The sequence below is a fragment of the Camelus dromedarius genome, chromosome 12, assembly GCF_036321535.1.
Source record: "Camelus dromedarius isolate mCamDro1 chromosome 12, mCamDro1.pat, whole genome shotgun sequence".
Classification (NCBI taxonomy): Eukaryota; Metazoa; Chordata; class Mammalia; order Artiodactyla; family Camelidae; genus Camelus; species Camelus dromedarius.
In genome coordinates this window covers 35,028,986-35,235,520 of record NC_087447.1, presented here as the reverse complement: position 1 = coordinate 35,235,520, position 206,535 = coordinate 35,028,986, and the positions used below count along the sequence as shown (strand labels likewise).

The 206,535-nt window shown below is 37.8% G+C and overlaps 6 protein-coding genes, 1 long non-coding RNA gene, 1 other non-coding gene and 2 pseudogenes across 14 annotated transcripts; 6 read left to right on the top strand and 4 right to left on the bottom strand.

Moving 5' to 3' along the window:
* The first annotated feature begins 10,641 nt into the window (after positions 1-10,641).
* Positions 10,642-19,983, top strand: LOC105095329 (L-lactate dehydrogenase A chain). The gene is made up of 8 exons (XM_031459911.2): positions 10,642-10,796; positions 13,052-13,201; positions 14,679-14,796; positions 15,787-15,960; positions 16,367-16,540; positions 17,209-17,326; positions 18,555-18,678; positions 19,243-19,983. Exons 2-8 carry the CDS (start codon positions 13,076-13,078, stop codon positions 19,405-19,407), a joined length of 999 nt encoding a protein of 332 aa, XP_031315771.1. The 5' UTR covers positions 10,642-10,796; positions 13,052-13,075; the 3' UTR covers positions 19,408-19,983.
* Positions 19,984-22,971: 2,988 nt separating this feature from the next.
* On the top strand, positions 22,972-57,604 carry LOC105095330 (L-lactate dehydrogenase C chain). The gene is made up of 8 exons (XM_010987456.3): positions 22,972-23,082; positions 23,370-23,504; positions 26,868-26,985; positions 31,688-31,861; positions 40,840-41,013; positions 42,290-42,407; positions 51,391-51,514; positions 57,440-57,604. The coding sequence occupies exons 2-8, from the start codon at positions 23,379-23,381 to the stop codon at positions 57,602-57,604; spliced, it is 999 nt and encodes a 332-aa protein (XP_010985758.1). The 5' UTR covers positions 22,972-23,082; positions 23,370-23,378.
* LOC105095355 (WW domain-binding protein 2-like) lies at positions 56,699-57,281 on the bottom strand (annotated as a pseudogene).
* A 4,562-nt stretch (positions 57,605-62,166) lies between the features above and the next one.
* On the top strand, positions 62,167-62,296 carry LOC116155513 (small nucleolar RNA SNORA11). The gene has a single exon (XR_004139404.2). It is a non-coding gene; the product is annotated as a small nucleolar RNA SNORA11 (small nucleolar RNA).
* Positions 62,297-72,726: 10,430 nt separating this feature from the next.
* TSG101 (tumor susceptibility 101) lies at positions 72,727-110,084 on the bottom strand. The gene is made up of 10 exons (XM_010987457.3): positions 109,922-110,084; positions 103,972-104,056; positions 101,739-101,804; positions 98,331-98,494; positions 92,013-92,139; positions 88,568-88,634; positions 84,847-84,938; positions 75,833-76,035; positions 74,359-74,598; positions 72,727-73,073 (listed from the first exon to the last, which is right to left on the bottom strand). The coding sequence occupies exons 1-10, from the start codon at positions 109,961-109,963 to the stop codon at positions 72,984-72,986; spliced, it is 1,176 nt and encodes a 391-aa protein (XP_010985759.1). The 5' UTR covers positions 109,964-110,084; the 3' UTR covers positions 72,727-72,983.
* Positions 110,085-111,492: 1,408 nt separating this feature from the next.
* On the bottom strand, positions 111,493-155,785 carry UEVLD (UEV and lactate/malate dehyrogenase domains). 6 transcript variants are annotated; one of them, XM_010987458.3, is made up of 12 exons: positions 155,524-155,777; positions 148,233-148,317; positions 144,887-144,952; positions 139,449-139,612; positions 136,326-136,461; positions 135,469-135,587; positions 130,094-130,196; positions 124,587-124,757; positions 123,401-123,574; positions 116,896-116,959; positions 114,946-115,069; positions 111,493-114,171 (listed from the first exon to the last, which is right to left on the bottom strand). In XM_010987458.3, exons 1-12 carry the CDS (start codon positions 155,563-155,565, stop codon positions 114,004-114,006), a joined length of 1,416 nt encoding a protein of 471 aa, XP_010985760.1. In that variant the 5' UTR covers positions 155,566-155,777; the 3' UTR covers positions 111,493-114,003. The 6 variants fall into 6 exon arrangements, 4 of the variants coding, with proteins under 4 accessions (XP_010985760.1, XP_010985761.1, XP_031315768.1 ...); XM_010987459.3 differs by lacking the exon at positions 148,233-148,317 and having other exon boundaries at positions 155,524-155,771; XM_031459908.2 differs by lacking the exon at positions 148,233-148,317 and having other exon boundaries at positions 139,449-139,535; positions 155,524-155,771.
* LOC105095332 (syntenin-1-like) lies at positions 130,776-133,109 on the top strand (annotated as a pseudogene).
* A 9,371-nt stretch (positions 155,786-165,156) lies between the features above and the next one.
* Positions 165,157-167,642, top strand: MISFA (mitochondrial sheath formation associated). The gene is made up of 3 exons (XM_031459364.2): positions 165,157-165,328; positions 165,762-165,850; positions 167,605-167,642. Exons 1-3 carry the CDS (start codon positions 165,260-165,262, stop codon positions 167,624-167,626), a joined length of 180 nt encoding a protein of 59 aa, XP_031315224.1. The 5' UTR covers positions 165,157-165,259; the 3' UTR covers positions 167,627-167,642.
* Positions 167,643-170,006: 2,364 nt separating this feature from the next.
* On the bottom strand, positions 170,007-189,456 carry SPTY2D1 (SPT2 chromatin protein domain containing 1). Of its 2 annotated transcripts, none has more exons than XM_064492515.1 (6): positions 189,341-189,456; positions 179,328-179,442; positions 177,038-178,564; positions 175,506-175,677; positions 174,274-174,351; positions 170,007-173,324 (listed from the first exon to the last, which is right to left on the bottom strand). In XM_064492515.1, the coding sequence occupies exons 3-6, from the start codon at positions 178,485-178,487 to the stop codon at positions 173,231-173,233; spliced, it is 1,794 nt and encodes a 597-aa protein (XP_064348585.1). In that variant the 5' UTR covers positions 178,488-178,564; positions 179,328-179,442; positions 189,341-189,456; the 3' UTR covers positions 170,007-173,230. The 2 variants fall into 2 exon arrangements, with proteins under 2 accessions (XP_064348585.1, XP_010985763.2); XM_010987461.3 differs by lacking the exon at positions 189,341-189,456 and adding an exon at positions 188,828-189,024.
* LOC135322663 (uncharacterized) lies at positions 189,137-192,911 on the top strand. Its single transcript, XR_010383384.1, has 2 exons — positions 189,137-189,278; positions 192,551-192,911. It is a non-coding gene; the product is annotated as an uncharacterized LOC135322663 (long non-coding RNA).
* The last annotated feature ends 13,624 nt before the right edge of the window (positions 192,912-206,535 follow it).

Below are 206,535 nucleotides of genomic sequence, written 5' to 3'. Positions count from 1 at the left end.
CAGTGGCTGAGGGCTTGAAGGCACAACATCCTTTGTTTACTGATATGGCAGGTTGCATTCTTTGTCCACAACCCAAACCCCTAGTAGCTATCCTCAGTTCCTTGTGATACAAGTCAAAGTCACTGAGCTCCTGCTTTTTCCCCTGGTGTATGTGAGTGTCACATGATCCCACTGCTAAACACTAACACTAGCCCAGTGTTTTCTAAAATGGGGTTAGCACACTTCCAGGGATTGGTATCAGGTGACTGAGCATTTCAAAATTCTAATTGTAATAGTTATGTATTTTAATGCATATATTTTTAAAAAATGTAAGTGGCATATGAGGCCCATATTGGCTAAGGATGAATCTAAGCAAAATAGGGAGTCAGTTTAAAGAAATATGTTGAATAAAGAGTAGTATAGGTGTGTGGATGAAAAATGTCGCCTGCTGTGTCAGTAAACAGAGGATGTTGAGGCCATCAAGCCATCAGCCACTGCAACCCCCCACCACGATGCGCCCTGAGAGGACTCATGACGGAGAAAACAGGATACTGGCCCCAGACAGTCAAGGTGCACATCTAAGGAGTGATTTCAATGAGCCCAGACTCTTTCATCTTCCCATACATAGAAAAGCACTAAATTCATTAATTTGAGATGTCTGTTATTCTTTAATTAACAGTAATCTTTTGATGTTCCAACCATCTGGGTTTTGTTGCAAAAACTCCTGTGTATCCTGACTCTTCCCTTACCTCTTCAGAGCAGTCCCTCAGAGCTATCTGAGAGATTGTCTTCCGGGCTTAAGTCCTCAGAAAGTCTGCCAAATAAAACATAATTCTCAACTTTTAGGTTGTGCAGTTTTTCCCGGTCTACAGTTGAATGGCAAACATCGTGACAATGACTGAAATTTGGAAAACACCCATCCTGCTGGGTTGCAGCTAGCTAGCGCTGCATGATCCAGAAAGGAGGCTCAAGAAGCACGATTCTTTCCAAAATAGCCCTGGGGCCCATGCTCTGCTCCTGCCTGCTGGTCCCCCAGCTGGAATGGAAAAACTAAGGATTGCCCAGTGCGGCCCTCTTATTGTTTGTTTTTGTGGAATGAATGTAGAAATGCTTCCGGCCTGGTTGGAGTTAGCCGTTCTGAGTAGCAAGAGGCTGTCTGCAGCATGTGGGAACTAGAAGAACAAAGCAGACCTTGTGGAAACCTCCTCCCTCCTAGAGCTGCATTCCTGCTCCCAGAGATCTCTCTTCCTTTGCACCTTTGCTCCTCTGAGAGGCAGGCTAAGCGCATGGGAGGGGAGGGTAATTGACGGTTAGCTGGAGTGTTCAGGGAGGCTGCTCACCTGTCTCAGAATTGCCCCTGACATAGCCCCAGCTCAGAGGAGGCAATGCAGGTGGGGAAGCAGGTGGTATCAAATGTCTCTCCCAGCTCCTGGGGGCCGTCCCTTATCTTAGATTGGGGCTCTTGAGAGCTTCCCAGGGAGTATCTTCAGTTCAACATTCCAGATTGCCCCGCAGGGACAGAAAAGGAGCTAACATTTAGGGCACCTACTGGGTGCTGGGAGCCTTATGTTTAAAGCTCACAACAATCTATGAAAACGGTATTATCTCCATTCTACAGAGGCTTCACGAGGTGAACTAACTTGCTCAAGTTCTCATAGTGAATGGTACAGCCAGGAGTCAACCCAGGGCAGTGTGAGGCCAAAGGTAAGAGCCATATCGAGGGAAAGACACCAGCAGGCCTGTCCCCTGAAGACACGGGCCGCACTCTGCTGCTGTCTGGACATTGCATGGCTGCCTCTCTTTCCAGACTATGAGAAAAACAAAACTGAGGGAACCAGGGCTTCGTGGGCAGGGGCTGCCTTTCTGAATCCATGCAAAAGGCAGAGACAAGCCAGTGTGTAGCAACAGCCAAGTACTGTGGCCAGCTTAGGGTGGCCAGAAACAACCATGTGCTTGACATTATAAGTTGGAGATGCCATAAAAACTAGGAAACTTGTAGTCCTTCCCTGACCAGCCGAGACTTGTATATACAACCAATTGTAGTACTAAGTAAGAAGGCATTCTTATTAAGAAAAAAAAAAAGTTGTATAAGGCATGCATTATGCACAGGTTCTAGAACAGCCTCACCTGAAAAAAGGGTCAGGCTAGGCCCAGATGCAGGGCCAAGAAGAATGCCCTGAACTCGTTATGAAACAAACAGTCAGACCAGTGACCACAAACTCACCTCTCCTCTCAGCTCATCTCAGCTCATTTCCTGAGACAGGAACACGGTTCATTGAGCCATTTCCCTGTGCCAAGTCATTTTGTTTGCAGTAGATCTATTAGGCGGGTACTACTATTTGTCCTATATCACAGTTGCATAAGGTTTAGAAAGCGACTTGCCCAGGAACTTGCAGAAGGAGCCAAGTCAGGGTTTGAACCTGACTGGCTCCCAATCCTGACCTTCCCACTGAGACCCTCTTCCTGAAGGACCATGAGTCTGGTGCCCAGTAGATGAAGCAGTGCCAATGGAGGCTCTGCCATCTGCCCCGCCTCTTCCCTTAGGGGATGTGAAGAGCATCTGTCCTGTATTCTGAAAGGCCTGGACAGAAAGCTAAAAGGACAGGGCCCTCCGCAGATGGGGTCAATCTGGGCTTTTTTTTCCCCATCCCCCTCCACCCCAGGACTTAACAAAACGGCACAGAAACAGGCTTACAGGAGCTGCCCCCAGATGATCACGTCAGCCCCTGGTGCATTCCTGCTGCTCAGAGCAGTGAGGGAGCAGTATGCAGGGACGCCTCACATCATCCTGGGTGATTTTCTGCTTCGTTACACCCATGAGAGGCTGCAGCTTCCACAGAGAGCCCTCTTCAGCATGGCCTGGCAATTTCCTGAGAGAAATTCCCCATTGTCCCTGCTATCAGGGGCAGTAGCTGCCTGGTCTCCACACAAGGAGCGTGCCCAGATGCCACCTGGAGTTCACGTCTTTGAAGCCTGGCTACAGCATGTCTGGCCATGTGACTTGGGGCAAGTGATTTCACCTCCTTAAGACTCAGTTCCTGTTTCTGAAAAACAGGAGTAATGATGTTCCCTACTCCACAGGATAGTTGTGAAGATTAAATTAGATGATGCATTTAAGTGGTTTAGTAGGAGTGCTGGGGGTACTTACATATTAAATGTTAAATAAACGTGGGGATGATTATTATTGCAATTCTCACAAAGGCTGGACCCATGAGGTTTGGTCTCCCAGCGCTGACTAAGAAGCACACTTCAGCCATCACAAGTAATTTCAAAATAGCTCAAACCTCAGGCTCGCCCTTCGGCAAAGTAAGCAGGGACATTACGTGATGTCCGCAGCAGCATTTAGCAAGAATTCCCTTTCCTCTCAAATCTCCTTTCATCAGTCCACAGAAGTTAGGGTATCTCTTTTCCAATCTCCCACCTCCAATGCCTCCAAAATTTTCTTGAGACATTTTCTCTTGCTCTTTATTATATCGATTAACATCCTATAGACCCAAATCATTCTCCCCACTGCTGGTCTATATACATGAAGTCTTCCCCAACCAGATATTATATCACAAAAGCCCAAGGAACAAGTTGAGCAAAAACCGAACTCCCCTCAGAGATTGGGGAAAGTCAAACAGGAGAGGGAATACTCTGGGGAGCAGGGACTAGGCAGTGAACTCTCGCCTGGTACAGTATTCACACAGTTGAATTTCAAGCTCTCTCCTGGAGATGTGTACAGAGAGCTGAGAAAAGGAGCAGGTCAGACCAGGAGCAGTTCCACTTTGCATCCTGATTTGGTTTTCTCCTGTAAACGGAATCTCTCTGAAGAGACCTCCCTAGTTCCTGACATTGCGGCAGTGAGGTTAGCTCCATCTCTGCTCCTGGGGTATCCACCCTACCCCACCTCTTGCTCTGGAGTCTTTGACCCCACACTGATAAATGATCCCCCCTGGTTAAGAGCCTGCAAGCTCCCAGGGGCCATGTGGTGGGGTAGGGGGTGGCAAGGAACTGGGATTATTGCCTAACCCATTGCAGACTATCTCCTGCACCCCCCCCCCCCGCCAGAGAGATCAAAGTCTAAAGCCAACTAACATACTGTGAAATTTTCAACTTTCACCCATTATCCTGAAGAAGGTTTATCACCAGAGCCCCACAGTCTGCCCTGAGAAATTAATTCCATGTGGGAGGGAGAAGGTGGATTCCAAAAGAGAGCCTTCCCAGCCTGCCCCATTTTAAGACTCTTCTCAGAGAACTCCAGCTGGGTCTGAAGTCTTCTGGGGCAAGCCAGCTGGGCTTCTCCCTAGGCTGTTCCCAAGTTCTGGGGATGACAGTCGGGTATGATGGGTTTGGAGTGAAAGTCAGAGACAATGGGGTCTGCAAGGGAGCCCCCCAAAGGTGCTGGTCCTGAATCGACATCCAAGGCAGGAAGCTGTGCCCCCTGGTTACCATGGAGATGTTGGCACAGCCTGTGCCCATCTGTGGTTGACAGGCAGCCTTCCTTAGGAAATGAGGAGGAGACATTTGGTTGCTGGAGAACTAGCTCAGCTTGTGGGGAGAACCTGTGACATCACAAGCCTGCAGCCGAGGGGGCTGCAGAGGAGGCTGAGGCTGGGAGCTGTGTGAGAACAGTGCTCTGCTGTAGTGGCCTCCTGCCAGTCCTGTAGCTTTAATGGCTGGGGTGTGGCCTCCTGCAGAGCCAGGGCTCTCTGCCAAGCTGCCATTCCCAAGAAAGGGTTGTCAGAAGAGGCTCTGGTACAGTGGAAAAACCCCAGAAGTGGAGCCACACCCACAGTGCCAGGAAAGAGCCCAGGCTAGTGGAGAAGGCTGTGGTGTCTGGGGCAGAGGAGAAAGCGCTGGACTAGCTGGAGCTTCCTGTCCCTTAGTCACCACCACACTACGGCAGTCAAGGGCACTTCCCTTTCCTTCTCCAGGCTCTCCTTCCCCACTGTGCAATGTTGTCTGCCCTGCAGGCCAGCCAGGCTGCTGGGAGGCCCTACAGTGTGAGCAAGGAGGGGTGCGGGTGGGGGGAAGGTGTGAGGGGCTGGTCTCCCTCTGATTCAGTGGGTAAAGGAGGGCCAAGGCTGTGAGGGCCTCTCCTCGGCGTTCATCCGTTCTGTGGCTAAAACTGGAGGATGAACTAAGTCAAAACGCCCTTTGAGAGGGCCTGACGCTGCAAGTGTGTTTGTACAAAGGGCAGAACTTGGCCCTGCACACACGTGGGCTATCCAAGTCTAACGGGGCAGCAGGGTTGGGGAGGCTGATTAGATAAGGCCCAGAAGCAGCCCTGTGGGCAAGTGAGCTGTCTGAACATTCCTGCAGCCCTGGGTGAGGGACCTCGGGGAGTACGGATCACATTTGCCCTTTAATATCCAGGGCGCAAAGGGCTAACCACTTTCCAGGCTGTGAGGCACCCCAGGAAAGGCAGAGGGGCAGAGTGGTGCAGGGGAAGGAAACCTAGACCAGGAGTTTGAAATCCACCTGGCTACTTTCCGGCTATGAGGCTTGAATCAATTATATTTTTTGAGGTTGGATAGTCTCACTAGCAAAACAGAGATAAAAATTCCTGTTCTGCTTTCCTCTCCTGGTTGAGATGAAAATGCCAGGAGAAAAGGACATGAAAGCTGCCCTGAGCTACTCACAGATGAAGAACCCAATGAGTTTTATCTAGCTGCAGGGAAGCCTTCTCCATGTCTGCACCCACCGCAGCCTGTGGTCCCTCCTGGGTTCAAAAGAGCTCTCTTTTGCTCCTCTTAACAGAATCCCAGTCTCCCCAGTGAAACCAGATCCCTTCTGGTAACATAGAAAAATGAGATGGGACTACCTTTTAAGGTCAGGGTCCTCTGAGCACGCTCAAATAACAGAGTGGAAGACTTCCTTCTCCAGTAGAACCTGCTTTGTGAAGTGTAGCTAGATGGATGCCTGTGTCCCTCAGTTTAAACAAAAACCCGGGGCCTGGATTTCAGTGAGGTGCCCTGTAGTCAGCAGCTGTACCGCTAAGAAGACTTCCACTCCTTTCCCACACCCAGCCCAGGTAATTCCTAAGAAATTTCCCTGGCCATATTTAGACTTTCAATTGCTTTGATCCTCTTGGAATTTTAGAGGAAATTACTCTTCTTTTTCGAGCTAGGGTTTGGAATGTAATTCCCCATTTGGTAAGGTTTAAAGGTTGAAAACATCTACAGAGGAATCAAAGAGAGGTGGGTTCCTGTTATCAGTGATTCACTTTCAAAGCCCTGTGAGACTGTTTTTATTAACAAATCCAATATCCACCAGTGCCTGGGGAATTTTGGACCCAGTTTGGAACTAATATGGGGACAAGAGAATGCCAAACATGGATTTTCTGTTGCCACAGGTGGATGCAGGCCCTTGAATGTGACAGTCTTTGCCTTGGAACTCATCATGTGATGGGAAGCTTCAGGCTTAATTCCCTGCCAGGGGAGCATGGAGAGAAAAGGGCACAGGTCTTATCTCCTTCCTGGGGTAGAAAGTGGCTAGAACAGTGCCTTAGTCCTTTCTGTCCGTTACAACAAAATACCATAGACCTGGCCACTTATAAACATTAGAAATTTATTTCTCACAATTCTGGAGGCTGGGAAGTCCAAGAGTAAGGTGCTGGCAGGTGTCTAGTGAGGGTCCACTTCCAAATTCATGAAAGACAATCTTTTTTGCTGTGTCTTCACATGGCACAAGGGACAAACGATCTCTCTTGGGTCTCTTTTATAAGGGCACTAACCCTCTTCATGAAGTCTCCACTTTCATGACCTAATCACCTCCTAAGAGCTCCACCTCTAAATACTATTATATCAGGAATTAGGTTTCAATATATGAATTTGGGGAGGACACAAACATTCAGTATATAACAAAGGGAATCTAGAGTTTCAGAGGGGGGTTCTATTAGGGGCTCATGTGAGGAAAGAACTATGGACAGAATGGCAGTCCAAGCCAAAAAGGGAGACAGAAGCAACATCTAGTGTCTGAGGATGAGGAGGTTGGAGGAGAAAATAATGAGTGGGGGAAGGCATCAGGGTAGCAGAAGAGACGGCACACAGGAGAAGTTGAGGAGTTGAGGTGGAGTCTTCAACTCCCACTCCCATCATTCAAGAGATGGATGGGGTTGGGGGATGACATGAAGCAGTTTCCCAGGGACAGGCACCTGTTGTCAGGCCAGAGAGAGGAGCCTCTGCTTTGGCATGTACACAGCAGGCCCTGGCCTGTCAGGGACAGAGAAGGATGAGGTCATCTGCATCTTGGGCCCTGCAACTCAGGAAAGTCATCAGCTTTGTAACCATGGAAAAGCTGAAATAGACTCAGGCTGCCAGTGAGTGTTCCGAGGGGCCCTGGGGTCATGGAAGTTGTGTCAGAGAAGTCTGTGTTCTGTGCATGTGGTTGGAGCTGCGTATGTTCTGAACTTCCCATTGTGTATTTGCAACAATGTCCTTATTCAGGACCCTCGATCATCAGCTCTCAACCACCTTGCTTTCACCCTATCTCTCCCATTTCCCCAAAACTTCAGGGACTTCCACTGACCACCAAAAACCAAAAAACCAAACACCCTAAATTTCTTAGCCCGGCATTTAAAGCTAAAGATTCACCAGACACCTTGAACTTCCTGCCTTCATGCACTTGTTCTCTGCTTTCACAACACCTGATTTTCACCAATTGAAGTCCCTTCAATTTGAGGCTGAGCTCAGATGTTACCTCTTCCAGGAAGCCTTCACTGGTATCCCTGGTCAAAGGACTTCTCTCTCCTCTGAATGCTAGAGCAATTTTTTCTCTCTCTTTTGTGGCAATGTTACATTCTATTTTGCATTTTAACTCTAGTGGGAGATGCTGCTGTTGGTTTCCCCCAGTAAATGGTTAAGTTTTGAAGGGTTATAAATTCGTCTTATTCATTTTTGTATCCCCATCACCTAGAATGCTGCCTTTTACAGAGCAGGCATGTAATTCGAAATACATTTATTAAACAAATAAATGTATGTGCTGGTGATATGAAGAGGAATGAGAACATTTCTGTCCAGTAGGAGCTTACAGGCTAGTGAGGGAAAGAGGTGCAGCAATAAGAAATAATATAAAGCCCAAGAAGTACACTTGATCTGTGAAGGTGTAGGGTTTGGGTGGACAAGGATGGTGGCAGGAGGGATCATTCAATTGAAGGCATTGCCTAGCAGGAAGTACGTGGCATATTTGGGGAACGTGGTAAGTACCCTGGGGACTGGAATATAGGAAGCATGAAGGAAAATAGGAGATAAGACCAGAGAGAGGATGTGGGCACTGGATCATAGTGAAGCCTAGTGTGCCTTTCCCAGGAATTAGAATTTTATTCTGAAGGCCATTGACTGAAGAGCCACCATGTTTTTAAGGAAGAATGTAATAAATACTGAATGAGGGGTGACCCTGTGTTTTTGGGTAGACATCACTCTTTGGCCAGGTTCACTTTAGGAAAATCTTATGTTGGATGCTGAGTAGCACCCATTCCCTGAGGCCAGCCTATCCCCTGGTCAAGCTACATCTTTGTGAGATTTTCCCTCTTAAAGAGGCCATCCCCTCTCCCTTCCCCCCACAAAAAACCCCCACTTAGTCAGGTTGAGAAGTCTGTTCTGCCTTCTGAAACAGTTTCCTGCCCCACCCTCTGCTTTGACTTTACTAAAGAAATTCTTCCTTTTGGACTGTATTAGTCAGGATTTTGTGTTAGTGAGGGTTCTTCAGAGAAACAGAATATATATATATATATACACACTGTGTGTGTGTGTATATATATATATATATATACACACACACACACACAGTGTATATATATATAAAATGAGATTTATTATAAAGAATTGGCTCATGAGATTCCAGAAGCTGAGAAGTCCCACGATCTGCTGTCTGCAAGCTGGAGACCCAGGAAAGCAGGTAGTATAAATTCCAGTCCAAGCCAAAGGCCTGAGAAGCAGGAGTGCCAGTGGTGTAGGTCCCAGTCTGAGGATGCGGAGACTGATGTCTCAGCCCATCAGACAGGCAGACACCCACTGATACCCATTGCCTCTCACTGAAAACTGAACTTTCTGAGCCTGGGACTGGCTTGGGCCCCCTATCTCATTTCTTGAGTTTTGTGGAGTTGGGGAGTAAGGAGTGGGGGAGGGACAACATCCTATAGAGGAAAAAATCACAGGCTATGGAGCCATTGGGTTAAAGTACCAGCTGAAATCACTTATTAGCTGTATGACCTTGGCAAAAGTTTGAGCCTCAGTCTTCTTACCTAAAAAATGGGGCTAATGATGCCTACTCCAAAGAATTAGAGTGAAGATGAGTATGAGGATTGCCTAGCTTGCTGCCTGACACACAGGAGGTGCTGAGTAAATGGTACTCGTTTTATTCATACATTGTGCAGTTAAACTGAGACCCCTGTTCTGCATAAAAAGAGGGAAACTATGCTTGGAGTGACCTGTTGTCAGGTGTCTTAATTTAGCAAACAGCAAAGTCTCTGCCTAGACTATCTTCAAAGATCGTCCTAGAGCCCTCCCGGTGAGAGTTCTTACCTGTCTCCCCAGACTAACTTCTGTTCTCCATGCTCTGTCCTCCCAGCAGCTAGGGTTGCATTTGATAGGCAGACGGGGGCCCAGCCCTGATTGAATGAGGACATTGTCACAAAGACTGAGGAACCACAGACACTGTTGCAATCTGCCCTGCCCTGAGGAACACCGGAGAACCTGTGGCTGGCCTTCAGGGGCTGCAGCTCTGTGTTTGGGAAGAGAGCCTAGGTTTCCCTCGTAGAGTGATGGGAAAATTGTTAGGATGTGCTAGAGAGATGCTGGCTTTTCCCGAACTGAGGTTAGAGTTTTCCCTTCAAAAGCAAGGAATCCACGATTAGGGATCTTTCTTAGGGCTGGGCGCTAAATTGGTGCCCCAGGTGCAGGGAGGAAGTAGATGCCCTTAAAAGGTAGAAGAGCAGAACCACACACACCTCTAATGCAAACCCGTTTGAAGAATGTACAGACTAGTGTGGTGGAAGCAGAGAAGAGGGACATACCAACTCTGTGGCTGTATGCGGTGGGGGAGTGGGGACAGTACCAGAAGAGGGGTACAGTTTAAAGAGATGGAGGAGGAAGGCCGGCCAGGAACCAGCATGAGCAAAGGCCCGGAGGTAAAAATAGTATGATATGCTAAAAACAGACAGACAGTTCTCGGGTGTGGCTGGGACACGAGGTGCTGGGCCCGTGGGACAGTAGGGAGTGCAGACCAGAGGCTAAGGCTTTATTTTGTGTTGTGGGACTTGGAAGTTTTAGTAGTAGGCGGACAAGCAGGGTTAAGTTTTGGAGATCACTCGACTTAGGTAAGAATAGACTGTCGCTCTGCTAGGCATTTTCTTTCCTTCAGCAAATATGTGACGAGTGCCTATTACGTGCTAGAAGTGGTTCTGGGCACTGGTCAGCAGGAGCAAAAGTTCAGATGGAGCCTTCTTTGAGAGTAACTTCCACATTTTACGGAAGAGGAAGTTGAAGGTCCGCCTGACTCCAGCTGATGGCTCTGACCTGGACTTTTGTGGCCGGAGGCAGCGTGGCTCTGGGCAGCCCTGTAAATGGCTCGGCGCACGTGGGTCGGGCGGCCTGCGGGTCCTCCGGCTGCGCAAGCCGCCGGAGCCTCTACAGTGCTCCGCCCGGCTCGGAGCCCGCCCCCAGCCCAACCCACACGTGGGTTCTAGCACGTCCGCCCGGCTCCCCCTTGACGTCAGCCTCGCGGGTCCATTTAAGGCCCCTCCCGCTCCCAGCTCCGAGTACCGGAGCAGCTGCCGCCAAGTCCGGATCCAACGCCACGCGCCCCGACGCCCGCCCGCCCGACGTGCACTCCCGGTACGGTCGGGCCCGGCGCGCACTGCGCGGGAGGGGGAGAGCGACTGCTCAGCGCTTCGCTGGCCCGGCGCTGCCCGCGCTGGGGTCCCTGCTCCCGGGAGGTGTAGGCGCTGCTTCCCAGAGGCATAGTCTTGAGACCTGGGCGGTGGCCCACGCCACACGCGGGTACGGGGCCCGCCGCACCCTGCTTTTGCTCTAAGTGGGCAGGGTGGCCTCTGGCCTGGCTGGGGAACCAAGGACTGGCCGCACCCAATATGGGTTCGAAGGCTCGGCTGAATACAGAAGTATGAGGAGACTACGGGTCTGAAGGGTAGGGCATATCTCCGGGATGGAAACAGGCAAACCTCACCGAACTCGAAGTCCGGTTCTTGGAGCCCAGGGAGCCGGGAAAGCCTCAGTAACCTGGGGCGGGTTCCTGGAAGCCAGAAAGCCACTGGGTGCAGCTAGGGTCGCCTTTTAACCCTGAGACTCTCAAGAGGTGGGCTCCTTGGAGGCAGCGGCTGCCTGCAGATTATAGGACGTTCTTGGAGCAAATTACATTTATTAAGCATCCGGCGCTATGTTAGGCATGATGCATGCAAAGATGAAGCAGAAAGGGTATCACCAGCTCTTTCCGCCTCTCAGTATTTTGAGAATAGGCTCATCCGGTACCTCCCCCTCCTTTTGATGTTTAATTCCCTTCCTTTCGACAAATGGGGGAACCTAAGGCTGGGAGAGGGTTAGGGTATCTCTAAGGTCACAGTGAGTAGGTAGCAGAGTTGGGGGAGTAGACCCTTTAAATGCAGGGCTCCCCCACCCCAATATCCCCACACTGAAGGGAGCTCTGGAGCCCAGGGCTTAGGTTTTGTCGAAGCCAGGAGCTGTCTGCAGAAAGAACTCCTCCCTTCCCCCGCCAGGATGCAGAAACCTTGCAAGGCTGTCTAGAAATAGCAGTGATTTGTAAAGAGAGACTCGATTCCAGCTTGGTGACTCTGGGCTGCCTGCCTGGAAGTCCTCTCGGATATTTTTGCTCTTTGGGGCGGTGTCAGGATTAAACGTGGTGCTTTCAGGATGCAATCTATAATAATCTCTCCAGTGAATGTAGAGCAGGGTTGGATTAGGAAAGTCAAAGACCCCCTCCCCGATTCTGGAAATCGAGGGTCTCACCATGTATCTATTAACTTTAGGGCTGCAGGCTGCAGGCCTCTTGAGCTATTGCTTCCCTTCCTGTACTAACAAAATTTCCTCATACTTGGCCTCACGCCTTTGCAACAAGGACCATGGCAGAAGCCACACAAGGCACCTCCCTGCGCGTTGGTTAACAGTCCCCGGTTCCTGGTATGGCGATTTAAAATCTGGCTCTGGCCGTGCGCCAGGCCGAGGAGGCCCCTGCCAGCCAGACTTCACGTTGTTCTCGTGTGCTTCGGAACACTAGTTTAGTCTAAAGTCTGATGCTGAGCTCACTGCCCCTGACCCAGGGAGCAGGATAGTTCCTATTCAAGTCCGCTCACAGGCGGGGCTTCTCAAGCATCTGCCTTGCTATAGAGGTTAGGGCCCACCTCTCGGTAGCCAGCGGCTACTACTTTGGTCTCCGTCCAGTGCTCCTGAAATACGCTTGCGCGCAAGATTAGTGGCTAGATAGGTGAGTGGGGGAGGGGCATCTGATAATCTTCCGGGTCTGGGCGGGGCGTAAAACCCCCGCGGGCTCCTGCAGACTGGGCAGTTGATCTCCGCCCCTTCTCCGAGGGCGGGGGTTTGGGAGAGGGTGCGGAAAACGAGTGATTGCGCAGGAGCAGAGCTCACAGTACGCCCCCCCTGCCTCCCGGCAGTTCGCTGAGGCGGTTAAAGGCACATTACGCAACTACCTGCGGTTCTTAAAGGGCTTGGCAGGAGTCCTAGTGATTGGAGTAGAGCTGGGCCGGTGGCTCACAGGATCTTGTTTGAGGAAAGGCCAGCTCCACTTGGAGTTAATTTAAGTGAAGATGGGTGAGCCCTCAGGAGGCTATACTTACACCCAAACGTCGGTATTATTTTTCCACGCCAAGGTGAGGACCTTTACACCAATGATCCTAGCCAGACCAGATCCTGGCATTAGGCCTTTCACCTCTCCTTTCGCTATCTTTAGGTTTCTTCCCACCCTCCTTTTAGTCTTCCCTTGTAATTTTTAGTGGCAAGTACCCCAAAAAGAAGCAAAATAAACTTTTTCAGAACAGCTTTTGGTTAATAAGCGTTAATTTTAAAAGGACACAGTGACAATGCATGTTTTTCCCCTATAGATTCCTTTTCGTTCTAAGTCCAAAATGGCAACTCTCAAGGATCAGCTGATTCAGAATCTTCTTAAGGAAGAACATGTCCCCCAGAATAAGATTACAGTTGTTGGGGTTGGTGCTGTTGGCATGGCCTGTGCCATCAGTATCTTAATGAAGGTAAGTGAGAGCCCATCACTCTGGAAGTCAGGGATTCCTTGACTCCATCCATCCCACTCCGTCTCCAAGAATTGTATTATCACATTGTTTATGCAAATATTTATGTTCATGAACTCATTCAAAGAACTTCACATGAAACAAACTTTTAAAACATGATGGTATGCCAAAAGAATATCTAAACTACAAAAATCAAAGGTTTTTAGGCTGAAGACCCAGTTTCTTAAATTCACTGTGCTTTATTAACCTGCATTAATTGCCTACAAATGGAAAAGTGGAGCCCATGCCTTTAAACAAGCTAAAGCTATTTTAAGGTAATTTTTGAATTGAAATTGGTATGTATATGTGGTAAAATTAAAATCAAACTGAATGTGTAAAGTCTTCCATCCATGCAAATCCCCATTGCCTCCCTCCTTGGATAGCAGTTTTGGTACCAATTATGGAGCTAAACTTTAATTATAAAAAGAAAACTTGTGAGTGAATAAAGAGTACTTTTTACTGTACTCAAGCCTGGTTTATATAAAAAAGAAATTGAGGCAGCTTACAATATTAAGATATTTTAAGTTTGGATTTGGAGTTCCTAATAAGAGAGTGAAATGATGAATTCTGAGTTTGGGACAGAAAAGAACTGAAGGCAGAAATTAGCTAAGCAGTGTCTTGGAACAACACAGGTTGCTTCATATGTGTTTTTAGAAGAGACCGCATAGTATACCAACTCTTACTCCTTCCCCATTGGATCAGAAATTGATGTCATTTGTTTTTCCCAAACCTGTGAACCACCTATGGTCTTTTTCTGTCAAGCTCCCTAACTCAGGTGTGGTTAAGAGTAAGCCAGACCACTCATTATACTGTAGATGATTAGGGATAGTTCTGCAGCTCAGCTAGTATAACCTCTTTGGTTGTAATAGTCCACATCCCATTTGTAGTAAAGCGATTGTTGGTATTCTTTATCTGAGAGGTAGCTGTGAACTTTTATAGGTTCATCTGAAAAAAGGATATTTTTCACCATTGTTTTGTAATGTACATGTCTGTCTTTATGTAAAACTGTTACTGTTGGCTAATATATGGAAGACATGTAACCAGGGACTGGTCCAGAATATCACTTTTTAAGTCATAATACTTGTCAGTATCATCTATTTAATGACTAACAACCTTAAAATCAACGTGTAAAACTGAATTTGAGAGAGTAAATGGAGCGGTTTTACATAATTGGATGTTACTGCCAACCTAGTGTTCTGCTTCTGTACAGCAGTTAGCTCCTGGTGAAGAGGGGGTTGGAGAGAGGGTCAGTGATCCTTCCTGTGTATAGATCATCTATGAGTCAGCTTTTGAATGGGGCCCTGCCTCTACTTTGAGGTGTGTCCTGATACTAATAAAGTAGTTGAATTCTCCTATGCGAAAAGTAAAGAAATTTTGCATGTCCTTCTTGAAATTTGGAAATAGCAATTTTCCATTTAACTAAAAATTTTATGTCTTTTAGGACTTGGCAGATGAACTTGCTCTCGTTGATGTCATGGAAGACAAACTGAAGGGAGAGATGATGGATCTCCAACATGGCAGCCTTTTCCTTAGAACACCAAAAATTGTCTCTGGCAAAGGTACTTCAACAAGTTTAAGTTGTAGTCCATGCTAGACTTAATTCTTTATCAGGCTTGAAATCTAGTTCATCAAGGATTCCTTTTTTTATACTAGATAAGAGAGCCTTCAAACAATTTTGCTTTGATAACTATGGATATCAGTGTTTGTATTTGTAGCAAATGGTTTTAAATGGAAATCCAATTTGTCCATGATGTGGAAAGCATCTGAATTAGAATGTAATTAGCATAGCCTCTTAGGTCCATATTTTACCACATTGCTTCAGATATTTAAATGAAATATACTTCTATTCCCTTTTGCACACTAACACAAGGTTGAGAACGGGGTAAACGAGCCTGTTCAGTGTATATTCATGGCTTGACCCTCTCACACTTTACAAGTGCCAGCCAGGAAACAGACATGGGCCCAAATAGTGTAGTTTGACACTTGAAAATCACTGACTCCTTGTCTGATAGGTGACTCCTTTCATTATCTTCAACCTGGGGTTGACTATCCTGTGTGCCATACGGTATCTAGAAGCAAGACAATGCTTGATAAGTGTAAAGTTGCCTCTGCCTTCTTCTTCTTTTTTTTTTTTTTTAAAGCCCATCCCTGAGCTGATAGGACCACAGTTAAGTAGAAATAGGAGTATGGAAGAGTGAGCCTTGAGCTCCAGTGGCAAAAATTGGGGAATGTATCTCATTTGATAGTGAGAGTCAAAAGTCAAATAAATGTGATTCCTTTCAGCTCCCTCCAGTTTTAGTTACATAAAGTCACAACATAACTAAAACCAGAATACAAAGAAGGTGTTGATGTAGTCTTCCTCCATGTAAGTGGCCACAGTGATAAAATTCCAAAAACTTAAAGAAGGTGACTGACGGGCATTAGAGGCATTTATGTGCCACGTACATAAAACACTGATAAAACTGTCCATAAAAAAGGTTACTGGAACAAATTTTTGCTGGAATTCTCTTAAAAGTCCTTAATCTGCTTATTGTTTCTCTTTGGGCTAGACTATAATGTGACTGCAAACTCCAGGCTGGTAATTATCACAGCTGGGGCACGTCAGCAAGAGGGAGAAAGCCGTCTTAATTTGGTCCAGCGTAACGTGAACATCTTTAAATTCATCATTCCTAATGTTGTAAAGTACAGCCCAAACTGCAAGCTGCTTGTGGTTTCCAATCCAGGTGAGGCTATTAACTGCATAAAAATAGATGGGCTAGAGTAAAACTGATAGTTTCCTCCTGAGAGCATATTTGTGTTTTTGTAAAATAGTTAAAACATTAAAGGAGATACAATGCCTTAGATATAGTTGGCACTTTAAAATTTGTTACTTGCCTAAGAAGATCTTGGATAAGAGGTAAGTTTATGAATAATGTGTTACTGATGCACAGTTTATTTTCATTAAACTACACTTCTTGAATACTTGATGTATGTGCTATATTGTATGTAGTATAGAGGTTTAAAACTATTAACAAAAATATTGACTGGTCATGATCAATATCAAGATCCAATATAAAGCCATATATCTTGACTTGTAAATCATTATGTAATGACTCACCTAGTATCTCTGCTGAAATGTCTTCTTCATAGTGGATATCTTGACCTATGTGGCCTGGAAGATAAGTGGCTTTCCCAAAAACCGTGTTATTGGAAGTGGTTGCAATCTGGATTCAGCCCGGTTCCGTTACCTGATGGGGGAAAGGCTGGGAGTCCACCCGTTAAGCTGTCATGGATGGATCCTGGGGGAGCATGGAGACTCTAGTGGTAAGTATGACTTTTTTTTCTCTTTGTGTTTTCAAAAAGATCATATGAAAAATTAACAGGAGTTTCATTACTAAATCAGAGCCTAAATCAGATATCCATTCATTAGGGTAGAATCGTTTCTAGAAATCTATCTTTGGGTATAATTATATGCTAGGACTGTTAAGATTTTAGCCATTCTGTATGACATTATTTTGGTTGGGGATATGAAATTTCTTTAATTCCTTACCATGGACATATTAAATAAGATGATAGTTTTTAGGGTAGTTCATTTACTGTCGCAGCTGTTGACTTAAACTTCTTGGCCCTGAAAAGGTCAGCCAATCCAAATGTAGTGTATAAAAAAAAAAATCTATTATCACAGTTGAAAGCTGTTATAATTTCTGCAGGGTTCTCAGTTCCTTATGTCAAAAAACTTCTTATGATCTCATACTATCTCGTCTCAGTAGGTTAGGAAAACAGATTAGAATATAGTGACAATTCTTAGCTTTATATAATCTAATCAATGAAAGTCTAAAAGTTAGGGTAATTGTAGCTTTACCATCTGTCAAAAGGGGGTGGGTAATTCTCCTCAGATAAGAAAAGAGAGCTTTAGAAGAATGAGTCGGAATTACTAGTCTGCTGGCTGATGCATGGGAATAAATAAATATATTCTGTACTATTTCTTTTAGTTCCTGTATGGAGTGGAATAAATGTTGCTGGTGTCTCCCTGAAGAATCTGCACCCTGAATTAGGCACTGATGCAGATAAGGAACAGTGGAAAGCAGTTCACAAACAGGTGGTTGACAGGTAATAGATCTCAATTTTTAACACAGAACATGAAAATGTATTATTATTTAAACAAAAGTTTACTAGCATTTGCATTTGATTACTCTATCAGAAAACTTGTTTTCTAAAGCTTTGTTAAAGATCATACTGTATAATAGATAAAAGGATTAAAAACTAGACATTTATTAATGCTACAGTCTATTTGCCATAATTCTCAGTTTATAGTATGATAAATCTTTCTGTTTGCAATGTAAACTATTAAGATAAAACAAGTTAGATTGTCTACCCTATTTGAGATTTGGTCTTTACTTCAACAACATGTATGATTCATTTAGTTAGGAATAAGAATTTTTAAATCCAAGTTCCTATTATAGTCTGTAAATAGAAATACAGCTAGCTTCTTATTTATTCAGATGATTATAAAGTTTCAAGCAATGTATAGTTTCATAATAGTACTAAAAATGTAATTATTAATGGTTAGAAATTGTTGAAATAGGGAAGCTTTCAACTTGGTGGCCTTATTTATTTATTATAAATCAGGTGGTCATGTGCAGATCTCAGGTCTATGGAATTGAAGAATGAATCATGATTTGTCTAGGCAGAGCCCTCTTATTTGTATTTGTTTAATTAAATCCTGTGAACCCACCATCGAACCAAAGAAACATTGATAGTTCCTGTCAACTAACTGTAGTGTTTGTTGGGTTAGAATTGTTAGTCTGCTGGTCCTTGGAAATGAGTGAATTCTGTGCTCCTTCTCCCACTCATCCCTCTGTACTCAACCCCACTACCTGCTACACATACACACACCTGAGATAATCCCAAATCAAGCATGCTATATGTAATCTTGGATTTACTTTCTTAAATTCAGTATTACATTTATAAGAATCAGCCATTTTGTTGCATATGGCTGTAGTTACTTGTTTTGACAGCTAAGTAATATTCCACCATATGGTTATACCACAGTTTCTCCATTCTCCTGTTTTGGAGAGCATTGGGCTTGTTGCCAAATTTTTCTATTACCAACAGTACTGTTGTGAACATCTCTATACATAATATCCTGGTATACATGTGCAAAGGTTACTCTTAAGTATATAATGCACTTTACTGTATTACTTATATATTATTATTTACTATATAAATTATTTACTATAAAGTATGTGTTCAGTGAAAGCTGTTTTTCTTTGTTACTCCGCCCTACTTTTTCCTACCCTTCCTTGTCCTTCCCTACCTACCCTTCCCTACCCTACAGTGCTTATGAGGTAATCAAACTGAAAGGCTACACATCCTGGGCCATTGGACTGTCTGTGGCAGATTTGGCAGAAAGTATAATGAAAAATCTTAGGCGGGTACATCCAATTTCCACCATGATTAAGGTAGGTCTATGTAGTAATAGGTTGTGTGTGAATGCCATTATTTTGTTTTTTTTAAACATTCTACTGAGCAATTAGATTAATGTAAGTCCTCAATCATTGATTTAAGGGAAATAAGTTAATGACCTGCAACTTTCTTTTTTGAAAAGACATGGTTGAGCTTTAGGCTTAATGTCCATTAGCACTGTGTTCAGCACATTGATACTTAATAACTTGGTGACTAAAAAACTAGTCAATTTTGTTGAGATGGGTAGAGGAATATAAAAGAAACAATTTGTTTTTCCTTTGGGAAAAACAAAAATCACACTCAAGTTAGAGTTACCAAAGCATTATACAATAAAAATTGGGAAGTACAATGGATAATGGCAATAATTTAGATTTTCTTTTAGAATGGATATCTTGCTGCTATTTTAATGACTTTCCTTTATATCCTAACTAAAAATCTAGAAAGGAATTTCTACTTAGCAAGTCATATTAAATAAAGCCTCATAATTATAGAGAATGAAAGTCTTGGGAGACCCCAGAATGCTTAGAAAAAACATTAAATATTTTTCATCTCGTCTTCAGGGTCTCTATGGAATAAAAGAAGACGTCTTCCTTAGTGTTCCTTGCATCTTGGGACAGAATGGAATCTCAGATGTTGTGAAAGTGACCCTGACTCCTGAGGAAGAGGCCCATTTGAAGAAGAGTGCAGATACACTGTGGGGGATCCAGAAAGAGCTGCAGTTTTAAAGTCTTCTAATATCATACCACTTCACTGTCTAGGCTACAACAGGATATAGTTGGAGGTTGTGCATATTGTCCTTATTATCTGATCTGTGACTAAAGAAGTAATGTCAAGACAGCCTAGGAAAAACATCAATTTCCTAAAGTTAGAAATAGGAATGGTTCATAAAACCCTGCAGTTATATCCTGATGCTGGGTGGTACTTACCTTGTGTGAGCCTGAACTGGTTAGTGCAAAATAGTTCCATTTTCTCAAGAGGCACCACTGCCAATGTTGCAGATGCTGCAGTTTCCCTTCAAATCAGATGTGTGTTTACTGTGTGTTATCTCTCTTCTGGTTCCTTCAGCCAAGATGCCTAGTCCAATTTTTTTGTTCTCCAATTAATCACATCCTGGGATCCAATGTATAAATCCAGTATTGCAAGTCTTGTGCATAACTGTTCTAAAGAATCTTATTTTATGTACTGTATGTATCAAAATAGTGTACACTGCCATATAATGTAAAAAGAAAAATCTACATAAATAACACAGCCAACTATCCAAGTGTCATACCAACTAAAACCAAATAAACCTTGAACAGTGACTATTGTGTTAATTTATTACTTTAAGATACAAAGTCATAAAGCTGCTGTTTGCTCATTACATTATTGGGAACCATTCGGTTATTCTTGGGCAACTCTGCAATAATTTTTTTAAGGGGTACTGTTTACTAATGATCAGACTTTAATAATTAATATATTAAGGGTGTGACTAAGGGTGTAGATTGACTAGGTTGTTTTCTTACCATTTTCATTGCAATCAATTGTCTTAATATATTAAGCCCCAAAGTATTATGAGATAACTTAATAGTGTTAATCATAATTGGTAGCCTATAATTCACATAGGTAACATTCTATATATGAATGTAAAAAACATCATTTGCTAACTGAACATAAGCAGTGATACTTTGCCACAACAGAAGGACAGATTTTTTTAGAAACTTTGCTCTCTGGAGGCCAGTAACAAAATGGTACTGAACAGTTTTAAACCAAACAGCCCTGATGGTTGTCTACTCACATTTTCTTTAGATTTCCCTCAAAATATTTCTATAACTATGATCCTCTCCAGGCCTAAAAAACATACATCTAGAGGTTAACTAGAACAACTTTATTGTCAACACTCCTCCAGGATCTTTTCCCAAAGTTTTCCTTCCTGAGAGATAGTTAAGAGAATTACGCTTTTTAAAAAATATGTCTCAAATGTAGGACAAGACTGATCTACATAGTCTTGATGATTAGCTATTATAATAGCATTTGCTTTTCAATAGGCTTTAAAAAAAATAACAGCCTTAGGATATAATTTGCATACCATAAAGTTCACCCTTTTAAAATGTACAATTCTATGAAGTCACATTGTTGTACAACTATCACCACTATCTAATCTTAGAACCCTTAATTGCCCCCAAAAGAAATGTGCACTTATTCCTATAGCCTTCTGTAGACTTTGAGGCACCTTTAGACTTTTTTTAAAATGTACTTTTATTAATTTCATATTACTTTTAGTCTATCAACACGACAAAAATAATGCTTTGTAGAGATTTATTAAACTAATCTTTCATGAATTTTCAGATTTAATCTTGTAAAGCTTCCTTACTTTCTGGCATATCATGTATTCCACGTTCACCTTGTACCTTCCTGCCCCAGGCAAGGGATAGGCCAACTGCAAGAAGACTTGATTCTCTTTAATGGAATATGATCTCATTTTAGTCTCAATAACCTTGGGAAGTGGATTAAGCAGGCCTGAGCCCCATGTCATACAAGTTGCCAGTTAGTGGGGAAGCAAATGGGATGTTCAGAACATGTGCCTTGGGCAGGTATGAATGAACAGCCTCTTAACTTGGTGCAGGCATTTGGTCACCGCCAAGATGATACCTCCTTTGGCCACCAGGGGCGAGTATAGAGCTTGAATTTGGAGGTAATCCAGGTCAACAGTGTCTCCCTCTGAGTCCTGTGGTAAATGAGGTACAAGGACTAGGAGTTTCTATGGAAAGAAGCAACAAGCAAGTGGTAGGAGCTGCTGCCGCTCCTGGGAACCTTTGCTTGGGGCTGGTAGTAGGTTGTGAAAAATGCCATAAGAGAAACAGAAGAGATGTAGGGAGGTGATGGTAGTTGACACATTAGCCAAGGAAACCTAAAGGAAATGCCATTTATGTTCAACACTGAAAATAAGGATTTTTTTTTTAAGTGGAGGTTGAACCCAGGACCTCATGCATGCTAAGCATGGGCTCTACCACTGAGCTCTACCCCCATCCTCACCCCAAGAATCAATTTTGAGAAGGGTTAGGGAAGAATTTTCAGATATACGGAACAGCTAAAAGCCTTAGGAAATTAGGAAACTGCTGTCTATAAGCTGGAGGGAAGTGTGGTGTGTGTCTTGAGATGAAGTTGGAGGGATAGAAGGAGGCCAAGTCTAGAATGTCTCTTAGGTTGTGGTAAAAATTGATTATTTTAAGTGTAATGGAAAGCAACTGAAGGGTTTTAAGCAGGGTTATTGCATGATCTGAACCACATTAAAAACAAATTATAGGCTTTGATACAGAATATGGACTATCCTTCAGATTTTGAAAGGGATTCAAATGCAAGTGATGACAAAAGATGACAATGAATGTTATGTATATATACCTGGGTGGGACATTGTGCTGTACACCAGAAATTGACACGTTGACAGAGGAGGTTATGCTCCCTTCTGTGAATTATAAATTCTTGTAAATTAAAATTATTCTTAGAAAACTAGACATGGCCTTTCCTTTTCATTACTACCCTCTGTTCTCTCAGGAGAAATTCAAACTATTTAAACACTTGGTCCTGAAGTTACAGAGCTTAATAATTTTTTAAATTCCTGCAAATAAATGCTTGGACAAGGGTGTGGTAAGTGCATCGAAAGTTTGTTTCTCAAACTTAGGTTGGCAGTTCTCAAGCCCATCCTTTCCTTAAATTCCTTTTCATTCTTGTGGCTCAGATCCCTTCAGCAAAGCCCGCTCAGGAAGAGGCACATTAGGTCCGCTCAGGCCTTGAGCTCCCCCACGTGTCCCAAGCTAGCTGCCCATTTCCAATCTTGCCTCAACCAGATACCGTCAATTCAGGATGTGGAAGCAAGGTCCTCAGGATGCTGGTTTAGGCTGGCCCACTGGAGGATAGGAAGTGCTCCCAGGAGAATTCTTTCCCGCGAGGAATTAGAGCCTGACCCCTTGCTGGCCACTGTGCAGTAGTCTGGTCTCCAAAAAGCCTCGGCCCTAAAATCAGAGGCCTAGGCCGGCTGAAGGAAATTAAACACCCCAGTAGCCCTCTCTTGCACACTCTTCAAGACCGTTGAGAACTTCTCATACGGACATCACGAGAAGGAAACCACAGGAACCCAGAGAATCCACAGAACGCACTCAGACCAGAGGACATCAAGAACCCTCCAATGCGCCTGCGCCTGCACCTGCGCCTAGGCCGGCCGTGGGGCGGGGTTTGCGTGCTGACGAACGAGAGCGAAGCGTGGGAGCGTGCTTGCTCAACGGTTCGGAGAGTAACGGTCTCCTGGCTTCGCACTTTAACTGACGTTGGTGTTTTTTTCTCTGGTGTAACTTCAAAGAGCAACTGAAAGGCAGTGCGTTGCGCTTTCAGGCCGTCTGTACTGAGCTGCGCCACGCCGAGCATTTGTGAGTGACTGGGACTGGAGTATAAACGGTGGTTGGGGGCTGGGAGAAGTGAAAAAAAACTTGGTGCCCCAATCCCTAATACTGACAGGATGTTCCGTGCGCTACCTCTCCACGCCCCTGGACCAGGCATTTTTTCCTTTGGCTTCCCTCTACCCCTGGCCCCAGCATTCTGCAAACTGGAGGTAGTTCCTTAGATGTTCAGTGTGTACATCAAATGTACATCCCTGAGTATAAGAGTGGTTCATTCAGGAAGTTCGATTCCACTGAAATTGCATTATCCTTATCAGGTTCTCAAAATGTCAACTGTCAAGGAGCAGCTTATTGAGAATCTAATTGAGGAAGGTGAAGTTTCCCAGAGTAAGATCACCATTGTTGGAACAGGTGCTGTAGGCATGGCTTGTGCTATTTGTATCTTATTGAAGGTAAGTAATAAGCCTATACTGTGGCTGAAAATGAGTAAGGACTTCTAAGTCTTGTGGATGTTGATGAGTGCAGGGTTAATCCCTTAGTAGCAAATAAGTATCATCTGATTTTACTCAATTTAAGAAACATTTATTTGGAGTTTACCATGTGTCAGGCATTGCCAGACTATTTAAATTTGTTTATAGGAGACACATTGATTGTATTATTTGGTTAATATTATAACATTTCCTGTTGAAATGATCCAGCACTTTGCCCTCCTTGAACAGTAATAGGTGAACATCGTATTTCCCTATGGCTTATACCTTAAAAATTTTTGTTACATAAGTATTACATGTTAATTATAAAGCAAAAAAATACCGCATTTGATAAAATAACAATAGAAGTTCTTTAATCTTCCTTTGTGTTTCCAGAACATCTTTTGTGTGCTTGTTAGCCATTTGTTTATCTTCTCTGGAGAAATGTCTGTTCATATCTTTTGCCAATTTTCAAATTGGGTTATTTGTTGTGGTTGAGATGTAGGAGTTCTTTTTATATTCTAAATATAACTGCTTATCAGATAAACTATTTCCTGATATTTTCACCCATTCCATGGGTTTTCTTTTCACTCTGTTGATAGTGAACTTTGATGCACAGAAGTTTAAATTTTTAATGTTGTTCAGTTTACCAATTTTAAGTTTTTTTGTGTGTGGGAGGTAATTAGGTTTATTTATTTAATGGAGGTACTGGGGATGGAACCCAGGACCTTGTGCATGCTAAGCATGCACTCTACCACTTTATTTTTACTTTTGTTGCTTTTGATGTCTTAGCCAAAAATCATTGCCAAATCCAATGTCATGAAGCTTCTCCTCTATTTTTTCTTCTAAAAGTTTCATAGTTTTAGGTCATACCTTTAGGCCTTTGATCAATTTGGAGTTAATTTTGTCTGTGGTATAAGGTAAACAGTCTAACCACATTCTTTTGCGTGTAAATATCCAGTTTTCCCAATACCATTTTTTGAAAATACTGTCCTTTCCCTTTTGAGTGGTCTTGGAACTCTTGTCGAAAAATAATTGACCATATATGTGAGAGTTTTTTTCCCCTGGGCTATCTATTCTATTCCATTGGTCTGTATGTCTCTTTATGTCAGTACCACACTGTTTTGATTACTAGCTTTGTAATATGTGTTGAAATTGGGATGTTTGAGACCTCCAACTTTGTTCTTTTTCAAAATTGTTTTGACTATTCAGAGTCTCTTAAGATTCCATATGAATTTTAGAATGGACTACTCTATGTCTTAAAAAAATAGCCATTGGGATTTTGGTAGGGGTTACATTAAATCTGTAGATCTCTTTGAGTAGTATTGACATTTTAACAATATTAAATTTTCCAATTCATGAACATGGGATGTCTTTCTGTTTATTTGTGTCTCCTTTAATTTGTTTCAGCAATGTTTTATAATTTTTAATGTATAAGTTTTTTACTTCTCTAATGTTTTAAAGATATTATTTAATCTCTGTTACAACCTTAGGAGTAAAGTATTGTTACCGTCTCCATTTATATATGAAAATACTGAAGCACAGATGTTACATAACTTGCTCATGGTCACATGCCTAGTAGGTGAAAGGGCCAGAATTCAAAACTTGGCAGTCTGGACACAGAACCTGTACTCTTAAAAGCTTTTCTTCATTATTTAGAAAGTTTTTGGAAACCTGCAGAGGGAGATGACAGGATGAAACAAAGCCAGTTAAGTTCCAGAACCCCAGAAAGGTTCAGGAATTGAAAGTATCAGTCACCTCACAAGATGGAGGTAAGGGATAGGACTAAAAACAGGATTGGTTGAAAGTTTGTATGATGAGAAGGAAACCCACCAGATTTTCTTCTGCACCTTCTTTCTTTACCTTCATCAACCAGGCAACCACCTCTCACATCCCAGCAGGCAAAGGGAGTTTAAATTAGACAGGCTCTGCACTCAAGATAATCAAGGACAATAGAGGACAAACATCTTATTGAAAGCAGTAGGATTCATTGAAAGTCTACATGTTCAACAGAGGCGAGAGCCCTTTTACTCCTTTTGGGCTGCTGTGTAGCCAACTGTTGGACAAAGATGGAGTATAGAAAAGAGGTGAAATTAGAGGATTAATCAGAATGTCCAGTAGCTGATTGACATTTCAGTAAGAAATAAGAGGGGGAAGAAAATTATTCAGGAGATAAAATGACATGAGTTTGCAGACATAAAGAATTCACTGAGTGCTCAGCACAATGAATCAAAAAAAGCCTACTCCAAAAAATATCATGAAATTTCAGAACTTGAATTGTAAGAGAAGGTCAATTGTTAGAACCCAGTTATTTTCTACTAGAATCATTTGTACTCTGTTAAGTGCCCAAGTGAAGCAGGCAGACTAGTTCAGGACGTTGTCTTCAAATCACATTGATATAAATTATGGGATAAATGGGAAGTGATGAAGGATATTAAAATATGCATAATCATATAGTCCATTGACTTGAAGGGGCATATGGGCTGTAATGAGTACCATGATACCTGCATATGTCATTGAAAAGTGGACTTTAAAGGTTTTATAAGGACATGTAAAGTCTTTAGGAGTGGTAAAGTCTTTAGGAGTGGGTTGCAGTACAGCCTACTTCGTTGTCCTGTACCAAGCAAAGTGGCCGTAACAGTTTGCCTTAGATTTTTTTTTCTCTTAATTTCCCATCTTCCATTTGCTAACGTCACAGACATTGTGCTCATTTGTAATGCCTGGGGCCATATCCTCATTTGTGAACTAATTGCTGTGGCCAGAAGGAAGGATGGCACAATTGATTGGGTCTGGTTACATGCTTATCTAACCTTAGGTTGAAGGGCTGGGTTAACTGTAATTTACTGAACTACATAGAATGGTTTCCCATAGGTGGCTGCCTTTCTATTTTGACCGTAAGGATTCATACCAAAAAATAACTTGAATCACTATGCTATACACCAGAAACTAACACAGCATTGTAAATCAACTATACATCAATTAAAAAAAGAAAAACGACTTGAACCAATTCAGAAATTAGTCATAAGGGTTAAATATAATAAAATATTTTGAAAGGATTCTATAACTTTTCATTCAGTTTAAACTGTTATCTGAAGTGGAAAAAAACCCAATTCTAAAAACTTTGACAATTACATGAAGGCAAAACAATACCTTTTGCTACATTCTGTTGTTTAACTTCTAGTCTCTCTAGGCACATTTAAAAAACTATTATTTTTATATCATTTTTCTATTAAAAATGTAACACTCCTTTGATTATAAAATAACCACACAATTTTTTTTCTCTTTCTCCTAAAATTGAAATGGGAACATTTTCCAGAACATTTTATTCAGAACTTTCATGTATTTTAGGATTTGGCTGATGAGCTCGCCCTTGTTGATATCGCAGTGGACAAACTGAAGGGAGAAACGATGGATCTTCAGCATGGCAGTCTTTTCTTTCATACTTCAAAGATTGTCTCTGGAAAAGGTTAATTTTAGTTTTATAAAGTTATTTTCAGAACTTTAGAAAAAGTAATGAATTTTACTAGACTGATGTCAATAAATATAAAATTAAAAATAGCACCACTGTAATTAGGACATACAGTTTAGAAGGTTAATTTAAAAAAAAAGAACATTCTATTTTAATTGGAGAAAATTTGATAAATACAAAAAAGTATAAAGAAATTTAAAATCTCTTCTGTTAATGATTTTATGTATTTCTTTCGTTTTTTCTATTTTTTTACGTAACTGACATATAAATGCTTTTAAACTTGTCTTTCAGTCTTTCTTACATATTTCCTGAAGGATATGCAGTCTTGCATAGTTTTTCTAATATTATTGATACATTTATCTATATTCTTAACCTTTTTTTTTTGATATGTGTTTATAGAGGACTAGGTTCAGGGTATATTTTGAGGCTATGGAAGAGGAAGTGGAGAGTTTAACCACAGTAGCATTAGCATCATGTGCTGGCCAACAGAAGCCTTAGAGAATTAGGAAAATAATTGTTTTATCATATGCTAAAGTATATAGTGTGCTTTTTGGTAATGTGATTCAACAGATGTAGTTTCTACTAGAAGCTCTCTTATCTAACATGATTGGAACTGAAAGTGGTTAATTTAAAAATACCTGTTAGCACCATTATAAACATTTTATATTGACCTAAAACATGTAAATGCAAAGCTATATACTTAAAGGCAAAAGAAAAGGGATCTCAGATACAAAGTCTGAGATGCAGGAAAAAAAATGAAGAGCACAGGAGATAGTGAAAAGAAGGACAAATCTAAATAAACACCAATTGTATAAGACGTAATGTCTTATGGGGTTAAAAAATTTTAAACATAGCATATAAATCTGGAGGTGAGGAGTGGTAGTGGTGAATGAAGTAGTGTTCCAAGTTCCCCAATCACTGGGGAAGTGGGAAAGGTGATGATTAACTTTGGGCTTTAGTGAGTTAAATATGCACGTTGCAACTTCTGTGACAACCTTTAAAAAAATGAAAACAGTGTGTAACCTCTAAATTAGTAAAGGGGAAGAAGTAAAATTATGAAAACATACCCAGTGAATCAAAAAGAAGATAAAAACAAATATAAAAAGAGGGACAACGTATAGGACTAAGAGTTTAGCAAAGATGTCAGACACAAAATTATTAATAAAAAATTATGCAAAAACAGGTAAAAATGTTAAAGCTATTATTTATGTTATAAAAAATGGGAAGTACCTAGGAATAAATCTAACAAGACATGTATAAAAGCTTTCATACAGAAATTAATACAACCTCACTGAAAGACATTAAATAAATAAATGAAGAGATATGCATTATTCATAGAAGTCTCAATATCATAAAACATCCATTCTTCCCATATTGATTATAGATTATATGCAATCACAGTAAAAAACCCAACAGGTTTTGTTATTGTTGTTCATGTTAAACTAATTCTAAAATTCATTCAGAAGTTCAAAGGTTGAGAGTAGATAAGATGCTTTTTGTAAACATTGTTAAATACACTTGTTTTGATACAGTCTATCATATAAAAGTCAGTAGGGGTTCCACTCTGCCACAAATGGAACTGTGTAGTGAGAACCCTGAGCCATCCAATTGGTGAATGTCTGAATGATGGTCCATCTCTCATCCCAGCCAGAGTGCACACCTTCCATTTCCTTCCTGTCCATTGATTGCTTTCAAATCTAGATGAGCAAATAGTCCTTTGTCCACAAAGTAGGTTCAAAACAGTTTATTCACATATTACATTTAAGAGATGTACACTCCTCTTAAATCCCAGGTAAATCTTTAGAGGAATAGTGGATGGAAGAGAAGCCCCCTTTGAGGAGCTGCTGCAACCTCTGCTTGACCTCTTTCTCAGCTTCACTATGGCAACAGCCTGGGCTGAGCAGTCAACAATACTCTTGAGAAAGAACAAGGTGGTGAGAACTTGCTTTACCAGATATCGAGACTTACTACAAAGCTATGCTAATTAAATGCAGAGACAAAAAATTGTTGTGTAACACTGATAATATTGTAGCTCAATGGGAAATTTGCAGACTTAAATTTTTTTTTCTTACAGCAATGGTTATTTTTATGGAAGGAAATAAAATTGAACCTGTGCCTGATAACACACACAAAAATTAATTCAGAATTGGTTAAAGACAAAAAGTGAAAGGCAAAACTTCAAAGCTTCTGTTTAGAAGATAATATAGAGCATCTTTGTGACCTCAGGATAGGGAAGAATTAAACACAAGGACAGCAAAAACATGAACAAAAAAGGAAAGGATATAAACGTTAGTGTTTGTGTTCATGAAAAGATATTGAGTAAAGAGACAAGTCATAAACTGAAAGAAAATATTTGCAACAAAAACAGCTGACAAAGGAATAGTGTTAAGAATAAAAGTACTTGTATAATAAATAAGATAAATATACATAGCCTAGTAGAAAATGGGGAAAGACTTGAACATTTCACAAAAGAAGAAACTCAAATGGCCTATAACTATATGAAAAGACAATCTCATTAGTAACCAAGGAAAAGAAAATTAAAAAGCCTATCAATATACCATTATACACCATTAGGTTGGCAAAAGTGTGATCATACTAAATGTTTTCCAGGATGTGGAACAGTAGATTTTCTCATACATGACATGTAGGAGTGTATTATAGTAAAACTACTACTTTTTTTAGGTTTGTCATTACCTGATGAAGTTGAACATATCCCAAACCTAGAAATTGCACTCCTAGGTATATTCCCAAGAGAAACTTGTGTACATGTGCACTAAGATACATGTACAAAAATGTATAGTGTTATGATTTGGAAACAATTCAATGTATAGCAATACTGAGTTGATAAATTATCCTGTGTAGTATTAAATCACAATGACAGTGAATGAACTACAGGGACACACATAAACGTGGGTGAATATCAGATACATACTATTTAGCTAACGTAATATATACCTTATGATTCAAAAACAGATAAAACTTAATATGTTGTTTAAATATGCATAAGTAGTAAAACTTTTAAGATAAGATTGTAATTTTCACCACTGAGAAGAATGGTTAGTAACCTCTGAGAATGAAAGATGTGGATGCAGCCTATTAGGGGCACACAGGGGCTTCCAAGATATTGATGATGTTCTATTAATTTGTGTGATTTTTACAAAGTTGTTAACTTTAATATTTTTAAAACTGGGTATATATTTCTTATACATGCTTCTGTATTAATAATATATTTCACAATATATTTCATTTTGAAAATACATTTAGTGAGCTATAATGAGGTAGAGCAATGGATGTCATTGATTATCCACAGATGTTTTTGACTCATATGTACCATATGAGCCCACATGAAATGTGAAAACATAGCGCTCAGATGCCTGGAACATAGGTGGTGCTAAGATATTTGTGGAAGAAAGGGAGAAATATGAGATCAGAATCTGTTATTATGGATCTAATGATCAAGTTAGGGGTATAAGTACAATATAACCATGGGAAGATAACATAAGGCACTATATGTAAGGACTATTTGAGAATTATAGGCAGTAAGTACTATAAAAATTCAGTGAAGTAAGAGTACTATTTATGAATTACATAATTAGGGGATGCCTGGCAGAGGACCTGGTATTTGAAGAAGGCTTTGTTCCAGACCACTATGGTTTGCTGTCTTTGGGAGGACTGAGTTATATTTAGAAAGGAAAATAACAGATAAGGAGATGATGGGATTAACAGAATCAGGACACCTGGATATTCTGAAATAAAAATAAGACACAAAACTAGTAAGATAACTTGTAGGCAGATGATGAAAATATTTGGTATTTTACTCTGGTATATACTTTAATTGAATTTGTGAACATGATATTTCAAATAATTGATCTGAGCTATGGAGAGATGACTCTGGAGAAGTTGCAAGGGTATTTTTGCTAGTTTATCTTCTAAAATTCTAGTGGAGAGGAGGGAGAAAAAGAAGCTGGAGAAAGAGTGAGACGCAGAGGTTGAGAGATTGCTTTGGATTTCTGGGGTTAGATAAGACCATTCTGTGGAAGATGAATGTCCAGCAAGGTCTTTGAGTGAGAATGAGTCGATTATGTATGCAGAGAGAGAAGAGAACTGCCTCCTACAGATCTTTCATGTGACAGAAGGGAGAGATAATCTCAGATTAATGTGAAACTTGCCAGCCTAAGAAATGCCATCTTTCTAAGTTTGTTTTTCTAATTGAAATCTTCACTGGGGCAGGAAAAACATTAAAACATTTATGGTTTATAGATTGGATTAGAAAGATATAAGAATAACCATAAATAGAGATGCAACAAATATCTTTAAAATGAAGCAAATTTCCTTTTTGAAAGAGTAAAAATACAAGTTTTTGAAAGATGGAGATAGAGTTTAGAGGCGATTTTAGCTAGTTTAATTTTTGACATCAATATAGAAAATAACTTCTAAGTCATATAATACTTTTTAAAAACTCCAGTATGGAATAGTGAGCATTATAACACATTGTCATTGGGTTTAATAGATTTAAGTCATAGTGAGAAGATTTCCTTCAGGTTAAACAAGATAACATTACTGCAGGGAAAATCTGTTCATTTGCAAATGCCAGATATGAAAGTAGATGATACCAGTCATACAATAGACTTTTAAAGAAGTGAGGCTCAGTGATTATGGCAGTCTTGATTCAAACATTTTCTTTTATTTCCTTCTTTAGATTACAGTGTGTCTGCAAATTCCAAATTAGTTATTGTCACAGCAGGTGCACGGCAGCAGGAGGGAGAAAGTCGCCTTGCCCTGGTCCAACGTAATGTGAACATCATGAAATCAATCATTCCTACCATAGTCGAACATAGTCCTGACTGTAAGATGCTTGTTGTTTCAAATCCAGGTGAGTCTTTTCTACTCTCTTTAACTGCATAAGGATGATCTTTCCATACTATATCATACCATACCATCCCTTTTCTTTTCTTTTTAAAACAGTGTCCTTGAGGGAACATTTATGTACAATAAACTGTACCCATCCAAAGTACACAATACTATGGGGTTTTTTTCCAGCTTTATTGAGATTTAATTGACAATATAATATGTAAGTTTAAGGTGTACAATGTGGTGATTTGATAAATATTACAAAATGATTACCACAGTAGTGTTATCTCATACAACTACAATTCAGTAGAGTTAGTTAACATATCCATCATGTCACATAATTACCATTTCTTTTAACCTTTTTTGTTAGATTAAAAAAATGTGGGGGGTAATTAGTTTTGTTTATTTATTTATTTGTTTGTTTGTTTGTTTTAATGGAGGTACTGGGGATTGAACCCAGGACCTCATGCATGCTAAGCATGCACTCTACCACAAAGCTATATCCTCCTCCTACCACTTCTTTTTTTGTGGTGAGAACATTTAAGATTTACTCTCTTAGCAACTTTCAAGTATATAATACTGCATTGTTAACTGTGTCAACATGCTGTACATTACATTCTCAGAATTTACTCAGTTTATATCTGGAGATTTGTATCCTTTGACCAATATCTCCCCATTTCTCCCCTCCCCCAGCCCCTGGGAGCCAGCATTGTACTCTCTCTCTGAATTCAGCTTTTTTAGATTCCATATATAAGTGACATCATACAGTATTTGTTTTTCTCTGTCAGACTTATTTTACTTAGCATAATATCTTTAAGTTCCGTCCATGTCACAAATTGCAGAATTTCCTACTTTCTTGTAGCTGAATATTCCATTGTATGTGTATATACCACATCTTCTTTATCCATTCATCTGTAGGTGGACATTTGGGTTGTTTCTGTATCTTGGCTGTTGTGAATAATGCTGAAATGAATATGGGAGTGCAAATATCTCTTTGAGATACTGATTTCATTTCCTTCAGATATATACCCAGAAGTAGAATTGCTGGATTATATGGTAGTTCTATTTTTAATTTTTTTGAGGAGCCTCCATACGGTTTTCCATAGTGGCTGTACCAATTTACATTCCCACCAGCAGTACACAAGAGTTCTCTTTTCTACACATCCTCACCAATGTGTCCTCTTAGTGATAGCCACTCTAACAGGTGTCAGGTGATATCTCATTGTGGTTTTCATTTGCATTTCCCAGATGATTAATTATGTTGAACATGTTTTCTTGCACCTGTTGACCATTTGTTTGTCTTCTTTGGAAAAATGTTTATTTGGTTCCTCTGCCCATTTTTAAATTTGATTTTTTTTTTTTTGCTGTTGAGTTATATGAGTTCCTTAATGTTTTGGATATTATTAACCCGTTATAAGATATATAGTTTTCAAATATTTCCTCCCATTCTATAGGTTGCCTTTTCATTTTCTTGACTGTTTCCTTTTTCTGTGAGAAGTGTTTTAGTTTGATGTAGTCCCACTTACTTATTTTGCTTTTGTTGCTTATGCTTTTGATGTCATATCAAAAAAAATTGCTGCTAAGACCAATGTCAAGGAGCTTTTTCCCTATGTTTTCTTCTAGGAGTTTTTACAGTTTCACGTTTCTGTTTAAGGCTTTAATCCATTTTGAGTTAATTTTTGTGAGCAGTGTCAGATAGGGGTTCAGTTTCATTCCTCTGCATGTGATTATCCAGTTTCCCAACACCATTTATTGAAAAGACCGTCTTTTACGCGCTGAGTATTTTTGGCTCCCTTGTCAAATACCTGTTGACCATATATGCAAGGGCTTATTTCTGGGGTCTTGATTCTGTTGCATTGGTCTATATGTCTGTTTTTATGCCAGTACTATACTTTTTTGATTACATAGCTTTGAATATAGTTTGAAATTAGGAAACGTGATGCCTCTACCCTTTTTTCTTCTTTCTCAGGATTCCTTTGGCTATTTGGGGGTCTTCTGGTTCCATAAGAATTTTAGGATTATTTTTTTTCCTGTGAAAAATGCCATTGGTATTTTAAATTGCATTGAATCTGTAGAAGATTTTGGGTAATATGAACATGTTGACAATGTTAATTCTTCCAATCCATGAACATGGAATGTTTTTTCATTTTTTTGTGTTTTCTTCAATTTTTTGCATGAAAGTCTTACAGTTTTCAGTGTGCAGATATTTTATCTGTTTGGTTAAATTTATTCCTAAGTATTTTATTGTTTTTTTGATACTATTGTGAATAGGATTGCTTTCTTTGCTTTTCAGGTACTTTGTTGTTAGTGTATAGAAACACAACTGATTTCTGTATTTTGTATCTTGCAACTTTACTAAATTCATTGATTAGTAGGTTTTGGTTTGGTCTTTAAGATTTTCTATAAATAAAGTCATATCATCCGTAAACAAGGACAGTTTTATTTCTTTCATTCTAATTTGGATACTTTTTAATTCTTTTTCCTGCCTTACTACTCTGGCTAGAACTTTCCAGTACTATGGTGAATAGAGTGTTGAGAGTGGGCTCACTTGTCTTGTTCCTGATCTTCAAGAAACAGCTTTCAGGTTTTCACCTTTGAGTATGTTAATTGTGGTCTTGTTATATATGGCTTTTATTATGTTTCTTCTCTACCTGGTTTGTTGATATGATATTGACATGGAAAGATACTGAATTTTGGTGATTGCTTTTTTTGCATCTATTGTGATGGTAATAGTTTTAATTTTTATCCTGTTAATTTATTGATTTGCATATGTTAAACCACCCTTGCAATCCCAGGGATAAATCCCACTTGATCATGGTTTATGATCCTTTTAATATATTGTTAAATTTGGCTTGCTAATATTTTGTTGAGAATTTCTGTATCTGTATTCATCAGGGAAGTTGGCCTGTGGTTTTCCTGTAGCAATCTTATCTGGTTTTGGTATTAAAGTAATGCTGGCCCCATAAAATGAGTTTGGGAGTGTTTCCTACTCATAATTTCTTGGGAAGAGTTTGAAAAGAATTGGCATTAATTCTTCTTTAAATGTTTGGTAGAATACACCAGGGAAGCCAACTGGTCCTAGACTTTTCTTTATTGGGAGATTTTTGATTACTGATTCAATCTCCTTACTCGTTATCAGTCTATTCATTTATTTATTCTGTTTCTTCATTATTTAGTGTTGGTTTATGTTTCTAGGAATTTATTCATTTCCCCTAAGTTATCCAATTTGTTGGCATATAATTGTCCATAGTGGTCTCTTAAGATCCTTTGTATTTGTGTGGTATCAGTTGTAAGGTCTCCTCTTTCATTTCTGATTTCATTTGTTTGAGTCTTCTTTCTTTTTTTTAGTCTAGTTAAAAGTGTATCAATTTTGTCTTTTCAGGAAACCAGCTCTTAGTTTCATTGTTCTTTTATTTTTGTCTTTTTAATCTCTGTTTAATTCATTTCCACTCTGATCTTTGTTATTTCCTTCCTTTCACTAACTTTGAACTTAGTTTGCTCTTCTGGTACTGGCTCCTTGAGGCTGTTTATTTGAGGTCTTTCTGTTTTCTTAATGTAGGCATTTAATGCTATATAAACTTCCTTCTAAGAAGTGCTTTTGCTTCATTGTGTAAGTTTTGGTATGGTGTGTTTTCATTTTCATTTGTCTCAAGGTATTTTTAAATTTTCCTTTTGATTTCTTCTTTGCCTCTTTGTTCAGGAGTGTGTTGTTTAATTTTTTATTGTTTAATATTTGTGAATTTTCCAGTTTTTCTCCTATTAATTTCTAGTTTTATAACATTGTGTTTGGAAAAGATACTTGGTATGATTTTAACCTTTTAAAATTTGCTCACTTGTTTTGTGACCTGTCATATTATCTATCCTGCAGAATGTTCTGTGTACACTTGAGAAGAATGTATATTCTGCTGCTGTTGAATATAATGATCTGTATATGTCTGTTAGATCCATTTATCCTAAAGTATATTTCAAGTCCAACATTTCCTTACTGATTTTCTGTTGGATGATCTATCAGCTGTTGAAAGTGGCAGTATTGAAGTCCCTTACTATTATTGTATTGTCTGTTCTCCTTTAGGTCTGTTAATATTTGTATATTTAGGTGCTCTGATGTTTGGAGCATATATATTCACAGTAACTATCTTCTTGATGAATTGATCCTTTACCATTATATAATGATCTTCTTTGTGTTTTGCAGTTTTTGGCTTAAAGTCTATTTTGTCTGATATAAGTATAGCTACACCTGCTCTCTTTTGGTTTCCACTTGCAGGGGATATCTTTTTTTAACCCTTCACTTTGAGTTTATGTGTGTCCATAAAGCTGAAGTGGGTCTCTTGTAAGCAGGATATTGCTAGATTGTGTTTCTTTAATCCATCCAGACACTCTTTGCCTTTTGACTGAAGAATTCAATCCATTTACATTTAGAGTAATTATTGATAATTATTTACTATAGGTAAGGACTTACTAATGCTATCTTATTAATTGTTTTCTGGCCATTTTATAGTTCACTTGTTCCTTTCTTCCTCTCTTGCTGCCTTCCTTTGTGAATTGATTGACTTTCTTTAGTGATATGCTTTGATTACCTTCTCTTTATCTTTTTGCGTATGTACTGTAGGTTTTCAATTTGTAGTTACCAAAAGGCATACATAAATCATCTAATAGATAGAACCATCTATTTTATGCTGATAACAACTTACAAAGAGCTGGATTAGCTGAACTGAGCCAGCCTGTGGAAAGACAGCAAGGTCTTAAGCTGATGTCAGCATTTCTAGCATGCAAGATTCTTTTCAGGGCCTTTGGTTTATATCCCTTGGCCCTGGAAATACTTACTTCTTACCATTGTTCCTTGACCCAGCTACCCCTTGATAAATTTCTTGTTACTTAAGGAAACTAGGGGTTTCCTTCTCCCTCCAAAGCTAACATATAGATATGTAACATAATGTGGTGGTGGGGCTCACTCTTGCTCTTAGAAGAGTTTCAAGAGAACATCCAGCTTGCCCACCATGGGAGGGTCCTCTTCCCTTGGCCATTTTGTGTACAGAAAATCTGTGCCTAACCTATACTCTGGAAAAATGAGAATTCAATGTACAGAGTATGGTTCCCTACTTCTCTGCTTCTAAGATTTCTTCAAAAAATACTGTTTATATCTGTACCCTCTGGTATTAGTGATATGTGTCCATGACACCGTTGCACAACAAGTGTTGAGAGTGGATATACTTACCTAGTTCCTTATCTTATGGGGACTTCATTCAGTCTTTTATCATTGAGTATGATATTTAATGTGGGTTTTTCATAAAATTTCCTTCTCTTCATAGTTGCAAAGAGTTGTTTTTTTTTTAATTATGAATGGGTGTTGAATTTTGTCAAATGCTTTCCCCCCCCTGCCTCTATTGACCTTCTTATCATGCTATCTTTCTTTGTCTCTAGTAATAATTTTTGCATTAAAGTCTATTTTTAATTAAGGTGAAATATACATTACATAAGTTTACCATTTAAACCATTTTAAAGTATATTATTCAGTGGCATTAAGTACATTTTATTTTGTGCAACTGCTATAACAGTCTAGTGCCCAGACTTTTACATCACCTAAAATAGAAACCCTGCACCTGTTAAACAGTCACTTCCCATTTTCCCCTTTCCATTCCCTAGAAACTACTGTTTGTTTTCTGTGTCTATGAATTTGCCTATTCTGGATATTTAATATAAATGGGATCATACAATATTTGTCCTTTCAGCTCTAGCTTTTTTCACAAATTAATGTTTTTAGGGTTCATCTGTGTTTCAGCATACATCAGTACTTCATTTCTTTTTATACTGAATAATATTCCACTGTATAGATATATCATTTTATTTATCCATTCATCAGTTGATGGACATTTGAGTTGTTTCTACCTTTTAGCTATTGTGAACAGTGCTACTATTCATGTACTAACTTTTGTTTGAACACCTGTTTTCAACTCTTTGGGGTACATACCTAGGAGAGGAAATATTGGGTCATTTGATAATTCTATGTTTAATTAGTGAGTAGCAGCCAAACTGTTTTCCATAGTGGTTGTACTATTTCACATTCCCACCAGCAATATATGAATGTTCCAGTTCTCCATAACCCCACCAACACTTGTTTTTCTCTATTTTTTATTTTAGCTATCCTAGTGGATTTATCTCATTGTGGTTTTGATTTGCATTTCCCTAGTGCCTAATGACATCGAGCATCTTTTCAGTGCTTGTTGGCTGTTTGTATATCTTCTTTGGGGTAACATCTGTTCGAGTTCTTTGCTCATTTTAAAATTGCTTTGGTTGTCATTTGGTTGTTTATTATTAAGGATTCTTTATATATTCTGGATACAAGAATCATCAGCTATATGATTTACAAATATATTCTCCCATTCTGTGGGTTGTCTTTGCACTCTCTTTATAATGTACTTTGATGCACAAAAATGTTTAACTTTGATGAATTGCAATTTAATTATTTTTCCTTTTGGTGTCATACCTAATAAATGATTGCCAAATCAAAGGGTACATGAAGATGTACCCAATATTTATAGCTCTTATTTTGGTCTTTGACACATTTTGAATTAACTTTGTACATGATGTGACATAAGGATCATGCTTCATTATTTTGCATATGGATCCAGTTGTCCCAACATTTGTTGAAGGGATTATTTTTACCCCAATGAATTGTCTTAGCATCCTTGCTAAAATCAGTTAGCCATAATTGTGTTTATTTCTGGAATCTCAGTTCTATTCTATTTATTAATATGTCCATCCTTATGCCAATATCATACTATTTTGAATATTGTAGCTCTGTAGAAATTTCTGAAGCCAGGAAGTATGAGTCTTTCAGCTTTGCTCTTCTTTTTCAAGATTGTTTTCACTCTTTGGGGCCTCTTGTGATTTCATATGTATTTTAGGATTTTTTTTTCATTTCTGCATAAGAGGCCATTGGAATTTTGATAGGGACTGAGCAGAAAGTGTAAATTGCTTTGGGGAGTATTGCCGCCTTAACAATAGTAATTTTTCCAATCCGTGAACAAGGGATGTGTTTCCATTTATTTATGTCTTCTTTATTTTTTTCAGCAATGTTTTATAGTTTTCAGTGTACAAGTCTCATATTTCCTTCATTAAATTTATTCCTAAGTGTTTTATTATTTTTGATTCTACCATAAACTGAATTGTTTTCTTATTTTCCTTTTTTGATTGTTTATTGCTAGTGTAAGAAATACAACTGATTTTTGAGTCTTGATTTTGTATTCTGCAACTTCACTGAATTCATTTATTAGCTCTAATGGTTTTTGTGAGTGTGTGCTTAGGATTTCTACATATAGGATTATGTCAACTGCAAATAGAGATAGTTTTACTTCTTCATATCCAGTTTAGATGTCTTTTATTTCTTTTTCTTGCCTACTTATAAGTGACTCACTTTAGATTTAAAGACACAGTAAGGTGAAAGTAAAAGGATGGGAAAAGGTATTCCACATATACAGGAACCAAAAGAGCTGGAGTGGCTGTACTAATATCACAGACATTAGAATTTAACACAAAAATTATTGCTGGAGACAAAGAAGAATATTATATAATGATAAAAAGGCTAATAGGTACAGAAAGTCATTAAACAAAATTCCTGACCCAGTTATGATTTTAAAAAAGAATCTTTTAGTAAACAGTGAATAGGGGGAAATTTCGTCAGTCTCATAAAAGATATTTATGAAAAATGTACAGCTAGCATCATTTTCAATGGTGAAAGACTGAATAGTTTTTTCCCCTAAGACCAGAATGAGACAGTGATGCTTGGTTTCACCATTTCTATTCAACATCATGCTGGAAGTTCTAGCCAGAGTAATTGAATAAAGATTTATCAGGCAAATACTTTATATCAACTATTTTAACTATGTTTAAATAGCTAAAGCAAACTGTGTCTAAAGAACTAAAGAAAATATGCAACTGATGGCTCACCAAATAGGGAATATTAATAAATAGAAATTATTTTTAAAAAACTGAATAGAAATTCTGAAGTTAAAAAGTTAACTGAAATGAAAGTTAACTATGGGGACTCAACAGCAGATTGAGAAGGCAGAAGAAAGACTCAGTGGACTTGAAGATAGGTTAGTTGTTCAATATCTGGGCTTCCTCAGGGACAGTTTCTGTTGATTGCTTTTTTTCCTTTGTATGATCCATATTTCCTTATTTTGTCTCATGCCTCATAATTTTTATTGAAACCTGGACATTAAAAAAGTATAATAGGAAAAATCTGTAAATCAGATTCTTCCCTCTCAGGGTTTGTTTTTGTTGATGCTTGTTGTAGTTGTTGTTTGTTTGTTTCATAACTTACAAGTCTGTAATCTTTTTGTGGATAGACACAGAAGTCTTTGTTCCATTTGTTTAGTGGTCAGCTAATGATTGAAGAGAACTTTCCTTAAATGTTTGGACCCAAAAGATATCTCCCAGTATTTGCTGGAAGGCATGTTGCCTTTTGCTGTGTGCATGTTGGGGCATGCCTTCAGCACTCAGCCAGGCAGTTTATAACTGTGCCTTAGCCTTCACTTCCTGCTTGAACATAGCCTAAAGGTTAGACAGAGCTAAAGCTTAGGATCTTTTCCTGAGCATGTGCAAACCTCCATATAGCCCTAATTTTGCTATATTCTAGGCCTTATTCTAAGTAGGAGATTCTGATAGCTTAGATAAGGCTGTGGTGATGGAGAGGAAAAATCCAGGTACTCTTAAGGAGGTATAATTCACTGATTATTAAATATACAGATAGGCACATACAACATTGCAAAAAATTTTTTGCTTTAAAATTCTGATAGTGAATAATTTAACCTTTTAAAAACCTATGTGACAGATTATCCATATTTCTTTGTTGATTTGCTCCTCTTTTAACTTTGTATTTGCTTCACTTTGAACTTTTTTTTTTTTGATTCTAAGACAATTGGTCTATCTATTCAAAAAAGAAAATTGTAAAAGGAAGTTACTATGAATCTTTTTCTAACAAGAACTTTTTCTTCCTAGTGGATATTTTGACATACGTTGTCTGGAAGATAAGTGGCTTACCTGTATCTCGTGTAATTGGAAGTGGTTGTAATCTAGACTCTGCGCGTTTCCGTTACCTAATTGGAGAGAAGTTGGGTGTACATCCCACAAGCTGCCATGGTTGGATTATTGGAGAACATGGTGATTCTAGTGGTAAGTATAAGCTCATTATGGATTCACACTTCTTAGCTTTAATAATGCTTATTTTCTTTAAAATTCTATTTTTTCTGATATTAATATAGCTGCACACTTTCATTTTATTGATACTTTCCTGGTGTATCTTTTTCTATTCCTTTACTTTCGGTCTTTTGTGTCATTGATTTAGCTACCTCTTACAAAATAGTGCATAAAGTGTATAGCTATTTTGAAAGTCAGTGAGTGTTTCTCTTTTCTGGAGCACTTTCATTTATTGTGATCTTTAAAACAGAGTTTTTAAGATATAATACACATCCCATAAAATTTACCCATTTAAAGTGTATAATTCACTGGGTTTTAGTATATTCATAGAGTTGTGCAACCATCACCGCAATCTAACTATAGAAAATTTTTAACACCCCAAAAAACTCACTCCTGCACTCACCCCAACCCTAGTTCCAGGCAACCATTAGTCTACTTTCTCACTCTGTAGATTTGTTTATTCCAGACTTTTCATAGAAATAATATTGTTTAATATGTGACTTAAACTATTACTTGGATCACACCAACCATTTTCTTTTAACTGAAACATTTAATCTGTACTACATGATTAGAACTTCATACTTACAGTGTTCTCTAATTATGTTATATATGTGTAAATCTTCTTTCCATAATGCCAATAAACCTGTTGAAAATAGGCTCCATTTGTTCATTCATTCAATCATTCGTTTATTCAAAATATTTAATGAGCCCTTCTCTTTATGTTTCAAGGGTTGTAGTATTATAAATACATTTGATTTGACTTAAACAAATATTTCTTTGACCAGTGCCTTAATTTGACCTTGTTGGCTTGTGTTATTGTCTTTACTCAGCCCTTCATCCTGAAAATTATTTTCCCAGATATGTTTTAATTTCTCCCATTTAATATTCCATGATTTTATTTTGAAAAACCATGTATGATTTAATAATATGGTATTAATTTATTATTCTTTTCTCTCTTTGCTTGTAATATTTTATCATTTCTTACAGATTATTTTCTTTATGGATTCCATGTGTGTATCTTGCTTTAAAATGTCTCCTAAAATGTCACACAATTACAAATAAATTCTACTATGTATTTTCTAATATTTTATAATTTTATGTTATGCATTTCCCTCTTTTGTCCATTTGAAACTTATTTTTATATATGGTGTAAGATTGTAACCTAATTTTATATAAAAAAACAACCCACTGAACTTCAACAACTGATGCAGTACTGGCAAGGAGAGTTTATTCTGAGATTTTGTTCTTTTAGTGCCCTTATGGAGTGGAGTAAATGTTGCTGGTGTTGCTCTGAAGACTCTAGACCCTAAATTAGGAACTGATTCTGACAAGGACCACTGGAAAAATATCCATCAACAAGTTGTTGGAAGGTAACAGTACTCATTCATTTTCTTAATGCCTTAATAATCAATCTTAAGAACAAAGTTCACAGACAAAAGTATATAAATTATCTTTGCTTTTGTGAGATAAATAACATTCTGTAAGTATACAAATTCAGACTTACATAATGCATAGCTTTCTTATGGGGGCATTTGTCAATAGAAAAGATGTAGTTTTCACTTCATAAGTGTTTGAGGGCAAAATAGGGTAGTAATTAGGAGCATGGACCTTGGAACCAGGTTGCCCAGGTTTTTTCAAACCTAACTTCACCATTTATTAGTGGTGTGGTATTGGGAGTTTATTTAAAATATCAAAAGTCAGTTTTCTCATATTCAAAAATGGGGTAGTGATAGAGCCTACCTTTGAGGGCTATTATGAAGGGTAAATGACTTAGTACATGTAAAATGGTACCTTGAACTTATTAAGTGTTCATCAGAAGACTTGATGAAAAGAAACATGAAACTGATGCAGATGATCAGAAGTTAACTAGGTTTACTTATAAATGAAGACCCTGACTTCATATACATCACCTTAACAGCATGATTCTCCTTCATGCTTTAGCCAAGATACATATTAGTAACTTAGAAATCACTTTTGGATATTCAGAACTAGAACATTAAATCTACAAAAGCCACAAGTCTACTGAATGTATATTTATGATAACAGCCTTACAAAAATCTTTAAGAGTTAGGGTAGAGACTAGAAAGGCACACAATATAACAAAAAGGTGATTATGGGTTAGTTTTATAAATGACATTTGGTTTAAAAATAAATTATATTATTTTCTGATTATTGAAGCACATGACCACTTTAATGGGTATAGAGTTTCATTTTGGGAAGATGAAAGAGTTCTGGAAAGGATGGTGGTGATAGTGGTATATTATGTACTTAATGTCATTGAACTGTATGCTTAAAATGGTTTAAATGGCAAATTTTACCACAGTTATAAAAAAATAAAATAAGTACATGGCTACAGATAGTGGTCTGGAGTTCAGACTCAAATTCACAGTATATATAATAGGCTTTAATCTAGAGTTAAGTTTATCTAGCTTAGTCAAATGATACTGGATAGAAAACACAGTATGGAATATTGCATTTTCTTTAGGAGGTGTTGCAAATGCTCAGGTATAGCTTCCAGGCCCTATCACTACATGAGGCATACCTAGTTGTAAATGATGAGGGCAGACCTCAGCATAGGAAGCCACAGCATTTGTTTACCAACAAGTTTTAATACCATTCTTGTCCCATAGCCCTCAGGATCTGCATGCTTGTGCCAGGTCTTCTAGTCCTGGTGCAATGCAGAAGTCAAGTGTTACATAATATACAATGCTGATAACCTTGTTCTGTTAAGGTTATGGTTACTATTCCACATTTATCTTAAATAATTTATGTATTTATTTTATTTTTTCTGATTTTTATTATGATAAAATATACGTAACATATTATATACGATCTTAATCATTTTAAGTGATTTTAAGTTCAGTGGTATTAAAACCATTAATAATCTTGTGTAACCATCACTACCATCCCTCTCCTAACTCCTTTCATATTGTAAAACTGAAATTCTATATCCATGAAACAATCCCTCCCCTTTACCTTCTCTCCTGAGGCCCTCGCCACCACAATGCTACTTTCTGCTTCTATGGTTTGACCACTCCAATTACCTCATGTAAGTGGGATCATACAGTATTTGTCTTTTTGTGACTGACTTATTTCACTTAGCATAATATCCTTAAGGTTCATCCATGTTATAGCATATGTCAGTTTCCTTACTTTTAAAGGCTGAATAATATTCCATTGTGTGTGTGTGTGTGAATATATATACACACACACCCCACATATTGCTTATCCATTCATCTGCCAATGGACACTTGGTTTGCTTTCATGCTTTAGCTATTGTGAATAATGCTGCTATGAACATGGGTATACAAATATCTCTTCAAGACCCTGCTTTCAGTTCTTTTGGGTATATACCCATAAGTGGAATTGTTGCATCATATGGTAATTCTATTTTTACTTTTTTGAGGAACCACCATACTATTTTCCACAGTGGCTATATCATTTTACATTCCCACCAACAGTGTACAGGGACTCCAGTTTCTCCACATTGTCACCAATACTTGTTATTTTCTGTTTGATAGTAGCCATCCTAATGGATGTGAGGTAGTGTTTCATTGTAGCTCTGATTTGCATTTCCTTGATTAGTGATGAACAGTTTGTTATGTGCTTATAGGCCATCTGTATATCTTCTTTAGAGAAATGTCTATTCAAGTATTTTGCACATTTTTGAATTGGGTTGTTTGTTTTTACTGTTGTTGAGTTTTAAGAGTCCTTTCTGTATTCTGTATATTAGTCTTTTTTCAGATAATTTACAAATATTTTCCATTCTGTAGGTTCTTTTTTTTTACTCTTTTCATAGTGTCTTTTGACGTACAAAAAATTAAAAGTTGTTCTTAAAGTCCATTTGTCTTTTTTTTTCTTTTGTTGCCATTGGTATTCTATCCAAGAAATCATTGCCAAATGCAGTGTCATGAAGCTTTTGCCTTATGTTTTCATGTAAGAGAGTCATAGGTCTTGCATTCAGATCTTTGATTCATTTTGAGTTAATTTTTGTAAATATTAGGTAAGGGTACAACTTTAATCATTTGCATGTGGATATCGTTTCCCTAGCACCATTTGTTGAAAAAACTGTCGTTTTCAATGAGTGTGGTCTTGGCACATTTGTTGAAAATCAATTGACCATTGAAATGTAGGTTTGTTTCTGGGCTTTCTATTCTATCCCTCTGGTCTATATGTTTGTCTTGATGCCAGTACTACACTGTTTTGATTACTGTAGCTTTTGTAGTAAGTTTTGAAATCAGAAGTGTGAGTCCTTCAGCTTTGTTCTTCTTTTTCAAGATCGTTTTGGCTTTTCAGAGTCTCTTGAGATTCCATATGAATTTTAGGGTGAGTTTTTCTATTTCCGCAAAAAATATCTTTGGGAATTTGATGGGGATTTCAGTGAATCTATAGATGATTTTGGGTAGTATTGACATCTTAATAATACTAACTCTCCAATCCATGAACATAGGATGTATTTCCTTTTGTTTATGTCTTTAATTTCTTTCAGCAGTGTTTTGTGGTTTTCATTGTACAAGTCTTTCACCTCCTTGGTTAAGTCATTTCCTAAGTAGTTTTTATTTTTGATGTTACTGTAAAGGGGCTTGTTTTCTTAATTTCATTTTCAGATTGTTTATTGTTATTATATAGAAATGCAATTTTTAATGTTAACTTTGTATCCTCCTACTTTGCTGAATTCGTTTATTAATTAAGCAGTTTTTTTGTGTATGTGGAATCTTTATGGTTTTCTGCATAAGATCATGTTATCTGTAAGTAGATATATTATTATGTTGAGGTAGTTTTCTTCTATTCCTAGCTTCTTGAATGTTTTTATCATGAAAAACTGTTAAATTTTGTCAAATGATTTTTCTACATCATTTGAGATGATAATGTGGTTTTCCTCCATTATTCTTTTAATGTGGTGTAGTACATTGATGGATTTTGGTATGTTGAGCCATCCTTGCATTTCCAGGAATAAATCCCACTTGGTCATGGTGTGTAATCTGTAAAATATACTGCTGAATTTGGTTTGCTAGTATTTTGTTGAGGATTTTTGCATCAGTATTCATAAGGGATAATGGTCTGTAGTTTTCTTTTCTTATAGTGACTTTGTCTGGCCTTGGTATCAGGGTGATGCTAGCATCATTGAATGAGTTAAGAAGTGTCTGAGCTTGTGCTTTTCCTTGGGCATATGTAGTTACTTTCTAATTTCCCCCAAATATGCAGTTGCTTATGTATATTCTAGACTTTAATGTTTGTCTCTCAAAAGAGGGAAAAGAAATAATAAGGGAAGAAGGAAAGTGTGCCTGCCCTTTAAATTCTTTTGTCTGCACCTCTGTTATCAGAAGCAGTAATCAGCCGTTAGAGAACAGATCACTGATATTTGGAGGAAAAGGTTTTTTTTGCAGGCTGTGCACAAGCTGCTTTGGGTACCATAAACAGCTGCTACCGTGCTAAGAACTGATATTGGCTAAAATTAACCACAATTTAACAGCAAGCCTTCCCCTGGAATTTTCAGGTTTTCAGAAGACTCCAGAGTTCCCCCCAAAGTTATATCAGACAGATTCTGGCAATACAATTACTGTCTAGGTGGGGAGAGAGATTCATGGTGCTTCCTACTTCTCCATATTCCCAGAATCCATCAGTATTTAATTTTTTTTTTTTTTTTTTTACCTAGAAAACTGTTTTGTGAAAAAGCAATCTCGAAGTCATCTTCCCAGATACTCTTGCCTTTTTGGAAAGGGTCCATACCTGCTGTTAACCCTTTACCCATGATACTCCACCATGACCTGAGTGATTATCTATGCACCATATTTTCCTCATAGTTCCTGTGACAAACATGTCCTAATATTTTATACATAAAAAAGATAAGTTAGTATACTTATAACAACCAGGATCTATAAGATCCAGTAGGTAACCAGAATTCCTCCCTAGATGTTTTGGCAGTTCTTAACTAATTGTACTATCTTATTTTGCCCTTTTATTTGCTGTCATTTGTACCTTATTAAAAGTTATTGATAGTTTGAAATATTGCAAGTTATTGATATTTACTTGTGTGTTCAATATTTAATCTCTAAAGCAAATGTATTTCCTCTTCTAGTCAAACTGTTTCCATAGGGATCACATCAATTGGAAGTTTTAGGTCAATTTCCCAAAGTGTCTTTTCACGTTGATAATTGTTACTGATATATTTCATTTTCTTAAATTTCCTTAAGGGCACCTACACACCCTTTGTTATGCCACAGAGCTTTGGATGGAGATTAAATTAATGCCTAGCAAATGAAACATGTTACAGTATCATTTTTTATCTTCCTCAACAAAAATGTCCCTTACCCATATACCATGTATTTCCAGCTATAGGGGCTATTAGAGGCCATCTCCTAGTAAATGCAGGAATCTACCTGATCTGGAGGCACAACCATAACACAGCTATGGAGAAACATGTTATAGCCAATATTGGTTTCCAAATGTCATGGAATAGCCCATCAACTTCTTATAGGGATGTCACGCTGTTAGCCTTTTGTCTGTCCAAGCCCTGGTAATTGTACTATGGTTATTTTCTTGTTAACTTGAAATACTATTGCCATAAGGAAGTAATGATTAAGATAACATTTTCCACTGAAGTCCTTTGTGATTTGAATACTAAATACTGTAGCACATTACAGATCAGTACTCATTCCAATAAGTCCTCTCAATAATGCAGTATCCAAAATGCATTTACCCCTTGGTCATTTAGCAGAGGATCTATAATTATAAAGAATCCTCAGGATACTGCTAATGTTTATCTAAAAATGACTCAATTATTTTAAATTATAGCCTCCAGTTTTCCAGTGCCTAACCAGCAATTGCAGGGGAGTGATATCATGATTTAATAGGATGTGCTTCCAGGTTCTGAATAAAGCATTTAGTTTACAATATTTGTCATTTTTCATCTTAAAATATCAGCCTTAAAACTGCTTGTTCTTTTAAGAATTTTTTATTTTTATTGACGTATGGTTGATTTTCAATGTTGTGTTAGTTTCTGGTGTACAGCATAGTGATTCAGTTATATATGTACATATATTTTTTTCAATATAGGTTATTACAAGTTATTGAATACAGGTCCCTGTGCTATATAGTAGGACCTTGTTTATCTGTTCTGTTATAGTTTGTATCCGTTAATCCCAAACTCAATTTATCCCTCCCCCCCCACTTTCCACTTTGGTAACCATAAATTTGTTTTCTGTATCTACAAGTCTCTTTCTGTTTTGTAAATATGTTCATTTGTGTCATTTTGATTTTGGTTCCACGTGTAAGTGATATCATATGATATTTGTCTTTCTCTGTCTGACTTATTTCACTTAGTATGATAATCTCCAGGTCCATCCATGTTGCTGCCAATGACATCTTATTTCATTCTTTTTATGGCTGAGTAGTTTTCCACTGTATGTGTATGTATATATATATATATATATATATATATATATATATACCACATCTTCTTTATCCATTCATCTGTTGATGGACATTTAGGTTGCTTCCATGCCCTGGCTATTGTAAATAGTGCTGCTATGAACAATGGGGTCCATGTGTCTTTTCAAATTGGAGTTATCTCTGGATATATGCCCATGAGTGGGATTGCTGTATCATATGATAAGTCTATTTTTAGTTTTTTAAGAAATCTCCATACTGTTTTCTTTAGTGGTTGCACCAAATTACATTCCTACCAACAGTGGAGTAGGGTTCTTTCTCTCCACACCTTTTCCACTATTTATTGTTTGTGGACTTTTTAATGATGGCCATTCTGACTGATGTGAGGTGATACCTTCTTGTGGTTTTGATTTGCATTTCTCTAGTAATTAGTGATATTGAACATCTTTTCATGTGCCTATTGGCTGTCTGTTTGTCTTCATTGTAGAAATGTTTATTTAGGTCTTCTGCCCATGTTTTGACTGGGTTGTTTATGTTTTTGTTATTGAGTTGTATAAGCTGTTTGTATATTCTGGAAGTTAAGCCCTTATCAGTTGCATCATTTGCAAATATTTTCTTCTAGTCCATAGGTTGTCTAGGTTGTCTTTTTGTTTTGTTTATGGTTTCCTTTGCTTTGCAGAAGCTTGTAAGTTTAATTAGATCCCATTTGTTTATTTTTGCTTTTATTTCTATTGCCTTGGTAGACTGACCTAGAAAAACATTGCTATGATTTATGTCAGAGAATGTTTTATCTGTTTTCTTGTAGGAGATTTACAGTGTCCTATCTTATATTTAAGTCTTTAAGCCATTTTGAGTTTGTTTTTGTGCATGGTGGGAAGGAGTGTTCTAACTGCATTGATTAACATACGGCTGTCCAACTTGCCTAGCACCACTTGCTGAAGAAACTGTCTTTTCTCCATTGTATATTCCTGCCTCCTTTGTTAAAGATTAATTGATCGTAGGTGTATGGGTTTATTTCTGGGCACTCTGTTCTGTTCCGTTGATCCATATGTCTGTTTTTATGCTAGTACCATGCTGTTTTAATTATGTAGCCTTGTAGTATTGTCTGAAGTCTGGGAGGATTATGCCTGCAGCTTCATTCCTTTTCTTCAGTATTGCTTTAGCAATTCTGGGTCTTTTGTGATTCCATACAAATTGTAGGATTGTTCCTTCTAGTTCTGTGGAAAATGTCATGGGTAATTTGATAGGGGTTCCATTAAATCTGTAGACTGCTTTGGGTAGTATGTCCATTTTAACAATATTAATTCTTCCAATCCAAGAGCATGGGATATCTTTCCACTTCTTTAAATCATCTTTAATTTCCTTTATCAGTGTTTTATAATTTTCAGCGTATAAGTCTTTTACCTCCTTGGTCAGGTTTATTCCTAAGTATTTTATTTTTTGATGCAATTTTAAAAGGGATTGCTTTTTTTTACTTTATCTTTCTGGTATTTCATTATTCGTGTAAAGAAATGCAGTGGAATTCTGTATATTAATTTTGTAACTGGCTACCTTGCTGAATTTGTCTATCAGCTCTGGTAGTTTTTGTATGGAGGGTTTTCTGTATATAAAAATGGTTTTCGTTCTTTATCTTCATTTTACACCAGCAGTTTTCATTTCATTAGGATGGTTAATAACTACTAAAGGATTGTGTTTTTATCCATTTTTTTTCAACCCTCTTTTCTTTCTCAAGCTATTTTTGTTAACTCCTGACAGGACAAACGTGTCATCCAGATTCCATTGGAAAGATTTGTCCCCAGTTACCTACTGCAGAGCTTTCTTCAATTCATGCATCACCAATCAATCAATTACTAGGCAAAACCTTCCTCCCTTTCCTTTTACTTACCCCACAGAGTCTTGGTTATATTGAATTAAGAATCTGAAAGTTAATCTTAATTTTGATACCACTCTTCAGTGCCTCTAATAGTGTCCATGGTTTTGGATTGATAGTCAAATCACAGGACATCACAATAAGTATAGTCCAGGCCCAGCTTTCCTGTGCCTAGCTGGTCCATTTACACATCAGTCTTATCTTTTGCAACTGAGTGTGTTGTATGTAGGCCTGGGGCCTTAAAACTGTGCCTAGGTGGTTGCAAGACTGCCTCATACAAATAATGATGCTGTACATTCTGTGTTTCTTGTCCTGGATCCTTTTCTCAAAAATATATAAACTTAGTGCTAAGTTAAAACCTCTTTGTCCTTTGAGTTTGACTGTCAGTCCAAACCTGAGACTGCTATTGGTGGCAATGCAAAAATAAAATACCTATTTATTGTAGAAAATAAGAAAATTCCTAAGCATAAAGAAGATAGTATGACCTGTAAGCCTATCACTCAAAAATAATCACTATTAATAATTTAGTGGACTGATATAATTTGAAAGTTCCTAGGAAAATATATTATGTTTTATTCAAGCCTGAGATAAGAAATTGCATGTTTAGAACTATACTATTTTCCTTTGAAAATGTATCATTAACATTTCCCCGTATTTCCACATATTGTTGATATGTACACTTAGCCTATAATTATATTAAGTTTAAAGTTACATTGGAACCCTAGTAACAATTTTAAGTGGTCAGCAGGTTATATATGCTAACTTTCAAGGTGATCTGATTCTCTGTTTAAGTATTTAAACAACAATAAAAAAAAAATTAACACATTTCATTTTGAGTTGCACAAATGACCTAGTATTCTACCTTTATCATAAACAAAGGGCAAATTATTATTTAAAATGAATAATGAAGTTTATGAGAATAATATAGAAATTTTATTGCCTATTCATAAATAACTTCAAGAAGAAATTTCTGAGAAAAATTTTAAGAGTGGCATTGACATGTAGGTTGCTTTGTAATGGATGCTTGAAAAATACTATGTTCTCTCTGTGTCATCTTCTCATGAATTTGACTTTCTTACTTTCCACAACTGTAGTGCCTATGAGATTATCAAGCTGAAGGGGTATACCTCTTGGGCTATTGGACTGTCTGTGACAGATCTGGTAAGATCAATTTTGAAAAATCTTAGGAGAGTGCATCCAGTTTCTACTATGGTTAAGGTAGGCTTAAATAGAATCTTCACTTATCATCTTTCCTTTAATATTGTTAAGTCCTTACTATGTGCCAGGCATTATATAAAATGTTGAGAATATACTGGTGAACAAAATAAAGGCCTTGACCTCATAGAGTTTAGTGAAAGAAAGGAACTTAATAAAACAATTACAAAAGTGAATATATAACAACACATTTTGGCGAGTGCTATGATGACAAACTATAAAGTCCTAAGAGTATAGAAGAAACTTTAACTACTTTGGGGAGGGGGCAAGGGTGGTGGATAGGTAAGATTTCCTAAGGAAGTAAAATGTGACCTAATCTGAATAATGTATAGGACTTGACTTGGAATGCTGGACTAATATTCCAAGCAGAGGGAACACAAGTGCAGGGGACTTGAGGTAGCTATAGGTGGACGGCACCTGAGGCTCTGAAAAGGTCAGTTTTTGAAATGCACAGAGCAAAGGGAGCAAAGGGAAGTGCATGGTGAGGCTTGAGGAAGGAAGTAAGCAGGGTCAGGCCACAGAAAGCCTTCTTTATAAAGGAGTTTGGGTCCTTACTATAAGAGCTATGGAAAGCCACTAAAGGAACTTAAACAAGGGACTGGTTTTACAATCTTTTTTGTTGTTCTTGTTAAAAAGATTCCTGGGGCTGTGAATGGACAAAACAGATTTGAAGAGGACAAGAGTAGATGTGGGCAGACGTGTGAAGAGGCTATGGAGTAGCTCAGAATAGAGAGGATGGTAATAATAGAGGTGAAGAGAAGGGGCCAAATTTGAGATACTCTGTATTTAGGTGGTAAAAATCATAGGTCTTGATAATGGAATGAAGTGGAAAATGAGGGAGATAAAGGTCATTCTTCAGTTTCTGTTTTGCATAGTTAGATAGATGGTGATATAATCCACTGAGGAAGGGCATATTCAAAGAGAATCAGGTTTGAAGATCCTGTTTGCAGTTATAGAGAAATTGAATTTGAGGTGCCTTTGCAATATCTGAGAAGAAAAAGGCAATTGGGTACAACCTTCTGGAATTCATAAGAGTTTTGGGTTGGAGTTATAAATGTGAGCATCATCAGCGTAAAAACAGTGTATTAGGACTCTTTTGGTTAAAAGCGACAGAAGCCAACTTAAGCAAAAAGAAGATATATTGACTCATGTAACTGAAATGCCAAGGAGGCTTGAACTTCGTGCTCAAACTATATTAGAAGAGCTATGTTTTCTCTCCATGATCTTGGCTTGTCTTTTCACTCTTTTTCTTTTCTTTCCTTTTCTTTTAATTTATTTGTGTGTTGGGAGGAAGGTAATTAGGTTTATTTATTGATTTAATGGAGGTTTATTTATTTAATGGAGTTATTTAATGCCTAGCATGCACTCTACTACTGAGCTAAACTCTCCCCACTTCACTCTTTTTCTTTTTAATTTTATTTTATTACTTTATTACTTTTTTCTGTTTGCTTTGTTATCTTTTGGGGGTGGGTAATTAGGTTTATTTATTTAATGGAGGTACTGGGGATTGAACCCTGGACCTTGTGTATGATAGGCATGCACTCTGTCACTGAGCTATACCCTCTCCCTATCTTTTTACTTTAATGGATTTCAGTCTCATGTGGACATCTTCCATGGGGCAACAAAGATGGCTTCCTGCAGCTGCAGGCTTAGAGCCTATAATATCAGGACCCTGCCTCTCCCTTTATCCGTATTAGTTTCTTGATAATTGCTCTTTCTGGGATCACTTGTCCATTACTGTGATACCTGTCAGTTTAGGGAGAGGCAGTTCCCAAAAGGAAAAGAGAGATTCTGTAAACATAAAAAAAAAGAGGAAGAGATATTGGACATGCAAAGAAAATAGATATCCCTTACACATGGTAACCGAAGCCATGAATTTCAATGAGCTTGCCTTAGGAGAGAGTATAAAGTGAGAAGGCAGATTGAGTATTGAGAAATTTTAGTATTAAAAACTGAGTTTATGTGTGAGTCCACAAAGGTAACTGACAGTGGTGGCCAGAGTTAAAAGAAAAACTAAGAGAACATGGAATCATGGTAGCCAAGAGAAAGGAGATGCCTTAAAGATGAAACGATTGGTTTTCTGTTGTTTGTTGATATAAAGTCATATAAAGTAGGGATTAAAAATGCCAGGAGGATAAAGTGACAGAAGTCATTGATAACCTTAGCAGGAGATGTTTAATAAAGTAATAGGAATGAAAAAGCTTGATTGGAGTACACCAGGGTTTTCTTTACTTTGGTACTGTTGACTTCTGGGCCAGATAATTTTTCATTATTGGGGCTCTCCTTTGCATTGTGGGGTGTTAGCAGCATCCCTGACCCCTACTCATTAGATACCAGTAGCATACCAGTTTCGACAATCAAAAATGCCTCCAGACATTACTGAATGTCCCTTGGGAGGCAAAATCACCTCTAGCTGAGAATCTCTTAAATAGACTGGGGAAATTTAAACCAGTGTAAAAAGCTCTTTTGAGGTAAATGGCTATGAAATTAAGGAAAGAGAGCAGTAATTAGGAAAATTAGGGCAAGGCAAGTTTTTTTTTCCTTTAAAAAGATGTTGATGGTAGAGAAGATATTGAAAATAGAAGTAATAAGCAGAGAGGGTGGAATCCAGAGCACAGGTGAAGGTATTAGCTGTAGAAAGGAGGAGGGACAGCTATCTGTTTTAATAGGGGTAACAGAGAGAAGATAGGTAGTGAACCATGTAGATTTGTCAGTTTGGCATTGGAAGCATCTGATTACTTCTATCTTTTTAATGAAACAAGAACAGAATCATCCTCTGAAAGTCAGATGTTTGAAAAGATTTGAAATCATCATTGTAGATAGTGAGAAAAAGAATTTGATAAAAAATAAAGGCAGAATTACTGTCAGGTGGATGCTTATTTGAGGTTGGTAAGCATTCATTTTGACATAAATTAAAGATCAACTTTGTTGTGTAGTTTTCTCTAGGGATCTGAGTGCAGGAATAGAGAAAGTAGATAGCTGAATTCATCTGGGTTTGGGTTTTACTTGTAGAGTATTAAAGTGGGAGAGAGAAGAGAAGGAGAGAGAGGGAGATATGAAGGTAGGTTTAGTTTGTACACATGTTAAAAATGGGTTTGAGGGAAGCAGGGTATAGCTCAGTGGTAGTGTCTGCTTCGCATGCACGAGGTCCTGTGTTCAACCTCCAGTACCTCCACTAAGAAATAAAGAAACCTAGTTACCTTCTCTCCCTACCAAACAAACAAACACACACACAAAAAATGGGTTTAACCTTCTGCTAAAGGGTCACAGACAAACTCAAGATCTGTGCCCTTAAATGTTATCTACATACAAATGAATAAATTACAAAAAGAGAATGAGTAATAAAGAATTTAAGAAATATTTATAAAAACTAAAAATTGGCCAGGGGTCTTAGGGTGTGGCAAAAGGGTTACAGAATGAACCCAAGAAAGGAATTAAGTTGGATATGGAGGAACCTCATAACAAGGTTCAGAGTAGGATACTTGGGGTTAGAAGAGAAGGTCCTATGAGCTAAAGAAATTAAGAAACTGGAAAGAAAACGAATTGGTTGGTTTATCCACAAGGACAATGAAGACACCAAGGATAATGACAGAAATTGGGATAGAGAGGGGAGATTGTGAGCTAGGTGTCAATTTTTATGAATAAGACAGAAGGCCATTGGAGAGGGAAGAGGAGCTGAATAAGATGAGTCTCCAAAAAAAGTGGGGGATTTTTTTGGTTGTTTTTAAGAGAGCAAGGGATTAATAATTTGAAAGAGACAATAAAGAGTATACAATGAATACCACATGCTCTTCCTCAGATGTTGTGGGAGAATAAAGCCGTTACCTGCAGAGGGCTCCTGAAGAAGAGTGAGGGTGGTGTCAAATGAATGCTCCCGAAAAGAGATTGAGTAATATGGGAATTTCATAGCCTTTACTGAACAAGTCAATGGACAAGTTATATTTTATAGGAAATACTTAAACATTTGACATTAAGAGCAGAATCATTTGTATATTCTTATTATTTTTCCCAGTTACTTCATTTTTATTACTTCACATTTTCAGCCAATAAAGTTTCCAACAGTTTATTTCGCATTAAAATATTAACTGGATTTTTTGTCAAATAAATAGGGAATTCTCTTTAAATAACCATTTCCTCACTTCATGGCTAGTCTGGAAGCAAAGGAAGCAAATTTTAGCACATCCAGGGGTCATACTGCCAACCAGGCATGGAGCTTAAAGGGAAGAGGGTAGGCTGATGGGGTGGTAGCAGGTCATGTTCAGCACACAGGGGAGGCCAGGCCAGGCCTTGGGGGTCAGGACCCCTGTTTCCAGTCTACCCAGCAGTCCCCAAATGGCATAATGGGATGGACATGCATTTCCAGGTCTAGTCCGAGATGCCCTTCTAGTATGAAGAAAGACAGCGAAAGCAGAGGGAACAAATTCTTGAAACACTAGCAGGGAAGCTGAAGGGTTTCTTCCCAGCAACTTTCCTAGGCCACCCACACCCTGGCAGTTCATGTTAAAGCTCCAGAAGGTATTGTGCTACACACAGGTAGCAACAGAATGACCAACGACAGGAAAGGGAAGGGGGAGGCAAGTGTAACTGGGGCTGGAATGTGGCTGGAAAGGGAATTTGGTTTGACAGTCTGGTGGGACAGTGGCCTTCCATGGCTCGGCACAGACCAGAGTGGAGTAAATGTGAGTATAGCTTGGCAGGGGGCCCTCAGAAGGAAGACCTGTGGTTAGTCTGATGGAGTTCCTGAGGTTGAGTATAAAGTGGCTACCAAAATGAGGGAGTTGGACTGCCATAGAGGAGGTGGCTAGGGAGTCCTCTGTGGGCCACTAAAGTGAAACAGGGATACTGAGCTCCTGAGAAGAGCCCCAGAGATGGTGAGAGGGAAACTTGGCTGAGTAGTGCCTGTGGGTTTCTCTCAACTATTGTGGGAATCTGGGAGGCACCACTCCAGCATTAAGGAGCCTCGCCCTTTCTCAATACTTGTTCCTGGTAACTGTTTACATTCAGACCTGGAGGAAGAACAAGACCTTCCCATTGCCTCCTCCAACCCTAATTCAACCCCAAGGGGTGGGGTAGGAAAAAGCCGTGGGTGGTGGGAAGAGAGGGGTGTAAGAGAGCTACTGGGTGTTCTCTTCTAGGGAGGAGGGGAAGCTGGTTTGTGGATATGTAGCCACTGTGGGGTTACCCAGGTTATAATAGACTCTGGCAGCTGCCTCCAGCCTTGGCTTCAGCTGCAGGAGTGGAGGGAACATCAGTGCTTCTGACTAGAGGATCCATGGCCCCAGGATAGGGCAGTGGCCATCACTTCACCTATTCCATGGCCCTGTCCAACACGGGAGGTCTTCTATCTCTGGTGATAGCCAGGAGGGCAGAGGTACATTCCATTGTTGACTGGCAGAGGAATTACATAAGCCCTGCTGGGCGTGTGAGAGTACCTGTAAATGTTAGGCTCCATTGGAGGCTTCACCTCTGGAAGCTTGAGAAGCCACTTGTTAGCATCTGTTGTCCAAACTCAATGGCATCCCCCAGTGTAAAGGTCAACTTATACAAATCAGAGCCTTCCCAGTCACTTCCTGCTTCAGCCTTCACTGTTTTCTTGACCAAGCATAGGCTGCCTGATCTCGCAGTCCTTTGTAAGACTGTATGGCATCCTTCTCCTTAGAAAGATGACCCAGTAAGGGGTAAAGTAGATAGTGCCTTTCTTGGTCCCTTTGAAGCCTTTGGCATGTTCTTCATGTCATTAAACACAAGTTCTTAGGTGGTCATAGGACATTAGGATACTCTTGGTATTGTTGAGAATCACACCGCTGCCCTCTGAGTGATTCTTGTTGAGCTCCGTAGTCTCTCTGGTATATTCTTATTCGGAAGCTCTCTTGCATAGCTGCTTTTCCATATCAGATTACTGAATAATAACCTGATTTTGCCTTTTAGGGTTTATATGGAATAAAAGAAGAAATCTTTCTCAGTATCCCTTGTGTCTTGGGGCAAAATGGTGTCTCAGATGTTGTGAAAGTTAACTTGAATTCTGAGGAGGAGGCCCTTTTAAAGAAGAGCGCAAGCACACTTTGGAATGTCCAAAAAGACCTGACATTTTAAAACCTTTTAATCTACTGTTTTATAGAACAGAAGATAGTAGATTGTATATTTTACATTTTGAAAGTATTTTCACCTGATCTGTAAAAAATAAAAAACATTGGACCTATGACATAACTACAATCTCTCAAGGCTAGAAAAAGGAAATAGTAAAGAGATTCCTCCTCTTTATGAATCTCTCATGTCTCTATTCTAATGATATCCAACCTGTACAGATGTGAGTTATATGTAAGCATTGCTTTCAGGTTTAGTAGAATATGTATAATAATCCATTATAATATAGAACTTATGATTCTTCTCACAAAACATCACTTTTTCTAGTATTGAAACTTCATTTTTCATTAGGGCATCAGCATATTCACTTTATATTGCTTCATTAACTCCCTGTGTCCGTATGTAAGCTTTACTAAGTACTTATCTTTTAAGATTGTATATCAGAAGGAAAATAGAAATATAATTTTATGGTGTAAAAAATTAAATGTCTTCAACCCTGCAAGTATTATTCCTATTAATGTAAACTCAAATAGTTAATTTAGTCCCTCTGTTGAAATACCACACAGAGTTTAGATCATCCTCTAGGTTATTTGTTCAGCAAACTGCCACCATGCTTGCTGTGTTATGGTAATGAGGTCAGTATGACATGATTTATTCCCTCAGGTATCTCACAGTAGAGTACCTCATCTAACTGATTATTGATGAATGCTTGATAACAGTCGATTGGTAGCTCCCTCTTGGTGTCCAAGGTGGGAGTGTATGTGCTTCATATAAAAATATATTATTTCCTTGATTCCGCAAAGAATTTAAGGCCACTATAGGAAATATACAATGAAACAAAAACTAAAAAATCAAGAATAAGGCCATTTGCAAATTAGACTAGGACAGGACCAATGCGAAAACTTAGAAGGCATATATGCAGGCCCTGAAGACTTAATATGGCTCTCATGGATGCAAACCCATTTGGCCAGAGAGTTAAGGTTCACCATCTGTTATTCTTGCTATTTGATAGCTTTCATTTTAGTCATCTACTACTGAACATGATTAGTTTCCCATTATTTTGTTTTCTTTCCTTTCTTTTTAACTCTTCCCTTGAATGTACAAAATATGGTCATGAGAGAGAGTTTAATTAGGATGGGGGGAAAGGGGAGACTTATATGGATTTTGCCTTTTTTAAGCAACTCTTTTCCTAAAATTAAAACTTCATTTTAGGAAATCCTTGCAGAGATCGGAAGGCTGCAAGATGTAATTTCTAGAAAGTAAAACTGCTCTACATCATGTATTCTCAACAGGGGAAATATTGCCCCAAGGAGGTGAAAATTGGTTCTTGGGTAGGAGGTTGGTAAAAAAGAATCTTTGATATTTCAAAGGTTTGGCTCTCCAAAGCTCAACCCTACCAGACAAAATTCTCATTCCATAATATTTAATTCCATGACGTGGGGGTGGGTGGGGGAGCTGGACCATTAGGATAATGTCTGTCTGAAAAGGCCCTTGAGGGAAAGATAATGAAAAAAAGGATGAGAAATACTGCTCTACATTTTGTAAAGGAATTTGCCAGATGTGTATTACGTTTTACGACTCACAAATGAGTTAGAAAACAGTTAATTAGGTAGAATGTGGTGGGAGAAGTAGAAACCTTGGTTATCCCAAACTAAGGGATGAGAGGGAGATTTTAGATTCTATATTTGACGACTTCATAAATAACGAGCTGTAGACGTAGTTACCAATCGTATATATGGTTATCAACTAGCACTGCCCTGATCAAACTCTTAGGGTTTTTTGTGTATTACTTAAAAGTCCCCTTTGCATCGAGGGTTTTTTTTTTTTTTTTTTTTTCCTACTTCAGCTCATATTTGTGGGTGGTAAAAAGCCCTGATATCCCTTTCTCCTACAGCCCTGGTGAAAAATTCCCAACCAAAAGTCAAAAAGCCCTTCTTGGATACATCTAGACAATGGTTAGAAATAAATTTACTTGTGTTCTCTGGTGGATGGATTCTGGGCAAGTACTCCGTTTGATAGCCAAGGCCCACTAGTTCACAGTGCCTGCTGCACTTGGGGCACTTGGAGCCCAAGAAGCCTCTCTGAAGTCGGCCAACCACAAAAACCTCACCCTGCAGTGGGCACGCAGGAGACTGGGCGCAGGCGCAGGCGCGCAGGAGACTGGGCGCAAGCGCAGTGCCTCAGAGTCCACTCCCTGGCCTCGCGCCTGCGCCAGGGGTGCTTGGCCCTTGCAAGGCCTGCACGAGCGGAACACTGCCTTACACGCTGCCTCGGTAGTCAGCGGTTTTCCTTCTTTGAACTTCAACCAGCTTTCCCGCCGCTTTCCTCCATTATCTTCCTGTTGAATGGGCGGCCATGAGCTGGGCTGCAGGAGCGCTGATGACCAGCAGGCGAGGGCACGCCGCAGGAGTTTATTTCTTTTGCTCAGGGGTGGCTCAGTGTCCCCTCCAGGAGGCATGCTTCTCGCTCAGGGGCGGCTGGCCCTTCATCCGTGTGAGTGTGGTTGGAAGTTCCCGCGCGCCTGGCGTCCGGGGCCTGTGGACTCTGGGCTTGCGCACCCTGGCCTCGGTCCTGGAGCTGAGAGCTGGGGGAGGAGGAGAAAAAGGAGGAGGGACCGAAGAGCCTTCCCGGTGGTAGGTCTCATTTTTGGTAGAGCAGCCCTTTTTCCTTCCTTCACTCTTAACTCCTCTTTACTGTACCCACCTTTCTCCTCCTCCCTTTGGTGTGCGTCTTGGATGCTGGGCTGCTGGCCAGAAACTACCCAGCTTCTTTGCTGGTCCTGTTTGTCACTCCCCGTTGTGTCTGCAGCACCTTCTTCCCCACTGGGGCCCAGGAGTTCTCTATTATATGTCTCCTCTCACTTAAGGCCAATTCCAAATCTGGAAGTGGCTTCACAGTTTTCCCTCAAGATGGCAGCCATCAAGCATGAACTTAAAATTCACTTCAGAAGAGGCCATTCATCACACACAGTAAGATCTTCATTATAGGAACTGGATCGGTTGCTATGGCCTGTGCAGTCAGCATCTTATTAAAAGTAAGTTATGTATTCTGTGCTATTGAGTTAACCAAGTTTTCCTCAGTTGGAGGCAAGGCCACTGCATGTGGTTGTGCAGGTTGTGTCTAGTTCGGGGGTGGGGGGGTCCTATCCAGCCCCTGCTGGCTTATCCCAGAAGAACAGGTACTCCTCTTAATTGTTCTACCCAGAGGGGGGTCTTTTTCTAGTTCTTTTTTTTATGTTTTTTTTAAACATTTTTTATTGATTTATAATCATTTAAAAATGTATCAAATTCCAGTGTAGAGCACAATCTTTCAGTTATACATGAACATATATATATTCATTGTCACATTTTTTTCTGTGAGCTCTTGTGTATATTCCCCATGCTGTACAGCATAATCTGGTTTATCTATTCTACAATTTTTTTTCTAGTTCTTAAGATAGTATCCTACGTGTTAGAAGTGTCACTGTGTGAAAGCATGTTGACACTTCACTTTCACTCATGTATTGATAGTATGAGATGCCCCTTTGCTTGACTAGGAAACTCAGCTCACAAGTTAAAAAAACTGGGGGGAGAAAAAAAAAGAGTGTGCAGCCTATCAGTTTTGGTAGGTGTCCTGCTAGTACCAAATACAATAGTCCTTTTCCTTTAAAATCTCTCTCCCATTTCCTAGGCTCCATCTTTATTTCCCTACCTTCTTTGTTCATGTTAGATTAATTTTAGTGTTTAGTTCTTTTTAGTATTGATATAGCTAATAAAGTTGGGTTCCACTTTTAATGGATAAGCACAGGATTTAAAAGATCTAACCCCTTTCTAAGAATGTTACCCTGATCTGAACCCATAATATTTTAGTAAATCATAATACATTCTTTGAACTATGATTTGCTTTTATTAATGGAGTATCTGTAAGATGTCTTTAAGCTACCTTTCTATTGCCGTTAATCCTGGCATGGTATTAGATTTAAAGGATTGGCTCTGGATTTCATGTCTAGATGATATAAGTATCCTTAAGGCACATAGAGCATCAGCTGCTGTCAACTGCTGCTTCTGGCAATCATATGAATTCCTCATGACACATTTTGTCCTACCAGCTGTAATGCTTTCATCAGCAGTGTCCTCATTGCTAAGAAGGACACCCATATCTGAAAACCAACACCAACATTGATTATAATGATATTAACAATTTTCTTTGCATACATAATCTAATACAACCCTGAAAAGTAATTATTAGACCTATTTTATAGAGGAGAAAAACAGCAAGACTATCTCAAGTTGCATGCATAGGTAAGTATATATAGATAATATATACAGAAAACCTTGGAGTGAAAGGTTTATTTGCTATCTCTGCTTTGAAGTGTCTTTCTGGGAGGGATTGAGCTCCATCCCTATAAAAAGATAATAGCCAGAGCCCCGAGAGCTTGCATTCTGTGATGTTGCAGACTATATAGCATTTGTATAGCTTAGAAAATGTGGTGTGCAATCCTTTTACAAAGCCCTAGGTCAAGTCTCACTTTAATCTCTCCCTCTTCTGGCTCTAGAGTCTACAACTTTTTTCATTCAAGAAATGGTGATATTGGGGTGTTCTCAGAGCAGGGGGCCTGAAGAAGTGGTTCCTCTGTTTATAACACACCCAACAGGAACCTGGGTTCATTATGACAAGAGGCGCAAAACTTGGGGCCCTCCTGTGAACAAATAGCCTACACGTGTCCCCCTGCACCTCCAAATGGCTGCTAGGCAGGACCAACGGGACAGGGCTCAATATTGGAAGAAAAGCTGCAGTATTTAGGGGGGGAATTTGCCACCTAGAGCCTGTCTGGCCCATGCATGGTTAGGCCATGAGTGGTCTTGTAGACATGAAGGCTTTGAACCTCTTTTCAAGGGAAAAAAGAGATTCCATATGCCATTCTGGAGTAGAGAAGTTTTTTAGAGCAGTGAAAATACTTTGTATGACATCATAATGATGGATATCTATGTCATTATACTTTTGTCCAGCCTAAGGTGAATTGTGGACTTTGGTGATTATGATGTGTTGAAGTATGTTCATCCTTAGTTTAAAAAAAAAAAAGTACGATTCTAGTAAATAAAAATAACGACTATGCAAGTGTGTGGAGAGGGGGTATATGGGAAGTTTCTGTGCCTTCCTGTCAATTTTGTTGTAAAACTAAAACTACTCAAAAAAAAAATCTTAAAAACAAGAAAACTCAGGGTAGACATTTTCGGCAAAACTTTGGTCTCAGTTATATACATATATATGTGTGTGTTTGTTGGATTGTGATGTAAAATGTATTTTTTAGGTCAAAAAAGTTTGCAAGCCACTGTAGTTAAGTTACACTGGCAAATAAAAGCAAAAGTTAACCTCAAAAAAAAAGATGGTGATATCTTAAAACTTCTTTGCTGATAAAGAAGGAATTCTCAGTAAGAATTGTACAAATCTAGTAGAGAAACAGCAATGTCTTTGAAAATTACTGAATTATACCATAATACAGAAACTTTAATTCCCATAAAGTGATATCCGTGAGGGCAGGAATCTTATCATTTAGTGTTGTTTCCTGAGTCTAAAAGAGTGCCTAGTGTAATGACACTTAGCAATTAAATGAAAGATTTGCTAAAAGCCAAATGCGTGTTAAAAGGGAAAGAGCACTCGATAGCACATACAGAGAGTAGATATTCTGCCCATCTTCATTTTTATAAATAAGGAAAGAGGGTCCAGAGAGATTGAATTAGAATATGTTTTTTATAGATTTTATTTTTTAAAGAATAGTTTCAGATTTACAGAAATATTGAAAAGGTAGTATAGAGAGTTCTCTTTACCTCATATCCAGTTATTAACATTATACCTTCATATGGTACACTTGTCACAATTAATGAACCAATATTGATATATTGTCATTAACTGAAGTCCATACGTTACTCAGATTTCCTTGGTTTTTATCTAATGTCCTTTTTCTGTTCTAGGATCCCATATAGGATACCACATTGCATCAGGCATTCATGCCTCCTTAGACCCCTCTATACTGTGAGTTTCTGTCTTAGGCTTTCCTTACTTTTGATGACTTCGGCAGTTTTGAGGAGTACTGGTCAGATACCTTGTAGAATGCCCCTCTAGTGGAATTTGGTGTTATTCTCATGGTGAGACTTGAAGTTACGGATTTGGACGAGGAAGACATGGAAGCCAGGTACTATTTTCATCATATCACTTCTAGAGTACATACTATCAACATGATTTATTGCAGTTGATGTTGACCTCAGTTGCTTGGCTAAGGTAGTGTTAGCTTTCTCTAGTATTAAGTTACTCTTTTCACCCTCTTTCCATGCTGTGCTCTTTGGAAGGAAATCCCTGTGTGCAGCTCACACTTAAGGAGTAGGGAGTGGTGTTCCTTCTCCTTGAGGGTGGAGTATTTTCATAAATTATTTGGGATTCTTCTGCATGGGAGATTTGTCCTTTCTCCCTTACGATTAATTAATTCAATCATTTACAAATATCAGTGTGGACTCATGAATTTTATTTTATATTTTGGGTTATAATTCAATAAATCTTTATTTTGTTTCTCAAATTGTTCCAGCTTTGGCCTTTGGGAGCTCATTCAGTTGACTACTGTGTCCCTTTGATATACCCCTATCAACACAGGGTTGTTTTGTTTTGAGCACTTCCTTACTTTCAGGCTTGTAAGAAGTTTAAACTTTTTTGTCTCATGTATTTTCTGCTCCAATCCTAAATCACCCTTTTTTTCCAAGGAGCCCTGTTTCCTTATATTGGAGAATGGTATTATAACCCAAGATCTGAGTGCTAGGTGTGCTCATTTCTACACAGAACATTTTAAAAACTGTCTTTCGAAGATAATTTTGTTAATATTGTATAATTCTGCTCCATACTACTACAATCTCTGTGAATAATTCAGCGTACCCAGAAAGCATTGGCATCTCATTAAGCAACAGTCTTTTCTTTGTGATATAGTTTAGACTTCTACGCTAATCAGTTATAATCTAAAGTGCTTGACTTTGAATTTCCATTAATTAGAATAAAGTAAAAAGATCCAACAATGTAAGCTGGATGTACTTAAATTACGGATACTTGATCATTTATTTCTAAGTACTAGTTCAAAGTTGCTGGATTTTTTTCAGTGAAAATTTTAATGATATGTAATAAAGATAATATGTAGTTATTTAAAACATTATTTTTCAAAAGGTAATACATTCACAAGGTTAAAAAAATAAAGGCAATATAAAAAGATATACATGGAGAAGTCACACTTTCACCCTGTTTCCATCCAACCTTTCCCCCAGACTCTGCTATAGGAAACCATTTTAAGTCAGTTTCTTGTGTATCCTTTAGTGTTTCTTTTACAAATACAAATATATTATTTTCCCTCTGTATTGCATATAAAGTAACATGCTAGAAATAGATAGTACTGTTCCTCTTTGTAGGTAACATTGCCTGATTATAGAACTATAAAATTTTAGAGTTGGAAAGGGCCTTAAATTTATTTATTAAAAAAACTTTTATTGAGCTTCCATGTGCCAGGTAAATGCTAAGCACCAGATGAGTGAAATGATAGTGACAAGGTAATCTGGGGAAAGATTTGAACAGGAAACATTATGGGAGAATCTGTTCTCAAGGAACTCATAGTCTGGTGAAAAATTTCTTTCATGAATCCCTTCTTTATCATTGGGCGGCCTCAGCTTAAACTGAAGACGTGCTCGCTACCTTCAGAGGCTGTTCTATTTATTGAACAGTTTCTGTTTTTGTTTTCTTAATTATGAGCTGAGGCATCCTTCTTTGTAGCTTGTATCTCTTCTAGTTTGGGCTTTTATATCATGATGAAATGTTGAATTGATTTTTTTTTATGTCTTATCTGAGTCTAATAATTCATAAGGTAGACATAGTTTGGCAGTATAAGAATTTTCTTTCATTCACCAGTTAATCCAGACCACTCACCCCCACCCCTGCTTGCCTAATGTCTTTTTAGTGCTTGAGTGATGAACTTGTCTTTGTGGATGCTGATGAAGGCAAATGATGGGTGAGACAGTGGGTCTGCAACATGGCAGTCCTTTCATGAAAATCCCAAATATTTTTTCTAGCAAAGATTAATGTCATAGCTAAATACTATAATATTCTAATAGTACATTAATAAATATCTAATAAAATCATCTTTATTTTACTTTATGATGACTTCCCCAGTCTTACAAAGCTGATTGCTCCCTACTCCGTACTCTCATAACTTGTTGTTCAGATTTCACTAGGTTGTATTTAATTTGTTTACAGGGTTTTTTACAACAGCAGGTTGAGTTCCTGTGAGCAGCAGTAATAGCAGTTATCACGACAGGTATCATTAATCATTGCCCATTTTGTGCCAGCCACTGAGCTAAAGCACTTTAATTTTATTTAATAAGCTCAGCACAATTCTATGATGTTTCACAGATAATGCACCTGCAAACTGACGTTAAATAAAAGTGGTGGAGCAAGGATTGGAACCCAATTCTTTTGACTCAAAAGCCTAAGATCTTAAGTATTGTATTTTATTTACTTAACACCCAGGAGATAATTGTGTGAACAAATGAATGAACCAATATCTTCTTGTTCAAGGGTCTTTTCACACCAAATCTGTCTCTGAGTAAACATTCTCATTTACCAGACCAATGTACATGTTGACCAAGAGGTCTAGACTATAAAGTGCAAAATGTGTTAGGAGGTTGTTAAAACAAATGTACAAGGAAAACTTAGTACTAATTTCCTGAAAGTAAGAGTGCTGTGGGCATAGTAGAAGATCTAAGAGAGCCTACTCTTTAGTAAAAAGTGTGGTTATTGAGCTAAACAGGAAATGTATACTTAAATGTTCAGATGTTTTCTCCCATAATCTGTTTTCTGTTTGAATCTTTCCCCAGATTACCTTGTCACTGCAAACTCAACATAGTGATTATCACAGTAGATGCAGGCCAGATAAAAAGAGAATCATGCCTTGATTTAATTCAGTGAAATAAGTCCATGTTTAAATTTATGATTTCCAGTATTATCCAATATAGTCCCCACTGCAAACTGATTGTTTCCAATCTAGGTCACCTTTATTTTGGCTGTTCAGTGAATAAATTTTTTTTTATGAGAGTTGGTTTAGTAATGTGGTAGAAAAAATAATTTAATGAGTATTAAACACTAAACTACCAATATAACCAGAATCTCTTCCTGTTACTTTAACATATATTTTGCATAGTTGTAATCAGTGTGTGTACCATAATGAAGATTTCTTTAAATACTAGTGTATATGAAAAGATGATTTGCTTAATCACAGGATTCTCAAGGTTTACCTTCTAAAGACTTTCACAGCTGAGCTGTTTTCCAGATTGCTGAGGGTGCTGAAGTGAAAGCACTATAATTTATTAACTTTCCAAAATTGTACTAGACTCTTCACAGGTACATGCACAGAGTGGACAAATTCAAGTTATACTTTGGAGATAATATGCAGGACTGCTGATAGAGAATTTGTATAATGAGGGACAGGGAAGAGTAAAAAATGACTTCTAGGTTTTTACCTTGAGCAATTGATTGGAATGGTGGCTCCATTTACCTGGGTTGGGATGCTTTCAAAGAGGTAGGAGTCAGTGAAGAGGTAGGAGGGAGTGTTGGGTTTAGGGGAGAAAAATCAAGATTTCCAATTAGGACATGTTAAATTTGAGATATCTGAAAAGGCATTCAAGAGGAAATATCAAACAGGTAGCTGGTAGCTGATTATGAGACTGAAACTCAGAAATCTAGGCTAAGTTGGGATATTCAGTCAAATTACTATATTTTAAAGTCATTTGGAATAGTTTTTCTCTGTAGGTAGGACAAAACTTAGTACATGATTTTGTTCATTTAGATTTTGTAATTGAGGAACTGCTATTTAAATATTGTTTTATAATTTTATGAAGTATTTACATGGCTTCAACATCAAATCCAGAGATCAAGAATTATTCAAAGTCTGTCTTCCATCCCTGTCCTTTTCCCTATAGCCTCCATCTCTTTTTAGATAACCATTTATATTTTTTGTTTTATCATGTATAGTTTAGTATTTCTATGTACACTTTTCTCTATTCTTTTTTCAAATCGTGGTGATGAAGATCACTCCGTATTAGTATTTAGAGATATGTTGATTACTGTCGCTTTGTGGTAAGTTTTGAAATCGGGAGGTGTTAAATCCTTCAATTTTGTTCTTGTTCAAGGTTGTTTTGGCTATTCCGAATCCTTCACAACTTAGGAAATTGAAGTCAGAAAAGTGTGAGTTAACATCAGCTCTTTGAAGTCTGTTAAGGCTTATTTTGTGACCTATTAGTAGACAGTCTTTGTAAATGTTCCTTATGTATTTGGGGATGATGATCTTTCTATAGCTATCCATTTACACTTACTAATATTATTGTTTAGTTTAAATTATTACTAATATCTGATTATTTAATTATTACTGATCTATCAGTTACTGATAAAGGTAGTTAAATTGTCTACTGTAATTATGAGTCAAATCCACCTTGCATTTTCCAAATTCTTCCTGTGTATATTGAGGCTATTTTACGAGTTGTATCTAAGTTCATGATTATTGTATATTGTTGGATTATTTCCTATATTATTATGCAATATCTCTGTTTATCCCTATTAATGCTTTTTTATTGTTTAAAATTCTCTTTTGTTTACCATTACTATAGCCACACTAGCCTTTTGGCTAATAGTTGCCACTTTTTTAATTCAGTAAGAAAGATCTGTTAAAATAATGTTTTAAATAGTTCATACCCAAAACATCAGACTATACGAAAATTTGTTTTACCATGCCTTGTGGCACTAAGGTCTGTTTTGCCTAACAATTATATTCTGTTTATACTCGTTTCTCTCTGTTCCCCTCTTAACTAAGATTTTTGCTCTAAATGGATTATTCTGAGAAAAATTATTTTTTAAAAGACTTGATAAGGGAGTGTTGATTTGTGTTTCTTAAATTTTTTATGAATGAATGTGTGTGTTTCTGCACAATAGTCTATGCACATTAGCAACAAAAGTTTTTCATAATTTATTTCTATTGCGTAGATACTGTTGAAACTGTGGTATAGCTGGAGTTGGACAGGGAACTGTGTTTTTCCCCCCAACAAAACATCAGATTTATCGGTTTTAATTTAGGTAAATCTAAAAAAGTGTATCATTTTAGATGAGAACTTTTTCTGACTTGATTTTTTTCTTCTCAGTGGGTATCTTAACTTTGTAGTGTGGAAGTTAAGTGCATTTCCCCAAAACTGTGTTATTGTGAATGATTGTAATCTGGACAGTGCCCCTTTCTGTCTCTTGACTAGGGAGAGGCTTGGAGTCTGCTCTGAAAGCTTTCATGGTTTGTCCTTTTAGAGCACAGATACTCAAGTGGTAAGGCTAAAAGCACCACTGGGCCGTGCACCTTCTCTGAAATATATTTAGACTATGTTGATCATACAGATATTTAATCATAAAGTAAAATACTTCCTGGGTAGGGCCTTTTAGTAGTGTTTTAATTTTTAGCACATTGATTATTTTTATAACTTACCAAATACAAATTTGAGAAAAATGAGAATGTTACTCTAATCCTACACATGAATGATTAAGATTAATAAGGCTTTCTTAATACAGCAGTAACAAGATGTAGTTTATATTTAACTTAGAACACTCTAGTTCAGAAAGGTAGGTACTGTAATTCAAGTAACATGAATTCTTCCTATTAAAAGGAGAAAAAGGGAAGAGGAGGGTGCTATGGCGACAGCAGTCCTTTTTTTCTTGTTTCTTCTGGCTAAGAATCCTTGAAATCTATGTAATATAAACCCTGGGTATGGAAAGGGACTTAAAGTGATAAAAGTTAAAACAATTTATAGTGGAAAGTTTAAAACTGTCACTTTCTTGTTTGGAGAATCTCTGCCAAGATGATAGAATTGTGGGCCCCATCCCTGGAGATCTTAATTTAGCTGATTTGGGGTGAGGCTTAGACATCTGAATTTGTTGTTAGTTTTGTTGAGCATTCCTAGTTGAAAACCACTCAGGGCAATCATAACAGTTTTGCTAAGGTTCAAACTATGTAATAAATGGATTTTTTGTTTCTTAATTCCTGTGTGGAGTGGAGTGAACATTGCTGGGGTCTCTCTAAGGGATCTGAACTTAAGATACAGAACTGATAAAGATCCTGAGCAATAGGAAAATGTCCACAAAGGAGTGGTTGCCAGGTAACATGTTAGTTTCACATTTTCAATACCTTGTACATTAGCTATAAGCGTGAGTTGTGCCAAAGGGATGAGATTTAGGTCCCTTAAGTATAAGTTGTTATAGCTCCTGTACTTGTCTTTGACTAGCACTTGTACGTTTATTTTTGTGTGATCATATTCACCAGATTATAAATTGTTAAGTAGTCAGGGACTAAGTCTGCCTTGCTCATTGCTGAGCCTAACCCAGTATCTACCACATAGTAGGCACTCACTTGTTGACTGATAATATATTCTTTTAAATTGTTGCTATAGTCTTTACTGTTAGTGGTAAAATTGATTTCACATTAATTTCTGGATCTCTGTACTTCCCCTTATGGCTCTGTTTTTCTGTCTTAAATAACCAACTCCTATAAGAAATTTCTGGCAGAAATTATTGATGGAAACATTTCATTTTTGTGGCATTGTCAGGCTGCCACAAAATGGATGTTCAGTGACAAGTATTTCTTCTATACTTAACTTATGTTCATTTCTTCTGAGGACAGTATTTATGTGATGATTAAAAGAAAGGATATACTTCTTGGGGTGTTGCCCTATCTGTAGCTGATTTAATGGAAAGTATTTTGAAGAATCTTAGGAGTGCATCCAGTTTCTACCATTAAGGTAGGGTGTTCATGTTTGAAAAATTAACATCAACATAAAACAGGAGTAAGAGCATTTATGGGGGATAATTTTTGAAGCTTATCTTGTGGAAGCACCTGTCTTTCTCACCTGTTCTTTGTTGCTGATAGAGACAGAGAAAGGAGTGGGTGGTAGTGGTGGAAGAAACCTATCTTTATAGACCTTTGCCCTGGCCTAGTATGGTATTTCTTATTACATTCAATTAGATAAAATTAAGTCTTATTGCATCTTTATTATTTAACTGAGTGAACTAGCTCTGTATCTGTCTAGTAACGCTGGGAACCACTGTGGGAAGGTCTTGCTACATTTTGAGTTGTTCTCTAACAGTTCCAACTAGGTCCAATGAAGAAACCTAAGAAAGCAGCACTGGTCAGAAAAGTATGAGCAGTTAGTCTCCTGGGGAGGGGGAAACTGGGGCCTGATCCCTCTGCTAGTCTGAATGGGAGAAGGTAAAGCAAAATGGAATTAAATCACCAGGAATAAAGTAATAGGGATTTTGAAGTGGTTTGGGGGCAAGGAGATAGGAAAAGGAGCATGGGTCCCAGCAAACATGGCAAGAGGTCAGAGCTTATGTGGAAAGATGGCTGATGAATTTGAATAGTAAATATGTCTAATCATCTGTTTTAATGTTCGCCCAGTGTGGATTGGGTGCCCCTGAGGAAACACAGCTGTCACCCACATTTGGGTGACATGGCAATCAACGTGTTACTGTTGTGTTCTATCTTGTGTGGTCTGTTTTTCTGCCACAGTTCATGCTACAAATCTGTTTGTTTACTCATTCACCCAGCTACTGTTGTTTCTCAAATTGCAGGCCTTTGTTAGAAGAAAGAAAAAGGAGTCATTTTTAAGTCTTTACTTTCAGGGCCTCTGTGGAATAAATGAACACTATTCCTTTGTGTTCCTTGTATCCTGGGAGAGAATGAAATCACCTGAACTCGTAAAGGTAAAGCTGACCCCTGAAGAGGAGGCCCGTTTGAAAAAGGGTGCAGAAACACTTTGGAAAGTTCAGAAGGAGCTCAAGCTTTAAAGTTGCTTAAAACTACCATTCTGAATTACCATAAAAGAGATAGTAGTTACAGGATTACATACGTCAAACTTCTGAATTAATTTGAATTCCTGTAAGTTGGAAAAAGGGGGAGACTGACTACTTTATTTAGCTCTTCAGCTCTTTTATTCAGCATCCAAATGTTGGATGATACTTATTTTTTATAGTTCCCAAGTGACTGATCAAAGAAGGTGTTCTGGTGCCTCTAATGTCCCAGTGCTTGCCTTTTATATTATATATGTTAAGTTGCCATCTAGTCAAAAAGGATGTATGATGTGTGTTTATTGTATTTAGAAATTCTGATTCTTTTCATCAAGCATATGCTAATTGTTTCGTTCAGGCTGGCTGATACCTATGTTCATTTATATGCTATAAAAAAGCTGTAACTTGCCCTACCATGTAAAAATAAAAGTATGTATATACAAAAATAACTTATTTAAATGTTAACTTTAATCCTAACACTAAACATTAAACCTTGCTAGTTTTTATTCTGATAATTTTTACAAGTAGATTTTAATTTTTTAAGAAAATATCTAAACTGTATGAACTCTTCAGTGATGAGTGGGACCAAATTGGTCTTTCTTCTCTTGGAAGAAGTACAGAGTAGGCTGCCTGGCCCACTAAATATCTTAAAACATCTCAAATTAGAATGTTAATTCCTTTATACCTCGTGAACCTTCTAGCTGTCTCATTTTGACAGAGAAAATCCTGTTCTACTAGATGAGCTCTACAGGACATGTGGATCACTGGGTGGCCACAATCTTGGCTATTGAATCATTCACCAGGAAGACTGACTTCAAATGACAATAAATGCAGGAAGGCAGTGTACACTGTACCTTCCTCAATTGTGGCCAAACCATCTTGCCTAGTTAACACAAATTCTCAGGTGTGTAGCTGGGCACTTGCCACTCTGTTCCTTTCTTCTTGACGTAAACAGTTATGGTTCTGCGAGGCCTAGAAAGGAAACAAATCCAGGCAGGAACTCGTAGGAGGGTACCACCCAGGACAGATTTTTTCCACAGAAAAAGTCACTCAAATCCCTCAATTTCAAATATTTGAAAATTTTTAGATTTCTATGTGGTATTATATCCTGTATTGAGTAAAATTCATTTTAGATGCTATAAGATAAATAATGCTAAATTTCAACTCACAGTGGATACTATGCTTTACTAAATTAGAAGCCGAGCTTCTTATTAAGGTTTCATATAATTTTCTTAAAGATGTTCAATAAAGAAGAGAAATATTATGCAACAAATTTTATTTAGCATAGTCAGTCCCAACATTCAGCACAAAAAGAGTTTACAGAGGATAGAAAGTGCATTAATAAAAGCCAGTCTTTACCAAAAGAAAAGAGAAAATATATTATTGATTCAAAATATTTTACACTTGAATGATAAACTGCAATAACTTATTCTGGGCACCTACTGATAAAAGAGAAAGGAAAAGAAGAAAAGAACTGTTTTGAGAAGAGCTCAATCTCCAGCTGATGTGAGAGAAGTCAGTAGAGGTCACTGAGACCGGCAGTCTTTCTTGCTTTTTGCATTAGTGCCCTCAGCTGGAACTGTTTACGGGACAGAAGACGTACATGCTGTGAGGGGGAAAATTTTTCAACAGTTTAGACCGGCTCTGATCCAGTCCCAGGCATGAACTATCAGACAGTTTGTAACCTAGATGGCATCTAAGAACCCTAAATCATATCAACTTTCTTTTGGAACCAATACTTCATTACACGTGGCTTTTTCAACTCACTAGATTGATGCTGGCAGGCTGTATTAAGGAAAGTAGTCTTCTAAGAACCTACCAAGGCCTTCTTCCCAGGGAAAGCACCACACTGCAGGACCTGGCTCAGGAGTTCAAGCTACATCTTGAGACAACCAAGATGCCAGGGAAATTTGTACTGTGATCCTAACAAAAGTTACAAAAAACTCTGATAACTATGACTGTTTGTCCCTACTTGTCTAAAAAAGCGGAAAGGGCAGGGGTGATAGCACAAGGCCAGCTTTGTCCGCTGCCTAACAAACGGCACACCTCTCTTGCCTCTCCATGTGTGTCCTTCCCTAGGCTGTGCCACCCAAGCAGGGGGCCGTGTATACGAAGGGAGTACTCTCTTGAGTCCCAGCTATTCCTGTGCTTGTACCAGGTCCAAAAGTGCTTTAGCCACTCGCTCACGGAGAGTCAGGCAAGATCAGCAAGCAACCTGACCAGCCAGCCTCGCAAGTACACTGAAGCATCAGCAGTGGCTGGACTGAACATCCAAAGGGTGGCTGCTATTATTTCCAAGACCATGCTCTTCATGACCCAGCAGAGAGCAGTAGCCAAAGCTGGCTTACAGCTCTTCATGTCTGTACAATAACATTAAGCCTGGACTAGCCTTCATTCAGAAGGGTTCTAGTACCAGCATGGCAAGCCCAATACTTTGCAGGGCTGTTTGAGCTGGGGAAATAGGTCTCAAATTATGCAAGTCGAAGAAAAGTAATGGGGGGTGGGGGGAGTTGGGGAACCAACAGGGTGCGGCAGTCAGTGATTTCAGTTTAGATGGTGTGACCTGAAAGAATCAATGGAAATCTGATTGTGCCTTGTGGCCCACTAAGGCCCAGTAAGATGGAAGAATTACATTTAGCTTGATGCTGCCTTGCAGGGTAGGGAACTGCAGCCACTGTCCCACTTTTCTTCCCTTACTCAGACGATCCTCAGCCTTCTCGGTAGGTGAGAAGACACCGCTCACAGCCACTTACCTCACTTGCTTTCTTTTGGGAAGACAGAATTTTAACTTATCTCCTACAGAGAAACCCTCTTGAGTTATGGTTTTCAGACAGGCCAGCATCTCTAAAACAAGTTCCAAAATCCTAGAAAGCAGAATGAGGAAGACATACCTTCAGGAAGACGTCCAGGTCTATTACTCCCCGCCTCAAGGCTTCTCCCAAGTAAAAGATAGTGTCTTCAATAGCATTTTCTTCTGCATACAGATTTAGGATCTGTTTGTAAAGTGGGGCTGTGGGAATGATAACTTCATCAATATCATTGTTTTCAGATTGATTTTCCATTTTCTCCAGAGCAGAACTGAGTTCTTCATCCTTCTTTCTCAAAAGTTCTATATTTTTATCAACCTCAGCCTGAAAACAGAACAGTCCAAGCATGATGAATTGTACATTGTTATCTGCTTGTCAGACATCTACAACTCAAGTTCAGAGAAACAGACTTGCTAATAAAACAACGCTTAAACAATTCATGGATGAGATTTCATGTTTCAAATATAACACACTGCTCAAAGTTAGAGGAAAACATGTGCTCTAACATGCTGAGTGAAAACAGCTGAGCACTTCTGATGGCAGTGATAAACTTGTCACTTATAAGTGACAAATGATATTGCAAACTAAGCCATGAGACAAGATACTTTTCAGCCAGAGGTTCCTTAACATGAAAATCATAAAAGAGATCCTTCTTTCAAAACAAGTGGGCACCTGCCTCAGAGGAATAACTTCCCCCCAGCCTATACAGAGGATTCAACGCATAGAACTCCAAACACTTGAACTTTAGTCACAAGATACAGCAGGTGGTGGCTGCAGGCTCTGAACCGTACTGGTGTCACTTTCCTGAACTTTTGAAAATAGCTGGCTACTGCAGAGCTCACTTTACACACTAGAACCATTTTGTTAGATTAATGTGTACATACAAACCACTTTCCCCAACGCCCTTAAACATTCAGTAACTCTACCCTTTCATCAAAAATGCACCTTTACTGGAATAAATTCTTCCTCATGGAAATGAAGAGCGATGCTAGTGCTCAGATTGTGCTAGTGCCTCTACTTGGTCATTCAAAAGAAGTCATAGGGCTGACTTACACTGATAAAAATGTGAGAAAGCTTACGAGCTGAAAGTTGTATACTCTATGGATTATTAAGTTAGAAGGACTCACTGAAGATACTTTAAATATAGTTCAAACAACGTTTGGAGACAAAAAAGAACTGACCCTTAGGCTTGCACCCAAGGCCTGCACATTTTTATCACGGCTAGAGTTCTCTAAAATTCTTATTTCCTAGTAACTATCTGGTAACATCAAGCACTTAAAACAGTCTTCCTTTGGGTAAAACATTATTCCTCAGGGTGAAGGTGCAAGCAAAAATCCTCTAAATACATCCACTTAACAATCAAAGACCACATTGTAAGCACAGTCTCCATTTTTAAACAAAGCTCCAGAGGAGCTATGTTCAAATGCCCAAAAGACATGTATAATTTTCTGAATTCTTCAACTATTCCCACAATGTTCAGGGTAAACAAAGTACATATAGACACTTGCCATGGCTACAATTCAATCTAAATAATGCAACTATTCAATGAGTTACTTACTACTTCTTGATCTAAACGTGTAACCATCTCTTCCAGTTTCTGGTGACCTTTTTTCAGGTCTTCCTCTGTTCGTTTTAAGGCATTGAGCTCCGCCTGGGCACGATCCATTTCCTCCTTCATCCGCCATCTCAGTTTGTCACTGACTGCTGAGATGAGAGAGGCTCGGATGGTGTCCTCACTGATTGTGCCGTCCCTACTGGGACCTGCAGGAGAAAAAGGGCAAAAACACTTCCTCCTTCTGTTCTTTTCACAGAAACCATCACAAAATAGAACAAAATATAAGCCAACATTTTCAAAGTAGGAGGAAAGAAAAATTTTATGTTACATGTCACAACTTCATAAAAAATAACTTTAATCTGAGTCGATTCAGAAATACTTTCCCTGCAAGAGATTACTATTAACCCATATTTAACCACTTTCTCAGTTTACAGTGCAAAACAACATTTTCTCGAGGCAGAGGCTATGTCCCTAAAGATTACAATTATTCTTAAATCGCCAACAAATGAGACAAGTTTATACCAAGGAAAGATTCAGGTCAAGTCCATTCTCAGGCTTTACTGCTAACCTGAAGGAGACAGGAACCTAGAGAAGAGGCCAGTAAGAAGACTGAGAATGGGCAGTTTCCCTGAAGTACAGCTTAACACGGCTTCCCTTCTGTAAGACTTTTACTCCTTTATCCTCTACCAAAAGAACAGGAAAGAACAGATAAGCAAAATTCTCTTCTGTTAAACTTCTGTTTATTCTCAGATTCTTTACTATTCTCTCTCAGATGTACCTTCTTAATCAGTGTCTTACTTAATTTCCTTGCACATTTCAGATCAAATAAACTTACCCCTCAGATATCTCCTTCGAAAGGCCCTCCCTTTAACATAAGTATGGATACTCTTTATGACTATCAGTGTTCTTCAGTTAGGGTCCTAAATCAGCAAAAGTATAAATGGTATTTTGATTTTTAATTATGTTTGATGATATTTGATACCATGTGGGGAATGATATTTAAACTTTATTGCTTACAATGAATAAAGAATGATTACAGACTAACAAAGTATCACTTCCACTTTGAGCTGAAAATTTTTATCACCTTGACACTGAGTTCTACTTACCAGGGGTAAAAACCCTTCAAGTCAGTTTGTAAAACTGTACCCTAAGTCTCACCACTTATGTTCCTGTCTACTATATAGGCCCCTTTCTGGTCCCAAGCAAGGTGCCTTCCTGCTATCAAGCAAAGTACCCTTTTTCTAAAAACTGCACCATCCAAACTACACCACAACCAGCACTAGACATGCTCTGCAGTGTCCCATCTGATCACAATTCTTGTTATTCTATACACTCGTCTGGTCACTCTACTGTTTAGTATTTGATTAGTAAAGTTGTTTTCTCTCAGAAGCTGGTCCACACCCTGGATACACTTCATGCTTTTCTGGGGTTTTGTAAATGACACTGGGAGACCTTGGCATTCTCAGGTGTCATAGGTGTCGAAAGAGTCAAAGTCTAAAGTTCTGGGTTTTTTTTCCCCCTCTTCTTCTTGTTTCCACCACAGAAGAACTTATGTTTTTTCTGACTTGGGTTCTGCCCTTCTTGCAAGTGAAAATGGGTAAAGACAGTATCTCCCACGGCCAGGTATTCCTGAGGAGTGTCCTTTGTCCATCTGCCCTAAGCACTGCTTTGTATGTGCTGAAGGGAAGAGCCCAATATCAGACTCTCAGTGTTCACTCCTTCTCCCACTAAAGGTCTCCCGCTTTCATGCTAGAAACCTCCTGCTGAGGAGAGCCCAAACAGTAGCCATCCTCCAGCATCTACACAGAGGCAATTGATACTTCTGGTTGACTTTGAACATACGAATCTATACAATATATAGTTTCCAGGATTCACTTCTGATCTTACAGAAATATGTCAGCTATTTATTTTATATTTCTAAGAAGCAAAACTATTAACTTACAGACAGTGTGTCCTTTTGGAATTCAGAACTGTAAAGCAAGAGGGCAACAACTTGTCTCCTATGAAAACTGAGGTCTTGTTTTGCACATCCCTGGCCTCTTAATACTGGATTTTTCCAAAGTGTTCTCATCAATTTACCAGCTGCTGCATCTCCTCCAGGCTCATTTGCCTCAAATTTTCTTACCGTTTTCCTCTCTGACAACCTCTTTATTCACATCCTCCTGTACAGACACGAAGATGACTCCAGCAACCTCCCCAAATTCACCAATTCATATCTCCACTCATTCCTTTTCGTACCTTTGACTTCTCTTTCTACCACTCCTGCTCCCAGTGAACATCACTCAAGTCCCAACTCCTTGCCCATCTCTTATATTCCAGTATACAGGCTGCCTGCCTGAGAGGTGGCCTCTCTTTCTGTCAGATCACCAGGACTTCTAATTCTAAAGGCCTCACCTGCCACACCCTAACCCAATCCTCAATCCTTCTGATATTTCTTAAAGCCCTAAGCCCTCTTTTGCCATCTTCCCACAAAGGCAAAACTCTTCAGAACATCTTTAAAGATTAAAACCACCAGATGGGAGTCTTCCACTCTTTTCTCCCATTCTGCTTTGGAACAAGAATCCTAACTCCTTTAATTATATGCCTGACTCCTCACCATTCAAAAGCACTCACCTCCCTTTCTCAGCAAGACAACTTGCTTTCCTCTCAGTATGACTTAAAGACTTACCTGTTTATTTGGACAAAATTTAGGGTAAATCAAAATCTCTAGTTTCTTACATTGTACTAATTTATTAAGTCCTAGATGAGAACAAAAAGGGCTAACTTCTGTAACAATTTAGAATTTTGTGCGTAACGTGTAAGTGTATGTGTGAGCGTGTGTATGCAGGTTGCAGGTATATGTGTAGAAATGTATTCTGCCACATCAACAGAAATGTGGTATTTTGCTGCATCAACAGAAATAGAAGTGGGTTTTTAGGTTCTGGAGGCTTACTCAACTGAAGTAATTTTTATAACTATCTCTGTTAATTCTCAAAGCCATTAAAAATCAAAACTTAATTTAAATTTAATTATGGACTAAACCCATTAAAAAAAAGAAGAATTTTGTGCCCAAAGGGTGATTTGCAAAACAATGGGTAGTGAAGATGGTGTATCATTAAGTAACCATTTTATAAGTTTGTATTAACAATAGGAATTTTAAAACTTGTTTCAAATAAGAATTTGTGTTATTACATCTTATATGAAATTTTGTCATGGTTCCTATAAGATAGGACAATCCTTCTCCCAGAGATTGAGGACCCAAATGATATGGTTAGACATTTAAATACGTGGTCAATCATACGCAGCAGTTTAAAGTGTCCCATTTATCTGTGTAGATGTCATCTGAACTAATACAAGCTAAAGGGTCTTTTTATAACTAGTCTGGATTTTTCACACACAAACACATCAAACAACTTTGCTGAAATTATTACATTAAAATGGATCAAGTTATACTGATGTTAAATTTTCAAATCCCTATTTTGAAAAACACCTTTAAATCCTGGAATTTACATTCTGTTTCGCTTATAAAATACATTAAGGCAAATGCTACCATACAGCATCGAATAAGACCTTCCAAATAAGTCTCCAGCTAAAGCCATTAATACTCAAAACGGGAACCAAGCTGAGGCACAGTCGCCTGGCTTTCTATAAAGGTCACAGTTCACCTGAGGCGGCTAGAAATGCCAAGATTAGACCTAGTCCTCTCCTCGATCACACACAGACCTTATTATACAGTATATCTGAACATTTTGAATCCATCTACTTTCTAAAAAGAAAAGACAAATTGTAATTAAGATCTGAAATATGAACGCCAAGAAAAGAAACACCCAGATTAAAGTTCAAAATTGAATGCATCACGACACTTTAAGAGAATGTTTATAACAAATAAGAAAAAAGATTTGGTAGAATATTCTTTTCTTCTTCTTGATCACATTTCAAACAAAAAATCTTTTTCCTCAAACGTCTTAAGAAATTTTAATATTCTTTATATCTGCTATAATGAGCCTTGGAGTAATAAGAGTTTGTGGCAAACTGCCATCCTTCAAGCCCTCACACACTGACCTTTACCCAGATAGAGTCAGATTTCAGAAGTGCCCTTCTACAATTCCAGATTAGCAATAATTGAAAAGGTAACACAGATTTTGAGAAACAATCCTAAGCAAAACTTCATTTAAATGTCAGATAGGATCCAATCACTAAACTTAATCCTCAGGAAATAAGACAATTTTTCTACTATTATGAAACCAATACTCTACCTAGTGGATCTGATAATTCAATGAATAATTTAGGCCAGTTATCTTCAAAGTGCACTGATATATATATACTACCTGGTTTAAAACCATCTTTAAACACTTGAAGGTAATCAGTTATATTTATCTCCTAACAGTACTTAACTAATGGTCACTACTTCCTATGACTCAAAAGGAGCTCATTTATATTACAGAATGCATGGTAACCCCAAATAAAAATACAAAATAACTAACAATGACTTTTCTGAGCTCACCTCTAACCAGCAAAAGTAAATCACTTGCCCCCTACAGCATTTTTACTTCCTGATGTTACCTGCTCAAGACTCACATAATGGTCTTTGACCTGGCATTTGTGCTACAGAGAAAACTGTGGAGCCTAAGCAATCCAAAATGGAAGCTTACTGACCATCTGCTGAGAAACTGGGTCAAGCCCATGTGGATCACTATCAAGCCCATGTTATTTGCATTTATAATAAAAAAAAAAATTGGTCAATCTCTGAAGTAGAAACATTTCAAACAACTATATGAGCAAAGTCATTCTGATGCGTGCTATTAAGCACAAACCAGGTAAATTCATTAAGCCGCTTACAAAAGGCTTTTATTTGTAGTCTATGAATATGTAAACTTATAATACTTCTGTCCAGGCCCTGCACAGGCTATGGAACTTTCTTCCAAAGAAATCAGGGGACCTCAATTTATCTTTTAAACACTATTAGAGCAATATTCTTTTTTTTAATTGAAGTACAGTCAATTACAATGTGTCAATTTCTGGTGTACCACACAATGTCCCAGTCATGCATATATGTACATATATTCATTTTCATATTTTTTTCATTAAAAGGTCATTACAAGATATTGAACATAGTTCTCTGTGCTAAAAAGAAACTTTTTAAAAAATCTATTTTTATATATAGTGGCTAACATTTGTAAATCTCAAACTCCCAAATTTATCCCTTTCCATCCCCTTTCCCTGGTAACCATCAGATTGTTTACTAAGTCTATGAGTCTGGTTCTTTTTTATAAATCAGTTCATAGTGTCTTTTTTTTTTTAAGATTCCACATATGAGTGATACCATATGGTATTTTTCTTTCTCTCTCTGGCTTACTTCACTTAGAATGATGATCTCTAGGTCCATCCATGTTGCTGCAAATGGCATTATTTTATTCTTTTTTATGGCAGAGTAGAGTGATACTCTTTATTTAAACTCTATAAAGTTTCTATAACCACAATCAATGAGAAAAAACCCTCACCAGGTTTACACTTAAAAATAAACACAGAAGGAGGGAGGGGTATAGCTCAAGCAGTAGAGTGCATGCTTAGAATGCACGAGGTTCTGGGTTCAATCCCCAGTACCTCCTCCAAAAATAAATAAACAAACTTAATTATTTCCCCTTGCCAAAAATAAAAGAAAGAAAGAAAAACACACAACACAAAGACAGATTTAAATTAATTTACATAACAATTTAAGTCCTCCAAACTGGCGGTTAAGTATAGACCTTTTTAAACAGGATACCAAAGGAGTAACTACCATAAAAGATGAAAGATGCTACTGGTGGGCGTAAGCACAAAGGTCAATTAATATGAAGGACAGTAGAATTCCATCCTTAAAAAATGGGACAGAATCAAAGTCATTCCCTGAAATTATTTTGTGGAAAAGAATAATTTAAGAATCTACAATGTTAAAGAACAAAACTGGAGGTATCATACTCCCTGATTTCAAACTACATTACAAAGCTTCAGTAGTCAAACTGTACAGTAATGGCGTAAAAACAGGCACACAGATCAATGGAACTATTCAGAGCCCAGAAATAGACCCATACTTACATGGTCAATTAATCTATGACAAAGGAGACAAGAATATAAAACAAGGAAAAGACAGCCTCTTCAATAAATGGTGCTGGGAAACTGGACAGCATGAAAAAGAATTAAGACTACCACCTCACACTTAATATACAAAAATAAACTCAAAATGGATTAAACTTAAACTAAAATATTTGATTTTAAATATACCATTTTCCCCATATTCATTTTTTTTGATGTATGGATATCATCTATTCTAAGCTATAAAATGCTTCATACCTATTGTATTGAAATGAGTTAACATATAAATATCTTTAGAAATTGAGGTCCTCTACAAATCAAATACTATCATCTGAATGAGAAACAGAGTGACAAATAGCACTATTCCCATTTTATTGATGCCTGAGCCAAAATGGAGATCTCAAGAAGATTTAGTGTGCTTTGTTTATGGATTAAAGATCTCCCATCGTCAGGTTTCTAACTCAAGCATTCAAATTACGTTGCAGAAAAGGAGCTATATTACAATAAGGGTTAGAATATTTTTAAAAAACAAAACCACTGCCATTAGAATCTCAATAAATAGAATGTATCAAAGACAAAAGCAGCCAAAGAAAATGCTCTTTTGGGGAGGTATTTACGACAGATCTCACGATGGTTACAATTTATCAGAAAATGTTAACAGAAGAATACACTTCACAAGATTCTGCATTCATTCAGATACTCAGCAAAATATTCAGATGAACTTCTATGTATCAAACACTGTTCTAGATGTTGGGTATGTGTGTGTATGTGTGGGAGGCTGGTGATGGTGGGAGTAGCCTGAGCAGGGTAGGCCTGACTGCTCCATTCAAAGGAAACAGGCAGTGGACAAATCCTAAGACAGAAGAGCAGCAGGAGATGAGGTCAGAGAAATAACAAAGGGAAGAAAGCAGGGTCACATGGAACCTTCCAAGCCTCAGGAATTTGGACTGAACTCTGAGTGAAATGGGAAAATACTAGAAAGTTTTATGCAGAGAAGCAATATAATTTATTTATGTTTTAACAGTATCATTCTGGCTGTTGTGTTAAAAATTGATGCAGGGGTCCAAGGAAAGAAGAGAAAACTTTTAGGAGACTTTTGAAGTAAATTAGATGAGAGAGATTGGTGAATTGGATCAACACTGGATATGCTCAGATTCTAGATATATTTTGAAGATAATAGGTTCTTATTTTATTTTACTTTTTGAGGGAGAAGTAATTAGGTTTGTTGGTTGGTTGGTTTGTTTTTAGAGGAAGTTCTAGGGGCTGAACCCAGGACCTCATGCATTCTAAGCATGTGCTCTAGCGCTTAAGTTATACCCTCCCCCACGAGGTAACAGGTTCTGATGAAGAATCAAGGATGATGCCAAAGTCAGAGTATTGAGTAAGTATCAGTGGAGGTGGGGAAGCAGGGTAGAAAGATTGAAAGTTTAATTTTGGTCACATTGAGTTTGAAATATCTATTAAATATCCAAGTGGAGATACTGAGAAGGCAGCTAGATAAAAGAATCTGGAATTTTGGAGAGAGGCATAAGCTGGAGACATAAATTTGGGAACTATGGACATAGAAATGGTATTTAAAGCTATGAGATTGGTAGATATCACCAGGAAGTGAACATAGAGAATGCGAAGGACAGAGCCAGGGGCATTCCAACATTAAGAAAAGGAGGGACCTATAAAGGAGACTGAGTATAAGTACCAGTGAGATAGGAGGGAAAACAAGTGAGTCTGGGGTCCTGGAAAACAACAAAGGAAAGTATTTCAAGGAGGGAGTAACCAACTGTGTCAGATACTGCTGACAGGCCAAGTAAGTGGAGAATATTTAACTGGCCATTGAATTTAACATCATAAAGGTCAATGGTGACCTTGAGAAGCAGTTTTAGTGGAATGACATGAGGGAAATCCCAAATGGAGGGGTTCAAGGTGAAAGGAAGAAGAGGAATTGAAGATAATGAGTACAGACAATTGTTTCAAGGAGTTCTGCTGCAAAGGGGAATGGAAAAACAGAATAATGGTGGCAGGGAAAGTGAAATTAACAGGAGGATTTTTAAAGGTTATTTTAGGGCATATTTTTGTGTGCTGATGAGAGAAACCAAGTAGAGAACAAAAACTGATGAGGGGGGAAACTGCTGAAATGATGTCCTTGGGTAAACTAGAGAGCGATCTAGTGGGTAAAAGCAACTATAACTGATCTGCGGTAACAGGGAGAAAGCAGATATGGGAGCACAGGTGGTGGCAGACAGTCATGTAGGGGTGGGCATCTGGAGAATTCTTGAATTGCTTTCATTTTCTCAGCTGAAGAAAATGACATTTCAAGTAGCTCTATTAACAAGCAACATAAAAAAGCAAGAACTACTGGTCCTCAATAATTTGTCTTACTTGATCCATTCCTATTTCCCAACGGTGCTTTCTTCTCCTAAAGATGCTCATCTGTTTTCACACATAACCAGGCTAGGAAAACCTAAGTATCATTTTCAGTTCAACACGTGTAAGGTTCATCAATAAAAACATGTGACACACAAGAAAGAGTAGTAAGAGTCAATCAAATTTATTTTTATGCCCTGGTATAAGGCTCATTTATATGATGATAAATCACTTTAAGTTTTAAATTATAGCACATTGATGATCAAGAATTTTGGCTCCAAAAAGAAAGAGTATTCTAACATTTCATATGTAAAAGTAAGATTGTTGGATTTAAGGGTACAAATTTGTAATGAGTGGTAAATAAATAAGCCATAGAGATCTAATGCACAGGATATAGCAATAATACTGTATGATAATTATGTCATAAATACTGCTACAATGCAATCATATTACAATATATAAATGTATCAAAGTAACACACCATATCCCTCTCTTAAACATGTTACATGTCAAACTTACCCAATAAAAAACAAAAATGCACTTCTCACAACAGGAGACTTTTGACTTTCCTTATGTGGAAAAATATAATTTTGTAGGGTACTTACCAACAGTGGTCACAGGAGGCTGGGAAGGGTATTGGGAACTTGTTGTGACAGGATACTGACCACCAGGTGGGTAAGGACAGCCTGGATAACCACTAAGAAAAGAACAGAAAACATTAAATGTTAAGATGACCCAACACTATAGTATCTTTAAGAACCTCATTCAGGAAGCTAAGCTTGACAGTTTGTTGTTTTACTAGTTAATGATTTTACAGTTTTTGAGCTACAGGTGTCTATTCAAGCAAAGTTCTATAGAAATTCCATTAATGACACTGGATTTACTCTTAAAGTAAATGATTAAAATACTTTTGCTTGGCCCTGGTTATTTGAGGGTCATCTTCACAGCAGAACAAAGCCACTAAGAGTCTTTTTCAGGGCAGTCCAATAGTATCAAAACTGGAAGCAATGAATATTTTGAGAACTTTTTTCCATTCTGATTTCACAGCATATAGGGAAATAATACTATTTAATTTTTACCTGTGATAACCATTTACCATTGATAACCTTTTCAAATATCTGATCTGAAAATACTCCTTTAAATAATTTTAAAAACTTTCCTTTCACTTTATGGAAAGTTTGTGTCATTCCTGTATTCATATCAGAGTCAGAAGGAACTTTACTTAGAAGTATTCTCCTCCAATCTCCTATCGAACACTGTTTTATAAATATCATTTACTGTATCCCTGACAAATGGTCATCTTTCTCTACTGAACACTAACTTCATTTTGATATAGTAACGTCTAATTAACGGTCCTAAATTTGCATTCTGGAAGGTCACTTGCATATTTGAAGATGTCTAACACTTTCCCCTCAGTCTTCTCTTCTTCAGGTGAATTCTTTTTTCTTTTCTTTAATGGCGATACTGGGATTTAATCCAGAACCTCATGCATGCTAAGTACGCATCCTACCACTGAGCTATATCATCCTTCTCAGGTGAAATACTTTTAATTCCTTCAAACATTCTTCAAAGCCATGGTTTTCAGATCTAATCACTTTCCTCTGAATGATCTCTAGTTTGGCAATGTTTCTCTTCTAATGGAGAAGAAAAGTAAAACAGGATTATTACTAGCTACCTGTTACTCAAAACAATAAATTTTGATTAATCACATTTTAACTACAATTGTCAGATTTCTGACATTTATAATTCTGATCAACATGCCTCCTGGAGTCCATTAACATTACTGACTAAAAAGAGCCAGCCCAGAGCCCCAGAGCAAGAGCTCTGAGTTTATACTTAGTAACCCTTTTTTCAGGGTGGTACCTCAAAGATTCTCTCCTATTTGTACTAGTAGTTCACACTTCATAATTTGTCCCCAACAGAACTATTTTATATATAACTTGTTGAAGATTCAATGTAATCATGATACTTTTACCTATTAGTATAAAAGCAAAATAAGAAAAAAAAGCATTTCTGCTCCCAGAGGACACGGGCTGAAGGCTACTGCACAGTACTTTTATTCTAGTCTCTAGTGATCCATGCTGTAATGCTGCAAGGAAGCAATGTCAATCTTATTCAAATTTCTGAATCTACCTTTCTGAAGACTGGAATAAATTTGCTTTTCTTCTGGAGTTCCTACCATTTTGCATACTTTTTCCAAGACAATCATTGATTATGTTGCTGAATTTTTCAGTAAGGTGGTGTAAAACTCTTCTAGGCCTACAGATACTAACTTCAGATAACTCCCTGTCTCTTCACTTAGTGTGCTTAATTTCTTCTTTATGGTTATTCTCTATGTTCACGGTTAATAATTTTTCTTGAGTAAAAAAGAAAACTTGTTTTTCTCTCAGTTATAAAATGTTATTACTGTTTGCTGCTCCCTCCACCACCAAACACTTACTTTTCTTCTCCAGGTCATCCTCATAAACCAGTTCCTTCATTTATGAAGCTACCTCCAAGCTCCCACTTCCAAATCACATGTGACCTCTCCTTTAAGGCTGTTCATTGCAGCACTTACCATTTCCTGTCTTTGCTGGTTATCAGAAACTGTTTCCTAATAGGACATGCTTGCTAGTGCACATAGCAAAACTGGAAAAACCATTCTTGACATACTTTTTAGTTTCCTTGTATACATGCTGCATGTGCTAAATAAAATTTTCAAAAGATCTTAAGATTTGAAAGACCTCACAGATCATCTAGCCCAACTTCCTAGAGCAAGAATAAATCCTCTCATATTCATTGTTTTAAAATAAAGATTCCTGGAGTGACTGATTTATTAATTCTCCTTTAGGACAAAGAGAAGAGAAAGAGGTTCTGAGGCTCTTCTGCCAAGACCTTTCATATGCAGAAAGATATAGATGGCATTTTGAATAGTTACCTTTAACAACTCATCAGCAAATTGTGAGATTAAAAGTTGTATTTCACACTCACAAAAAACCCATCAAATCTTTGAAAAACAGCTGCCTCAAAAGGGAACTTCTTACAAATAAGCTCACAAAAGGTACTTTTAAGGCTATATAAATGAGTAAGATTTACACTTTTATCAATATTTTTAAGCCTTCATTTTTATCTACAAGTTTCTTTTAAGTGGCTTTATTGTTCAGAAGTCCATTTCCTTACTGTGCTTCTAATAACCATTCCCTATATGCCCAAAGTTCCTTCTTACTAGCAATTTCCAAGGCTTATAATTTCAAGGCTTCAGACAGGATTCCATTTCTACAACTTAAATAGAAAATTGAGGGCCTCCAGAAACCTAAAACATATAGCCTGCTGATATATAACAACCATAGGGATCTTTCTCTATTGTCTCTGACGTGTTCTATCTAGTCTCTGCTTACCAATCTAAGTGTGACAGAATGTTTACTACCTTATAAGCTAGTCCCTGAAAGTAAGAAAAGGCCCCAAAATAAATGTTTGCTAAATTTAACTTAAAAGATCCTGCATATGACATATGTACACATATATTTAGTTACAGCAGGTGTTCGGGAAATCTGGCTGCATTTATCTGCAAGAGTTCTATGAAGCTAAGAAGAGTTAGCAGGGTTAAAATTTACTTGTTAATTCTTGTTAATTTTGAATAGCTGAAAATTTCATCTAGGTACCAAGTATATGCCAGTATTGCATTCTAAGTTAGCCCCAAGACTACCTTTGGAAAGTACTCCTAGATTATCACTGGGAAGAGTGCACATTTAAAACACAGGTGAATAATTATCTCTCACTGATTTTTCTAATGTGTGTTATTCATAGACTAATTTCACTGTTAATTTAATTTACCTCTGTTATTATCCTATGGATAATAAAGGTTGGTAGTACATGTAGTCTATGAATGAATAAATATCACAGGGACAAGACTGACCCCATGTGAACCATTAATTCATTCCCTGTAATTTACAGAAAAGATCAGTTTTTTTAAATGGTATTAAAATATTCTTCTCTGTGGCTGAAGTCATAATTAGTATTCTGTTAACCTTTCAGCTATTTATACTGGATACACAAAGTTCTTAAAGGGAAGCAGCAAGAATATCAAGGTCTCCAAAACTAATAAGAATCATTGTCATTTCCCTACCCCTTTCCTCTCTGTAAACAGAATGGAGCTGCATTTCTCTGGAATGGAAAAAACTCCTTTTGAACTATGTACATATCATAAAATTTCACCAATAAATTGAGTTTTACCCTCTATTAAACTGCAACTAAATTTACTTTAATGCCCTAGTTAGCACCCATTACTTTTATTCTAGATCTAATAGAATTTCAAATACAACTATTCAAAAGATAATTTTTCATTACCTGGGATTGGGAGGGTAGCCAGATGGGTATGCAGAAATTCCACTCGGCATGCCTGGTATGTAGGAAGCTAAAAATAATTTTTAACATTTAAAAATAATATGCATAGTCCCAGATATAGAGGTTATCAATAAGACATACATCACCATCAAACCACAGCAAAATTTCATACAGCTGAAGAATCCAAATCTCAGTACAAAAATAAAACAAACACTCCACCCATATTAGTTCTTTACTGCAACTAATAAACACCTTCAAATCACATAACTCTAAAAGCATTAAACATGAGTTATGACAACACACATGACAATCCCAACAAGGAGTAACTGGCAAACAGGTCAACCTGGTCAGCTCTTCAAGCTCTCAAGGAGTCTATAACCTGAGACAGGAGCCAGTTCAATATGGAATTCAGAGGAAGGTAATTCTGCCCTCCTCTGGTCCAAGGTCAGCTTTTTAGAAAGTGACCTCTTTATTATATCTAAGAAATTTTTCGATATTTCTTTTAAGACTATGTTGACCGATTAGCACAGCTGGTTTTGTTGGCTTGATTGAGGACTTTAAAGGACTTCAAATTACTGTAATAAGTCCAATACAAAACTTATATTCAGCTAGACTGGTTAAAACAAAACAAACAAATCTTGGAAATACTAGGGGGAAAAAGATTCAAATCTAGCAAGCTTAAAGAATGCTTTATATACATTTTAAAGAGAACACTAATGACATAGAACTAGTCAGTGGTGCCAAGAGGCTAACCAAAATCAAGGAAGAAAAAGAGAAGAAGTTAACTTTGGCTTTATCTGGAAATGACTTGTGTGAGAATCAATTTATCCTCAGTGAAATTTTTCTCACTGAATACAATGATGAAATAGCCCTTAATCCAATAAATATTTTAGTGCCTTCATGTGACAGGCACCAGGAATTTGATTTAAAAAGAAAGAATTCCTGGCCTCAAGTTGCTTATAGTCTAGTGGGGGAGATAAACAAGCAAGGAGTGTTAAGTGCTATGACAGAGGAAGCAGAGTGCTATATATGGGATTATACAGGAAGTAGCTAATTTAAATGTAGGAGGTGGAGCGTAAACAAAAGTGATCTAGTAGATGAATGGATAAAGGCTTGAAGGCAAAAGAGGTGCAACCTTCAAGAAATGAACTTTTAGAGCACATAATCCAAATGGGTGGCAGAAGTATGCTGGGCTCTGACCAAGGGTCTTTATCGGAACTGCTGAGCTTACATCTCCAAGTATCAGTGTTCTCTGTCTTCCTATTAGGATGAATTTATAGATGTCATAAGTAAATTTTTTTCTTAAGTATAATGAAGCTAAGATGATTTTCAATGCTATTTCAGAAAGGGAGAAAAACTCCTCAAATGTCACGATTGCAAGGTTCCATAAAACATTTTTTCTTCCCCAGGAGCAAAGCACAAAGTTGATCTTTATGAACATCAAAAGATGAGGTCACTAATTACGTGTCAGCAACATGTATAGTCAATTACTAGTTTCTTTCCCCATAATACTCTCACACACATAAAAACCACCAATTCATAGTTATAAGCAATTTCCTCATAATTATAAGCAATTTTCCTTTTCTAAGGTTCCAAAAAGCTACTAATTCAACCAAAGTCTTCAAATTTTGATTCTGGGAAACAAAAGTTATTTGAACCCAAGACTGGTAAGGAAGCAGATAATGAGGCAAAGTAATTTCAGAGCCAGAATAAAATGGAATACAGGTATGCATAATATACAGGGTTATTATAAGAATTAAATAAGAACTAATATGAAGTGTTTAGCTGTATCATAGTTCCCATTCAATAAATGTTGACTGTTACTGTTAGTCATCAAAAAATGAGGTTTGGTCATAACATTTTTTTTAGTATGACTTATAGCTAGCTCAAAAGTCATCCTAAAACCAGGAGATCAAAAATGTTTATTATAATAATAATAAGAGGAAGAGGAATATAATTTCTCAACTAGGAGATAGTACTTGTTTAAGTATGGATCCAAATTTCTGGGCTATTCCTTGGTGTATGTGTGCAAAATGGAATTCAGACCTTCATTTCTTTGCAGTCATACCTGATCATAATAAATACTGTTTAAATGCATAAAAGTATTAAAACTGTAATGAATATAATAAATTAGTCTCTTTTAGTAATTTACTTATATTAGATCTAGATTGTTTAATGTGATTTATAGTGAGTGAGTGAAAAACTGAACTGTAATAGTGATCTCTTTAGTGTGGTCTCTTTCTAGAATGCTTCACTTCCAATGTCAATATAAAACTCAAAGAAACTTAGGAAGATTGTTGCTTAGGAGACTGTCTAAATTTCTGAAAGGTTACCTTTATCTTAAGTGGTAACTGGCTATGTTATTTGAGCAAATAAAAATAAATGATGAACTAGGAAATATTTGGCATTTCAAACTTAGATGAGCAAGATTATCTAATCTTGGATATTAAAGCCAAGATATTTTATTAAGTTGACAACAAATTTCTGGTCCAAGAGAATCCCTAAATCTTTATTAAAATAGCTACTAAATGCTATAATCATGCTTATTCTGGGAAAGGAGGGAAAGAAAGGAAATGGATTCAGAAAATTCTTCCTGTTAAATTCCCATTCAACTTGTGAGTCAAGATGCTTCTCAAGACAGAACAAATTAAAAAGGAAAAGGATAATTTTCATCAGGAGAAAAATGAAAGCTCACATAATCTAATTTATAAGATACATAAGTTTGGTTAATTAACAATCTTAAAATTTATTTAAAAATCACAACTCAAAACACAAATCAATACAGGTTTAGTAAAGTCAAAACAAGTTAAGTACAACCAACTCTCAATTATTTAGGGTGATTTTAAAGTATCAGTAAGAATTATTTTTTAAAAAACCAGAAATAACAGAAATAATGTATACCAATCAGGGGAGAACTGATATTGACTCCATGGCCCAACCTCTCTACTCAAAGTAAAATCATGAATTGGCTGTACTAAGGAGAAGAAAACTGAGAGCTAGATAGATGTCCATTGTGTATACCCAGAATAGCTGAACATGAATGATTTAGTTGATTTTATAATTGATTCTTATCTACAACACTGATTCTGGAGTTGCAAAGAAAAGGAGAGGGCAGATTGTCTTTCATGTTAATACCTACTTCCAAACTGATCAAATAAAGCTATTCCATGGCATGCATAATAAAAACAAAAATTCTAGCTCTCTTCCAGCATTCTTTCTCCGTTTTGGAATCCAGCACACCCATAGTTAGACTTCTACCCACAAACGAAAGCCCAAATGCCAGTCTTTGTTGGGAATCTGTACATGCAGATGTGGGGCCTCAGAATACCTCCAACAAATCCACTAACTTGAAAAGCTAAAATGCAAAGTGGAGTTATTAACAAAAACATTTTTACATGGTTTTCTTTTATTTCTATGAGTTTAAAAATCAAATCTCTATTCTACTTACTATTTGGTGGCCCTGTTGCCTGGTATGGTGGATAGGATGCTGAAATAGTAGGACGAGAGAAGACTGGAGGTTCATCTCCAAACACCACAATCATGACCTGAATAAGCCCCAACAAGTCTGACTGTGGCTAAAAACAGAAAACAAATTTAAGTCAGCTACAGATTTACCTTTTGGCAAAAATGAAAAATCTGGCTATTTCCTATCTGTTTTCAACTCAGCTTGATCATTTTCAAACATGAAAATTCTGTTTAATTAATTTAATAAAGGTGATTTTGACTTTTTATGTGTAGCAAGGTTTTTGCTTCATGCATATAAAAACAGCACTAGCCAAAGCAGTATGCTGAAAAATTCAGATATTACTGTTGTTCATTTGACACCATACAGCTAACCAAAACTTGTTATATTCCCAATGGATAAATTAAGTATCTGGCACAAACTCGGGGATGGATGTAAGCAGTAGTCACAAATATTATTTAAGGCCTTTAAAATAACAGTGCTACCTTGGAAACACATGTTCCCAGATTAATTTTTATTAAAGACAGTATTATGAACTCTGAAATTACAGATAGATTCCATTTTAGAAATCACTAGATTGTTGTTCACGATACTAAATGTTAAAGGATCCTTCCTTCAATACCACAGTTAGTAAGAAAGTGCCTGTATCCCATAAAGGTTGCTAAACTTTTCTCTCAAGTATCTACTGATCACTAATTTAAGACAAACTATGCTAGGCAAAGTTGTTCAAACTGGCTTATCTGATGGTTCCATTTTCAACCTTACTATATTTTGTGTATATCTCATCTCATATACTTCATTCATGAGTTCATTAGGTTCTGAAGGATTACTCAGTCATCTTGATCAGCTAATCTTCTTCATGACTTCCCCTTCTCCCAAAAGAAGAATTCACTAGCAGTTTTCAACTTTCCAAAGCACCAATTCTGTTCAATTCTGTCCCAGTGCATGAACAATGATAATAGATAACATTTCAGAAAGCTTCTTATGAAAGCTTGCTGATTTCCACTATCCCAATACCTTCTTATGTTTGTCTGTGAACTTATTTGCTAGGACTGGGAGTAAGCATGTACAGTATCTGTGTAGCACCAAGGAGTGTGGGCTGGAGATTGTGGCTGGTGTGGGGGGGAGGGTCACTATTGAGACCACGTTTTAATCTCTTGTTAACTGTTCAGTCCAACAGAACTCCCAACTAAATCACAACCTTATGCATTTTAAAAATTGAGATATAATTCACATATCGTAAAATTTAGCTTCTAAAGGTATTATAGTTCAGTGGGTTTTTTTCCATTACCACTATCTAATTCCAGAACATTTTTATCATCCCCAAAAGAAACCTGTACCCATTAGTAATCACTTCCAATTTCCCGTCCCCCCCCAGGCCTGGTAACCATTAATCTATTTTATCAATGGATTTGCCTATTCTGGACATTTCATATAAATGGAATCATATAATACGTGTCTGGTTTTTTTCACTTAGCATAATATTTTCAAGGTCCGTTCATGTGGTAGTATAAATCGGTACTTCATTTATGCAGTCTTAGAACCATAGTTTTGTCAGGACAAGTTTTATTTAATTTAACATTCTACTTCTTTCACACTAAAGTCTTTGAAGGAAGAAAAATTAATCTAATCTTAACATCTATTTCCAGGCCTATTATAAAGCAATAGGTCATGAATATTTCAGAATGACAAATAACTAATTCAGAATGATACAGGACATGAAAAAAGTAGCAAGAATACTGCAGTTTACTTTAGCTCAAATGCCATATCTTTATAAAATTGCTTTCCTATTGAAAACTGCAAACTTGCTTTCTTTTCTATCCCTTTTTGTTTACATTTCCACAAGCAATGAAAAGGTAAGATTTTACATTCTAAGCAGAATGCGACACATGTTCAGGATCAGTGTAAGAACAGGATAAGCAGCAGCAGCCCTAACGTATGTTCTGTGTCATGCTAGACACTGCAGTAGCCTCCTGTGTGGCTTCTAGTCTTCCTTATTATGGCCGAGAATTTCTATAAAAGTTCACACTCCCCCTTTCATAATACAGAGGTGGTGCTGAGAATCAGTTACTTAGGATGGAAAGACATTTTCCAGTCCTCCTTGCAACTAGTTTTTAACCAATGGACCATAAGCAGCAGAGATTTAACTTCTAAGCCAAGGTAGGTAAGGAGGAGAGCACTCCTTCACCAGCCTCTCTTTGCTTGTCTTCCTTGATGCAGAGGACTCTGAAGTCCTGGGAGATGGTGGCACCATAAATTGGAAAAAGCCTGGGTCCCTGAAGCACCAAGTGGAGGAAAGCTGCCTGCCAACGAGGAACACTCCAGTGAACAATTATCAAGGCAAGAAATTTCCAGTGTTAAGTCTCTAGCATTTTGGGGTTTGTTTTAGGGCAGCTAGTGATTTTTAGTCAGAGAGCTAACTGATGTATTTCTCTAGTACACTTCAGACATTATACCTAATAATCATTGACTTTAATACCCACTCTTGTTCAAAAATCTAAAATGACTCCTGATTGCCTTTAAGGGACAAAGTCCTTAGCTAACAACTAGGATCTTCCATGATAGAGCCTCAAACACCAAATTTAGCTGACATTATGTCTTTTTTGTTAGATTTGTCGAATATTTCATACATACAGAAATGTATAAAACATATCTAACTTTAAAGCATAACAATATAGAAAATACTTGTGCAGCCATCATCCAGATTAAGAAACAAGACTGCCAGGAAATCTTAGAAGTCCCTGACTGCATGCCCCTCTGTCTACTCTTGAGGTAACCACTTCTCTGACGTAGGGGATAATCATTCTTTTCTTTACTTTAAACATATTACCTTATAAATGATTTTCTAAACAGTAAGTAAATTTGCCTGTTTCTGAATGTCATATGAATTAAACTGTACATTCTATTGAGACATGTTTCAGCAATGCTTGTAAGATACATTCCTGTTAAAGAGGACAGTTATAAATTCATTTATAATTTATTTAATTTATATTAATATAATTTTTATATTTAATTGCTGTATGGTGTTCCACTGAAAGAATATACAACTTCTTTATTCATTCTCCTGTTAATAGTCATCTGGGTTATATCCAGTCCTTGATTATTTATGCTGCCATGAACATTATTGCAATGTTTCCTAGTATATATGTGCACAGGTAACTCTTGTGCGGTGGTTCTCAACTAGGGGAGCTATTTTTGCCTCCCAGTGAATATGTAGAAATGTCGAGACATTTTTGGTTGTCACAACTGTGTGTGTGTTACACTACTGGCATCTTGTGGATAAAGGCTAGGGATCCTACATCCTATAATGAACAGGATAGCCCTCCCATTAAATAAACAATAAAGAATTATCTGGCCCATAATGCCAGTAGCACTGAGGCTGAGAAACCTTGTTGTTGTGTATATACCACGGAGTGGAAATGCACTTAACAACTTTACTAGGTAATGCCAAACTAATTTCCAAAGTAGTTGTGTTAGTTTTACTCCCATCAGCAGTGCCTAAGAGTTCCCTTGCTTCACATCCTCTCTAACCCTTGGTGTTGTCAAATGGCAAATGTGATACATATATAATGGTATCTCATTATGGTCTTAATTTACATCGCCCTCATTACTAGCATGGTTAAACATCTTTCCATATGTTTACTGGCCATTAGGACTTCTCTTTTGTGAAGTACTTGTTTAAGAGTGTCATCTAGTTTTCTATTGAGTTTCTTTCTTTTAATGATTCCCTGAAGTTATTTTTATGTTCTGGATATTATACTGTTGGAGATGAGTATTACAAGTATATTCTTGCAATTTGTGGTTAGTCTCCTCACACTTTTTAATGTGTCTCTGATGAACAGTTCTTAATTTGCATAAACTCAAGGTAAAATTTAGTAGTCTTTTCCTTTATAGTAAAAGCTTTGCATCTTGTTTTAAAAAACCTCACCTACTGCAAGAACCTGAAGGCGGTCGCCTACATTGTTTTCAAAGTCTGATCTTTTTGCCTTTCACAATCTATCTGAAAGTGATTTCTGTGTACTATACAAATAGCAATTTAACTGTTCCAATTCCATTACTGAAAAGTTAACGTTATCTGCAATGATCTGCTATGATACCACGGTTACACATCAAGTGCTGATATACAGACATACCTCATTTTATCATGCTCACTTTACTGTGCTTCACAGATACTGCGATTTTTACGAATTGAAATTTTGTGGCGACTCTGCATTGTCAGATGATGGTTAGCATTTTTTAACAATAAAGTATTTTTTAATTAAGGTGTGAACATTTTTTTAGACATAATGCTATTGCACACTTAATAGACTACATAGCATAGTGTAAACATAAACTTTTATATGCGTTGGGAAACTGTACAATTTGCATCAATCACTTTATTGCAGTATTTGCTTCATTGTGGCGGTCTGAAATTGAGCCTCCAAGGCGTGCCTGTATAGTGGGTCTTTTTCTGAGTTCTTTATTATGTTCCATCTATCCATTTTAATATTCCTGTGACAACTCCATACTATCTTAATTACTAGTTTTTAAAAAATATATTTTGATATCTGCAGGGCAAGTCCCTTTCACTGTATTTTTCTTGGCTATTCTTAATCTGCATTTACATATAAATTTTAGATTTAGCTTATCAAGTTCACAAAATTAACAAATACACAAAGAAACAAAAATTTCTGTTAGGACACAGATCAATTTGTAGAGAACCAACATTTTTATAATACTGAGTCTTCTAACCCATGAATAAGGTCCTCTTTCCTTTGACTTAAGTCTTCTCTAATATCTTTCAATAAAATTTAAAATTTTCTCCAAAATGGACTTGTACATCTTCTGTAAGGTTTATTCCTAAGTCAACAGCTTTAAAAATATATAAAGTATTCATTCACCAGTTCATTAATTCTCTATTCTGCTGAGTCCAATCTGCTACTAAACCCATCCATTGAGTTCTTAATTTCTATTACTGTATTTTTCAGTTCTAAGATTTCTACTTAGTTTGTTTTTAATATAATTCTCTATCTTGAACATACTAACCACAATTATTTTTAAGTTTGTATCTGATAACTGAGATATCTGGGGATGGTTGTGTCTTGTTTCTATTGTCTTTTTTTCCCTCTTTGTCCTGTCTCATGATGTACCCGGTAATTTTAAATTGTATGCTGGACACTGTTCATGAAAAATTATGCAGGCTGTATATATTATATTCCTCCAGCAAGGACGTTCACTCTATCCTCTGGCCAGCAGATATTGTGAGAATCACCTTAATATAATCAGGGCCTGAGCTGATTCAAGGCTTAGGTTTTCTAAGGCTCTTTCTGCCAAGTTCCCACTCCTGGGGTGTGTTCCTCCAGTGGTGCTGACTAAGAGCCTAGGATATTTATTTAAACCCCTCTTCCTTGATAAGGTTCAGAACTCCTATTACCTCTTCAACCTGGTACTGCTGAGAATTTGGCTGTGTTTTTCAAAGCCTTTTTAAAACCTTAGCTTTTTAGCATCTTGTCTTTGAAGTTTAGGAATTCAGCATATCCACTGAGGGGGAAACTCAGATTACCTGGCTCACTTCTTTGTAGCTTCCTTTTCTCCCAAATCCTGGCTCCTAAAGTATTGGTTGCCTCGCAAACAGAACAGCAACTGTTGTCTTTTTAGCCTTGTGAGACTGTTAGAAACTCTACAGACATCTTTGCCTCTAGGTAAGGCCTTCTGCCCAGATTCTCAGCCTCTCACCCTGTACCACCAAGATCAATAAATACTCTTAAGGAAAACACGCCGAACGCTGACTCATCTCTTTGCAGTTCCCTTCTCTATGGGATCTTAGCCCTGCAAGTCCTAATTGCCTCAAAACAGGTCTCCAAAGCCCCAAAGCCCTGCACAGATGTTTTGTGTACTTTGTTTCCCTTTTCCAGTTTTTTAATAGGAACTCCCAGAGCTATACTATGAGAGGCAGAAACAGAAGTTTCTTATTACTATTACTTCTTGATAGGAACACTTTGAGTAATGAGATTTGAACAGTTTCCCAAATTTATGCCACCATATCTTTAAAAATGCATTTCCAATATGTGAAGTCTGTCTAGTCTTAAAAGGTTCAACTCAAGCAAAGAAAACAGTGACTATGCATATTTTGTAAACTATGAAGCTCTACATAAATATATTTCTTTTGGAGAGCCTTTTCTAATTACCCAGCTCAGTGATTAGTGATCTTACATGAATTTATCTATCCTCCTTGGAATCTTCTTTGAGTGTTAACAAAAAGTAGATGCTAGTGAACAAAATATATAAAATACAATAAATTCGCAGAATACTGTTGATACTTACGTGTTTCCATTCATGTAGATAAGGAAGATATATCTTCCCATTAGCATCCACATGCTTTCCTGTTTTAATAGTCATTGAACTAGTAGGCTTAACAAAACAGATAGGGGGATTATATGGGTATGTGTCCAGCAGCCACAGGCATATTGGAATATTATATGTATTACCTGAGAGAGAAAGAGAAACTTCAGTTACTCTATTTTTATTTTTCAGTAATGGCTTAGGAAATAAGCAAGAAAGAGCTACAACTAAGCAACACTTTAAAAAAAATTACAACAAATATTTTATGCTTCAAGGTTCTGTTTAAGTGCAGTTTCTCAATTTTCAGTTTGTAAAATACGTCAGCAGGATTAAGGAGCTAATTGATCACTACTCTGCCAGCGACTGCTTGCTGCTGTAAAAACTTTATTCACAAATTATCTTTTGGTTTAAGCCATTCTCTGTTATTTGACTCTTGCCATTTCAGTTAATAAAGTTCACTGGGAAGGCATGTAGAAGGAAGACCATTATGGTGTCCTATCAGAAAGTGATACAAACTGGACTTGAAATTCGCTTGCCAAAAGCCAGACTGTAAGACCTAATCCAACTGCCAAGCAGATGCTGATTAGTGTCCACAGCTTGACCAATCAATATGGCATTTTCAGTAGTAGTTTCAGAATCAATGATGTCATCTCCTCCTCTTTGTTTTATGTAGTAGAATTTCTCTCAGTTGACGAATCTGACTACGTATGGTCAAACTGAACTGTATTTCAAAGGCTCCAATAGAGTTAATATATTAAACATAAATCAAAGATTTTTCTTTGAAGCAACCATTTGAATCACCTAACATAATTCAGATACATTTCCTATCTCCCTTAGAAATAGTTTTACTTCATAAAAGTATATACACATAAATTTCAGTTTAAGAAATTAGTCATGGGACTTTGGATTTATTTCACACAAAAGTACTTTTACAATGGAAAAAAAAAATCCAAAAGTATATACTAATACATAAAACAGTTTTATTTCCACCACCCAAAATTCTTTGCTTTGTGCAAATGAAGAATTCTCCAGAATTACTTAGGCTTAGGAACTATGCCATAAGAAAAATAGTGAAGGAACACAGGTTTAGCTTAGATAAAATTTATGTGTGTGTGTAAAAGGGAACCCTTGTACACTGCTGGTGGGAATGTAAACTGGTACAGCCACTACGGAAAACAGTATGGAGACTCCTTAAAAAATTAAAAATAGAACTACCATATGATCCAGCAATTACACTCCTGGGTATCTGAAGAAAATGAAAACATTAATTTGAAAGGATATATGCACCCTATGTTCACTGCAGCATTATTTACAATAATATTCCAAGGTATGGAAGCAACCTAAGTACCCACTGATAGATGATGGATAAAGATGATGTTGTATATATGCAAAGTGGAAATTCCTCAGCCATAAAAAAAAGAATGAAATCTTGCCATTTGTAACAACAAGGATGGACCTAGAGTGTATTACATTAAATGAAATAAGCCAGACAGAGAAAGACAAATATTGTATGATTTCACTTATATGTGGAATCTAAAATACAAAACAAATAAACAAACAAAACTAAAAAGAAATAGACTCATAGGTACAGAGAACAAATAGTAGGTTGCCAGAGGGGAGGAAGGTGGGAGTAAAGAAATGGGTGAGGGAGATTAAGAGTTACAAACTTCCAGCTGCAAAATAAATGAATTATGGGTATGGGGGATTTAATCAAAATTATGTAATGTTCTGTATGGTGACACGTGGTAACTAGACTTATTATGGTTATCATTTTGAAATATATAGAAAAATCAAATCACCACGCTGTGTAACAGGAACATAGTGTTGTAGGTCAATGATACTTCAAAAACAAACAAACAAACATAGAAAAAGAGATCAGATTTGTGGTTACCGGAGGCAGGGACTGGCGGGGAGGGGAATCGTAGGAAGGTAGTCAAAAGGCACAAACTTCCAGTTATAAAATATTACTAAGAATGTAAGGTACAACATGATACGTGTAATGAACACTGGTATGTGTTATATATGAAAGCTGTTAAGAGAGTAAATCCTAAGAATTTTCATCACAAGGGAAAAATATCTTTTTCTATTTCTTTAATTTTATATCTATAAGAGATGATGAATATTCACTAAACTTACTGTGGTAAATCATTTCTAGAGGTAGGAAGTCAAATCATTATGCTATATACCTTAAACTTATATAGTGCTGTATTTCTTTAATCATGTCTACCAGTTTCCTGTTTCCCTCTTCCCCACATATCTATTTCCCTCACCAGAACTTACTTCCTCAGGGCAAAGGCAAAGTCAGTAACAATGAATTTTACTTGACCCTCTCTAAATTTATCATATATGCTCTACAAAATACTGATGCTCTAGTGTTTTTTCCCCTCTGCCTGGATTGTCCCTTCTGTTATGAATGGTTGCTCATCCTTTAATACCAAGTTTGAATGTTATTTCTTCCATGATTTTCCCATGTGTTCTTGTTCTCTATAATCTCATAGCATCTTTATATTTTATTATTCTATAGCAGTTATAGAATACTGTAACTATCTATTTATTGTTTCCTCTATTTGTGTATGTTCTTCCAGAGAAAGTACATCCTTCATTTACCTTTGTATCCAGAGCCCCTAACCCCTATGCATAGCAGGTACTATGTAAAATCAATGGGTAAGTTACAGAGACACAGCTCTTAGCTAATTGCCAGGAATAATTAACAAACAGAGCTGTTCAAAAACAGAACAGATGCTCATGAAGCTGAATGCTCCATTATCATGGCAAGTATTCCAGCAGAGGGTGGCTGACTGGCTAATAGAGACATAATTTCCCATTATCAGCATTACATTCCTAAATATAGTTATTTTTGGTATCTCTTTATTATATACCAGGCTCTGTGCTAAGTCCATTACATACATTATCACAAATGAATTCCTTTTTGAGTCAGGTACTATTATCCAAATGTTACAGACTACCATTGCCACAAAACTAACAGATTACAGAGTGAGAACTAAAACCCTACTATGCCCTGACTGTAAAGCTTCTATCTTAGCCACTATACTATACAGCATCCCACTGTGAGATAAGTCTGAATATGGTGGGAAGCTAAATTAGGAGGCATCTAAGATCCCTTTCTAGTTCTAAAAGTCTCTGATTTTACTAAACTAAACTCTTCCAGTGACTGAGGCACTTATTTGTTGATACAGCTTGTTAAAGAAGTGGAAAAAAAAGCTGAAAATATTAAGTGCTGTTGCCAAATGAAGTTCAATTAGAAGTTAAAGTCTCTATATCATCATGAAAGTCATGAGAAAGTAGGCTTAATTTACTTATAATTCTTTGGCAACTAAATGTGATTTAAAATGCATCTATGCTGGAACATAAATCATATAAGACATTTACCTCTATAAGGCACAGGAATTGTTCCAGTGAGGTTCATTAGTTCCCTGGAACTGCCATCATTAAAAACTGAAAGGAAAGAAAATGATTTAATCAACGAGCATTTCCACAGATACTCCCATATAAGTTATTCTTTCAGAAACACTGGTGAAAACTCATTATTACCCTTGAAAAGGACTAACTTGTTAATGTTCATACATTTTATCCAATAATAAAGTATCCTTTGTTGGTTCACTTCATGGGATCAGCATTTGAATGAGTAAAGAAAAGATGCTATGAATTACTTGGAAAAATAAATGTGAATACTACAGTCCCAATAAGTATGCACTTTGGGTCCCCAACCAATGATTATAAAATTACTTAGAAATCACTCTTAACTGATACCATATTAAATGTTAACCTAATAGCATTAAATTTTAGATTTCTTAGATATTTATCCCCATTCACTGTCATTCTCAATCCCAACATAGTATTAAACCACAGTATTAAAAAGGAAAAAAATTTCCAGGCAAATCAGACATCTTCTTTTAATACAAGTATTTCTCACATCACATTAAGTTTTCCTACCTATAACTGACTGATTAACTAGGGCACATGATTTGTATTACATGGACTGCTATTATCTGTAATAATGATTTGGAATTAACACCGTACCACATAGGGGAAAGGCTGTAATGTGCAGTACGAGAACACAGAACTATACTGTTGACCTCAATTCTTTTTAAAAAATTTTAATTTTTTTTTAAAAATTGGGGGGGGGGATTAGGTTTGTTTGTTTAAATAGACGTACTGGTACCTCGTGCTGCTAAGTACACATTCTACCACTGAGCTATACCCTGTCCTCCACCTCAATTCTTTTACCTATATTGACAGCTATAAACTGTGCTGTAATTTATTCTGATTCTGTGCTTTTTTAAAAAGACCACCTTATTTAATTTTAGGGTTATATTTACTCTAAAAGAATGTTGATAACAATGATTTAGAACTTGGTCTAGCCATATAAAGTTATGTTCAATGATGCTGGAGTCTTTGTCAGTTTTTATGAACATATTTATTCTTTTAGTATTCAGTAAAAACTATCTGCTTACCATAATGTTCTAGCCCTAGTTTTATTCCCCCACTGAAGCCATTTTAAAATTAACTCTAATTTTGGTAATAAATGTTTTTTTGCAGATCTAAATACCATAGTACAGTCTGTGGCCAGGAGGCAGAATTGTGCCCTAGATTTGGGAGAGGACTTCCAGTTCATGTCTTTGTTGTTCAAGAAATTCAGGACTGATTCCCATCCTGCTGTCTCCCACTTCTGTCACCAGGCTGCTGTTTAAAAAGCCGTAGGGGTGAGTGGAGTTTAGAGTGAAGTCTCAGCTACAAAATTCAGCTCTTTGCCCTCATCACCAAGGGCCTCATAATGGGCAGGAGGCAGCATGGGTTGTCCTTGGCCCTGGCACATTAGGTGTTTACAAGGAGACAGAGTTGGAGAGATTATGTTAGGATTAATGGGGACAAAAAGACTATTAAAAAAAAAAACTCTAAATATTGTAATTTCTTACTTAAATCACAACTTTATTTCGTCTCAATAGAAAGTGTACACAAACTGTAACCTACCTACTCTACAGAATTAAGGACACTAGTTTTTAAGTGTTTTCTTCATCCATAAAATGAAAAGAATAGTTTAGAATATAGTTTTGCAAAATGTGTTCTTAAGAATATAAAGGGATGCTCTGGGGAGGAAAAAAGAGGTTCACTAGTTAATTAACTTCAGAATATACTGAACAACATATTCTCTTCTCTCCCCTCTTGGTGAGGCACAACACATTAGCATATTAAAGGCTCTGAGAAATCTTGCTGCAAAGAAATCCATTTAATTTTGTTTAATTTATAAGTATTTCAAACTTAACCACAGACTCCCCTCCACCCCTTCAAGCAACATTCTTCACAACTATGGATACTATTTTGGGAAATGATGGACTAAACTATCATTAACATCACCTCTAGGTCTAAATTTACATAGTTCTATGTTACAGTAGTATTTTAAAACTTAAAATAACTAAACAAATATAAGATGCCATAATTAGACTTTGTAATTTCCTATCCTCCAACACTTTTTTTAGGTGAGAGTTCAGACCTACAATGAAAAAAACCAACAAACTTAAAAGGAAAATGGGAAACCTATAATCATTAATAAAAACAGTAAACTCAACGTACAGTACGTGATATTTTTATTATATAAACTCACCATATGAATCCAATACAGGTTTGAGATCTTTGTATAAAGTAATAACATTGATAGTTTCACGTACAGTTAGGTCTCTGTATTTGTACTGAAAAGGAAAATCACAAATGAATTTAGTTTAAAACTAATGCACATATTTTACTGCTAGGTTAGTTTTCTTAAAATTTTATTTTCTTAATAGCATTTTTCTTAAAAGTATAATGGTTCTGACTAATCATTAACATTAATTACATAAAGACTGAAAGAACCTCAGTAGCTTTCTCTCCTGCCATATATTCAAACCTTTACCTCCATTTTAGCTTTTTCCAACTTAAAAGGCCCTCTGCCAAATCAAACCTTAGTCATTCTTGAAGACCTAGCTTACATCTCTTTCCCTCTTCTTAGTGAATACTTCTCCAGACTTTCCTTTAACCCATAATGATCTCTTCCTTTCCAGCATTTATTGTCAATACCAACTATTTTGCAATTTATCATTTGTTATATTTTATTCTCATATTCCTGCCTTCTACCACTCCAGTCCAGGAAAACTAGGAATCTGGTGTACACACTCTTGGTAGATTAGGAAATCAGGAGATGGGGATCCCCATCTGGTCACAACACAATGAAGCTCACCAGTTGACAAGCTCCATTCGTGCATACAAAGCTTTCAATCAGCTTTTAGTGCTTCTTTCTTAAAAAGGAACATCCAGCTACTCCAAAAAAAAAAAAAAGAAAAAAAAAAAGGCTGCAAGAAGCACATCACTGACTGAAACAAACAGAAAGGAAGTAAGAATAAAAATACAAGGAGCAGAAGAAAATTTAAAAAGAATTAGGATTAATGACTTCAAAGAAAGAAGAAATGATACCGTATCCATGAAACAAGAACACTCAGAGAAGACTCTTGGATATAAAAAAAAGGGAGAGTAGAAACAAAAGATTCAATAGAAGGATTAGAATATAAAGTCAAAGAAATCTCACAGAGACCAGCACAAAGAGACAGTGACAGACAGTAAGGGAGAAAATACAAGAAAAGTTAGGCAATAAATCCAGGAGGTCTACTCAAAGGCATCTCTTCTGTCCTGAAGCACCAATTTTTCCATGCGATGGGATCAGTACTATTAGCACAAAAACACTTTCTTCGTTCTCCTGTGTTATTCACACAAACACATTCCTGACCACTCTTCCCCCTCCATTTCAACCAAACTTCTCTTAGTGCCCCTTTACAACAAAAACTGCAAGGAGCAGCCTACCTTTGCTGTCTGTGATTGCCCTCTTCCTGTTCTCTCTACTTAAAACTTTTTATTATGGAATACTTCCAGCATATCCAAAAGTAGAATAGTATAAATCCCCTGCTTCAACAATATACCCAGCTTCAACAACAATCAGCTCATAGCCAATCTTATTAATCTACATTCTCATTCACTTTTCCCTCCTCCTGTATTATTCTGAAGCAAATTGTAATATCATATCCTATCACTCATAAATATTTTAGTACATATCATTAAAGGAATGTAAAACAATAAGCCCATGATACTAGTATCCCACTAAAGTAATCACTATTTCCTTATTATCCTTTCCTCATCAAATACGCAGTTTCATGTCACTTTTTGGTTTGTTTGAAAGAAAAGCCAAAAAAAGACCACATACTGCAATTTGTTAAAATGTCCTTTAGGTCTCTTTTAATCTATAGATTCTCTCCCACCCTCTTGTTTGATAATAGCTTTATTGAGATATAATTCACATACCATATAATTCACACATTTGAAGTGAATTACATAAAGTTCAGTGGTTTTTAGTACATTCAGGATTATGCAACCACCACCACAATCAATTTTAGAACATTTTCATCATCCCCCAAAGAAACGCATACCCTTTAGCAATCACCCTCTCATTCCACCAGTACTGCCCCCTTTCACCCTAGACAACTGCTAATCTACTTTGTTTCTATCAATTTGCCTATTCTGGACATTTCAGATAAACAGAATCATATACTATGTGGTCATTTATGACCAGCCTCTTTCACTTAGCATGTTTTCAAGGTACGTTGATGTTACAGCATGTATCAGCAGTTTGCTCCTTTTTATTGCTGAATAATATTCCAATATATTGACATACGACAGTTTATTTACCTACTCATCAGTGGGCCTATTTCTATTTATACTTTGAAATTTATTTGTGGAAGAAATCGGTCCATTTGTCCTACAGAAGCTCCCCTGGCTTGGATATTGCTAACTGCTTCCCTTGGTATAGTTTAATGTACGTGTTCCTATGCCCTTTGTATTTCCTGTGAATTAGTAGTTGGATCTGGAAGTTATGATCTTTTTCATTATTTTTCTAAATTTTACATTCTCACCCCCACTGTCTCTCCACCCCCGACTTCTCTCTGGCAAGATCATTTCACAGATGATGGTGTTTTTCTATCAGGTAGCACATGATATCTAGGTAGCTCTCTGTGATGTTAACAACCACTGATGCTCAAAGACTAGACCCATTTTCCTCAAACACACTCCAGTTAGGCTTTTGCACTTTCACTGAAACTGCTCATTAAGGTCACACATGGCTATATGCAATAGCCAATTCTCAGTCTTTACCTTACTTAACCTATCAGCAGCATTTGACCAAGTCGATTCTTTTGTCTTAAAACATGTTCTTCACTTGATTCCAGGACACCACTGCTTGTTTTTCTCTTCTCTGTGGCTGCCCCTTCTCAATGTCTTCGGTGGTTCTTTTTCTTCTTATCTTAATATTACTGAGTGCCAAGGCTCAGTTCTTGGTCCTCTTCTGTATCTAAACTCACTCCTTTGGTGATCTCCTTCACACATGGCTTAAAATACCATTTATACACTGATAACTCCCAAACTTAAAAATTCCAGTTTGAACCTCTTTCCTGAACTCTAGACATGTATATCCAATTGCCAATCTGGGTATCTAATGAATGTCAAATTTAATACGATCAAAACTGAACTCCTTATCTTGTCCCACACCCAATCTACTCCTCTTACAGTCTTCCATATCTATATCCTTCCAACTGCTCAGGACAAAAACCTTGATGTTATCCTGGATGCCTCTCTTTCCTACACATCCATGGTGAGTCTGTCAGAAAAATCCTGTTAGATCTACCTTCAAAAATAACCAGAATCTGATCACTTCTCACCACCTTCATAGCTACACTCAGGTTACTGCAACAGCCTTTTTATAGGTGTCTGCCTCCACTCTACTTAACCTCCTACAATCTAGTCTCAACACAGCAGCTAGAGAGAGCAATATTGTTAAACAGATCAGTGGCTTCCCACCATACTCCAAATACATGCCAAAGTGCTTACAGTGGCCTGCAAGACCCTCCAAAATCTACCATACCTTTACTTATTGCTGTTTCCCCCTTGCTCACTGCAGTCCAGCCCCCTTAGCTCTCTTTGTTGTTCCTCTAATGCATGACAAGCTTCTGTCTCAGGGCCTTTGCACTTGTTTTTCCTTCTTCCAGGAATGCTCTTACTCCAGATTGTTCCAGTATGCTTCCTCGCCTCTTTCAGGTCTCTGATCAAACAGACCTCAGGAAGGCCTTCCTTTACTATTCTGTAAAACTGCAACCCATCCTATCTTTACCTTTGAGCACTATCCCTTCCTACTTTACTTTTCTGCAAAGCACTTATCACTCTCTAACAGCTACTTAATGTACCCATCAAGTTGTTTATTGCCTCCTATGAGAATTTAAATTCCACAAGTGTAGAGTCTTCTGTCTGGCTGTTCACTGTTATATCCCTAGAACCTAAAACAGTGAGGAGTGCATGACAGTCTTAAATGTGTCAGCTCTTTTCTACCTAGTTACTAGTGACTCCACCTCCAGGAAGCTGTAGATATATTATGTAAGAATACAGGTAGTTGTCTGTGTGAAAAATTCAAGTTATTTGTATAAAGCAAGATGGACTAACAGTATAAATTTACCTCTGTTAACTACAAAAATGATGACAGAGAAGGGTGTTAAACTAAAAGCTATATTTAAGTTGGAAGCTAAAATAAAATGCTCAAAGGAAAAAATTATCTGTAATAATATATAAAAAGATAATATAATGTTGTATGTCAATTATATCTTTAAAAAAAAAAGATAAGGAAATGGCCCAAAGTACCATGATGAGTGGTGGAGGTCCCACAATCAGATAAAAATTAAAGGCCCATCACCCTAGCAATGTGTCCAGGGTCCCTGGTACCAGTTCCTACACTGGACCACACCCAACTGAAAGGATAACACCTGAAGCTAGCCCTCTACCAGGAGGAAGTAACTCCACAAACTGCTCCTATTATCCTTACTATTCCTACCTATCTATTCACAGACTTGACAGAAAAGATGCTGATACTCAGAACTGACAGCACCACTTGTAGGAGACTCAGTTTTTCAGACATTGGGCCAAGAATCAGAAGAAAGACAGAATGCCCTCTCCCACCTCTTCCCTATGTCCTTTTTCTGTTCTTGGGGTATAAAGAGAGTGGAGAAAAGGGAATGCAGGTGGAGATATAAAGTATCTTCTAAAGATGTTCTGCCTCTGTCTCTGAAGGCAGGTTTCTCTAGAGGAAGTTTAGGAAACTTAATTATGGTTTTTAAAATTAAAAACCAGTATTTGAATATTCTGGTCCTTATATGTAAATATTTATACAAATATGTTAAGGAATAAACCTTAATGACTATGTTATCAACTTAAAAGATCAAAAATAGTACGGAACAGATACTCTTCAGTTACACAGTACGTAAAACAAAGTACTTAAAAAAAAGTGATATATAAATGTTACAACACAGAGCTGGGCCACAATCTTCCAGGGCTCCCCAAAACCTCCTCTACAATTAAGGGTAACTACTCTATTAGAGAAAACCAGAAGCCTAGAAGATATGATTAGACAACCAAGAGAAGCTTTATTTCAAAAATCACTTTACTTTCTCTTTAGAGGTTACTCTTCAACCAAAGACTTCGGGGATGACTACTAGGGGACAAAGGTATATTTTTCAAAGAAGTAAGTTTATACATAATAATATGTTTTAATAATACTGACAGTTGCTTAAACTACTTTGCTTTCTACCATTCTGACAAAAGTATCTAAAAGCTAACCCGTCTAATTGGAGAAGATTGAACTCTCAGCCACTTCACATCTTATTCCAATTAGCTTGGTAAACTGAAACAAAGACAATCACTCAGTTCACACTGGTTGGTGTCAGGTACCACATCTGAAGTAGTTGTCATAATAATTCACAGCTTTAAATACCAAATGCCTATCTGCTTTTTAAAAAGTGAAAAAAGACGCTAGTATTGAACTGTTAAGATCACGTTTCAAAACAAATAAATTCGCGTTATAAGCATACAATTAAAGGTAGTTACTCCTAACAAATAAAAGTCCCTGAAACGGTAACAATTCTATTTATTTCCCCCACGGTAGTGAGGTACTGGTGTTTTGGCTTCTCAGGACATTTTTACTTATAATTGAGCCAATTCAACCAATAGTTACTGACCTCCCGCGGGTGGGCTATTGAGCCGCGTGAGGAATACAAACTGAGAAGGACACAATCTCTGGGGGCCGCAAGGGAAGGGCGAACACGGACGATCCCTACACTGGGACACGAGTGGAGGAGTGCCCCAGATCGAGAATTAAGTACAACTCTCTCTTTGTGTTTATAAAAACTAAGACGAAAACTACTGCCCCACAGACAGCTCCAAACTCTCCCCGAAGAGCGGAGGGCGGGCGGCAGGTGGCAGGCGGCAGGCGGCCTCCGCTCCGCGCCTTTGTTGACTGTCGCCGCCCCCGCCGGCCCTGGCCCGGGGATTCGGGCACCAGGCGACAGGCATCCCTGGGCTGGGGGCCGCAGGGGCGGCTGAGGGCTGCACCCAGCTTCGGGCCCGCCCTTGGGCTCGCTGGGCTGGTCGGGCAGGCCCGGGCGGCGCGGAAGGGGACGGTGGGCGCGCGCCGAGCGACGAGCGCGCCGCGGCCTCACCTTGGACACCATTTTCTTGAGCTGGCTCTCCGACGCCGCCATGGCGGCCGCCTCGCGACTCGCGTCCCCACAGGCAGAGGGTCAGCCGCTCCAGGGCCGCCCCAGACAATCGCACACAGAGGCGCCAGCCCCCCACCCCCCCGCCTCTAACAACAGGAAGTCGGCCACTACCACAGCGCTTCCGCTTCCCTTACGTCACTTCCGAGGTCGGCGACCGAGGCAGAGCTTGGGTTGGGCTCCGCAGGCCAGGTCAGGTTCGGATGAGGGCAAGCCTGTTCCTAGGGTGGAAACCCTGAGCTGGGGTAAGATAGGCAGGCCTCTCACAGTTGCCCTTAGACTAAGAGAGCAGGTGCAGGGAAGGGAAGAGATACAAAGATCTTGCCAATGAGCAGTGAGGTTTAATGACTGATTCATCAAGTGGGAAGGCACTGGACTGGTCAGAAAACTGTTCTGCCATTGACTTGCCCTCGTGACAACAGCAAGCAAATGCACTGCTAGCTCAAGCTTCAGTTTTTTACGACTCTAAAAGGAGAGGATTGCATTAGATGATGCTCGGGGTCTCTCCGATTATCAGGTTCTTTCTTATTTTTAAGCTTAAAAGTTATTCATATTACATTCATAAGGGCAAAATACAGAGCCCTCGTTTCACAGGAAGCCAGTCATTTTTTCTCCAGGAAACCATTCCCCTAAATCAAACCTCTCCTCTGTGCCCAGGCATAAATGATAATACAGGCTACCTTCTACCTTGGACTCTTATGTGTCCACTATTAAAGTCCAATTGGTCCTCTGTCAAAGTTCAAGTCTTCGAGGGCAGGCTCATCTTCAGATCCTCGTTGCCTTGAACAGTGCAAGAGTAGGTACTCTAACTTAACTGAATTTCTACTACTAATAAAAGTCCCTCGTGGTCATTTATGTTAGTCATTTCTATTGCAAATCACCACATGAGTACAGTGCTGTTCAAGGTACTGTACAGCCTGGGTTTGATGGTGTGAAAGTATGATCATTTAAAAGATTTTAGCATAGTGCTACTGAGGAGCAGACTGGTATTCTCTAAATTGGCATCTAAATGAAGGTCACATACACAAAGAGGGACTAACTGAAGATGTGTAAGCATCACCATATACACTGTAGCCAAGACACACACATGAAGGCTATTCCAGTATGTATCATTTTTTTGGAATATACACACCAGATGTTCATTAAGCATACAGCTCCAGTCAAATCAAACTATAGGGCAGTCTGTCCTTCCTTGCACCTCTTATATGACACTTAAAAGTAATGTGACTTTCAAACTATTCTTATAGCCACAGCTTACATAGAAGCAGCTTCAATGATAGCAACTCTGCTTTTATCAATTGGGAAAGTGCAGGTAATATATTTAAAAGGTTTTCTTGTTAAAAAAATTTTTTTAAGGTTTAAAACAATTAAAATCCAATCTTTTTTCATTTTGCACTTAATTCACTTAAAATGAAGTAACTAATTATCCTGAGGACTGTATGAATTATATGAAAGAATCTTTCTCTTCAATCTGAATACATTTCCTTTCACTCAGTAAATTAGGCATTTCCTGGTAATTTTAAAGTCAAACTTTATTTTGTTCATTATTCTTGATATTTAAGAATAACTACAATATAAATTAGAAAGTAAAATATTTATCTCTGTTACAATATCAAAGAAGCATTTTAATCCAAGCCCCACTAAAAACCATAACAAAGAAAAGACATTGCATGATTTTGGAAAGATGAAAAAGTGAAAGTTAACAGAAGGATCACAAATGTCAAATTATCACCAAATCATAGTGAGGTGATGGTGATACTGCTTCTTGACTTACATATGGAAGTTACAACATGATTTATAATACTCAACACTCAAGGAAATATCTGAATTACTTCTATACTGTGGGCTTCTGTAGGGCGAGGACTATTATTCATCTTTGAGTACTCAGATTCTAACAGAGTACTTGGAAAAACAGTAGATACGCAATAAGTATTATTGTATTGACATGTTCCTTTTATAATTACTGTAGTGAATTCTTAGTGATTCATCTATACAGTATCTTATTTATTATTTATTAAATTAGTTTATTGTTCAAGAGCATAATTAGGTATCTGATATTAGAAAAGACTAGTTTAAAAACACAAGAAATGGTTCTTTTAGTTTTACTTTCCTATTTCATACAAAGGACAGTGAGGATATACTGTCAGAGTAACACCAAAATAATCTACCTGTGTAGTGAAATTACACAGAACTGATGCTCATCTCTTGAAATGTCCAAGATTTTTATGCTAGTTCATTCTGGTGGAACTCTTTACAAACATATTAAATACTTTTCTACTTTCTTAAACGTGGAACACAATATAATTCCACCTTTTCTTTATGATTTAAGCTCATCAATGTAAGCATCCAGTATTATACTAAATCAGCATTAGTCTGTTTCCTCACATTCAGGGATGTGTCTGTCCTTACAATCCATCTGGCTCCTACCTCACTGACCAGGTTTGGGTTCATCTATAATAAGCTTTCAAAGCACCTGGAACTTCTTCACAGTACTTATTACACCTGCGACTGTACATTTATTTGTGAGATTTGATTACTATGTCTCCCATACTAGATTATAAGGATCACGAGGGCTTGTACCTAGTCCAGGTTTGCTCACCACTGTATCTGCAGTGCCTAACATAGTGCTGGTGTATAGCAGCCTCCCAGTCAAAACTACCTGAATGACTAAATAACTAAACAGCTATGTCATGCATACCCCCTCTATATTTGCTGAGGGCAAGTCGGGAAATCAGAGAATCAGTCTTTCTAAAAACTACGTTGAAAAAAAAAATCCCCTACATGAGAATGTAAGAGCATGGGACCCTACTTTTAGAGTCTTGTGGTAACTATTTTGGCTGTTAGGCCTTTTCCCTCTTCTAGTGTTTTGAAAAAGTAGAGGTTATAAGGTTAACTGTCCTTAGTCATAAGATCTTGGACACTAAACCTCAATTTCCTCCTTTATAAAATGATGATAATAGTCCCTACCTCAATGGGTTACTGGGAGGATTAAAAAATAATCCTGAAGAATAAAATAATAAAGTGCTCATCACACTGCCTGAAATATTAGAAGAGCTGATGTTGGTTATTGCTATTAGTTGTGTGTCACATTCATAATAATATGCTATGTTTCATATATGAAGATACTGTTATTGACCCATCACCAAAGTGTACGTACCCTAAATAATTTCTTCAGGAGTAGTTAAAGGATTTGCTCAGAACACTCAGCCCATCCAATCTCTCCCCATTAAGAATAATGGCTTTTATGAAAGCTTCACATTTTAACTTTAAATTAAACTGCTTGGCTTTCATTCATAACTTATTTCCACTAAAAATACATATTTCTCTATGGTTCTACTAATGTTATGGTGAGTTCTTGAGATGTCAGAGATCTTATACAGCCCAGGAAAGGGTTATAGAAAATTCCAGAAAGGACAGTCCCACTGGAAGTTAAACTACACTTTTTACTCATATATTAAAAAAATTTCATTTTTCCCTTCTACTGTTTTAAAGTACATGTAAAATTATTTTCCATTTTTTGGTAGCTAATTAACTGTAAGCGGGAAGACAAAATGCTCTAGTCCCATTACTACCAACTGTCTATTAAAGAAGAAACATTAATAGCTTAAACTATGGATCCTTTGAATGTTTACAGATTTCATAAATTTGTGCTGGGCCTTCAGCTTTATCATATTTATTATAACAGTCAAAGAGTAACTTTCTTTAAAAAATGTGTTATTTTCAAAATATTCCCAAAGTGCTGAATGTGCTAGCTGAGGATACATAATTTTAAAACGATGCATATTGCAGATCAATGTTCATCTCTGGTGTAGGTTTAGAGAACAGTATAGACATCTCAAAAACAACAAAGAAAATCAGATTTTTTCCCCTTCCTATCTAATTACCTAAGGATTCAAATTACAAAGCTAACCAAGAAACCACCTACTTTAACCAAGCAGTTAATAATCAGATATAGGAGTTCACAATCATATATATATACGTAAAATTGAACAACCTTTCCTTGAAGGTAACTCTGAAGTTTAGAATCAAAGTTTTAACTGTTGTTGTAGACCATGGATTGATGATGCACTGCTCTGGAGTTTCTCAGTCACTGTATCTTCTTTCACTGTGGTTTTGATGACTTCAGACACCCCACTTGCTCCAAGGATACAAGGCAAACTTAAAAACACTTCACTATTTATACCATAATATCCCTGAAATGAAAAAAATTGGAATGATAGAGCTGAATCACTGCAAAAAAGTTAGTATGATAAATATGGATAGTTTTTTGCTTTTCTGGTCTTAGTAGTACAAAGTGATACAAGTTGAACTTTAAAATAATTTTTTGTTCATTTTCCAAACTCAAGTTATTGTTTCAGAAAATTTTTGTGAGATGGGAGGAATTGGGTTAAAGACACTCCCTTTACAGGGAGGTAAGCTGCAATATGGGTAGTAGGTTGGGGTTTAAAAAAAAGACTGTCAGAATGGATTCCCAGGGGAGAGGCTTAGCATGGACTCTGGGTGCAGTCGAATTCAGTAAACTGTTTTAAGTTTTTCCTTCCATGTTTTATTTCCCTTCTAAGTTTTCACAAAAATCTGGTTAAGCATTTCTGCCTTGTCTTAGCTGTGCTTTAGGGACTTAATATTTGGGATAAAGTGGTAAAGGACAAACTGAACTGGAGCTAAGACCAGTTGGCATGTCAATCTGGGTGGCTAAGGAGATAACTGACAATCAGAAGTTTATGGAATATAGAAATGATTCTTGGGGATTCCAAAATTTACATGGAGGTAAAGAGCAACCTGGTAGAAGTCCAGACTTTCCATAGCCAAGCAGGATAAGGCTTAGACCAAACAGTCTCCTCCCATGTTACTCTAAAAGCTGGTGATACTGAAGACACCTGGGTTACAGTGTGAACAGCATTTTTCTGGTTTTATATTAATAATAAAAATGTTGAAAAATACAATGAGAGGATGAGAATAGCAATTACCTTTGCTAAAATTGATACAGAATGTACTTTCTTTTTATTGTTCACAATACTGTCAACCAGGTCAGCTACTGATAGTCCGACAGACCAGGATCTTTGACTTTTTACCCGTAACAGTTCCATGGCTCTATGTGATAAAAACAAAAACAATACCACACAAAACATGATTTCAGAAAATGCACAAATATATACATTTAGTTTTAGCTTCTTTTTAAGGTATTAATTAGATATTTTTATGATACAGAAATAAAAGTTATACAGCAATTGTTAGGAAAACTTACAGATAGTCTAGTAATTAAACCCTTCTTAAAACGTCAGGCAGTTCACAGAGAGATAATACAAATGGCCTAATAATATAAAAAGATGCTCACCACCACTGATATTTAATTAAATGAGTTAAAACAATAAGTACATCGGTTTTGCCTATCAAAATTGGCAAAGATTAAAAAGATTGATAATTACTTTTGAAGAAGCTACAGAGAAACAGGCATTCCCAAAACTGCTGTTGAGTGTAAAATGATTGAATCTTTTTTAAAAGGAGGATTTGGCAACATCTGATCTAGAAATTCCTTTTTCTAGGAATTTGTCCTACAGCAGTATGCTCAAATATGCAAAGATATATATAAACATGTGTTTGCCTTGTTTGAGACAGGAAAAATTTTGGAAACAATTCATCAAAAGAGGACTTGTTAAATAAATCACTACCAAATGTAGGGCCATATAGTTCTTGAGAAGAATATAAAGTAGATTTATACAAACAATATGGAAAAGTGTCTAAGATTTTTGGGGGGGGAGTTTTTTGGGGGGAGGTAATTAGGTTTCTTTCTTTCTTTATTTTTAGAGGAGGTACTGGGGATTGAACCCAGGACCTCATGCATGCTAAGCATGCTCTCTACCACTTGAGCTATACCCTCCCCCTAAGATTTATTCTTAAGGAAACAAAGCAATTGGCAAGATAATATAAATAATATAAATTCATTATTAAAAGATAATAATTATGGTGATAATGTTTGCAGAAGCATGGAAAAAATATTTGGACATGTGGACCCTAAACTGTTAATTGTCGTTATTTTTGGAGAATAGAATTACCCCTGCTTTTCACTTTCTACTTTATAGTTATCTGTAGCATCTAAAGTTTTATAAGCAAATACATTCTTTTTGTAACTAATAAAAAATGATATAAATTAAACAAACATGTTTGAATTCCTTCCTTTTAAAAGCTATAAATGCAGGATCATGTAGAGAAGCAGATTAGAATGGATTATACAACATACTACTCTTCACAGTAAGACAATATTCTTTCCAGTTGTTATTTTCTAAAAACCATAAAGTGAAGGTTTAAAAAGCTAAAAATCACCACTCAGAATTCAGGGAAGGATGTTATTTTGTGACAGTAAAACAACAAATGGCATGAAAATATACAGTATGTGAAGTCCGACCTATGGGGCCCAGACCCCTGGAAGGCTTCTGAATAAACAAATGATACAAAGATCTGTGTCTTCTACTGTGTTTTTGCCTGAACTTTTAATGTGGCTTATCAATTCATATTCGACTAATTTCCAAATGTATTTATGTGTGATTAATAAACACATATTAATTTTTAAGTGTTATGGACAAATTCTCCTCTATATTTAAGAAAATATCCAATATACTCAGATATAGGATCCTATTCCTAGATATAGGAGCAGTAAATCACTGCCTACAAATAAGGAACCTATTCTACCCTTTAAGAGTCAACTGGGTATCTAAATATTAAGTTTGCAAAGCACTCTTACATCTACTTCCGGATATGAAATCAAAGAAAACACTGCTCCCTTGTACTTTGGATTTGTCCATACTAGTTAGTTTTGTTTGCAGAAGCCTGGTAAGTACATGCTGTACAAAGAGCTGTTATGTTAGCTTTGAAGAACATGGCTTTTAGTTGGATAAATGCAAATCTACACTCAGCATTACCTGTTGGACAGCTGTACCTGAGAGTTATGACTCATTACTTCTTCTTGGCCACCCCATGTGGGCACTAAAAATTAAATGAAAATTGATTATATTTTTGTCAGTAACTCTCTAGGGATTAAAATGTGATAAATGATCATCTGCATTTAAGGGTACCTGTATTAAACTTTAAATAAACATGTTCCCTTGCATCTAGCTTCAGTTATATTTGTCCACTGGTGGCACTGAATGTGCTGTACTGATTGCTGGGGGTGAGAAAGACTTTGAGCTGCAGTTCCCCAAAAACATGACCCTCCAAATCTACTTGCAATTCCTTACCTGTTCTGTCTCATCAACAACATTGGGCCATTTTACTGCCCAAGTAGAAAGTTTCCTTTTCTCAGCAGGCAATGTATAATAGGCTCCCACGTGCTGCAAGCACTTGGCATTTGCTCGATTGGGAACCACACAGACTAATTTCTTTCACCAGATGAGGAATAATTTTGTCACTTATTTGGGGCTAGATTTCCACAGCTGTTAGAGAGGCAGAGTCCAGTGTTCTAAGAGCATATTTGGGTTTTCCATTTCCTCACTACACCTTTTATAAAAACAATTCAAAAACTATACACATAAACTGGATATTTATACCACATTTTAATATTAAATTAGAAGTAACATTTTTGAAACCTTTCTGATATTCATTTGTTTCTCACCCATGTGAAGACATTCTTTGATACAAATCTTTATTGAAGTAGGCAAAACAAAAATACATTCAGATATGTAAGACTGTTTTATGTTTAAGAAACAAGTCTTCCAAACTGCATTCAAAACTAGGCCATTTAGTGATGTGTCAGCAACAAAGGACACCTTCCCTTCCTCAAACTGATTATAAGCTTCCGGCGGGTAGGGATCACATGTTTTTCTTTTATGTCCTCAAACAGATTCTTTACCATGGTAAAGAATGCACAGGAGATAGTACAGAGCTGACCTCACACATAATCCATAACCACATTTACCAAAAAGGAAACATGCTTGCAACAGTTAAGTTGAAAAACATCAAGAAGTTTTTTTGTTAAGTAAAAAAAAAAAAAGCAAAACAAAAAATTGTTACATAAATATATAAATACATGTGGACAAATTAAGGGATTTTTTTAAAAAAATGTTTCACTTGAATAGAAGGATTATACATGAATTGTTTTCTTAAAAAATTTTGTTACATTATTAGTATATTCACAACAAATAGAAAATTACAGGGAAATGTCTGCTAAATGAAATACAGCATTTATAGATCTTGGAAAGATGAATAAAAAGAGCAAGGTAGGTATAGGAAAAGATAAACAACACAAAAAAGTCTGGAATTTAATTATAAGTATTGCTGCCATTATATATTACACATAAAACCACATTTTTTTTATCTTTTCTCTCTGAGTTCAGACTTCTAAGCACCATGAGAAAAGAATGTTTGGAGAGAGAAAGAGAACTTCACTATGTTCAAATCTGCTTCTGACACAGTCATTAGAATTTTCAGTTAACTACTAGTTAATAGTTAATAACTAATTTAATTATTTCATTTTTTGTTCACTTACTGCCCAACCATTCAAACTTTAAGTTAAATGTATATTTATCCTAACTTAAGGATCCCTTTCAAATATTGCATCTAATCTAATCAATCCTAATCTTTCTGGTTCCACGCCTTAAGAACAGTAACCCTCTGGCTCCAAAAATTTTAATTAAAAAAATGACCTCTTTTCCATTTTATATAACACCTACCCCTTAGGTAAGATTAATGCCCAAAGCAGATGATATAACACTCTGTCTTGAGGTCCAGCCCCTGGATTTCTAAAACACCATTTGAAGGAGTTACTTGCAGTTTACATATAATTTCAGTATCACAGCTAAAAACAGGAGTTGCAAAGCATATGTTCTACTGAGTAATTTGGTAGGGCAGAAAATGAATGACCTTTGGTTACCACAAGATGGTATCAAGATCATACATTCATTTCAAAACATATTTACTGAGGCCTTTCCAAGCTCAGGGAGTTTACAGTCTGGTGAGGTGAAGAGAGAAGTAAATATCCAATCATAACACAGTGTGATAATGGTTATAACAGAGGCATGAACTTACTTAACCTGGAGAATTAGGGAAGGCTTCCTGGGAGAGGTGGCATTCAAGCTCAGTCTTGAAGGGTAAGCAGGAGTTAGCCAAATGAATGAATGTTCAGGGAAAGGAAGCATCAGGTGCAAAGGCAAGGAGGCATGAGAGTGCATGAACCATTCAAGAAACTGCAAGTTGATCATCTGACTAGCATAAAATGCTTGGCAGAATGGCAGAAGATAAAGCTGGGGAAGGAAGCAGGAAACAGATCCTAAAGGGTCTTGTATGCCATGTAATTCCTCCCCTAGGCTGCAACTGTCATTTGCCTCTGAAATAACTGAAGAGAATAAGTTTACTTACATATCTGCTATTCTTATAACGGTTTCTAAATCCTAATGTTGCTTTATTTCAATGTGTACTTTTCCATGTCCCTTTGCCAATTTTCTATTCATCACCATCTTGCCATATTGATCACTTTAGCAACAGCTACCACTTACTGAGTACTAAATGCTTAAGTAAATTATCTAATTAAGTCACAGCAAGGAAAGGCACAGGTTTGGATCAGACCAAGGTTCAAATTTCAGGTCTGCCCTTACTAGATGTGTGAACTTAGACAAATCAGTTAACCTCATTGAGTCTTAAGCTTCCTCATCTACTGACTTGGAAAACCACCACCTCCCTCATGAGGCATTTTTAAAGTTTAAATGGATATGCAAAGCATTTCATACACAAACTAGGCACTCAGTAAAAAATAATTCTAATTGCTATTACTGTGTTGTCACTTATGCAGCAAATATAACCAGCAGGTGTCTACACACGAAACCAGCAGAGGGAGCCTCTAATCCAGCTCTGGCTTCAAGGCCAAGGTGAGAAAACCTATCCCGTAGATATAACAATCTTTGAAACAAAGCAGAAGACAGGATAAAAAGTGACATGATAGCAGTATCTAGAAGGGAGACAGGGAGCTGGGTGAGGGAGTAGCTTCAATAGTATTTGTAATGTTCTAAATTGAGTGTGGATTCATGAATGCCTGTTCCACTATTATGCTTTAAAACATACATATATGTTATATGTATTCTTTTATATGTCAAATATTACATAATAGTATGTTCAAGTGAACACAATTCACATGCATCTAAATCTCTCTATTTCTAGTTCCTACTTGAGATCTCCATTCCTTGTGCTTTTATCCTATTTCTCTTGGCTCTCTCATAGCAAGTCAAAACTGCCTTTTATTATAATTGTCTCCTATCTTTGACTCTAAGTTTCCTAAAGACAGGGTCAGGTTCTTATTCATCTACATAGCTCTAACAGCAGTCAGCACAGTGCCTTAAGTTTATTTATCAAGTCACATCATCCCTTATTTTCTCTTTACAATTTGAGATATTAATACAACCATATTTCAAAATGTTCTTAATTATTCAAAAATTGTATCTTATTAGGAGGACTGATTAAACAAATATTGGTATATTCAGTGGTTAAAAAGAATGAATGGGATCTATATATATGTTATTATGCAGTCATTTCCAAGTCATATTAATAAGTAAAAGGACAAGGTGGAGAATTATGTTATGATTTATATTTCATACATGTGCTTGTCTATACACCAAACATATCTGAAAGGCTGCAGAGGAAACTGGTAACTGTGATTGCTTCCAGAGAGAGGGACTGGGCGTCTTGCATAGAAGGGAGACATTTTTCACTACATATCTTTTTGTACTATTTAATTCTTTTGCAATGTAAATGTATGACTTTTCAACTAAAAGAACAGCTTAATAATTTACACTTTCAGTAAGAAGGCACACACACAAAATTGAAATTGGATCAGAATAAACAGCAGTATAACAAAAGAATAAATATCTTGAGACAATGTATGATTAATTACTATATAGCTAACAAGAGCTTTTAGCTCAAAGAAATGAAAGAATCACTGTGGAATGATGTGGTCAGGAAAAGCATCATACTGTAAGTAAGAGGGGCTTGACCTAGACCTGGAAGGATGAGATTTGAATTTGCTGAGAGAGGGGGACAAGGGATTATGGGAAAGGTAAATACAATGGACAAAGGTCCTCATGGCTGAAGCAAACCTGGGGGCAGGGCCAACAGGTACGAGATCTGGGTCCTTCTAAAAGGACCTGAAAAGCTATAAGCTCTTGGGAAGGTCACAACAAAATGTAATTGATGATCCCTTGGTCACTTCCAGCTCTCTAATAACATAACTACCTCCATCACTATAACTGGGGAGGAAGATTAGGACTGTATTTTGAGTCTCCTTGAATGACAAGCAAAGGAATTTAATGGTTTGGTTAGAGGAAGCCAGTGAGAGTTTTTGGTCAGAGGAAGACTGAAAGTTTTGAAAACAGGAATGTGATTCAGGAAGACTAAATCAGTATGTGAAACATACAGCAAACACTAAGTTTTGGCTATTATCATTGTTAATTTGGCACCATTTACAGGGTAGACTAGAGGGAAAAGAACAAATTAACTAGGAGATTTGCAATAATCATACAAGCAGGAGATCAACATGGACCAGAACTCAAATGGTAGTAGTGAGTAACATTTGGGGTCCTGAGGTTGTTTGAATCCCCAGACATTTGTTACCGTAACGCATCTGCTCCAACTTCTTATTTGCTCCCCTTTCCTGGTTCTATTGATTAGTGTTTAGTATCAGGGAGTATTTTGAGCCTGAAAATATTTCTGCTTGAATCACACTGTCAGGTTTTGTAAAGGTTTATTCTATAGCCTGACTCTTGCTAGCTCTGAACTTTCTAGGTAGCCAGTGCAGATTTATACAGATTTAAAATACCACTATATTTTATTAAAATAATTTTCCTAAAAATCATATGAATACTATATATCCATAATGACATTAGAAAACACAGAAAAGTACGTATTTTTAAAAGTCACCCCTAACCCAGACATGACCTCTGTTAATATTTTGCTTGTTTTAATGGCATCAAAGCATATAGGAAGCTTTAAATTCTGATAGTTTTGAGAAGGTGATTTGCTTTGTGGCACTATGATTGGATTCCTTTAACTTTTAATGTGCATAATGTTTCTCCAATTCTCCAGGTAATGACCAGTTCCTCACAGGCAGAGAAGTTCTCTTCTACATTGTGCTCTGCCCCACAGCACCTACTGGCTCAATTTACTTCAAATGAGGAAGCAATGATTAATTTCCCCCAAATTACCTTTTCAACATATCATTCACCTGCTCAAATACCTTTAATAGCCCTCCTCTGCCTAAGAATCACTTTCTAAATCTTCAATCAGATATTCAAGGATCTCCAAAATGTGATTTTATCCAAGCTTATCTGGTTGAAACTCTGCAACAACCAGTCTGGATTTTTAATCCGATGAACATGCCATACTTAACCATGTGTCTTTGCCTCATCTCCCACTCCGGGAATGTCTTTCACACTCTTTGCTATCTATTCAAATCCTATTCATTCTTCCAAAGTCCAGTTCATTGATGGCCTGTACAGAATTTTCTCCAGTCATTTCAACCTATGCTAAATGCTCGCTCATAAGTGTCTAAGAACAGTTAAGCTTAAAATATATTCATTTTAGCACTTAGTAAAATAGTGTCCTGTTCTTTCACTGTTAGCCAGAATATCTTGTAAATGTTTTTCTTGCTGCTCTAAAGTAATTTTTAAGTATGATGAAAGAAGAGACCATGCTCTGTGTCTCTTTTATATCACACTAACGTCTTATAGAGTAGTGAGTAGAGAGTAGACACTCATATACTTGTTTAAATGAGTAAAAATGAACAAACTTAGGATAAACAGCACTTTTATCACCCAACCAACCTGACTATAGCATGAGGGAAACAATAAAGGAGAAAAGAAAGAAATTCTTGAATCAAATAAGGAAAGGATTCTTTTGGGATAGGAAAAGCAGCTTTCCAGTTCAGGGAACTAGATTTTGTGAATGCTTTTTGTTACAGAGCATAGAGCAAGTAACTGGTGAAAAAAAGGCCATAAGCGTGAAAAAAGAGTGAAAATTCTGTTTAAAAAATAGGGATGTACCTAGGGAGAAAGTCTGAACTTAGGAAAGGTAAGCAAGGTTGCAGGGTGAAGAGGGTAAAGGAAAGAATTCTGTATATGCTTTAGGGTTTTTTTAATGTTGCTTTCCAGAAAATTAAACTTTTAAATTGATCCTGGATGCTGAAATTCAATTTTAAAATGCTAAAAAACAAATAAAAATATAAAACCCAACTAAAGGGTCTTGCTTTTCACTTATAGAAAAGTAAGTACAATTAGAATGACATGTCTGTAGAATTTCTTCACAATACAAGATCTGTTCCACAAAAGGCACTCAGATGTGGAACAAAAGCCAACTACGCTCCACAATTCTGGAGTCCCCAGAATCATGCATATCATGGCCACTGGTGATTCAGGTTACTAGTGTAACTAATAAAAATATGTTTCTTACCTCTGTCTTCTCCCTGCTCACCAATAACCCATACTTCTTTGCCTGAAGTCTGTGCCTTCAAAACATTTGTAATGATATACTGTAACCTCTGTGAATCCAGATCGCATCCAATTCCAATCACACGATTTGCAGGAAATGCACTCAGTTTCCATGTCACATAGGTCATGATTTCCACTAAATATTGCATACAAGGTAAAAATGTAAATATTTAAAGAAATATACTTCTAGCCTAGTTCCTAAATGAAATATTTATTATTTCATCAAGTATATTAGAACTTGTATATACTCTTCTTAGGTCCTAAATGCATTATGAAGCATAACATATTTTTAATGTATATTGAGAACACTAACCAGGTTTCAATGTGATTTTACATAACCTTGTTGTTAAATATACATTTTTAAGAGTGGAAAATAGATAACTTCCTAGAGTAGTTAAGCAAGAAGGATGAAAGCTGGGTATATAAAACCAAAAAATAATTTTTTTCATTGATCAAGTTCTCTTTTATATTTATCTTATGCTTAATTCTTAAAGAATTTCTCTCTTTAAATTAAAATACTGATTAATATACCACCACCATGCAGTACAGCATTATCAATAAAACTACAACTATTTTTTTTAAATGCCAAAAGGCTGTCAGGAATTAAAGGGACCTTCAATTAATTACTATAGAAAAACAAGTGAAATGTGTATTATACTCCATATATATATTGGGAACATTAAAAAAATCTGTTCATCAATTTGAGTCTAGTACCACCTAGCTCTTTGGAAAAATTTCTTTTTTAAGTAAAACAATTTCAAAATAATGTAAAATACAAAATGTTAACAATGCACTCTGGCATGCTCACTAACATTCTGACACTTCAGAGTAATAAAAGATCTTTCCTATAAGCCATTGCATCTCTCTCGGGTGTTTAACCATTTTCACACTGAGAAAGGCATAACTAAAAACCTGGAATGCAATAATAATATTACACAAAAAATTGTAACTTGTAACCTTCTAGTTAATGCTAGTCAGGAGAAGTAACTGGTTGACAGGATATGGAAAATACTGCATTGTTCATTATAAGAGCAATTTAACTGAATACTTTAGCTGTCCCTTTATAATCTAGTTTTATGACTTTTAAAGAAATAGCAATTCTAATGATGCACTGGACCATCAAATTAATTTAAAATAAAACCTTGTACCTGGTTGAGATGCAACAAGCAGGACACTGTGTTGACTATAATGTCCCAGAGCTGGGACAAGGGCTCTGAACATATCCACATTGCTCTGCACCACATCAAGGTAGGACTGAGAACTACCCAAGGAGTTGACTGTGAAGATCACCACCTTGGAATGAGCAGAGGCAGACAAATCTAATGAATAAAAAGAAACAGTCTGAGCTCAAGATAAATGTTTAAAGCAAGTTCTTGTTCATGATAGTCAGGTTTTTCATCTCTACAATTAGAGAGCTTTAAGGCACAGCTGCCTCCAGATCAATCTTATCTCCATAGGAAATATACAAAGTTCCTGAGGTTTGCCTCCGGAAGATTAAAAGCAAGAACACATCCCCAGAGAGGAAAGAGAGCAAACAAAATAAAATAAATTACAGGATCCAGAGTCTACAAACAAGGAATTAGGTTTTTATGTAATTCACCATTTTCTTAGGGAAAATAAATAATATGCTATAGGCAGAATACACCTATAATCAATTACATCACTGATTTTTAAACTGTGAGTTTAGGAGTCCTAGAGTTCCTTGAAAGTGACTCCAAGGCTATGTGGGAGGAGTGGGAGTAAGTGGACAGAAAGAAGGCTAGCAGGCACAGCTTCAGGCTGTTTATTTACTTTGACCACTTCAAGCAGCATAGAGCTGTTTGTTTCTGTTCTATTTACTAAGGATTCTACTCCAAAGAGGAAAAAAGTTACTTGAAAATCTTCAAATCAAGGTAAAATGTATTGACTCATTTTTTACTGACTTTTTCTTATACTGAAGCCCAGTGTCTTGGTTTTAGGTTCTTCTAACATGACTTGAATGTAAACAACTGTTATTACTTAGAAAAAGCTGTTCTCAAGAGTTCACTCCTCTGGTTCTCAAGCACGTATGTGCTATTTTACAGCTACATTACTTTCTATTACACAGTGTATTTTACAGTAAGTACATGCTAAAACAGTGGCCAGATAGTATCAGCATCAGAAACAACAAAAAAAATAATAAAGTAACTAGAATGTTTTAAGTTTACTCAACATGTATAAATGATTATTAGCATCCCAGGGAGACTGAATAGATTCCAGGGTGTATACTCTTAATTAAGCCTCTAAGGCCGTTTTTCTAAACAAGTTTCAGAAGGAAACACTTATGCAATGTGTCCCTGGGAAATGTATTATCCAATTCTAGCTCATAATCTAACACAACTGTAGGGGTAGATTCGAAAACTGAAGTCCCAGATTTTAATTATGGCTCTTTGTGAGTCCTCTTAAATAATTCTTACGTTCTAGTGTTCAGAGTAGATGCCTGGTGATGAGTTAAAACCTCAAGAACTGGAAGACTTTAGAACTGAAAGATAAACAGCAAACACTTCCATACCACTTCTATGTGTCAGGTACTGCTCTAAGAGCTTGACATGTATTTACTCATTTAATCTAATCCACAACACACTACGGGGTTAATATCATCCCCATTTTACAGACGAGTAATATGAGGCACAGAGAAGTTAAGTAACTTGCTCAAAGTCATAAAGCTAGTAAGTAGCAGAGCCAGAATTCAAGCCTAGGCAGTTTGGCTTCTGTGTTGTTACACACTATGCTATATTTAGAAACTTAGTCTCACACCCTCATAAAGTTGAGAAAACTGGATTAGGTAGCTTCTCCATATTATTAAACATCAGTGAACAGTTGAACTTACGACTCTACAATTTGGTCCTAACCTATGCTGCCAGGATCATTTCTCTTTTCTTTTCTCCCTTTAGCTTCCTCAACTTTGAATGACTGAAATGCCCTCACTCTCAAGGCTGACTCACAAGTAAACAGAGTAGCAGATGTCTAAAATGATTTCAAAAGTGCAAGAAAAAAGTGCGAGTCCTACTCACAACCCTTTAATCTCTCCACAGACCTGGAGTGGACACCAGGCTTCCGCAAGTTTAAAAAGCACTTTGATGATTCTCACACAAGTGATCAATCTATAACCCATGTTTTAAGAACCAGTGGCTATTTACTTTGCTCCATATGTCAACAACAACTTATTTTTTAATTTGCAACTATCGAACACTTTTTTCCCCAGGTACACACATACACATGCCCATATACAGAAAGATTTATGCTTGTATATGCGTAGACTATTTCTGGAGTGAATCATTAGAAATTGGTTACAAACAGGTTTGAAACACCAGCCCAGCCACTTACTGTGTGACCAAAGCCACAATCTCTCTACGCCATCTATAAAATAAAGTAGAGAAGTAATGGAGTGTGAATATATGTAAGTTATCTAGCATATATTACTCATTCCCTGAAAAAATTGTTATCTATTATTATTATTATGGGATAAGAGATCAACATAATAGTGTCTTCAGCCAGGAAATGATATTATCAAAATAATATCATAGGGTAATTATTCCATTAGCTATGTTTAATGTAAAATAAAATAATCAGGAGAAAGAAAACAAAAACCCTCATATACTGTTGGGAGAGTATAAATTGGTATAATTTAACATATATTTTAAAAACACATACCTTTTGACCCAGTAATTCTACTTTCTCCTATTAGGTAGAGAAGTACACAAAGATTTTCATATTACAATGTTCTCTGCAGCATTATTTGTAATCACAAAAATATAAAAAAAAAAAAAAAACCCTAAATGTCTACCAATGGGAGACAGATATCCATATGATGGAATATTATGAAGCTGTTCAAAGAAATACACAGAGCTATTCAGATCTCTATGTGTTGTTAATAAAGATCTCCAAAAGGATACTGTAAGTTCATCAATAACTTAAACACAGAATTGTCATATGACCTAGCAATTCCACTTCTGGGCACATACTTAAAAGAACTGAAAAGAGGTGTCCAAACAGATACTTGTACATAAATGTTCATGGCAGCACTACTCACAATAGCAAAAAGATGCAATCCAAATGTACATCAACTGATAGATAAATGGATAAATAAAATGTGGCATATCCATAATTCAGAATGTTATTCAGCCATAAAAAGGACTGACGTACTGATACATGCTACAATATGGATGAACTTAGAAAACATCATGCTAAGTGCAAGAAGCCAGACACAAACGGCCACACACTGTATAATTCCATTGAAATGAAATATATGAAGAGGCAAATCCATAGAGCAGGTTAGTGACTGCCAGGGCCCGGGGAGGGGGAAAATGGGGAGTGACTGCTTGATGTGTACAGGGCTTCCTTTTGGAGTGATGAAAATGTTCTGGAACTAGATAGTGGTACCAGTTGCAAAACACTGTGAATGTATTAAACGTTACTAATGGTAAATTTATGTTATATGTATTTTAGCACAATAAAAAAAGGGATAAAAATGTTAAGTCAAAAAACAAGTACAGAACCAGTTTCGCCAATCTGACTCCTGAGGCAACTACTCTTAACAATTTCTTAGTATTCTCCAGATTTAGTCTATGCACACAGTTTGTTTATGTATGTACAGTATGTAGATTTACAGGCTTATATATACATATGTATATCCCTCCCCAAAGTATTAGAGTAGCTATTTTTTAAAAATCCAAATGGAACAAAGTACAACTCTAGGATGATCAGTCAGTTGCAATCACCAATGCTTGTCATGACGGGGCATTACTAAAATTTCCAAATGAGCTTAATTTCCCAAAATTATTCATGTACTTCTTCATATCAGAGACCATATATTTATGAGATGTTCGTTAACATTATATTTTAAATTACTTCATGTAATAGTAATTAAGTGTTATCAGGAATGTACAACCAAAGTTAACAAGGGGAACGTGAAAGCTGCCCCAATATAGTGCTCATTCATTCAAAACACCTTACTTGGTGGCAAGCACCATGCCATATACACCTACTCCAAGGATTCTATTCTTGCAATTATCTGAAATAATAGTCATTGATAGTTAATGAGACACATAGGAAGAAACAATTTCCTCAGGTCCTAAATAGCCTCACAACCCCTAGGGTCCATGTACTAAAGTCTCCTGGAGTGATCTGCAAGAATTAAAAGGTCCCTTAAGAACTTCAGGACCTGGAAATAACAGGCACAGGAGAATATCCAGCTCCCCAAGGGATCCTCTATACGAGGCCTACAAAAGGATCATTAAAGCAACTATTGCACCCTTTCCAGAGAAGGAAAATAAATCCATTGTATCCTACAGAGATCCAGAGGCTTGCCAGAATTATTACACCCAATTTTTATACCCAATAGGTATAATTTCAACTTTTTTGACCCACTGTGGTTCTTAGTATATACAGGTTTGTGAAACCATATGTCTTGACATTTTATTTGGAAAATGTGGTCAAGGATACAGGAGACCTGAGTAAGGAAAGGCAAAGAAAAGCTAAGCAACTATACATATTACAACCTGACTCTAGCTATAACCTGGCTTTGGAAGACTAAACTCTCTAGTTCAGTGGTCTTCCAGCATTTTTTTTGATCATGCATCCTGGTAATAAAATATTTTTAAGCTTACATCCCAAAATATGGTATTTATACCTACATATACATATCTGTACTAACATATTATGTAAATTATTAACTATATGCACATTTTTAAATTTAAAAGGTCAAATAAAAATTACTTTTTTAACATTATAAATTGTATTTAACATTATAAATTGTATTTATTAATGGTACAAAACCCCTTTTTGTTCTTATTAAAACTTATTTTAACAATATATTTTTAGTGAAAGCAATGTGAATTGAATTAAAAAAAATCTCGGTTTAGCACTCTGCTATACACCAAGAGGTAGGTATTAATTCCCACCTTACAGATAATAAAACTGAACTTTGAGAAATTATATAATCCGACAAATGTAAGAGCTATTATGTAGCAGAGATAGTGTGCAAACCTCCATCTATCTAACTCTAAAATCAGTGTTCTTAACCAGTATGTTATGAAAAAGGAAACAATCAGAAAAAACAAATTTATACTAAGGTATAAGCCAGGGACCAAGAATAAACCCTTGTAAACAATCTGAATGTTATTTGTTTATCTGACTCTTTTTAACATAATTAGTTGCAGTCTCTGCATGACTTTGGGTAGATCCTTTAATTTATATGAATCTTAGTTTCCCAATATGTAAAATGAGGGATGTAGACTAAATGATCTTTACGGTGCTTTCAGCATTAAAATTCTAGGACTCTAGACAGAGCAAAAGGATTTTTAGGGCAGAGAAACTACTCTGTATGACACTATAATGGTAGATACATGTCATAGATTTGTCACACCCATAGAATATACAAAGCCAAGAGTGAACTCTAAACTATGGATGATAATCATGTTGGTAGGTACATCAATTGTACCACTCAGGTAGGGAATATGGACAATGCAGAGGCTATGCATGGGTCGGGGCAGGGGATAACAGGAAATCTCTGTACCTTCTTCTCAATATTACTCTGAGCCTAAAACTGCTCTAAAAAATAAAGTCTACAAAAAAATTCTGGGACTGAAATATAGGAGCAAACAAGGCAAAAATCTTTAAAGCAGAATAACCAGACCTTTGCTGATCTCCACGTTAGGCAGGCTGAAGATGTCAAGATCCATCATCCCTTCTTTAGTCCCTTCTGAGAGGTCTAAAAGGACCAGTTTGTCTGCAATGCCCTGTACAATAAGAAAAAGAACAGCATTACACTGGACATGGCCAGTTACTCAGTTTAAATTCATTCAGAAGTGAGAGCTAAGCGAGAATGAATGCATAGGCCTCATGTGCTGTCTTACAAAGGAAAAGTAACACAACAGCAGTAAAAGAGACATGAAAGCAAGAAAATATTACGCACTTGAATAATGTGATCATTTAGGTGTAACTAAAAACTGGGATCTAACAGGGCTTAAGTCAGAAGTCACAGACTGCAGGTTTGTTTTGAGGGGATAATGAGTAATAAAGATTATATGGTGCACTCAATACATTTGCTATTGTTCTTGAGTTTATATTTCCATTTTAGGTCATAATTTCTATTCTGAAAGAATTGAGTGACTTTTTGGGTTTCTTTTAGCACCTCATTTCTAGCATGAAAATCAACACTAATGCCAAGTTTCCCTTGAAAAAAGAGATAATAGTCATAGAGCTAAAATAAAACCCAATTATCATGCACCTCTCTCCCCAGAGATCTCACAGAAAATATTCCACATGCCTGTAGACGGCTCCCTGGATGTCATGGTGGGCTGATCATAAACGACAGGATGGAAACTCCTAAGAGTCGGTTTACCTTTGTGGAAGTCCTTTTTCCAAAGTAGTAAGGGATATAAGCATCTCTCCTATCTTAGGGTGCAGGGGCAAGACCACCCAGGGATCTACTAGACTATGAAGCAGGAAGTGTACAAGTTAAGAAAACAACTCAGCTATACTACTTACTAACTCTGTAACACCAGGCAAATCACTGAACTCGGTCTTATTTATGGAGTCATGAGGATTTACTGAGATGCAGTGCTGGCAGAGAGCAGTCCTCTCTATATTGCACCTATTAATTTTATTAATGCTAACCACATTCATAAGAGAAATGCAGAGAAAACTATGAGTTACCATTTTTCATTTATCAGACATGCAAAGATCCCAAAGTTTAATAACAGCAGTACAGGAAAATAGGTATTTTCATACACTGTGGGTATGAGAATAAGCTTGTACAATTGATACAGGGGGTAATGTGACAATTTCTATCCAAATTTAAAAACACAATAAATCCTTTAATCCATCAACGTCATTTGTAGAAATTATCCTACAAGTTTATTAGTACATATGTAAAATAATACGTGTAAAGATATTCAGAAGACTAGAAACAACCTAAATGTCTATCACTAACAACTACAACCACAAGGAGGCGTGTAACATAGTTGCTTAGAGTAGAGCTTCTCAAGCTTTAAGGGATCACCATTTACTAGATCAGTGATGCACATGGATCACCTGGGATTTTGTTAAAATATAGATTTAATTCCTTAGATCTGGAGTAGGGCCTGATATTATGTATTTCTCATAAGATCTCAGATAATGCCAATGCCATACATTGGATAGTAAGGATCTAGAATGCAAGCTCTGTAAATAGATTGCCTAGCTTCAAACCCTGGCTCCTTTTATTAATAGTGTGACTTTGGCAAGTTGGATAACCTCCCTATGCCCTGGTTTCTTCATCTGTAAAATGACAGTAATGATAGTACCTAAGCCATAAGGTTGTTGTAAAAATGAATCAAGTATTTAGACGAGTGCCCACCTCCTAGTAAGCATTTAGTAAAGGTTACTTACTGCTGCTACCACCACAACTACTGCTACTATGACTACTACTGCACTACTTGAATATTATTGCACCACTTGAATATTGCACTTTGTACAAAAATATTTATGTTTAAAAGGAAAAATGGGAAAAATTTTCTATCTAGACAGTTCACAGACAAAGAAATACTGTTAGTGGGGTCTCGGAAGTTCAAGCCAGTGACCGGAGGCTGCGGCTAGCAAAATCCTGCAAAAATGTCTCTGTACCCATCTCTTGAAGATCTGAAGTGGAGGAGGGTGTAGCTCAAGTGGTCGAGCGCATGCTTAGCATGCACAAGGTCCTGGGTTCAATCCCCAGTACCTCCTCTAAAAATAAATAAATAGACCTAATTACCTCCCCCTCCAAAAAAAAATTTAAAAAAAAAAGTCTTGAAGACCTGAAGGTAGACAAAGTGATTCAGGCTCAAATTGCCTTTTCTGCAAACCCTGCCAACCCAGCAATTTTGTCTTGAGGCTTCGGCTCCCATATCTCAGGATGGAAATCTCTATCTTAAACTGTATCCTGAGCTCTCTCAGTACATGGGCCTGAGTTTAAATGAAGAAGAAATATGTGCAAATATGGGCATGGTCCCTGGAGCACCAATTCAGGGGCAGATGGTAGCAAGACCTTCCAATATGAAATATATGGTGGCTCCTATAACTGGTAATGATGTTGGAATCCACAGAGCAGAAATTAAGCAAGAGATACGTGAAGTCATTTTGTATAAGGATCAAGATGGAAAAATTGGGTTGGGCTCAGTCTTAAATCAATAGATAATGGTTTACTTGTTCAGCTAGTCCAGGACAATTCCCCAGCCTCACTGGTTGGTCTGAGATTCGGGGACCAGGTGCTCCAGATCAACAGGGAGAACTGTGAGGGCTGGAGCTCCGACAGGGCACACAAGGTGCTCCAACAGGCCTTTGGAGAGAAGGTGACCGTGACCATTTGTGACAGGCCCTTTAAATGAACAATCACCATGCAAAAGGACAATATCAGACATGTCGGCTTTATCTTTAAAAACGGGAAGATAATATCCATAGTGAAAGACAGTTCTGCAGCCAGAAACGGGCTTCTCACAGAACACAACATCTGCAAGGTCAACGGGCAGAAAGTCATTGGACTGAAGGACTCTCAAATCGCAGGCATACTGTCAACAGCTGGGAGTGTAGTTACCGCTATAATCATGCCTGCTTTTATCTTTGAACGTATTATTAAACGGATCGCCCCGAGCATCATGAAGAGCCTGATGGATCACACCATTCCTGAGGTGTAAGAGTCACCGCACAGCGATGCTCGCTGAACTTCTCCAGTTTACTTCCTTGGAAACTTAACTTCATATTATGCACACAAAGCTTTCTAGGAGCCAGAGAGCACATGCTGCATGAGGACCTTCTGTCTTACAGTAGGGCTGGGAATCTTACTGTTTGATCTGATATCTTGTTCAGACTTCAAGACAGTTGTAGCCTCATCCTGGTTTTACAGATGTGAACACTTTGAAGATTTACTGACTGTCGTAGGCTAGTTTCTTTACTGGAAGCCTGATGCTTTTGCAAGCCCCGTGATTAAGATGATTGATACAGACTCAGTTTTTTTGTTAGAATCAATCACCTTTATCTTAGGAATCAAGTAGTGCTGTTCACATTACTTTAGTTCTATGGTATATCTGCATTTTTATCGTGTTACCATAGTACATTTAGAATGATTACTTTTCTTTTTAGTTCTGTGTGTAAAACACCAATTAAGAAACACTGGTTCCATTCCAGGTAAGCATTATACAGTGTTTGTAGCTTGCAAGAAAGCGTGTTGATTATCATTAAATTTTAACTACCTTCACTTAACATGCTTGAACTGTCGCCTTAACTACCTTATGCATCTAGAATGAAAGCCAAAATACAACTATTGCTACCTCTCTAAAGCCCACGTGCGGTCCTGCGTTCCGCTGAGACGCACAGCGCCCAGAGTAGAGCAGCGCCCCAAGCAGCGCACGGCACAGAGGGAGCGCAGCGCGGCTGCGGGGCTGCGCTGGAGCCTTTCTAGTCATCGTGCGATGCGGCCTTCTTTCTTCCAAGAGTTACTGCTATCACTTTCTGAGAAATGAATCACCGTGTATTTAATGTAAAAAGTCTTGTACTAAATGGATAAACTTTGACTCCCTTTTTTCATTTGTAGATTAAGTGGGCTAATATCGAATTTTGGCATTTACATGTAACATGTAACCTAGCTGCTTTGGGATGATCTTAGAATGTTTTCCTGGTAATTTGTTCCATTTCCTGATACCTCCCTGCAAACAAAATGGCAGTGACACTTTATCCTGATTTTTTTCCCCTTCTTTTTGGTTTATGCCTATTGTTTTAATTAAAAATGTATAAATAAAGTTTAAAAAAAAGAAATCCTGATAGACTTCTAACAGTTAAAGAAATATGACTTTAAGGGGCCTTCTTATACTTACCAAAAACAAATAAAATGGATAAAACTCAGTATACTGCCAGGGATGTCAAAACTCAGGCTGATGGGCACGTTGTTATTAGCAGCATAAACTAGTTCTGCCTTTCTGAAGAGTAATCTAGCAATATGTAATAAGTACCGTAAAAACCATCCAAACCCTCTGACTCACTAGTACTATTTCTGAGATTATGTACACCTAAAAGAAAATTCAGACAAGAAAATAAGCAACTTGTAAGGCAATGTTCATACATTCTATTTAGTAGCAAAAGAACTGCAAACAATTCAAATTCCAATTAAGAAGAGTGCATTCAGATGGTGGAGGAAATGAAACTATAGTATGTCAAAAGTTAGCATATACTGTTCTGAACAGCCAGGTTTTAAAATCGTCTAGCTCCCTGGATACAATTTTATTATTCAATTAATGAAGTAGAACCTACCTCCAAGACACATGTGATCTTAAATATAAAAGGAAGAATTTAGATGGCAAACAATCAAATTTGAATAGAAAATAAAGCCAAACGCCAATTACCAAATAAACATATAGAGGGAAAGTTCGTCTATTCTGGGCTACATCCCTCAAATGACACAGACATGCTATTACCAAAATACTGGGCCCTGGAGGGTCTTGTGAACCTCTCTGGAGAGGGATTTAAGCCTTTCTGAAAATAATTTATACAGAAAAGATCTAGTAAAAAGGACTGATGGAAAAATTAGCAAATCTCAAACTAGTGGAAAATACCAAATCAGGAACTATGATCCTAAAAGAAAGTGGAGCAATTACACAAGAAAAGGCAACTGTTTTAAAAAATGCTAATTTTAGAAAGAGCTAAATTAAGTATTATATTAAATAAAGAGTTTAATTAAAGCAGCATGACTCAGAAAACAAAAAAGAATTTGTGACTAAGTCAGATGAATGTCAAGTTGAGGTTTCTCTTGGATTAGGATGATGAGCCCATTGTTCAAAACACATTTTCAAAGCCTACTCCATGACTAACTACTAATTAAGAAGCAACATTACTGATGAGAGCTTTCAGCTATTTTTTGTCAACTTACTAAATATATTTTAAGGCAAAATGAGGTTTTCCCACATGACAAAAGGAAGCCATTATTTCTTGTGTATTAAACAGAAACTGCCTAAGTGTAGCAATATGACAGATGTATTTATTATAACCACTATGCTTACATACCTTTGCTGAAGTTGCTAACGTGCAGGCAATTCCCAGTTCTCCACCTCCAATCACAGTAATTTTATTGACTGTTTTATTCTCATAATTTGCCCAGTTCTTTGAATTTATATCTGAGACACCTAGCAAGAAAAATGGATTATCATGAGAATCTAAAAATAATATCAAAAATCTTTTCAGCATCTTAAAAAAAATACACCAAACTTCAATAACTTGGACAGAAAGCATGGTATGAGGCACTCCATAATAGGCACTCAAAAATACTGCTGGACAAATGAAATGCAAGAAAGACAGGAATCTCATATTAAATATTCTAATAAATAGAGGCTACCATTTAAAAAAGAAAATATCTTTCCAAACATTCAAAAATTATATGACTCTAAAAAAATAGGATTTCCATAATTCTGAAAAACACTGTGATTCTTACTGCTCTAGTCTATAATGCAAAAAAATGTTTAACACTTACTAAATTTTGCAAGCATAGGTATTCTGCTTTATCCTCAATGAGAAACAATGAGAATCATAGGTTTTTTGGTCCAATATACTGAATGAGGCAAAAAGTCACATAAAACATATAATGAAAAAGGTTTGGAATCATTATATATATATCAAGTGGTTTTGAACAAAACATGAATTATTTTGTCTGTCAGTATAAAAGTAATCTTTTACATTTTAAGAAACCATATTCATTGGAACTGTATGGTAATACCCCATGATAAACTTACACGAATTTTTGATTCAACACAGATATGTACATATACTACAAGTATGTATTTATTTATAGAAATCAAGTAGTAGAAGTAAAAGATATTAGTGAGAAATTGTAAACGCATAGCTCTCTGCTTAATAAAAACACAAACCTTCAGTGATTTTTGCAATATAGGCTAGCAAGTCCACCTGCCGTGCCTCGTCAGATGATGATAAAGCATACAGGGGAAGTTCCTCTTGAAACTTGGCAATCATTTCTTTAATTAATCCAACAATGACAGATTTAGGCTGCAGAACATACACAAAGGTAAAAGTTACGCAAAATTTTTCCTAAAGAATACTACCTTGTTAACCTATACATTGTTACAGGATTAGCCAAAAGTATTGCTTCATGGTCTCATTTTTCGAAAACCACCATACAAATTATGTGATACTTTTCACTGTTTTAATACTTTTAACTGAAAAATTACTTAATTCTTTTAACTGAAAAATAAAGGGAGAAATGCTAAATCCACATCTCAAAAAAGTGAGAAAATAGCATGCATATGCGTACTAGCAGAGCACCTACATTTGGGAATGGCCTTGTCTGTCTTTTTTTAACTTTTTATTTTGAAATAATTGCAGACTTACAGAAAAGTTGCAAAAAATAGTACAAAGAATTTCCATATATTCTTCACCCAGATCACTCAAATGTTAACATTTTATCACATTTGCTTTCTTAGTCCCTTTTTCTCTATTTTCTGAACCAATTGAGAGTATACTGAAGATATGATACCCCTACACATCCAAATACTTCAGCATATATTTCCTAAAAGGAAAAGCAAAACAAAACAGACATTCTCCTATATAACTATTATCAAATCAGAAAATTAATACTGATTAAAGTATTTATCTAATCCAGTACTGTTTCTTTTAATTTAACTGGTTAAGCAATTTTAGTGAAATTCACTTAATCTCTCTGAGCATCAGTATCATCAACACAATGTAACTAATAAATTCCAATAAATATGAGAAACAAATGAGCTAATGTATGCAAATCATATGTTGAGAGTATAAATATGTTTATTATTATTATTATTAGGAATAGTGGCTTGCTCATTTTAAAAATTGCTTAATTTCTCAGAATCTGGGTTTTACTATTTATAACTTGAGAGGATGAGGCCATTAGAATAAAAAATTCAAAAGCAGACAACATAATGTGTGAAGTTCTCAAGTATAAGAAAATTTGGGGAGATGGTTATTGTGGCAAATTGGAAACAGTATACCATATCGTCATTCAAATTCTTATCAAGAATAAAACAAAACAAAGCAAAACAAAACCACTGTGCTGTTCAAAATTCTACAGGCCTAATGGAGCACACTGTATCTCTTGGGGAAAATGTCTGGCATCTTTGGCCTAGACAACCTCTAGATTCCTTTTAGCTCCAAAACTCTATATAATTCCAACTGCATGTGGAACTTAAAGTTAATGTAGTACTTTTAAATAGGGTCATTTAAATAATATAATGTCTTCTTAACACAAGTTTTAGCTTATAATAAAGAGGTTCAGAATAGTAAACGAAATCAATACTGTCTGAACCGAAATTAAGCACAACCTCAACTAGATTATAAGACTATATACTAAACAAACAAAATTATGCAAAGAGATGCCAAAAAAAACCAGAAAGAGGAAACAGGAAGGATGAATTCCCCCAACAGGACACAGATGTTAAAATGCTGTTAAACGACAGGTTTGTTTTTTTTTAAAAAAGGGGAGTAAAAATGGATGAAAGAGATAAACAGACAATTCAAAAAAGAAGAAACATGTGATAAACAAATATATGAAAAAAGATTTCAATTTCTCAAATAACCAAACAACTAAACATTAAGACATCATTTTTGTCCTTCCAGCTGACAAATTTTTATTATGCCCTATTCATCACATCTAACTGGCAATCTTATTATTTAAATCACTAAGTAATGCAAATAATATACAAGTTCATAAACTAAAAGGTCAATGTTTCCCCACCTAAACTCCTCTACTGACAATTTGGTATATCTTTCTTTCTTTTTCTATTTCTTTTTCTTCTTCTTTTAAAAAGCTTTATACATATGAAAAATATAGAAAACCATAAAACAAAATGATATGCATTCACAATTACACACTTTTTTACAGGATGTATATAAAATAAGAAGTGATAATCCTAATGTCATCCTTTACTTCAACCTCACTCATCTCTGACATATCCCTGTCCTCCTGTCTTACAAATTTCTGGGTACATACACATGTATTATAATATCCTTTCACAAAAGTTTTACTTACTTACAGAAATGAGAGCACACTTTACATCCTTCTAAGTAAATGAACCATAGAGATAAGAAAAGTTTGTATTGTTTTAATGACAATGTCTTCTGTTAGGGCAAGGGTACTTAAAACCGGTACCCTCTACACTAATCTTTATTGATGATAGAATTACAACATTTTGTCTACCTCTTGGAGGCCAACTTGGGAATATATAAGAATTTTTAAACTTTGATCGAATAATTCCATTCCTAGAGGTTTATCATTGGGAAATTATTAAAGATTTATAAGATATACACATTTATATTTATATGTATTTATATATAAGGATGCTCATTATCAAATTTCTAACAGGGCATTTTATAAATATATAATGTAATATTTTACACTGGATCATCAGGCAACCAATAAAAACCATCTGTTTTAAAAATATTGTTTAATGTGGGAAAATGCTCCATAATGATAGATGAAAAATTACAGAATACAAAACTGCATAATTATGAGGACTTGTAAAACACATAAACTACAGTTATATGCATCATTGTGGGATTTTTAAAACTTAAAACTTAATGCTCAGTTAAAACAAAGCATGTAATAGAAGATTACATGCAGTGATTCAATTTATATACAGGTTAAAAAAGAGGAAAAAGTATAAATAAATACATGTATTATGTATTTTTACCAGGGAGGGACTAGGAAATAATGCCCCAATATTTTGCTAGTAGCTTTTTATTTGCCTTATCAAACAGCAGGGACTATAAACAGACAGGGAGCAAACAATGGTTGGCTCCCAGACCTGGAGAGAGCAGCTTCATGCCGTCATCAGGGTTCTGGGGCTTGGGTGACCCCAGGGAGCTCAATTTCAAATTACTTCTAAAGACCATATGAAGAATATCACTGAAAGAAAATTAAGTAACTTATTTGTACCATTAGGATCAAAGATAAACATTCAAAAAAACAGAAACTTTTAAAAGAAAATACATATTGATCTTACATGGCTCCAGCTTTGGAGATAGGGCAAGTATATTCTGCCTTGAGCATCCACATGTTTTCCAACTGAAATTCTCATATTTGCAGTTGGCTTTAGGAAGCAAATGGGGGGAGCAAAAGGGTGAGAATCCAGAATCCACAAACGAATTGGTATGTTATATGTATTACCTATTTGAGACAAAATAAACAAACACATCTTCAAATAATAATGAAGCACACACATTGTATTTATGGCATAGGTGGCCTTTTAAGACACGTAGTCTAGTCAAGTTTATTGATAACTTGAGGACTATTTCTCTATTTTCATCCATATTCAGATTGGAAATATGTTCCCATTAAAGCACCAGCATAACATTTACAGAAACTTAGTTAAGACAATGGCCAGCTCATTCAATTCAATTCAATATATATTTATAGAACCTACTGTGCTAGGAGTTGGGGATACAACATCTTCTCTACATAACCTTTTTTGCTCCACCCAAGCAGAGCTATTGCACCTTTCTTGAAAGGTAATGGACACTCTTATTTTTATACTTATTCTGCATTGAAGTTATCTGCCTACAAGTCTGTTTCTCCTTTTACACTGTGAACTTCTGGGGATAATTATGTATTGCTCATTTCTATGTCCCCTGCACCAAGTATAGTGCCTAACAAACTGGCTGCTCAATAAAAGTTTCTTATATAACTAAGAACAAATGAATGAATAAATGAACAAATGAATGAATGAGCAAAGATGAATTTGATATTGGCCCTCAAGTTGCTCATTAATTGCAGATACTATAACGTAACATACAAGCTGGGTTAGATACATAGAGCTTAGAGCTGAAAATGACCTCAGTAGTCACTTTCTCCAGTGGTTTTTAAATTTTACAGTACTGAGATAGGAACCCAAGTGAAGGCTCTTCCATGTTCATGTACCATATAACCGCAAACCATGTACAATGGAACCACGTAAGGCATGCTAACTGAGAGCCAAAATCTCTGACTGCTTTGGTCTACAGAAAGCCCAAAGTTAAACCTAATATAAGTGCAAAAATTCACCTTAAATTAGAAATCTGACCAATTATCCTAGCCATTCTATTGTATCTCCCAATATTTATTCCTGCTTTCATAGTTTTATTGCATATATCTTTCACTGTATTTAAGAACATGTCCTCTTAGGAGAGTGGAATGCCTAGGTTCAATTCCTAGTTCCACACATTATTAGCTATATGATTTTAGGCAAGTTACTTAACTTCTCTGTGCCTCAACTCCTTCCTCTATAAAATGGGAAGAATAAAAGCTCCTAACTCACAGGGTTGTTGTGAGGATAAAATTAGTTAAGGTATGTAAAATGCTTAGAACAGTACATGACATGGTAAATAGACCATGACAGGTTGGCAATTTTTTTTTTGCATTCTCAACTTTATTCACCATTCTAGTGATGGCTCCTCTGTACAGTGAAGGAAAGAGTACCCCCACCAGGGGAGTGGAGAGACAGTGAAGACAGGACTTGGTCGGCAGTGAAGATTAAGAGGATAACTAAAGACTGACAACCACAAAACAAGGAAGCCAGCAGTGGCCCTTCCAAGTCTCAAGGACCCAGAGAGGGTTCCAGAGCCCTTAAGGACCTAACAGTACAGTGGCAACTTTCACAACTTACCTCAAACCCATTTTGGAAATAAGCAAGGTATAAATAAAAATAGTTTTCCTTTCCACTGCAATCTTTTTCTTACTAAGGAAATCCTCTACTTTTTTCATCTTGCTCTCTCCTCCCCTAAGCACAATGATACTCAGCTCTGTCTGCATATCAGAAACACTTAAGGAACTCTGAAACATACCAACATCCAGGCCACTGCCCCAAAGTTTCTGCTTCAATGGGAAGAGTCTGGACAACATTTTTAAAAAGCTTCCCATATAATTCTAAAGTGCAGCTAGGATCGAAAGTCAGTATATAATAGAAACATCCTAGTACTATTTCTACTATATCAGCAGTTCTTAGAATCAAACTCTTCTTCTAATTTTATCTAAGTATTTAACAATTTTTCTTAATTGGGTATAACTGACATATAACAGTATATTAGTTTCATGTGTATAACATAATCATCTAACCTTTGAATATATTGCAAAATAATCACCACAATAAATCTAGTTAACATCCATCACCACACACAGTGTCTAAGTATTTACAATATGGGTATGGGCTATGGGCATAGCCGTTGGTCCAAAGCTAATTCTATGATTATAAAGTCCTGAAATCACAGCACTACCAAGTGACCAGCAGGTAATGAGACACACCATCACATTCCTCCAGACGGTATTCTGTCTAATGTTATATACTCTAGACAGTGCTTTTCAAATGTTGGTCACAATAATTAGGTCATGAAATTAATTCAGCAGGCTGTAAACAATATTTTTACATGGAATTGAATAGAAAAATACACTGACAGGTGGTATGGTATTTCAGTTATAAACATGTATAATTATGTATATAAAAGTATTTCTTATTATGGGTCACAATCAAAACATTTAAAAGCCACTGTTTAGGCCATTCTTTTTGTTTTGGAGTGGTAGTCCAAATCTTGAAGGCACCACTTTCTAATGTTGATCATTACACATTAAAGGAAAGAAATTTCTATTAAAGGTATCTTTCTGATTGATCAAGGATGTGTTGCATTCATCAGTGCTCCTCCCCAGCAGCATTCATGCATTTTATTATTTTTTTAATTAATTATTTTTATAATTCTTTTTTTTGGGCAGAGGTCATAAGATTTATTTATTTATTTAATGGAGGTACTGGAGATTGAACCCAGGACTTTGTGCATGCTAAGACATGCTCTACCACTGAGCTATAACCTCCCCCCCATTCATGCATTTTAATAGCTCATTCCTGGCAAAACACGTGGTGAGTCTGATTCCCATGTCTATATTGGTAAGATTTCACTACTGGTGTCCGATTCCCTTCTTCTTTCTTTCCCATTTTTTCCTGTCAGCAAATGCCCTGCCTCCAACCCTGCCCATTGCTTTCAGTAATTCATTACCAAAGAGTCAGGACTCCTGTTAGAACCCTCAGATTTAAAGTAATTACTTCATTTAAGAACATAATTAAAGTTAGCTATAAATAAAGTTCAGATGAGTACCATCCTACAAAGATCATACACATCTTGAAAGAGTGGGTGGATGAAGAAAAGGTGTCATCACAACCTTGGCACAATCTTGGAGGGATAAGAGATGATCCAGAAAGTTTCTGCAAGTATACATAAGGAAATATCAACAGAAGATTCACCTGGGGAATAGGACTGTGTGGAAGGTTAGATATAAGCTTAACCTCATTTCTTCTTGTTTAAATTTTTTTAGCATAAGCATGTATTATTATTATACTAACAAATTTAGTAACTAAAAGGAAGTAATATAAGCAGACAAATAATAATGGCCAACATTTATAAGGCACTTACAATGTGCCAGCAACTATGCCAAAAGCTTTACTTACAGTAATGCACTTAATCTTCACAGTTCTAGAGTTAGGCTGTTACTGGTCCATTTACAGACAAGAAAGATGATACATCCTGACCTGCTGACCAGCAGGAAATAACTAGTGTGCATCATAATGAGTTGATATACTTCTAGTCAAAAGCAAAGGGGAAAAAGACTGTACTAAAAAAACAAAAAATAAAAAAAAGTATCACAGGACCCACTGCTATCTTGGAATTACTACCAGCATAAGAATCAATGACCTGACTCGTTGGCTCTGGGAAGATGCACAGTGCCAATGAGAGGCATCTTAAGATCATTTTTATGCCCTCCTGTTACCTCCCGACACTGTCCTAGAAACCGAATGTTACTAAGCAATGATTCATTTAATTTCATAAGTTCCTTTGTTAATATGCAACTACCCCTGAAATCACTGGGGTTGGTAAGAATTATAAAATCAGTCAATTAATCAATCAATCATTGGGGTGGTATGAATTCTTTCTCTCTTTCTCTAACATCTAACCATAAAAATACAACACAAATAATGGGAAATAGGTCTGAGTTAAGTTCTCTAAGCACTCAGAAAATAGTGAGAACTTGGGGAGAAGCAAGAAAAGGAAATAAAAATCGACTCTATACCTGTTCTGCCTGCCTCACTGCAATTTTTTCAGAGCCTACTGCTACTTACTTCCACCTCCAACCACATTTCTATTCGTAAAAACCAAACTGAATTCCTGAGCATTTTCTGTGCCAAAGGAGGTATCATGACCGGACATAAACAGGGGCAGAATAAAACGTGAGTGTTTCTCTGGCAATAAGCCATTATGAGGGGGAAGCAATTAAGGATGGTCTGTAACAGCAAGGAATACCATAATGAAGCACTATTTTGAAAGAAGTTCCCCCAAAATACAGCTTCTTGGTGTCTATTGGGCAACGTGCTCCCATCATACAGTGATAAATCCTCTGTAAGAGATAGCAAACTCTACTGTCCTCTCCCCATTTGGTTTCCAGATCCTCCTCAGCCCTTTTTCAGTGCACCTCCTCTTGCAAATACCCAGTGAATTCATTTATTCCTAAGCCTATCAATCAGCAATAAAATAAACTAACTCAATCATCCAACAAATATTTACTCAGCATTTTCCATAAACACAGCACTGTATGTTAGGGATTTGGGATGTTCCTCCTGAGATTATTTGCATTTTAAAAGAGGAATGTATTTTTAATGGTGGAATTTTAAGCACTACTTCACAGATATATATTTGAACCAATGCTTCACTGGTGTTCTTCAAATCATGCTATAGAAGCAACCTCCTGTGACACCTGCCTGGCAGATCAGTGCTGCTGAACACTGAGGGAAGTGGGTTCAGACAAATAAGAAAAGTTAAGTATAGGGAAGTTAGTGATTTTTTCTTTCTTTTTAGCAAACACTCAGCGATTTTAACCTGTCAGGCCACCTGAACACATGATGCTTTCTTTGAGCTTTAATAACCTGCTTTTAAAATTTCCTATTAACAGTTTCAAGTTCCAGCCTCATACCAGTTGTGTGGGCTTAGGTAAGCCACATGACAGGATTCTGTTTCACCTACAGAATGGGGATAATGCTACATCATATAGAGGGAAAAGAGGGGAACAAAACATTGATGTGATGGAGGAAAATGTGGGACCCCTGCAGTTTGCTGTGGAAAGCAGAGATGACTCTCCACAAGAGTAGGCCTATGTCTGTCGTACTCTCCTCTGTACCTCAAAACCTAGCAGAGTAGTGGGCACACAGTTGACACTCAATAAATAAATACCCGTTAAACTGAATTGAATTTGTTGGTGTTAATCTAGGCTTTCCTCGATGGGGACAGCATTCTGTTATATCCAGTAAGGTTCTGTATAGATCATACATATGTGAAAAAATTTTGACAATGTTATGATACTAAACAAATGTAAGTTCTTATAAAAATGCTCTTTTAGAAAATTCCCACATTTCTCAACTTCCATACTTACCCTGATGCATCACAGGAATAGTGCCAGTGAAATTCAGCAGGTCTTTTTGGGAACTATCTTTGAAAACTGGAAGCAAAAAAAAAGCCCCAAAATGTGCAATGAGAAATAAAATGCATGCATACATACAAAATCACACAACTTCTAAATACCATTTTCTGGGAATCAGTAAATACATTGGCAAGAGGAAATTACTAGGTGGTGTTCTCTTAGAAAGCAGAGTAGGTGGTTGAAAGAACACACGACTCTGATACTGAAATTCCTACTTCTAGGCCCACTTTTCCTACTTATAGGTGATGGAAGAAATTTTCACATTTTGAGGTATAGGGAAGTATCCTGGCTTTTACATGATTTAACTTAAACTTTATGCTAACTAGAACAGCCTGCTTTGTGGCCTGTTAAACATACATTGTTCATCTGCTTTAACCATTAAAGAAAAGGGTACATTGTCCAGAAGTAAAGAATGTCCATTTTGAAGATGGAAATAAACGCCTCCCTTCCTGGGACATCACTGCTATCACTCCTTTGATGATAAGGCCTCCTGCCCAGGCAAGGCCATGCTGACTCCCTGTGTGCATGCTCATCTGTCTTTTTTTTGAAACCCTGAAGGAATGGAATAGGGCCTATTATGTTTGATGTTCTTTGTTCAGGCAAGACAAAACTGCTGAAAATCATGCTGCTTTGGAATAGTTCTTCAGAGCTTTCTGAAAGGCTGTTTCTTGGGCTATAGTCCTCAGTTTGGCTCGAATAAAATTCTTTTCTATTCCTATTATAGACTGTTTATTGATTATTTTGGTCAACAGAGGCAAGTGAATTTTGGTTACTTTAATCTCTGACTTTCAGTGTCATCATCTATAAAATATAGATAATAAGACTGCATTATAAAGTTGTCATAAGGATCAAATGAGATAATGTGAAAATCCTAAATAGAAGTAAAGGATTATAAAATGTGGGGACATTATCAAATAACCGTCACATGTAATACCAGTTATAATCATGTTCAGATATCACATTATAACTTTAATAATCAGGAAAAAAGTTAGTTTTAATTTTGAAAGTAACCTTTTAGAAACTTAATAATTATCTTCTTCGATTTCTCTAACTCCAATTTTCTCTACCTTTTCTCAATCTTCACATCCCTGAAATTTCAACTTACCTGTATTAACTGGGACACAATGATGGAGAGTTAATGCTCTAGTTTCTGAATTGAATACAGAAAACACTACATCTGGTTTCAAACTGTCAAACTGCCTTGGAATGCCTTTTAGGACCTCAGTAACTAACTATACTATTTAGGCAATGGAAGAAAAAAAGTCTAAATAGATTTGACGACCTATCAGAAAGGGAGAAAAGGAAAAGCCAGGCTGACAGAAAACTCAAGGCTAAGAGTGTACATAAGTACAAATATTTACCTTGAACTATATGAGGGAAAGGTAACAAAGGGTGAAGGGAATTACTTTATGGCAAAAACTAAAATGGAAAGAGAAGTGGAACAAGGATTGTTTCTCAGGGACACAGAAGAACCTAGAAATGTAGTAGAGAAACAATATTACATTCATCATATAGTAAAATTATTCAAAAAGTCAAAATAGAAATGATTATGACACTTGACTAACATTCTCTTCAATAATAAAATGTACATTGACAATATTAATCCTATAGCTTAAGGGTTTAATGGCACCATAGCTTACCTTCTCTAGACAGGGGAAATGAGAATAAAAATTAACTGGTATATCAAAGCTCTAAATCTATATGCTGAAGAAAGACACTATAAAAGAACAAATAGTATTCAAGCAGAGGGCAAGACGGACATGAGTACAACCTTCCACTAGCTGTGTAATCTTGAGCAAGTTATGTAAACTCTCTGAGCCTCAGTTTATTTGAAAAACATAGTCATACTTACCTCATAGCTTTGATTATTAAAAAAAAGTATGTAAGATAATGCAGATAAAACACTTGGAAGCATATCTGATGTTCAAGAAATAGTAGCTGTTAAATCCCCCCATCTCAGGCATTCATGCAGCACCAAATACCTAGGTGCTAATTAAGAGAGGCCAGACACAGATGGCCCAGAATCTAATCATTTCTTCCACAAATAAAATTAGCTATTCCTAAGGAATACTTCAATAACTCCTCAAAATTTCTAATACATAAATCTGAATTAGATATATTTTCCTAATCCAAGCTAATTCAAATATAAAACATACCCATAGAACAAAGAAGTTTTTTTTTCTTCAAAACTATGTGTTGTGACTAATTCATGGGTCCTGAAATCAATTTAGCGAGTTTCAATCAGCATTTCTTTTTTTTTTCAAAATGATAAAAAGACGGTTTATTGCTAGAGAAGAGATCTGAAGAGGAAATTATCTATCTCTTTTTTTTTTTTTTAACATTTTTTTATTGAGTAATAGTCATTTTACAATGTTGTGTCAAATTTCAGTGTGGAACACAATGTTTCAGTTATACATGAACATACATATATTCATGGAATGGAAGAGAAGAGAAAATCCATGGTGTATATAATATTTTAATTATTTATATATGGAGTTATGATATAAAATGTATTTCCAAGTGTAAGTTGTGGTCAGAAATTTTGAAAGATAGTAAAATCTTTCTTAGGTAACTAGACCCTCTACATAAAGTAAAGAAGATAACTAAAACTTTGTTATTAATCCTGAATCAATCATAGATGTGGTAGGCAAAATAACAGCCTCCAAAGATGTCCAACACCCTAATCCTTGCAACCCATGAATATGTTAACCTTATTCAGCAAAGAAACTTTTGAGATGCAATTAAGTTAAGGACTCTAAGATGGGGAAATTACCCTGTATTATTAGAGTGGGCCTAATCCAATCACACTAGTTCTTAAAAGCAGAGAAACTTTTCTCTGGAGATCTAACTACAGAAGGATGATTGGAGAAATACAACATTGCTAACTTTGAAGATGGAGGAAGGTGACCTCAAGCCAAAGAATGTGGGTGACCTTTAGAAACTAAAAAAGGCAAGAGAACAGATTATGTCCCAGAGCCTCCAGAAAGGAACTAAGACCTGCCAATACTTCTAACCTACAGAGACCTGTGTTGGGATTCTGTCCTACAGAACTGTCAGATAGTAAATCTGTATTGTTTTGAGCCACTAAATTTGTGCTAATTTGTTATAGCAACAATAGAAAACTAATACAATATATATTTTATTAACTTAACTTTCCTCAAAAGCCACAGGTAATAAAGTGTAGTTCAAACTCAGGGGATAAAAGAGAAAAACGACAAATTATAAATTTATAGCTCTCTAGGAACAAATAATTAATAGTTTAAATAATACAGCAAAAGCTAGAGGATATGATTCTTACCATAGGTATCCATGGAATATCTGAAATGTGGGAAAAACATATTTACATTCTTTAGTTCTTCCATAGTTAGATCCCTGAATTTGTACTGAAAAGAGAAAAATGAGCATGCAGTAAGAATAAAAGTATAAGCAGCAGAACAATTACAAATTAACATTTGACTGAACCCTTACTCTGGGCTCTGAGTTTTACAAACATGAAAAGTATTTGATTTAACCTTTTTAATAACGACCCTATGATTTAGGTAAGGCTTATAACTGCTCTCCTTTACAGAAGAGGAAAATGAAAGCTAGAGAATCAAAATAACTTGCTGAGTTAGATAGCAAGTTAAGTAGTGAAGCCAGAGCTCAAACTGAGGGCCTAGCCTTTAACCACTAAATTACACTGCCTCCAAATACATTCTGAAGGCTAAGAAATAGGGCAGGTTGTAGCAGCCGTCATCACTGTTTAAGACCCCCTTGTCATTCTTGAATATCTCATCCACTTGAGACACCCTTCCTGGTACTGCAACTGGGTTTCAAAGGGAGAAAAGAAAACATGCAAGGGTTTGTGGTCAGGTTGAGTGAACTACCTCTTCATTCATCCAGATGTAGTCCCAGAAATACTACTTTGGTTGCCTTGTGGGCAAAATCATTTATCCTCTTTGAACTTATCTCACTTGTGCAGAGAAATTATACCCACCTCCTAGACTTGTGCTGAGGATTAAATGAAGAAAAAAAAAAAAAGGATGTGAACAGTTTATTACCATCTTGAAAATGAAACTAAAAAAACAATTATGTTCACAGTGGCACAACAGCTTCAAAAAAATAAAATAAAAAACATTTAGGAATACATTTAACAAGATGCAAAATCTAGACATTAAAAACTATAAAACATTGTTGAAGTAAATTAAAGTACATCTAAATAAATAGAAAGACAACCCTTGTCAATAGATCAGAAGAGTTAATATCGCTAAGATGGCAATAATCCCCTACAGATTCAACAGTCAACAATCCATATCAAAATCCCAGCTGCCTTTTTTCACTTGTTTGCAAAAATTTACAAACTGATCTTAAAATTCACATAGAAATTCAAGGAACCCAGCCAAAACAATCTTAAAAAGAGAACAAAGTCAGAGGATTTATACTGTAATAAAAAGACAGCTTATAATAAAAAAAGACAGACAATAACAAGTGTGGGAGAGGAAGTGGAGAAATCAGAACTGTGGTAAAATGGTGCAGCTGCTTTAGAAAGTCTGGCAATTCTTCAAAAGATTAAACACAGAGTTACCACATGACCTAGCAATTCCACTCTGAAATATGTACCCAAGAAAAATGAAAACACGTCCACACAAAAACTTGTGCACAACTGTTCATATTAGCATTATTCATAATAGTCAAAAAGTGAAATCAATCTAAATGGCCATCAACTGATGACTAAAGTGGGATATATCCATAAAATGGAATATTTAGCCATAAAAATAAAGAACTGATACATACTGCAACACGGATAAGCCTTGAAAACACCACGCTGAATGAAAGCAGACAGACACAAAAAGCCACATATTGTATGCTTTGCATGTAAAATACCCCAAATAGGCAAATTCACAGAAACAAAAACTAGATTAGTGAGTGCCGGGGGCTGGAGAAAATAAAGAATAATTGATCCTGTTTCCTCTCTCTGAGACTTAAGATTTTCATCTGCAAAAGAGATATAGCTCTACTGCCTGCCAACTTCAACAAGTATGTATGAAGATCTCACCATTAACATATGTAAAAGTGAGATATTAAACAAAATATGTATACAATAGTAAGTACAGACAGGAACTGATCGATCAACATAAAGTACACCTAAGTTACAGAAAGGCCTCTGAGAAGAGCTGTCTACAATTCACATTAGAGCCTAGAATGGTACAGAAAATTGGAGCGAAGGGGAAAGGTCATTTTAAGACGGAAAAGAATTTGGCAGAAGAAGGGGTGGGGGGTGGGAAGGGACAGACTGGGATTTTAAAATGCAGAATAGATAAACAAGATTATACTGTATAGCACAGGGAAATATATACAAGATCTTGTGGTAGCTCATAGCGAAAAAAATGTGACAATGAATATATATATGTTCATGTATAACTGAAAAATTGTGCTCTACACTAGAATCTGACACAACATTGTAAAATGACTATTACTCAATTAAAAAAATGTAAAAAAAAATAGATGAACAACAAGGTTCTACTGTACAGCACAGGGAACTATATTCAATACCTTGTAATAGCCTATAATGAAAAAGAATATGAAAAGGAATATATATATGTGTGTGCAACTTAACCACTATGAAACTAACATGACATTGTAAGCTGACTATATTTCAATAAAAATATTTCTTAAAAAAAAAAAAGAATTTGGCAGAAGGAAAAATGTATAGTTATTAACAACTTGAGGACAGAAATCATCTCTTATTCATCTTTGTATCTCCCAAGAGCACTGAGCACATGGTATAACTTCAATAAATGTAGGCTAATTGGATGGGAGTCAGCAAAGAGTCAGATTTATATGAGTACAGTGGATATAGAAAGCAATTATGATCCACAAGACTGAGCATCAAAACTAAGAATTGTCAGTATTAACTACAGCAGGGTAAAAGGAGTCCCAGATTCAGTGTCCCTGATTCAGTGGAAAAACAAAAGTGAATGAAATCATCCCAACTCCAAACACTACACAAATGTACAAAAGGCTGCACTGTTGTCACCTAGAATACAGATTATAAACCAAAATAATTTTTTGTTGTTTTCTACTTGATATTATAAGCTATTTTCTACATCCTTAACAATCTATGAGAAAGTGATGATTAATGGCTGCATAGGGATATATACCAGAATTGATCTAACTGCCAAACTGTTGTAAAAGTTTGTCAAAAGAGGACAAAAGCACTCTTTCTTAGGGCTTGAAAACCCAAATGTCACTATTAGTCAAATATGTGACTTGTCTTTTTGATGCCTTAAAAAAAAGACCTATTTTATCTGTCCTAAAAAAAAAAAAAAATCAGGTCATTTTCACTATATGTGAAATACCCTCTCACTGTAATATTAAGTCATTTTCCATTACTATTCTATACCACCTAAGAGAAGTCTTCATAACATTCTCTAAGGAATATGCCTCAGACAATACCACATGCTTAAAGGGTGCAGGCAGGAAACTAGAGGAAAACTGGCCCATGAGATTCTAAAACTAAAGCAATAATACTGTCATTAAAATCAGCGAGACTGAATAATTGAGAAGTTACTAAAATTTTTACTTTATCTGCTATACAACAATGTTTATTGAGTAGACTGATATTTACAAACATCAAGAGTACTCTTACATGACATTATTCAAATGTTGGACACACTAAGGGATATTTTGTGGCATCATTTCATAAGAAAATTAATTTAACAGGAAGGAATCTTATGGATCAGGTCCAATCCTATCATTTTATGAGTTAGCAAATCTAGGATAAGTTACCTGTTTAAGGTAACTCAGTCAAGGGAGTAGGAAATAGGAATTAGGGGAACACACTTTTTCTAACACAGTTAGTATTTAATACAAACTAAAGGATATATACACATGTATACATATATGTAGATATATACAAATTCTGAAGAATAAATACTTGTGTACCAACCCACCCATGTTTGATCTAGAACAGTGCTATCCAACAAAACTTTCTGCCATGATGGGAAAGATCATTAAGTGTGCTGTCCAATACAGTAGCCACAAACCACACGTGGCTACTGACACTTGATATGCAGCTGGTGCGACTGAGAAACTCAATTTTTAATTTTATCTAATTTGATTAATTTAAATAGCCACACATGGCTCATGGCTACCATACTGGACCACACAGACCTTTCCAATATCATTACATTTGTCTGGGAACTCCTCTCAACCACTCAACTGCCTACCTTGAATTGAGCAGTCATATTCCTTTGCTTTTGCCCTCCATAGTTTTGATTACATTTGTGTGCATCCCTAAACAACATACTGTTTATTTGTTTAGCTGTGTTTCTTGGTTTAATCAAAATATAATTTTGTATACAACCTACAATTTTTTTTTTACTCAACAAAATGTTTCTAATATTCAGTTGTATTGCTGCATGTTGCTGCTCATTCACTTTCACTACGGCTTAGTAGTGTTTTCCATTGTGTGAATGTATACACAGTAAGTTATCTTTCCCTCTGTCAATGCATATTTGGATTGTTTCTAATTTCTTAGTTACGAATAATTCTGCAAATGTCTCTTGCTTCATATATTATGAATTCTCTATGGTATCTATCTAGATGTAGAAGGTACATAAAACACACATAATCAAATTAATAAAATAAGGCCAAGTTGTTTCCCCAAAAATGAAATAACCATTTAACCACCAGCAGTGTTCAAAATTCCCATTCATCCACATTCACCAAATCATTTGAAGTTATCTTAATTTATGCCAATCCAGTGAGAGAAAATGGTGTTTTACTATGGTCTCAATTTTCCTTTCATTTTTTTCTTTTTTTTTTTTTGTATTTGCCAATCCCAAATTTATTCCTCTCCCTGCCACCACATTCCCCTCTGGTAAGCACAAGTTTGTTTTCTATCTGTGTGAGTCTGTTTTGCAAATAAGTTCATTTGTATCGTATTATGGTATTTGTCTTTCTCTGTCTGACTTGACTTAGTATGATAACCTCCACGTCCATCCATGTTGCTGCAGATGGCATTACTTCACTGTTTTTTATGGCTGAGTAGTATTCCACTATATGTTTGTGGAACACACACACACACACACACATCCCTCCCCGCAGATTCTTTATCCATTCATCTGTTGATGACCACTTAGGTTGCTTCCATGTTTTGGCTATTATAAATAGTGCTATGAATACTGGAGTGCATGTACCTTTTCAAATTAGTTTCAAACTAGCAGTGTGGAGGTTCCTTAAAAAACTAAAAATAAGAGTTACCATATGATCCAGCAATCCCACTCCTGGGCATATATCTGGAGAAAACTCTAATTTGAAAACTCAATTTGCTTTTCCAGTAAGTTACTAACGGATTGAGCAAATATTCATTTCCCTGTTTCTTCTTTTGTTTTTTTAAAAATTATTCATGTATTTTGTCCAATTCTCCCTTGGCTTTAATATTGATTTGTTGGCTAATTTATATATTCTGGATACTAATATTTTGTCAATTATGTGTTACAAAATAATTCTTCAAGTCTGTATTTTGCCTCTTCACTCTTGTCATGAAGCTTTTTGATATACAGAAGTTCTTAATTGAATGCAGTCAAATTTATCAGTCTCTTGAGTATTTCACATCTTGTTTAAAATATGTTTGCATACTCTGAGTCCATAAAGATTCTTCCCTATATTTTATGTCTATACACCTTAAAGCTTGTCTTTTACATTTAAATCTTTAATCCATGGGGAATTTTTATGTTTGGTAAGAGGTAAGGGTCCAATTTCATTTTCTCCTATATAAATAATCATTTGTCCTTGCATTCTCCTTTCTGCAGTCATCTGCAATGCCTCGTCTGCTTTATATCATATTTTCAAAATGTGTGAAAATAATTCTAAGCCCTCTAGTCTGCTCCACTGATTAATTTGTTTATCTTATACCAATACCACACTAAATCTCAATTACTAGTCTTGACATCTGGTACAGCCAAGTCCCCACACCTATTCTTCTGGAAGAAATGTCAAGATTATTCTTAGCATTTCCCTTCCAAATGAATTTCAGAATCAGTTTGAAAAGTTCCGAAAATACCCTGTTACAATTTTCCCTGGAGTTGCAATGATTCTATAGATCAGTCTGCAGAGAGCAAACATCTTCACATCCATAAAGTTGGAATATTTATTTAGGTTAGAATATCATTTTTCAATAAGATTTTTCATGTTCTCCATACAGTTGCTTTATTTTAATGTATCATTCACAAATTTTTCAGCACAAAAATTATTTCTAGATATTATTATATTATTTGCTTAGTTTGAGCGCTAAGGAACATCAAAAATCTGCTAGACGGACTTATTTCAAACTTGTTTCCTTAATTTACACATCCAACAGATGTTCATTAAGCACCTATGTGCCAGACTCCATGCCGAGCACTGATAAAACAAATAAAACCTTCCTCAACTATTCTCCCATCCTTGAGAAAATCACTCTTTTTTGTCTTTTTTCTGCATTCCAATTCCACCAAAGTTCTTTTTCTATTCTCCACTTTAGTAATTCTTCTCCCTGGACAATACATCATGCTCCCCTCATTGAAAAACTTGACAGAGTGGTTCTTTTAATTTCATGTTCTCTAAAGAGGAGACAGGGTATAATCTTAAGCACGATGATACTTTTCTTCCTACAAGTTCTAAACCTGTCACAGTAGATAAAATCATTCAAATCAAGTATATAAACAATTTCGGTTATAAGGCTTCAAAATCTCAAAGGGGTGTACAAACTGCCCCAACAAAGACATAGGCAAAGCCAACAAAAATGGCTTAATGTATGGTTTTCACATGGGGAAGTCTTATGAAGCATTATGAATCACTTAACCAAGAAACTGGTGAAAAAGGTGGTTGCCTCAAGACTGTAAACTGGTGGGGAATCAGAGAGCCTGGCCTAACGTGGAAACGGACGTTAGTCATGCCCTAGAAATGCAGGTCAGACCTCCCACTCAACCTTTCAAAGTTAAGAAAATCTCTTCTGGAACTTCCAGCCTTGTCTTCATTCCTGTATGTTATCAGGCCTTTCATTCACTGCACAGTTACTCAGCACCTCCGCTGTTGTCAGGCACAGGGCTGGGTGAAGGAAATACAACACTGTCTCTGTGGTCAGAGTTCACCGCCCGAGTAAGGTTTGTTAAATAACTAATTACTCCACAATGTGATAACCGATATTTCTGAAAGCAAGTAGAGACAAAGGAGTTATTCTATCTTCCAGGAAGCGACATATGAGTGTCTTACAAAGGATGAGCACTGCAAGTTAAAAAAAAAAAAAAAAAAAAAAAGGTTGGGGGAAGGCCATTTCAGCAGAGAGGCGTGGTTACAGGGGCAGGCGAGCGCTGGAAGCTGTTTGAGACCAAGAGAAGCTAGTGGCGTGAGGTCTCACAGCGGGTGGAGGTTGGGGGGACCTCAGAGTAGCGGGCGGAGCCAGAGCCCCGGCCTCGGGAGGGAGAGGCCCGCGGCCTCCCTGGGGCCATTCCCCGCAGCCGACTTCAGGCCAGCCTACCCAGCTCCAAGCCCCAGGAAAAGCCAGGGAAACACCGCGATGAGACGGCCCGGCCAGAGATAAACGCCCCCAGACCCCCAGCTGCCCGCACCTTGCCAAGTAGTCGTCTCAGACCCTCGCTGTCGAACTCCATCTCCAGCCAGGACCGCGAGTCAGGCTCGCAGTGCCTAGTCCTTGGCCCTTCTTCCGCACCGTTCCTGGACGGAGGCCGCCGAGGACCACACTTCCCGAGCGGTCCGAGGCCCCGCCCCTTCCCAGACTCGAAGGTCCACCCACGTCCTACGCCGCAGGCTCCGCCCGGAGTCTGACCACCTACCTCTCCACCGCGAACCACGAACGCCGTCAGAAACGCGTGAGCGCCAAGGGAACCACGACCCAGCTTGCTGGGAAGAAACGTGGGGACATCTGTGGAGAGGAATAGGAAGACCCGAGGAGAAGCAGTAAAGGAGGTAGAAGATATTGGCGCTGTTCTGGGACAGAGTTTCGAGAAGGATGTGTTAAATTCAGCAGTGTATGGAGAAAGACCAAGACCCAAAATTGTAGTTGGATTTAGGAACGGAGAGGTACTGGAACTTCAAAAGCAAAATTTCAGGAGGGTAGAAAGGAAACCGGAGGCAGGAAAAGCCTTGTCAGAACTGGGAGATAAAACAGCTTAGTGAGGGTGGTGCAGCAGGGGAGGTTGGCTTTTTTGGAGGGATGCGGGGTGGGAAGCATAACCATGTTGGTGGTAGAGAGAGGAAAAAGCTAGGTGAGAAAAAGAGTTTGAAAACAAAAGGAGGTAGCTTGGCGGATAAGGTCATCTGGAGAAGGAAGCCCAAGAGATGCAATTTGCTGACTTTGGTCTCCTTGAGTGAGTTACTTACCTGCTTTGCACCCCTAGTTTGAGCCATTGGGCCTAAAAAGTAGCAGGAGCTGGCTATTGTAACTGTCAAGAGGCTGAGTGGACGAGAGGGTGGTTGTATTTATAGGAAGAGCCAAAGGTAGGGATGCTTTTAGGAGAAAAAAGTGAAAGGCTGGAAGAAGCGTTTATTCATTCAATAAACTTTTGTTGAGGACTGGCTATTTGCTAGATATTGTGAAGAAGGAGTAAATTTTCCTTTACCCTTTTAGCTTCTTCTAGATGGTCTAAGAATTAAATTGATATGAGATAAATTAACAGGAGAAAATCAAACAAAAGTTGGTAATATGTATACCTACAAGAGACCTAGAATTGAGTGGCTTGCCAAAATGGCTAAAGCCCTCACCTTAAATACTATCTTCAGCTAAAGGCAAAAGAGGATATTGGGGGTTGTGGTTTGAGACTTCAAAGGGGAGAACAGCAATTCACATGGAGATAGAAAGTAAATGTTTGGTAAACAAATGTTTGTGGGCCTTGCAGAGACCTCCAGACTCTGATCTCTAGATTCTGACGATTCCCCCTTCCCCCAACACCTAGCCCATGTTCTTTGCAGATACCTCTGGTGATAGCTTAATTAGGGGGACAGGCCCTCCATCTAAATTCTTTTAGGCAGTTAGGAGGAGGGTGAAAACAATAACTCTTCCTGGGTGTGTTGAGCCTTAAAAATAATCGTCCTAAATTAATCCTCCTGCCAGAGACACATTTTAGGCTGGCAAAATTTCCTCCCCTACAATATTTTTCTAGGTCTGAGGATACGGCAGTGAACAAAATAGACAAAACTATCAGCTGTCCTAAGACTGCCATTCTTTCATTAGTAGGAGAGCGAAACAATAAATAAGTTAATTAGACTGCATGTTGGAAGGTAATTAAGTTTTTATTTTTATTTTTAAATTTTTTAAAAGGCAGGGTCAGGAGGGTATGTTTCCTTGAGGTGAGAGAGTAAGCATTCCATATTACAGTGCATACAAAGCAAAGACCTAAGACACCTATTCTTGGGGAGACTCAAAACAGCAAAAATGCTAAGTCAGAAATAAGGGAGAGCCACAGATGGTTTAGGGCAATGATTCTTCCAGTGTGGTCCCCAGGCTTACAGCCTCAGTGTCACCTGGAACTTGTTAGAAATGCAGAGTCTAAGGCCCCACCCCAGACTTAAGAATTGCAAACTCTGGGGGTGGGTCGAGCAAGCTGTCTTAAAAAGCCCAGGTGATTCTAATACATGATAAAGCCTGAGAACCACTATGGGAGCTTTGTGAACAATTGTGACTCTGCCTTGTCAGCACCCTCCCACCAGTGATTATCAGGAACACACCCATATTTAAACAAGTTGTGTTGCTTACTCCTTATGGTGAGGGAGCAGATCCTGTGGAGAACCACTGAGACAGTTGAGTAAGAGTAAAGAAAGAACCTATTACAGGATTCAGGCTTTGGGTGATTTGGGTTTAAGGAATTGAAACTTTAGATCAGGTGCTGTCAGGAGGCAGGGAGAATTCCCTGATTGGGTATCTCAATAAATGTCATCTCTCAGATGAGCAAACCAGTGCAGGCGCAGATATGGCTACAATTGGTAAAGAAGCAGTAGTCCCTCACAGTAGCAGAGAGACGAGGATGTTTGGTATTTCCTGGGTTGCACACTGACCTTGTTTTCTCTCTTCTTAGACAAAATTATGACGTGGCCTTGTTTTGTCTCACTTTATCGTGGTCTGAATGACCCTGTCTGATGTTGGTGTTCTGAGAGATTGTTTATATCCAACAGGAGACTAACATAGCATGGCTGTGAGGGCCAGGTCAGCTTCTAACAACACTGAGACTAGCTGTGTCAGTCCCGTTTCCAGATGAAGGGACTGTTTCTTTCTTAGGCTTTTGCTCTGAGAGACAGAGGAAGCTACCACAGGGTTTTGAACAGAGGAGTGATGTGACCTGGCTGAGCTATAAAAGAATAAGTCTGACTGCTGTGTTGTGACAAGACTGTATAGGGGAGCAAGGGGTGGGGAGTCGAGGGTGGAGAGTGGAAACTTGGAGACAGGGTTGGAGGTGAGATTGAAGGGTTAGAGGCTTGTTAAGAGCACTTCAGCCAGATCTAACAGTCTTCAGAAACAGTGGAACTTCCAGGGAGTCTAAGAGCTAATAGATCCTGTCAGAAATCCATTAATCAAGGAAAAGCTATCAAATTAAATGTGAGGCCTGAGCAAGGTTCTTCAATCTTTTGAGTCTTTTATGGAAGAGGCCTTCCATCCAAACCACCAGTTCTCTTCTGGTTTAATCACTATGAATGAATTACAGGCTCTGTGAACACTTTATGCCTGTGTGAATGTATGTGTGTGTGTGTGTGTGTGTGTGTGTGTGTGTGTGTGTGTGTAGCTATCCTTTCCTATGTGGAAGGTACATTGCTAAAAGTTTTATGTGCTTTTTTGCAGTTAATCTTTATAAAACCCTATGACCGAAATGGAATTACTATCAATTTATTATCTCAGTTTTACTGATGAGCAAACTGAGGTTTAGTGAAGTATTACCTATTTCCCTGTTTCTGAGATTCTGTTGAGTAACAGATGTATTACTGACGATGTTTTGAGGGAGAAAAGATTACAAAATTAAATGTACATACCAATTTTAACATTTATACCTATCTGAAAAGAGCTTAAATGTAAAAAGTGTACACCTTAAAATAGAGGGTATATGGTATAATTGGCTGCATTTTACAGATAGGGAAACAAAGACTCAGGAGATTAAATTATTGCAGAAGGTGATGTCAGACACCATGTTCCTAATCTGTGCATTATGCTGCCTCTCTTAATGTGGGAAGCTGTGATGAAAATTTGTCATTGAAAATCTCTAGGAGGCTGGAATTCTGTACCTATATTTACTTAGCCATAAGAGGAAAACTGTGTAGTACAAACATTAGCTGACTTCCAGTATGACCCACCTTTATCTCTTAAAACTGGCGCTCGTAGATCCTGTAATCTACCCAGGCTGAAACATTCAATCTTCTGCAAGACACTGTGTCTTCCTCCCTGCCTTAGTGCCTGGCTGGGGTATTTTACTGTACTGGTGTCCCTGTCCACCTCCATCTCCACCCCCTCTTTCTGTCCCAAGAAACTGAGGCCCTGTCAGATCTCACTTATCTCTATATTCTTGATGCCTGGGGTGCTTGAGTTTATGCATGTCTTCATTCTTCTAATATTTGGTAAGCCAGATATAAAGAGGTCTTCAACAGAAAGTTTGCTGAATGAATGAAAGTATAAGGGGACCTAAGCCATAGGGGGAAGATGGTATAGGTATAGTCTACTAGTTCTCAGACTTATTTGAGTTTCAAGCTTTAAAAAAAAGATCTGTTGAAAGATATAGACCTATCCCAGAAAAGTACACATGGCGATGTATACAGTCCATTTTGTGTCCAGTTCAGAAATGTTCATGGATCCCCTGAAGCCCATCTCTGAACCCTAGCTGAAGAAATTCAGATATAGTTGGTGGGAGCATAACCTGCTGCAACCTTTGGACAGAGTAATCTGGCATACCTTTACCTCCATAACCTCACTTTTGGGAATCTGTAAAAGTACCAGGATATATGTACAAAGATGTTAAATATATTAAAAGGAAAAGAAAATCCCCAAGCTAAGAAATGGGAGAAGTGTATATTCTGCATCTTTGTTTGCAGCTTGAGAAAAAGCACAAGAATGGCTTGTTTAAAATTAGAATTTTTTTCTTGGTGCTCTGCTTCGATCTCTGTTTACACTCTTTGCTTTCATAGTTATGGGTCCTATCAGATGCACTGTTTAGGGATGAAACCTTGGTATTCTGAATATCAGACAGATATATCCTTATCACTTACTTCTTAAATTTTTTAAAATTGTAAAATACGCATAACATACAATTTAACATCTTAACCGTTTTTAAGTATACAGCTTAGTGGTATTAAACGCGTTTATAATGCTTTGCAGCCATCACATCTGTCCCCATAACTCTTTTCATCTTGTAAAACTGAAACTCTGTACACATTAAACAATAACTCCCCATTCTCCCTTCCCTCCAGACCCTGGCCACCACCATTCTACTTTCTGTCTCTATGATTTTGACTACTCTAAGTACCTCACCAATGGAATAGAGAGTCCAGAAACAAACCCTCACATATGTGGTCAATTATTTTGGACAAAAGTGCCAAGACCATTCAATGGGAAAAGGACAGTGTTTTCAGCAAATGGTGTTGAGAAAACTGGATATCCCTATGCAAAAATTAAGTTAGATCCTTATCTAACATCATATACAAATATTAACTCAAAATAGATCGAAGACCTAAATATTAGGACCTAAAACAATAAAATCTTAAAAGATAACATAGGACAAAAGCTTCATGACATGGAATTGGCCGTGATTTCTTGGATGTGACATCAAACACATAGGCAACAAAAGAAAAAAAAATAGATGAATTGGACCTCCTGAAAATTTAGAAATTTTATACATCAAAAGACAGTATCATTTACTCCTTAGATGTGTGGAGCTTATATTGTTGTTCATTGGCTGACAGTCAGCGTTATGCTGTATCTCAGGCTGTCCTTCCACAAATGTCCTTTGTTTTTATGGCCATGTTTTCATGCCCTTGTAAAATGAAACTGCAATCTTTCTTTTCTTAAACTAGTTTTCTTTTGTAAGGATTTTATTATAGCCCCTCCATTTTCATGCTCTGTCTGAACTGGCATACTTTTCTTGTCATTTTGCTGCTTCTCTGGTTTAGTAAAAAAGTGGCAATGCTTAAGGGAAATTTGTCTAAGAAATTTTGTCTTTAATAATCCCAGCATTGTTTATGGTGGTAAGAAGTTGGGAAAAAAAATCTAAATGCATATTGTGCCAGTGACTAATTTATTGCCATTCAGTTCCAAATCCACCATTCATTGCTTGCTGTGCTGTAATGGAATGTTGGGGTGATACTGCAGGAAGGAGAGACTTCCTAGTTCCAGTGTGCTTTTGTTCTTCTTGGTCCTACTGTGTGGCTGCCAGTGGCATGTATGGGGATGTCCAGTGGTGCTCACCTCTGCTGAGTTTCAGTTGCCCCTCTGCTAGTGATACAGTTTGCCAGTGAGTTCTTCCTGCACCCTACAGGGTGGCCTCTTAGCACATTCTGCTGGCATACCCCCAGAGGGTGGATTCTCAGCAATAAGCAGTAAACCTGACAGACGTTCCCCACTTCTGGAGACTTCTCAGCAAATTCCACCAGCACCTGGTTGCCTACGTACCAAGTCTCGCCTGCAACAGGTCATTGGATTTCCCTACTATCCAGTTGGTCATAACCACTACTTCTCCACCAAGTTTTGTATCTCAACCCTGGAGGGGAGAGGACTTTTCCAAGTTTGTTCCTTCCTTGGGTATTTTGCCTCATCTCTAGAGGTGGTAGCTTCTCCCTATATATGCTATTCCTCTAATATGTAGAGATTTCTACCTCTTCGATTAATCTCTTGTTCCCAGTTAATTCTTTTTATTAAACTTTCTCCATTCAGATTACTCTGTGGTTTCTAAATCCTGGCTAGATCTTGACCAATATATCCATTATTAGGAGAAAGATGAAATATACATGGAGTATTTTGCAGGAATTGAAAGGAAATTTAAAAGATTTCTGCTTCTGTCTATGAAGGATCAACTGCAACAGGAATTGTCGCCTCTCCATAAACAAATAGAAAATTGCATAAAATACATGAAATAATTGTTTTCAGATTTTACACAAGGGGCAGCTGCAGACTGTGAACTTTGAAAGAAAGGAAACAAAAGAGATGAGCCTTACAATTGCCCCAGCCTACTGCCCAGAGGCAGCAGCAGAGAGAGGAGTTATCCAAACCAGGCTGAGCTGAAAAAATAAGTAGTGGCATACCAAGATGGCCAGAGTGCCAGGAATTTGCAGGATGGAGTCCTGAAAAGAGGCAATTCCGCAGAGAAAAGAATTCTGGAGATCTCCACAGGGGCTCTTGTGAGTCTTTGGCTGAGTTCTATCTGTGCATGCAAAGGATAAATCTCCATGAAGCCAGGAAAAGAACCACCCAGAAACAATAGGCCAAACACTTCCTGGAACTCCCAGATGCTGGGAGTTGTGGAAAATTCTAGATTGGAAATACCTAATGCAATGGGCATCAGAGAGATTGCTCAGGAGGCTCATAGCTCAGTAGTTCAAATAATTATCCCTAGAGTAGAGCCTGCTCTTGGCCCACAATAACAAAGTTTAAAACAAGTCTCAGAAGAATCAAACTGATCCCAGGTAACTTAACTTCATCCCAGAAGAAAACCCAATACTGTTGAAAGGAATAGAATGAAATCCAGCACGCAGCACTGTAATATTCAACATGTTGAACATCCAACCAGAAGTTACCAGGCATTCAAAGAAGCAGGAGAATATCGCCTACAACAAAGAGAAAAATCAGCCATTGAAATAGCCCCAAAAGTGACAGAGATGGTAGATTTGACACAGGGTCCTTAAAATGTTTATTTTCAATCTTACAAATAAGCTCAAGGATGTAAAGGAAAACATGAATGTGATGTGCAGAAAAATGAAAGAATTAAAAAAAAGAAATTGGACTTCTAGAGATGAAAAATACAGCATCAAATTTAAAATACACTGAATGGGATTAACAGAAGACTAGAAGAGTAGGGTGAAAGATGAGTAAACCTGAAAAAGTCAGCAATGGAAACTATCCAAAATGAAACACAAAGAGAGAAAAAAAATGAATGCAGTACCAGCAAACTGGAACAATCTCACACTGGTTACAATGGTTTAATACACATGCAATGGAGATCACAGAAGAGGAAAGTGGGGATAGAAAAAAATGTTTGAAGAAACAATAGCCAAACATCTTTCCAATTTGATGAAAACCATAAACCCACAGATTCAAGAAATTCATCAAACCCCACATAGAAGAAACATGCAGAAAATTACCAAAGCCACCTCAAAATAAAATTGCTGAAAATCAGTGACAAAGAGGAAAATTTTTAACTTTCCCTATGATCCAGCAATCCCCCTCCTATGATTTACACTAGAGAAATTAAAACATGTTTACTCAGAAAGCTATACACACATATTTATAACATCTCTATTCAAACTAGAAACAACCATAGTGTTCTTTGACAGGAAAATTGATAAAATGGTACATCCATACAGTGGAATCATATTCAATAATACAGAACTATTGTACAACATGAATGAATCACAAAAGCATTAATGCTCAGTGAAAGAAACTTATGATTCCATTTATGTGAAGTTCTGACAAAATGCAAAAGCAGATCAGTGGTTGCCAGGGGCCAGTGAATTCACGGGGAGGGGACTGACTATAAAGGAGTGTGTGGAACCTTTTGAGATTATCACAATTTATTCCATCGTGATTGTGGTGGTAGTTACAAGATTGACACATTTTTAAAAACGCATCAACTGTACACTAACTATGGTGGTATTTTGTCACATGTAATTTCTACCTCAATAAAACTTATTATTAGAACAAAAAAGGAATGTGTTTAGTTTTTTTTATCAATTGGCCCAGGAGGATATCCATGATGTATTGTTATAAGAGAAGAGCAAGTTATATAGTAGCATATATAGTATGATCAGCTTTGATTAAAAACACTGAAAAGCCGTTTCTGTATCCCTGTATATGTTTAGTGATGTTTTCAAGCTTGGGAGAAGTCTTTGGCAGAAAGATACAGGCTAGGCAGGTAACATTGATTATATGATGGGGTTGAGAAAGAGGGGAAGAGTATTACCTTTTTCTTTATACATCTTTGGATGGTCATGTATTTTACAATGAATACCCATTGTATTAATAATTTTAAAAAATAACGAAAATAAAGGGGATATGAAAATAATAGGGAGATGTGTGTCTAAGAAGAACTCTGGTAGAGAGGGGTCAACCATGTCAGTGCAGGGAGGTCATAGGGAAGGAGATGAGTTTGTTCAACTTGACAAAAAGGAGATCTTTGGTAACCTCTGAGAGAAAGTCTAAACAGTGGGGTGCGGGCAGATGTCATAATGTGATGTATGGAACAAGGTATGAACTGGAATGAAAGGCTTTGGGTGTGGACCACTTGTTTAGGAAGTTTGGTCTTAAAAGGAAATTAAGAGATGGGACAGTGGCATTGAGCTTCAAGTGACACCTTGAAGGTGAGAGCCACCTTTGCCCAACAGCTGGAAGGAAAATGGGACCTCAGTCCTAACAACTGCACAGAACTGGGAAAAAAAAAAAAAAAGGAGGAGGGGACAGTTAGGAATGGAGGCACAGCATCAGCTGGAGTTTTTTGTGAGGAGAGGACAAGGATACTTGTGGCTTCTTGAAGGACAGAAAAAGAGAACCAGTGGAGAGGCACTGACCATAGGTGTTGAAGAATGGTATAAAATGGTGGTTTGACCACCTTTGAGTTGGGAGGGGAAGGGTTGCAGGGACAGAAATAAAGAGACTTCTCATTTCCCTAGAATTCAGTTTGTTTCATTCACAGCTGGCATAGACCTATGAACACTCCTTTCCTTCCCAGTCCCTGTCTCTAGTCTAAAGAGCCCAACTTCCCAACAGACACCTGGGCCCTGATCTGGAGCATCAGCTGTGTGACCCAGTGCAGGTCACTTAGGCCCTGCCTCAGTTTTCTCATTGGTAAAATAGGGTTGACAGTAGTACCTACCTTATTGTGGGACAGTGCATACAAAGAGCTTAGTTTGCTGCTCAGCTACTGGCCTGGGGGCAGTCTCTCTGATGTGTTGTGGGTCTGGGCCATAGGGTCAATGATGTCACAATGCCCTACTAGACTCCAACTTCTCTGCTAGGGATTTGTGGATCCTTTGGAGCTTAGGACTGGAACTGACATGCGAGACCTCTACCAACTGAGGGTTTCATGAGCATACTCCTTTGCCACAATCTTGGTGAATAGTCTTTCACTGTGCAATTGTGTCTTGGAAATTGTTTTACTTATTATCATGATTGTGCTTGGCTGGATGCTTTTTGTTGGATTTGCTTGTTACATGGGCACATTTCCGGAGTTTGTGGTAAGTAATGACCCTGCTTGTTAATTCCTGGTAGTCAGTCCTGGCTCTAGCTAACCCTCCCAACTGGGGTTTCTGACCAAATGGGAAAGATAGTCGAGGTCTCACCACTAATTAGAGGTCAGGATGTGATGGAAACAGTTTCCCAGGCTACTTCTTGTCCCATTGGGACATCTTTAAGCCTTCCCTGTCCCCCATTTGGGAACATAACATCACTTATTTCAAAGCATTATGGAATACAGAATTTATAAAGTGTCTGCTGGAGACAGTGCCTGACTTCTGGATTTCAGGCCAAGTGGATCAGTGGTTGCTGGTAGGACATTGAATGTGGGCATTGGTGGGAACTTTCAGCAGCCCTTCCATCACATATAGAGGCATTTACCTCCTGGACCAACCAGTAGGGCCACCTCTGCCTTTAAGTTTCTTTTTGCCTCAGCCTCCAACTCTGAAGTGGAAGGAGAGGTGGGCTGTTCAGGAGAGCAAGGCACGCCTAAGAAGCCAGACTTTAGATGAAGATCTGCAACCGTGAGTGCGTGTGATGGGCTGTTGGGCTGGATTCCTCTCTTTCAAGAGAACTTGGTAGCACCCTGAAATCTCAGTGGGAAGTTTACATTCCTCTGGAAAATAAAATAAACAGTGGAAGGGGAAAGAACTTGGGGAGCATTGCTGAGGACAACAGGCCAAGTTTCAAATACTTGTTGATAACCACGCCTCGTAGATATTTTTTTCAAAGACTATGCTCATCTATTAACTCATTTTCTCTGTGCAAACTCTATGAAAATTGGACCAGCCTTTCAATGCCCCTTTTGGCAGGTTTTGAAACTGGTGTTAATGTAAATTTGAATTCAAGTCCTAACTTTGCAATTTACTAACCATGTGACCTTGGGGAAGTTTAATCTCTGTGAACCTCTCAGTTTCTCCATCTGTATAATGGAGATATTCTAGTATCTTTCTGTTTTTATGCGGATTACATTTGGGAATTCATGTAGAGCATTTAATGCAAAGCTTGACAATTCACATTTAGTAAATGCTTACTTAACAAGCAGGCAAAATAATGAACCAGTCAACAAAGACTGGTGACAATGACCTCTGACTGTTTGCAAGGTCATACAAACCAACCTGATGTGAAGCTGGGATGCAAACATAGATCTCTGGATTTAATAACCTCTCACACTCGTTCAACTAGACCAGCCAGCCTATAGGAAACATAAATAGCAGTATCCTTTTAGCAGACCATCTCTTGGGTTTCTCAAATCCCACCCCATTTCATTCAGGCCTGTTTTTTCAAAGATGTTCCTATTGTTAAACTTAACTCTAAAAGCCTTAGTAATATGCTGATACAGAAGAAGTTTTTCTGGGAAGCTTCTCCAGAAAGCATAGGTATCTATGAAGTCCCAGCCACAAGTATACATTTTTCCCCCTCCATCTGCTCTAGAATTTCTATGAGAGGACTGAGCCAACAGTCAGACCTCTGTGGCGTGGATGTGGATGGAGGGACTGGGCACTTGTTTAGCTGAGCCACTGCCACACTGTGATCCTGACCAAATCACTGGGACTATTCTGTGCCTTGGTTTCTCCAGCTAAGAGATGAGCATAATAGTCCATCTCCCTTCTCTTCCCTTCTCAGGGAAGCTGTAAGGAGGCTTCCCCTGCATGATGATGTTTTTAAAAATGTAAGATTTTTCTTCTTTGAATAGCCTAACAATAGTATATAAGTAATTGCTCATAGCATACCATCCTCCCAGTTAATCCAGGGTATGATTTGTTTTGTTCGTGACAAGGTTTTTTGTGGGTTGTCTTTTTTTTTTTTTTGCTTGTTTTGTGCATCTGACTGCATAAAACAAGTAGCCAAATTTTTGGTAGATAATGAGTTAATAAAGATAGGATGCCAGCTAGATCCTAACCACACTGAATCACCAGCGAACAGGGCCCTTCTGATAGGGATTCTTTAGCCCCTACACACACTGTCCCATAGCTACTCACTCTAACTAGTCTTCAAGGTCACAGGAGTTGATGTCACAATTGGTGTCTGAGCTCTGCCCCCCAAATAGCCATGGTGAGCCATTTCAGGTCACACTAGACCACAAAACTCCTCAGCCAGGAGCTATCATGCTGGACCATCCACCATCTGGTCTTGAATGAAGAAGATAGCCCAGTTTCCAGGACTCAGGGAATAGAACACCACACTTTTCAGAACCACCTGTTTTCCCCGGCACACACCACCAGCTGAGCAAGAAGCCCCGCAATGATCGTTGTCTTATGGATGCTTCTCATTGCAGGAACAATGTGGAAGGGATATAAGTATCCCCCAGGAGGGGTAAGTGTGCCTTCAGCTTTGTTCTCTATTCCTACTTTGAAATGTATTCCCAGGGATACATGAACTAAGCATCAAAATCCAACTCTAGTAACTTTAGAAACAGATACTCGTTTCTCTGTTAAAAAATTTCTGTAGCTTACCTACTTCTATTATTCACTATCTACTTAGAGTTGAGAGAGTTCCCTCTGCCCTTCATGTGATCTTTCATACATCTTTTCCTAAGAGTCTTTACTCTTTTTAAGTCCTCATGCTCACGGGACATTTTGTATGTTCAGCTTTTAATACCACTTCTTAAATTAGCCCACACCAGCAACCCACGTTTAATTGTCCCTCATCAGATAAACACTGGGCTGTAAAATGGTTCTGGTGGCAGATGTCTCTTTCCTGTCTCCTCCCGTTAGACCTTGGATGTTTGTATTTTCTCTTCCTCTTGTCAGCTCCCACCCTGCTAAGCCCCTTTGGCAACTGGGATCGGAGGCACTAGGTGAGACAGAGTTGGACACAGCTACCCTGCGTGCCCTTGGGAAGGAGTGCAGTTCCCTCAGCCCCACACCCTGGCAAACACTAGGCAAGACCCATCTGACATACTTTTCCCCCCTCTAGACCCCGGTGGAAATGAGTAAAGATGATCCTGGTGAAGTAATGCAGCTCTGAAGCTCTCCTGACCAGCTATACAGTTCCTGTTGTTGGTTTCACATAAAGTAATTGCACATTATTTTGTCACATTTTATATAACAAATTACCACACTTTTAAAGATGAATGAAGACCTGGTATTCTGTTAGCTCAAAACAGGGAGTTGGAGGGTGGGGAGGAAGTTGGGGTAGATGGGAGTGATTGGGTCCCCTCTGTTTCATAGTCTCTAAGACTGGCATTAAGACTAAAATATCTTGTTCAGTTTGTCCCCTATTGTGTATCCTGGAGGATAGAAACTCTCTAGCGCTCTAGACCTATTTCCCACATAATGCCTTTCTCCTGGGTCCGGGGAGGCGGGGGGGGGGGGGAATGTTAGAGAAAGTTTAAGAGATTACAGCAACATTAAGCCTATTCTCTGGGGATATTTCTTTGTCTTTTTCACAGCTATCATTAAGAACTCAAAGCTTACACCATGTGGGGAGAGGAGGTTTTAATATTGGGTGCTAGATACTAAATTATACATTATTTTAATCCTTACAGTAACCTTCTTAGCCTCATTTTACAAAATGGCAAAAATGAAGTGAGAGGTTTAAGTACCTTAAGTCCTGGGTAGCAGTCAAGACTAAAATCCAGACCTTCTCTTTGGCCTGCTTTTATATGCCAAGGAAAAGAGCCAAACAAGAGACTGGGTTATCCAACACCTTGACCACCTCTTGGCTCAAATGTCTCCCTCACCTGAGTAGCCAAGAAGTTGCCTTTCGATTCTTCTAGCAGTGACTGCTGCTAGTATGGGCAGCGTATATAGAAATAAAAGCTAACTGCCCAGTTCTCAATTTGATGCAGTTTGAGTTTATGAGACCAAGAATGGGAACCTAAGTATAAGACCCATGCAGTTAATCTGGGTGTCTGAGCCCTAGGATATTCCTAATAAGCCCTCTAAAGGTGGTTTGGAGCTTCCTGACTGTAAAAGAAAGAAAACCTAACAGGAGCAAGTACTTTTACAATTAAGTTGTATTGAACTGTTCCCATTCTGTGGCTGCTTGTGGGTGACTGACAGCTTCATTGTTCAAAAGTGCACCCTTACTAGTGAAGTAGATCTTTTGGTTATACAGACAGCATTTTGTCGACTATTTGGTGTATGTTCACTTAAGTATTTTTAAGTGGCTCTATGCACTGACTGGATTGCCCTTTTTTTTTTTTAATGGAAAAGTGAATTCAAAATTCATAAGCAAAAATTTTTAATTTCTAAATCTAGGATACCAGCACCTTTTATGATACTTGCATGACCTAGATTCACCACATTCCATTAAGTGTCTGCATCCTGTTTGCATAGCTGTGCCCACTTGCTTCATATGTATATTCTTAGGGACTCATCTTCCCAGCTATCTCAGGCTCTTTATTTTAAGAGATCAGAAGCACTCATTTTCTTAAAAAGAGCAACTATATACCCAGTTCTCCTTTCCTCCAGTTCCCTGACTATACCTCCAAACAGTTCTCCTGTTGGGTGTCCAACAGCAGAATAGTTCTCTAAGCTGGTGGTGTGGGAGAGGAGAGGTATCAGTAGCAGGGGCTGAGCAGATGTGACTGAGTAAGGGAGAATGAACAGCTGTGTGTGTATAAGGAGGTAAACCCCATCTCTTAAGTTTGATGAGTCTATTGGTGTTTCTAGCTGGAAAAATGTTCAGGGTGATGAAATAAGGTATGAGTTTTGGTAAATAAACGCAAACCAGTGAAAATATCAATAAAATATTTTAATGCCTACAATTTCATTTATACATAAATTGCAAAACTTTTTATCTGTATATGCAAAAGTAGATTCTCTTGCAGGTCAACAGCACCAGAAAACAAGCTATGCTATGTAAATGTTTCTTTAAACTTGATTTGTCCATTATGTAAAAGACATGATGGATTTAGTAACTCCAAAGAAGTCTATATCCCATTCTTAATCATACACTAAACACCTGAATATTTATTTCATCACATCCACTCACAAAATAAATAGTAGTCTAATATATTCAACACATTGAAAATAAAACCACCAGTCTTTCTTCATATATTTATTCTCTTTCCAAACATATTTTGGTCTCCTGCTGTATCTCAGAAATGTACTAATAGCTGCTTTTAAGTTACAAAATACAAAACAGTAATTTATTTCTTGGAGAAGATCTTGGGGATTACATTTAAAAAATGAAATTTCGAGTTCCCACAGACTTTCTCATTAACAGTCTTTCAACCTGCTTGCGGCACACATGTAAGGCTGCCTGTGACATGTGGTACCCTGGCCTCCAAAGTGGACATAATTGCATTATAGTTTGTATAGAGAAAATACAAAGACAAGTTCTGAAAGTAGCTTTTAAAGAAAGTGCCCCTGCTTTGACATAGCAATATCTAAAGCAAGTGGGACTGTGCAATCAGAGCCATGAGTTTTATGAAAACTGCTTTCCCTTCACATCATGTTAGAGAATGCCGCATCCATGACCATGTAACATTATTACAATAATGAAATAACATTACTACATTCATGACTTAACATTACCCAATAAAAGGCACATCTTCAAATATTAATAAAATCTGAAAATCAAAACAGTAGAGGATACATTAAAAATCAAGCACTTAATGTGTAAACCTTGATAATATAACAGCCTATTCCAGTTTTTTTCAAAGGTTTATGAGCTTTTTGTAAGTGGTCAAGAATTGCAGAACAAAATGGAAGACAGGATTTAGAAACAAGGCCATGATTAAAGATCAGAACTTTTTTTTTTTAAATGAGCTACAGATGTGCCCTTTTATAATGCTGATGCTGAAGAAAACTGAAATCAACATCTATATTATAGAAGAAATGCACCCAGAAGTGATGACTCCTAAGGACACAACCCGACTCTACCAAGTTCTGGAACTTTTAACTAGCACAATGGTGCCTTTCTGTACAAATAACTGCACAATATCATTGAGTAAAGTGCTAGTAAGCTTTAAACCACCAGAAATCTTTCAGCTATGACAAGCACTTGATTGTAATTACAGATTTCAAAGAGTGTTGAATATTGAAAAAAATATTCAAGCAAACTTCTGAAAGGGGAAAAAAGCACATAAGTGACAGTAAAGGAAGTAATGTTCCACACCTGTTTTATTACATGGAATATCACACTACCCTTGAGCCAATTTCACTGAAGGTATCTGAGATAGGTGAAAGGCAGTCAAGAGGATTTTCTGCCGTCAGTGTTTAACAGTTCTATGTGATCATTAGAAGGGTGTTATTCCTAGTGATGAAGACACCTTTCATAGGATTCAACTTCAAAATTAAATCCTTGCATTTTTAAAGTCTGAAACTCAGTTCAAAATGAGTCAGTCTTAAAAGGACTGAGTCACCTGGTCATCCCATTAAGGGAGGCTAACAGTGGTAATCTTAACACCCAAACTTGAGAATACAGAAAGCTTTATGGATAAAAAGGAATACACAAAAACAACTTTCAGACCTGTTGAAGAGTAAGGATTCTTGTAGGACAGCCTCTCCTACTTCCTAATCCCCACTGACCAATGGCTTAAGATAGCCACAATGTTTATTGTAGAACTGTTCTATAAGCTTATGTCCCACAGTACCCTACCCTCCACTTATGGGTCAAGGACAAAGGCTCTCTAGCATCACCGTTATCTCATTTTCTGTTGCTGACTCTCCTTGAGATTTGGCTTCTCTCTATCCAGAACTTAGGTCAGCTTGATTGGAATTGCTTGGACTTGAGGCTTAAGAGATATAACAAGTCTATAGATATGACTTGAAAAAAGGTGAGAACGAAGAAGTTCCACAGCCTAGTAAACACCAGTAACAGGGAACATCGTTTCCTACCTGGGAAAAAGTCTCTTCACAGTGCATAGTTTGAAATAAAAGTGCAATATGGGCAAAAAGAGAAGGTGATCTTAATATACATGAACTTAGTTTTTGGTTTTTGCCATTAATTACCAAGGAATTTTAGATAAAAATGCAGTCATTAACACCAAAAGGTATGGGGCACCTTGGATTCCAAAATATAATGGGGCAGGGAAATGGGGAGGAAGGGAGCCTCACATGTCACTTCCTTATTTTTTTAAACTATTACTCATCCAAATCTAATGTTTGAACAAAATAAGAATTTTTTCCTTCAATATAAAAATGAATTTTTTAGATAAAAATCAATCAGCACAGTGACCTTGTCTATTTTACACTAAAGCCAACATAACAGTAAACCTGAAAGTAAAACTTGGAAAAGAATATCCTTATACAAAATGGCATAACTTGTATTTTAACTTGGAAAAATTTTTGCTAATTGCCTAATCACCTAAATTAGTGAATAAGAATGCTCAGCATCCAATCCGTGGATAATGCAGAATACAATACAATTTATTCTACTTTTTAACTTCAAAGTCACAAAGATGATATCCATATAATTGTAACACCTACTCTAGATTTTCAAGTTCTCAAACCAAACATTTATGACAGGTCACTTTTTGCTGGCAACATTCATGGAAGGGCCAGGTTCCTCACAAAAAGACAAAATAAATTTGATTGGGAGCCAGGCAGTGCTGTACTCACACATCAGCAGAATTATGGAAGTAAAGAGGCAATCCTTTTTTTTTCCTTTTTAGAGTAGCAAAGAAACAATACAAGATTGGATGACCTGTGAGGGGCCCCACATCAGAGTGCATAGCTCATCAGGACCAAGGCTGGCACCTGTGAACAGTTAGTTTCGTAAGAGCACTCACTGGGCATTGTATCAACTGCATTATAGATTCCACCCTGGAAAGTATTTTAAAATACTTTATGCTCAAACGACAGCCTGCAGACAGATGACAGTATGCATTCCTTCTCTTTGAGTACCCAAGTATAATTCTAAAACAATAAGGGGGCTTCTTCAGTCTGAAGGCAGGACTTCCTTGCAGCAGAATATCTTCAGAATTTCACAAAAATAAATAAAAGCAGCAGCTAACGCTTCTTCAACTTCTTGGCCTTTCGACGTCTCATTTCTTCTTCCTCACGTCTCATTTCCTCTAAATCCTCTTGCATACCTAGTCTTAAACTGTCGAGAAAAAATGGGGTATTTTTCAGTACACATGAAATTACCACTCTCTTTAAAAAAGCAAGAATGAAAATTCAACTGGGAGCTTACATGGAATGTGCTGATGCACTCGAAATGCCTCAAGGCTTTACCATTGAAAACAGGACTAAGCATGAATTTTTTTTTCCCAGGAGCCACTGCCACTGACTAAAGTTACAGTGGAAAAAAGACCTCATATACAACCTCAAGACAAAACATCTTAATATTCCCATTACGGTAATAAAATGTAAGTTACCAGCTTTTAAAAATAAAGAACAAGAAACATTCAATAAGTAACATTCTATTCTTGTCCCTTCATAACACTTTAGTTTGATATTTTATCTAGTTAGAATGGGGAGGGCAAGCGGGAGAAAGGTTTAAATTAATATTCTGGATTCTGGGTTGAGAATGAGGTGAATTATTTCACCAAGGTAACACTATAATGAAATAATCACTTGTTACCCCTCCCAAGAAATTATCATTTGTTTGATATCAGGAAGCCAAACAGGAATTAAACAGAGGGAATTTCATATCCCTCATTAGGTCCCTGAGGCCAGCAGAGGTACAGGTTAGCAAGACTGAGATGTTGGATGTAAAAAGGGAGTTAAGGATGAGGAAAGAAAAACATGCTACAATGGGACCAGGGGAGGCCTCTAGCATTTACTGTGTGCCTACATGGCTGAGGCACTGCACTAGGCAACTTGTACACTCTATCTTAATCCTCATGATACCTCAATGAGTAAAAAGCATATTCTCATTTTACAAATAAGAAAACATTTCATAGGAATTTGACTAAAGCTCCATAGCAAGTAAGCAGGACTGGAATTCAAACCGAGTGGCCCCAAGCCCCTGCTCCCAATGCAACTGAAACAGGAAACAGTAAAGAATTTTTAGGACATTTCTGCACAAATGTATTACATTTTGTGCTTACCTCTTTGCTTCTTCCTTCTGCTGCTCTTTCCAACTACTCTCCATGTAACGTAAGGCATAATCGCTTTCATCTTTGTATCTGATAAGAGAAAATAAAAATTGTTAGAAAAAAAAGAAAAATTCAATTTTCTAATGGAACTAAAGCCTCCTGTTTTTAAAATCAGCATCTTTATAACTAAATCAAACACACATTTAGGATCATTCCTCCTTGCTTGGCAGGGAGTGAAGTGGGCAGAGATTGGATAAAGGGATTTCTGAAATAAAGACAAATTAAATGAACCCTTAATGCTTCCAGAAAGCAACTATTCCTGAATCTAATGTTGATGAAACCAATCCAACACTGTTTGCTCAACTCACTCACTTCTATTTACATGATTGTTTATATTAAAATTGTGAAAGCACAATATATATGAAAACTATTTGGTATATATTAATTTCACTTGAGCTTCATGGACTTCAGAACAGAATAGACTGAAGCAGATAGGATAACGGCTTGACCAAAAACATAGAGACAGCTTATGATACTACCAGGATTAGATTTTTAGATCTGATTTTTAATCCAGTTCTTCCTTCTACTTTTTTTAAAAAGACCTTTCTTATTACTGCCTTCTAATTTCTCATATCCATGACTTCAAAGGAGATAGCAATCACTGATTGATAAGCAATCACTGGCTGATAAGCACTGTGATAAGGCCCATCTGTTTTACACATATCGTTGGCCCTTGAACAACATGGGTTTGAACTGCGCGGGTCCACTTGTACAAGATTTTTTCTCACACTACAGTACTACACAATCCATGATTGGTTGAATCCGTGGATGTGAAACCATGCATAGGGAGGGACTGGTACCACACTTTTGAGTAGCAGAGCTTTTTACACCAAAGAAAAGCAGGTGTCAGATCAGACCAGCTTTCAACATAGCTCTGTGGATGGCTTTCTGATTTCCAAGCCAATCCATTTCTACCACACTAAGCTGCTTCAATCTCATTAAATCTACATCTTTTAAGGACAACAGTTAAAAGGGGATATTTTTTAGCCCTCATGTAAGTAACTACACAAATAATTCTGCATTAATTCTTAAATATTAAGTGCCAAAAAAGTAAATCTAAACAATATCCAAGGATTCCTAATTAAGAATTGTATTCAATACCTCTACTACTGTTTATTTTTTTCCCCATAGCTTGGATTATTCAAAATAAAAAGTATATATATCTAAATCTTCTTTAGCCTTACTTTTTTCGGTCATAGCCAAAGATTTCTCGAATGTGCCTGGATATTTCTTCCTGAGGTTCTCCTTCATCTTCGATAAAATCTTCCATTTCAGAGTCATACTCATCATCATCTTCCTCCTCTTCATACTCTCGCTGCCTTTTGTAACCACTAGGGAAGGGAAGCCTTTGAGGACCTAAGAACAGAAAAGCCATTATAAGACCATTAAAACTTAATAGTCCCAACAAAGTCCTATGTAAACTGAGATTTTGAGAATTCATTAAGACGGTAGCCTCAAAACCAGAGCCAGCAAGCTGGCCCACAGCATGAACTCATTACTACATCATCCTTGCTGCTTCATGGTATCCATAAGAGATAGAATTCCTGTTTATTTCAGGGCTTACTAGAACTGTCATTTACACTTTCTAGTTTAGTAGTTCCCATTCTTCTGTATTTAAAAGACTGGTAAAATTTCTTTAAAAAATTACAAATAACTAAAGGATCACTAATTCTTAATCTTGCCAAGAAAAGACACCAAAGGTAATCTACCATCTATTATCACCATAATTTCATTAAAGTTTTTAAAAGTCCAGTGAAGTATGAAAGATGCTCAGAATTATGGGTATTTGTTCAAACTGCACAAGTCTGACTCTAAGGAAAAGACTCACCACATTACCCTTATTTTTGTTATTTTACCAGAAGACTGATTAAAAAATCTGCAAAAGACCAAGAGACTAGCATCTGGGAACAACTGCTTTCTAGCCCTTGATTATAGACACTCACTTTGTCGTTCTTCAGTTGTTTATAATATGCATGGCTTGTCTCATTAGCTCAGAATTTAACTTCAGCACTCTGACATTTTGGGCCAGATATTTCTTGGCTGTGAGGAAGTCATCCTGTGCATTATAGGATAATAGCATCCCTTGCCTCTAGTAGATGCCAGCAGCATCACAGCCCCAGTTGTGTCAATCAAAAATGACTCCAGACAAGAAACTATGACCTAGCAGCTAGTAGGTGCCACCAATGATCCTGTATCTTGGGACAGTAGATTCCTAAGGACCAGGAGCTAGGGCCTTGATGTTGCCCACTATAAAGAGCAAAAACATAAGGGCAGTCTAAAATAGTTCCTGGCACACAGTGGCTACTTAACAATAACTGATGGATAAATAATGCACAAAAAGGCTTACAAATAGACTCCAGTCTTTGAAGACAGGTCTCTCTAGTCTTTAAGAAGAGGTAAAGATGAATTCATTCATTGAACCACATAAGGCATTATACACTCACCCTGTTTTACAAATCACATAGCTAAGTTTATCGCACTTGGAGACATACAGGGATGAACACAGAGGGCCCAAGATAAGTCTTTTAAAGACTTTTCTAAGGCATGATCACTAAAGGAACTCTGCCACAGGAAAGACAAAACATCAAGATTCTATCAACCCAAGAGTCCATTAAAAAGCACATAGAAGAGATCACAGGGTCTTTGGTTATATAAAACAAAGTAGTCTTTCTATTTTCCTAGTGATAAATACTTTCAGGGTGAGGGGAGATTTTACCTTGGGCAGATCTGTAGCCAGATAAGGAAGGCTTCATTCCATTCATCTGTCCATTGCTGGGCCGACTGATTATATTCTTGGAAGAAATTGTTTCTGAGACAACAGTGCATTTGGGCTTCAGAGGGGCACCTGAGGTACTAACTGTTCGCCCAGGTCCCAAGCTGCTCACTGGTCTTCCGGGGCCTGAACTGCTGACTGTCCGTCCAGCTGGAATTGGGCCACTTACTGATCGCCCAGGGCCACCAACTGACCGCCCTGGGGGTCCTGAGCCACTCACTGGTCGTCGAAGGTCTTGTGGACTGCTCACAGGCCGCCCAGGGCCACCAGAGCTGCCCACAGATCTCCCAGAACCACTGGAGCCACTGACAGGTCGCCCAGGCCCACTTGAGCTACTTGCAGGTCGTCCAAGGTCACCTGCACCACTGACTGTCCGTCCATGGGGATTTAAGTCAGCGGCTGGCCTCCTGATCCCACTGACTGATCGCTCAGGTCCTGAGCTAGAGCTGCCATTCTGGCGCCTGGGCACAGGGCCAGAATTAACTGTGGGCCGAGTGGTCCCTGTGCTAGGCCGCCCAGGGGCTGAGCTGGAACTGCTGCCTGGCTGCCGGACACCTGGACTCTTGGCCTTATTGTGTGGGGTGGCCATGGGCCCAGGCCTGGAATGGCTAGGATGAGGAGGAGACTTTTTGGCTTTGTGCTCAGCAGCAGATTTCTGAGTCTCTTTAGCAGAAGTCTTTGGGACACTTGGTGAATAGGTGCTGGAGTGGGGCTTTCCAGCCCCATTGAAAACAGGTCTGTCACGGCCCTCACGAAGCAAGGGTTGGGAGCAATTGCCAGATACCACTTTGGTCCTCTCTCCTGGCATGGATTTAGATGAAGATAAGCCTGAGTATTTCTCATTAGCTGTGCTGGGTCTGGATTTCTTCTCAGCATGAGGAAGGGGAGTACCCTTAGAAGAAGGAAGCTTGTCTCCAGAACCTTTGCTAAGTTTTGTGCCCACACTTTCTTTGTGAGAGGGTACTTTTTTGGTTGGAGGCTGTCTTGCATCTGTCTCAGCTTTCTTCTTCTTACGCTTCTGTTCAAGGAATTCTCGTTCCCTAAGTTCTTCTGCAGTCATAGGCCGCTCTTCTGTCTTCTTCACTACCTTTATCTCCACCGGTTCATACTGCTTTTTCTCAGCCAGCCTGAGTAGATCAGTGAAGTTCATGGGTGGTGGGGCACTTTTAAGGGGGACCTTTGGTTTGCTTTCAACTTTGGGAGGCTCTTGCTCTTCCTCACAGTCCTGTTCTGACTCTGCTTGATTGTATTCTAAGTATTCATCCTCTTCCATCTCATACTCTTGTTCTGTTCCCTGGCTGGTGTGGCTTTCCACTGCTTGCCTCTTCCTTGACTTTTCCTCAACAGGAATCCCATTATAACCATGGAAATTATCCTTTGTCCTTTTGGCCATAGCTCTTGCTTTCTTGTCATGTTTTAGCTCAATTCGCTTTTTCACTAGGTCTTCTTTTCTCTTTTTCTCTTCTAACGCTAAAAGAGACAAAATGAGAACATATTATTTCAAGTCTTGATAACAGCGTGTTTATCTGAAATCTGTAGGTGGCCAAAACCAAGCAACATTCAAGTTACAGTTTGAAGACATCTAGGAATCAAATGAGGAAGTTACTCGAACAAGTATCAATTGAGTCATCTTTACATACTGAATAGGTCACATCTGGGTTTTTCTATATGACTAAGCAAGGGAGAGACTTGGCTTTTGGCTTTAAATATAGAATAGTTCATACCAAATAAATATACCAAGTTAAGAGAATATTAGTATCCACTCAGTTGCTATTAATTATGAATAATAAATACTTAGAAACGTATTCAATCAGTTTCTTTATTTGCATGAAGTAAAACTACTCTTTGAGTTCACTGGTTTTCAAAAATTGTCCCTATTTTAATCTTTTAGAATAGCACTCAATAATTTTTTTTTAAATTAAAATACAAGATAGGTAGAAGCACATTTCAGAACCAAGGTCAAAGAACTGAGTTCTTACGGAGAGCTAATATGGCCAATCAGAGGGTACGGTCACTATCCCCAGAAAGCTTTTAATTTAAGAGGGAATAAAAGATAACATCCATACAAATGATCAACATAAGAACATATGTAAATCTATCATTACAGTTGACTGAGACACATACGCAACAAATCCATAGCCTGTTAGGATATCACAAACATTCACTGGTTAGGTACAAGCTAGTTGTGAAGATATAAGATTTTAAAATTGAGAATAAGGCTATAGAGTCATACCTTTTTGTCTGAGCTCCTCTTCTTTTCTTCTGAGAAAAGCCTGGACAGCTGCGGACTGGACACCCTTAACTTTTGGGTCTTTTTTGGGAGGGCCCACTGCCAAACTATATCTTTTCTAAAAATAAAAAGGAAAAAGTTAACTTTTAATGCGATTAATTTTAAAGCAATACATTTAAATGTTGACTAAACCTATTCTGAATAATTAGGAGATCATATAATCCTCATGAAAGCTTAGCTGTAAAATTTCAGGCTAAATATGATTATACATGACTATTTTTAGATGCAGAGTTAGTTTCTTTAAACACCCCCAACAATGCATAAATGAACAATTCAGAGAAACACTATTTTCAGGCTATTTTCCCAAAAAGGTACCTGGATTAGGGGACTGAAAAAAATCACCACTAGAACAGACTGACTGTTTTAGAATTCTGATCAAAAACATCAGCCTTCTTCAGAACTAAGCATTTCAAAGTCCAACTTCCCAAACAGAAAAAACGACTACTCACAACTGTTTCCTCCTGAGTACCTACTCCAGATGATTTCCTAGTAGGGAGTCATAGTTGCTACACAGGTGACTTTGCTTACAACATGGAACACTGAGATTCTGACCATAGGCAAAGTTGGTGGCAAACCGTAGAGAAAAAGCATTTCAAAGAAATAGAGCAACAAGGAGGGCCCAAGTCTCTGTAACCTTTAACTGTAGCTCTTATGTTCATTAGATATTACTTTGCCATAGGATCCCTTTTAGACAGGTTTCCATATCACCCAAAAAGTACTAACATTACCTTGGAACAGATGGTTTTCCGCTGGGCTGATTCTTTTGTAACTGCATTGGGAAATGACTAAAGCTAAATAGTGTTAATTTAAAGTATAAAAAGAAAAATATTTCCATTTTATAACTATCATTAGAGAAGTATGATAAACAGAGCTAATAACTCAGATCAGGATGATTCATCTCTAGGACCATTCCACATCAAATTTATGGGCTAAGAAATAAGATTTTTTAATGCCCTCCCTCTTTCATTTTAGGCAGATTACATTCTTATCCACTGAACCTGGTGCTGTGCTAGTGAAAAAGAAACACTAACCTAACAAGAGCAAAGTGAGCTACTTAGGAACCAAAAAAGTGATTCCCAAAATGTGTATGAAATTCTTGGAGAAAAGCCAAAGGATCTATGCTTACTACACAGCTACCAAACAGAAGTCATCTCGAAACAGGCTGGAAGTTCCAGCTCAATTAGTCTACCAACGAAGAAACTGGCCAAGACAGCAGGCCCTAATCCAACCTGAAAATCCTGCATGATAGCAATACTGAGACCTGACACGTCCCTTAGAGAGAGAAATCCCAAAGGAGAGCATCCAGATTCCTTTCCTAGTCCCCTTGGCTGAATCACAATAAAATCCTTTAAAAAGTCCGTATCTTTGTAAATTTAGGTATAGACCCTTTTCATAGTGGACTGGTGTCCAATATTTAAAGAAGGAGAGGGAAAGGGACACAGGAGACAGAGAATATTGCTTACCTAACTAGATATATGAAATTATCATGGTTTACAAGAACCTCAAACATAGGCCTTATCCATAAGAAACTCATCTTTTCTTAATAGAAGGGCTCCCAGGAAAATGACTCAAGTTGCATAAGACACACAGAGACTCATAAGCAGAGGCACACATTCATTTCACCCCATCCCATAAGGTAGATATGTAAGAGGAAGGGTGGATTTGTGTTGCCAAGACTTAAGATTTTCCTGTCCCTGCCAACTATATATAACCCATAGATTCACCTACCAATTCAAAGCTTATGCAGGGCTCCCCCTGCCAAAAAATTTCAATATACACATGAGTGTTAATTATTTAAAACAGGATTGGTTCATTATCTCAGTATTACAGCAATTGAGCACTTCCTAATTTGATTCCAGGGTAGACATCTTTCTTCCCTACCTGAGACTTTAAGAGGAAGGTAATGGAATAAGACTAGCAGAAAAGCTACTCTTGACTGAATATAGGCACTCAAAGAGAAAACAACAGTGTCAATGGGGCACAATTTAACACCGTGTTTACTCAGCTTCAGTCACTTGCGTTATCACCTTTGTGATTTTTGCCCCTTTGGTACACCACTTGTATTATTATTTACTTATTTGAAGAAAATACATAGATCAAATACTACGACTTCTTATTACAGCTTTACTGCAAGCAATAATATCCATAAAATGACTGGTTTGAAAGGCTAGTTATATTCTTCTAAATCCTATCAAAATATGTAACTACATTTATAAAATACGTAACTATATTTTTAAAATACGTAAATATCAGAATAAAAAGTATCTGTGTATCACCTAAAATCATGGTAGAGCGGAGCTATGTGTACTGCATTATGGGAAACACTGACTGAGAAACATAAAAAGATTCCCAGAGATTACTTTGATTTTTTTCCTCAAAGTATACACCTATTTTCATCAATTCACATGCCAAATTCAAATTCAGCTTTTTTTTTTAACACCTCTAAATCTTACAGATACTTATTAAGCTGGCCTCACATTTAGCCCAACAACTTTGCTGTCCTTGTCCTGTCCCTATGATGTAGAAGTAATTCAATAAATCTATAAAATGTCTTATTTTGTGAGCATGCTAGGAAACAATCTAAGTAGGGCAAGGTTCTACATGATGAGGCTTAATCTTATTTACTGACATGAGCTGAATCCTAATTAACAGTTTCTTACATCCTCTGTAGCTTGATGCAATTAAAGGAAAAAACAGGAGAATATTAAAATATTCTCTTAGGCAAAGTTTAAAACCTAGAAACTTGGGGGGGGGGGGGGGAAGGGGCTCAGTCTCCAGGGATGATGATGAGCTTTTTTTTTTTTTTAACATTTTTATTGAGATATAATTCACATACCATAAAATCCACCCATTTAATTTGTACAATTTATCAGTTTTTAGTATATTCAATGAGTTATACAACCATCACCACTATCTGATTCCAGAACATTTTCATCTTCCCCACAAGAAATCCCTTACCCTTTAGCAGTCATTCTCCATTCCCTCTTTCCCCTCTGCCCCTGGCAACCACTAATCTACTTTCTGTTCTGTGATTTGCCACTCCTGGACATTTCATATAAATGAAATGTGCCTAGTGTACCAATACATAGCGATATGCATCATAAAAGAAGTTAAAAATCTACAGGCCATAGATAATGATATGTGGATAAGTGATTATACAAAATATGTAAGACTTTTCTTTTTAAAAACCCTCATTGGTAATTTTTACTTGACTCTATTTTTAAGTCTGAAAATAAGACACCTTCAAAGGCCAAGAGAATATCTTTTGGGGAATGCTCTGTAGATTGGTTCTTAACATCCTTGAACTGAGAAATCCTAATTATTTCTCTGGCTTAACTAAAATTAAGAAGTGATTAGGCTCTATGATCATTAAATGTTTCAGCAAACGCATTGTCGTAATTCTTTTGGAATAAAAACCAGAATACACCTAGAACTTTAAAAATGACAATTATAAGTAATATGTAAATAAATTATATAAGTAAATTTCCTTACAATTATGTAAAAATTGTACTTTAAAAAGAACAATTATGTCTGTGGTTCATTTTTTTCAATAAATAATTACTGAACACCAAAAAAAAATCATGTAAGTAAATTTAAATCACGGTAATGTAATTTCCTTCTGTTGTCAGTGTTGAGTTTTATAGTAACTCAAATAAAGCATATCACTTTTTTGCTCAAATAAAAACTTTGAAAGAAATGAAACCATACAATATGTGGTTGTGATGATCAGTTTTATGTGTCAAACTGGCAATGTTATAATACCCAATTATTCAATCAAACACTAACCTAGGTGTTGCTGTGAAGGTACTTTCCTGATGTGGTTAACATCTACAATCAGCTGAGTTTAGGTAAAGCAGATTACCCTCTTTGATGTGAGTGGACCTCAATCTGGTGAGTGGACCAAATTCAGGTTTCTTGAAGGAATTCTACTTCAAGACTACAGCATTAACTCTAGCCTGAGCTTCCACTCTGCCCTACAAATTTCAGATTTGCCAGCCCCCACAATTATGTGAGCCAAATCCCTAAGACAAATACTACTGGTTCTGTTTTTCTGGAGAACTGTGACTGCTATAGTGGTCTTTTATATCTTGCTACTTTCAATTAGCATAACGTTTCCAAGGTTCATGCTGTAACATGTGTCAGTACTTCATTTCTTCTTATGGATGAATAATTCATTTCATTGTATGGATATACCACATTATCTATTCATCAGTAATGGATTCTACTTTTTGGCTATTATGAATAATGCTGCTATGAACATCTGTGTACAAGTTTTTCTGTGAATGTCTGTCTGACCTGGCTAGACCTTTCAAAAAGGGGTTGCAGTCAGACTTTGGTATCAAAAGATTTGCTGTAATAGAATACGTTATTAAACAGTCCCCTACTCCCAACAAGGGTGCCCAGCAGAGAACCATGCTTTAAAAAGAAGGCCTTAGGGTGGGATTACATATATTTCATTTAATAAAGCAGAACTATTTGGTACTTTCTCCCACATCAGATGGCTACATTTAACTCTAGCAGTGACTTATCAAGATGCACCCACCAATTCTGAATCTGATTCAAGGCACCAGGCTGCTTCATTGTTTGAGCTTCATGAAAAGAAGCTAGACAAGAGTTTCTTTTATCCTAAGTGTATCCATTTTATTATACTGCAAGCCGACTCAGTCATTCTTCTGGGCCCCAATGAATGATCCACAACAGTGACGCTTATGCCATTTAAATACAGTATCAGAGATTTTGCCAAGATTTCTAATTCTGAAGCCAAGAGACCTAGAAAAATTAAGTCACTTTAAACATACGTGTTCCTTGCACTGAAACTATACTGTCACAGTCAGATTAAGAAAACAAGGAGCCTTTCAGCCTGGAAATATATGTCCACCAAATATGTTATGTTGGAATCAACAGTCAATCCCTTCTTGAAAATTGTTCTTTACTCAGGAGATAATATTTGGTTGTAATTGTAGAAAATAAAAATTTCCTGATGGCTTTACATAAATTACAGATTGATTATTGATTAGAAATAGGAGTTAGAAAATATTCAAAGAATATATCCTTAGCTTTAACAAAATTTCTACAATCCTCTCAAAACATCGAGTCAGGGAATGAATGCAGGCCTCGGATGATCTGCATTAGATTTGCTTAACTGGGTGGCTAAGGGCGTGAAAATAAAACAACCAAAAAGCATGCTATTCGGTAATGCTATGGGGTCAAATAAATTTTACTATTACTGTGTTTATAAAAGTATACCTGATTATAAAATGTAGTATCAGGTAGATACCTCAGAGCCTCTAGTCCAACCTCATGATAGAAATGGCCCAAAAAGGACAAATATGTACTCACAGGCTGTCACTCACACAAACTATAGCAGATTCTGAATTACAATCTAGGTCTCCTGACTCAGGCAAAAGTTTCCCACCACAACATGCCTCACTTCTAACTTAATCCTAACACTTTCATCTCTAGTTCTAACCTCATTCTTAAATGCCATTCCCTAATTTCCACCCAAATCTTGGACAGTGCCATTACCTCAAACAGGCCCACGGTTGAACTTTCCCTCACCCTCAGACTCTATTTCTGTTAACCATGCTGGCACTCTCCCAAACAGGCTGTAAATCTCTACCCACCAGTTTCCAAATGCTGTTAGTTTGGTCTTTAAATTTCTCTCCCATCAGACTTCACTGTACAGTGAGAAGTATCATCAAAAAACCAACAGGGTTACTGCCCAAGGCTATATTAGGCTGGAGTTGGGAGTAGGGAGCTAGGTGCATTCAGGCTTTACAGATGACGAACTTCCTCACCACCCCATATCCAATAGATTCTCCTCATTCAACACAGGGCTGTGATTAAGAGCAAGAACTCTGGAATCAGTTTGCCTGGATTAGATTCTCTGCTCTGCAATTACCAGTCCTGTCACTTATTAGCTGTGTGACTCTGGGCAAGTTTCTTTGTCTCTCTAGACATCAGTTTCCTCATGTGTAAAAACAACCTCCCTTATGTGGTTATTGTGCTGATTAAATTAAAATACATAAAGTGCTCAGAACAGTGCCTGGCACAAAGTAAGCCCTGTAAATGTTGTTGTTGTTATTATCCTTATTATTCAGGAAGAGATTCTCCAGGTAATGACGGGAAAGAGAAATAACAGAATTTCCGTGGGGCAGTAATTTCCCAAAGACCCTCTCCCTAAAACACTGGTTTAGAAGTACTGCTCTAGGCTAGAAACCTAAAGTTGCTCCAGGCACTGGAAAAGCCACCTTCAGATCTAAGAATGAGAAGGATGTAATTCAGCTGTAATGGACTATCAATCAAGGGTTAAAAAGTGACTACCTGCAGAAACTCTTTTTTGGCCCATACTGTTCTTTAAAAGGAAATAAGACCAGCACAAGAAATACAACCAACATTTTACAAGGAGTATAGTCTATAAAAATATCAAATCACTATATTGTCACCTGAAACTAATACAACATTGCAAGTCAATATATTTCAATTTATAAAAAAGGAAATATAACTACTATAACAATGGTAGGTTCCTTTGAATACATGAAGCTTGGCACCTATTATTTTATATCCAGACTACTTTAAGAATTTACCTGATCTACCTGGTCCCAAAGTCCTTGGGTCTATTTTCAGCACCTATACTCTTATTCTCAAGGGTATATAGCCCTGCAAATCCTTGTATGTCTGATACCACATGAAGGCTTCCCCTTTACTTTTTGACTTGAAGGTCACACCAGAGCTATAGTATCTTGTCTGGGATGATTTTCAGCCTGACTGTGAGAAAGGCCATGTAATCTGCCTCATGCATTACAAGCCATCAATTACAGTTACTTGAAACCTGTAAGAATCCATATTCTAAGTTCTACCATTGTATCAAACAAGGCAATCACTTTGTTTTTGCTAGAGAAACCCAGAGAGAAAAATATTAAGGGCAAGGATACCAAAAATATCTTTCCTCCTTTAAATATAAACAGAGCTAATGTCAATGACTGGTTACATCACCTTGATCAGCTGTTTTTTGTATTCAAGTTTTCCACTGGGAAATGATAGCATGCCTAATACTTCTAGGCATGATGCAATCCTTCTCTCGTTTTAACTAAAACATTATAAAGATAACTATTTCTCTTAAAAAGAAACAATAGAAAAGATGTTCCAATGGAAAATGTTCATTGTGTTTCAAGTCAGATACAACAGACACCTCTCAAAAATAAAAGCCCTACAGAGTTTAAAGTGGCTATACAGGTGTTTCAGATTTTAGACTCCCTTGGATTTTGTATAATCAACGCAAGTCTATTTCCTTTCTGTAGCAAGGGTGTGACACAGGAACTCTGATGACCGAAATCGGAAAGTCAGCTCTGATAGGATCCAAATGGAAGGAGAGGGAGGAGATGGCTAAAAGAGAAATATGAACCAAGCACTAGAGAAGGATGGAGTTATACCCGTCAATTACTGCAAAGCCTCTGTGATTCTCAGACCATAACTCAATAAAGTTTATGTCAAGCAAGATGTGTGTGTGTGTGTGTGTGTGTGTGTGTGTGTGTGTGTGTGTGTGTGTGTGTGTGTGTGTGTGTGTGTGTCTTGAAATGTTTATTGACTTGGATGGTGGTTTACAAGGATACTTGCTTTGTAACACTCTTACATTGTACAACATGTGTTAGATTTCACAACTGACAGTGTGCTTCTAAAAGGAGTTGATAAAGAAAATAACTTGGAACAATTAGATGAATTGAGTTAATGCAAGATCATGGATTAAATTTAATATAATTTGATCTACTCCTCAGTAGTTTCTTTTGTGACTTACTTTCACCAGATGTGTAAAAAGCATTACCAACGCTGATAATTAAATCAGAATTCCAGGCTTACTAGCTTTCAGGGTGGGTGAGCAGGGAAAAGCAAGCTTTCACAAAGTATATGTCTATATTCATCTGTTAAATTTTAAATGACCTCACCAATTTACTCATTTTCCTTTTTGCTTCCAATCTTTCTAAATCCAATCATAGATCGATAATGTACATATTCTGAAATACAGATATATTTTGAAATCCTCTGCTCTAGAAATATGTGCTTTTCTCTCATCAGCTATTGGTTTTTAGAATAAGAAAAAATTAACTTGGTTCTGATTTTTCCACAGAATATTCCTGGGCATCAGAGCTAGTATTATTTTTGACCCCTGTCGAAATTGAGGAAGATCTAGAATGAAATATGGCCCTAATTATGCAAAGATGAATGTTACTAGGTCCAATATAGACTTGTCTAGGAAATTTAGAGATGCAGAAAGTAATTCTGTTGTTGAAGGTTTCAAACGTTTAACTTCAAGATCATTCAGAGTATTTGGGACAGGAGGTAAATATATATAATAAACCGATGGATATCAGTTTTATTTACCAATTATTTTACTATTGTTATATCATTATCTTCAAAAGTGTAAAAGAATGAGCCAGCCTCAGAAGACAAGAAAAGCACAGGGGAGTGGGGGAATATATATATATATACACATATACACAAAAATCTAAGTAATGTCGAACATATAGTGAGAACTCAATAAATTCCAACTTAATTGACTTTAATAGAGAGCCGTCTGAGCTTTACACCTCACTGCTCAAACCGCAGGTATCACAATGCAGTTTATCGGTTTACAGCTGGCTGTGGTACATCTGAGGATCCAGAAATGATTAGTCTATGCAAAACAGCTACAACACCGCAAACCAGGCACTCTCCACTATTTCGGCATTTAGATTTTAAGTCTCACATTGCTCTGTGGAAATGAGCGAATTAGCAAACATTACTGAGTAAATGGGATCTAAATCTCAAACAAAGACAAATCTGGAAGATCACAAGTACGTGGAAGGTGAAACTAGTTCACCCATTCTGTTGGGCAAGGATTTCGTGGAATCCACTCAACTTTTCTTCCCAATACAAAAGGTGATACTCCCCCCGCTTGGGAGGTGATAATTTAATCACCTGGCTAGCTCAGTGGGTGGGGCCACAAGTCAGAGGACTCGTTTGAGAAATAACAGAACGCTTGACCCAAAGATCAGCAGGAAATCACCCCAAAGGCCACCTCCCTAAAATCTCTGAACTCCCCAACATACATGCTTCCTCCCCAATCATTTGGCTGAAGTTTATTCCGAAACCAGAAACTACTGTGCGCCAGGCACGGCTCTACTCACCAGCTTTCACGCAACTCTAAAATACCCCAAACGCAAAGTCCATGTTGATGAGGTAACTAAGCCTAAACAAGCCAGATCCTCTCGTCAGAAGGCTCCCGCCTCGCGTCTCAAGCGTCTTCACCCCCAGTTCCCAGAAGTACATGCCCAAGTGGGGAAAAAATACAGTGTCCAGGTCTTTCCTCTCCTGGAGCCGATAGGCGGATGCCTGGAAGTTCCACTCCACACATTCTGAACTTGAAGACCAGGATCTCTTACAGTCGCGCCCCGGCTGGTACTTACCGGTATGTTGTTGACACCTTGTGCTTTGGAAGCTATCAGGAGAATTTCCCTGAAGTCCATTCTGGCCGAGGCGGAGAACTGAGCCAGACTCTCGGAAAGGAGTGAAAGTACGCCTTACCGAGGCGACCAGCAACAGCCGAATGAACTGCTTGGCCAGCCTCTCTCCCACCCCTGCTCAAGACGACCACTTCCGGCGCCTTCCAATGCCGTCTGCCCGCCCCCTTCCCTCCAACAACCAATACCCTTTCAGGTCCGCCTCTTCCCTTACGAGTCTTTGGCGTAACTTCCGCTTTTAGCCTGGAGACACGTAAAAACGTGGTACGTGGCTGCTGGCGTAGGCTCGAAGGGGCGGGACTAAGCCCTTCACCAACCAAGGAGACTCGGCCTAGTAAACTGAGGGGTGTGGCCAAGGGAGAGAGCCTCTTCCCTTGCGGCCCTGGCGTGTGGTCAGGTAGTATTGATTCTCCTTATGAGCTCTGGGTAGGGTAAGCGAGGGATCGAGAGGTTACCTACCAGGCCAGGGTTCGTTGGGTGTCACAGGTGGACTCTCAGATTCGAGACGGCGGCGCCCCCAACAGCCAGAACCAACAGGTCTCGAGCAGGGAGTTTCAGTTACCCGTTTGTAGGCGCCCGCGAAGCTGCGCAGGCGCACACGATACCGACTGGTCCTCTTGTCTTGGATACACATTACTCATCGCGTCCTGGCACAGGGTGTGTGCTCACCTACACTGATGAAAGCGTGCCATGCCCGCTTAGTGCTTTTGCCCCATTTAGATAATAAGCCCCACGAAGGGAGCCAACTGGGTTTTGTTCAGTGAATGAATGAAAGAATACAATTCAGACCCAGCCTGGATGTACCGGTAAAACATACATAAGTGCCTCATATTCATATTCGTTGGGGATCCAGTCCAGGGTTCCTTTTAAGAGTTATCTGGGTTCTGTAAGGTCATCACTAATGAGGGGTAAGAACAGGCTGAAATTGACTGCAAACATACAGTATGGATCTTTCTGGTGTGATGGAAATGCTCCAAAGCTGGATTATGCTGATGGCTGTGCTGTAGTTTTACTAAAAATTATTCTTCATTTAAAACAGGTGAATGTTACAGTATGTAAATTATCTAAATAAAGCTGTTAAATGATTATGATTATTAAGTGTAGATTTGGTATCATGCACACGAGTAATGCCATTTTGGGTTTTTCTCCTTAGCAGTACATATTGATCTACTTTATTTTTTATACCTGCTACATCACATTCCATAGCATGTATTTAGCATCGTTTATTTAACCACACTGGTATTAATGAACTATAAGGCTTCTTACAAATTTTTACTATCACGAACAGTGCTGCAATGAATATCCTCGTACGTACTTTAATGTGCAAATATTCCTCATGTTTTCCTATGTTAAATGTTTAGATACCTAGAAGCTGGATTTCTGGGATGAAGTGTATGCACAATTAAAATTTTGATAGCTACTATTTAATTACCTTCCCAAAGTAGGTACCAATTTAGATTGCCATCAATAATATATTGAAGCACCCTTTTCTCTCTACATCAGCTCTGGATATTATCAAACTTAAAATTCTGGCAATTTGATGGGTGAAAAATATTTCATTGTTGTCTTATTTTTTCTATCCTCAATTACTAGCTGGCATCTTTTTGTATGCTAATCAATAGTTCATTTTTCTTTTTCTGTACATCATTCTCATTTCCAATGGATATTTTGATTATTTTGCTGACATCCATTCCCCTTCCTCTCCCACTGTATAACAGAAATTCCATCTGAGTGTGACCCTGCTCTCACTTTACTGAGTGCCGTAACCTAATCAGAATAATCTCACCTTGGTTTTCCAAGTGATTCGATTTTTGAAAACCTGCATCCAGGCCTAAACCAATCAAGAACCAATGTGTTGGGGGAGGGTATAGCTCAGTGGTAGAGCACGAGCTTAGCATGCACACGTCCTGGGTTCAATCCCCAATACCTCCATTAAAAAAAGAAAAAAACAGGCTAATGTATATATTTATTTACATGCAATATATTGTATATGCACAGTCAAGTTGTAACAGTTCTACCTAATAAAACTGAAAAATGGGGAAAAAAACAGGCTAATACAATACATAATATTGGTGTATCCATCTTTACCACCAGTACAGTCATAAAGTGTAATTAAAAGGGTTTTTTTGTACAGGGGAAGTCCCATGAAGGCAACAGTGTTCAGGGCTCGTGAACGTTGTAATGTGGCCCTGCAGTCAGGCACGGACATTCTCTTCATGCAGGCCTTTAGAATAATGGTAGGGAAGGAAGACAGCTGGATGGTTAGGTGTGCTAATACGAGGCCTTGCAGCTCCTTTGCTATTACAAGGGAAGCTGACACGCTAAAGAGAACAGAAAAAAATAAATAAAACAATAAAAACCACAGAAAATGCAATCAGAGCTCTGAGCCCTCATGCTTCTAGGCTTAAAAAACTTCAGGAAAAAAAATTCTTTTAACTAAGTAGTACATGCATGCATGCATTTGGTTTTAAAAGTTAAACAGTAGGATTATTTCTAATGAGAATAGTCTTTTATTCCACTCCTCTCCATCCTCCCTGCTGGGGATACACAGAAGGAGGGTGTTGCGGATTGTGAACAAATTTACCAAAGGCAAGGAGAAGTTTAAGAACAAAGGAAAAGTTTAATATTTGCGCTGCCACAGGCAACAGTGGACCACACAGACCAGAGGTGCCTGTGTGTGGGCTGGGATGAAGGTGCATGTTCTTTTATTGGGGGAGGGGCTGTGAACAAAAGGGATGGGGGAACAGATTTCTGATTGGCTGTAAGTGAAGTAAGGAGCTTTGGTATACGGGAGGATAGTAGATTTCCGACTCCAGTAAGATTGAGACATGAGCTGGCACGAGCAAAGTAGTGTAATTTATGATTTCGATAAGGGGGAGACATGGGCTGAGACAAGTCAGCCTGAGCTATGGTGAAGTTAGCCATTTCCCAGGGCTGTTTTTGTTAAGGCAAACACCTGTCAGGACTTTATCTTCCTAAGAGAAGCAGGCAGATGCCCAAGGGCTGGAAGTTTGAAGAGGTCGCAGGACCTCAGCAGGCACCAGTTGGCACCGTACTTCCCAGGGGGCACCCCAATGGCAACCACCAACTCTTCTGGATGCCACCTCAGTATCCAACTTTTGTGTCTAAATGATATCTTTTATCATTTCTGTCTTATTTACTGTAATAATAATAACAGGAATAGTCACGTGAAATGCTTACTGCACAGCAAATGGTAGCTTTAATGCCAGACATCATCAAAATTACGCAATGAGGAAAATAGTTTATTATTCCTATTCTTCTGATGAGGAAACAGACACCAAAGACGATTTTACTTTCATGAGATTTCACACCCTGTCAATGCCTGGATGTAGGACTCTAAATCCAGAGCCACAGTCATTCATGTACCACCTGAAACCACCTTTTTGAAAACCGCTGGGGTGGAATGCGATACTATAGAACTCGCTACGAATGAATTAGATAAGGCGCGGTGAGGCTGGGGACCCGGATTTAGCGGAAGCCCTGGAATAGGGTTGCCGGGTAAATTACACAACACCTAGTTAAATTTGGATTTCAGATAAACCATGAGTAATTTTTTAGTACAAGTATGTACCAACTAAAAAAATTATTTGTCGTCTATCTGATATTCATATTTAACTGACGGTCTTGCATTTTTATTTGCTAAACCAGGTATCTAGGTACCAAGAGCATCATCGTTCCAGCACGGAAGTTTAGCGCCCTAGAGGAGCAGGCCACTGGAGCGTCCCTGAGGGCCTGTGGTAAATCCCCCCTGTCACTAGGCGGCAGTAGAGGACTGAGCAGGACATGGGGAGGGGTTGATGACTGCTGATGGAGAACAGGCCCGGGAAAGGGCTTTGGGACTGCTGTACATCAGGACTACAGTCTCAGATCAAATCACAAAAGAAGGAAACGGTGGCTCACAGAAAAAGAACAGCTTACCCCTGACTAATAAACATGAAAAGAAGCGCAATTCTATTCATAATTAAATGAATAAACCTGAAATAAAATGAGATATTTTCCTACTCTCAAATTGGCAAACATTAAAATTAAAAAGATTGATAATACTCAATGCTGTGAGAGTGTGAGGAAATACTTTATGGGTGGAGAGTGGAATATCATCTTTGGATTAATATAAAAATTAAAATTGCATGTAGCCTTTAACCAGTGATTTAACTTTTTAGGGAGCTATCAAACAGATTTGCTCTCACATATATGTGGAGACATGTGAAGATGTTCATTGTTGTACTAGTCAAAAATGAAACAAACAGCCTAAAACATCCATGCAAAAGGAAGTGGTTTAATAACGACAGCATACCAGATAATAGAAATACTATGCAGCCATTTAAAGAATGCTGTAGATCTATATGTGTTGATAAGTAAAGAATTCCAGGATATTTTTCCAAGTGAAAAAAGCAATGTGCAGACCAGAATATATAGTTCTTTTTTTTTTTTAATTTGTGTGTGACACAGAGACAGGGAATGAGGCATATTTATAAATTCATAAAACACTTCTGAAAGGATATCTGAGAAACTATCCACAGTGGTTCCTTGGAGGAGGGAGACAGGGGTCCAGCATGGGAAGGAAACTTACTGTGCACTGTATCAGCTTGACGTATTAATTTTTTAAAACACATGTAGGTATTACCTTTCGAATTTAAAATAAAATTAAAGTTTTTTTTAAAAAATGAATGTCAAAGTCAGACAAGGAGGTAGAAGGACATATGTCCAAAAACAAAATGGGGAAAGGGAAATGGATCAGGTTCCTGGGCAATGGAGTGAATCATGAAGCAGCAGAAAACAGGGCAGATGTGTCCAGAACACATGGAAAAAACCTTTGGTTCCCAAGATGCCTAGCCTGGCCTCCCTTGGTATGAACTGGAAAAGTGCCCGTAACCTCCATACTCAAGAAGCAGCCGTGGAGGGGGAGGGGTCCCTTCTTCCTCCAACTGTGTTCATCTCTGCTGCTCTGGGAAGCAGCAACAGAGAAAGTATGGATTTTTAGACCTGATGTCAAATCCTGGCTCTGCCACTTACTTGCTGTGTGACCCTGGCAGAGCAACTTCGCCTCTCTGTACCTGAGCTGCTTATTTGCATCCATTCATTCAGTTGTACATTAATTCAAAAATATTTATTGAGAACTTACTAGGCACTGGAATGAACAAGATAAAGGCCCTTATTTGTAAGAGCTTGCGTACCAGCAGGTGTGGAGGGGTGTTGAGGAGACAAATAATAAACAGGAAAACTATTAAATAATGTTCTATGGGGATGGTAGTAGATGCTATAAAGACAATAAAATAGGGTAAAGTGATAGAGTGATGGGGCGCTGCTTATATGTAAAAGGAGACGGTAAGCCCTACTTCACAGGATTGATATAAAAATTACATAAGGCATATGAAACACTCAGCACTGCTTAGGACAGAGTAGTAATAATGGTAGCAGTTACTGAGTCTTGTTATGTGCTAGATACAATTCTAAGTACTATATATATATTAGTTATGCAATCACCTTGTTTTATAGATGAGCTAACTGAGGCACAGGAAGGTTGAATTACTTGCCTAAGGTCTGGGAGCTAACAGATGGTGGAACTGGGGCTTGATCCCTCATATTCTAGCCTCAGAGCCTGTGTTTTTAATTGACTTGCTAAATGTTAGTGGCTCTCTCTGCCTTCCATATTGTGATTTACGGAGGAGGGAGAACCCCAGAGGAGGGCATATTTGATTTTGTTGGAGGTGGCAAGAATCCAGGCCAGCTGGGACCTAGGGTAGCTTGTGGAGCACATGCAAGGGGATCTGGAAGTTGAGTAACCTGGTGATGCAACTCGATGACAAAGAAGGGGTGAGTTGAAGACAATGGAGTCATGAGATAATGGGATAAAGAGGGTGTCTTAATCAGCTTAGGCTACTCTAACAAAATACTATACAGTAAGTGGCTTGAACTTATTTTCTCATAGTTCTGGAGGCTAGAAGACTGACATCAGGGTGTCAACATGGCCAGGTTCTGGTGAGAGCTCCCTTCTTGGCTTGCAGACTACCTGTGTCCTCAACCTAGTGGGAGGAGAGACGGTGAAGGAGAGGGAGGGAGGGAGGGAAAGAGAGAGAAGTCTCTTCTTATAAGGACACTCATCTCATCATGAGAGCTGCATCCTCATGACCTCATTTAACCCTAATTACCTCCCAAAGGCCCTGTCTATTGCCAAATGCCATCACATTGAGGGTTAGGGCTTTAATATATGAATTTGGGGAGGGACACAATTCAGTCCATAGCAGAAGGAATGGACAGGACCTATGGAATTTATTGCCAGAATCTGGATTCACAAAGCTGCTGTGGACAGGAATCAACAGAGATTAAAAATAATAGGAGAAATATCAAGTTCTGAATTTAGATCCAAAAAATTACAAAGTCAGAGGATGGAAAACACATATTTTGGATTTAATTAACTAGAAGCTTAGCTCAAGCTGGAGGGACAATATAGTCACTGAAAGAGGGGACTCTTCTTCAGTCAGATGCAGGCATTCTTGGGACATTTTATCTGGGTGTGCCCCACAACACAGTCCTAAGTTACCTTAGGAAGCTTCAGTGTGGGGTCTTCCAGCCCCTGCCACCTGAAAACAAATCCTCCCATCTGCAACCCTCTTCTCCAGGTATTTTCAAACAGGCTCTCAGGTTGTTATTTGTGGACTTCATGAAGCATTGAAATATCACATTTTAGCTGATTATATGTTACATAACATGCCATACTATGCTAGGTCTTTATGGAGATATTGGACAGCAGGAATCAAAAAGTTAAAAAAAACCATGAAATAAAAATTTGATTGAGAAAATTATAATTGAGAACAAGTCTCAGGTTATTTTATTTAAGTGGTACAAAGCCACGTGCAGGCCAGCTCACAGAACCTTAAGGAACCAGTGAAGTTCTGCAGCAACATAGTTTGAGAACCACTGCTTTACTGTACAATCATTTCCATTCTTGTCAACCCCTCAACTGCCTCATTACCCGTGAACTTTTTTCTTCTGGCCACAATATCCAGTGCTTCCCTCTTTGTCATTTCTAACTCTCTTCCCTCAATGGGTTCCCTACAGGCTATATGTCATGTGTAGTCAGACATTCATTCATTCATTTGCCAAATATTTATTGAGCACCTACTATGTGCCAGGCTCCCTGTTAAACACTGGTGTTACGATAATAACCAGAAAGAGGCACGGTCTCATCTCTTATGGAGCTTCTAATCTGGTAGGGGGGGAAGATAATCAAAGAATCTAATTAATTGTGCTCATAACTATAAATCGAGACAACATCTATAAAAGAACAAATTGATGTAGGCACCATGAGAGGAAATCTCAGGTGTTGTCCAATGAACAAGTTCGGTTACCTTTACTAGTAATGTTACTTAATTAAGTCAAGAATGTCATAGGGCATTAATTACCACAAGTTGACAGCTGAGTTCAATGTCTTATGATAAACATAGTATATAACCTTGAGTAAGCAATCCAGTTTCCTAAAAAAAATTTTAACAAAAGTAATTTCCTATAAAAAATATTTATGGTCACAAGATTGTTAGTCAGCAATTCTTGAAACCATTAAAACTATCATATAAGGAAGTTCTTTGCCTCTTAGTAAACAAACTAAGAAGCTCAACTTTATAATGACAGGCTGTAAACAAATAACAGATTTAACATATATATTATAATAACTGATATGTAAATATTTTCTCTTCGTTATCTATTGAAAATGTAAGCTCAGCTGAAAACTTTGTCTTCAAGCACCTGTGTCAAACAGTTGTCTTATTCTTTTCAAGATTCCTCATTAATGGGGAACTAAACTAAGGCTTGTGGTCTCTGGCTTCAGATATAATTTCTGGCCAAGGCTGATTAAAGAATTTGGGGGACTTTATACTTTTCTCTTTCCTCATAGTGACCTAAATCCGGTCCCTTAGCCTCTCTGAGCCTCAAGTTCCTCATCTGTAAAATGGAAAGAGTAATAGTGCCTATATCATAAAAATATTGCAAGAATTGAAAGAGAAACTTTAGGTAAAGTACCCAGCACAGTGCCCAGCATATAGCAAACACTAGAAAACATTTGTTATTAATAATACAGGAAGTTGAGCTTCTAAGAAATTAATTGGATTAGAAATGTGATCTTTACATCACATTTGAATAAAGAATTTACATATTTATTTCCCAGATGATCTAATGCTCTTCATAGCTGTCACAAGAGCAAAAACATTTTTTGGAGAGTAATTTGGCAGTTATCTGGAGAGATGCTTGTGAATCATAAATACAATAATTATCTTCGGTATAATCATCCTACTTCTAAGATTTTTTTCGTAAGAAAATAACCAAAGATGTGGGCAAAGATTTACGTGGCATATGTTCATTACAGCATTATTTATAATGGGAAAATTTACATATTCAACAACATGGGAAAATTAAATAAATTATGGTGAATTTATATTTTAAAACTTGAAATATGAATGGAAAATAATTGGAAGGAAGTGCACCAAAGCATTCAGCTGTGATTACCTCTTAATTGGAAGGAAGTGCACCAAAGCATTCAGCTGTGATTACCTCTGGATGGTGGCATGATAGGTGATTCCTATAATTTATTTATGCTTTTCTATAATATCCAAATTTTTCATAATGAATATGTTTTACTTTCACAATCTAAAAAAGGTTCTTTTTAATGGCCTCATAGACAAATATCCCACCCTGCCGCCCAAGCATTGCAAAAGACCACACTGGGATGACAGAATTACAATACGGGAAAAGACTACATAAAAATGCTCTCTCCACACCCTACTGCCACTCTTCCAGTTTCAATCTTTTCCAACTTTCTCAGGGACTATTGCAACAGCTTCTAATTGTTCTCCTTGCCTCCAGTATTGACTGTGCCATCCTGTTCTCCATACTGATGGCTGCTAAGATGAACTTTCTACAGTGAGAATCTGTTTGTTCACCATCCCCCAACCCCGTGGCTTCCCAGGGACTTCGTCCTAAAGTTGAAACACCTTAGTAGGGTAGATCTATCACAATGTAGTCCCCAGACTTACACCTCTTCCTGCTTCATTTCCCAGCACTCACCCTGGTACCTGTGATCCAGACATACCTAGACACGCTCTTTGCACACAGCCACTAATTCGGCTGCTAAACCCTGCCTATCCTTCAAACTGTCAGATGCCTATCCCCTAGGAAGCCTTTTCAGATGCCTCCCTCTGCAGGCAGCATTACTTACTTTTTGGCTATCCTTTGGTGCCCACTTTCATCACAAGTCTTGGGGCTAAATAGGAACATGAAAAGATGCTCAGTATGGCTAATTATGAGAGAAATGCAAATCAAACCTACAATGAGATCACCTTATGCCTATCAGAGTGGCTATCATTATAAAGTCTGCAAACAATAAATGCTAAAGAGGGTATGGAGAAAAGGGAACCCTCCTACACTGCTGATGGGAATGTAATTTGGTGCAACCACTATGGAAAACAGTATGGGGATTCCTGAAAAAACTAAAAATAAATTTACTTACCCTATGATCCAGCAATCTCACTCCTGGGTATATATCCAGAGAAAACTCTAATTCAAAATGATATATGCACCCCATTATTCATAACAGCACTATTTACAATAGCCAAGACATGGAAGCAACCTAAATGTCCATCGACAGATGACTGGATAAAGAAGATGTGGTGTGGGGGGTGGGAAGAGATAGACTGGGATTTCAAAATTGTAGAATAGATAAACAAGATTATACTGCATAGCATAGGGAAATATATACCAGATCTTATGGTAGCTCACAGAGAAAAAAATGTGACAATGAATATATATATGTTCATGTAAAACTGAAAAATTGTGCTCTATGCTGGAATTTGACACAACATTGTAAAATGATTATAAATCAAAAAAAAAAGAAGATGTGGTGTGTGTGTGTGTGTGTACATATATATGTATACACACATACATAATGGAATATTACTCAGCCATAAAAAAGAATGAAATAATGCCATTTGTGGCAACATGGACCTAGAGATTATCATACTAAGTAAAGTAAGTCAGATGGAGAAAGAAAAATACCATATATCACCTATACGTGGAATCTAAAAAATCGCAGAAATGAATTTATTTACAAAACAGAAAAGGATTCACAGACAAAGAAAACAAACTTATGGTTACCAAAGGAGAAAGTCTGGGGAGGGATAAATTATGAGTTTGGGATTAGCAGACACACATTACTATATACAAAATAGATAAGCAACAAGTCCTACTATATAGCACAGGGACCTGTATTCAATAGCTTGTAATAACCTATAATGAAAAACAAATTGAAAAAGAATATATATACATATATATGTATAGCTGAATCACTGTGTTGTACACCAGAAACTAATACAACATTGTAAATCTTCAAAAAAAAGTCATTGTGGTTATTAACTGATGTATTTGCTTGAATCCCCAACACCAGGCACCTCGTTGAAGGCTGTCATTTGGTAACTATTTAATAAGTGCTCATACACATCAGGTGCTATGCTAGGCCTTGCAAAAAATGCATTGTTTTCTTTTTTGCCTCTGCCCAGAGCCTGGCACATACTTATTGAATGAAGTGTTATTTAGTACAGAAGTTCTCAAATTTTAATGTGCAGATGAATCACTTGGGGAACTTGTTAAATAGATGCCAGACCCCACCCTAAAGTTACTGAGACAGAACCATCTGGGAGAAATTTGGTCACCTGTATGGGTGTTCTTGTTTTTTATGCATAGACTGTTTTTTTAATTAAAAAATAGTATATTTTTCCCAAGACAAAAATCTTCTTCTATAGCAATGTTTATAAATATTTTACAGCAATATACAAAAATACTTTGTGTAAGTATCATATGCCCATAGTAACACAATTTCAAAACAATATAGGAGAGTCCAAAATGGAAAATGAAATTTTCCCCTGGAAAATGTGACATGCATTCTTTTTTTTAAATTAAAGTATAGTCAGTTTACAATATTGTTATGTTTAACAAGCTCCCCAGGTGATTTTGATGCACTCCAAAATTTGTGAATTATTAAGAGATCCCAGTTATCTTCAGAAAAGACTGTGCCTAAGTCATTCCAGGCAAATAAAAGCCCACTCTGAACTTAGGTTTCCTCAAAGGAAGGAAAGCAGTATTTACTGAGCACTTTTTAAGTGTCAGGTGCTTTATAAATAAGTTGAATTGCCACAAAAACTCTGAGAAAACTACTGGTTTCCTCACTTCAAAGGAAATTGAGGCTCAGAAAGATCCAATCACTTGCCCAGGAGAAGTTGGTGGTTCTGGGACTGGAACCAGGAACAGCTGGCTTCCAAATCTGTTTCCAAGGCAACAAGCCTCCTCCCCATCCCTGTCATAGCCAATGTGTCCCTCCATGTGCCTCATTTTTCACAGTTTCCGAATACGTGGTGCTGGTCCCTGATGATGGTGTCACCAGGCCTAAAAGAAATGGGAAAAATAAAAATAAAAGTAGTATGACTCTTTTCACAAAGTTAAGTTCTGTTTAAAGGATTGGCCTACATTCTGAGTCTATAGTCTTCATTTTTAGGGTTAAAATATCTTTTTTTTAATAGAGTGACAGTAATGGCAGTTTATTGTTTTTTCTCTTTTAATGTCTTTACTTGGCAAAATAAAAAAGTAGGTGACCCTAGTTTGATGTCCAATATATATATTTTTAAGCTAGACTAGTTCTGGGAATCCCAAAATGTGGTTACCGCTGGTTTCAATGTGATTCCCCCTCTATCATCTGAACCTGTTTTCTTGGCTCTTGCTGCAGCAAATCAGGATCGTTCATAACACTTTCCTGTACAATGGAGGTTTAGAAGATTTGTTGCAGAGGCTGGTGTGTGTGTGTATGTGTGTGTGTATATTTGTGTGTCTGTGATAATGGAGAAGAATGGGCCAGTTTTTCAGGGATGGGCGAGCTGCTCAACCTCCCCACTTGACTGCTGCTGCCTTCCCCTGCCCTACTCCCCTCAGAGCCTGGCCTGTGCAGGAACCTTCAGGGTGGGGGCAGGGAGAGGAGTGTGGTCACAATTCCAGCTCTTTTTCTTTGGCAGTTTAAATTCTATTGTAATAAGTGAGTAAGACTTGCTCCCAAAGCCCACTCTTCTCCGGATGGGAGGTAGGAAGCCGAGGTGGATTAGGAAAGGGTTTGAAGAGGGCTGAGGTAACAAAACAACACTCCTGACCCCTGCACACGGTACTGCAGCCTCACTGGCTTTGCTCCACTTCCCGTCGGGTCAGGAGGAAACTTTTGGAAGGTCCAGCCAGGCCCAGCCAGCCCTCGCTGTCCCTGCCTAATTTTCTGGTCTTGGAGATCTGAGGAGAGGGGAGCAGGTGGAGGTGGGAAGCTGAGGTTGTGATCATTGCATCAGCCTCCCCTGCTGGACCATGAGCTCCACGAGGACAGGGAAGTTCTGTTTTGTTCATGTCTGTGGCCCAGATCCAGCCTGGCCACTGTAAAAGTGGTTGATAACTACCAGATATATGAATGAATGATTGTACTTGAATGAGATAACTAGAAGGAAGGGTCTAGCCAGGGGGAGATTATCTGTCTGGGAAGATGGGGTCTGTGAGAGGAAGACATAGGAGGGTCTGCTCTGGCCTGTCAGTCCAAGACTGATCCTCAGGTGCTGATGTTGAGGAGAGAATTACTCATTCACGGGGCTTGATGAGTGGGATCTTCTAGGTGATTTTTGTTTGCTTCTCAAAACCACCCTTCTGGGGGCGATGGGTATGTGTTTAGCATGCATGAAGGCCTGGGTTCAATCCCCGGTACCTCTGTTAAAGCTAAACAAATAAACAAATCTAATTAGCTTGCCCCTTCCCCACAAAGAACAAAAAAAAAAAAGGAAAAAGTTAAAAAAAAAAAAAAGTCCTCCTGCTCAACCCCCAGAGACTTCTCCTTTCTTATCTCTGCTTCCTCATACTGACTTCCTAACACTGAGAAAGGAGCAACCCAAAAACACAACTGAGAGAGCTGAGCGTCTGGGTGGAGCCAGGAGGCAGAGAGGGATTGAGGTTGTTGGTGACACAGCTGAACTTGGATGACCCAAATACAAGGACTTACTAAACCACTTGGACTTCATAGAGTTTGGGACTCTAGAATCTTGGGTGTTGGAGGTCATCTAATCCCATATACCCCACCAAAATCAGGAATCCCTCCTGAGGCATCCCTGGTAGTGACCCCATTAGGAGACCCTTGATTTAGCAGTTGTACAGTTAGAGAAGTCCGCTTATGTCTAAAGGTCTAGTGATGCCCTTATCAATAATCAAAGTAAAGGAAAGAGGAGTAAGAACCCAGATGTGTCTAGCCCCAGGCCCAGAAGCCAATTAAAGACCCAGAAGGTTTTTAGGGACATTGACCCATAAACTATCTCAAGACAGCATGAAAATTTAGCTTTGAGGGTCTGGAAAAGTGAGTACTGCTAAAATCTTTGTCCTTTTCCTAAAGGTTGCAGAAGACCCTGCACCACAGGCTACATCAGCCACTCCAGGGCTCACCTGCCTGGCCTAGGTGGGCTCCAGCATGACAGAGGCATTCTGATACCAGTGTCTTCAGAAAATGGGAGGATACTGGGATTCAGTATTCCTAAGTTGACTCCTGTAAGCAGAGAGGGCAGGAGAGACCTGTAGGATTGCCCTGGGCTGGGGTTGGGTGAATGGAGCCTCACACAGATGATGTGGAAGCTAATGGAGCACACCATCAGGAATGAAGATGGGTCACTCTCCTCTGTCTATAAAAGCTTCTGACTTATTACAATGCGGAAGCAGAACCATCATCTGTCACCTGTTCTAGGAGGGAGCCAAACCACAAATACCATAGATCATCTATGTGAACATATACTTCTCTGGGTGTGTCTGTCTCTTTCCCTGTGAGTGTACTGGAGGTGTCAGAAACATTCTTGACGTATCTGTTTACCTGTGTGTTTGTCTCCTTTCCTTTTTTTTTTTTAACCCTTAAATGTCATGACCCCCCAGGGTTTGGTCTGGTCCCTCTTCTCTACTCCCTCAAGACTTCTCCCTGGTTAATTGTATTCATATAGCCTTCAGAATGGCTACGGCTTCCAAATCTACATCGCTGTCTTTATCTGAGTCCTAAGCTCCAGATTTGTATCCAGTTCCTCCCAAACACCTCCACTTGGCACACATTCAGCTCACTTCTAAAAACTCGTCAACTCACTCCCCCACGCATTGCTATCAGAACATCTGAACTTGGCACACACTCCTTAATATTTCTTCACCACTGTCTGATTTTCCTCCCCGGTTCTACAGGTGGGGCAGGGGTGGGATGTGGTAGGGTGGCTCTGAGAGTTGGTTAGAAGTGTTCTGGGGGCTCTGAAACAGATGTGAAGAAATTACCTGAGATCCAGTAACGGTCAGGAATCAGGTCAACAATTTAAAGCTGGATTACAATGCCAAGTAGGGCAAACAAAGCAAACTGAAACTACTCTGGGGCAAAACCATGGCAGTCAGAGAGGGAGGAGGCCACTGAGAAGAAGCGCCACAGGAGGAAGCAACAAATTTTATTCATAGAAATGAAATTAGATAAGCTCTTTCTTTGGGGGAAGGGGCAGTGCCTCTGCTTTGTGGGTGACTGTATCAGGTTGCTGGCACACTCAGGAATCCAGAATGATGGTTGGTCACCATTTCTGTGAATCGTCCAAGTGTCTGGTGTGTGAGAACTGAGAACAATCAGAGAAGCTAAGGCACAGAAGACAACTGTTTTTCTGTCATCTACTAGGTCAAGTCCAAACTCCCTAGCAGAACACTCAGTTCCTTTCTGACCTTGCTCATTCTTTCTTCTTCAGATTGACCTTTTTTCACTCCCCAGCTCACCCCAGCACTTCAGGCATCTCTCTGAATTCAGTGTATCTCTTATGCTTCTGTGTACATTTGTTCTATGCTGATTGAAAAAATAAAAAGCACAGCATGAGAATTGTGAGCTAAGTTCTATATGGGGCAAGATGAGGACTATTGCCTGGGAGATAGCCTTGTCAGATAGCTCTGAGGAACTGCTCCAAAGAGGTGGGGGAGAGGTCAGTATTATATACGATTTTGTTTGGGGGGATGGGGTACGTGCAGTCAAGGACACATTTTGGCTGAGGCTTGCTGCTACTCATGAGGAGCAGATGTCTCCACTAATGATTTTAGTGCTTTTCTAGACATGAGAAGAGGCAAGGAATTGGGCTCATAAAATCTTCTCCTGAAATCTCTAACTATCTGAAGGCCTGTTCTACCAGTTTTTCCCAGAGCACAGAGTGCCTCATTCCTGATCTCCACCCTGAACTCCTTTCAGAGTATGTTGAAGGTCACTGACTGCAGTGGCTAGTGACCTTGTAGAGGCAGAAGGCAAGTGACAATTTTTAGTTGGCACCTAGAACATCATTTCCATTGGTGTTTACTCAGTGAAGACCAACTCATCCTTATAGATTTAACCCCAGGTTTCTCAATTCCTTGAGGCACACAGAATGATTCTGACATCTTTCTGATGTTGTTGGAGACGTGCCTGCATGCCTCAATTATTTCAACTGCCGCACTACATAATGGCTGTTTACTTGCATGCCTGAACTGAATTCCGTGACAACAGAACCTATACCTTATGGAAGTTTGTAAACCCCAGCACCTAACAGTGGCTAGGACATAACTTGGTGCATAATAAACGTTTGTTGGATGAATGAATGAATGGATGAATGGACTCCCACTCTTATAGGGGAGACAAGTAAGTAAACAGAAAATTACAAAGCTGTGTGAAACAGGTAGTTTTGGGTACAGAGAGGGACAAATGCATAATTTTAGGGAGTTTTATCCCATTTTCTGCCCCTTACAATATGTAGTTCAACTTAAAACTACTACACAGTAAATACAATTTCATTTCTGAAACAAACAGCAAATCTTATTCATAGGAATGAAATTAGATAAGCTCTTTCTTTTGGGGAAGGGGCAGTGCCTCTCCTTTGTCGGTGACTGTATCAGGTTGTTGGCATACTCAAGAATATAACTAACGAGATGGCAGAGATATGGGTAAAGTTAAAAAAACTAGTCAGGGCTGCAAAGCCACCTAAAGACTAGTCAAAAGCAGGTAGCTATTGCCAACCCTTAGGCTGAAGTTAAAGGTGGCAGCCTGGAGCAGTAGCCATAGAGGAGCACAGAACCACTATCAGAATCTCAATCCCAGCCTCACCCTGCAGGCTGGGTGTGGGGAACCTCAACCATGTGCTCCCCCAACCGCAGATCTGCCTCTGACTCTCATTAGCTGAATCCAAGCAGAAGCCAGAGAACAAGTGAGCCCTGGTGATACAGTTCATGGAGGTCAGCCTCCAGGGGCAGGGTGGAGAAGGGCCAAAATGGATCCGGGTGGTGGGAGGGCAAAGAGAATAACCAGCACAGAGGGGAGATGCCTCTGCACTGTGGGCAACCTATGTCTATGATCATTGCCCACTGGGTAATCAAACATTGATACAGCTCTGTGGGTTACAATTCTAGACTTCATGTTTTGTCTATTTAGGTATTTGTGTATTCAATCTTATTACAATCTGTGCCACTTAATTAGTAGGTCTGGGTTTAGACAAGGGTATCTATGCTTTTTAAAAAGCCTCCCAAGTAATTTTGACAGACCTCACTTTTTCAGAACCACTGTTACATTCCCACCTTTTTTTTTTTTTTTATAGATAGGAAACTAACATCCAGAGAAATGAAAAATGCTCTGACTTGGCCACTCTCTGAGAACTATCCCTTAGGTGACACTGAAGGGTTTGGCTGGAAAACTGAAACGTTTGCACATGTCTTCTAGCCCAGTTCCTCCATTTTACTGATGAAAAAACTGGGCTCCAAAGATGGACTGATGTGCCCGGTCATATAACTAGCAAGTCACAGAGGAGGGGGACTAGTACTAAATACAGTATTTTTCAACCCAGTGTTCTTCCAGGTAGCACACTTTGTAGGAGTGTTTGTGTGTGTGTGTGTGTGTACAACAAAGCTCTGGGGGCCACAATTCTAGTCTCCCATATTCTGGTAGGGTGAATCTCCCCACAGCCCCGACTGGAAAGAAAGTAGAACGGGCAGAGTTTATCGGTCTCTGGGACACTTATTTAAAAGGAGTCTGGAAGGGATGGGTGAAGGCTGTGGATGAGCCTCAGTCCCAAGCCTTGACTCTCACCCTTATTGCCCTTGGCTCTGAATCTCTGGTTGTCAATTCTATCACTAGAAGAGGACTGCTCCCTGCTCTGAGAAGGTGTCAGGTCAACAGCACAGGCTCTAGGGAAACTAAGCAGGGTCCAAAAGAAAAAAAAAAAAAGGCACATTTTGGAACAGGCTCACAAGAGCTCTCAGTCTGAGGGCTTTTCCCCAGCCAGCACAAGGCGGAGTCAAAAACTAGGGTCTCAGTGTCACCATTCCAGGATGTTTAAAACTCCTTGATGGCTGCTAATTAGAGCTGGGTAGGGCTGGTTATCTCACTCTAATTCCCCAAGCCTGACACACAACTACCCTCCTACAGCAGATCAAAAACCAGTGGCCCATCTTTTTAAGCTGTATCTTAAATTTCCATCTCCAGGAAGACTCCTCGAGTTGAATTTCCTGAAACCAGCAGCCCTTGGCCTTCCCAATCCTACACATGTTGGGCTTGGGAGGAATCTTGGAGA

Coding starts and splice junctions, on each gene's coding strand:
- TSG101 (XM_010987457.3), bottom strand. CDS start 109,963: ATGGCGGCGTCGGAGAGCCAGCTCAAGAAAATGGTGTCCAAG. Junction 92,140..98,330: donor ATCTACATGAATGGAAACAC/GTAAGTATCAAC, acceptor TTCTGTTTTTAG/CCACAGTCAGACTTGTTGGG. Junction 76,036..84,846: donor GCCTCCTGTGACCACTGTTG/GTAAGTACCCTA, acceptor TTTCTCCTGCAG/GTCCCAGTAGGGACGGCACA.
- UEVLD (XM_010987458.3), bottom strand. CDS start 155,565: ATGGAGTTCGACAGCGAGGGTCTGAGACGACTACTTGGCAAG. Junction 144,953..148,232: donor ATATTCCATGGATACCTATG/GTAAGAATCATA, acceptor TTTTGCTTCCAG/TTTTCAAAGATAGTTCCCAA. Junction 135,588..136,325: donor TATTGCAAAAATCACTGAAG/GTTTGTGTTTTT, acceptor TTTTCTTGCTAG/GTGTCTCAGATATAAATTCA.
- LOC105095329 (XM_031459911.2), top strand. CDS start 13,076: ATGGCAACTCTCAAGGATCAGCTGATTCAGAATCTTCTTAAGGAAGAA. Junction 15,961..16,366: donor GCTTGTGGTTTCCAATCCAG/GTGAGGCTATTA, acceptor TCTTCTTCATAG/TGGATATCTTGACCTATGTG. Junction 18,679..19,242: donor CAATTTCCACCATGATTAAG/GTAGGTCTATGT, acceptor TCTCGTCTTCAG/GGTCTCTATGGAATAAAAGA.
- LOC105095330 (XM_010987456.3), top strand. CDS start 23,379: ATGTCAACTGTCAAGGAGCAGCTTATTGAGAATCTAATTGAGGAAGGT. Junction 23,505..26,867: donor CTATTTGTATCTTATTGAAG/GTAAGTAATAAG, acceptor CATGTATTTTAG/GATTTGGCTGATGAGCTCGC. Junction 26,986..31,687: donor AAAGATTGTCTCTGGAAAAG/GTTAATTTTAGT, acceptor TTCCTTCTTTAG/ATTACAGTGTGTCTGCAAAT.
- SPTY2D1 (XM_010987461.3), bottom strand. CDS start 188,887: ATGGACTTCAGGGAAATTCTCCTGATAGCTTCCAAAGCACAAGGTGTC. Junction 179,443..188,827: donor AAGGTGTCAACAACATACCG/GTAAGTACCAGC, acceptor TTTTATTTTTAG/AAAAGATATAGTTTGGCAGT. Junction 173,325..174,273: donor CAGAAGGAAGAAGCAAAGAG/GTAAGCACAAAA, acceptor TTTTCTCGACAG/TTTAAGACTAGGTATGCAAG.
- MISFA (XM_031459364.2), top strand. CDS start 165,260: ATGATTGTGCTTGGCTGGATGCTTTTTGTTGGATTTGCTTGTTACATG. Junction 165,329..165,761: donor GCACATTTCCGGAGTTTGTG/GTAAGTAATGAC, acceptor TTTTTGCCTCAG/CCTCCAACTCTGAAGTGGAA. Junction 165,851..167,604: donor TTAGATGAAGATCTGCAACC/GTGAGTGCGTGT, acceptor TTCTCATTGCAG/GAACAATGTGGAAGGGATAT.